Source organism: Falco peregrinus, chromosome 1, assembly GCF_023634155.1.
Source record: "Falco peregrinus isolate bFalPer1 chromosome 1, bFalPer1.pri, whole genome shotgun sequence".
NCBI lineage: Eukaryota > Metazoa > Chordata > Aves > Falconiformes > Falconidae > Falco > Falco peregrinus.
Genome location: NC_073721.1, coordinates 49,585,134 through 49,873,491, shown reverse-complemented (window position 1 = coordinate 49,873,491; position 288,358 = coordinate 49,585,134). Strand labels below are relative to the sequence as shown.

Here is a 288,358-nt window from a genome sequence, read left to right as displayed (position 1 = left end):
AATGCAAAAAAAATCAGGCAATTTCTATTTTACTACTTCTTAGGCCAATCCCCCGCCCTTCGAGTGAGAATTTCTCACCTGGGAAATACAGCTGTGCTATTTACTTCAGCACATCAGCTCCTGGCCCTTTCTAGAGAACAGAGGTTCAAGCTCAGAGCCGCTGAACTCTGGGTCAGCACACAACGTGCTTCTGTGCGCTAAACTACAGTTACCACTTCTGAAAGGAAAAGAAGTCTCACCTCATTATAACATGGCCTATGGGTGCCAAGTACGCATCCTGATATAATGAACTTTTTATTTTAATAGGCTTCATAATCAGAAGAGAAAGCTCCAGAGAGAAAATGTGAAACATGGAAGTATTTAGTACTGTTACTGGCAAAGGAGAGTTCTGGCGGATGTCTCGGTAAGAGAGACAATTCCACCCTGAAAAGGGAAAGAAGCTGAGCTGAAGGCCATCAGGTCCCGTCACCATCTCCTGATGTGCTAAAGAGAGCCATATGGAGCCTGTGCAGGCAGAAGAAACTGGAAGGTTCAAGCAGGGTGAATTGTTCATTAAACAAATCGCTTGTGGAAACAGGTAACACTGGCTTGAATAGCCGCTGCTCAAGGTGTGCTATTACGGACAAGCAAATTATTGAGGACTACCTACCAACGAGTCTCACCGTTGCGTTTATCAAGTTGAGCACAAAACTAGCCCAAGATTTCCCAATGGCTCTCAAAAAAGAGAAATCTGAACCTTGGGCTACTGATGCACTGGTACACTGAAAAAATGTTTTCTCAGCAGATACTACTAACAAGGCAACTGGTGTCTAAGGTGATAAATTAGAAATTCAAGCAAGGGCTTCAAAGCTTAGAAAGAAGTCAGACATTTGGGTATGAAAAATCCAGGCAAAGTATGATAAATGTAAACCAGAGCATTCTGTAAAAGATCCACAGAGTCTTTTGACAGTTTTATGTTTCTAGCTTACTTGTGATGGGATTCCTGGAGTTCTCTGTCCTTTAAATACCAGATAAAAAAATTTAAGGTTGCTGGATATACACTAACCTACCTTGCCATCTTCAGTATAGACATTCTCACTGTAGCCTTTTACAATCGTCCGGTCAATGAAGAGGCTCCGCATCACCACTATCACTTTTAACACTTTTCCTAAGGTAACCTGTGAAGAACAGGAGAAGGACAAAAACAAGCTGAAGGAGAGTTGGTGGTGTCTGAATTCATAAGACCATGAAGTTAACAGCTTAAGCTGATGCAATTTCAGTTTTCAATATTTTATAGACAGACCAAAATAAAAGATCTAAAACCAGTATGTGTTATGAGGAAGAGATAAAACCATAAAGTGCAAAACAAACAAACGTTCATTTGCAACTGAAAATGTATGAATTCACAGCATTCCCTTGTGTAGACATGACACTGCCAAGCAACTCTCTCAATTTTATTAACACCACAACTCAATAACTTGTCAAAAACAATGAGCGAATGTGATTATTTTCGATGTATTTGATACTCTCCAATACAAGGCCACTTAGAGAAAAATAATTTGAAAGAAAAATCACTCTTTTCATGCTGGCTTTTAAAAGCATGCCATGAGTTTAATGGAAAATATTTTAGGTCCAACAAAAAATTTAGAAGGGAAGTATAGCTAAAAAGTAAAAATGTTACACTTTCAAAGGTTTCATTTTCTTTTGTGAAAGTGGTAAAGTGTAAAGAATAAAACTAGTATCATGAAAAATATATAGGGTAAGTCATGAGCATAACAACCGGAATAAGCCTAAACTGTATTATTGACCAAAATGCAATAATGAAGGCATTTTAATCTAAAAATCAATTTACATTTCAAAGATGAACTTGCACTCCAATATTGTTAAGATGTCTAACAATAATTCTTTGTGTTTTGTTATACAGAGATTATTACAGAGTTTTTCTTCACCCATAAAAGCATAAAACTGAGATAAAAAAGAAACAGTTAGGTCATTTTAACATTCCCCAACGAGCAGTGGCTCATTTTCTACTGTGTTCCACTATTTCATTCAGTATGGATTAACACACACTAGAACAATTGTGTTTTCACTGCTAACCTCAGCAGACAAATCCATGCCCAAGGAAATCAGTCAACATGCATCTTTATAGATTTGTTACCACTTTTTCCTTTTTAACCTCTGCTAATGACTCCTACCTACCACCTTGTTGCAACACGAGTAACCTCAGCCTGATGCTAAGAGACTAAAGGGCAGGTCAAGTCTGAAGTGCCAAGATGCTTCTCCCCACCAAGGAGGAAGACAAAATCTAGCACAAAGACTCCATCTCAAAGCTGATGCAGGGACCATCATGCTGGAGGAGGGTTAGGAGGGCAAATGGTGGTAGGAATGGGGTGATGATATAGAACTTTGCAGAACAGTTACCCAAACTACCATAAATATTGCTTATTATAATCACTGTATAGGCAGGGTAGAATCACAAATCCTAGAAAGAACTGATGACAACTCTTCGGCATGGGACACGGAGAAAGCAGGAGAGAAGGGTCTACATGACAGGGAAGAACAAGTTGACAGCATGAGAGAGGACAGGGAAATGAGAAGGGAAAAAAACCCGAGTCAATGATAAGACTTGAAAAAGAGAGGCTGCTAGGCAAGAACACAAAAGAAAAAGGTCAGAAAAAATTTTTGAAGAAAAATGTTCCAGGCTGAAGGGGGGTAACTTCTACCGAGGCCTGAGCCATGCACATACCATGACTGGCTTTTTCCGATTCCTACCTTCTTACAATAGATTAGGGGGTTCTGAACATGTGTGGAACACCATATTACAATATCCGGAGCTGTGGATTTGGGTCTACATGTAGTATCTTGCTAGGATACTCTGTAATAAGATCTAATTGATCTGCAATTAAAGGAAACTGGCAGTCATTTCAGCACCTTTCACCGTATCAACCAAGTTAAAAATACAAAGTCACAAGCCAGAGGTGCCCCATTTATGATGCTGATCATCCACTGGAATCAGAAAGACAGTTTTGTCATAACTGCTAAGATGAGGAAATGGAGTCACTTTGAAAAAAAGTTGTCAGCACATTTAGAGTTAACAGGTTTTTATTTTTCTACCTTAGTAAGACCGGCAATTTGCTAGGACATAGGTCTACTGGGAGAACTGAGTCTTATGACTTCATGTCAGTCATCAACCATACACAGTAAAATTAAAATGAGGAAAAGAAGAAATTTTAAACAACAAGTCTTCTTAATGGAAGAGCAAAAAGGCTGCCCTACAAACACCCAGACCCAGCTTTACGTGTAATATTTTCTAGCTCCACTGCCTTCACACATTTTAGTTGATGCTCACTTCTTTCCCCCTCCCTTACGTACTGCATGCATGGTATCTCACATTGCTGCCAGGTAGAAAAAAATAAATTGGATTAAGTTGATCTGAACCCTGTGTGGGACATGCCTGAAAATCCTCAGAGTGAACAGTAGAATGTAACAAGCTGAAAAAATCCCATGTTTGGCACTCCAGTGTGCTTGCGTATACTTATTGCTGGCCTCAAACCTTCCCACAAGATTTACCAGTACAAATCTTCCAAAAATGCTTCTGCATTTGCTCATTGCCTCTTCCCAGGTCATCTGTTTTCATACCCGTCCCATGATTCACTCCACACTTCCAGAACCTGTCACAGCTCAGAGCCCAGCTATCATCCATCACACAGCACCGAAAGGTCATATTCTGCAGACTGGTCCAGAACAGCAGCCTCGACCACCCACTTCGCTTGAATGCCAAAAAAGCAGGGTTCTGCTGTCTCCCACACGTAAGGAGCTGTGTAAACCTGTCCTGAGAGGGGTGTCTTAAACCACAAGCTCCCCGAGGAAGGCACTATGGTTCCAATCTCAGCTTACACACCGGTTAGTGCAAAGGGGTCCTCTCTGGGAGCAGGGGCACACAGGCACCATGGTAATACAAATACAGAACGCATAGCAGCTTTGGCCAGGTTGTTGGGATTAGCTCTTACAGTGCTCTTGCACTGAAGCAGAAAACTTTTGTGCCACTGTTGTTTTGACACGGGATTCCTGTAGATACTGCACTGGCTGGAAAAAGAGATCAGGACTTTCAGTTGATTTTTGTAACTAAGCATAGCTCAGAGAAATTATAGTTCATCATTTTAACAGCATTGAAAGAATGAGGCTAGTAGTACAAAGAATGAACAACAGCCTGTCACTAGACTGGAAGATGTTGTTAGATTTGGAAGCCAAAAGTATGCTCCACAGCTATTTTCAGGGTAAAGCACATTCTGTGTTATACTCAATAAACAGGATACCCTTTCCCCGCCCCCCCTGCACTCCCCCCCCCCCCCCCCCCCCCCCCCTTTAATAATCAAGACTTGTAATTGTTTTCAGGACTTAATGCTTTTGGTCACCTCAACTGTATTTTACAAATCACATTTTCCAGCAAACCATTTTCTTTCAATACGGGCTCAACTCGGCTAACCGGAGTCCCTGTTCAGAAAAGATCTACTTATGGAATATAATTTACACCTATAGTCATACACGACTGTGTCCCTACAGATCACCTGAAAGGAGGTAATAAAAAGCTAATGGCTCTGGTAAAAAAAGTAATTTGATAATTCTACTCTGAGCTCCAGTAGTGCAGGTCTCTTCTCCTAGAGGTAAAGAGTCACCCAGATGGTCCCTGTTTAATGGCCACTGAAATGTCCCTGCATTCCCACAAATACCAATGGAAACAAACTTCTTCCATTACACAGAAAAGATACCTTTCAATTGTAACAAAAAGGCAACAATTTCCTTTCTAAGCCAACTTCTCCTATTAAATTTCAACTTCTTCTGTCGATATCCTGTTAAGACAGCACTTGGCTTTTTAGTATTTTGCCTGAAGGATATATGCCAACTCGTCCTTGATGTAGAAAATTTTAATTCAAATCAATACATGTACAAGGTCACTTTAAAATTCAATTAATATGAATGAAAAAACATGCCCCACAGTTCTGTGAGCTGAAAATGGAACAGTTGCAAGTTAAATACTTCTGTAGCTTCTGTTTTGGTCTGTGTAATAACAATGTACTTCTAACTCCCTTTTAACTAAAGTATACTAAATTCAGACAGTGAAGTTATTCATAAATCCCCTGCTTCCTAAAATGGCAAGCTCCAGAAGAAGGTAGGACAGGCAGCTGATTGAAATCTGCAATATTATGCAGCTTTTCTGACAAAGATATATAAAATAAAAATCTTCTCAAAATATCCCAGTTTTAAAAATATTTTGTCTATCACCAAGATAATTCTCAAAGAGCATATGACAGACACCGTATGCCAAGAAAGGGAGGGGGGGGAAACAGAATAATCATTGAGAATGGCTTAGATAATTTCTTGTAAGAATGCTGAAAAAGTTCCCATTTAACATCACTTATGGTTGGAAAAGAAAGAATACCTCTCCAAATAAGTCAGAATCACGGCCAAAATGAGTTCACAAAATGAAAAGGATGAAAATTAATTTACCATGCCAGAATTCTGCCTGGAGGAAATAGCTTGAAGTCGCCCCCGCCCCCCTTTAATTTTGCCTCTTCGTTGAAACTAATACCACATGAAAAGTCCTTTTATAAGCAATTTAAAAAACACATTCAGAAATACTCTTTCTTAAAATTAATTTAAAAGTTTGGTATTAGTAAAATGTATGCTGAAAACACCATGCTCCAACACTTTTCAAAAAATTCCCAAAGCTGCAGATTTCCTCTCAGCATTCCAGGGAATTTGCTGCTGATTTGAGCTGCAGATGCTCTGCAATGCAGAGCTAGAAGAAAGAAAACATTATTTTCCGTTAATGTGGGTACCTCCCTGCTTGTATAAAAAGGAGTACAAGTTGGTACATGGTTTTTTATACACCTTCAAAAATAATAAGGTGACATGAAAGAAGAGATGTAACCAAGCTGTACATACAGCCAGCAAAAGGCCATGCAGCTCCTCGCCATACAGCCAGCCATAAGCTTGTCCTCCCACTTGTGTATCTATCTTACTGATCAGTACAATGCCTGGAAATCATATTTATATATATATTGAAAAATAAGGTTCTGTCAAGTCTGGCTGTTTGTTTTTTTTTACTTTTGACTAGTAGGGTTTTTTTTTCCTAGGTCTCATCTGCTGCTAGTACAAATGCTGCGCTTTGCCTCACATGCTCATTATTCTTTAATGATGCCTATTTGTAAATAGCAAGATAAGATGCAATTAAGCCATTAGAGTCTAAATAAACAAACATACTAATTAGATTCTTTACAAGGATTTATTTTTTTATCTAAAGGATGGAATTTACCTTTCATTAGTCTAACCTAATTGCAATAGTGCACGATAAAAAGTCAACATAAATGAAGGACTTAAAACGATTTCATCATATTAAGGATGAGCTGGTGATCCTCTCCCTTGGTAACATGGCATACCGTCTTAATAGGGTGACAAACCGGCACAGGATATCGTTCAAAGGTTAAAAAGACAAATTTTGCCAGTGGCCAGACACACTTACAGAAGGATGACAGTAGCCCAGCATTGCTACAGATGATGAAATGGATTCTGTCTCTTTTTTTCCATTTTAAATTATAACACACTGGGAATTTTACAGGGATGAAAATTATGGCTGATCTTGCAGAATATAAATTTAAGGGAATGTCAACACAGACCTGTGAACCTTTGCGACTGGACAGCAACCCTGGGGCACTGTGACCCTGTGGAGGGGGCAAAGCTGAGGACATTCCTCACAGCTCTTTCTCTACTTTTTCTCGCTCACTTTCCCATCAAAAGACTCTTCCTCATCTTCCTCATTTGTATATTACACAAACACAGAATAATTTAAAATTTACTTGCCATCCCCTGCTCACATACTTTCTTGATTCAAGACATTCTGCCTCCACAGATGGGACCTCAAATGCTGGATTAATGCTTTTTAAATGCTGGTTCTCCACCTCGAGAAAAACTGCAATCACAACCGTCCCACTGTGAGTGCAGAAGTGATTCCTCAAGATCCAGCTCACACAAGAGATCCTTAAACACCCCAAAACGTAGCTAGTATCTCCAAGGGAGTAAACCACTAAATGAATATTCATCCTATGTGCCTAAAATTAGGTGGCTATGCCATCAAACATGACCATCAGATCTACAGCCCTACCACGAACCTGCCTACCTTTATCCAATGCCTACCAGGCACCAGTTCCCCAACGAACCACCAGCCTGGTAAGGAGGAACACTTCCACTGCTAAGTGTTTTGAGAAGACAGATTGTTTTGAAAACAGCAGCATTGTTTCCAACCAAGCAAGACATCGATACCGATTCCAAATCACTTAGTAAATTCTGCTCTCCCCCTCCCAGTTCTCTAACATCAGGGTCTCTTGCACAGAAGTCAGTTTGGTGGCCTTTCATAATGGGCAAATAATCAATTTCAGAATCCATTTTTCCAACAGAAAATAATAATGATCTTATGTAAAACACTGATAAACAAAAATGAGACAGAAGAAATTATTCAGTTTTAGTGAACAGATGTCTAGCCTATTTGCAATTAATACAGCCCACTTCCATACAATCAGACTGTTTAGAATGCTTGGAACAAGATTTGAAAGTTCAAATGCCAATGTGTCTGATTTTATGGAAAATGAATAGAATTGTATAAAAACATGTTTCATTTTTTTTATATGAGATCTGTTAAAAATCTAGACATCAGTACAAATTTATAAAATTAATTTATCATCAAAAATTTGTAAAGTAACATGAAAAGAAGAAATAATGATTTCTGCCATGAGCTTTGGTTTGGCAGAAACAATTCCATTTTTCAAACTGGAAGTTACACATATAATTATGCCTAACAAACAGGTCAATTTACAGAAAACTATTCCATTATCTTTAAGAATATTAACCCGGTGTTTGTTACTTCTGTAGTAGTGCTTTTAGAAAGCTTTACAAACACTGGGGATACAATTTTAAAGACAAAGCAGCTCCCAGATGAAGACAGGAGAGTAAGTTGATACACCTGATGAGGACTAGCCAGGTACATGACCTAAGGAAGTCATATTTGCCAACTGGAAAACCGGGGCTAATGTTTACTGTTCTCTAAAACATTTCTGATCTTAACAAATGAATGAATTGTACACAGGAATTGTTTCACAGAAAAAAAATATTCTGAGTTTTGATAATGGAAACAAGGTGTGTGAAACAATCACATAATAATCACACCATCAAATTATTTTATTGGAAAAATAATGTATTTCTAGGAATGCAACTATCATTCAAAAAAAGCGCAAAAATCTAGGTATTTTTCATTATTTAAAAATCAGTTAGTGTTTTCTTAAGATACAAGATGAGGTTTATGTTATTTACAATTCCTGGCATTTGACCAACAAAATCTCACAAGAACCTTAAGGAGTCTGCAGTTCCCTCTGCTGCTGCTGGAAATTAATTTTGCGTAACACTGTTATTAAAGCTGATATAAGTCTATGTTTAGTCTTTTTCATGCATAGTGCGATTAAAAGATTAATTGAAAAATCACTAGTGAAGATTGGGATTAAACAGCACCTTGAAATGCCATGATAAACTGCTTTTAAAATCAGTGGAGGATTTCACACAGCTCTGAAAGGTATCAATTATTTATGTGTTTGGTCTGTGTAGCATAAATCCAGACTAATGAGGTACAATTGCTGTGTATAAATCTAAAGCATAAACCCCCCTCCTTATTGTCTGGAGGAAGTAGCAACCTCAAAGGACTAGGAGGCAGCAACCTTTCAAGACACAGCATTCATGCTCTCAGGAATAGTTTCTTTTGCTTTTTCCTTAAAGTTCTCAGCTAATGGGAGAGCTGTACCCCAGTTAAGGAGAACCCAGCTCAACACAAAGGTTACTCGCTAGACAATTTTGACCAGCAGGCTCACACAGCTCCTAATTATTCCTCTTGAAACACTGGATGAATCTGAGCCCATGACAGTCCCACCTCTACAGCTAAGGACATATGCCGATTTCCATGTGCACATGAAATTGTAGAGTCTGGGGCTGAAACTTTCTGTATTAGGTCTTTAGCCCTAAAGATGCTATGTTTGGCAAAGTCTCCAGCTATTCTGAAACGTCAAAAAAAAATCTCACAGGCACTCCCCTTTTCCCTTCTTCCCCATCTCCTTCCAATCATTTGCACATTCTTAAAATATATGTAGTGCTTACCAGTGCCTTTGAAGACAAACACATGTTTTTTCTGGTAAATGGAATGATTGAGTTTAAAGTGGTTTTAATATAACAGACAGACCTCTGTGTCAAAAGATCTTCATAAGCAACGGCAAGTATGACACGAACAGTGAAAGGATGAAAATGGTTGAGATAATACCGTTAATTAACTCTGGGCACACAGTATGGTTGTGAAATATTTTTAAATAAAGTAAGCATTATCTGAACTCCTTTGGTATTGTGGTAAACCATGCTGCCGCCAGGGAGCAACTCCAAATCTAACTTGAGTGAAGTTCAGAGTGAGAAATCACAAGTATTGAAGAAACCTCCCTTCTTCTGGGGGAGGTGCTCTTCACACTGCCTGTCCTGCAGCACCTTCCACTGACTGATTTGTGGCTGAAAACAGCAAAAGCTTTTGTAGCAGTCAGGGCCAGATGGAAAGTGCCATATTGGCAACATCAACTGAGACAGATGGGAAAGAGGGAAAACCTGCCTAGAAGAAAAAATGATAAACCAATCACACAATCACATACAAAAATACTTTAAAAACAATCTTTTTGATCTCTGATCCAAGGAAAATATGCATACCAGTGGTTCAATACAGGGATGCTATCTTGCAGCAACAATAATGTCCTTGATTTAGAGCAACTACAACATGGAATTCACTAAACAACTACTGCTGTAAAAGGGGCTTCTTCTACAGTGACCACCCTTCCACCCCACCTTACTCCTTATCATTACATCCAAGGTAATTTACCTAATTTCATAACTGTGCCTGAATCTCAAAAAGCATCATCTATTTTCTGACCTCAAAAAGCCATTAGAAGCGGAAGGTACTTACTACATGCAAAGAGGGGCTCTGAGAGTAGGGAAGGGGTTTCAAAGTAAGGAAATAAAACCAGACATTTTTCTACAGTAAAACAGTTATAAAGTCAGCTTAAGAGGAAATGCAAAAGCTTCCGAGACTTATAACCTCTTAAGACTGCACTGATGAACTCAATTCTTTTCTGGAATATATTGTTCCACTTGGTGAATCCAACAATTGCAGATTACGTTTTAATGCCAGCTGTTTATTTTAACCTCTGACTCAGTTAATCTCTTGCAAATTTGGGGCTGTTCAAAGAAAGTTAATAATGGGATGCTAGAGAGTTGATTAATTAAAACTAAACAGAATCACAGCTATACTTACTAAAATTAACAGAACCTTTGAAAAATACAGACAAAAATCTAACCATAATAGTAGTTTAAAGTCAAAAAACTCTAAAAGCAATATAAAAATCTAAGCACCAATATTAACATTGACTTATATTGACTCAACAATTTTGTTTTGACAAAATATCTGATTTTCAGATTAATTTTACCATTTTCTTGGGAACAAGAAATATACACACGTGTACACTACACCCAAGCCTGTTGTAATAGTCTAAGTGAGAAAGGAAAAAATAAGAGGAAGTGCTATGAGAAAACCAAGATGGAAAAGACTGATCTGTCTGGTCTCAGCTCTTGACCTGGGTATACAGTGTATTTCGAGTTTTATTTAAACTTTGGCAAAAGACGTGACTTCTGCCTTTCACCCTCCTAGAGGAAAACTGCCACGCTACACACTCCACTTCCATGTTGCCGTCGTAAAAGTAAAAGCTTTAACGTCTTCTCTTGCTATAAGCACAACAGCTGCCTGTGAAAATTGATGTGAACAACAGGTTCTTCTGGAATGAAATCTTGCTTGGTCAGGCAGAAATAAGTCAAATGTATTGGACTTGTTTATCTCTAATCCAGCCTTTACTGTTCGTTTACTTTGAAGGCAAATTCTTGACTTCATCACAGAACAGAAATTCACTGACCCAAGAACAATTTGAACAAATTTAAATCATATTGGTTTCCTCCTCCTTTTCTGCCTCCTACCACTCTTTTCCTTTTTAATTATCATGATTAAGACTCACTCATTGCCAAGACTGTGGAAAAACACAGTGAACATCTGAGTTTGCGCTCATATTTCTACAATCACATTTAACAATAAAAAGTAATAGATCTTTCATTTAAAGGTGAAATTTTGTTCATCACTCATTTGCCTAAGAGCAAGAAAGACCCTAAATTGCTGTGACAAATGAAGAACAGCATGTTTCTGGGGAAGAGCCCCTTTATCTTTAATAACCTGCATTTTAGAAACAGTAATTCAATCTGTTAAGAAATCGATCTCAACAGATTAAAGGATCCAACTTACCAGAAGCATCGCAGAGGTTCCATTTGGCCGGGATAGCTGGATAGACATTTCAGGGAACATCCTGTCAATTCGATTGATCACATCATCAACGTATCTACCAAACAAACCAAAACAACAGAATGAACACACATGCTCTTTGTCACAGACTCAGATTATGCTCCGTTTTACCAAGGTCCACAGGACTTTCCTGAATTAACTTCTCTTTGGTATCTGCATATTCTTCAAAAACGCATGCAAGCATAACTCAGAAAGTTACGGATAAGAGGAAACAAACCAAAGCCCCATGTAAGTTGATTTGAAAATTACTTTTCCCCTAAAAAGATGCACTCAATTTTTAGTCCAAGTCTGTCAGCCTCAAACTCCTGCCACCGTATTGCTATACCCCTCTAGGAGTGAAAGGATACCTTATCAAAATTCCTTGTCCAGTGTAGGAATTCACAGCATGTCACCTTCTCACTCACTCTCTCTCTCTCTGATAAACTAAACAGATACACGTTTTATCAAAGTCTTCAGACTGTTCTTAGGGGGGGTTTGTTCTGAATCCTTCCACTTTATTTCATGCACCGGTGACACTGAAATTGGCCAGTACATTCCAGGAGTTCCTCCAGGGTGGTCAAACACAGAGGTAAAATAACATCCTTTCTGCTGGGTATGATCCCTCTACTTATGTGAGCCACGGCAAGCTGGCATATGGTTGGCTGGGTTCCTGGTATCATGTTAAGAGCTGATGTCCATTAACAGTGAAAACTTCCTTTCGGGGACCTTGTTTCCCAGGACACACCGCCCCATCCCATGGGCATGTGTCACATCCTTCAGCCGTTCCCCTGGACACATTGAAATGCGCAGTGTAGCAGTTTATGTGACAGTCTGTATCATCTGTGCATTAATTCCTCCTCCCATACTACTTTCCAGTTCTCCCGAAGCATGCAGAAGGGAGGAGCACTGCTGCCTTGTTATCAGCCGCATCTACAAACTCTGCCACTTGATCAGATCCATGAACGAGTTTATCGATTAAACTCTTCCCATGCTAACCTATGGGCTCTGAAGAAACGGTTTTGGAAAAACTGGTTGCCCCACTCAGAATAACAGTAGAACTGAAAACATCTAGTTATTTCCCTGTAACCTGTTTAAATAAAGGCAAAAAAAGTTAAATTCTTGCTCTTCAAAGTTATTCTGTTCTACTGTTAGTTGTTATCCCTCCCCTCTGAAAAACGGAGGGTGCTACGCTCCAATTGCTATTTTGCAAAGGATTAAAAATCATCAGAAAAAATAAAATAATATCAAGGAAGCTAAACTTACATGGCTGGTAAAGTCAACCCACTTTTGAAAGCAACAAAAGAATGAAATTAGTTATGACAATTTTGCATAAAAATCTTAATCCGCACTTCTTGTGCAGAAAAAAGTTTTCCCATTCACTTGAATGACTCATTAACAGCTTGCTTGCTGATAAGCAAAGTCAAAACATCCATAAGCCAAGAACTTCCTTAGCACAGTGGAAGAGCAGACGCGTAAGACAGAGCTTCAGGATGAGTAAGCTACACATTGACAGTACGCACCTAACTAATTTTAAACATTACTGAATCCTATACTTTTTTTATATAGCATGAGACTTTATACTATTCCGTAAATGCAATTACTCCAGGCTCTGCAAATAATTTCAGCTATTGCTTGTGCGTGAACAGAGACAACTGATTGTGAAACAGGCAAGGAAAGATTCCGTGTTTCTTGATTATTTTGTGGTTAGGGATGTGTCTTATAGCCTTGCATGCTATGACACAGATTATTGCATAACATCTCTAGTTTTCCAAGTTTGGGGCAATAAGAAATCAAAAACAAAGAAAAGATGAAGCTGCATAAAACAAGACACTGAAATAGTCTATAGGCATTAAGGAAGGAAAAATCAAGTTATTTTAAAATCATATAACCAACAGTTGGACTTGGGCATTTAATCTGCTTAGGTCCTTTTGAAAAATCCCTGTGGACATGCAGATTTACCCTTTGAAAATGTGATCCAGGCTGGCTGAAGTTAATCAATTTTTCAACTCTTTCTTAGATATGATTATTTTTTAAATGTAAAACTTGTCCTGATCACATGCCTTAAAACTTGACCCAAACCCAACTGTCACCCTGTACTACCAGAGCAATGTAAAACAGAACAGGGAATTCACAGGAAGCTCATCACAAGCCAGTCCTTTAAGTGAAATCATCCATACAGTAAAATATAAATCTTCTGGTTTGTATTAACCAACTTCTAGAAAGAACTTAAAGATTAGTTACTACGATACTTCGGAACTTAGAAGCCTGTTAATTTTGTACCACTCTTCATAGGTCAGCTGACAAAAAAAAAAATTTAAACCACATATTTAAGGAAATATAGCATTTTCCTTTGGCAAGGTTCAGCAATTCTACCAGGACCACCCAACACCGGTAGCCTTTTTCTTCTCTTTGCAGTCAAAAGGATGTCAGAGAATATCCAACACCGATAGATAAAAGAGCATCAATGTACATATCACTGTTTTGCCCCTTTGCCTTTTTTCAAGTGGACATCAGGGCTTCACAAGGACTTATCAGAACAGAAGGATTCTTCAAAGATGCATATATAATTACTAAATTAGCCTGACTACATGGCAGCCTCAAATATGAAATGACAAACAACCTAATCCAAGGCAAAATTCTTCTATAGATATGCCCTTCAGAGAGGACATCTGGTAAAACATCTTGCAAAGGGATGGATATGATAAATCAGATGCAGCAAAGTAATGTAAAAGTGTAACTGGTGATGACTTCAGAGAAAACTGAAGAACATATGATAAAGACAAGATAAAGTGCACTCTTGAGGCTGTCTGGAAGGAGGGTCAGAGAAAAAGCTGCTGTCTGGAACTTTGCAGAACTGAAATACATTAATTTAGTGCCAAAATAAGCAGAGTCACAATCTACACATCTCTGTCCAATCAGTTTTAGCTCAAAAATATGATAGTTCCTATTTATGCTACAGAACCTCTTACGCTGTCTTGGAGAAGCGTGGCACTTAAGGAAAGTCTAATTTTACTTTGCCAATAAGCACTTCTAACTTTTAATGTACTTACCACGTCTCAGTTTTCTCCTACTTACAAAAGATGCTGGTTGGAACAAGCATTTACAAACCCAGAAGAAATAACTCAAAGCGGGGAACAGTAAATGGAAATAGATTTGCTCAACATTTGGCATATCTTAATGTTAAGAAAAAAAATTCACGGAATTCTCAGAATTGAATACAAGCTGAAATTATGTGGCGGTAGCTTCTCTTCTTGTCCTAGAACAGGCATTGTTCCACCTACGAAGGGCTGAATACAATGTCTAGACAAACTCCCTCCCCACTGCTTCTTTATCATGCGAAGGATGCTCAAAAAGTCCACTAAAGGTCACACCCAGTAACCCCACATTCAATTACAGCACGGTACCTAAACTCTTTATAGACAGAATTTGTCTTACTTATTCTTCTAGGCCTCAAAAGGCGATACATTAACACCTTATAATTGCAACATCCTAAGTTAGACCCATTCTATTCAAAAAAGCTTCAAGAAATTTCATCGACACCTGCGTCCTAATCCAGATCTGTACACAGCCCAGTCAGAAAAGAGTGACAAACTGGACCAACAGGACTTCCGACCATTAAATCACATCAAGTACTAAAGCAATTTTGCTAATGTAATTTTACTGCTCGGAGGGAGGATATTTAAAGAAGCTTCAATAGCAGGCTTGTACCAACTTTCCTCTCCCATTTTTTCTCTTCTTTCTCTCCTTCATGACACAGATTCATGATTTTTAAGGAGGATTTCAAATTGTATTTTTGAAAGAAAAATCTTTATTTGAAAAAATAATAATAGTATCATTCAGGGCTATGCATCTCAATGTGCAACTGAACCAGCCAGTAAGATCAGATCTGATATCAGATTCTCTCCAAAGCTGTCAACCCTATAAATCGTTATTTTCATTTTAACGTAGTAGAATACCTTTTTTCTACAAACATGCTATATTAATACTGCAAAAGTCAAACCACAACAATCTACTTCATGCATATTAGCAAAAACCAAAGTTAATGCAAAATGTTACACTCCAAATGAGGTCTTGTTATGAACATACAAAAAAAAAAATCAACATTAGAATAAAGCAACAGAGATTCTTTGAAAAATCTCTCTGCCATCGTGCCAGTAAGCGTGTACATAAATCCTTTAGTCCCTGTTAGACGAACAATGCCTGGAACTGACAGAAACCATTTTTGAAGCCAGTTCAAAAATACTGTTTATAAGAGACTAAATGGTTATGCAAAATGCTAAATGAGAAGTTTCAGACTAAAACATCAGGTTGACAAGGTAGAAATAATTCAGGAACCATCTTGGTAGATAAATGGTCTCATAACATCTCTTCGATTCATGTAAAGGCCCCCCAAAAGACAGTAATACAGAAAAGTAATTCATTATAAATGCCTTCCAGTTCCACACTGGACAGATGGCTTAGTTCTCTAATGTGACCTCTTTTTTTTTTTTTTTTTTTTTTCTATTTTTACTGGATTAGATCCAGCAATCCAATGTTAGTGTGATGTTTAACAGCTTAGACAAGATTTAAATAGCATTTATCCCACACAGTGTTTAACTTGCATGCTGTTCATTTTTCCACTCAATACAACAATTTAAAGACATTTACCACGATTTAGAAATATAGATATTAATAATAATTTTTGAGGAGGTCTTTCAGAAGAAAGAAGATATTTGCTAAAATGATCTTGGGGAGACAGAGGAGAGAGGGGGGAAAATACACATTTGTAATATAAAAGAGCATACTCCTCCTTATTTACTCAGTGGAAAACACCAGATATGAGATGAAGAGAAACTCTACGATTCTGTTGGAATGTGGATTCATGATATTCTGGACAACACAGGGGAAACTCTCCACAGATTCTCTCACTTACTAGCACAGTATTTACATGCTCCCAGATTTTATTTTTTTTTTTCCAGTTACTATTTTCAACACAGCTAATAATTTCTTTTCACATGTCTGGTATTTCAGAAACATGGGCTGGCCCTGCAGACTCTTACTAGCATATGCAGTGTTTGCTAATGAAGGCATCAGTGCAAAGAGCTTGCCTGCACTCTACCAAGACCTAGGCAACAGCTATTTTTCGCAGAACCAGGCTCAATATATTATTTACAGCTTTTAGCAGTGGCAGAATTTTAAATATTACAGATTTTCTAAAGAGCCTAAATAATTTCCAGGCAACCTGATTAGATAAGTATTTTTTGAAAACATACAAGGTATTCACAGTTCTAGGATGATTTATTAATCAGTGAATTAAAGTTTTAATCTGCTTCAGCTACCTGCTGAGCAAATCTCTGCAGGTAGCAAATTCAAGTTGATAGAAGGCTTTTCAGAAGCATCAGTTAACAATAGTTATTGAAACTGTGACCTCTGCCAGCTTTTGTGCAATGACGCTTCCTGCTTGGATAAGCAAGGAAGACTGTGAAAAGAAATTCAACAACTCTCACGCTGAGAAAGTGTCTTAAAGCCTCAAGACTAAATCAGACAGCTGGCACAAACCATGACATCTACACATCAATCCTGCAAGTCTCTGCCTCTTTCCTCACATTCCACAGGTTTTACTGGGATTTTTTAATCGTTAATTTAGGCTCTTACTCTTTTCTTCTGTAGATCTTCTATAACAATGCTCCAGTTTCCTGGGTCCAGTACTGAAATCTCTTGCTTGTTTTGACCAACTTCGCCAACTACAAGCTTCCTTGCCAGGCTGTCTTCTCTTACAGTTAACACTGTCTTCTTGTCCTCTCTGAACAAACTGTTTCAGAAGCTTCCTGTTTCTTCTCACGCAATTTCAAAGTTTCTGTTGGTGGAAGACTCCAGCCAGACTCCTCCTGGCTCACCTTTCCTTCTGTTCCCTTCTCCTCTGCACACTAACTCTGTCTCTTCTACTCCTTAAATGCCTCTGTTCCCGCTGTAAAATCTTTATTCACAACACATTATGAAGAAAAAATGTTGCCTCTTTCAAATAACTGACTCCTAACGACCATGAGATAAGCTGAGGGCCGAAGGGACAAACTTGAGTCTTCTCTTGAGTTATACACAGTTCTTCAATCTTGGGGCTACAACATATGAGCGGTACAAGGGAGTTTCGGCCGTGGAGTGTCTCGGTAACAGGAACCCACAGGTGTGGAAAGATGCAAGCCAGAACGTGTGGATTGTATTGCCAAGATACCTTGAACAAAGGTCCTAACAAACGAATTTGCTGAGATTCATACCAACTTCACTCCATCCTGCAGAGAAGTGAGACAACATGAACCCGAAAGCGCTGAAAGATTAAACTCCAAACCTGAAAGGAGACAGATTTCCACTTATTCTTGCAAGTCAGCTTGTGTTCAACTTTGCTATGGATGTTATTTTGGTCATAGAGGAAATACATTTCATTATTGAGTGGATGCAAAAGATTAAGTTATATGCCTAAATAGTCTAGAAGTGTTTACATATAAACACAGGGTGGTCTGCTTCAAAAGCATATGCACATATAGCTGTATCAAACACTTAACCATCTGCACTTCTCACTCACAAAAGGCCAAACCTGGTACAGCGCTTAAGGATGCATGTGAAGTCATTTGGACAGTTCTCTAGGAGCCAAGACAGAGTGTTTAAGGTTGAATTTACAAAGACGTTTAGAAACCTGGGGCTGTGATTCAACAATGTTCAGTCTTCAGCACCAATAGTGACATAAGGCACTGACACATCCCTCCCGCACGCTGCAGCATACAGCCCCCTCAACTGTGCTGTGCTGAAGAGCTGGATCACACAACTGATCTGGCTTTAAAAAAAAAAAAAAAAAGTAGAAAAAAAAAAGAAGAAAAATGTATTAGTTTAAATCTAAACCGGTTTCATGATTCAGCTCCCTGAGTGGCTGCACACACTGTGTTCCAGCACAACTCCTGCTGGGACCATGCATCATGGGCCAGGAATACTGAACACTGGAGTCATCCTATTACAACAATAAAGTATTGTTTTATGATAAAAAGTGTTATTCTATTGTTTATACAACAAAAACAATTCTGAGTTCTTCAGTGCTATTGTGAATCTACTGACAAGTGATGTGGTGTAAATCTGCAAGGAATGTCCTCAAAGGTACAAGCTGACAGTGATGGCACAAATGCATGCAGGTTCTCATGCTGAATGCTTATGAAAATGCAAACCTGCCCCTGACTCAGTCTCTGGACATCTGCATGTCTACATTAAATATGAACACCTCTTTAATGCATTCTGAAAACACATGCTGTCACTGCATAGATTGGTTTTTAAGACAGAGCGAAAAGACATCTGCTCGCAGTATCAAATTCCAGTGCACCACCTTAAACAGCGTAACTTTAATAAAGAAAAGTTCAAATTGCAAATAGAGACCTTGCAATCAAATTCCCATAGATATTTTATTAGACTGTTGAAATAACTTTCTTTGTACTTATGTGGAACATTCTTCAAAATGCTTTTAATTCATAGCAATAATCAAGAGAGGAACATGGATATTAGATTGTGTGAAAGCTGGTTAACAAAACAAGCATGCATCTACTTTACAGTCATCACCAGGATCTTGTCTGAGCCTGTTACTAGTCTGTGCTTTATGGAAAACATTAACTCCTTTATTCATACCTCGACAGGAAAAACAGAATTTCAGAAGCAAGACCTCACAGCACACATGTATCGTTCGTATTTCCACATTTTCATGAAACTGGATGTTGCTCTAAAGCCCAACAGCAAATGCTAGCAACAGTAACTTTCAGGGGCCTGGAGGAGAATGAGAATATTTCATCAGTGTTCATCTACAAAGATGGTTCTTGAACTACTCCTAAATTGTCAAGCAATTTGTGCCCCACCTGTTAGCCTAATTTGCACACGCACACACATTTCCATACAGTAAATCTGTGCCAAAAGTCCTCAGGAGAAACTCAAGCCAAGAGACCCAGCTAGCCTTTAGAAAATAAAATAAAACAAAATGTTTGCACAAGCTACACGCAGTTCTCCCCCATGGGGTTTCAGGGATGAATAATCCCCACCTTCTCCATTACCTGTGGTTCAGCAGAGATCATACGAGGTTGCTTGGGTCTGCACCAGGAGGTGAAACCACGGCTCCTGCACTCGCTAGTCAATCACAGCAAGGGAGAGAGGATTAAAGGCTGACATGCTGATGTTCAGTAAATACCAGACAGCGCTTTGACAAAGGCCTCAAAATAACACACCAAATTCAGCCCTGCTTCCAGAAAAGATGCGATGGGCTGGTTTTCAGCCTGCCTGCCCAGCCAGATTCCCAACAAAGTAAATGGGGCTCCCTGCAGGTGGGAAAGGTCCCACTGTGCGGGCAGACTGCCCGACAGGATCCCGACACGGCACATTACTCCACGCCGTCGTTCCTGAATTCAGTCTTACAAAACTAGATTTCAGTACTTGATGTTATTTTCAGCTCTGCTACTGAAGAATTACTTGAATAGCAAAGTCTTCTCACTTACTTTCTTTGTGTTTTATTTCTCCCTCAACAGAGAAGAAATGGCAGTACTTACCTCCTTTTATGAAAAGCAACAGATGATGCATGATACCTATCATGTATTCTGTTCCTATCAAAAGCTGTGAGATTTTACCTTTGGGTGGAGAAACTGATGAACAGGAAACATAGCATGTTGTGCACAGTTAGACCTTTTTAGACACTATGCTTGACCATAGGACAAACACTGCTGAAAGGAAGAGATCCTTCTGAACATTTATGTTAGGCACATCAAGTCCCAGAACTTACTGAAGGCAACATGATTTCCAGAAGATGGGAGGAAGGACAGGAGGATTAAGGCTATAACCCTCTGGAGAATGGCTAAGATACCAGAACAGGAGAGCAGAGTTGACCATTTCATAAGACAGGTTTTGTTTGTATCAGTTAAGTTACCAAAGCCCTGACATTTTCTGCCTTTAAAAAAAGCATCCCCTACTTAACTCACACTCTGATGGTTTGCAGGCAGTATCATGTGGTTTTAAAACATTATTTAAATTTGCAATGGATCAGCACTCTGAAAACCTGTCTTGCTGGAATTTCTCATCCTTACCATATGTTTCTTTTAACTTCACCTAAAAACACAGTAACTTATCATCCCTGCCACATCTGCATCCACATAGCATCAGCACACGTATCAGAGGTTCAGCCTTCGTTATTTAATGCATGTAGGGTGTGTGATGTTGTACAGTTATTAACACTATCATATCTAATGTTTCATGTCCTGTTAGAACCTACTGGGATGAAGACATTCAGCTTCTACGCAAAATAGCTTCATTCCTACAGATCCAAGCTAAGTGCAGTGCTATTACCCCTACAACCTGCACCAGGCTCTTGCGTATTTTGCAAGATTTCTCAAGCTCGTAACCATGCTAACATCTAAACAGTGTCCTGGTTTCAGCTGGGGTAGAGTTATTTCTCTTCTTAGTAGCTGGTACAGTGCTGTTTTGGATTTGGTATGAGAACAATGTTGATACCACACTGATTGTTTTGGTTGTTGCTGGGTATATACTAAGTCAAGGACTTTTCAGCTTGTTAGGCCTTGGCAGTGAGAAGGCTGGAAGGGCACAAGAAACTGGAAGGGGACACAGCCAGGAGAGCTGACCCGAACTAGCTAAAGGGATATTCCACACCATAGGACATCATGGTCAGTATATAAACTGGGGGGGAGCTGGCCGAGGCCAGATCATTGCTACTGAGGGACTGGTTGAGCATCAGTCAGTGGGTGGCAAGCAACTGTACTGCACATCACTTAGGTTTTTTTCTCCTTTCCCTTTGGATTTTATTCTTCCCCTCTCCCTCCTTTTCATTATAATTGTTGATATTATTACTATTGTTTTGGGGGTTTCCTCCTATTTTGTTTTAATTATTTAATTGTTCTTATCTCAACCCTCACGTTTTGCATTCTTTCCCCATTCTCCTCCCCATTCCTCTAGGTGGAGGGGAGCAAGCAAGTGGCTGCCTGGAACTTGGTTTCGCACCGAGGTTAAACCACGACACGTGTTTAAATAACAGAAGTGCCTGAAGGAGAAAATTAGGGAAGAGAAAAAGCACAACCAAAAAACCCTCATCATAGACATGAAGGCGTTAAAAATACGGCCTCTGTCATTGCATTCAAGCCCTCAGTGTCGTATTATCATATTTCTAATTTTTTTCCTTTAAAATTATGTTACTCTTACAGAAAAACATGTTGAAATACATAGGACTAGGAATCAAAGACTCAGATTTCACGCTTCACCAATAGACTTCAAGCAGTCACTCAAAAAGAGCATCCACTTCAAGATCTAGTGCTTTATTAAAATTATAAACTATGGCAAAAAGACAAGAACTAGCACTAGTTCTAAGGGTACTTGGAATACTTGATATCAGCCTTTAAGGACACTTAAGATCAATTTGTTCTTCTGTAATTAAGAGGGAGATAAAGGTGAAGGAAACAGAAAAGATGAGATACTGTAACAAATGATAGCTTGTACAGCCCAGTGCAATTTATTACAGAAACTTTTACCAAAAACCCATTTCAACTTTTGTGATCACCTACTTTAAATATTCTTGAGGGAATGTCATAATTAATCCTGATTTTCTTCTCTTCAGGATTATGCTCTGACCAAGTATTTCGATCTGCCTGTGATACTACAGAGATAAAAATCTATCTTAAAACTCAGAGGTTTATCAAAAAACTCCCTCAAGGTCATCTTGACAATCCAGTATGAAAACTGCATATAACAAGTACAATTAGGCATTTATAAACTCAAGACTCTCCCAGCATAAACACTTTGGAGAGAAGCCCTTCAAAATATTATTTTCTAAAAAATACACTTTCATCACTTCTGCCTCCAACATGACAAGCTGTTCCTTCGGTTGGGATTTTTTATAGGGCTCATGGAAATTAATTGCATGGCTTCCGCTGAAAGTCAGTGTGGGGGAGGAGGGCTAATTCCCTTAAGCAAATTTTCTGGAAAAAAAAACAACCCCAAAACAAAAAACAACAAAAACCAACAAAAACCAAAACCCAAAACAATTTCTCTTAACAGAGTTGGTTAAAGGAAGGGGCTTATCATGGCAGTTAGTCTTGGACTTGCCAAACACAGTCCAGACACCTCGGCAAAGTGACTGCAGAAACTTGCTGCACCTTTCTGGCCATCTTCCCACTCTTGTAATCAGGTTCCCTCTCATTTGTTATTTCCTTTCACACACAAGGATCAGGTGCAACCACAGCGGAGATTAGACAAGCTTTATGTTCACTGTGGGTTTTTAAACACTGGAGTCTCCGCTTTGCCTGTGTTCCTCCCCCGCGTGGAACAGGCAGAGCAGAGTTTAAAGTACTTCACAGGGCTGAAACCTGGGCTAAAGCCAAAGCACCACCATGGCAAGCCCATACAGTTCTGCCCATGAGTATATTCTTACACCTGCATCACTTCACCTGCATCACTTCCCTAAAAAACAAAACACGAAACAGCTTTTATGCCAAATATATGTAAAGCAGAATAACTCCTTCAGCACTACTGTGTCTGGTGCCATCAGGGAGAAACATGAAGCCTATTAAAAAATAATACAATTCTGTTCATTTAAAGTACACTAACAGAGAAAACTGCTCAAGTGAAAAACAAGGAATGAAGATCTCCTTAGGTAAATACAAACATGATTATTAACACTGCCCAGCTTTGTTCCTAGATACGTTTTGCTAATTCTGAGCATCCACTTCATAAATATTGAGTTCAAAACTTGTAAAAGGCAAATTCCTTTGAAGACTTTTAAGTTGGTTACCCAAAGTAAAGAAATTCCAAATCGTCACATAATTTCCAACAGTAAATAGGTACAAATTAAAACAGGAACAGTCTCTATGTGTTCACAGTCCTTAATTAAAAAGAAAAAGGAACACAAAAAGACAGACTGCCCACTGCAATGTGAATGAGTGACATGAAATGATCCACCACTGGATGGGCGCGTACATGGTCACAAGCAAGAACTCAGACTCTGCCAAAGAGCATCTCAGAAGTTCTGCTACAAAAGGGACAATAAAAGATTTCTTGCAGACTCTGAAGACAATACCAGACTGATCAACCTTTTCTAATCAGCAGCCTGTCTCGCCTGTCTGTCAATGACAGTGTCTCCCAGCAGGGAGTGGTTTATTATTCTAATAAGATGCTCCAATAAAAAGAGGGTCAGCTATGAATCACTACCATGAGAAGATTTAATTAGATTTTTACACGGACTGAAGACATTCCCTGCACACAGACAAAATTTTAAATATGAACATAAATGATAGTGTATTTTAAGGCAAGGTTACTTTCGGGGTTTTTGTTTTAAATTCACTTTGTATTTTTTCTTTTCTTGAGATGGCTGTTTACATTCACAGTTACACCGTCCAAGCTTAAAGGTTTCTTGTGAAAAAGAGTTCAATCACTTTTTTTGCTTAAAAACTCTCTAGGCAAGTCTTCTGAAGTATTGCACCCAGAGAGCTCTGTATTTTCCTAGGAAAAGGTCTGATGATAGCATAAACAAAGAAACATATCCAATTAAAAAACAAAAAACAACAAACTCTGCTTCATCACAGAGTAAGTTACAAAATAGTTCGATATCAAACATTTACAACATATACCAATGTATTATTGTAGTACGGCGTTTTAATGAAATATGCTGTATAAAGAAGAGAATGAGACTTAGCTATATCAATACATACAGGTGCAAACTACCTGTATTAGCAGACAGAACTTTCACTACCTGTAACCTTATATCAAAGATTTTTCTAAAGGCAACCAGAGGAGAGCTGAAGTCAACCATGAGGGCCGGGGCTATTACAGCTATTTCGATCGTTAGGAAACAGTTATCTCAAATTCATGCCACTACCAGGATGCGGGTTCACCTAGTTACAAGACAGCAAATTATACGATTAATTATCTAACATGTAGGCTACTGAGAGTCAACCGGTTGAAGCGGATCCTTTCCAGAAACAGATAAAGTATTACCAAATCGTGTCTATCACCTCGAAAGACTGTCCTGCAGTTATTTTTCTAAACATCAGTGAATTTGCAGATGTTCCAAGGGATCTCTCCATTCATGCTCACTTTGCACTCACTGTATTGACATGCATTCCTGTATCTGAATTGTTTAATCTCCTTCACTTTTTGCCTAATTGCAATGATGCAAGTGTTCTGTAGACTCAAAACACTTGCATTGATCTAATGTCAGACACATTCTTAATAGCACTTCACAGGTATTTTTAAAAAGGAGACAAAAATATTAGCCATTGATTGTATTGTATAACTGTTTGACAAGAGACACGAGACAAACATTGCACATCATCTCCGAAAAGGAGGCATGAAAAGGGGAAAGCAGAAAAAGAAAGCCTGACTGAAAACAAATTAAATGCAGTTACATCCTCAGCTGCACTACCAAGAGGTGCGCTACTTTGACTTTCTGCAACCCATCCCATTATAGCAAAAACAGGCTTCTTTGTAAGCTGCACCTACTGAGAAGTCTGTAACAGCAAAAGACAGAAAATATGGGCAAAGGGTTCATTTTATTATTTTCGAGGGCTTAAAAAAAAAACCCAAACCCTAAAACATTAGCTTAAATCCGTGTGTGTACACACATCTCCCAGTATCACAGGGCAGTCAAGTAGCACTTCCCACCCTCACGTGCCACATTAACTCAGTGCTAATTGACACAGAGGCTCTACACTCAAATCAGAGCTGATTTTTTCTCAATATATCCTATCCTTCACATTCAGGAGATGGGAATGGACTCAACTATCTGGACAGAGCTTATGCAAGAGAGAAAACCCCTTTCTTGAAATTCTCTGAATGAACCAACCAGAACAAGTTAACAGATAAGGAAATATCTGGAACTAAGGGCCATCCAGCAACGAATTTCTCTGTGTAGCTTGTTTACATCCACATTTTAAGATGTGTGGTGAACAACTCCAGCAGAAGGTATTAGAGAGATTTGCAAAACGCAGATCTTTAAGATCCAGTATATACTAACACTTTAGCAAAGCAATTAATAACAAAGGCAAACTGGTTCATTTGCATAAGACCTGGCTGGCAGAGGATGATGCCCAAGACAATAAAAATTAAGTGGCTTAAATACATACAAGCATACATACAGATGATTCAATCATGATACTGCAGACAGATGCACAAGTACATAGCAGGAAAGAAAGAAGAATATTAGGCTTCAATATCAGAATTTCTGTCCCCATTGATGACTTAATAAAAAACAGAGGGAAGGCAGCAATTGTGGAACAACAAAAAGAAATTAGTAGCAGCAGATAATATTTTAGCTGTACTAGCAAAAATTGTAATTGATTTTCTGTCTGTGGTGTTAAAGTTGCTATCTTTGCACTGAAAATACATTTTCATTTTAAAAGCATACTCACATGTAAAAATAGTTCTACCTGGCATTTTCTGTCAACAAGCTCATTGTACAAGTGGCGTGCAAAAGCCACCATTGCTCTGTCACGTCAAGAAATTCATTTCACTTCCTTAGAAATACCTAAGATTAGATAGCATTAGATGTGCTTATCTGTTTTGCTGTAAAATCACATTGTTGAAGTAACCTTGTCTAAATAAAGAACAACTTTCAAAACAGAAAGGATCACAGAAGCATCAACATATGAACTGATTTAAGCCAAATTTCAGATTAAAAAAAAAATCATACAAATATTATTTTAAATCCCAAGCAGTCCTCCTTGTAGCACTTTTTAGTTAATTCATCTGCTTCTTGCTGGGTTTTTTGTTGTTGTTTTGTTTGGGTTTTTTAAACAGGCTACTATAACCTACATTACTACTGAACGTATTTTTCCTAAAAATACCTGCCTTCTCCCACCATCAGCCACCCCCCATCCCCTCCTTAGCACAGAGTCACATTCAGTATGTGGGTTTTCAGCAGATCTGTTTTTAAACAGGAACAGCATTAACCAGACCTTTAGAAGCAGGTGAACTGCCTTGATGATAGCTACAAGTGTAGTCCTCCATCCCTGGAGGTTTTCAGGATTCAGCTGGGCAATGTCATTGCTAACCTGGTCTAGCTGTGACAAGAGACCATCTCTGAACAGGACTGGATAACCTGCTGAGGTCCCATCCAACTCAGTCTCCAACTAGAAATCAAAGAGGATTCAGAGTTGAGGGTCTGAAGTACCCACTGCCATAGCAGACCGTTCCATCAAAGTCTGCTTGACTACAAAATTACAAAAAGCTACAGTTGGCAGAGGACTAGCAGAGGCGGCACCTGAAGAATGAACATGCAGGAGCAGCTGGAGGGATTACAACTACAGAGGCTGTTCGGTGCGCTCAGTGGACAGACTGCACTTCAGTAACTGAAACACCAAATCAATAATTACCAAACAGGTATTATTTCTTAAATTTTCAAGTTTATGGGTTACTTGCTAGCAATACCCCTCAACAACATACGGCTAATCAGCCTCACACCTTTTCTTAAAACTGAACCATTAAAAGCAAGCTAAAGCAATAAATATTTTCACTTCGGTGTTATTTATAATGAGGGTAAAGTACTGTTAGATATGAGTCTTCAAACTATGAGCCCGCCACACAGCTGATTAGCCCCAAATTTAGATCCAAGTTTGATTTGTCTTTCTATCCTTCACAAAAGGCTCTTTTATAAGACTTGTCCACAAGGTGCACAGAAATTTGTCGTGAGCAAAAGCATCATCCTTGCTGAGCAACTGTCAAAATGCAAAAGCCAAAATGAAAGAAAGTTCTGCATGTAAAATAGGAAAGTAGAAATGTCTGGGTTTTGGCTTGAGGGGAGCTCAGTTTTATAGTGCTATTTTGGACACAGATATTAAATTCTGACTTAAGATACATCAAAACAATAGGGTATTTTTTGCCATTTCTAAAGCACATTTGATTTCAACACCAAACACTGAATGCAACAATCAGCAAAAGAGCTCAACAATTTATAGAGATTCAAGAAGTCTAGGGAGCTTGACACAGACTGACAGGCTCCAGCCAAGCTTGCCGTATAATTATTTCATGTGTCTGCACTTTGCCTTCCATCACTGAAATGAACACCTAAAGGCAAGAACACAAAGGATACAGAATAATACATCACCATTCATTTATCAGAATGAACGCTGACAGTGGATAGTTAGAGCTTCCTATTAGGTCTTGCAAGTAGGAATTATGCGGTCATTCATTCTTCACAACGTGTCACTCCTGGACTTTGAAATTTGTAAAAAATTAACTGGTCTTGAACAACTGACAAGACAAGACAAAAATCCAGACTCTTCCCCTGGATGAAAGCACCTGCCTTATAGTTAATGCCTTCTCTTACCCCAGCTTTGTACAAATATTACTTGAGTCACACTCAGCGCTCCTGCATAGTTCCCAGATGATACAATACACATAGTTCATGTGGGGAAACTGAGGCAACTCAACAAAATCGTAATTTGCTCTGCCAGGACTTATTCTGGAATCTCTGTATCTTTAAGTGCTTTCAAACATACATTGTACAGAATGAACAGGCCGAATGCCATTCCACTATTGTATTTTGTGAGGGATGGAAACAAAGTATTATAGGAACATGATCATACACAGAATGTAATCTTTATTTCATTTCATTCAAGGTGCCCAGGTAAACTCAGCGAAAGTTAGCTAAGTGATTAACTATATCATGATCTCTGTGGCAAAATTCTTACTTTCTTTCCCAAAACAGAATTTGTAAGAACAATCCTGAGCAACACAGAAGAAAAATTTAATTTCAATGCAAAAACTGCTGCATGGAGATTCCTTTGGTTGCTAAAATTAGAGGACTCACTGCAGGATTCCCCTGGCCATGACTCTCGGACAATAAAGAGTCTGCATGCAGCCACAGGAAAAAGTCAAAACTAAGTCTGGCAATGTTAACAAGGTCCTCCCTGTCCACAGTGTTCTACTCCCTATGTTACCCATGCAAGACTAAGAATCAGGAAATAAACTAACAATGAAGCAAATGTATCTATGTGCATTTAGAAATGTGCATTACACTTAAAACACTTGTTTTCAAGATGACTTACATGTACTACTGAGTACTGAAATTACAAAAACAGTGTCACTAATAGGTAAAACCTATGCTGCAAAGAGGAAGTACCTTGCAAAATTAAATCATCAGGAATGAAAATAACAGTAGAGCAGCATCTATAAAGGGATGAAAACTAAGTCACTTTACCCAGTGAAACTTCTAATGGGGGTATTTTATTTCTTTTTTCCACTGGCAGTTGGGAAAAAAAGGACTAGCAAAATAATTGTACAAAATACTTTAAACTAAGATTGTATTTAGAAGAAAACTCTATGAAGTCATCAGGTAGAATTTGCTACCCAAGCTTTTTTCCTTTAACCTGTCCACAGGGTTCCTCATAAACATATGAATACCAAAGAATGCCCTGAAGTGAAATTAAAAAGTAATAACAATTATTTTTAACATCAAGTAAAGAAAGCAGAGTAAAGCAGCTGTCCCACTCTGTATCCTTTCCAGTGACAAAGGGCACGTAGCGGTCCTTCTCAAAGGCAAAGGCCCCTCAGTTGATGGGTGCTGAACACAGCCGCTCGCGGCAGCCCACTGCGGTCCTCAGAGAAGGGAACAGCCCTGTGGTCCCTAGGTAAATTCCCATCGGCACTTCATTACTCAGGAAAACTTTCTTTTTTTTGTACTTACAGGGGACTTAAATTTCCTTTCTTTTTGGATACAACTTCAACATTTCAAAGCTTTTTTTATTGTGATATACCTAGGGCTTCCTTCTCCTTAACAGTACAGGTTTCACATTTGGAAGTACTATTATCCCCTCTCACAGTATAGCTGTTTAATTTTCCTCTCAAATAGCTAAAAGTTACTTGGAATCCTGTTGAAGTACAGAAATAAATTCTTCACAGTATGTTCACATTGCATCACATTATACAATATGATTATGCAATAATGCCCTTCTTGCTAAGCCACTGAAATATAAAGACCTTCTCCCTCCACCTTATTACAACTCTGCTCTTTCTGCTTGTCATCTTTGACAAGGGAATATACAACCAATGCAGATGGAAACACTTGCTGTAATGCAGTTCTGAATTTGGCAAGCGGCAGTTTTAATTTATTCTTTTCAGATTGATTGCCTGCTGCAGTAAAGCAGCCTCTAATCACCCTCCCCCAAATAGTAAAGCTAAAAAAAATAGGGGGTTAAAGCAATTCTACGATAAAATCACAGCTTTAGCAAAAGCTTTGATATCATTATTAAGTTCACACAAATTTCCCCTCTTATCTAGCTTGCTCTTCACTGTCTAATTAGTCCAACCACTGGTAGTTTGTGTTCCTTTTTTTTTTTTGACACAGAAGCAAGCAGTTAAACTAGTATTTGCAGTCTTTAATTACACATTAAAATCTTCATCCTTCACTTTCTTTTTTACCAAAAGTACAGGGATTCCCTACAGTGCAATATTAGTGTGCTGCCCTAAATGCTGCAAGGGTATCTTCTAATGGTTGGGACTGTGGAACAACATTTAATTAATTGCCACCTTTTAATGGCATAGTTCTCACACAAACATTACCTTTAAGGCAAACATACATCAAAGAGTCAGAAATTTGCTCTTAAAACAGAGCTGCAATCCTCAGCAACACTAGCATTCACTAATGGCTACACACTGCTTTGGATCCATGCACATTAAGGAAAACGAACATGCAGATCAAGGCCAGTACATCGCCCAGAGTTTCCAAAAAGTTAAAGCTTTTTCATTCCCCAACTATGGAGTGTTCCAGCTCATCTTCAGCAAAGTAGATGGAAATTATTTCAAATCACCATGCTCAGTCACACAGGGCTGCACATCACACTTGCAGCAATCCTGTTTGTGGGATTAGCTGGAATTTTTGTGGAATATGACACCACAACATCAACAGCAATCAGCCCCAGGCCTCTTAGCTGGAATTTTTGTGGAATATGACACCAAAACATCAACAGCAATCAGCCCCAGGCCTCTTTTGGCTAATGTCTTCAAGACAGACATGCTCACAGAGGTGTTCACTACAGGACATTTGAGCTAAGGCTATCAGTCCCTAACAGCTCACAGCACACTACTTACTAAGTGAAGCTCTACGTTCTGTAAAGAAATTATGAAGTCTTAATTACATGCACTCTCTTTCCATAGTGGTTTGTTAGAGTACTTGTTCAAAGTGAATAAATAAAAGAGATTTTCCTCTGTGTTAAGATACACTGTCAAGTTTTACAAACAACTAATGCACATTTCAATAATTTACTAGGGATAAAGCAGCATCCAAGGTCCTTGTCTCTTGGACTTGCATGGATAGAAATTATTATCCTGTTAATGAATATAATAAGGAACATTTAGTTTTAGTCAAAATCTTTTCTTTGGACAATCTGTGTTGATCAATGCCTGTTGGTTTTTTGTAATTACTTTGTAAAAAAATATGCAGCTGTATAGTACTTAATGAAATGAAATTCAGTATATAACTACAGCCAAAAAAAAAAAAAAAAGCATTTAGCATAACAAAGAAGATTATTACAGAAACCCCTGCTGTCAGATATATCAACATATTAGGAGATTAAATCAAGATTAAAATTTTTTTTAAAGAATCATATTTCTAAAGATGCATGGAACAGCAAAGGTGTTGACTCAGTGCTGAGTTACCAAGCGTCACCAGACTCAAGAATGGCAGCTGTTAAAAAAAAAAAAACAACCACCAAACCCCAAAACAAAACTAAAGAACACTTTCACATAAAGTCAAGTCATACCCAAGTAGTGGCAGCTCTGAAATCTACCCAGGTGACTACTAGACCTTTGGCAACACTTGGTGAGCCTCCACAGAAGTCACCCCATGGCATGGACCAAGTGCTGCAGGGGGCACCAAGCACAAAGCAGGGAAGTGTCTCCTGACCCCACCACTCCTCATGTCACATGTACTGGGACCAAATCTGCTAAAACCACAATAGTTTTATCACAGAACTACTCCCTCTTACCAGTGTAAGGGTCTAGTTCAGATCCTGCTCAACTTCAAGTCATACAGCTCTGTCTGGGGCTCCAACACTTCTACTGATGGGAGATAAACAGAAAAGAAAATCCAAAATATATTAACACTCTAAAAGTGCTTCTCCTATTGGCCAAGTGCTGGTTTAATACTGTTGGAGTGATCAAGTTTACACTGTAAAGACAACTGGATTTACAGGGTACTACAATATGCCAAACAAAAATTTAGAAGTCAGAGATGCTGGATGCACTTGTAGGACTGAGTGCTATAGTGCATTTTAATCATCTCCAAACTTTTAAAACCAGATCAAATTTTTTCCTCAGATTTCAGATTCTCATTACATCTGTGTTGGTCCACTATTCAAAACTGTCCCTAACTAAAGAAACTACATACCTCCTTAATAAAGCACAGAAAAGGACAATCAACTCTTGAGATCACTCAAGAGCCCCGCAGATGGAAAAGGGAAAGAAAGAAGGGGGAAAAAACAAACAAACAATCCTCTGCCTGACTTCTGTATGTATCTGTGGTATCTAAACAGGTTACAAAATTAACATGATAGATAGCCCAAATGAACCGCAGCAAAAACAAAACAGACACATAAAACAAATTGACAGCACCTTATTTTAAAATTTACCTCTTACACTGAAATCGGAAGTTCAACTGGATTACCCCCTTCTCGCTTTTTTTTGGAGCAGAGCTTGGTAAAGTATCTTTGGCAACAAATAGTAAGATGGCTAATCAATGGTAAATCCCTGGTTTTTGTTATTGGGTTTGATCTCGTTGGGAGTTGTCCAATAAAGCCCCTCATGAATCAAAACAGTACTTTGGATTTTTTTCTTTCCAGTTACATTATATTGAGTGCTAAATAGTAAATACCACATAACGAGAGACTGATTGCTATTACATTTAATAGCAGATTGCTTCCCTCTCCCCTCCCCCAGTATATAAACAAAACACACAAAAAGCAGCAGGATAAAGCAACAGCAAGCCCATCACTGCTCTGTGCCCGAGCACAGCTGGCCACTGAGCTCTACCAACCGCTTGTCACTTCTGTTGACATGGACCGTTAGGATAAAAACAAAAAACCTCTCTAAAAGCTTAGAATCACCTTTCATCCATTAACAGGGACTGGTTAACTCACTTGAGTTACATTTGAAAACCAGAAAGAACAACGTGACACCCACATGCACAGCTGTTCTCTTGATAAAATTCAGTTCAAGTTGAATGATGCGATATCACTAGGACTTTTCCCTCATAATTTGTAATATAATAGGGGTTCAGTCATGGCAGATGCTTCCCCAGCTTGGAGATCTGAGTGTCCTGGCTACTGAATCTTGAAAGCACCAGATCAGCTTCAAGGCATCTATTGAATGTTGCCATTAAGTTTAAGGGTAATTTAAATGGTAATTTCTAATACCACAGTGGCAACATACTTTGTAGTAATCCAGACAACCAGATTTCTTAGCTTTCAGTGGTGGGGAAACTGTTGAGAAGAAAATGAAGAAGTTAGGATTATGTAATTGTAGCTTTTCCTCCCATGCCCTAGGATACAATATTTTATTTTTTTTTTTAAGGAAACTAGAAGTAGTCAAAGGTCTCTTAAACTAAAATGAAAGATGTACTCTTTCTCTATCAGGGTCCAGTCTCATTTCTGTAAAACTCATCTAAAAGCAACTGTTGTCATCTCTGCTTGGTAGGCAGAAGGGAAACCTGAAGAAAAATAAAAACAAAACAAAGCAAAACATGGCTGTATCTTAAAGTAACTTGAAACTATCTTATTTTCAATAGCAGCTGAAATTCATTATGATCTGAACTCAGCACTTATCCTCCCGTAACAAAGTTGTCAATCCTGTGGTTTCCTGTTTGCTCATTATTTTCAGTAATAGTCTACATGGTTTGAAAAATGACTTGAGGACATTGCTATTCTCTAAAGCAGTTTTGTAGGCGGCAGTTTGAATACGTTGCTATTATTCTATGGTCTTCCTTTAAAGAAACTAAATACTATGTATACACACTCTGTATTGCCTTGAAAAATTCCAGAGGAATGCATACCATCCAACTGCATCATTAGATCAAACCGCTCCACCAGCACCGTGTTAAGAATGGAATACTCACCCTGAAACACACAGTGTGGCTTTTATAATTGCAATAGATTTTCCTCTAGGGATTAGACAAATACTTATAAAACCACCTGTTTAATGAGCACAATCCTTTTTACCAGAGGTTATGAAGAACTAGTACCCCACCTAGCTAGATTAGCTTTGGTAGTTAAAATACTAATATTTGAGTCCAGAAGCCAGTATTTTGGACCTTCAGTGCAAAATTATGGAGCTTATTAAAAAACAAGACATAGAAGTATTTAAGAAAGACTGACCACATACAACGCCACCAAACACATGGGCAAGGAAAAAATAATAAAAGATCAAAGAACCAATTGGCTAAGATTCTTTAAGGGAAAGTAATAGTTATTTAACAAGCTGATGTAATACAATATAGAAAGTTTTAAAAAGACTTTCTGTTTAGTTGAAACAGGTGAAATATTAGAGACTAGTATCAAAAGATCCTGCAAGGTGTGCACATAAACTCTGAACACACTAAAATCAGTACACTGGTTAGGGATAAAAGCAATCTCACTGTATGGCAACACACTGCACCTTACACTAAAACAGCTCCACAAAACATCTGCAGAACAGGTGCTCATCAATCTACTAAAAATAAAAAGAAAACAGCACAATGATGTGATTCAAACTGGGCACAAGATACCAAATATTAATGTTCGGTCTACATGGTATACAGCTGTAAAGTAATTAAACCTATTCTTGTAAATATTATTGTCTTACAATACAAAGAACTATTTAAAATTTTTTTTTCTTCATATAAAAAGGGATTAATTTGTGGAGCAAAGGGGTCACATATTTCAGCAACATGTTCTTTTACAGTTCCTGTTGCACTGTCTTGCCGAAGTCAGGCTAAAGGAATACCATGAGAAACTTAAACATGAACAGAGATATTAAATGAGCTCCTAGTATTGAAAGTTATTGGAAACTGATCTCTTCCTTATTAATACAATTCCCCATCATGTACAAAAAGATATTTCCATGTTCCAGAATGCAAACAGAGTTTTAATCTTTAATTATATTCTCAACCTCAACTCTTCTGCAGGTAAGTATAGATGTAGGCCTGAGGATTATTGCTTTATTACATTACCATCTCTGCGGTATTTAATGAATATTGATACTTAATGCAGCTTTGCCAGTAGGAGGAAAGAAGAATTTCAGAACCGCACAAAGAACTTCTCAGGACTTTTCTCAAAACGGAACACAGCACACTTCACACTTCACTCTTCCACTCTCGAATACTTCTCAGAAGAGGCCCAAATGTTAAGAGTACAGCTCATAGTACTGAATGGGATTATTGCAATAACAACACTTGCATGTTAAATAACCACATCCGCCACAGCCTATATACCAGGTGTCACACTGAACCAGCACGTTGAATTCTTGGTTTCAAAGTATGAAGCCCCAGCTGGGATTTCAGACCTCTGTAACACAGCGAGGACAGACTAGATAAGCATAATTTAAACATACAGTCTTAAAAAATACAAAACCCATGAACATTTATTGGCTTAAGCATGCCTTGCCATTATCTTTAGAATAATCTGCCTCTTTCTTTCATAATGAAAATCCCTGAACATTGGAAGCAATTAGATGCTGCTTCATAAAACAAAATGCTGAGAAAAAAACCCTTTCCTCCAAAAACTCTTGGCAAAGGGCTCATCAGGATTTTTCTTAATGATGATAAATTACACAAGTACCAAATTATTCTGGCACATCTGATGACTGGTGTATAGGTTTTAAAATACATATATATACACACACACCTTTCAGGTAACTCTTAAGGAGAGCAACTTTTTTTTGAATACTACACCACTATTTTACATTAAATTCCTTCCTCAGAAGTCAATTTGTGTGTCCTGAAGAAAGCTCTTGAAAAAATACAGTAGAATCTCTGCAGTACTACTTGTATGACAAAACCATTAAAACTGACAGGGCAGCAATGCTATGAAAGAACACCACCTTGATTGTGCTGGTGCTGAATCAACCTACAACACACACAGAATTTGGGAGATCTGTAAACTATTTTTCAAAGCCAGATGAACAGAAACCTGCTGAGCCAATAAATTAACTTTCTAAGGACCACTCACTAAAGAGCGTCTTTTGCTAATGTAGCACCAAAGATGGAGCAAGTATGGACTTCCTTTTGAATATATCCATCTTCTCTAGAAGAAGAATCCACATGGATTCTGAGGTGTAGGGAGCAGAAGAGACCTCTTCCATCTCATCCAGAACAAGTGACAGAAACGGCCTGGCCCTCTTGAGTCTCTGCCCAGCACTCTGCCCTCAAGTCCTTATTATCTCCTAAAAGAAAAGTTATCCTCACAGCTTTTTGTTGCTTATTTAGCTAGAACAATATCATGGGCAGCACTGGTTTGGGTCTGGCTTTTGTTTTGTTTGTGGGTTTCTTTTTTTAAATAAAGGACAAGTTATTTTGCTGGTGTGCTCTTAGCAAGACTACAAATTCACCGAGATTTTTACTCACTCTATTACAATGTTTTCATTGTCAGGTTAGGGCATACATCAGACCCCAAGAGATTTACAAGAAAAGTTGAAGAGCTCTAAACCAAAAAATTGAACTATTTTACTCAAGCCTCTCTGTCCGTTGAGCCTGAAGTTGTCAAACAAGAACCAGACTTCCACTTGTTTATTGCTTATAGTGTACTTATTTCCCCAAAACCACAAATGTCACAACAAATGACCCTAAAAGGCACCATAAAGGGCAAGAGTCTCAGTACCTTTTGTGGTGAGCAAGTTCTTGTTCTGGCAATTTCCTTCCAGGCAGACAAGATTAATCTGGGAGCACTGAGAAAGCTCCACACAACAGAGCTATCAAAGTCACAAGGTTTTCAGCCGAGACCCCTAAAAATTCCCATTAAAACTAACTGATCCTCTTGTGTGTGCCAATGAATACAACTGTAAGAACACAGTCAACATCCTGTGCTTCCTCTTTCTTTCTTCTTCCTCATCACACAGTGACTCACTGCTGTCATTTTCCAGCGAGACAGTGACATACCAGAGTCTGCTGGGCTCTCAGCAAGGTGGTCCATGGCAGGGAATACCTCTGTATGCTCACCGTTCTCAGCCCCCAGACTGTTTGGGCTGCAGCGTTCTGCTCCTGCAGGGTCACGACAACAACTTCATACCTGGGAATTCACTTTTGAGATGTGGTGCCAAGCAAAATAACACAAGATTAATTAACTGCATCGATTACTACATTTCAAGAGGAAAGAAAAAACTAAGAGCCATCATTCTTTATCATATTTACTTAGTTCAAACCAGAAGAAGCCATCCTGGTTTGGAGAAGGGTTGCATGTATATACTTTCCTAGTCACTTGGAAGAAGCTGACAGCTTTCAGCACTTCAGCAAACACTGCTCTGAGATCCTTTAACAGAAGGAAGGATCCAGCAGCCAGATGAGAAGCATGTGAGGGAACGCATCTATTAGCAAGTACAGGGAGATGTCTTGTTAATAGAAGGCAGGAGGGACAAAGCAGGGAGGGAAAGAAGCCAGCAGTTAGTCGTTTTCTCATACAGATACATTTGGCTAGAAGTGAGATGCATATCAATCTAGGACTCCCTACTGCACTTTCCGAGCCAGTGAAAACCAATACTGAAAAGCAAAACTGAACACTAAAAGGCCTCTCTTCAAAACTGTTCAGCACCCTTAGAAGCCCTCGGATAACGAAAACAGTGAGAAAATGAAAGTTTTCCTGGTAGTGGTTGCACAGGACAGAGCTCTTCCATTTTTAAAAAAACCTTTTTGATTCAAAATTGCTGCTGCTGTTTCAGACATCTACTAGTGGAAAAACTAGAGCTTCTTGCCTCCAAACCAAAGCACACCAAAAAACGGCCTAAGGCTGACAAGGGACAAATGAGTGGGTCCACCAGGAATCAGCTCTGCCATTAGTAAAACCCCTTCTCTGAGTGTAAAGTAGGAAGAGATGATTGATTCTCCAAGACAGGCTGAAAAGGTTTGGGGTTCGCATTTGTTTTGTTTAAAAAAAGCTCAAATAAACCCCCCAAAACCACCAGCCATTTAGGAGAGGCAAGGAGAAGAAAAAGCAGAGCAGGGAGAGAGATTAAGGGCTCAAGTGAACAATGAGTTGACAGAGCACAAGAATCGAGTTTTGTATCACCATCATTACGAGAAGGGACACCATCTGGGTACATTCAGTCTGTGGAATAAAACTCAAGCCTCACCATAGCAGTAAAGAGCAAAGATATGGATTAGCAAGGTAACTGCTCAGCTTGCATCATCGCCATGAGGAACGTGATGTACAACAGCTAAGGTTACCTATGCAGTTTCTTCAAGGAACAAGAACATAAATAAATAAATAGGGCAGTAACATGCTGTCTAGTGCTACATTTAACTCAAATGAAGACACGTTTAATATCAAACTATCCATATGCAAAATGTGCATAAAAATAAAACGATTTTTATCAGGTTCTTTGTCCAAATCATCACCTATGTTACCTCCTGAGCTGAAACAGTGTTATCCACATTCCTTTGCTGGCTGAGAAGGATTACTGCAGTGTAGCTATTTGCTCCAATCTGCTATCCTAAAATGACATATTGGCATATAGCTGGTTTTAACTACTTAGGTTTAAGAAAAGCTCTATATAATATAGTTGCTCTGAACAACATTTAATATATACTTGACTCATAGCACATTGTTACTCAGCCCAAAAACTTGTCATTGGACTTAATTTTAATAGCATACATCAAAGCAAAAAAAGCAAAGAAACAGTTACCCCTCTCTTGACTAATCAATAAAGCTAAAAATATAATAATAATCTCTGAATTGCCATAGGAAAATTAGTATGCAGCACACCCTTTCAAGGAGATATGTGGTTCTGCACCTGGATGTTTTCTTTTGCATTTTATAGAGAATGAAGAGAAAGGAGAGGGGGGAAAAATGACAGCATGATTCATCATTATTTGCATGAAACTACACATAATCAAGATCTTAAAATCCATTTGTAACACTTTTTAAAAAAAATACTTTTCACAAGCCTATTTTCATAAGTCTTTTCATAATCTACTTCTGCCCTGTGTTGGAGGCATGATATTAAGCTCAACAGGTATTTGATTTGCCTTAATATAACTTATTCTTTTCTTAAGACACACAAAGATAGCAAATAAGGACAAATATGGAAAGGCCAAAGAGAAGCCAGAGAGGAGGAAACCAGTGATAGATAAAGGGGCAGCTCAGCATAAACATATTTTCCCCGTGAATAATGCTGGAAATGGTAATAAGATACTGAAACATAATTCAACTACTAGCTAAACTTTCGTTACCACACTAAAATTTCATTCTATCTGCAAATTCTAGGTAAATGCACCACTGCAGGAAAAATCACTTACAGATAAAAAGATATACCTCATATTAAGATTTATACAGCTGCCACCGTTTAAGTACAGACTTTTCTATGCAAAAATAGAAGCTAGCTCTTTCTCTCTTGCTATACATATTTCTAGTAACTGGAAAAGTCATGATTTTAAAACATCAAAATATTTTAATATCTCTGAATAAAAATGGTGGTAACTGGTATCACAGTACTCTCGTTTATAGACTTCTTGGAGAAGTCCATTTTAAGCTCCGGATAAACCTGATACCCCAACAAAGGAAGAAAACTATTTAGCCAGTTTGTCAAAACATACCCCTGTTATTTCACAGATATGAGAGAAGCAACATCTGTTTTTCAAACATGTAGCTCTGCGAGAGCTGCCCTGTTAACCATTCTTCTTCGTCCAACATCACTGGGAGAAAAAACAGTCAACAGGGCTTTTCCCTAAACTTTAAAGGGCCACTAATCCAAGCATCCATAAAGTGTTCAATTCTCTTATTTCATATTAAGAAAAACTAGATCCCTTCATCAGCTTAGGCCTGTGGACTCTGGTGACAACAGGCACTTTTATTATTACAGCTATGAAGTTTTTAGTAGCAGACTTTAACTACTTTAGTAGTTTAGACATCAGTGACTCTTGTTCTGTGAAAAAAAAAAAAAGCACGCAGTTTCCACAAACTACAAGGATGCTCAGTACAATGAATAATTGCTTAGCACTTCATTTTCTACATAATAATCATTTTCTTATATGTAACTAAATATTTTAAGCATTTTATTAATTTATAAGCTTAGTTGTGGACATCTGTGGTTTTGGCATCCGTACACAGACTGCCTAAAGTGTTGATACTCTGTGTCCTCAAACAGTTTCTAAGTGTCCTCATAATTGCTTGTCACCTGTAAAAGAGGTTTAGATCCAATGCAAAATTAACATATGGTGAACAGATGGACTCAGAACAGACGTTTGTCGAGAAAGTACTCACACCAAAGACTTGGCTTCAGCCTTTTAGGACCTTCAGAAAAGTCCTGCTTGAAGCTCCAAGTCATACTAATCAGGGGAACATCATTCCTCAATGACAGTCTCGTGTTGCAAAAACTTTTATGACCTCCTACTAAGAATCCTTGCAATTTTTCTGTTGTCACAGTGCCTCCATAAAAGCAAAAAATGAAATATTGTTTCCATAGGGTACCCCACCCATTCAACAAGAATAATTCATCTCGTATGAAACAAAAAAAGAAACACAAAGGTGTTACTATGATGATTTTTTAAATAAATAAATACAATAAAAGCTTTTAAAAAACCAATCCACCCCACCACCACACAAACTCTTTAAAATATTTCATTACTTACTGAGGAGGTAAGACAAGAGTTGTTGGCTGGGCTTTTGGTCTGCGTTTTGCAGATACTCCCATCTGGTTGGCTGAACGTTTCAAAGACTGCTGATTCAAAAGGCCAGATGCTAGCCCGGCATGGTACTGCAACTGGATAATAAAAAACAACATATATTAAAATACACACCACTGCAGTACTCTACCTACGTCAGGCCTCTACTATCTGTTATCAACCAATTCAAATTACAGCCAGTCAGTAACTTAATGTATGGTATTTCATATACATATATTGCTTGGATGGAAGACGATTTGAACAAAAGCATATAAAAAGTCTGCTGTGAAATAGATATTACAAGGAAATTACGCTATAGGGCAAGAAAGATGATGAATCAAAGACTTCCTCTCAAGTCCTAACTCTCCTGAAACTTGGGCTTGCTTTTGAATGTTAAGACTGTTTCTTCTCTCAAGGGATCAAACATCCTTGCTTTTTGGAAGAAGATAAGATGAAGAAAGATGCAATTCTTTCACTATATAAACCAGCTTTTTAGAAACAAGACTTTTTTTTTCTTAAACATAAAACCCCAAAATATTTGCAAAGAAGTTTCTACCACTGCAAAGAAAATTCTAGCCTTTAAAATACCTGCTAGCACATCTCCATAGCATTGCAGAAAGATTCACATTCAGTAGCTTTCTCCTCTAACCTTTTATCTTACTTGCCAATGAAAGACAAATTTTTGAAGGACACGACATGAATCTGCAAGATTCTGAGTGCATTCCCACTGCTCACAGATGTAAGAACAGCTATAGTGCTGTGTCTGTCCTGAAACCAGCTTTGAGTGCAACAAGTTACAAGCTCAGCTCTAAACACTTTCAATTTACACTCTCAGCTCCCCATTTTTAAAGAGAAGGGAGTGGAGAAGAAATATTCAGTGTTGGCCAGATGCAATTGCCTTCATCATTTACTCCCCACATCAATGTGTTCATTAAATTGTCTAAAGATTTGTTCTGAAAAAAGATGAAGTATTTAACATGCTAACAACTCTAACCCCATGGTCTGCATTTAAAAAAAAAAGGTTACAGTTAGGAAAACAGGACATACAAACGCTCAGAAAATAAAGCGGTCTTAGGCAAAGATACTCTGCAGGGTACTGACTGAAAAGGAGGTAAACAAAGCTTGGTAAAGTGATCTACTAGAAAATGGCTATTAAAATGAGTGACGCTATCCTGTGAGCCAATTTGACTCAAACGTCAATGCTCAGAGCTTTTTAACAGGCTCCTGATTTACTTGGCTGCTTTGCCACGTGACCTTGGCCGTGGCACAACATGAAGACACATCGCATTCCTAATGGGAAGAGAGCCATGCGGTGCCAAAGAGGGGGGGGCTGTGCTGCCCCAACAGCTCCACTTAGACCAATGAATTTTGCTCAAATTTGTTTTGCTCCGACAGATTTCTGAAATGAAAAAAAATCAATGAGAGCAATGGACAGTACATGTTTGAAAGGCAATGTTTCAAAGTGTCAGGGGCTTAGTTTTCAATCTTCACTACCAGAATTCGCAGTGAGTGCAATATGCAGGGAATTGAAGGGAAAGACAGCTCTGGCAGAACCTTCTGACTCCAGGAACACGCTTTTCCCTTTTCTTCTTGCATCTTATTACCAGCAGCCCTCCTTCTGCCATTTTGTGCTGTTGACACCATTCACTTACGTTTACTGTGCAGAATGACACTGACAGGTATTTCAAGTAAATAGCATCATTTGGACACTTGCTCAGAGATGGAGGTAATCACTGGTGCTAATCATAGATGAATTTTAAATGCAACCTTTCAAAAACATTTCATAACCTCCTGGCTAGTCTGACATTTAGTGGTCAGGCATAAAAAAAAAAGGAATTAAAAATAAATATATTCTAAAAAACAATTCTGTCCTTCAAGGCTGACTCCCAGTGATCAAGCTATTTTTATTAATTATAAGTATTTCTTCATAATCTACCTTTGCTCCTAGGAATGCAGGTCCAACTGTCAAAATCTATAAGGGCCATTAAATATTTACCAAACCATCCTTACAATGGAAGAAAAGGTCAAAGTTAATAAAACCGACAGACAGCTTCTATCCAACTTGATTTATACATTATTAAAGTATCACATACTGTATTGCACAGAATGCATTCTTTTCTGGGGGCAGAGGGGCGTTAACTGAAGAGACTGGGAAATTTTTTCTTAATCATCTATTCTGAGAAACAGAAACAATACTGAAAATAGTGCCAAAGCAGTATCACTAGCATCAAAACTATAGCCAGGAGACTGAACGGTCTTGGTGGATAATAAACATGCCGTTCAGTTCCACCTCCCTCCTGCAAAATAAACATCTTTTTCTGCCAGCATCAGCCATGACGGCAAATCTCAGCTAAAAACATACGAAACCACCCAAAATTTTTTGCTTACTAACAAGAGAACGCTATTTCCAAACACATTCTCTTCACCTTAGGGAACACACACAAGACACACTATCAAAGGACATTATGGGTGCTAAAAGGCTCGTGCAAGGAAGCAGAGATAAGCTCATGGGACACAAACCCTTCAAGGGCTAATAAACACACAGAAACCACATTTCACTCAAGAAGTCCCTGAGCCAGCGACCTGGGGAGAGCACTGTATACAGGCACATACTTACAGCTACTGGTGGAGAGGAGATACAGGGTGACGTATGAGCCTTTGGTTTCACCCCGCAGAACCATCATGCGTTTCAGTTAGTGTCTACAGGGGGGTGGCCCATGCAGGTCTAAGACACCCTGCAACCCAACGCAGCCAAAGGTTGAGCACCTGTGGATGGTCACGTCTGCCCTCTGAAAGTGTATTCCCAACAACCTTCCATGCTTGTAACAACTGTGCTCATTTAAACCAGCAGAAGAGTAAACAGCAATAGCTTTATCCTTAAAACATGCTGAATACCCACAGAACTTGAGTATTGGTGCAGCACTGGGTAGTATTGCAAACCATTTCGTTAATCAGCCGCTAAGGAACTCCCCATCATTCAGAGGCTTTATTACAGGAAGCATCCGTGTCTTTCAGCTTTGGGGAATTCCAGCTGGTTTACATGAAGCTAAGCTCCTTACTTCCTAATGAAATATTCCTCCACAAAATTTCAACAAGATTGATCTTTTTTTCCCCCAATACATGCAGATGAAGCATAAAAGCTATTGCGGAAAACTAAGACACAAAAAACCAACAACAACATCAATTTATAACACTTAGCAGCTATGATATACACCAGTGTCAACTTGTACAGTTTTATGATGAGTCTCATGATAGCTGATATTTCTCTTAAAACTGTGGTTCCAAGTAGATGTGCAAATTTCACATTTTAAAATCAAAAGAGACTCTAGTTCTCAAGGATGTAGGAAAAGCACTGAAAATAACACTTCAATACATACAAAAGCTTTACCTGAAGGTAAATAAAACCAGAAGTTGCATTATTTTAAAGTTTCATTATTTTTCTATGTTAATGGCAACATGGCTTATGTTTTCTAGAAGAAAAGGTTATGTTTTACAGGTGCCATATAATTCATATTTCCATAGCGTTCCTGAGTATATATAATAACATTCATATATTAATGGCTCACAATTTTCCTCACAAAGTGAAATACATCATAACAGAGCACTTCAGAGTCGTTTTTCTCACAATTGTAACTAAGGAGTGCGATTTCTTCATTCACATAAGATTTCTTTGGCTTTCACATGAAATATTTAAACAGAGAAAGTGTATTAAGAGAAATACCGACTGGATTTAGCTCTGAAAGCATTACTATTTTTTTTTTTAAGTTAATCATGCAGTATCTTTTCTTTATTCTACCCCAGTTACTCTCTTAGCAGAAACAAGGCAAGGCACCCTCTAAAATAATCAAAATAAACAAAAAAGAACCCCTCCATCCCCCTGCAAGATCACACTATCTTCTGCAGATAAACTTGAAGGTTTGGAGTAGACAGAGAACTTCTGCTACCGCCAAAGGGCTTAAACCCAAACAATGCAGTAAAGCCCCTTCGTTCAACAGCAATGTACTGCCCATATCGTGACAGGTTATAGACCTATAGGATTACTCTCCAGGGTATGTTATGAAACTACAAACATGTACACAGTGCTAATTTAAAACTTTTAAAATTAAAGCTTCATCATTAGAATCATGCTGGGTCTAAAGGTCTTTAGTTTACATAATTCATGGGCTGGAGATTTTGCATGTCCTGACTGCTGACTAAACAAGTCATTACAGTGCACTTACTGCCAAGGCCATTTAAAGTTTCAAAAACTGGTTGGATAGGAAGAAGGTAAGAGTCGGAGCGGGGCGGGGGGGGGGGAGAATGGGACAACATAATCAACCAACCAAAAAAAACCCTACAAAAAAATCACTTGGAGCATTTACAATTGATAAGTCAACTCACAGTTGGACTTTAAATTTACATATTACCGTTATTTAAAGCTTTTTAAGGACCAATAGGTTTTGTTTAAGAAGTGAAATCAGAAGACTGACTTTTCTTTGTAATCACATTACCTTGTTGCGTATTTTTTCCATTCTCGTGTAAATACTTACTGACCATATAAATGAACAGAAAAGCATTTCCTCAGATATAAGCAATTTTTTAAATATATATTTCATATTTCCATTCCTCCAAGAAATGGAAGAACGGATGAGAGATTTGGGGTTGTTCAGCCTGGAGAAGAAAAGGCTCCAGGGAGACCTTATAGGAGCCTTTCAATACTAAAAGGGAGCTTGTAAGTAAGAAAGATGGGGACAGACTTTTTAGTAGGGCCTGTAGCAATAGGACAAGGGTTAATGGTTTTAAACTGAAAGAGGGTAGATCTAGATTAGAAATTAGGAAGAAATTCTCTAGTGAGGGTGGTGATGCACTGGCACAGGCTGCCCAGAGCAGCTGTGGATGCCCCATCCCTGGAAGTGCTCCAGGCCAGGCTGGACGGGGCTTGGGGCAACCTGGTCTAGTGGAAGGTGACCCTGCCTGTGGCAGGAGGTTGGGTTTAGATGATCTTTAAGGTCCCTTCCAACCCAACCCATTCTATGACTCTAAGAAATGGAGTTTACAGAAGTGGCTGACAGATACTTTCCCATCATGGAATTTTCCAAGTTCACTGTAATACTGGTGAATGCATGCACATCTGCCTCCTTTTAAGATGCACAGTACTTTGCTCCTCATCATTAAGCTATTTCTCCCTTGAAGCTAACAAGGGATTTGTCTATTAAGATAAAACTCTAGTCATTCTTTTGAAAAGAGCAATGAGCAAGCAAACTGGACACTCCCACAGTTTCATCTCTGCAGACTAAAGTAGGCAAGAGAGAAATTATACTATCTTAATTGATATTTTTAAGCTTCTCTTATAATGAGGCTGGTTTGGAAATTCTCTTTTTCTCCAAACAATGTTTGATCATTTCACGGTAGCTGAATTCTTGACTTGGCCAAAAGAACATCAACCAAAAAAGCAGTCTCCAATTTCTTTACTTGTTGGTTTTCCTCTTGTGGGACTGGGTTGCAGGCTTTTCAGTTAATGGGAAAGCTAGACATTGTGCCTTCGCTCTACTTTACAATTTAATTAGGACACTTTGTTCTATTTTTTTTTTTTAAAGCATTTTTGCCCCCCAAACACTTCCCAGTTTACAAGAATACTGAAGCAACAAGTACTTATCCACAATGGGAAGAAAGTCTACCCCCATTCTATTCTTTTTAAATCCCTGTACAAAAGTTGTCACATCTTCTCCTGAACACCCTGATCCCACTAAACTGTGAAACCAAAGAGCTCACACTTCTGTTAACAGCCTCTCACATGGCACGGCTCTTATTTGCATTGCACTCAGATGCAGAGCACCACTGTCTCACCCTGGTCAAGAACCCAGGAGATATGGAGCATTCTGAGGACATCTACCTGCACATGCCCCTGCACAGGCAATCCTGCATTTCCCTTGGGTCTCTCCTCCTCCTTCCCGAGGCTAGGGAGTTGAAAAACAAGTTTAGACATATATATATTAAAAATATATATAAAAATAAGATGCAAGAGTAGAAAATGCAGATACATATCCCTGTTTTCTTTAGCATCTTGTCTTTGCTGCATTTTTTTTATTGCATTGTCTTTGAATTCCTATTTTTGCTGAGAGCGCTGTTTTAATTAGTGTCAGATTTCAACCTTAAAGTGTGTTCTTCCCATACTCTTCCTTTGAAAACATTGAAGTTCTGCTGATGAATGACTGCATCAATGTTCCCTCACTCCAATACTGCCTGCAAGTTCTTGGCTTTTTACCATGCAGAGATAGCAAATCTGGCGGCACTTTCTTCAAGGAATTGGTCAAAACTTCAGCATCTGCATCCTTGCTGCCAATAACATTATCTGCGCTGTTCAAAGTCTCTGCAAAAGCCACTCCTCCTCTTCTTCCTCGTTGGTGTTTTTGGGGCTTTTGGGGGTTATGTGGTTTGTTGGTTGTTTTTTGTTGGTTTTTTGTTTATTCTGGAATCAATTGAAGTTGTATCAGTGACATATTCTTGCTTTTTGGATGATATCAACACAAAGTGACACTAAACAGCCAACAGGCTCTGAGATTTTTAAAAGAGATCTAGTATTTGAAATGGGTAAAGAGGCAGAGTAATCATAATCTGGGGCTACATACCACTCTATTTACTTCTTCAGAAGAGTAACTGTATTTTATGCTTAAAATGTTTATGAATACCTCCAGGTGTTCTGTAGGGCCTGAACAGACATATTTCCTGAAAGGTAACTAAATGAACCAACATTTCATTGGATATGCAACTACAACCCAGACACAACAGAATCACAAAAAACAGAGAAAATCATTACATTGCATTCTGCATCTAAATGACAAAATAAAGCCACGTGCAGCAACAAACTAGTGTTTTTCAAGTAACGCTGAGCTCACGGGTATTAGTTGCTACAGAGATTGCCCACTGAAAGGCAAATGGCCTTAGTCTCACTCTATGTGACATACTCATACCTGTGTGTTCAGTTAATGGATTTCATAAAAGAGCCAAGAAGTGTACTTTATCAATACTCAACAGAAAATCTTAATTCCTTTTTGACAGAAGCATTATCTTTGCATAGGACAAATAGCCTGTAGCAGTGAAAAGTCATCGTTAAAACTAAAGACTGAAAAAGGACACAATTAGTATCTTCCCACAGTGCTGCTGCAGAGCCACCAGAACTCTGAACTGAAGACACTGCTCTCTCGCAAAGATTAGTATTTTCTAAAGCCTCAGACTGAATCTTTAGTGTCAGGGGCTCAGGTGGCAGCTATGTCAGTATAAAGAATGGCCTGCTGCCTCCGTGACAGAGGATGCTCAGGTGCTTATGTAAGAAAAGCGAAGATGCTTTAAAACTGAGTGGCACAATAAAGGGCTGCAATCAGCTACAGAAACACTCTTCAAATTGTCTTGCACGCCATGATTTGCAGCACTGTGGTTGGGCTTTACCACTAGAGCAAACAAACTACTTTTCAGCCAAATAAAGAAATGAATGCTCTTCTCAATACAACATCTACAAGATGCAGCTTACGTGAATCCAACTAGTCCAGTTGCACAATCAGACAAAGGGGAGAACAACAGTCGAACAGATGAGAGGAAAATCCGTTGGTGGATAAGCAATGTAGCAGTAACAACCCCAGCTGGTACTTGAGCTGCTAATTTTTTTTTTGTCCCCTAGCTCATTAAATTTAATTATTTTAACTTCTGTTAAATGCCTTTCCTCAACTTTGGTCACTTGCACAATAATTAAAATGCACAATCTACTTAAACTAGCTAACACCCATACTGCGTGCCAGACAATAGCTATTAGCCTAGCCATGGGCCTTTCTGCCAGCAGACGGAAACCTGGCTTTACTCAGCCTCCCGTGGCCTTTCTGAAGGGGGGTTGTACTCACAGATGAGAACTCCAGCGTACAGCTCACCCTGACACAGGTGTGCCATGGGCAGATGGATGTGCTCTGCCAAGCTACACCAAACACCCCTAACCTCTTCTGTTAGAGGTGATCACACTACTGTCCCAGTAGAAGGGGTTGCATGAATACGATTTAAACTGAACTCAACTTGCCAAATTAGAAGAGAATTCTTCCTTAAATGGTTACTTTTGCTAATATCCTTTTTTACATCTAGCAGATATCTCGAAGCAATGCTGCTGGGAATGCTAATTTCCAGCCCACTAGCAAGGACAACCAACTAAAGCCTGAAGCAGGACAGTTAGATCTGGAACAGAATGTATGTGGCCTATTTCCCTGTATGAACATTCCTAGTATCATTTCAGAATATTGATGATCGGATTAATTTATACTCCTTCCAAGGTAGTATAAAGCAACCCACAGAAAACATTTACACACAAGTAATGGCAACTGATACAGGTCACCTACAAGTGGTTAGAGGAAGAGGTTTAAACTCTTGGCCTCCCTTGTAACAGCACAGATTTTTGTACAGACAAACTGCAGAATCACCATAGGTGGCTGGAAGTTAAGAGATCAGCTGCATTCTGAAGGACGAATGTCAAAAGAAACACATCACTTTCGCCCCTTTAAAACATACTGCATCCAATACTGAACAGGCATCTCTAGAATACTTGTTGGGAAAGACCATAACCACTGTGCCTGCAAGCAGAATGCCGAAATGTAATGGTCAACAAAACCTGAAATTTTTTCCTTTCCCCAGAAGGCAATCAAAAAAGGAGCTTTTCTTCCCTTACTCAAGCTTTCTGTGTTCAAAAATTAATGACATATGTCTGAACCCTGTCTTCAACCCTACACTGACTTCTGGGAGACAGAGAATCCTGCTCATCACTAGCAGCAGTGCGAGTTCCTCCTTCTCTGAGAACTTTCACTGAAAGTTTTCTCCAGCTAAAACAGTATTACACATTAACGAAGAACTCCAAAACTCAACTTTTTTTTTTTTTTTAAAAAAAAAACCTTCAGAAGCCATTTATGGCTTACAATATGGACTTTCAGAAATTGTATCTAAAATGGAACATCAGACTAAAAAAATCAGCTCTCTGCATTTAATTAGGACACTTATAAGAGAAACTGGATAATCACAAAACTGCAATCTTTGTCATGTGTATACTATGTAGAAAAATCATTTTACTCAATACTGGTAGAGACCAAAATGTGTTTTACTACATCAGTCTGTGCAATGCACTATTAATAATAGCAACATATGGCCAACCTTTATATTAAAAACATAACCCTCCTACCCTTAGTGATTTTTTGAATGTCTCTACTTCTATATGATCAAGCTGTAATGCACGAAAAAGCCAACTTTTGAAAAATCAGTTTAAAAGATATTTCAAGTTAGACATCCAAAAATAGGTAGACATTTATAAAAGTCTTAATCAAATTACTTCATTAGACTTCAAAGAGTTAAGTTATGAATGTTTTTAGGAATAAAAAAGAATCTTATCAGGTTTGATTGATAAAAGTGTAGCTTTTAACTAAGACTGAAAAAAAATGAAGACTGGCAACATTTTTTTCCAGAATAATATGCTTCCTCTGCCTTTTTTCAGCACAGTACACATAAATCAAAGAAATGTTAAAGAGACTCATACATCACAAGCTGGCATTTCTAAACTATTTACAAAATCTGTAATAGTCAAGAGGATGGAAAAATATAGAAGTGTGAGCAGCAAAGTTACTGAAAGAAAAAAAGGCAGTTCTACCATCCCAGCAGGGTTAATTAAGGTTGGAACAACTCTTGATTATAGAATTTAAAAAACACTAAACCAAACCAATTCTGATAATGCAGGGTTACAAAAAGCAAACAAGACAGCATATTACCCAAATCAGAGAGAACGTGGATTCAAGCAACATGCTTGCTCCATGATTAAGCACACCATTCTGAAAATGCATAAAAGTAAATGCTCTAATAAGGCTTGAAGTACGTACAAAAGCAGGGCTGACCTTGCATCTGCAAAAAGACAGCCCCAAAAATATCAGTAACCCCTGCGCTTAGCTGCACATCCATTCAATTTTCACACCCCAACATCTAAGCATACAATAGAGTTATACAGATTAGGTTTTCCTCAACAACTTTTACAAACAAGAAACTCATCTCCTCTTCTGAAAGGAAAGGCGTGGATTGTGGGAAGTTTATCTGTCCATCTGCTGAAGATGTCACACTGACTAGAGTGCAAAAAGCACAGAGATGTTTTACAATCAAATCCAAAACTTACTGTAGCCTGAACTAGTGTAAAAGCCATATGCTTTGTAAAAACACCTCTCTTGCTACACATTTTTTTACCACAGCACAAAGAGTAACAGTTCGAAAGCTGCTGTAATCTTTATTTCTGAAAATAGATCGCATATTCTTACTCTCATCTGCCACACTTGGGTAAGCTAACTGATCAGAAACCAGAAAAACAAGGAAATACTACGCTGCGCAGTGAAAGCTAAAAAAGTCACACGACTGCAAGAAGTTACTCGCAGTTTGCAGGTTAAGCAGCAGCTCAGAGAGCTCGAAACCAGGGACAGAACAATGTGCCCAACAGAAGGGTTTGTGGAATGGCACATAAAGTGGTTTTACAGTTTTCTCTATCAGTGTTGAAGACTTCTAGTAGGAGTATTTCAGATGAAGCCAGGGGACCTCAGAAATATCCTTAGGAGTAGAACAAATGGAATAAACTTCATATTATTTTCATGGGAGCTTATAATGATATTATAATTAACTCAATTACACCACAAGATGAATAGCCTTTAAAACACTCCCAGTCATTCATTACAGGCCTAATTAAAACTCTTTTGGTGTTGAGCCGGCAAGAAATACGAAACTACTTGTTAGCTAACCATATTTAAGTACGTATGATATTATCTTTATAGCGCTGTTTGTTTCCATGGTCACAATTCAGTAGAGTTTGGTTTGTTTTTTTAAAGAAACTAGTATCAAAGACAACAAGAAAAATGGACAACAAGCCACTTTAGCAGCTTCAACACCTGCAGCAGCGTATCAGCTCACTACAGCTAACCAGTTTATTTCTGGGTTTGCTGCAACAGTTAAGGGCTTCTACAATAGCAGATGCCTTTCCGCCCACACATCAATTAATTTGCAAATGCGCTCAGGTTGTAGAAATAATGAAGTGCAGAATGCTTTTCTATTGACAAGTTTTGCTGTCAGGAGGTGGATGCTGTAGGCGAGGTGCTAAAATGCGCTGCTGCTATATGCATGCCAAAGAAAAGACATGCCACATGAAACCTGGTCGACAGCTAACAGGGCACATCAATTATTTTATTCACCCCTATCTCACTGGAACCAAAAGGAAGAAATTATCTTCAAAAGCTTTTTATTGTATTTATCCAGGTATTTATAAGACACCATTTACACTGAGATGCAAGCTTTCGCACTGACCCAAGAAACATTCCTTATCAAGAAGAAAAGTAGTGTTTTTTCCATGTATTGTTATATATGCTTAAAAAGTTGAATTCTTCATTTGTAACCTTAACAATTTTAATCTAACAACTAGGAAATGTTCGAATCCATATTGCCTATGCAATCTAAATCAGTCTGCTTGTGCTAAAGATTCAGCCTTTGATGACATGCATCTTTAAGGAGGACCTCAAATTACCACAGACTGCAGGATTGCATGGATGTTATTCAGCATCCATTTTCATGCACAGAATGTTATTTACAGTATTTCACACAATGCCCACGCTTATCTTCTCAGATGTCTTCTATGACGTTTTCCTGCTTTATCTTGCTTCTTTACAAATACTGTTATAAATTTACCTTCACAATTGTTATTCCACTCATGCTGGGTGTGGATCTGAGGAATCTCAGATTTTTAAGAATACTAAATGTTTTTACTACTTACTATATCTGTAGTAGAGTTTCTATAGATGTTAACTGCAGTCAGGTGCTCGTCAAGTCTTCGAAGCAGCCATAAAAGGCTTTAAGCCAGGTCTTGGCAAGGTTGGGAACTCTACCTCAACTTATAGCATTTGAAATACAGGATTAGTCAGTAGCAGTTAACCATTACTTTCTGTCTTGAGCAGCCACTAATTGGAAGTGAGGCACATTTTGCCAGCTGTTCTCTGAAAATAAGTTAAAAACTGAGATTCTGAACTTTGATATTAAATTCTACACTCTGGAGGACAGACAGCATGTTTTCAAGGATACAAACCCTTCTCATTTTGGGTCCTCAGATTAGAAGGCATATAGTTAGCCAGCACAGAACAGACGGAAGATAAAGGTTACATTACGGTTAAGGCCCTGGACAGCTGGGAGTTGATCCTTTCCACAAGCTTCTTGGAAAATATTAAGTCATTCTAAAAGAACCTTTGTGAACATTTAGTCTTGCCTCTTACCTTAATTCAAGTTACTTCTGTGTTTATGATTTAGCAAATGCAGTTCAAAAAAACAAAATGTGCATGTGCTCGCCTTTCAAGTCTTTCAGGGAAGGCAAGTCCCGTACTATTCCTCTCCAATTCTTCCATGCTTAATTACCATGACTGTTTAAACCATGCACCTTAGTTGCAGTCTGTGTTTGTTGAACTCCTGTTTTCAGTTACTGATATTTTTGTCTTTGCTTGCTATAATGAAGAACCTTCTTACCCACATTCCACCCCCCCGCCCAGCCCCCCACAATAAAGATGTTGGTACAAAGAGTCATCCGTTACCTTTTCTTTCATGAATGAAATAAATTGAACTTGTTTGATTATACAGAAGCAGCACAGGAACACAAATGCTTTTGATCAGTTCTCATGTCTCTCAACTAGAAAACCTCAAATTAACAGGCACCTAGACAAATGGTATCTAAGTATTTTTACAACTAAAATAATGCTTAAAACCATTTTCAAGTGTTAATAACTGAAAATGTCGTTAGTACAGGTACTGGAAGGTAAGGAAATTTGTTGTTAAAAATAGATGATTTTCTGCTTTTTAAAACGTGATTTTCAGGCTGACCTTGTCCCTTTTAAATTTTGATAGCATCTTCAGTTCCAATTTGAGATCTTCATATGGGGTAGGCAAACCTTCTTATGTTCTATATTAAATGCAAGACACCTTCTTGGCATGATCTGCAATATTAATAATATAACAGTACCAATTTCAGGAGCAGCAGTGTAGCATCAACACACGCATACCTACATGAACAGAAATTTAACCATGTATATCATGGAAATCTTTAATACATCACAGCAAAAAAGCAGGTCTAAGACAGCTCAAACACAATTTGAGATCTCCTCTTTTGCCATACGAACACACGACCTTGTCATGCTTCACAAGGTAACACCAACTGAGCTGATGCAAGAAAACATATGCTTCTCTTTACTGGACTTGAAATAGGAATAGAGGGGGGAAAAGAATGATAGTCAGGGCCAAACCCCGGGTTCTGAAGACTGAACTTGCAGCTGTCACTGTATTCAGCAAAAAAATGTCCCCACCCACACAAGCCCTACAGTACTCCTACAACTAATTGCCACAAGAGAATTTGAAAAATATTTTTTGGAAATTATAAACACTACAGATTCTTTATTTAGCTAAGAATTTGCACTAATGTTATCAGAAGAGTTTTAAAGACTTCGAGACTGAGCAGTTTTTAAGTTGCTGTGGGATACAGTTAAAGCCACAGGAGAACCTAAGTGATTAATTTTTATGGATTTCAAAGAAGACTGATGTACATTTGACTTTCCATGCATCAGCTGTCTTGTAGCCACCCTTCAATAACCCAATTACCACTTAAATGTCTACCATCTAACCCACAGACATGTCAGCTCCTCATCTAAAACTGGACATACCCTAGTGATTATCAAGATACAGAAATAAGAAAAGCTTACCGGATCAAAAGACAGTGGTTCATCAGTACCCCAGTTTAAAGCACCAAATAAACAGACATTCCCCTTACTGCTTTGCGGACTTCATTACTAATGAAGTAAAAATTGCAGACATCAATCTATTGTTTCAGGTGGCCATCATAAGAAAAATAAATAGGAAGTTAATGTGGGTGGCCACAGTGGCTTGTCTGGCATATTTACTGGGAAGTAAATTAAGAGCACTAATGACCACAGTGCTACAAGTGAGGTAGTAACATTGAATTGGAACAGAAAATTCTACTATACAACTTCACCTGACCAAGAGCTCAGTTTCCTCCCTCAAACCATAAGCCAAACTTCAGGACCGTTTCAACTGCTTCACCCTTCTCTACTGAAGGCCACACTACCTGCAAGCCCCAGGGATATACTGGGCAGAACAAATGGCCTTTTTCTCTTTTTCTGAATGTTTCCCACCACCAAGGAAAACAAAAAATAGAAGAGAAAAAAAAAGCATCACAATATTATTTAGCATCGTGAAAAATGCCGAGGTTCTGAGGGGTTCTCCCACCCTGCACCTCTATCCCCCAACTCACAGCTCCCCAGAAGGTTGCCCACAGCAAACGGCAGAATACCCCACAGGACAGCACGCTGCAGCAGAGGCTGCCCCACGCACCGCTCCTCACTGCTGTACCTCCCAGCCTGACCGAAATAGCAGCAGCTTACCAGGCTTCAGATGCTACCGAGACTCACAGCCTTCAGCTAGATTTGAGCTGTCTGACATTGTATCTGAAATCCGTAGAAGGAAGAAATGTTTTCCTTGCTGTTCAGTTCATTCGATGGAATGTTATCAAAACCACCCCTCTTATCCTGGGGTGGAAAACCCCAAAAAGTCCAGGTGACTTAAGGGAATGGCACCAGCCTCCCTACACGGTTTCCATTGTACTGAAATTTCAGTACCACCGTACTGTGAACTAGCACCCACTTCATCTTACCAGCTGCTTCCCACAACACCACAATGCATCCAATGTACATGGTCAGCCGCTCTTCAAAGCTCACCAGTCTCAAACAGCCACAAAGTGCTATATCCTCTATTCTCACTTTGTACCTTTCTAACCTCAAAAACCAAAGCAAGCACTTCTCCTCCAACATTTCTGAGCTGTCCAGAAGCAAACACCTTATGCACACCATGGTGCCCATCGCTCCAGGTACGATGGGGGCAGAACATCAGAGAACTATTGCAAGTGAATAGTTTAGTCTGAACAGTGAATTGAGAATGTAAAAACATAACTTACATGAAAGAAAAAAAACCCCAAAGCTGCATGGTTTTGGTCTTAGAAGATAGACAAGGAAATTACATTAAAAAAACCTATACAATCCTTACATTACAATTGGGTTTCGAAACAGACACAAGCTGATAAATTCAGCATTAAGTTTTCCAAAGTACCCTTAACTCTTCAGCAGTGCACGTACTTACACAGCCGGAAAGGATCTTTCTGTACGAGATCATACCACCAGCAATATGACAAACTGGTGTGCATTTAAGGAAACTGGGGCGGTGGGGGAGCAAAATACTGCTTTTCGCAAACCATGATTTTTAACTTTTTTCTATCACTTCCCTAGTTACAAAATCTTTTGTAAATGAGGACACTACCTACTTACCGCCCAAAATTCATTTTATCAAGCCAATAATTCAGCAACATGAATGACTGACAATTCACTCAACTATAGATTTTGCCTGAGGCATTAAAACAAAATAAAAAGAGCAAGGAAAACTTATAAATGGTGCTGAAGAACTGAAGACTTGCTGCTGGCACACTAAACAAACAGGAACAATTGAAAGCCATGGAGCTGTTAGTAATTTGTACTACTGAGCCTAATGCTTGGACAGTAAGGAACACAGATGGCTCTGCAATATGGAGATGGCTCCATGAAAAGCGATCAGCACAGGGACTGCTGCAATAACATAGCAGCAATAGTTTGCCTTCTTGTTGCAATGGCCACAGCAAACTGAAATGCATCATTTCAGGGTATAAAAGAAAACAAAAGTAAATGAGAGTAGAACAAAATAGGACTTATTACTGTTAGCTTATATTCCTTGATAAAGCATGGTCTAGATTGGAGGGGTTTGGACAGTCCTGCATAGTTCTGTGCGAATAAATGCGTGTAACCCACGTAGCACTAGCAACATTCCTCTTCCTGTCCCGTCCCCTTCCCAGTAACTCTGCATCATACTGAATGGCTATGAACGTCAGCTATTTAGTTCTACTTTTAGCTCTGCTTTAAATAAAAGTGTGCTGAGTGCAAGCTGCGTAACGAAGGCAGGCTCAAAACCATGGAGATGGCACAGACTGCAACTGGGCAGCATTACCAAGCTGTGGGGGTTTTATTTTTTGGGTTTCTTTCTGGTAGACTTACTTAATTTGTGGAATAAAACCAGGATTTGCCAGGGGAAGTTTCCAACCACATGCTGAAGCAGACAAGCACCTGGCTGGTCTCCAATGGAAGTCCTGTTTCAGACCTTGAGGACATACTCAGAGGCAATGGACTCGCAGTGCACATGCACACATAAACACATGAAGGACTTTCCTGACACATGCATAAGGAGCTCAAACTAATTTATTTGAAGTATTACATTTTGAGGCCATCATGACTAAGCAATATACCAGTCATGCAAAGACTTCTAATAATCTAAAAATCTAACCTACAACTTTTTCAGGAAGGTCAAATCATTATAAATTCTTTGACCACAGGAACCTCTTTACATATACATACGCTCTCTAGGGAATCAGAGCACGGATGAAAACCTACATTTAAAGCCAAGCATAAGATTCTTCTTCCTGTGCGACCTTCCTACAATAAACCAGGCCAAGGCTGGCAGCTGGAGTTAACAGACGAGCATCATCTTGCCCTGCACACCATGACAGGTGACACTATTCAGCTACAGATTATGCTGATATATGCTTTGTTTTAGCAACAAGACCACTTTAATTCTTTTTTAAATCCATTAAAACAAGTGTTTTACTGTACAATATGTCTATTATTTTTCTTAAATCAAAACTCACTGACACAATTGCTGATGCTAGTATAAGGCAGTGGAAACAAAAGGCCTTTCACTGAAGCATCCGCCCCGCCATACCTCTGAAATATTTTCCACCTCCAAACTTTCCACGGCTCAGGAATTTGATTAAAGTAATCTCCAGGTACTGTTTACTCAGTAACATTACCTATCAGTGTTTCTGAAATCCAAATGATGAGGCTGCAACAACTTCTGGAATGCAAATTCCAACACAAATCCCCTTGATGAGAACGCTGCAATTTGTTGTGAGTAAATAAACCAACATACACATGTTGTTACAAATTACAACTGGAGACAATTGGAGTAAAAAAAAAAAGCAGAATAAATTGGTTTGAACCACTTCCAAAGCGCAGGGATAGCACACTGCCTGAACACTGATGGTGTAAGCTGAGCAGCGTTATGAAAGAAGTCAGCATTAAAACACAACTGACTGCACTTGTGTTTAGTTTGGAAAAGAAACACAAAAGCACAAGCTTAATATCGCTCTCAGTAAGCAACCAAATACTGTTGTTCGTTAAAAGTAATAATCAAGTATGAAATTAAAGCGAGTTCTTTTTAAGGAAGATGCTTTCAAAATACATTTCTCTTCTTCTGGACTTACGGCTGAGGAGTAACTGTACAACAAGAATTAGAACAGAACCTGCATGTATATTCCCAGCATTTTGCCTGCCATGACTGCTGCTACTGGTATTGCTCTATCAAGACTGATTTGATACCTACTTTGCTTATATAGTCTTGATAAGATTTTTCTTCCCTTTTCTTTCTTTCTCCCTTGCCATCTTACACTGGCAACTGATGGACCCTGTATTTAACTGTTTTCATTCAAAACAGCAATCTGCTGCAACAATTAGCAAACTGAAGAAAGGAAGGATGATAAAGACCTGTGATTAGAAGAGAAAACAAGAGAAGAAAAAGGAATAAAGTCCATATGACACTGTAATAATCCTACTGGCAATTGGTTTGGGTTTTTTTACCTTGCAAACTTCCTTCCATACAAAAGCACTCTTCTATAATCTTACAATTCCTTGTAGCTTGGAAACTGCATGGGTGTATTCTGTTCATTTTTTTAACCTCTTTGAAGCCCCTGCAAAACTGTCTTTCTACATACAACTACATACATGAAAAGAATAATCAAGTTTCCAGGACCCTACAAACACTACTGCTACACTTCTGAAAATTCATTGTTTCCCTTAGTACCCTTTTAATGAAGACAGACATTATCAACGGGTTAAAAAAAATAAAAAAAATATTTAAGCAACTTGCAAGAAAACAAAAACCAAATCAGTCAGTCAAGGCACTGTTTGACTTCATTGGCCACTGGGAAAAACCACAAAGGATTTGCTGCTACTCTGATTTGATCATGTGAGCCTCTGAAAACTTCACCTGGTCCATTATTTATTTAAAAAAATATTCTTTCCATATTTACCGTAAGCATAGCAAACATAAGACATTAGTTTGTAGCTGACAAAGCAAAACACATACTGAAGTTGGAAGGCCATCAGAGCAAGAATCTCTGAAAAAGGCTACCTTAAATAAATGCATAATAAATGTCTCCTCAGACCACTCAAGTCTTCAGCCACTGCTATATGTCAGTGTCTATTTTAAAAGCAGGTCATGGATGCTTACAGAAAAGCCACAGACCCTTGATTTCTATACATCTGGGAATTACTACATTTTGCAAGTTAGCACATATGAAAATGCACTAAGGACAGTGCTCTGAGTTAATTTAGGCTCTGGGAGTCCTGCTACAAATAACCTTTGTAAAACAGTTAACATTCCCTACAACAGATTTTTTGGGGAAAGTGACTCTTAATAAGAGTCATCTTTCAGCACACTGTTAATAAAACAAAATACTTACTATATCATGACCATCATGAAATATGCATTTACTAGCCACACAAAATCATAAAGTTGCTTCAAAATTTGTTTGAAGATTAGCTAAAAGCATTTGCAGTCAGTATTCTCTGATTCAGGAACAGTTCCCATGCCATTAAAGGCTACTCCATTTCTCCTCTGCTGCTCTATGGAAGATCCAAACAGAAGGACAGCAAGTATATTGGTACAGGAAAAGAGCAAAGCTTGACAAGGAACAAAGTCCTATCAAATTAATATAGCAATAATATGGTTCACGAGGGAAAAACCTTGAAGAATAATGTGGTTTGGTTTATCAATTTAAATTAAATCACCTGTTTTCCCATCACGCCCTTTCTCATTCAGGACTCCTTTTGCTTTGCTGCAGGGGAAAACGAATTGTATCTGAGCAGGTGAATGTTCTATGTCCCTGCTGCTTTTAGTTCATGCAACCTGCTATGGCAAAGCAGTTGTCTCATTTGGGCTGATGCAAAAAAATTAACAAGAAATTTATTCACCTCTGTACACAGATACAGTTGCCTGTTACATGGAAATGTGACTTTATCACACCGTATTTACAAAACATAATATTCCAAAGCTGCTTGGTCTCCATGGACATCTGTATAATACCAAGCTGCCGCATAAAACACTACTAATGAGATGGTTTTTGGATTCCCCACAATCAAAGGTCTCCACTCATTAAGAAGGTTATGTCAATTCTCTCTCCCATCTGTGTTTGAACAGATAGTACCACCCCTTGGATGCATCAACTCTAGCAACTGGATGGATCATCTAACAAGACAGCCAGACAGCAGCTTTCCACACAGCCTTCCCCTGAAAAAGAAATTTGTTTCTTCCATATCTGTAGACTGTAGTAGACAACTCCTTTCCGCTTCAGGTCTTCCAGAGGGAAGGTACTGGCTTGGAGGAAATGCAACTAACTAGCTCCCTCATCGACAGGAGAGAGCAAGCACATTGACTTGTGCCCTTTATGTATTGATGCTCTAGCTGAGTAAATTAAGATGTACAAGGGAAAAGCAAAGAGCACCAGAAGCAGGTATATGACTCAGAACAGCACAGTAGCAATTTTCTATCTTCTTCAATCTTTCTGAAATGTGATTACAGTTGACCTTTAAATCTAGTAGATCAACCAACCAGTTCTGCTGGAACAGCCCCGTCTATGTGATCTAAGAGCATACCCATACTTATTTCCAATGGCTGCCTGGCATAGTCATTTTATCTTGCTGTAAAAGTTACCAAGATTTGTCTCAATTGATTTTACTTGCAAGAAAAACACAACATCAAAACTGCAGTATCAGCAGACACTAAAGGTCTTAGCTTCTTGCAGGATGAATGCAATATCAATAGTTATTAGGATGTATTCATACAAGGTACACAAGAGGGATGGAAAGAAGATGCTAGTAATCTCACTTAATCCTAATGCAGCCCCAAGTCAGGTTCTTTAGACTGTGGGAAAAAAAAAATAATGCAAGGAAAACTATAAACACTCGAAAGTATTTGCCAGGCAAAACGTTGAATTTGGAAGTGAAAACATATTTAACAGCTCTTTAAGTAGTAAAGCTTTCATGCCATGTTAGTTGTTAAGTTTTATTTCAGCTGATAAATTGTGCTTTAACAAAATAACCCAAAAGAGGCTTCAGGATGGTATTTGTCCATAGTGGGTTCAGAAGCAAGATCAGCAACCACTAGTGATCCTACTCATACGCAGCTTCTCTCCCAGATTTCTCAGAGTACTCATTCTGTAGCACAATCCCCCTTTTATAGATGGGAAAGACAAGAGTAACAAAGTGACTTGTGAAACCTCATTCAGCAACTAAGGCCAGGGAAGAGTATGTACCACACAGTATTATCATACGCTTGCATTCACACAGTCAACTACATAGCAAGTTTTTATGCAGAAAATCATTAACTTCACTCTATATTACATGCTACAGTGTCCAAAAGAACGAGAAAATTAGGAATGAGAGGTTAGGTTTTGCTTTATGAGGCACAAGAGAGCTTGCAGACTTGATCAGCTCTGTGATCTATGAAATTTCTACAAACAGCTTTGGAAGAGGAACCAAGCAGTGCAGCCAACCTCCCCACCAAATTAAAAAAAAAAAAAAAAAAAAAAAAAAAAAGATGGCACTGAGCAAACTGAAAATGCTACATTGAAAATTCTGAAAAATACAAGATTTGACTCCAGAGTAAAACTGAACCATAAGGCAAGCCACAGAACTTGTTAAGTCTGAGTGCTGAGACAACTGCAGAGAAAACTCTAAATAGAACCCAACTGAAAGCATATGGGTAGGGCAGGGAACATTAGAATAAAAATCTAACTAATGGTAAAACATACAGTGATGTTTTTTCTTAAGTCATGTAGAAAGCAAAACGTATATCCAACCTCATGGAGAGATAACCTTGGGGGGAGGAGGAAGTTATTATCCTTTTAACTGCAGCTTCTTTGATACAAAAGTGACATTTTCTCTGAATGAAGAATTCTTTTAACATAAAGAAAAGCCAACTTCTGAAATGACATAGAGCCCAGTAACACTGCAGTAGTTGAGAATGTCATGATTTCCATCAAAAAACTGTTTTGCAGAGATTAGGAACAGCTGTTTCAAACCGAATTAGACTAAAACTGGAAACAAGCTGTCAAGACTCAAAAAATATATTTTATACATAAAAGAATGTATTTGATTCAGCTGTTTTATAGTGGTGGTCAGCCAAAAGAGAGAAATAAAGTAACATTCTGAGATTCCAGACGTTGTCGCAAAGACTCTCTCATTTTTAACACTCTTTATGTAGATTTATTCCTTTGAGCATTTGGAATAGGAAAAATGTCAAACAGCTCACATCACAGATTCTTGAATATTTTCAAACCATGGGCAGCTTAAAACAGTTTAAAGACACCCGAGGACTCTTTCTGCTCTAGTCCACATTCTCTGCATCATCTGTAGCAATAACAGGATGTTGCAATAAGGAAAACATACTCAATTGCTGTTGACATGAAAAGATTAAAATAATTCACTTTAACCCACCCCTTGTGAATAACAGTACATGCATACAGCTCCTTTTTGTGCATGCTTGCAGATCCTAGGAGGCTTTTAGTAGGTATTTTCAATATTGATTTCCACAGGAGTTGCAGTTTCATATAACGAGAAGTAAATAGATCTATCTTAGAATATACTGTGAAATGTCACATCTGGATACAATTCCTTTGTGTCTAATGGCCCATGCAGTTATACAGAGCACCTCATACTACATCACTGCCAGTTACAGAAAGAGAATCCAAATAGAACAACCAAATTCATCAAGACTGTTGCTGGTTTTGAACAGAACTATTTCCTCCAAAACACAACTCTGAACATCAAAGACCCCCATGATTTTATTAAATGCTGTAAGATACTGCCATTATACTCTGCTTTCCGGCCAAATCTAGTGTAATGTTGAAAATAGCCTTAGCATTTCAACATGGCTATTAATTTTCATAATAATGATAAATACTAATTCTACCCAATAAGTCTATTGGTTATTACTGTCGGCTTGTCAGTATACACGCTTTTGAAGGAAAGTTATCATGTAACAAGCCAATTCATGAGCATATGAAGAAATGCAGGCTCCAAGAAATGCATTTCTAACTCAGTAAAACACCAGGCAAGCACGCAAGTGCAGTCATGCGCCATTTCACCCTTCACAGGACTCATATCATCTACCATTAGGTATTTAACTTGAGTACTTAAGTTCTCAGCAAACTCAGCAGAGCACCGTAGCACGATTGAATGCTTTACACCAAGGCAAGAACCTTACAAAAGAGCACAAGATAACAGCTGTTCAGGTTACATAAACTTTTGATCTTTCTCTGAAAAGATCAAAAATGTGAAAGACTAGCACCTGGTAGAATCAATCAGCTTTCATTAAATCTTCTTTTATTAATGCAGAGGACATCTTTTCTAGTTACACTAACTGAACAAATGTCAGCGCCTAAATTATTGTATTCATGTTTTTTATTTCTTGTGCAACTGGAAGCCTTACACTGAGGCACTTAAAATTAGGTAAAATTAACTGCTATACATTCTTGAGCTAACCCTGTATCAGCAAAGAAAGTGATAACATGTACTGATAAGTCATCTTTATCTCCAGAAATTCAGTATTTTACAACTCTAATAGATTTAAATGCTAGCTCATACCAAGATAACATAGCAACAACAAATGGAGTTCGGAATGAAGTAGCTCCGAGTGCAATGTTCATATTCTTATCTCTATTCTCCTATCAACCCCCAAACCTGCCCAACCATGGCACTACTCAAACTTCCAGGAGAGCCAAGATATGTTTCTGCAATTACTGAACAAGCCTGATAATCAGCCATGAAGTTACATAGACTGCAATTCTTAGTACCATGTTTAAGATATTGGTTTTCCCCCTTTCTACTCCCAGCAGACCCCAGACAGAAAAGTATAATTACAGGGGGCAGCAAGGAAGAAAAAACACCAGATCCATTTCTTGTGATGCAGCATTTTGCAACACAAGCAAAGTCTTGGTTTTCTACAGAAAAGTCATCCATCATTGCTCCTGCAGAAATCAGAACACCAAACTCAAGTATCCCTAAAACCTGGTATCCCAGCCAGATCTGAAACAAAGTTCACCTGCAACATCAAACATTTCCAGAAGAAAAATGGCCACATCTACTTTAAAGCACGGACTTACTTAACAGCTTGCTTATGTTATTAGTGAAATCTTAACAACTTTGGGGAAAACTGTAACTTGCTTCAAATTATCAAGCAAAACTGTATTGTGGAAAAAGTAAATTCACTCTGAAGCATCAGCTGAGATCAACTGCACATCTTTTTCAAAACACCTCTACCTCCGTTAAAACCAAAACTGAGGCACAGATAGAAACAGTAATGGTACTGATGTCATGGTCCGTGATTTCTTATTCACATTCTTCAACTGTTACAGCATCAGAGCCACAAAATACCACCACTCCTGCAGGGTGGGATTATTCTTCCCGCCCAAGAAAATAAAAATCAGTATTGAACCCAAGAAGCAAGAGATCTCAAGAATCACCATAGACCTTCTGGGTTACATGCCTTCAACATCAGAAACTCAAGATTAACTACAGCGCAATATAAAACTGCTGCCACATTTTTGCCAAATGTACATTTCCATGAAGCAGCAGCCAAACCAGTGGTCTGAACTGCAATTCTGATTACATACAGCTCCTTACACAGAGTATTTTCAATTTTGTTAGCTTTTAGGCTATTTCCATGTTTTGTAGCCCAGTTATTAACAGTATCAGACAAAGATACACTGGGGAAGACTTGAGTGCAATTCAAACCATTAAAACACTCTGAACTGAGGGGGTCAACTTTAGTAACTACCAAAAAAGATTAGAGAGATGAGCGCGCTTCTGCATAAAAAAAAAACAACAACAAAAAACCCCAAACAAATAACAGTCACACAAAAAGACCCGACAACAACAATAGCAGAGCGCAACAGGGTGACAACATTAAATTTTCCATTCTATTTGATTTCCTCTAAAAGCTATATATAAAAAAAAATCTTTCATATAAAGAAAATCAATGGGATGTTTATCACCTGTATCAGTTATTTTATATTAGTGTTTGTATTCCTTGAATGCCCTTCATATGAAGGTCCCTAAATGCTTTACAAACACCTTTAATTTGCTTCAAAGAAAGCAGCACACAACTTTTGAATCTCTGAAAACATCCTCTGTGCTTTCATGGTGGCCACTACCCACTAGATGATAAGTCAGGCTTTCATCAGTCCGAGCCACCAAGAGCTGAGGCAGCAGGGAAACACGAAATTCAAAGGAACGGTGGGTCCGAGGGTTTCTTACAACACTGCTCTTGTTCTGCAGTCCTATGTGTCCTTCAGTTAATCCCTAGCTAACACTGATCTCCAGTTATGCTTTGTTGTATTTCTCAGCTTCTAAAAGTAAAGCCTTTTCTGCTGACCTAATGGTTGTACCACGACTTATTCATGTATATACTGCACTTCTGTGCCTGTGCATGGCTTGGTTTGATTCAAAGTCTGTTATTAATACAAAACAATGCAGTTTTAGTCAATCTGGTTTGATGACCACGTTATACAGCTTAGAAAGGGAAAGTGATGGGTGACTTACAAATTACATAATTCTGCCATTCAACATGACCTCTGTGAAGAGTTCTTGCGGACGAAAAAAAGGAGTTAGAGGAAGAAGAACCAGGAGTGGGCATAAGTGTTCTGGTTAAAGTAGAGCAACATCAATCATTTCCATCCTGAAATAGGCTAACAGCTAGAACATTAATACTTATCAAAGAAAAAGGGGGGGAAAAAAACCCCACTCATTAGCAAATAAAGGTGTTGCAAAGCATTAAATAATTCCCACCAGCTGACAAGCGGGCTGTGATTTATAATAGTGTGTATTGATAGATCACTTCCCATAATTAGGAAAAGTGAGACTGGTACTGCTTACAGCATTATTTTGATCAGTGCCTTGAAAACTACTGTTGAATAACAACACACACCAGGCACAACAATAGAAAAACACCATATTATGCTCTCGGGCTGCTTCAGATTTGAAACAAAATATTGCAATCAAATCCAGTAAGGCAGGCAAATTCTGTTTGGACACATGTAACCTTATTTCACAATAGCATTCTTGTGTCAATTATTACTATTGTAACTCTGGGAAGATCACAGATATAAAGAATTCAAACTACAAAACAAGCCAGAATGAAAGACTAATAATTTCTCATTTTTTTTAAGCAACAAGTTACTCATCATCACTCCTCCTGATGTAACAAATACACCTCAGTCTACTAAAGTGTCAGAGAAATTCAGCTAACCAGCACACTGGCACAAGGCAGCATACACGACAAATTCTTACCTGCCCCAGCATCTTTCCAGTAGTGCACAGAAAAAATAAACTGGTAATCTTCATTTTCTTTTTTTCCAATTACTAGGTATCAAAAACACTTTTATAGTTATACACTGTAACAATAAAATAGTTTAAAAAGGCCCAAGTTGGACTTTTGTTCAAAACCAGCATAGGGGTCAAAGGCAAAGAAACACAAGAGCCCAAGAGCTGAAGATTCCAGGGACTCCCAGCTGAGGAGGTATGATACATCCATCTGTTTTTGGAGGATGCAACTGATGTTCTCCATACCCAGTGCCCCCAGATGCTGCTCTAGGCAGGATCTCTAGGGAGAATAAATCCCATCCAGCATACAGTAGCTGGTGACTGCCTTTACTTTTACACTTTTACTGTTGCGATTATTATGCTTCCCTGTTTTAATTATGGCTGTCACTATTTTTCCCCCTCTCACTATATTCACTTTTTTTAAAAAAACCTATCATTGCATAGGTCAGAGACCCTCAGAAAAACGGTGTGTCCCACTTTCTTCCCTCTGCAGCAAAGTATACATAGACTATTGTAATTCCAGCCCCGCACCCTTACATTTTGGTACAAGCACTTTTTCCCCTCTCGCTGTAATATCAAGGATAATTTGCCACCTCTGCTGTTACTGGTCACTAAAACCAACCCTGCAATAATAAAACTCAATATTGTCCAGGCAGACAACTGAGCAATAATTAATAACCATGACAGCTGGAAGCAAAGAGGTAACCACCTGTTCCCTAGTCATATTAAAAACACAAAAAACAACCAAAAAAAAAAAAGAGCATTTATGTAATTCTGAACAGCAAGGGCATTTCACCAAAACATTTGCCTAAAATCGCACAAAATTAAAAGCCCATAAAGGGCATTTTTCCAGACTGCCAGGCAAACAACATTAGTCACTAGCTGTATAATACTTGGCATCTACAAAGCATTTCTGTCCAAAGAACCCAATGCACTTGAGACACATTTAGACAAGAAACTCTTCCAAGAAGTAGGTTAAGTAGTATTATCCTATTTTAGCCTTAAGAAAAATGAGGCACAGAAAAAAAATCATGCATCCTGTTCAAGGTTACAACAACAATTAATAAGAAAAGCAAGAATAGAATCCAAATGGCCCAGCTCCTATTTTGTGCCCCATGTACAAGAAAACACCAGTTCATCTATCATTTATTTCTACAGTGACAAGAATATAAACTCCCATGGCTTATCTGCACAGGAAAAGAGCCCACAGCCAGTAATCCCTAAAGGCCTTCCCACTCCGGTTTGCTCTACGAACCGTGATTCTGCTCTCAAAGCAGATTAAACCGTGCTCTCCAGAGTACAACAGAGAGATCCTTGCAGGGACTCATCACTGCTCCAATTCATATCTTACTTGATTTTTTTCATTTGTTCCCTTCTACGAGCAAACCAAGGGATTTTGGCCACTTCAAATCTTTTCTTTAAGTAACTTCTTCAGAGCTCCTGCTTACTAAGAATACCAGTAACTGAAGCTGCACCACTGACTTTCCCACGCCTACCCCAGCAAGTACAGGTGATCTTCAAAAGCAGCCTCCAGGAACACTGGGCAAGCAGATGATCCAGTTACTATGATCCAGTTTTCCGTAATGCCAGATTTCAGGTGTACTGTAGTATCAGTGACAGACGAGACAGTGTTCCCCAGTTTGGCTGGATGAAATCTCAGCAGTGTAAGCTCAATCTCCATGCAATAGTATGTCACAATATTATAATACTGCATTTTTGTAGGAAAAAAAAGTCCCGAAAGGACAAAATCTTGGCCAGCTGCCTGAACTTCCAAAGAACAGCCAACATAATAATTCAGTTACATTGACCATGCTACTGTAAAACTACATTAAATTCAAAATGTTTGAGCGCATCCAAAAATTAAAATTAATGTTCCTTGGAATGAACACTTCATTTTACAATCAAGATTAAAAAAAACCCCTCACTTCAACAGTGTTCCTCTACTATTATGGTTAACATTTAATGTCATTTATTGTCATTAAACTCAATATTTGTGTCTAATCAATACTAAGCTACCAAGGGCAGTCGTAACAAGTCTGGACTTTCTCTACAAGCTCTATTGATTTCTTTTTTTGAGACCTACAACAAACACAATTTATACAAATCATTTATCAGGGAACACATCAAAATAATTTAATAAACAAAACCTATATATTCCTTTTCTCTTCTGTCATGTGACAGAAAATCATTTTAACTCATTAATGGTAATCTCAAGAGTTCGATTTTAAATTTATGTAAAAAACAAGAGGAAGCTATGAGTAACAAATTTAAGTCCAAATATGTTTTAGTGTATTTCAACATGTAGAACAACAGTATTTTTTTTTCGTTTTGTATTTGCCAGCATATTACTCTTAAATAAATTTATGACAACTCCTGTCCAGCGTCCCTTCACTTGGAATGTTTACAATACACTGACTGATACTGTAAAGTTTATCCCAGTCGCCATAATCTCATTTTCACAGACGAGTAAATTAATAATTTGATCTAAATCCTGCTCACCCAGAGTCACAGTCAAAAAAGTTGATTTTTTGCTTTCTGCTTGAAGTAGTAGATAACAGCCTTTCCAGACACACCAATATCATGGTTTTTAAGTACCATCTCACAATGATAAAACAATACCATCATTACTCACATCTATGCACACCGGTTCAAACCACTGACGTGTTGGAATTGAAGTAGACAGACAAATGCAACTCTGAAAACAGCAGAGCATACAACACTGCACTTCAGCGAAGTTAAAAATCAAGGAAACAAAATAACATCACCTGTTCAAGACTACGATCGTTCTAAATTTCCATCATTTTTGCTCTTAATAATATTATGTGAAAGTCTGAAAACAAACTCTTTACTGCAAAGGGGTGGGGAAGGGAAGGACAGATGACTTACAGAAGACAGTATTTTCACTTGGGCAAGCTAATACTGCTGCCACTCAGGAACTCAGGAAAGACCTAGTTTGCCACTACCCTACAAAACTCCATGTTTAAGTCTGGTAGAGAGTAATTCAGTAATTCTTTAGTGCTGTTTGGTAGTTCATCCATTTTGCATATACCCTTCAAATAAACAAAAGCATATAAGCAAATAATCTTTATCAGTGAGTAAAGCTCAAATGTTGGGCATGAGCTACTTGACAGCACCCCATTAAAAGAGGGGAAACTTGCCTTACAAAGCATTTGCCTTGCTCAGTGGACATGTAATACGCTGCAGATTTTCTGTTCCACTGGAGTCAATGGAAACACCTTAACAAACACTGCCTTGGGCATGTACAGGGCAAAGGTATACAAATGCTTTGCCAAGGGCAAAGAGGATGAACAAATACACGCTACAGGCAATAAATAACCTCACTAAAGCAGCAGATGGAACAGAAAAGTTTATACCACTCAAAGACTGAGTTCAAACTCCTGGATTCCCAAAATCCGGCATCTACTCTGACCACCAGCATTACTGTAGCTGAATCAGACAAGCACACCACCACAAACTTTACTAACATTTCATATATGGGTAAGTATACAATATTGGTTTAATAACATCATTCACAAGTAATTATTTTTCCCCCCACAAAAGCCCTCTGTCACCCAGTATTGAGAATACCAAGAAACACACAGTTGCTTAGTAAATGATGTTCTTATACATGAGATCAAGGTCTCGCCTACTGCAGAACACAAGCAGCTCCCAGGAGTAAGGAAGGCCAGCATCAGGGCGCTTGTTATAGAAGTGTCCTGAAGAGCAACAGAAGTGAGTTCTTCCAGTGCTCTGTCACAAGTATGAGGCCACATCTCTTTTTTTTAAAAAAATCAAAACTTAATCAGAATTTCTGTCTAGTAAGTGACTTTTTAAAATTCCTTTCATCTAAACTTATAGCTGATGCATTCTCCCCTGTGGTAGCTTCCCTTGAATTCCAAATATAATGCAAGAAGCAAGCACCTGGCAACTGACTGTTCCAAGCAGTATCAGGCCGCAGGCATACAAAATAGAAACCTTTCTGACTTCCACTGTCATCTTAGATTTCAGCTGCTCAGACACAACAATCATATTACAAAAAAAATCAACAGCTAAGCTATGTACATAACTACTAAAAGCAGAATTCAACTACAGTTACTAAACAGAGACAGTCCACATGTAAAATACCCTACTGATTTCCACAAACTTCCTAAGTTTCTGATAATACTTCATCTGTGTTACTCATACAGAATGATAGCTCATTTTTCATCTTATCTAATAATATATCTTTGGTATTCCATTAGAGGGCACATATGGATCCTTCTGGGAAACAGCACTTCAACTGTAATGAAGAAAACCTCTTTTCTTAAATAAAATTGAAGAGGAGGAGGAATAAAGAAAACGTATTGAGTAGACCTATATACTATTCTATGGCTACTACACAGAATCATTAAGGTTGGAAAAGACCTTTAAGATCACGTCCATCCATTAACCCAGGACTGCCAAGTCCACCACTAAACCATGTCCCTAAGCACGCCATCTGCATGTGTCCATGCACCCCACAGTCAGCAAAGTAATTCACTGGTATGATTTCTACTGATACGTAAAAGAAGCTAAACCAAAGAAGAAAAAACATTTAGCTGTTGCTTGCAATAAGATCAACTTCATCTTCCTGTGTTTTTCAGCTGTAGCTTGTCAGCTCTGTTGAACACCTGGAAAAGTAAAGTTCCTTTACAATTGCATGTGTATGTAATTAATGCATCTGACAAGCTGTTGTGTTCCCAAACAGCTGCTTTCATTATACAGACAACTTTACCATCTGCAAAACTATTGGGTCAACTACAGTAAGTAAATATCAAGATAGCAGGTGCTAATAAATAACACGCACTGCCAAGAGAACACACTTCTGTAAGGAAAGTTTTCACAATTAAATACAATCCATCTCTACTGTACTAAGCTAAAGAGTAAGGACAGTAAATTTACACCTAAATGCAGGTCTTCTCACAATACATAACCAGGTACAGCTAGATGTATTAATTGAGGTAAATAAAACAAGCTGAAAAGCATCAGGTAAGCCTAGTTTCCTATGTTAACATTCACATCTTAAACAGAATTTTCTATTTATGTCTGTACCATCTTCACTACACTTCACACTCAGCACTGGCACTTATTCCAAAAAGCTTGCCCATGCATCCAAGACCTGATCAAAATGGCATTTGTTTGACCCAACATCAAAACAAAGCTGCAAATACAAAGAAATAACTATTCTAACATCTAGTAACTCATGACCACAAAGAACGACAACTAGCACAGCCTCAGCTGAAATTTAAGAAAACAGAACTAAACAAGCTATTACTCAGGCAATCAGTTTTGCTGGGAAAAGTAAGAGTCATACAGGTAGGTAGCTATGATCCACCACCAGATTTACAAAACTGCTTAAGTTTTAGGTACATTTATATACTAAAAAGAACGACCAATTTGGTAGTACTGTGCTTTAAAGAGATTCATATGGGTTTTGGTATTTGAAAGGTTGCTGTCCCTGTATTCTCCAAAAACCAGCTGAGACTATCGTTTCCAGAGCAGAAATACTGGTACAAGCGGACCAACTAAAATTTCAGCCTTTAAAAGAGACTACCATATATAGGTAACTTTTGAAATGCTAGGGATTTTTGGTTTGGGTTTTGGGGGTTTGGGTTGTGGGTTTTTTTTTTCTAAGAATTACCATTTCATACCTCTAACTGTTCTTTCAACTTTAGATAAAAAATAATGCAGCAAAGCTTTTTTTTTTTCCAGTATGCAGTACTACAAATACTACTTTGGTATAACTGAACAGTAATTTGCTTCTCATGAAATGGCCCAGTTATTATTACTGACCTTACTTATTATTGTCCTACAAGCTACTACTACCAGCCTCCCCATGTTTTAAAACTAAAAGAATGCATTGAAACATGCAATATAAAGTCTGTGTACGCATTTTCCCCTATATTTCATGAATGTCTTTTTGGAATTGCACCATAGCCCTGAAACTCCACTCCATCTATCCTCCCCTGGCAGCCATGTGGCTATTCATGTCATCAGTAATGCAAGAACAATCGAAGGAGAGGAAAATGCCCTTATCTCAGCTCATCAAAAATACAAGCAAGCAAGCCACAAAGGGGTCACAAATTAAAAATTAAATGCGGACAGACATAAAGTGTATTCACACATCACCACATCTAAATCCTCCCTTCGAAGCAACAGAGAACACCAGACACATAATTGGAACAGAAGGTGGCCAAAAGATGTAATGAAATAACACTTATTCAAGAAGTGTATTTTAGCAATGAAGAATTAAACAGCAACAGACAAGAGTATCAACAGGGTCTTTGCTGCTAATGGTAAACCCAGCAGTTAATGCCCTCACCCAGGCAACACATCTGCTGTTAGAAACAGGAGCAACCTATCCATGTCTGCTGGTTATTGCAAACCCCAGACAGGATGCTAATGAAGTTGAGAAGAACCATTAGATAGCAAGTAGGCATTTAAATACAAATTAATTTAATTTAAATACAACTTAAACAGTATCTTTTATTTTGGCTGCAAAACAGAAGTCAAAGACAACAGAAATAAAAGAAAAAACCACTGGTTTTCCCCTGGAACATTTAACTGTGTATACGAATGCACAGAATACTAAAAATGTTAAGATAGTTTTGGTTTTTTCTTCAGTGCTAATAATCTCCTGCTAACAGCAAGAAACACAACCACATGTGAAACATTATCAATTAATAAATCTCTATGTAAAAATCCTTCCCGTCCCTCATTGTTCAACCATACCAACTTTCTAGCAATTCTACTGGTTTTAGGAGACGTTAACACATTTATATTGAGAAGTGACTATACAAACATTATTGCAGTATTCACACAAACATTATTGTAGAATTCTATTTTAAATCTGAATAATATTAGATTGGTTGGCTCAATGTATAACAATGATTTGCCTACGAAGTATTTGCGTAGTCTGAAAGTCTTACTTGTTCATGTATCATCATAAATAATTTAAAGCAGAATTGTTTCTTTTAATGCCCTAAACATTTTCAGATTTATTATTCCTGCTTACTCCTGCTGTCTTGTATAAGGTTGTTAAAAGCTACAACTCTTTACACTTTGTAACAGCTCACTAGTATTTCAAAACATAATTTTAAAAAAGCTTTTAAACTTATTAATTTAAACATTTCTATAAAAAGTAATAAGCATGAACAAAAAACTCAGGATGGAAACAGGCAACTTGAAACATAACGGCGCTCTGATAGAGACCAGTAATAATTGCAATAATGTAATGTTTACTTATTTATTAAGAATGCTCCTTTCCTCGCATCTGATTTTGACACACAAGTAGACTATGTTTTGAGCGGAGAAGGAAATATACCTACCCAATTTCTGTCTCTAGATATATTCAGCATACAAATTTATGAAACTGAATTATGCTTATAAGATTTTTCTTTCAACAAAAACATTTTTTTAAAAATGGGAAAAACTGCATTATCTTTTTTTTTTTTTTACATTACTTCAAATTCAAAACAATATATACCATCTGAAAATACTACGTATGCCAAAGTTGTTGAATACAAAGTTACTTCCGAGAGCAGGTGCAAATGATTTTAGCAGCAGAAAATGGTATGGAAAGGCATCAAGATTTCTGATGATGGCAACTTCCCTATGTGTTTCTTTCCTAGAAATAGGTTTGAAGGTGACATAAGCTCGTAATTCTCTGCTCTAATATCCCACTGCCCTCTGCTACAGTGTCTACTGTCAGATGCAAGGACACTACATACTTTTATCTAATATTCACGTAAGATGCTAAACAACTGACACATCTCAGTATCGCAGAAGTCTCCTCTCAATTAAAGTACCATTTTTTACCCTTGAAAGTATGTATTATGCCCCTCAACTTCATTAAAAAAAACAAACCTCAGCAATTTTGACAGTCTCAAACGCTTACAGGTCTAGTGTACCACAAATCACACACTCTGTAGGAATACACTGATGTATTCCATTACCTTATTTGACCATTTGTAGGCTTGAAGAAGTTGGCTGTAAAGAGGTGTTTTGTCCTGAACGGGATCTAGGCTCAACAGTCCACTATTGTGCAGTGGGTGGTTCTCTGACGGTTTACCAACTAGGTTGCTCAGACGCTCCAGTTCACTGAAAGAAAAGAGATTGGCATTATTTTTAAACTCAGATCTGCCAATACAGATATCTAAGATGCACAATCCTCCTGCAGGAACAGCAATCATGCATGAACTCTATTTTAATATCTAAGTGAGTTTTAAATACCTCCCCAATTTGATAAAAAACATAACCACTCATTATCCAAACATTCTGAAGTAGCCTGTTAGTCATTAAGCTCAATGCTTCTTAGGAGAGAAAGTACAAGTCAAGAGTCTTTTTAAGACAATCTGGAAAGAGTCAAACTATGGCAGGTCCTGTTCTGTTCATAAGCACTTCCACAACCCAGGACATCTTCTGAGCAAGGCACACCCTCAGAAACCACAGAATTCTGACTTTAGCATTGCATGCGATACTGGAAATATTTTTTTAAACACCAACCAGCCAGATGCCTCATCATTTTATTAGAGCTAGAAATTAACATTGTCCTCATAAATATTCAGAAGAACTGGCATTAGTCCTAAGCCCAGAGATGGTCCCATAAAGTCTGTGATTACTCTAAGCAAGCATATGCATTCCAATTTCTCAGGGCAAGGAAACATCTTCTGATTTCCAAGAGTAATTTGTACATTTGTAGACATGCATAAAATACTCAACTAAAACATAATAAGCACCATTCTTCCATGAAAAAAATCTCACTCTGAAATGATCTATTATTTCTTCATATCTTATTTGTCAAACACTACATTTAATAATAACAAAAGTTAAGCAATTTTTAAAGCTTGCATTAATCAACTGTAGAAGAAAGACTGGCTACTTCACACAGATCTAAAATGTGATTTTTCAAGTGACATGACTAATCAGGTACCTTTCCTTTTGACTTCTGAATGTTACATCTACCCTGAACTTTAGAACGTCCACTAAATTAAAAGCAGAATTCAGACCCTTCAAAGGGTGACTTCTGAAACTCTCTGTAAAGACAAATCCCAAATATCTCAATTTGCATTAATGAAGGTTACAAAAGTAAAGACCAACAATCAGGGAACTAACAATTAATGGACTTCCACACCACTACCACAAAATTCTCCTTTACTAATCATTATTCCTTCAAGTTTCCATGGCCTACATTCTTTTTAAGCCCCTGGTACTGTGAACACTCAGGAACGTGCTTAACATTTCTTGACAAAAGAATACAATAAAATAAATGTGAACAGACATAGTAACTAAGGACTTGCTGAACAGGGATCCCAGTCAATTCTTTTGAAGCCCACCCATAACATTAACTTCAATACACCTTGGAGTATTCCCTTACTACTTCCCAAATATGTAATAGAATATGTAACACTTAGATGCTATATACGTTACAGTATTTTGTGGCAGTTATGTTTCAAAAAAGGCAAATTAAATATACTTCAAAACATCAAAAAAGTTATCTCACAAGAAATCAGGAAAGAGATGGTCACCAAAGCACTGATAAGTACATTCACCAGTGCAGTGGAAGAGACAGTGAAAAAAGAACTGGCGAAGTCTGATGATGAAGCTACTCTCAGGTGTAGTAAAGACAGGGACTGACTGCACAGAATCGCACAAGAACTCCACAGCACTGAAATACTGGATGATAAACTGCAAAGCAGAGGAGGGTAATACACTACACACGAGACAAGATAGGTCAGAGCCAATTGCTATCTATTATTGTTCAGGAACAAGACTTTGGGTTAATACTAGAAAATTCTTTAAAAAGCTACTAGCCAGACAAGGATAACCAAAGAAATGGCACAGGCTCCAGCTGAGGAGGCTTCACGGTTCCCGAAACGGAAAACAATAAAAAACAAAGAGATACAAGAGAAGCCTATAAAGTTGTGTATAACATTATTGACAGAATAATTACCTACCATCTTTCCCAGCACAAGGGAAGATGTAGGCAACAAATTATATTACCATGACCAGAACTAAAACTCAGCAAGACCTATTAGCCAGCAAGAAACAAATTCTTGTACACCAGACCCTGAATGCTAAACCTCTGGAGGCCAGAGGATGTGCTGGGAACGGGCGGTTATGTGCTCACCCTGCCTTTGGCCACCTCCTGGGAGAGCACTGATGGCTCCCAGGAGGACACAACCCAGGGCAACAGCCTCCCGGGAGCATCCACATGGACCATCAGCCTCAACACTTTATTTACACAAAACACACCTGCTAGTAGCAACCAAGCATACTTACCTACACTACCTTTCCAACCTTACAGGTTTCGGTAATAAAATGGTCATTCTTGAGCCACTTGAATGCTACTGAATAGACAGAGCCTAAAAAGCATTTCATTATATTTTTTTTAAAAAAAAAGAGAAGAATCTCCCTGCAAGCAGGAGCATTCACCTTGCCAATGCAACCCCACCGAGGGCTCTTTTTTTAAAACAAGAAAAGAACAAACCCCAGGTAAATACTGCGAGCAGCATTCACCCCTCTTGAGACTCTGGAGTGAAACCCACGAAGGGGCAAGGCGCAGGACGCTGGAAGGAATAAACCGGAGCGTCTTCACATTTATTTGCCTAAAACTTTCCCCGGGAGTGGCCAGGGCCCCCCGGCGCCTCCGAGGGGACAGGCCCTGGGGGCGGCGGGGCCCTGGGGGGCACCCCGGGACCCCTCTCCCCGCCGGGGCCCGCCGCACACCGAGGCGGGGGGAGGCCCCTCAGGGCCGGCTGCTCACCCCAGGTCGCGGCTCACAGAGTGCAGGCTCTCCTGGAAGGCGGCCACGAAGCCCTTCTCGCGGCCCTCCAGGGTCTCCTTGTTCCGCATCCCATCCTTCAGGCAGTCGAAGACCCGCGTCACGCTGGAGCGCAGCGCCTGGATAGCGGCGATGGCCTGGGAGAAGGCCTCCAGGTTCACCCCGGGGCTCAGCACCCCCTCCGCCATCTTGGCCGGCCGGGCCCGGCCTCCCGCGGCGGGCCGCGAGCAGCGCGCGAAGCCGCGGCGGCGCGGGGCAGGCTGGGAAATGGAGTCCGGGCTCTGAGGGGGCGGTGGGAGCCCGGGGCTGGGCGGGCCGCGGCGCTGCCCCGGGAGCGGGGGCGGCGCAGCATCGCGCTTTTGAGCTTTGTATCCTCTTTCTCTAATTTCAGGGGTTTCTTCAGGAAAGGCGGCTCTGCCCCGTGCCGGGAGCGGATGAGGAGATAGATGTCTGCGCGGCCCCCGGGGCCCGAGAGATGAGCACTGCCGTCTGCACCCCAGTCCTTCCTCAGAAATCCACTTTTTTTCCCAGCCAAATGTCTTCTTTTGTTTTCCTGTGCTGTGCATCATTCTCTGCTCGCAGTATAGGGTGTATTCCTTCCTCTGGATGTTCAGTGGATCTGTAGGGTGTTTTCCAGGCATGGGGCCAGAAATAAAACCATTTAAAATAGGAAGCATGGGCCCCTGTCCCGCCGCAACAGCTGTGCTTGGCTGGAAGCAGGCAAGAATACGTCTATACATATATTATATACTTCTTTATATATTATGCTTATGGACAGACTGAAGATGTGAAGGTTGGGCCCCTGGTACAGTTCATGTCTCGGTCATGATTACTGCTGAGATCAACAGGCCTTCATTATCAAATGTTTGCAAAGCACCACAAAGTTCAAGAGGGCTTTCATAGCGCTAAGTAGCGCTAGTTTGATTTTGTAGGAGCTGCTTATGTTTCCAATGCCACCACCAGCTCTTTTCACCCTTGAGTGCAGCTAAAATAAATAGAGCTAAGATAAATTAAGCACTCCACAGGCCAATAGTTGCTCCACAGAGGGAGCACAGGGCTAGGGTTTTTGTTTTCTCAACTTTTAAAGTAAATAACAACCACTTTCATAAAGGTATTAATTCAGTAAGCACAATCCATACAGTCAGATCCTTTAGTCAGGGGTGCTTTTTTAATATGTAAAATGGAAATGAATACAACAAGGAACAGCAGATGCGTCAGTGGCCAAGTGAAGCGAGGCTTAGCCCTCCACTCAGTGACACTTTTCTGTCTACTATGCGATGGGCTCTGAAAATTGTATCCAATCAACTAAATGTTCTCAGACAACATGCCAGGTATTGATAAGTGAAACCTTATTACTTAGCATGAAGAATGAGAAAACGAAAAGGCTGTGGTTCTACTTCTCTTCAGCTTAGTAACGCTGTTGTATCTGAGCACAGAGGTAAAGCAAACCTGGAAGCAATAGTCTGAAGCAACGTAGTCCAGCCTACATAAACAGTGAAAAATACAGTGGTGTATTTTAAAGAATCAGCAATGGGCTGAGCACACTTAGTAAGGCAAATATGAACAAGACAGGAGTAGTTCTTTGTGTAAAAAAAGGCACTGAATCGAAGAATAGCAGCCAGAGGCAGAAAGGACAAGACTATCTCAGCCAGACTGGCAACTTAAACTGTTTATGGATCTATAGTATTAGTTATGTTACACATAAAATACCTTTCTTTGGACTATAATAGAATGGTCAAGAAGGTACTGTGTTATTATGAGGGAATACTTGTAGGCTGGAAGATCGTTCCTGCATGGCATTATTCTTTTTTCCTCTCACTGCTAAATTCAGACGCCGGGTGCACATTGCAGATGCGTGTAACTTACATGTTTTCCCTTTGAAATGGATGATTCTTCTCCATTTCTTTCCCTCTGGTGTGAGATTTATTCTTTTTAAACACCTATTTTCAGCTGTTAAAGTCACATTTATTTTAACTATCTCCAAGATTCCCATAACTGTGGTGCCCAAGTGCAAGGATTTTTGATTTTATATCCTACCTGGAACAGTAAGCGGGCTTGATGATGGTTTGACCGTTTTTAAACTGTAATGGCAAAACAGTGGCCTGAAAACAAACCCATAGATGTATACAGAACCATTTGAGCACAATGTAGCTTTGGCTTAGAAACTCAAAAGAGGGCATTCACATTTTTTGCTCCAGGGATCTGCTTTTCCGTGAATAAATGAGGAGCCAAGTTCTCCTGCACAGACAATGGGCAATTCAGAGCACTAAGAATGTTGGCTCCATGGGGAGTTAAGGCAGACTCTGCTTCAACACCTAAAGATAACGCTAAAGAAGAGAGCAGGAGATCCTGTTCCTCTTATTGCTCCTCCTCCTGTTTTCCCACATCTATAAGGAAAAGCCTGCATAATTTAGTGTGCTCATTTGTAGGGCATTGCCTTGCCTGCATTGCTCACTGCTTTCTTTTAAGCAATATTCCTTAAGTGGCAGCTTGCCCAAACCAAGGCAGTATGCTTATTTTCATCTTCATTATAGGTATATTCTAAGTGGGCGTTATGGATATAAAATATGTGAAATAAGGACATCTCCAAAGTACCAATAAAAATGTTTTTGCCTTAAAATCACTAGTAAAATATAAAAGCAAGAATCCAGTTGATGTTCAAAACATCCAAAAATCTTACTATCTGACAGCTGTTGAGTGGGTTCCTGCAAAATTATTTGGGTAGCCCAACATGGAGACATATCCACATCTGAACAAGCATCAGCACTGACATCTTGTATCCTCTCCACCAGAAGTTCAAGCACCTAGTGATCTCCATCCAAAGCAAGATTACATTTAAAGCATGTGGGTTGTATCCACATTGCACGACGCAGCGTCATGTAGAGAGAGACACAAACAGCAACCGCAGTCCTGGAAGCAGCCTGCTGTTAGTTCAGTGTTCTGAGCAAACTAATAAACCCTGCCTCTCAGCGTTGCTAATTAGCTCTGGCAGACTGCTCTGCTAAGACCGTGGTACTACAGCTAGCCCAGTTATCTCCACACACTGCTGCACTGTGCCATGTAGACTAAGGGATGGAACAGAGAAGACTGCAGTGAACTGCCAGTTCTGGATCTGTTCTGTGGCTAAAGAGAGAATTTCATTTTGGGTGCTGTCAGTCTCGTAACGTACAGAAGCTCTGAACTCACTTGGAAAGAAAGGGAGGGGGGAAACTAACAATCCAACCTGGCATCACATGCAGCTTGACAAGAGAAGTACAGTTCTCTTCTGAAGCAGAAGCTTGGCTGGGGAGCATGTAATTAAGATGAACCTTTCACAGCAAAGTATGCTAAGGCAGTATTACTCAAATTGCAGCTAGGAAGAACCAAGTGGGCTGTAATTAATCAGCAGCATCAGAGAAAAGTGATGATTTCAGAATCCTTGCAGAGGTACTGTAAACAATTTGTTAGGGAAGAAAATGCCCAATTAGAAATGTATTCACATTTAAGAGAAATTAATTTTTTTTGTCAGGAGAGAAAACTAATGGCAACTATGGGGTTTCATAGCAAGTGCAGATAATCCCTCATTAAACGTCTGGACAGCACTCAACATTTGGGATAACTCACATCATAAGAAATTATCTTTATCTTCCTCTGAGATAGATAAATGCTGATATTTATTCTGTGGCAAGTTGCACTGATATTCATCACGAAGGCCTCTTCATTTCTTTGTACTTCATCGCTACATTCTTGACAGAATTTCAGACAAATTTAATAAACTTATTCTTTTTCCCCAAATAATTGTGATGCTCAATAGTGCAATAGTGCAAGATATACTTGCTGGTTTTATATTCCTATTAATTTTTTCCAGTCTTCAGTTAGTTAGCCACAGAGTTTACTACATGATGCATTATTGAAACAGAAGAGAAGCTGGGGGGTTATCGACTCATGTTTGAGGCTTCTGCCAAGAGAAGGGAATGCGTCCTGCTTCCTATTAGGCAAGGTTGGAATGGTAAGACATGTTTGGTTGGGAGAAGCCTTGATCTTCACTGCTATTTCTTTCCTATGGTTCCCTGGATCAGAATCTCCCACTATATCCAACACTAGTGAGCAAAAATCTTATCAGGACACTCCTGCCAGAAGAAACAGTGAAATCATGAACGGAGCTGACAATGATGTAGTTATCATCAGACGACTAGAGTTAGCTCAGTATTGTTTCAGGCTCTCTGGCTACCAGGCTTACATTCTAAAGGATCTTCCCCCACATCACAATGTTGCAAAACAGACGTAGAGGCCTCCTCGCTCCCTTAGGGGGTCACTGTAACTGTAGGAACTACAATTTTTGAGTGGCTACTCCGTTCCTTATCCATAGTGTTTTGTTTCAGTTTACGGTTATAAGGTGTCCGCATCACACACAGAAAATCCAACACATAATAGATTTGTCTGCAGAACCACTAAGGACTGGATGGATTATGGCTCTTCAGTTCCCTCTTATCTGATAAAACTGGCACCCTTGATACCAGTTTTAAGATAATTCAAAGAGACCTGCTGTTATGCTGTGCTGCTTCTGGAGTTGCGGTCCCTGGGGATGTCAACTTAACACCTTATCCCAGCACTGAATTTACATGAGAAGTGTAAAGCAAAATACAAAAAGTAAACCGTACCCAGCAAAACTGGTGTTATTTTATGCATGCGGAATTCTGTCCCAAAATATGTCAAATTTTACTTGCAAAAATAAAAGGCTGCTGTTTTATTCTGTATGTGTGCAATCTGCAGAGAAGGATGCTCAGCTACTTCTTTTCTTTAAGCATTCGGTGATCAAGTATGGAATCTGATGTAAAACCAAATGGGAAGAAAGTATCATTATTTAAAGGCTACATAACTGCTTAAAATTAGAGCTGTGAAGGCATCAAAAAATACCAGAAATCACAGATGGTTTGCAGATAAATTCACATTGCATTTAGTCCACTCAACATCTAAAAAAAAACCTATGCCTTGCTTTTCAGTCTATCTGTTGATGCCTGCTCAAAACATACTTTCTTTAAATTGGGCTTTGAGTTGTGTTCTGTTGCCCTATACATTCAGAACCTAGCCATTTTAAAAAATCTGCACAAATATTTAAAAATGTATTTTTAAATGATGTAGTGAAAATTTAATATATTTTGCACATTTTCAAAATGACAACTATCCTGAACAGATTAAATAAGACATTAGCAGGGATGAAATAGTAGCAAGAGCAGACAAGTAGTTCCGCAATATGCAAGTGGCTGAGACAGAATGACCCAGTTGCTTCTTCTTGACTATATGGGTAATTCTGCAGTATTAGAGTCAGTTAAACTCATTGTTTTCCCTGTCCAAAGACTGCAGGATCAACCTTTTACATACTTCTGGGATATTTGTGTATTCTGTTAATTTAACCAGTTAAAGCCTGTTTACCTTTTTTAATGCCTGGGCTGTATTTTCAAATGTGCTGCCTTGTTCACCAGGTTTTCTCTCTGACACCGGTTTGCTCTGGGGAAAATTCTGCTTCTATTATCATGAAAGACCAGGATTTGGCACAGTCATTCCAGCCTCACTGCCTAGCAGCAGTCAGCAGAATTTGTTGAATAGCTAATGCTCAAATTCTACTCCTTACCAGTTTGTTGCAGAGGTAGGATTTTGCAGCAGGCAAGGGGAAGCTTGAAATGTGATGGTTATTCAATATGTGGTTGAGCACATCCACTAGTTATTGCTCTTCATTGAAAAGGTGCGTGAAGGTTTTAGATGGCCGTGTATCCACTGTTATGACAGTAAATATCATGAAGTTCATGGTACAATATATGGTATTTCTTGCCAGGAGCAAACTCTAACCTGCAGCTTGGAAAAACAGAGGTTGCTTTTCCCCAGGCTCTTTAAAAAACCTGACACGACAACTATCACTGAGACAAGTTCAAAGAGTTCTGAACTTCCTGATTAGTAAATACTATTTGAAAAAAGTGTAATCTCGGGTGAATAAGGCATGACATGAACCAGATTCAGGCATGATTTCGGCAATCTTCAGCTTTATTCCCTCTAAACAGGAACTCAGCATGCCAAACAGCCATCCCACCTAACTCCTGAGCTTAGTTTTCCCTGTTCCACCAGCCACTTGCCAAGAGTCATTTGCTCCAGCACTTCTTACAAAAGCCAAACTACTTCTCATAACTCTCCATCCTAATTAAGCTACTTGCTGGCTTTCATAATCACCTCTCCATAAACCAATCAATCTCAGCAGGATTTTTAGCAGATGAAACTGAGCTGATCTCTCCTTAAAGCACCAGCCATCCTGACACAGCAAGGTCTTATTCTTTACTTTTTAGCTTTTCTTGCATGCTTTCTTTCATTTCTTTTCCAGCTGTAAAAGAGAGAGGTCAACAACAAAAATAAATATAGTCGAATATGCTTAAGGTTGAATTAGAGCATGGAAACCTGCAGATTTCCAGACAAGTCAAGCACTTCTAGCAACTGCATAGATCAGTGTTTTCTTTCAAGCTGTTTCACACTCAGTATTGCTCATCAATCCATTAAGGAGGTTAGACAGCCATGTTTTTTAACAGAAATCCAGACAAAACACGCAAAATAAATCAAAGTTCTGGGATATTCAGAACTTCAGCATTTCAGAAATTCAGTGCTTCATCTTGACCTTTACTCAGGAAAGCATCTGAACCAAACCTGGAGTACATGCAAAGGGAGTTTTAAATTGATAGACCTTTCTCTACACCACTGCTGCCTGCTTCAAGACCCGATTTCTGGAATCTGTAGGGCAGCTAAACCTCACCCAGTTCACAGAGTCCGCAACCAAAAGAGCCTTTCCTCTGGAGTAGGCTCCAGGTGGAACATCCAGGCACACATCCAAAACCTGCACAGAGCACCCTAGGGTCACTGCAGCACTCTACATATTAGCGGGACACAACTGGCATTGATCAGACTGCCACCAGGCTGGATTGACCCAGAAGTTTCTACTCCCACAAACTTTGCTATGGAAAATTTCCTGCATGAGGAAAAAAGAAAAAGTTCATCTATTTGGTGCTGTCAAAGGCATTCTAGTGTGTTTCTTGCTGTCTTATAATATGGGATAAAAGGGACATCAATACTTGGAGATAGCGGAGGCACTGTATGACTTGGAAATAAATTGGCTTCAAATAAAAGCCTCTTCTTCATTTTGTCAGGACAGAAACAGGAGCATATGCACACGCAGTGGGGCCTCATTGCTACCAGCTTCCCCGGTTCGTACCTGCCCCATTTGGGTGTTGCTCCACCAAGATCAGCAGACGCAAAAGCCACATGAAGACGTATGCATGTAGGTGCTGGTCTGCTGCCACACTGGGTTGCCACCTAATGGCATCCAGAGGACAGGGAGGAACCAAAGCCATGTGTGGCATGGTCAGCATACAGAACAGACTGGATTTTTTCCAAAGGCTATTATTTGAAAAAGACTTTGCTTTCTATTTGGACCAATACGGTAAACTGTGTCCAGTTAGCTCAGGGAAAGGTCAGAGATATTTTAAAGTAAAGAAAGGCCATCTCTGGCAGCCGTATCCAATTCAGAGAGATATATTATCCCCAAAGGAACATGAGAAAAAAATCCTTATGTATTTTATTTCTGCATATTCCACATGCAGTTACTCTGGTGCATTCCCAACGTGGAATTGAGCTACATTTTCAAGCAGACACCAGCCAGTCTTTCCTAAAATGAGATAGAGATTGTCTAAACAGACAATCACTTCCTGTAATTTGCAGGTCTAATTCCACACTTCAAGTATTTAAGGCACCCAAAAAAAAAGTGACATCCATCTTCCCTCTAAAAAAAAAAAAAAAAGAAAGAAAGAAAGATTTGCCTTCTATCTAGAGATTATTTAGTGCTCTGTTATTGACACTGCTCCTATTGAAAGATTTAAAGATAAAAACGCAGTGTATTCAAGTAGCGATCATTTTTCTTCGTCACTTAGTGACAGTACAGCCTGTAGTCAATTGCAGCAGATTTATCTTTTCTGCTATTGATCGTGTGTGGGGCTAAGCGGTTTGCAGGTACCTGGCTGTATCTCTTCTGAATTGCAGAAAGAAATGCAAAAGGAGTGGACACGAGTGGTGCCAAGCAATCTTGTTTTCATTCTAAAGCTGTTTAATTATCTTCCTAAGTGGTGCGATAAGCTGCTAGAAGATAATTTGTTTATGGACACAAGGCATTTCCTGCCAGACAAAAGGAACAGCATATAAATGCCATTTCCCATGTAGCTCAGTCGACAAGGTGTCACAGAGAACGGGGTTCCAGACATCAGATGCAAATGGAAACTTCTGGTATGGGAGGGACAGATGTTCTGGGCAAAGTAGGAGCTGCCAGTCAGGTCCCTAAAGCAAATCTCCCATGACCTCCTGTGGGGAAGATGCTCTCTTGTACCCTCCTGAGGATTCCCATCACATCATGGAGAAATTCCTTCTGATTTTTGAAGCCAACAGAGAATGGGAAGTATTATCCTGAGGGACTGGAGCACTCCAGCCTTCACAGCTCCACAAACAATTTTTTACTTAAAGCACAGGGATTAATTCTGGTCACCTTCTGAGTTTAGAGTGAAGCTGAAGGGGGTGGGAAAAAACCCACAAACCAAAGCATTTAGATGCAAGGGAGAACATGCTTGTTCTCAAACAGTACAATATTGGATCCCAGACTTGTCTCAAACACATCTACTATTTTAAACAGAGCCAGACTTCTATATATGCTCTTCTTCACTTAAGCCAAATACATTGGTAAGTGCTGATACAGAGGCTGTGAATTTGATGGCTGAATAATGCTTGCGGAAATCCTTAAGAGACCAAGAAAGCTTTCTCTAGAAGCTGTCATGCACCTCCCTGATGGATCACAGCTCACAAACCATAAATGCACTTAATGTGGGGAGCAGTCAGGATGAGATCTTCAGCTTCCTGCAGCAGTTGCTCTGTCACGGAGCTAAAAGGTGCGTTGGTGCTTGTTTCTCTTACCAGGTGCTAGCTGAAATGTGACCCAGACACCTTGAAAGTTTCTATATGTCAGGTGTAGGTTTTATATATAAGCTGGAAAAGAGGCATACAGAGAACTTCAATAAACGAACAGCCTGTGGCACCTCAGCACTATTCGCAGCTTTCTCATCCAAGTGATGCTGTTTACCCGCAGTCCCCACTGTGCCTTTGGGTTGCTCCCTTTTTGGATATTGCCCATATGGATTAGAAAAGAGAAAGGCAAACACTGACCATTGCCTGGACAAGAACACCTATTCCTTGTGCCCTCTGCTTTTTCCTTCCACTCCTACTGAGGAGACCAATATCCATAAACCAGAAAAAAGCCCCCAACATGGCAACTGCAGGAACTACCTGGACATGCAAATCTCATATTCTAGGGGCAGTGACTTAAGCAAAACCAAGCAAGCTATACAAATAAAAGACATATATATAGGTTCACCCCAAGTATGAGCTTTACAAAGTTCTAGACCTTCTCTCCTTCCTTGTTAATCATGTGCTGCTGAGGTTCATTTTCTAATTACTTCTATGATAGACATTCTTCTCCTACAGAGACCTAATTTTTTTACACTGCTTAGCAGCTAGCTCTGCCTCCCTTGTCATTTCCTGATCCAAACCCTTTTGATTAATCATTTCTTAACAGGTTTATCAATCTGTTCCAAAGCCTGTACACAGGAACATACATGTTCAGCAGATACTTCCTCTATAACTTTCTCTGCTACACTATTTTGGAGAACTGTTCCAAACTATGCCAGCTAACTCTTGCTATTTGCAGACATGAGAGATGGGATTCTAAACCACGAGGATTTGCCAAGGTAGCTATATGAGTATACTAGCAAAAGGATATTTCTCATACTGTATAGCTCATTCCCGTTCTTTGAATAAACTGTACTAGTAGAAGGACTACCACTGCTTCACCAGAAGGTTTCTGGTAGGAAATTAGATTCACCTCTTGCATTGCAAGCCAATATAGCAATGATAACGCAGCTTTTGACCAGGACAAGTTGTTTTCTCCTCAGTATCCACAGCTGCCAAAAAAGGAGTATGATCACTGTCCTAAAGAATAAAAAGTGGCTTAATTCTGTAATCAGAAATAACCTGCAGTTTTGATCCATTCTGAATTCTTTTTCTTGCAAGGCTTTCCTGCACAGATAACAACATTAAACAAATTAGCAAATTACTCTCTCTGCCAGAGCCAGGTCATATTTCACCATTAGAGAAGGAGTCCGAGTTTTGCTTGAGTGAAAATAAATCCACAATAACAGTATTTGCTATCATTCACGTCTCAACATTCCCCCTCAAAATAGTTTCATTTTGTTATATTTAATGCTTCAGCATTACATCTTAAAATAATGTCAATAATTACAGATCTCACTGTTTTATTTTAGGCAGTGTTCTCCTGGCGTGACAGAAGCTCACAGATTGAAAATGTTGCTGAAAAGATTGCTGAAAGATAGGAAAAACACATCCAAGCTTTGCCTAAGTGGTAAAAAGGAAAGAGATGCTCTTTGGACACAGTAGCAAGGAGATAAAAAAGTTTCTAATGTTCATCATTTGCTTAAAGGCCAAACAGGATTCTGTGATGGTAAACTAAAGCACTGCAGTATCGTGAGTTCGTGGTGTAATATTTTGGCCCTTGTGGGATGTTATACTGCAATACTGAAATGAAGGATCATACTCTGAAGTCTGCAATCTGGTGCCCCTCTCTGGCTATCATACCCGATTCTAGACAGAAGAAACCCGATAAAGCATATTGATCAAACTCTGTCTGATGTGTCACTTAAAAAATAGCCCTTCATATGTAAACAAAAAACTACACAGATCAAAAAAAAAATAATCTTCAAAACCTGCCTCTTCTTCAAGTTTTTACAGCTCTTTCTGTTACTATACAATGACAAGGTTTTTTTAAGTTTTATAAGCTCTATCACTGACCTATTAATTTTCTAATGCCTGAAAAATTACAGAACTTCTCTTGCCCATTGAACAAAAAGCAAAGCCCCTTACAGGCCTATTAGGGAAACAATATTTACAACAAAGCACCAAAGAAAATACTCCTATTAAATTTTACAGCAATTTCCTTGGAAGAGTCCTTCCACTGAGAACAGCTGGACTTAATTGCAAATGAGCCGACTGAAGGAAGTACATCTGATTGCAGATGTAATAAAATTCATGCTTGACACCTTAATTTTTTAATATATATTGGCCACCATCAAATCACTCCATTTGCTGGTTTGCAGGCTAAATCTATCAAAGTTCTGGCAGGAGAATAGACAGGGAACGGAAAGGCTTGTGGAGTCCTTCAAAGCTTGGTGCTTAAGACACAGCTTTTTAATGCTATTGATTCCTGACAATCAATATTCTTTTCAATAAGAAAGTCTCACATTACCCCTTTTCCCAACCACCCTTCACAATGAACTTAGTTAGGATGAAAAAGCACTTAATGGCTTTCTTTTGAGGTCTTTTTTTTTTTTTTTTCATGTTCATTGCAGTCTCCTCTTCCTTATAAAGTTCACCTCTCTCAGCCCTGCTGGCCGATACTACGTGGTTGTGGAGTGCTTGGCCAGATTTTCTCCAGTGCAACAAGCTGCCATCAGGCTATAACTTGACCCAGAAAAGCTGATTTCTTTGAAATTAATCAAATTTTAACCGCACCCAACCTATTGCCTTTAAGGTTCTTTGCTTAGAATCTACCATAAAAAGCAAAGACTTGTGCTTCTTCCTTATTACTGTTATATTTCTGTGAATAGCTTAGCTATCAGTGAGCTTCATGAACAAGGTTTTAAAGTACCTTTTTACCAGGAAATGTGAATGAAAGCAGTCATTTCTGTTGGGAGGCTTGTACGACGACTTTTCAAAAAGTAGGGCTGGCCATCTCCTGTTGGCAAATGCAGTCCTTTTGCACGATGAGAATATGAAACTCTGCTCAGAGAGAGAGCGGGGGAGTGAGAACTGTGATTGCTGCCACCTGAGATTGCCTAAGAACTGAATTTCATCCCTGACTAATTGCAGGCAAATTGCTTCTGCTGGGATGTATATTGAGTGACCAGTAGCAACAGTGCTTGCCTGTAGAGCAGTAAGTCTCACAAGGGTGGAATAAACACTAAATGCTGCCTGAATCCTCCTGCAGTCGAGGTATATAATTCCCTTTCCCCTTTTCCTTTCAGTCTGTGTTATGGGAGAGTGGGACTGTTATCCTATTCTCAGTGTTAACTCCATTTTCTGCTGAAGAAAACATTGGGATACTCTTCTGATTCCCTCCTGTCTCCTAACCTAACAGGATTATTCCTGGACAGAAGCAGACATTTCCGTGAAAGGAAAATAGTTGTCTTTCAACATGTTCTGAGCTGAAACTAATGATCAGGGCTCATCAGGGCTGCTTTTCTTTTTTTCTTCAGAGTAACACTGTGTGTGGCATTCCAACACTTTGGAAATAACCTGCTGCTCCACTGGTACCTAGCATGATGCTAATAAGAGCTTTGTATATGATGCTAATAGCTTCGTATAAGGGATGTTGCAGAATCTATAACAACAAGCTTCAGGTTTTTTAAAGGAGGAGCGTTTGCTGATTGCTTCTGTAAGTGGCTGTTTAACTAGGCCTACCAAACATTGCAGCTATACACACAAATGCATTTTAATCAACCACAAAAACACTCTGTAGCATAAGTAGTTATGCAGCTATGCCCACAAGAGCACAGGTAAGTAGGCTAGTAAATATTTAATAAACTGTTGTTGCATGGGATAGTAAACATAAATATTTGGTATAATATTTATTTACATTTATATCCTATGCTTAGAATAACATTATGTCTAAAGACCAGTATACATTCAAATGTTTGGTCTGGTAATACTACTCATAGACATGTGCTTAGGTAAGATATTTAATACAGTGTCATGATGCAGGCAAGAAAATGAAAGGATTAGTTTATAAGATATACACACAGACACACAACTATATACATATTTAGCTTTCTTTGTAGAGTAATTGCACTAGGAGAAACAAATGCAATATAAATACCAGAATCTCTTTACAAGGTGATGTATGTTGGGCTTTTAACATACAACTTGTCAGGTGATAGGGAATGACCTTGAGGGCTGCATTACAAAATGCTGGACTGGCATGAGGGCAGATTTCCAATGAACACAGCATGAAGTGCAAATATCACTCCCCCAAGGCATAGCCCCAAGCACAGCCAGATTTCATGCCTTTCTTATAGAGTAAAATGGAGTTTTCAGTGATTCTTTAGAGAAATGCAGGATGCAATCACTGCAAAGATAAAAATTCTTTACCAAAAGCCCTGGGAATGCACTAGCTCCCTGGCAGGGCTGCGACTCATCCTCTGTAAGGCTGTCTTTTGCCTCCACCCTGGAATAGAGGTGTCGTACTGTTTGACACATTAATATTTATTACAGCTTGCAGTGCAGCAATAGTCCTATATCAGAGCTGACTCTATTATAGAAAAGACCTGCATTATAGCAAGAGGTGGCCCTTTACAGGGATTTGGTTTTTCTGCCTGATAACACATTTTGGACTACAGAGTCTCTATATACATTGAAAATTTCCTTTTACAGCTATATTGCATTTATGATGACGGACAGCCTTTATCTCCAGTTGAGGGCCTTTTCAAAGAGTTCCTGGAGTACTGATTTATTACTTTTTTTCCTAAATGAATTAAATGAGATTTCTTGCAAAATAGAACTGTATGTGTACAGGCAGGCTTGGGTACTGGTTAGCACCATTTATTTTGGACCCCTGACCAAAGCCACAATGTCAGCTTGACTGGAATATTTTGTGCCAAAGTAAAGAAGTCATCTTTGGAGGACCAGGAAAGCAGCGAAAAGCATTTAATCTCTAATTCAGCAGCTTACAGAGGTTACGCAGGAGTGTTTTCACAACTCCTCCGCGCTGGCCTCAGCGAGATGTGGCATGGCAGTGGTTCTGGTCTTATGGGATACAAGTTGTCTGTTGTACAAACAACGTTGTCACTGCTAATATCTCGGCCAGAAAGACCTATGCAAAGTGTTGGGGTTTGTTGCTTTTTTTTTTTTTTTTTTGTTCTTAGAGTGCCCTGTCTTTTTAGCAATATGCCTGATGAATACTAACCACCCTAATGATCCCAGCGCAACTCCGTAGCACTGCTGCTTGCTTTAGTCCTGGCCTGAAGTGATTTTCTGCCTTTGTAGCAGTTTCGGTAGAGGGGCCAAGGACTGGCAGAACTACAGCAGCTGAGCTCCTTCGCAGGCAGCTCACAGTCAGGCACCAGTGCTGACGCACAGGGTAGGAAGCTTTAGCTGCCTTTTTACCTTATCGGTACTAAATCTGCAGTGCCTATGCCTTTAGACCTGGGCTCTGCTCTGCTGTGAACCGCACAAACGCGGGGCAAAGAGATGCTCAGTCCTCTCAGAGTTTCTCTGAGGGATAAGGTCTTGCTTACATGTCTCTTCCAGACGCAGTGGGGCTGGCTGAGGTGCTGGCTGCGTTGGGGTGCCCATCGCTGCAGGAGGACGCTGCTCTCCCTTGTGTCCACCAGCTCACCTGGGCTGCAAGGAGAGGATGGTCTGAGTCCCAGGGCCAGTGTTTGCCTCACAGGGCTGGGGGGAGAGGCAGAGGGTGGTGCTGGGTGTGGAATTACCTCCAGCTGGGGTGTGAAAGGCAGTGAGCGCAATACGCAGCAGGGAGGGCACAAGGCACGGGGAGCAGCAGTGGGATAGAAAATGAGCATATAGGAGGGATTTGAAAGAGTCTGAGGTGGTTTCTTAAATACTCATGGAGGAATTCCCCCATGGGGATATACTGGGAAATTAGGGAAATGGTGCAAAGAAAGGTAGGAATCGCTCCTAAGAGAAATAACGTTGGCATTAGCGACACACAGGGATACAAACCACTAGATTAAGCCTAGGCCTGAATTTCATCTGTGTGGATGGATATCAGAGGTGGCATTTTAGAGGTGCTACATAGAAAAAAAGCTGTACAGTCTAAGGCGGAGGTGAGGAAAGGGTGGGAGATGCCAGACAGGTGGGCACCGTGGCAGGCGGGAGTGAGGGATTGCCATGGCTGGGATGAAGGGAACTCCACAGTACTTGTGTTTTGGGAACACCAGATGAACTTTCAATGACATGAAAGGGAATTTGTACAGGACATGTACCAAAGATCCTAACCTAGAGCAAGAAGAGGCTAGGAAAATTGTCAAAGAATTTTGGAAGCCAAAAGAAAAAAAATTACTCAAAATAACAGAAGACCATTCGAAATGGTTTTTCCATGACTGGGGAATACTGAATCCATAACTGTCCTTGTGGAGATGAGCAATGAGAAGCAACCGCTTTAGCCTGCCAGTTTCCTGGGTGAATTAGTTATTGCCAGGTAGGGAATGAAACCACCATACTTTCTGCCTGGCAAAATGAGCAGATCAGGAAGAGGAGAGGAAGGCTGAGCACAGACGCATTGACACAAGGTGTGTTATCCTCCTTCTCTCCCATGTACTGTCAGCATTGTACCCCTTCAAGCCTGCTGCTCCTTCCACTGCACCCAGCTGCAGCCAGGACTTGCTGTGCCATCCAGGGGAATGAACCCATCCAAGTCCCTCCTAAACAAGGGTCTCCTCTCTCTCCCTGACCTGCCCCAGCCTCCCTCCAGGCACGTTTCATTTTTCATTGACTGACTGGTAAGATTGTGCCTGACTTCATTGAGAGGCTTTTAAAATCTTAGTCTTTGCTATTAGTATTGATTAGCTTTGTCCTCTTAATGGGCTATTCTTTTTGTCTCCTGGCTTGTTGCATCATCAGGTTATATATTACTCTACAGGGTTCTTTATATGGTTTCATAAATGTGAATACAGTTGGAGACCAGCTCTGGGAAGAGATGCTAATCTTCTGAACAAACTCCCCAAACCATCTTTCAGTGTTTAGGAGACCATTCACAATGAGAAAAAGGATGAACAATCTGGTCATTGCTTTGTGTGTGTGTGGGGGGGGGTGGGGGGTCAGAGAATGGAGAGAGGGAGCAAGTTTCTCTTCCACAGGGAGAGTATGAGTATTTAGTAACTTAGCGAGCCAATGCACCAACTCTATCCTGGCAGCCATGGGTTCTCAGCTTAAAAATACAGAAGTAGTAATTAATAGTTTGCACTTATATAGCATTTTTGCAGATTAACCTCTCTATGAAAAATTCCCCTAAATCTAAATGAAGCCATTTCTGGAGTGGAAAATAGTGGGAGTTTAATAATGCATAGCAACACCATGCAAGAACTCAAGTCAGAAATTTTATACAGAAATAAAAATGCAGGGGCAAGGTTCATAGTGAGAGAACTCAGCTACACTGGCTAGAATTGCTTCATGCAGTCTGGCTAATAACCTGCCTTACAAAGTTGTTGCTGAATTGTTAAAATATTACAAGTAGGTATTACAAGTACACTTCAGTTCCCCATCTCATCTTACAGCTAACATCTCCCAGAGCATGGTGCCTCCAGTCTAATGCCACTGCATTAATCTGATATTGATTCCAAGGAAACAGAGCTTCTGAGCCACCCAAACAAAGTTTTGCAGCACAGAAGGGAGATCTGTCCTCAAGCCACTGACCCAGCAGTCCTGTTAGTTTGTGAGAGCAGCAAATATCACACTGCAAGGTGATGCAGGTGCAGCCCATTGATTTGATGGTCTCATCCTTATCCTCTGGGAATGCATCCATTGCCCGATTTAGCCTGGATATCAGAGAAGTACTGCAGGCAAGAGAAGTGCCTTGGAAGCAGATGATAGTTTTCCTGTTTTTTCTATCGCTAGAAAATGCTATTTGCCATTTCTACTCCTCATTCAAAGACCTCAGCGTTGGCTGGCATGAGTTGGTTGTCACTTGTAGTCCTCTTCCTTGGGTGCTGGTGCTGGTGCCTGGGATTTGACATTTAACATTCACATCAGCTCACCAATACCTCCTGCAGGGTTTGTTCAGCAGCACCCATCACTGCAGGTGATGAGCTCTCCAGCAGCCCACGACTTGGTCCTTCAACTGCAGTGACTGTGTCCTGTGTGTCCTGTGACAGCTGGAACTGGAGATGTTGCTCTTGTATTGTAAATTCAGCTCCTGGAAGAGGGGGAATGTACTACCAAAGGGGCATTTGCTCATTAGCTGACCCCAGGTATTCCTTGATTGGACTGTGCTTCCCTCCAAACTCTTTCTTGAGGGTTGAGTTCTAATCAGATTAATTTGTCTGTTGGCCAGTACATCTCAAGTCCTGAAGGCTTATGGAAATTTGCCCACATCGAGCGTATAATTTTTAAATATAAAGGAGAAAACAGATTTGCCAAGGAAGATCCTCAGCTAGCAGAACAAGCTCTAACAGAGAGCAGAGCAAAAGGGAGAAACCAGTCTGAAGAATACTGCACCACAGCTTGAATACAAGGGCTTTGTCTGAGAAAAGCAGTTTCCTGTAATTTTACTGGAAAGGCATTTTACTCTGAAAAGGAAATCTAGACAGGATGTTACTGATGGTCCACATCTTATTTTCAATAAATGATGAACCTTTATGTCCCATGAAATATGAAGTAAAAATCTGCATCCTATTATATTCAGCAAAGGGTTTTTTCCCCCCGCTTTTGTTTAAATATATTCATTATCAAAGGTATAGTGCCCTTGAGAAGCTGAGGCAGTTGCTTATATTGCCGTGCAAGGAATTTAAGATACTTACTAAAGTTTTTACGAACAATGATGCAGAGATGCGTAGTGAGTCTTTCAAGACCCCCAATCCATCTATTCAGAGCTGACACTTAAGCTGTAAAGAAACATCCTTGTCAAACTACTTACATATTGCATATACAATGAGATAGCTCTTCATTTCTAGCGCACTAGTTGCAGGCGGCAGAATTTAAAGCCGAAGCACTCTAGACCTCTTATTTCAGGCTTTTGTGGTTCCGTGTGTGGAAATCACACCAGCAATAATGGAAGTTCAGCATTTACATTGAATGCATAGTACATGAGAGGGCATGGAAATATTTTGATGAAAAAGAACCCATCTAGACATCCTGCACTTCAGAAATTGTTAGCGTGCTGTGGGTTTGGGGGGTGTGTGTGTGAAGGGACCATACTTGTTTGGGATGCAGGTTATCCCCATACAACCTTTGTTCTTTGTCCTGCGGTTCAGCGGTGACACTACAGAAAATACATTTGTGTATACCATACAGACCTGCAATATGGAAGACAGAAAACTATCTCAAATGGCTGATTCCTGAAAGCCGGTAAGAATAATAAGATTTAGTTCAGCCCTTAGATACACACCAATGGTTTCATCTTATCATTCCTCTTTACCTTTTACACCTCCTACTTTTCCTATTTTTTTATTTCACTAACACCTTTCCTAGCTTCTCTCTGTCCTTCAGACACATTGAGTACTATTCCATAGAATAGCTTCATTTTTCATGTGTGTGATACCCTCACACATGGTTTAAAAGCAGAAAAAATTATTTATCTTCTCAAAAAGTAACAGTGGTTGCTTGTAACCAGAATTTGGTCTCTGCTGTGCAGTCAAGAAGGGCTGACTCAAGTGTCTTCAGTAGCTTACAACCCAGGAACCAAAGTAACTAGAAGTCGGAGCCTAGGCTGACAGGAAGCTTGCTCCTAGGAGTATGTATTTCCAAGCCATGCTGGGTACTAGACGAGCTCTGTCTTCATGCAGGTTTTTGTCCATGGCAATCTCACAGGCCACCATATAAAAAAATCAACGTGAAAAATCTGAAAAGGGACGTTCACATTTCATTTTCTACATTTGCTTAGTTAACATAACTTAATAATGTCCATGTACCAACAGCCTGGTTGTGCCTGCTCAAGATCCCTAGTTAATTAGTTCTCCCCATAACAAAAACTTCCGGGTAACACAGACATCACCTGAACCAGCTCATTCACTGCCAGGAACTGGCAAGATTTCCTACAACAATGATCTAGGCAGTTTTTTTACAAATCAGTAGAAGTTCAGCTCCTAGGAAAAGGCTTTTCTGGGGGAGACCTCCCGGGTACAGCCCAGTGCTGTTCTGGAGGCAAGCAGGAGTTGGAGATTTTCTTCTGCCTCCGCGATTCCATGGGAACGATGCCTTTCCCACAGCACCGTTCAGAGCAGCAATAACGCTGCACAACATCAGCTCGCTCTTACACAGGCAGCCTCCAAAGGCTACTTCAGCAGCTGGAAATCTTTAGAGGTGCTTTATAAATATGCCCACTCTTACAGCAGGTACCATATCCTATTCCACCAAGGAATTTTCCTGCGTCTGCTCCACAGAGAAATCCATGCAAGGCTGAAGGTCACAGCTCTGAGAAGTCCTTGTGTTAAGTGACCTCAGCTGGCGAGGATGTGGTCCCGCTAACGTCTAATGGGTTTCATATGACTCAGGTTTTTCTCCTTTGTCCTTCCCTCTCCTTCACCGGCGTGCATCTTGCTAGTTAGTGGTTATGCAGCAACAGCTGCAAAGTACCATTTTTAAGGCAAATTATTCTCAATATCACAGAGCCAAATTGCCACAAACTATGGAATATCATTATTTCAAGCAGCCTGGTCCCTGCAACCCTCTAAGCAGAGGCTGGGTTTTTATCTCCACATGCATTTTTATCCCAAAGCAGTGGTGCATCAGGATGGAAGCAGAGGCGGGTGGTGCTGGAGCCCAGCTCCAGCCGGCCCAGGCTCCTGCCCTCCCACCGGCTGCGGCCACTCTGCAAAAATCCTGAAGGGAAAAACCCGCTGGAGTGAGCGATGCTTCAGCGATGTGGCAGTTCAGTAGGTGGCACAGCAAAGCTAATGCTCCAGTGCGATACTAGAGGGCACTGCAAACCTGGCAGTTCGGGCTTCGGAGTGGGACGAAGTAAAAATTGAAGTGTTTGCTATTTGCGGTCATTAAAGCTCTCTTGGTACTTAGTGCAAAATTAGTGCTAACCCCTGGGTCTTGAACAAATTAATTTGTGGAATTACATTCAGCTGTCGTAGATGCCCCCCCCCCCCCCCCCCCCCCCCGCGTGATGCTTACAGTCCAGGGCCCTTATTCCTTGCTGGATCCCGAGCTGGTGGGGCTCCGCTCCCCGTTAGCGAGCTGGTGGCATGATGCGTGGAGGAAAGGGGAGCAAGAACCACGATAAGAACTCAGGAACTTTTTTTAAAGCTATCACTTAACAGTAATGTGCTCATTAATCGGCAGCCAGACCGCTGCCTGACTTCATTTCAAAACCCTGATGGTTTCCTTTTACTGTGGTAGCGCAAGGTTTCATCCTGTGTCTTTTGTATATGCCAACATCAATTATTTTCTGTGTACTTGCTTAAGAATACACACCTATCCGAGAGCTGGAGAATTTCTGCACTGCAATAAAACAAAGCTGTTTTTAAAAGTCTTTTAAAACATATTAAAAATTAGGAATATGCTATTCTAAATTCAAGACTCCAATCAATGTTATCAATAGATTAATAGGTTTCAGTATCTGTCTCCTCGGATATTCCTCATACACCCATCGCTGTAATTTATAATTCAGCATTCAACTTAAGTTCTGTCTCCTCAGATAGTCCTCATACACCCATCACTGTAATTTATAATTCAGTATTCAACTTAAATTAGTAAGATTTAAACTGAAACAACAACAGACTGACAAGTAAACAAGACTTCCCAATTTAAATGTAAAATGTTTACCCAATATGCAGAATAAAGCTCTCGGCTCTCACAATATCACCGCCACAGAAAATACACGTAGAACCATGGGGAATAAGAGCAAGAGGGATCCTGAGAGGTCACCTAGTCCATCTCCTTCCCCCAGGGTAGGATCAACCCTGCCTAAATCTGTCTTGACAGGAGTTTCTCTAACCTGTTCATCCCTGGAGGTTTTCAAGGAGATTCCACAAGCTCCCCAGATGGTCTATTCTGGGTGTCAGCTATTCTTACAGATGGAACATTTTCCCCAAAGTCTAACCCAAATTGCATTTGCTGCAGTTTAATCCCACTACTTCTGCCCTACCCGGTGAATGTGGGCAGCAGTTCATTACTTTTGTAGCATCCTTTACATCTTGGGAGATTATTACTGTATTTTCATCAGCCTTAAGTAATTGACCGCAGTTGTTCTTTCCTTCTTGGTAGGTTTGTTTTCTAGAACTGTGACCATTCATTCCATTTTCTGTATTTTTCTGGAACTCTGCTGGCCAAAACCACTCCTCCCCAACATGCAGTACAGATGGGAGCAGTGGACCATACCACACTCTCTTTAGGCACAGCGGTGTCAGCTTTGCTTTTCTCACACCAGGGTACCGCAGTTGGCTCAGGGTTAATTTCTTGCCCACAATATTACCCCTTTTCCTTAGGAATGCTGCCTACACAGCCATCTCCTGGCACAGGTTTTGGTAGTTCTCATACATTCTGCTTTGCTCTTGTCCTTTTCGAACCTCAGTCCATTTCTTTCAGCCTGTTTCTTTGGTTTGTTAAGATTTTTTTAATCTTTCTCCTGTTCTCTGAGAGCACTTGCAGCCCCTCTCAGCTTGGTACTGTCAGCAGATGCAATAAGTTTACTCCATATTCCATTACCCAAGTCACTAATGAAAATATTGAGTAATACCAGACCCTGCGCAGACCCCTGCAGCACCATACTTAAGCCATCCTTCCACTTTGACAATAAACAGCTGAGAGCTTTTCAGTAGGCTTTCCCCGTTGGTTTGGTACCTTACAGCGTCTCTCCTTGACCATATTCCCACACTTACTCCTGGGAATGCCAGATGAAACGGTGTCAAAAGCCTTACTGCAGTCAAGATGTATCACATCTCCAGCTTCTCCCCTCTCTGAGACCTGCTGCCCTGTCACAGGAAAATTAGATTGGTTTGACATGATTTATTCTTGACAGACCCACGGCTTGTGGGGCTACTGTATACCTTATGCCAACACCATGCCTTGCCTTTGCATCTAGCGGGCAAAATTCTGTCCCCACTGAAGTAAGGGAGCATCCAAGAAGGATTTTACCACATCCAGGTTCCATCCAGCATGCAGAAGCGGTGGAATACCATTGTGTTAGTGCTCACATGGGTAAGCAGGGGTTTATTTCTACAGAGGGCTGCAGATGCAGGACACAGGACAAGGATATCGTACATGGGTTTGAGCTCTGTACACCCTGAGCACCACCACGTTGCACACATGCAGTCCCCTGCCTCTCTGGAACTGCATTATCTGGTGCTACATCATTTCATTAGTATCCTTGGTGCAATGGGTCACATTCAATATAGGTGGAAGCAGGTATAATTTGCACACTGAAGGGAGCTGGAAGAAGGTGTAAATTACTCAAGCACAGACTACCTAAAATTCACTTAAAATTCGCTCTGAATTTGGCACCAGATATATAGGAGATAATAAAGTTTTCCTTTTTGAGATCTTGTGTGTTTAAAACCTGCTGTGTTTAATTTTTGCAGTCACAACAATGCTCATTCATAAATATTTCCGAATATTTGATCCTATCAGTATGTGCAGCCCAGTGTTTGATTAATGGACTAGAACAATGGGATCAAATATATTTTGGGCTCCGGAATACCACTTCGTAATGCCTAATATTTGATAAGATTTTACAGATAGGCTTGTCTTCTGACTAGATGCAATCGCACTTGAATTCTGAGAAACTCGGATACGGATCTGGGATAAGATCTGAATTTCAAGTGAGTCCTAATTACACAGCACGCTGGACCAAACCTTGAGGTCTGCACATTTCCAGCGTTGGCTTCTTCACAGCTCAGATGCAAATGCTGTTTCTTAGCCCTCTCTCTCAGGAATTCATAACATATTCATCAACTTGTAGTACCTAAGAGCCCTGTCTGACTGTATTTGGAAGACCTTAGTTTGACTCCAGTAGGAGTTTAACAATATTAATAACTAATATTAAACTGGATTCCTAACAGCGATGCTAGGACAATACCCTTTGATCACTGCATTAATCTGGTGCAATTGTGTTTATATCAGCCTTGTTCATCCCATGTGTGCTTAGTGCCATCTTGGCATGAATATGAAATATGCAAATCTGGGGGATACACGTTAATAGTGGGTCCATCTGCTAGGATCTTTTATTAAAGAGAAGTGTGAATGCAGTTGCCATGCAATACACTCTTACACACAAAGACCACGAGTTACAAAAACAAGGGAAAACATCTCATGCTTTTTTGCCTTATTGGTATTTCACATTCATCGTTTCTGCAGCTGATTTTCATTTTAATTTAGAAATTTTCACAAAAATGAAATTTGAGTGAAAAAGCTCAACAGTTAGCAATGACTGTGCGTATACATGCACGCACATCTCTTCCTCTCTAGTGACAGACAGGATATTACTTTTCCACTGCATATGAAATTAATACCAGAGGCACAAGAAAAAGCATGTAAATTCCAACCCTTAAAGCCTGATCTGGATCTCACTTCTACTGCTTAAGACAGCTATAACCTAGAGGAAAACTATCTGTTCAGGTTAAAAAGAAGATAATCCAGAGCTGCTGAACAGAGTCTCAAGCCCAAACGTCAACTCAGCCTTGAATACGGAGTCACAGCCCAGTGCCCCCGTAGGATACAGATGAACTGCTGTGCGCTGCTACTGCCCTTCTTCTGCAATAACTCTTTCAGCTCTATCCAAAAGGAAGAGCTCCTATGGCTCATTGTCCTTGTGAACCACCGTGTCCTTAGCCTGTCTCTCCCTTGGATGTGTTCCATTCCATGCTAATAATTTGGGGGGAGTACGCTGTAATGTATTTAACAGTTGGCAGGTCAAATCTCTGTGCCCTAGATAACACAACTGCTGATTTGGATGCGGAGTGGGGAAGGTGTCCTGGTGACATAAAGTCAAAGTATCCATCTTGATGAGTGTTCTTAATCCAGGAACTGCCTTTTGCCCACCAGCCTGCAGGTATGGAGAGCTTCTACCACCGTAGCTAGTTCTTACACTCATCCCAGAGGCTGGATTGAGCAATCGCTCCTGTATTCAAGGGCACTGAGATCTGAAGTACAAAGAGGACCATATTCCTCTCCCTGTTTCACAGATATTTGAGTAGGCAGCAGAGTAAGCAAGAAAAGAAGCTTTTTCCATATCTTCAATATGCAAATAGACTAGTGAGCTCAGCTCTTTATTCATTGCTTCCAACATACATGACACAGATGATGCTGTTCCCATTGTCAGACTAAAACTGGGGGCTTGATGACAAGAAATTCACCAAGTTCCCATCTGCATAGAGCTGGGATGATGGTTGGGTAGGGAAAGTCACTGCACTGGCATATGTCAGCTCCACTGTCTACATCCACAATTTATTTGCTGTGTTTGGGATCTGAAAAGCCAGTTAGACTCCTGGTTATGCCTGCGTGATCAGCCCTTGGTACTACTTGGCATGGCCTCATTTGTACCTCCCCAGGGACTGCCACCCTTCTCCCTGGTGCAGGCACAGTTACCGCGGTCTGGGCGAGACCAGTGAGGCTGCTGGAGCGTTCGAGGAGCACGTGACTCAAGAAAAAGTGGAGTGTTGAGATGGATTGTCTATGTATTTATTAAGTTCCAGTCATGTAAATAGCGTATTAGCATAACTGGGTCAATTATTTGGCAATCAGCACATGTGTGCCTGGGAGGGAAGCATGTGCATGTGTCTGCTGGGTTTGTGCTGCTGAGCGCATCACCTGCTTGGAAGGGAATAAACGTGTTTACCCCAGTGCTAGGGAAAGAGAGAAAAAAGAGCAAGTCAACCTTCCACAGCTAGCTGATTATGCATTTTCCACATCAAATTGTCAGCATTTATTCAATTACTTCACTCATTACAAGTGTGTTCTTCAACCACTAACCTAAAAACCCTCCCCGCTGCTGTCAGCTCCATTAGAAGTGACATGTTCCTTCCTCAGGTTAAAAAGCGTTTGGGGAAGGCGTCTCCTCCCGGTGTGAGGCTCAGGGCTGCTGAGGAAACACAGCCCCACGCTGGGAAGGCAGCTCCTCTCCCCATCTCCCCATCGGCTTCTTGGGGGGCAACGCTGGCACTTCCCGTGGGCACCAGCCCCCCAAGTGCTGTCGAGCCCTCAGTGGGGGCAGGATTGTTTGGAAAGCACAGACGTGCTCCCAGGCAGGGATTAGAGGAATTCGCAGGGCTCTGTCAAGGATACGGAGGAGATCCCCAGAGCCAAAACCGTCTACTCTCCAACACTTCCATTTTAATAGTAAGTTAAAAGGAAAGTTCCCCTTCTGAGGGGTTGTTAATTATAGATCCCTCCCTGAAACGCTCCTCCTGTTTTTATCCATACTTACTCCCCCACAGCTGATAAAGATAAGGAAAGCTCTACCTTCCCCAAAATCAAATAAATCTTAAATGCTTCCTGAGCTGATTCACATGGCTAAGCTCTGATTTGATATATGAAACAAAAGACGAGGCAACAGAAAGCAACATATTTTCCCTGTGTCAAGGTGAAGTACTTCCCATCACCCAGCCCATCTCTGCTGGGGTTAATGCGCATCAATAATATTTAAATGATCAAAGTTTTTCAGCAAAGACAGTGATGGGTTTTTTCCTGACTTGTCATGCTTGTTTTCCTTAAAGAGGCAATGACCTGCTGTAGTTCAGGCTTGCAGTTTGGCACGCAGAAGCATTTTAAGAAGCGTTATCTCCCGAACAGAACAGCAGCCTCATGTTTCCCTGCACAACAACCTTTCTTAGCCTAAAATGCTTTGCATCCCATTTCCTTGATCTGGCTAAGTGCTTGCATGCTGAAAATCCCACCCTCCCTCCAGCTGTCCTTCTGGCAGGAAAGAGACAGCATCTCCTCTCCAGAGAGTACAGTCACTGCTCCTTTGGTTATCTAATCAGGGAGGGCAAAATTCACCCAGGGCCCCGTAAAACTGTCTGAGCTGCAGAAAATGCATCTGAGGTCTTGTGCGGGAGGGTGTGAGGCAGGGAGCCGGGGGAAGCCTCCCCTCCCAGAGCAGATGCTCTCTGCCATCTCCCCAGCAGCTTTCACAAAGAAAAAAAAAATATGTAGAGTACTCCGGGGACTGAAGCATTCAGCTCTTCCCTCTCCTGCTCACTGAGGTACATGTGTCCCCAAGAGCAGGGGACCAGCAGCCCCTGCTAGCCTGGCCCCCAGCTAAGAGCAGCAGTGTGCGGGGAGGGCAAGAAAATAAATATCCCCCACCCACCCTCCTGGACTGCCTGTACCAAAGCTGTCTGTTGCTCAGTTTCTCAGGCTTTGTGTGGGTTTTCCAGCATTTCTCCTAACTACAAAATATTATGTCTCTCTTCCTTTTAAGACTCAGTGATTTTGTCTTTGCACCAAGCACAAGGAACTGGGGAGCGCAAACCTTCCCATTCTGATCAGGCTGGGCGCTTTCTTTGCTTTCAGCTGGCTCAGAATAAAAGGGCAGTACAAGAGTGGTGAGATGAGACGAATCCCCCGGGTAAGTGCAGGGTTCAGGCAGCCCTCCTCTCCATCATCCGTAACATCCCGAACAAAAGCACCTGGAGTCATTTCCTCCCTTTTCCCTGCAAACTTCTCCCCAGAGGTTCCCTGTGGGCTGGAGAAAGCCACCGCTGGAACAAGGGGTCAGGCTGAGCCGCGCTTGTCGAATATTACCTGAGACCCTCCCCGGCACAGGGGTCTCTCGCCTTCTCCCGGGCTCGGAGCACAATTACGAGCCTGGCGTTTCCACCTAATAAAATGCTTACTCACTCGCAGTAGGCACTTTGACATCCTTGGCCGCACATTGCTAGATAAGGACTATAAAAAGAACGTATTGCTATTATAGGTGATACAGCAATATGTATCCTCAAATGAAAGATCCTTTATAAGCCTGGTTATTATTCTGGCAGTAATCTTGGATCTCTCTCTACGGACTCAACTCAGCTCAAGTGTTAGCAAGCGCATTGCCACCGCGAGCCGGGACTGCGAGGTGTCACGTTTACCTTCTGTTGTTTCAGTATATCCTCTATCATCCCAAGTCAGGAAAACACTTCCCTCTTTTTCCGCGCATGTCAAAAGCACCATTTGCCATTTAGATTTAAGGAGCCAAATATAGCTGTAGTATAAACAGGTGCGAGCCCGCATATGTCAATAGAATTACACCTGCTTATAATGGGTTTACATTTGGCCCTTCAGCCCTGGGGATCCCTTTGGGAGCAGAGGCTGTATTAAATATTAAGGGCCTTATTCTCCACCCCTGCCTATGCTGTAGTAATTAAATCTCAGTGCAGACCCATTGATTTTCACCCACACTCCCCTTGCGTGAGAAGGTAGCGCTCAGCACCAGGGAGGGGGCAGAGCTGTCCCCTCAAGGAAAAACAAGTCCATTTTGCTCCTCGCAGAAATTTCACCAAGAAAGAAATGATACCCAGCATTAAATATTTGCAAAATGTGCTTGGGTAAAAGAATGCAAATGGTCTAAAATTAAACATTCGCTGCAACTCTTTCCCGTTCCCTCCTGCCTGTGACAGCAGCACTGCTGGCTGCTCTGCAGTCCCTGGTCTGCGAGTGCCACAGACCATCTCTCTCCTCCCCAGCGTAAGGACCCTCGGAGCCAGACCCATCAGGATACCCCAGGAGCAGCGTGATTTCCCACCCTCTGAGCCTGTCCCTGGATCTCCCGAGTCGCTGCATAACCTCGGACAAGCCACAGAGCTGCTGCCAGCCTCTCCGGGTATAACGCTGATTAGTTAATTCTGGTGATTTGCCTGGAGCTAGCACCTTTTACCTGTGTCTATACAAGGAGTATTGCTAGCTTCTGATCTTTTGAGCTCCCAGGGCTGAGAAAAACGACTTTGGTTTTTCTTTAAATGCCATGTAGTTTGGAAGTGTGACGACTCATACTGTGGTGTTATTCTTTCCAATTGAAACCTAATGATGCGTGCATATCACTTAACTCTGATGTCAATAATCAGCACACCACTTGGTCCTTGCCGTGGCTATTAGAGGGAATGAAAATGAAATACCAACTCCTTTTTATCCTGTTACTGTACCATAATAACTAATAAAGGAGTAATAAGCGAGACGTGGGGAATTTCCAGGGGAGTCATTACTACAGAGAAGACCTAAAGGCACAAAGTAAAATCCAGGAATATTAGCCAGCCTTGAATTCCCAGCCAGTGCTCCTCATTTAAGTAATACTGCTGCCGTAAAATAAGTGTTTACAGAAAAAGTTAGTTGTGGAAAGTATCAGTCTATGCCCTGACCAGAGGAGTGGAGACTGAGCCAGGACCAAAGAGCCTTGCAGGTAAAGACCACCCTGTGCATCAGTGTAGCATTTAGGCTGGGCCACAGTCTAGATACATGCTGGCATTTCATAAATCTCACTTACGCTCCAGTATATGGGAAATGTCTCCCAGAAGAGCTCTAAATCACCTCTGCCTGGTCACAGGATGGATCATGCATTTTCCAGGGGCTCAGGTGGGAGAAGCCCCGTACATACCTCAGATCAATGGGCCAAAGGAAATCATATAGCACAATACTGAGCTGATGAGACTGCAAACCACGTGCAAGTCGGACAAGGCACTTTCTGGCTTAGAAATGATTGCATTCCGGCTGGGAAGGAACAGGCATCTTCTGGGGGCTGTGTACATAGGGGGCAGTGGGGATTCTTTGGTTTTCCTCCCTGTAAATGGACCGTCATTTATCCACGTGCATGTCAAAAACCTGTTGCTGCCCAGGAACGATCCTGCCTCCAGCACCTGCCCGGTGCAGGGAAAAGCAGGACTTTACCTGCCACAGTTCTGTACACCCTGTCCGCAGCTGGAGCCTCCCCTGCCCCTCTGCCTGGATGCCAAAGAGTTGGCCAAAGCAACACCTATAGCTTCTGCATCCCGTGCCAGAAGGTGTTATCGCACCATACAGCCCTGCACGTTAATCCCCTGCCTTGCCAAAGAAAACCCGGGTTTGGTTAAATCCCAAAGCACATTCCCACCGTTACCAAAGCATTTCCCAGCCATCTGATTTCCCCATCTCCGAGTTCCCGCTTTGTTTATCCTATTAATTCCAACCACCCCCTCTTCCCCCAACACACTCGCGCACAGCCTCATTTACAGCATCTTCACCAGCAGAAGCCTCCCCGAAATATTCAGGGCACACCAAGCGAGAACTTACACGTGCGGGGAACCCCTCGTGACTAGAGCTTTTTTTTTTTTTTTTTCCCCCTCGAGCAAACATGATCTCATGATTATTTTTTTTTAATTTTTTTAAGCTCTTAAAGGGGGAAGGAAAAAAAAAAAAAAAACAACCCACAATAAAAAGAAGGAAAGCACCGAGGAGCGGCATTCCCAGCCTGCCGTTCCCGAAGCGGGGGCAGCGGGCTCTGCCCCGCAGCCAGGATGGCGAGGATGCTGCAGCCGCGGTACTCGGGGGCTGAAGACTCGGAGCTCGCAGCCTCCTCTTCCTCGGGTGCTTTTCCTCCCTCCTCCCTCCTCCCCCTCCCCGCTCGCTTTGCCTCCCTGCACCTTTAAGAAGCACATTGCTCGCCAGTGGGATGGTGTGTGCTAAAGCTGCACAGAGGAAGTTACGCAGCCGGGATCAGGCACGGAGATAAAAGCTCCGATTGTGATTGAAAGTGAGAGCAAAAGGGATTTCAGCCTCGGCATTAACTTGCGAGGGGAGCCGGGGATTGCACAAAGCTTTCCCGGCCATCTGCCCTTGGGGGCCGGCGGCGTAGCGGCTGCCCGCCGGGCTGGGGGGGAGGGGGGGGTGTTGGGGGGTTCCCCCCCGGCCCCGAAGTTCGCTGCTCCGTTGGGAGCCCCGCGCCGCAAAGCTCCCTCCCGGTAAGGACCTGCAGCGCCGAGCGCCGGCCAGCGCGGGGGGGGGGGTGGGGGGGGTGGGGGGGGTGGTGTTGGGGGGGGCGCGAGGCGGGGGCAGAGGCCAGCGCGCGGTGCCGGCAACTGCCCCCAGCCCCCAAACAGCAACCCCCTCCCTTTTCCCGGAGTTTGTCCGGGGTGTCCCGCCGGGTGCCCCCCCCCCCCCCGTCGGGAGCAGCCCCGCTCCCCGCACCCCGACGGGCTCTAGCTGCTCCCGCCGGAGTTCGCAGCCGGGGGTCTGCCCGGACAGGGATGCTCGGGGGGGTCTGCCCGGGCAGGGATGCTCGGGAGGCAGCTCCGCGCCGCCGACTTTGAAGGCAGCCCTTTGCAGCCTCCCCAAGTCCTTTCCTGTAAAAGAAACCGGGGGCGGCGAGGCGGAGGTGGCGGGGGGTGTGGGGGGGTATCGGTTTGCCTGGAGCCACAAACACGTTACGGGGAGCGGCTGGGGGGGAGCCCGGCAGTTCCGGGGGGCTCCGCAGCCTCCGCCGGGGGGCTCGGCGCTGCCCCCCGCACAGGCTGCGCGGCTGCGCCCCACTTTACCGCTGAGGCTGGAGGGGAAGGGATGGGCAGCCGGGAGAAGAGGGAAAAACCCTCCCTGCGGGGGATGGAGGGGAAGGGGGGGGGGGGGTGATTTGGAGGCAACGCTTCTGAAAGAAAATTGAAAACTCCTTCATTGAGTTTACTTTCTGTTCTTAATTCCTGAGCGGCTCAGTTGTTGCTCAGCATTGTCCCTCTATTTCAGGGGGTGTTAATCCAATAATATATATATATATATATATATATAAGCAACCAGCTAAGTCAAGACACAATCTAATTTTGTGTTTTCAATACTCTGGCTATCAGTCCCCAGCGACTGCCGAGTACTCCGCAAAGAAAACAAAGAGCGCTGACTCTATTTGTTCCCATGAACTGCAGTTTCTTAATAATAGCAAGTGAAGATTTATTTTCTAAGAGTCAAACCGAAGCAAGCAGGGCAAAATCCTTAATTTGGAGTCTCCCCCCCCCCCCCCCCCCCCCTCCCGGTTTGCGGCATGCTGGCTTATTTCAGAGCAGCGCTGTGTAACTATTTCTGCAAAGGGACCGTACCAGCTAAGTGTTGCACCACAGACTTCGCAGAGAACCTGCACGCCTGCCTGATTGACTGACAGTAAATATGTTTTCCGGCAGATTTTTATTTCCCTGGGAATCTATGACATTTAGCTAGCATAACAAGACACTAATAGATATATAGATCCTTTCTTCCTGGGTTTTTCTCTATCAGCTGTTCGAGTGCAAAATATAATTGTTAAGGCTATGAAAATAGATCCATAAACTTAACAGCACTGGAGTCATCATTAAAACTGCCCTGCTTGTTCTCTTCGCAACACTGGAGTCTCACGGTCTCCACTGTTATTAGGCACTTGGCTGTGACCAGTTTGATGTAATAATTAGGAACTGACTTGTTATAACTGAAAAGACAGCTCTGATGTCAGCGGGACTTACAAACACTGTGTCACACCGGTTTATTATTTTTACTACATCTACTCATAATGTAAAAATAGCAGCCAGTCTATTCTTTCTTTGGGAGTTTATTCAGGTCCAACGCAGCTGTAATAGTCTCTTGTTTAAGAGCTAGCGATGAAGCATGAGAGAGAGCTTCTCTTTTCTGAACTCATTCATCTCAATCAACAATCTTTCAACCAAAAAGGGGGGAAAGGGAAATGGTAGCACAGCGATGAGAAGCCCCCGAACATGGATCAATGCATCTGTTAACCTGGAGTTTCTGAGCTTTAGTAATTGAGCTTTATGAGAAAGCAAATACTAAACATGCTGTTGAAGCAGACATCCCTAAATTGGGGAAGAAAAGTTGGGGAATCAAACAGAAAGGGAATTATCCAGAGCTAAATTTCCATTCTAAATACATGCCTCCCACCTTCTTGTATGAGATCTCCCTCCTGTATCTAATGCTTAGAGAGGGTATGACTTTTTTTTTTCTTTTTTTTTCCTTTCCTTCCCCCCTCAGCTCTTTGTCATTTTGTTTTGTAATTACTTAAGATTTTTATAGCTCTACTGGAAAGACAACAAAATTGCAGAAATGTTGCTCTAACCTGAAATGAACACTGGGAAGGTCATTGCTCTTTGTATTAGGTGAACCTTAAATGTTATTAGGACTTTAAATTGTTTTTTATTAAATGTTATTGTTCAGATAAATCATATGTGGGGATGCTGGACAATGTATCTGTCTCCCAAGCCGTCTCGTGTATTCGCTTATCTTTTCAAGACGCAATTTGTCTGTCTGTCCCTGCTCTGTGTCTGCATATTCGGCATCTTCTAATGACCTATAGCTGCTTCTTGCCATTATTTGAAGACCCATTAGATCTTGTTGTCCAGCTGCTGTTACAAACCAGACACCTTAAATGGGGCAGCACTCCTTCCCACCTCCCAAACAGCAGAAAAGCCATAAGCATCTTACTATGGATTTCTTTTTATTAAAGTTGTATATCTCCCTTTTACAAAAACCTGGCTGGTGGCTTGGGAAGCCCAGCTGAGAGCTGTGTCCCAGGGGAGCCCTATTTTTACAAGTCTTGTTGCTCCAACTGGCCCCCCTTGCTCCCAGCTAATTTGTCTTCCCATTTGTTGCAGGGGCAGCCTGCTAATGACCTCTCCCTTTGTCCTGACCATGAAAGAGAGAGGAGACCTCAGGTAGCAGCACGGCTTGCAGCTGAAGGCTTTGGGAACTTGCTGCTCAGTTGCCAAAAGGCAGAGCCAGACAGAAATCCTCGCCTGTGAGTGCCTCGCCACCACTGCAAGACACAGAAGGAGAAGCAGCAAGGCCAGCACTGCTCCTGCCAACCCAGCGACCACCCAGCACCCTGCTGGGACCACTGCGGATCTTGCCACCCAACGTGCTTATGTTGACACAACCATCCAACCATCCTTGGGGAGAAAGGGATTTTAGCTCCAAAGAGCCTCTCTTGTCAGACTTGTACTGATGACCAGAGGCTATGTTTATTTTATGTAGTAATGTCAAAAGCCCCGATAATTATTTACGGCAGACCACAGTTTAAGGCACTTTCCACAGCGACGCATTTGCGGCAGACAAGAGGGTCGAGGAAAACCTGATCCAGCACCATCTCACGGCCTCTCCCATTTGCTCCTATCAAATTTCATCAGCAACTCAGAACCTGATCTTTCTATTGACTGACTGGAGTCACCTCTAGATATTTTCATGCTGATTTGGAAGCCCTTTCATACAATAAAAAGCAAAAAATGAGGTTAAGGAAGACTTTTGACCACTGATCAGCAACTCCGGCCAAAACTTTCCCAATCAAGTGATTTGCAAAGTTGGCTTCTGTGCCGAGAGAAACTTTCCACATCTAAATACAGCGTGCAGAGTGGGATCATTCCTCTCATCATCTGGATCTCCTTCGACCGGATCATTTTTAGATGAGGAGTTTCCATGCTGATCCCGAGAGCAACCCCTAGCCCAGTAGCTGCCTTCCTCGGAGCTCTTGGCACTGTCCTTGCCCAGGGATCCAGCACTTGGCCGCAGCTGCCATGCTCTACCTGGTTGCTCTCCTCTTGCACTGTCTCCCCTTGGCCATGGGACAGTATGACATTTGCAAGTCCTGGGTGACCACGGACGATGGCCCGTCATGGGAGTTTTATGCTTGTCAACCCAAGGCCATGCGGATGAAGGATTATGTGACTGTACGGGTGGATCCGGCAGGAATCACTTGCGGGGACCCACCGGAGAGGTTCTGCACCCATGTAAGTGTTTCCCTCCTTCTTTGACGTGTTTTACCAGGCTTTGGTGGCCAGAGACAGCATCCTGCTGAGATGCCGTTATAAGGATATTTTGGTGGGGGCGGGGGGGGGGGGGGGGCAACAGCAGCTGCTGCCTTGAGCTTTCAGCCTCCTGGTCTGCAAACTGGGGAGATGGAGTCCTGCCCATCTCGGTGCTGCGCTGGTGGGAAGCCAGCCCTAGAGCAGGGATGGTGCTGGCACACTGAGGGGAGAGCGAGGAGGAGCCAGGGAGGCTCCCAGGTCTGGGGTGGTAAGTAAGGCCTGGGGTCTGGGAAAACTCTGCCCCGGGCGAGCACGCAGCCTGAGCTGCTCCAAGCTCATCCCTCTGCTTACTGAGGAACAGGGGATACATTTTCCAGTCCCATCCCAAAAGGCTACGCCAGCTCCAGGGTTTTATCAGAGGTGGGTGCATCATTTCAGCCTGAGTACGAGCGAGGGGCAGGGTGGTGGAGGCCAGCGTGGCCCCCACACACCGGCAGCTCAGGGAGTTGGTCTGAGCCACAAATTTTGCTGAAACCCCTGGAAATGGCCCCTCTCTTCAAGACTCCACATGGGAAGGCTCTGTGGACACATACTTGCCCTTGTAGTTAAAATCTTTAACTCATTTTCTCTTAAATATTAATCATTGCATTTCATTCCATGCACCACAAAGCTCAGCAGGAACATTTGATTTATAATTCACAAGGCTTTACGTTGTTAAAAAGAGTTCAGGGGTCAAAGCAAATTTCAAAACAGTGTGGCTGTAACGTCCCCTCCCAAACGTCCCCCAGGAGCAGGCCAAGCACACATTTAAGGCACAGGGACCAAGCCAGCCCATGCTGACAGGGTTTCCACTGGGGTGAGCACTGGGCAAGGAGTGTCTTCTAAAAAAGTGTATTATTCTTTTATTACCTATAATGAGAAGGGGGGGGTTCTCTCTAAACCAGTGGAGGGACTCCCATTTTCTGTTGCCAGCTTTATCAAGGCTAGTATACCCCCCATGCCTCAGTTTGCCACCTAGAAATTGCACAAACTCCTAGAAAATACCCTGGGCCCAACCAGAGCTCAGGGCATCTCTTGGAAATCCAAGAGAAAAGTGCTGCTTTGGTACCAAGGGATACCAAACATTTACGACCAGCAGAACATGCTGCCAGCAGTTGCCAAGTTCCCTTCAGCCTAAGGGATCTCTTCAGTACCAGGAAAGACATTTTCACCAATTCCAGCTAAGTAGCAGCTTCTCCTTTTAAAAGATGGTTATAAAAGAAAGATGAAGTCCAAGGTTGCAAATTAAACAGTTAACTATTGATGGGTCAGTCCGTATTTCTCGTATCTGACTGGCTGCAGAAGGATCACAAGGTGAACGCCAGACTGCTTTCCACTACACACTGCAGCTGTTTGTAAACCCTTTCTGGCTAAGGATGCTCCGGGCTTCAGCTCCACTGACCTCCAAAGCAGCCAAAGACACAAACTGCAATCAGCTCTCTACATGTCTTGAATCAGTCAATAGCGAGGTAAAATCTTTCTATTCTGGGCACCGGCAGTATTTCCTTGTAGCGTACGCCTGCCATGTGCCGTAACACTTGCAAACAGCGCGTACAGCCGTGAATGGGAGTTACACAAATGCGGAACATGGCTCTGCCTTCCTGTCCCTGCCTCACCCCTGGTGCCTGCCTGCCCAGCTCAGCTCCCAGAACAAAACCCAGTGCTCACCGCAACGTCCCCGAGCCGTTCCCTGATGAAGAACGGAACTAAGAACAGAAGTAATATATTGCAAGTTGTTTTTTTTAGATTTTGGGGATAGTTTATGAAATCCCATTGTATTCACGGCCCTTCACTCTCCCGTCTTACACCAGCACTGGCCTCTCCAGAGGATTTAGACTTGTAAAAATGAAGCAGCTGAAGAGCAGCCCTGCCGAGGTGAGCAAGGAGCCTACCCAGCGCTTAGTGCACAGGGTAGTAGGTGGCTGCAGGAGGGGTCCAGGCTCCAGTCCAGCCTAAGGACCCAAGTGGTACGTGCTGGGAGGCCATCAAGGTACATTGTCACAGCCACTGTCACAGAGAACAACATGTGGCCATTTACCGCTGAGCATCCCCTTACGGTCAGTAGAAAGTGGACCCAGCAAGACTCGGCCCCTCCATCGCTGGTGCTGGGCGGTGGCTTGACACCTATTGACATGCAGAGAGCAGTGAGCCATGCCGCAGAGGATGCGAGCGGAGCTTTGCTACCCCAGCGCAAAGGAAGTGCTGGGCAAAAATCGATGTCGCTGCCCACGATCGTTACAGCCGCCGAGCCCCGGCCCTCGCCAGAGCGGGGGGGGGGGGGGGGGGGGGGCGAGGGGCTGGCACCCGCCTTGCGGCTCCTCGCCTGCCAGCCTGCTCGGGTGTCTTTTGGTGTCCTCTTATCCTTTCTCTTCAGGTTTTAATTATTTTTATGTAACAGGTGGGTTCTCATAGGAGCCTGGCTTTCCAGCAGAGAAGTTCTTACGGTGACTGTATTGCTTTCTTAGGTGTCTTTCAAAACAGCAGGGTACTGTCCGTGCAGTTAAACAAACGTTACTCTGAATTAAGCATAGCCCAGCAGGACACCTGCACTGCTCAGACAACTGAAATCGAAATTAAAGACACAAAACCATCCCTCCATGCTTAAGGAGCCAGACAAGAGGGAGCTGGATGATGTCCCCATGTGGGGCATCAGTGCAGGCAGGCAGAGGAGGAGGGTCCTGGTAGAACTCAGGACCACATAAGGCAACAAGTGGTTCCTACAAGGCTGTACTGGTACTGAGGAGGCTTGCACAGCTCGCAGGGTCGCACACTACGGCTGTAACAACTTCAGGCAGCGCTCGCAGAGAGTTCCGCAAAGGGAGGCACCTGGGAGATGGCAGGATTTACTTGGAGGACTGTCTTTTCTGTTTTACAGCCATTCCAGTCACATCTGGCTGCTCCCTTCTCATTGGGAAGTGTTTTGTTGCTTATTAAACTTGGGGCTTTTGCTTTTTCCACCGTTTCTGAACCTTCTCCTGTCAATGACTTTCTGGCAGGGTCCCCTGAAAAATGAATCGTACTGTTCCTCCTGGCAGGGTAGGGGGAGTGGTGGGAGCAGGAAGACAAATGGATAAGTAAATGAAAGCCTGAATGAATCTAAAAGTGTGACTGAAGACTAATAGGGAACAGATCTTTTAACCGAGGATGTCAAGGGAAGGGCAAGACTTCAAAGGTCACATCCAGGGCACGGCCCGGGGTGGCTAAATGCAGAATTCAAATAAGAGGGGTCTGCAGGGCAGGCACGGCTGGGGAACGGCAAAGCCACACGGTCTGCATGGGGCACAGGGGAGGTGCAGCATTACTTCACCATCCCACCCACCCGGGGAGGAGGAAGAGGATGGCAGAGCCGGCAGGGTGCGCCCAGGTAGATGCTGAGATGCTGAAGCTCTTCTTCGATACCAAGCAGGGACCTTTGAGAATTAACTTTCAAGCATCGGTATTTGGCGCAACAGATGAAAAAAGCTACGCGGGTTTTGTGGGCAGTTTACTCATGGGGCAGGCAGTGGGGAGCAAGCAAGCACAAAAGCCCCAGCCCCTGCTCCAAATGGCTTTGCAGCTCAAGGCGTTTTTCCAAATCATTCTAGCAAAAGCCAGGAGAGGCAGCTATAGCAGGCTGCCTGCGAGCCAAGAGCCATCCCAGAATGGTTTTGCTGCTGCCTGACGCCCTGGTGAGAGAACCCCCACACACCCATCCAGCAGCACAGAGACCCCAGCTCGCCGCCAAGATGGGAGCCCCTTTTTTTTTTTTTTGGCCCTCAAAGGTGTCAAGACCGTAATTCTTGTTCAGCCGATGCTCTTTGATGCAGGGCCGAGCTCTTAGCCCATATTGATGGATCAGGGGTATTTTTATTTGGCGTCAGCATTGTTTCATCAGCTAATAGAGCTTGTTGATTTTGGCACAGCTACATGAAAGGAAAAGGCTTTATTTATTCATTACACTTTCAGCCAAATTTGATGTTTAGTTTAATTCTTAGCTAAACTTTTCTGAATGATATGTGGTTATAAGGCTGGTACTAAACAACTCTTTCTCTTAGTAGACCGAGTGCTAAAATTGGAAAAAGCAGGCAAACTTTTGGGCACAAAAACCCTTTTCCCTACATTCTTTGCCCATCTCATACAGCTAGACCCAGCCATAGCTTCATACCCCTGTTTTAAGTGCAAACAAATTGTTACGGGTTCGAGGATGATTAAAGTCAAAGTTTTTAAAGTAAGAAGGAAAACGGAGTTGCTTCAGAGATGCTCTTCCAAGAGCATTTTTAAAGATGCAGCATGATCTGGTGGTTAAAGGATGGTTTCACCCCTTCTGGTACCCCCGGCAGAGACAAACCCCACAGCACTTCCCCAGCCCATGCTGCCCCCACACCTCGTTTCAGGTAGGAGAACCAGGGGGGCATGTACAGAGCCCATGTACCAGTCAAATGGAAAATCCTTTCCAATAAAAGTGGATGTTCTCCCTCCTCCTTGATTAGATCAGCACGTTCCACTGTTGGCCACAAACCCATCGTTGGCCTTAGCAGGGGGCTGGGAGCCAGAGCTCCCCTTTGCCCTTCCTTGGGGGAACTGTATGGCATCAGGGACAATTACTTTGCGTTTATGCCAAAATTCAGCAGCACTGAATCCACTGTCCACTGTCAAATTGCCCATGACATCTCGGTCAAGGTTGTGGCGATGGAAAGCTGCATCTTTTTTTTTCCACATCTGTAAAGTGCTCACAGCCCCCCTTCCCCCTTGAACCCTCCAGTACATTAAATTAACACCTGGAAAAAACTCCCCTTTGAGCAGAGCCTGGAAAAGGCAACTGCTGCTATATCCATCCGGATGAAGGCTGGAACCAATCCACCCTATGCACCCATCATGGCATTGCTTTGGAGCGTGGGCGAAAGGGCTGGGGCCCTTCAGCTTTGTTTCCACCCTTAATCACTTCTCAGCATCAGGGTTGCTGCAGAGAACACTATTTGAAGTCAAGATCAGCAGCTCCATGCCCTTGGGGCCAGACCCTTGGATTGCACGTTATTAGCTGCTCAGCAAATTACACACCACTACTCTCCTACCACAGAGGCTACTCCGGAGCGCGACAGGCTCTTGGTGCTATAAAAGCAGAGGCTTTAGAGAAAATGAAAGAATACAATTCAGCTTTAAATTAGAGAGTGCTGAGCAAACGGGATTTCCCCCCACAGTCTGTAGCAATTTCTTTAAATGCCCAGTTCGAGATTCATCTTGTTGTAAAGTGGGATGCTGCTCCCCTAACAAGGATCGTTTCCACTTGCTGACGGAAAAGACACAGCGATAAAAATCAAGCTGTCAAGCAGATTTAATTGGTACAGTGAGCAGAAAGCTTGCCCCCACCTTGAATAAGATGGGGAAGAATAAACTGCTTTTAAGAGAAGCTTTGCGCTTGAAGGGGAACAGTGTCCAGGTGGGAAAAGCTGGAGAGAACTGGCTTTGGAGACTTGCTGGGGAGCGTGGCCAGAGCCAGGAAAGCAGCTCTTACACTCACTCATACACCAGCTCCAGGTATCACAGTTTTCCACAAGCAGCTCTTGAAGCCAAAGGGATTCAGGGAAATCCTTCCTATTAATTTATTTTAAAATCTGTATTATATTCTATAGCATAGATATTGTTTTCCATTAAACTTTAAAAGGAATTCTCCCTGCAGGAAAGACTGCCTGAGTGGGAAGGAGTACTCTCCTACCACGCTCTGGTTTCCTTAATTGAAAGCCCGATTTTAACCTTAGTTGAACCTAATTACTCTTTCAGACCCCACACCACCTTTTTATCAGGATGCTGAGGCATGGGGCTCAGGCTGACCCAGCCCCACAACCCTACCCGTGTCCCCGCTGTTCCCCCGCGGCAGCACCACCCCAGAGCCACGGTCGGTCAGACCAGTTTGCTGATCCGTCCAAAAATCACCTCCGCAAAACGACCCAGACTGCTTTGCTTTCTGCTCCGGCAGCAGCTGCGGGGCTGAGCGCCCGGCTGCAGCGCTGCATGCCATAACGCCTGGGTCATCTGCAGCAGCGGGGCTGCAAAATGATGTGTGGCACTGGGTGGGCGCCTCTTCCCCCGCAGTTACGCTCTGGGGCAGCTACAAGCAAGCAATCCTGATGCCCTCAGTGGGGACCCTCCAAGCTCAGCACCTGGTTCACCCCATGCTTTTGGAGAAAGCAAAATGGGAATGTACCCAAGCAGTGCCAAAAAGCCTGTCCATGGTGCAAGCCTCTTCCTTGGCAGCAGCCCCTTCCCCCCAGCCTGAAGGCGCGGAGGGGCTGCAACACAGCTGAGCGGCTGCTTCCATCCCCACCGGAGCCACGGGCCCCAGCACCCGCGGATTCACTGCTTTCTGCTGGGCTCAGCCCCACTCACCAGCAGCAGCCAGACCACTGGATCCCACCTGTGAGGGGGACAGGGTGGCGAGGAGCCAGTGGTCACTCCATGCCCATCTCGCGCTGTCCCCACTTGGCTGGCTGCAGAGCTTACAGCAATGCAGGGGCGGCCGGGGGGTCCTGAGGTTAATGAATTCCTCCTCTGACCTAGATGGTGAGCTCCATCAAGCGTGAGCAACAGCAGCACGGCAATGCTTGGCTAGCAGAGCCCGAATTTCTGACTTGCCAGAGTTATTACGCACGTGGGCTGTTGCTGACCTGCTTAGCGGGAGTTCTCCACCGAGATGGTGTGAGCACCACCGCTGCCACCCTCTTGAAGGCATCCATCTCCCCAGGCACCCAGCCTGCGGTGCTGAACACACCCCGGGTGTTACTCCTGCAGTTCAACACCACGCGGCAGGGTCCCAGTGCTGGAAAACACCAAAGAGGCTTTTTCCTCCACAGACCACACAGCACTGCTTGGTGGCCAGAGGTGTCTCTGGGGAGAAGCCAATGCCGGCACAGCCCTGGCTAAGACCCACCAGCAAACAGTAGTTTGGGCTCCCAGCCTTCACCCCAGGCAGATGAGCCATCCCCTGCAGCCTCAGACGCATCCCATGAGGTTCCCACCATCCCCCCCCTCTTTCAGGCAGGGTCCCCGGGACCCACGGAGGATTGCACGTCGCAGTGCTGGCCCCACACCTGCCCTGCGCTTGCTCCAGCCTTTGGCACCGGTGCCTCTGCACAGCTGCTGTGCGCGACAAGCAAGCAGGCTTCGGGAAACCTGTGGCTTTTGGCTCCATGGGGGTTTCTGTGTTTGTCAGCTGTCCCCGAGCAGGCTCCAGCTGCACAAGGGGACCGGCCAAGGTTGCCTGTCTAGAAGCTGAGTGCGTGTAGGCACGCAGCAATGTAGAACCACCAGGTTGGGTCTCATCCCAGCTGGCTCCCACCTCTCCTGCTTGCTTACATCTGTGCAGAAGCCACCAACGCAGCAGCCTGCCCTCCCCAGAGCAGCTCCAGCCTCCGCCTCTGGCGAGTCCCACAAGAAGGCGAGTGCCGGCGTGGTGAGCAGAGCTGGTGCCGGAGCGGGCAGCAGGGTCACACATCCACAAGTGCCCATCGCCCAGGACCAGCACCCATTTTGCTGCATGCTCCAGCATGGGCAATGGGTCTCCACTCCCTCAGTGCTGAGCATCATGTGGATGCTGCCACTGCTGTGTCCAGTCCTGCCCCTGGCACCTCCACATCCCTTTGTGGGGGGAATATCTCAAGGGGAGAATTAGCACAGATTCAACTGGTTTTTACTCCCAGCCAAAGAGTTTTTAAGCCCTCATCCCCTGGCTGAGGCGGCTGCTTCAGCTCCATGTGCTGCCTCTAATGGGGTTTGTGGGGAGCCAAAAAAAAAAAGGAGAGGATCACAATCCTGCCCTCAGGGACAGCCAGGGCACATATCGGGCTGACCACAGCACAGTCCCAGCCTCCGACAGGTACCTGCTGAATTGTTCCCCTAAAACACAGCATAAAGCAACCAAATACTTTGCATGCAACAGCAAAACCAGAGCGCTCGATGCAGCAGGAGCCCTGATCAGAGGTCAGGGATGGGTGCAGGGGCATCCACCACCAAACCGTGCTCCCCCTGCAAAGGCTTTGGGGACAATCTGCACCTCCATTCGAGGAGCACAGCAGCGCATCCACTCCCTCTCCTCTCCCCCTCCCAGCCTCCGTGTCCTGCCCTCCCCCATTCAAACTATCAGGGCCTCTCTTACAGAATAAAATATTAATAGCGGCGTAGCGAGCCTCTCTGCAAAGGCTGCATGTATTGAGCTTACAAGGCGCACAAGCTTTTAGAGAGTAGGACACTTTTCCTACTTCCTAAGCATTTTCTTAGTCCTGAATCAATAATGCACTCTAAGCCCAGCACACAGGTCGCTGCTGTTGTGCTCCTGCTGATAGGGACTGAGGAGAGGGATACATCTCTGTAGCAAGATGCAAGGGCTTAATAATCTGGCAGAGAAGGGATGGGGCAGGATCCAAGGAGTTTAATTTGTAGACAAGCCTCAGGGAAGTACCCTGGGAAGAGCAAAGCTTGCAACTCTTGGGTACAGAAAGTCTGGGTTGGGAGACGAGCTAAAAAGCAGTCAATGGGATTAAATGCCTGCGTCTTTGAACGCCTGCCCGTGGTTGCTGGCTGAGGGGTGTCTGGTCCATCAGCTTCTGATCTGGGGCCCTAGGTCGCTCTGTAATCCACAAACCTGCAAAAGGAGCAGCTGAGGGGTGCAGCCCCGGTGGGGAGGTGGGTGCGGAGGTGAGCCCAGGGCGCCAGGAGGGATGGGGTTAGAGCAGCTCACGACGGGATTAGTAGTTCAGAAAGAGCTGCTCAAAAATGATTCCATGGGAGGCCAGGCTGTGGGCGATGCGATGTGTGTGCTCGCCCAGCACAGACCAGATTATCTGCTTAGGAGTGGAATTTTCCGGGCGGCGTTAACCCTTGCGTCGCCCACAGATCAGCCGCACATGCATCTTTCAGGACGAGGGGCTTGGCAGTGGATGTGGCAGTGGGAGCTGAGCTGCTGCCCAGCATCCTGGGGCTTTGGGAATGGAAGCGGTGCCCAAGGTCACCCAGCGAATGGTGTGCTCAGGGCCCTCCTTGGAGAGGTCACCTGTGGACTGGGCTGGATTCAGTCTGGAGGTTAGAATTCATCGGGTAACCAGATTTTCTGACCATTTCTGGCTTAGCCCGAGTGGGCGTGAAGGGATTTGTGTCCCTGCACGAGAGGTGCCGGCTGTGTTGTGAGGGTGGACAGGTGACTTGGGTCAGTCCTTGTGCGTGACAAGCAGCACCTCGCTCTGCATCCTCCCTCCACAGAGAGGATGCTTCCTGCCTGGACGCCAGCCTCCGGCGCGGGTCTCACCACCTACGGTGCAAAGATCAGTTCAGACCCTTCTTGAGAGGTACTGAGCAACCACAGGGAGATTTTCAGAGACAGTGTGGGGTGAGAGCAGAGATTTCCTTGACCTTCACATCAGGTTTGGGTGAAGGAGCCACTATGCCCAGCTGCAGGTGCCTGGAGGAGCTCAATCTTCAGGAAGGTGGAGCCTGACCCTGCTTTTGAAATCCCTCCCTGCCTCAGTTTCCCCACCAGGAGAGAGGACATTGCACTGCCACCACACGACCCTGTCTGGCACTGTGATGTCTCCTCACAGCTGGTGGCGAGAGGGGCGCAGTGCTGAGGTAGGATAAAATACAAACGAGATGCTTCTTGAATGCAGAAGCAGGCTGGAGGGGGAAGGGGAAGAGCAGCCACGAACAGGGGCTGGATCTCTTCCCTGGCAGAGAGACAGGCCCAGGGGAGCCCGAGAGCCCCGAACAAGCGGTGCGCTGTTCGGTAAACGAGGATCTGCTTCAGGCCAAAGGCAAGAGGCAAAAGGCAAAGCAAAACATCTCGCCAAGCGCGCCCCGGTGCATGCCCGTGGAGGGCTGTGCTGCGGGGCTTGCGGTGCTGCTTTCTGCTGACTCACGCTCTCCGAACCCCGCACGAAGGCACAGGGTGCCCCGTGCCAAGGGTGACCTTGTGCTCGGACAACCTCCATCCCGGAGGAAGGGGAAGGAAGCCGAGGAGCGATCAATCCCCCAAACCACAGCCCGGGGGGAGATGGAGGGAGTGACATTCAGCTGAGCCAGAATTAGCAGCAGATCTGTGGAGGGACCCCATTTCCACCCTATTAATAATTCATCCCAGCTCTGCCTTTACCTGCTCATAAACAGCAAACAGCTTGTTAGCGAGGATGGTTTTCTCCCCTTTTGCTGTCTCTGCCCTAATAAGAGCCCCTTGCAGATGGCTGGGGGGAGGGAGGCAGTAAGGGAAGGACACACGAGTGAACAAACCACCCCACCAGCCCACCCCGAGCTTCCCACCCCATCCCTGCAAGTCTCCCTGACCCAGAGCCCGCTGCCTCCCAGCCGGAGCTGCCCTTCCCCTGCAGAGACTAAGCCGCAAAATCACTCCTCACTGAAGCCCAGGTGCCCTGCCAGAACCTCCCTACACAGGGCCATTTACAACCCCTCTTTGGAGGGTTACCACGAGGAGGAGAGCGGTGCCCACAGGGTGTGCGGGCAGGGGGTTGCTGGAGCATCCCGAGCACCTGAGCAGCTCTCGGGCAGCAGCCACACAGGCAGCCCCTGGGAAAACTGTGTCTTCCGCCATATGAGACAGCTTCTGGACTATCTAAAAATATATAGAGCTTGACCAAAGTGGTATTAAAAAAGAAAAATAAATGTAGAAGAAGACATAGCATCTTGAAGAAAGCCATTAAGATTTCATTATGAAAAGGTGCACTTTGCCATCAGAGCACCACTGACATCTCCACAACCCGACCGACACGGCAGTGCTGGCCCCGTCGGGGACCCCTCCCCACACACCGACAGGCATCCCGAAACAGCACAGAGCCACCCCTGACACATCTGCTGGGTCTGAGCCCCAGCTGTGCTGCGGGGAAACCCTGTCTGGGCACCAGGGGACGGGTCAGTAGCGCAAGAGGAGCAGATGCTGAGCAGGCAGCCCCACACATCCCCCCACGGCTCCCCGCATCCCCCCACATCCCCAGTGGCATCGGGCAAGGAGGGCACCAACCTTCCCCTTGGCTGGGGGGGGTGGCTGGTGCAGGGCTGTTTGGCTTGAGAGGGGCCTTGTATTTCTCCTCAATTACCTCCGTGCTCCCAGCCAACCCTGCCAGTGAGTTGTGCCACTTGCCAGCTGTTGGAAATAATCGCTGTAAATTAATTACGCTTGTTTCACCCCTCTGATCCCTCCCAGCCCATGAATAGAGTGAAAATTAATTGTCAGAGAGTATTTCTAGTTCTCTGGGAGTCCCATCCTGGCCACTGGCAGGGTATGGTTTATGCCCTGAAGCATGAGATTTAATTACCCACAAATGTTATTTTTGATCATAAAACCACCTTGTCTTTTCATAAATCCAGATAGAGCAGTTGAACCCTCAGGTCAGAAGCAGCAAGAGTGAAAATACCCCATAATGATGTTAGGACAAGCCTGTGTCCTCTCCTGGGTAAATGCAGTTCTGCTTGGGAAAGAGCATCATGTCCCAGAACAATTACTGGAAGAAAACCCAAGGAAGTTTCCCAGGCACCCGTCGCTCAGGGTGGCCCTCCTCAAAAATGTGTGTTGTAGAAAATAGATTTAACTCTGTATCAGTGGGGAGGACAAAGGTGGTTGTCACCAGACCTGGGTCGGGGACGGCATCTTCCCCACTTGGCGCATTATTTCCCGGTGCTAAATCGTGGTGCTGACAGGCACCGGAGCGAGCCTGCAGCCTGGCCAGGATGAGGACAGGGACAGATCCCTGGGAAGCCCCGGCAGAGCCAGGGAAGCTGGAGCAGGGGATGGAGGTGAAGCAAAGCCCCGCAACTCAATCCCACCGTGAATCAAGGGAATTTGGCTGAGCATAAAGCAGCAGGAAAGCAAATGCACCGGGACAGTTGTTTCAGCTTTATCCTGCAACCCAGTGAGCAAATGGATCTCTCTTCAGTCCTTCCCTGGCAGGCAGGTTGCTGAGGGAAGGGGAGGCTGCCGGGCACACACGGTGGCACCGGTCCCCGACATGGACATTGGTGGGGCCGGAGGGCTCAGGTGCACACAAGGATTTTGGTGATGCAGTTGTTTGCAGGATCTGAAAGAAATTTGATGGCAACTTAAGGACTTCGCTGCCATGTGAGGCAATGCAGGGACTTTGTGAGCCCCATCAGCTAATCTGTCCATGGGAAACCAAAGGCAGCATCATAGGTGCCCTGGGAGAAGCAGAAGGGCCTTGGGATGCACCCAAGAGCACCTTAAGCATCACAGCTGGACGAGGTGGGTGCTGAGGAGGGGATTGTCCCCTCCTGTGTGGGGGTGGAGGTTCAGACTGAGGTTTCGCTGGCCACAAACCCTCCTGAGAAGGAGGGAAGGACATTTCTGTGCCATCGCCCACCCCACTGAAATCAATCCAGCATCGCTCGACTCGCGGGCCAGCAAAACCCTGAATTATTGTGCCACTCGGAAAAACTGGATGAAAACCTATAGCTGAAAGGGGCAGCACCATCCAAACCCTCCTCATCCACAGCCCCCCCACCCCCGCCGCGGTGGCAGGTGCCGGCTGCTGCTAATGGCCCCACGAGGGACAGCCTTCAGTGGCACCAGATCTTCTCCTCTCTGCTCCAGGAGCCTGGTCACTAAGCAGATCACTCATTTCAGAGTCTGCAGGAAGCTCCTCCTCATGTTGAGAGCCAGACCTGGCTCTTCAGGTGCTTTAGGCCGTGGAGGGGGCGATGAAACAGCTCCTGGTCCCAACCATCAGCAGCACAGGGGAGCCTGGAGATACCCAAAGTCTGAGAGCTCTCTGGTTGGGTTTGAGAGGGGGAAAGAAACACTACAGAAGGAAAGACCCAAGAGAAACCCACCAACAGGATAGATCTTTGTGCCAAAGAAATGCAATTAACTTTTTTCCTCTTTGATAAAAATCTTCCCATAAAAAAAAATAAAATCAAGGGGTACCCCACTACCCCCAGCTAAAAAAATACAAATTTTGGATTTCCAAAACTAGTCCAAGTTGATGAGACCTTGTCATTACTCTTATTAGGAGACTGCAATTAGAAACTAGTTGGTCTCAGGGTGACCTAGGGTTAGCAGAGACCTTGGCTTAAACAACACAATTCCAGCAGGCAGGAGAGACCCCTGAAAGCAAAGCAACAGCGGGGGCGTCCCCTGGGCCAAGGCACCATTGAACAAATCACACCAGGTTATGAGCGCTGTGAGGAGCATCCTTGCCTGAGCAGTACAAACCTTCACATCACCTGCTGATTTTTCCATGCTGAAATCTTGCAGGGCTTTTTTTCCCCTTTAATATGATCATTATTTTTATTATTTTTCTTCACTGTGCAGCTAGTGGCTGCGCTTGCTTTCCAGCTTCCCTTTGGCATGGACATCTCCTAAAAGCTGCAGTTCTGTTTTTGCGCAGCTTTCACCATTCACAACAGATGTATAGTTTGTTTAAAAAATTCAACAGCTTAATGATTAATCAAGTAATTTCACCTACAAAAATATATAATTTTATGCTACGAGGCTTAAAAATGGCATCATTTGCCAGGAAAAAAAAAAGCAAAACAACTTTGTGCGCTCATTAAGAGCCCTAGAAACCAGCTGGGCTCTGTAAAACCAGGGCCCTTTATTGTGGCTGTTTTCCCCCCATTTTCCCCCCTCCCCAGCAACGTGGAAACAGCTTTGCTGCAGCATCCTGGATTTCTATCATCACACCTTGCTAGACCAATATCTTGTTTCCTAAGAAATCCTCCTGACGAGCAAGTCCCCGCTGTCACCTTCAGGAAGCCCCTTCTGCAGCATTTCTGCCCAGGCACCGAGGGGGCAGGACCCAGGGGCTGGCACTGCAGTCACCGGGACCAGGACATACGTCCACCTCGAGCATGGACCCGTGTGAACCTCATGAGGTTCAACAACGCCAAGTGCAAGGTCCTGCACCTGAGCTGGGGCAATCCCTGCTATGAACACAGCCTGGGGGTGAAGGAGTGAGAGCAGCCCTGAGAAGAGGGGCTTGGGGGTGGATGAAGAGCTGGACATCAGCCGGGAACATGTGCTGGCAGCCCAGAAAGCCAACGGTACCCTGGGCTGCATCACCAGCAGCGTGGCCAGCAGAGCGAGGGGGGTGATCCTCCCCCTCTGTTCTGCTCTGGTGAGACCCCCCTCTGCAGCGCAGCATCCAGCTTTAGGGTCCTCAGCACAGGGTAGACACCAGCGTGTTGGAGCAGATCCAGAGGAGGCCACAGAAATGATCGGGGGGGGGGCGGCGGGGGGACTGGAACACCCTCCCCCTGCTGTGGGGAGGGACTGAGAGGGTTGGGGTTGTTCAGCCTGGGGAAGAGAAAGCTCTGGGGCGACCTTACAGCACTTAAAAGGGGGCTTGTTGGAAAGATGGGGACAGACAGTTGAGTACAGCCTGTTGCGATAGGGGCAATGGTTTTAAACTAAAAGAGGGTAGATTCAGATTTGGTAGAAGGAAGAAAATCTTTACCATGAAGTGAAACCCTGGTACAGGTTGCCCAGAGAGGTGGTAGATGCCCCATCCCTGGAAACATTCAAGGTCAGGCTGGACGGGGCTCCGAGCAGCCTGATCCAGTGGAAGGTGTCCCTGCTCGCTGCAGGGGACTGGACTGGGTGACTTCTAAATGTCCCTTCCAAGCCAAACCACTCTATGTTTTGCCCCGTGGAGGCACAATCTTGCTACGATGCCATTTGTGAGGACAAGTTGTCTTTAACGAGGCTCTGGCGATTTGTCCCTGGGGATTTGCCCCTTGGGGCTGTGCCGGGGCTAAGCAAGGTTACAGTGCTCTTAGGTGCACCCTCAAGAAATGAGCAGCCAGAAGAGCATGCTGAAGAGCCAGAAACCTGCAACATCTAGTTGCTGTGAGGACACTCACGACTGATTTAATAGCGTGAGACTCAAAGTGAACTGGTTTATTTTAAGCTCACCGAGACCAAGTTTGCCTGGCTAATGCATTCTGACTTTTAGATTGAAGACGTAAATATCTTGAGACTTTGGACAGATTCTTTGGAGGACGCACGGCTTGGAGGAGGAAACCAGATTCAAAAATAATACCTGGAATTATTCCAAGAGCACTATAACTGATCTTACCAGGACCAACGGAGCAGCCAAAGTATGGCCATCTGTTTCCGCTCCCCCCTGCCCTCCTGGCTGACTTCAAACCACCCCACCAGCAGAAAATGCCTTGAGCATCCCGTGGAGGAAGGACAATTCAATAAACCTAAAACCAAAAAGGAACACTTCATTTTAGCAGAGGAAGCCGTAGTGATGTGACTCACTTTGGTGGCTTTTGAGGCTCTTCCCCACCTTTCAGCACTGTCACTTAGAGGTTATTTTTGTGTTTGTCCTGTTACAACCACGCAGCTCTCGAGGTGTGTGCCGCTCCGGAGCACCAGGGTGGTTAAAGACATCTTTGGGCTTGCTGCCTGCTGAGCTGAGCACGCTTACAGGTTGGGATGCATAGAAGCCATCAGGGATCGTGCATCTCCGTTCCCTGATCTCTGGGAAGAGCATATGGCAGACAGGCAGAGTCCTGGCTCCGCTCCCCGGTGCTCCTGCCCCACCAGGGCCCCTGCCAGGGATATGCCTGGCCAGCCCTGTCCCTCCAGACAGGGCACTGGGGGGCGGATCATGTTTGTCAGACCCAGTTGCTTCCTTCACTGCCCCTGGGAAGCCTGTCCCACCGCCCACCCTGGTCACCCTTCACTGCTCTGGGTAAATGCTTTCTTATTGTAGTTTGGTCACAGAGTAACCTTGTGTAACTTGGCCACTGCTTAAGGAAGTCTCCAAAGAAAGCCTTAACAGGAGCATTATCCATAAGACCCAAAGGTGAAGCTGGCCACTGTGGCCCGCAAATACTCAGTGGAGATTCATCTCACACCAGCTCAAGGGCTTTGGCCGCCTCGATGGCTGCCGCACGCAGGCAAGGAAGCCACATGGCAAGAGCACTCTTGCCAGGACAGTTCTGTTCACGCAGACTGCTGCTCACACAGAGCCATGCCGAGCAGCAGGGCTCCCCAGGGGTTTACTGGGGAGCTTTCTGCTGCCATCTCAAGCCCACTGCCCACCTAAGCCCCCCAAAACGCTGCACTGCGGCACCCTTCTTCAGACAAGAGGTGAAAACGGACCTCCGGGATGGTCTTTTTGGGAGCATCCTATTAAGCCATCTGTATGACCACATTGGCAGTGAGACCATACTGCAACGCAATATGTTGCCTCAGCACAAGAAGCACACTCAGAGCCCCCAGCACTTCAGCTGATGGGGATTTTTCTTCCTTTTCCATCAGCCACCACTGTAAAGCTGTGCTAAGAGGCAGCTACATCCCCCAGCAGGAAGCTGTGTCTCATTAGCAGAGGTAAACAATTCCTCTGAACGTGACGAGTCAGGAGAGCATATTAAATATGTCAGTGTCTTAGGGGTTTTTTAATCCCTGCTCCGGAACAGCGTGCCTCAGCAGGAGAGTACCCCCCCAGCACGGCTCAGCCCCAGCACACCCCAGCTGGCATCTTCCTTTGCTCAAGGCATCTCCCCGCCTTTGGGAGGGCAGTAGGGTGCACCTGGGCAGGTGCCCTCAACATCAACCACCTGAGCAAGCCTCAGCACTCCATTTATTTCCCTTGCTCAACTGGCACAGCTGCAAACAAGTGGAAAAAACCCCCAACTATCCAGCCATTTGCTTTTAAAACATCCGTTCAGCATCCTCCCTGCTTTGGGGCTGGGCAGCGCGCCGGAGCTCAGTGGCTCCGGTTGCAGCCCTTCCTCCCAGCGCACACGGAGATGGCAAAAACCACACGTTGCTCAAGTTAAGGCTGTAACAAGAGGAGCAAATCCCAGCACGGCACTGGTGGCTTTACCGGCAGGCAGTGTGTCCGAGAGCAAGACAATGCTGAAAATAGTATGAGTTTTGCCTTGTTTTATCAACTGGCTTCTGCTGCTTTCCCTGGCAGCCACATGCACGCACGCACACACACCCCCAGTGCATGCTTTATTTACAGGAGTCCCCTTTTCTTCCCCAAGGATGCTGCTGCATCCCCTGCAAAGGGGTCTGATGCTCACATACAGATCAGCTGCTCGCTATTTCGTTTTATCCCCGCTGCTGGCGGAGCAGCCTCCTGCCTTATTTACAGCGTGCTACTCACGCGGCTCAGGAGACAGAATTATTTATGTGCTCCTGAGCTTTTCTAGGCTCCTCGGTGCTGTGGCCTCTGCTCCCTGGGCGCATAATTGTGCACATTCAGTGCCTGTCTCGGAGCAGCAGGGAGGCACCAACGGCCCATTTTACAGACACAGAGTGAAGAAGCTCCAAGTAGTTCCCAAGGCTTTTTGCTGTCCAGCCAAAGATGGCAAAGCCCAGATTTTCCACAGGGCCTCATGTTACACAGCAGTTTCCGTGCTCAAAGCCCAGTCCCACTTTGTACCAAAGAGCACCCATTTGTACAAGCCAGATCCTCTCCTCTGCTTTGCTCACGGTATACACAGGGCACCCTAAAAGCAGGTACAAGCACTGACACTCCAACAGTTTCCCAGGCCAAAACAGGCCCATGGCACAGGATCCGTCCCCAGTGCCACGGACACAGGAGCAGCCTCTTCCCACGCTTCCCTGCACTTGCAGTGGGGCTCTCCCAGCCCTGGGATGCAACCAGGCTGTGCAGACCCCAGCCCTGCACCTCACTTGTTTTGAGCCCCCAGGTACCAGCATCGGCTCCCTGTGACAGGGGACCAGCAGCCCCCCGCACCCTGGTGCTGCAGGAGGTCCCCAGGGCCGGGCAGGAGCGCGCTGCCCCCCATGCACAGCACCTTCCCACAGGCTCCCCACCACACACAAAGCATTCGCAAACCAAACCACGAAACCTGGCTCTGCCTTACCTTACAAGTCCGCTGTGCTCAGGAGGGCCAGACCTCACACCCAGCAGGATCCTCACCTCCAGCCATCAGCTCTGAGCAGCTCCAGCTGCTTTATCACCTCCTCCTCCTCTGCCAGGTGCCTTTGCCTCCCTTACGAGGGTCCCACTGCAGCAGAGCCCACTTGTCTTACCAGTCCTTCTCCCTCCCTGATCCTCTGGATTTTGAGTCCAAGAGGGAGGCAGAGTGACAGCAGAGATGCTTCATGTGCAAAAACAGATTTGCAGTGTGTTGCAGAGGTTTTTTTGCAGACAGTACCCATTATAACGCAGCCAGCCCCACATCAACCCCAAGGCAGGTCTGACCCACATGCTCACGGAGGCAGGGACTGCAGGGCAAGTAACAATGGGCTTTAACACACATCTGGATGAGCAATAGACCCATGTGGCACAGCTAACCCTGATGCCCACCTCCAAAACTTCAACATTTGGTGTGTGACCTTGATGATATTTCCTTAGTGCAGTTCAGCACAGGTGGATGCCTGCCTGTGTCCCTGCAAAACATGCAGGCTTGGCCATGCTTTGTCATTTGTGGGCAAAATGGGACAGCTGGACCTTTTCCCTCATTGCCTAGGCCTGCAGGTGACAAGTGACATAGCACTGGATGTTGTGGCCTGGATGGGATGAGCCATCCTTCCCACCATCATCCCCATGGGTGGATGAGGACCAGTGCACCTCCTGCCTGAAGCTGGGGAAGGCAGCATGGCTTGGGAAGCACCTGTCCCCGCAGGCAGCAGGGCTGCCAGGCACAGCTACCTAATTCAGTTTCTGCAAAGACATTACCTGACGTTCCCTTCTATTTGCCACGGGCTAAGGGTGCCTGGACAAGCAGCAAGCGGCAGGGGGGGTGGGGGTGGGGGGGTGGTTAGGCTGCAGGAGTCCCAGATCCCTTCTGGGTGCTGGCGGGTGAGCACGGAGACACCCCGTTCCCTTCCCGAGCCCCTGTCAGCTCAGCCCCCGGTCAGTGTGGGTAGGCTGAGCAGTGGCCATCTCACCGGACTGAGCGGGTGCATCCTGAGCGTACCCGCTCTGCGTGGCCCCAAGGCCAGGATGCTGTCCTGGGAACAGCAGAGACACAGGGAGCACAACTCTCTGCTCGCTTTGGTACAGGCCAGTCCTGTCCCTGCTCGGAGCTGGGAAATTGGGTTTCCCTCCTCTAGCCCTGCTCAGAGGTACTGGAGAGACAGTGTGTCCCCAGGCCATTTGGCATCAGGAGCCACGAGAGGCATGGATGTGCTCTGGGGATTTTAGCCATTTGGTTCTTGCAAGGGAGAGGGGAGAATGCAGCTTTCCGTAGGCTTGTAACGTGTCCAAACTTGAGCGGAGTTCTCCAAGACCGTCTCAGGGAAAGCGCTTTCTATGAAAATTGCCCCCATGCCAAACTGAAACGCCCTTTCCCAAAGGGCCTTTCAACGGAAAGAGCACGGCCGTTCTTGTAGCAAAGGCAAAGCCACATCTTTCTGTCTGAAATTCATGCTCAGAAACAGCACCATCCAGAGCCAGACCCCTGGCGTACTCCAGTTCAGCACAGCAGTTCATGTTTGATGCAAGCAGCTAAACCCAGGACCCAGTAATGGTGTGAGTTTGGCCGCATGCCTGCGACGCCCATGCGATGCCCAGGTGTTACCTTCTTCTCTTGTGACCGTTGTTGTTGTTCCAGGAGAACCCGTACCTGTGCAGCGATGAGTGCGACGCCTCCAACCCGGACCTGGCCCACCCACCAAAACTCATGTTTGACAGCGAGGACGAAGGGCTGGCCACGTACTGGCAGAGCGTGACGTGGCGCCGGTACCCAGAGCCGCTGCTGGCCAACATCACGCTGTCCTGGAACAAGAGCATCGAGCTGACGGACGACATCGTGATAACCTTCGAGTATGGCCGACCCACCATCATGATGCTGGAGAAGTCACTGGACAATGGGAGGACTTGGCACCCGTACCAGTATTATGCAGATGACTGCATGGAGGCCTTCAGCATGCCAGCACGGAGGGTCCGGGACCTCTCCACCACCAGTGCCAACAGGGTCCTCTGCACGGAGGAGTATTCCCGCTGGGCGGGCTCCAAAAAAGAGAAGACCGTCCGGTTTGAGGTGAGGGACCGCTTTGCCATCTTTGCTGGCCCTGACCTGAAGAACATGGACAACTTGTACACCCGGCTGGAGAGTGCCAAAGGGCTCAAGGACTTCTTCACCGTCACCGACCTGCGGATGAGACTGCTGAGACCGGCCCTGGGGGGCACCTACGTGCAGAGGGAGAACTTGTACAAGTACTTCTATGCTGTCTCCAACATTGAAGTCACCGGCAGGTAACGGCCACTGTATTTCTTTGGGTATCTCTTCTCGGAGGGATGCGAAGAGGGTTACTGCTAGAAAACTAAGCTGTCAGCGCTTCTGTCGACCAATAAGGTTACCCGTGGTTTCCCTCTGAAATCCCCTTTCTCCCCAGGCAGGTTAGTGCTGGTAATAAATCAGATGTGTCCTTGCAGGGAATGGCTGGGGCACCTCCAAGGCCGTGTCTGAGAGCAGGGCTGTGTCCCCCCGAAGCCGGCGTGGGGGAAGCTGGGACACGGCTTTGGGGGGGATGGTGGCGGTCTGCGTTCCCTCTGAGACCCCGTCCCCAGCTGCGCAAACACGGCCAGCCTCTGCCCAGCAATTGCAGGGGCAATGCTAGTGGATCCAGGGGGAGGTGAGGGATGAGGCTCGCCCCGCTGAACTCCGGCTCACGGCCAGTGCCGGCAGGACAGGTCATCCCAAGTCAATCCTGCGTTCCCAGATCAGCCCTGGCTCTGGCAGATGAAGTTTGGGGTGACGGTAAACCCCCCCGACAGATCTGAGGCAGGGGAAGGCAGGAGGGGGGGTTGTTTCTCCTGGGTTTTGTTTTTCATTTCTCTGTACGATGCCATATGTTACGTTATGACATCAGCTGAAAAAGCAAAGTAAGGTGGAAAAATGCCGAGATGGCTAATTTCCCATCCAGCTCGTGGATTCAGCTTGTGTGAGACTTACAGGCAAGAGGGGAAAAATCTTCCCATCACCCACCTCGTGCTAACAAGAATCACCACAGTGACAGAGGAGCTGTTTGTATCGGTTCCAAACTGTTTGCTTCTGAGACTTGCAAGCAGAAATGTTTTGCAGGTGCCACCGAGGCTGGCTTTGAATGGGCTCCAAGGGGAAGGAAGATGCAGCGTGGGGTGGGAGAGCCGTGGGGGCAGGCAGGAGGCGGCGGTGCCGGCAGCAGCAGGCAGAGGGGCTAGGGCTCTCCCACCGGGTGGGCATGAGCCACCGTGGCTCTCAGCTGGGCTGGCAGCACATCAGGGTGCCCACCATTGGGACTGTTCAGGGAAGAGCCCTGGGGAGCTCAGGCACACAGGCAGAGGTGTGGGAGAGCACCTCCACACCCATCTGCAAGCGCCCAGGTCTCGGTGCAATGTGCTTCTGCATGAATGTGTGCGGAGAGACATGTTACATCTGCCCGTAAGAAGTATTGCCGGGGTACTAAATACCCACTGTCCTCAAACGGCTCGGGATGGGGTGAAATAGCAAAGTGAAGAGGGTGGAAGGGAGGGAAAGCTGGCAAAGGCGAGGGAAAAGGCAGGCACATTGCCTTCCCCTCCACCCCAACCACAGCCAGTCCTGCCCCTGCTCTGTCTGCCGCAGCCCCACTGCCTGCAGGGACGCTGGACGTTACTGACAGCAGCGGCCACACCACGGGGATCGATTCCCAGCCAGAGCCCCCGCTGACCGGGGCGACTGGCAGGAAGGGCTGGAGCTGGTGTACGAATTTATCCAGGCTGCTTAGGCTCTGTAACGGGGACACAGAGTTTTCAGCTCAGAAAGTGGTAAATTAGGATTAAATGTTGGATGTCGATGCTTCTGCAATGGCCTTTGGCTCCCAGGCATGGAGGTAACCGTGCAGATAACCGAGGACTCGTTACTGCACCTGCAGCAGCTTCAGCATACCTGATGCTTTAAGATACGTGTTAAAATATTCTTGGTTTGTTGTGAATGCCTCCCTCCTCAGAGCCCTTTGCCTTTTCTGCCTGCCTTAGGCAGGATATGTTGCTTCAGGACTTTTGACTTCAGGCTATGCTGGTGGGATCCTCCACAAGCTAGCACCTTGCTGGATGTCAGCTCTCTTCCTCCCCCCACCAGCTTTTGAACTCACTGGCCAAATGTAATACTATTTAATAGCAGCAGAGATTGTTTCAAGAGATAAAATCCCTACAGACTTTGTGAAAAGAGGCAACTAGGGCAAGAGAGGAAAACCTTTTCAAACACCCCTGGGAGGGGGATGGCACAAGCTCTAAGAGACATCTGAGACTCCACCAGCTGCCTGCACCCTAAAGACAGCGCTGGCGAGGGAGGGCTGGGCTGTGGACGGTGGAAGCTGCAATGCTGCTTTTTTGCTGGGGCCAGAATGAGACTGGTTGGGGGTTGTTGGCTAATTGCTGGCGGGCTCACCCCGGAGCTGGCGTGCTGCCGGCGCGGACGCCTGCCCACGGCTGCTGCAGAGCAGCGGCTCCTGCTGTCTCTGCTCCCCTCTTGGCTCTGTTCGCCATGAGCTGCCTGATGCAGCAGGGCCTCCTCCGAGAGGGCTTTTCCCAGCCCAAACTCCAAGCCCCAACTACAGCAAGACCCAGCTGTGCGCTGCTCCGCTCTCCCCGACCAGCCCCGCTTGCTGGGCTGGTCCCTAGAAGAGGGGGAAACTCATCCTGGACAGGGAAGAAGTCGATGCCTGTCCTGCGCTGATTTTTCCAGCTCCGATGGGCACAGGGCAGGGAATGACGACTGGTTGAGGGGCTGCGGATAAGTGGTGTACAAGGCGGAGAAGCTTCATATGAATCGACTCTGCTCCTGTGATCGTTCCAGTCCCAGCAACCGGGTTTTTTCACTGGAAAGCAATCTAATTGCAGCTGTAAGCAAAGCCAGTTACGATGCAGGGACTAAAACCAAATTAAATCTTGTGTATGGCTCAACAAGGGGTGGGTTATTGAGAGAGAGGAGAAATCAATGTGAGCCTGACAGGAGCGCGGCACAGGAAAGGGGGAGGCAGGGCTGGGGATGGATGCACACTGCCTCTTCCGGGATGTGGGAACAACCATGTTCGAGGAAGAGGAGGAAAGTGCCTAGACAAAATGGGTGGGGGGTGTTAGGGATCCACTACAGGGGTCATGGAAATGAGAGGGAAGAGGGTTATGAAGAAATGAGGGCTCAAAGGCAAAAAGCACAGGGGAGCAGGGCTGAGAGCAGCCCCAGGAGGCTGGAGGAGAGGGGCTCAGCTGTGGCATGTGGCACTGCTGGAGCAGTTGTGCTGTCAGAGTGCGTGGCATCGCCTGTGCCCATGTGGCACCAGGATGTTGGCAGGCAGCTGGCAGTGCCCACAGGGCGATGGGAGACATGGCAGCTCATTTACAGTTGATGGTCATGGTCAAGGGAAGAGCAAAAGGCTTTGCCCTCAGAGCAGACCATGAGCCTGGGCGGTTTCTTGTGCCACAGCCTTGGCTGGTGGACTCAGAGAGGTACCTCTGATGCCCTCAGTCCATGTGCTCCTGGGCCCCCATCCAAACATAACCCACCCTTCACCCCTCTGCTTCCCACCAAGGAAAACCCCTCACTGTGATCTCCCAGAGCTTTTGGGAAAAGCAGAAAAAGATGGAGCAAAGGACATGGGGAGAAGAGGAAGGAGTCTGCTGCCTTCTCTCCTCCTGTAGGCCAGATAAACGGGGGCAGTCAAGAATTTGCAAGGATCTCCAAAGCGTCTGGTGAATCCTGAGGGTCACTGCTCCCTTCCTGGGTGTTGGTGCAATGGGCTGGTGCTCCAGGGCCTCCTCTGCCCACTCCATCTGCGTCCTCTCTTTGCTTAACCTCAGCCAGGTCCGTTTCCCCATTTATGGCTGACAGTTTATTTTTACTCTTTCTTCTTGGTGTCTTTTTCTTTTCTTTTTTTTTTTCTTCTTCCATCCTGTCCCTATTGATCCGCAGAGTAACTGGAGATGCGGAAGAGTCAAGACAGGAATAGACACGAGCAAACCCTTGGCCTGTGTGCTTGTGTGTGTGCCAGGCAGGGTGCGGAAGGGAAGCGGAAAGACTTTTCCCCACAGATGTCTATTCACTGCTTCATTTTCTCCTCAGTGCAGCAATGAGCTCGGTCATCTTCTTGGGAATGGGTGAATGAGCTTTTCCTGGCTGCCAGGACTGACGGCCGGCACGAGGAAAGCCGCCGGTTCTTTTTCCATTACACACCACGTCTCTTCGGAGTAATTTTTTCCCCTTCGTAACGTCAGTCACCACAGCGCTCAGCAGGGCAAGCTCCATCATGGAGACATTAATAAGCCATAATTGAAGTTAATGTGCCATGGCCAGGACATGTGGATCCAGTTAGGAGGAATCAGATTGAGCAGAAGTGAATCAATTTTAGGCTGATTATTAAGATTTCTCTCATTCGTTCTCCGTGCCCCAACGTATGCTGTCTGTCCGTCCGTCCGTCTGTCCTGCCAGTGATGAGCAGTCCCTGGAGGAATGCAGGAGGAGGGAGTGTTGCTCATCACCGAGCCGCTCCCTGTAACAGTGCCTCACCTGGGCTTTGCTCAGCCCAAAGGGTCACCAACGAGAAGACAAGGTTTCCAATTTTGTAACAGCATTTCCTTTCCTCCCTCCACCAATTGCTTTTCTGAGGGTTTCCTTGGCTTCTCTTTTGCTTACACCAAAGAACTGAAGGGAGGCCCTTCGTGCTTCCCTGCTTTGATCCCTGCCTTCCCCTTGGGCGGTTCTTGGTGCCCCGCATGGATGCTCTCCGGGAGGCTTTGCTCTCCGCATGACTTGGAGTGGAGAGTTTACACTAGTGGAGCAGAATGAATTTGCCCAGGCCATAATCCTGGTTCCAACAGCCAGGATCAGGCACTCCAGACCTGGAGGATCAAGACCATCCCACAAAGCGCCTTCTCCAATAAACTGAGCTGGTTAATTCTCCGTGGTACCCACAGGCAAGGGATACATTTTTCGAGATTCTTGGTGAGTCTTGGGATTCGGTGATGCTCAATGCTGTATTGGTGTTAAAGATGAAGCTATTCCTGCTCAGCCTGGTGTCTGCCTCCTGCTTCTGTCCTCCAGGCCAGTGCAGCTCAGCACTTCCCCTGTGGTTCTAGCTCAGCTCGAACCAGGGCTGCCAGTGCAATGCTCATCCTGGCTGCTCCCAGGCTGCTTTGCCCTGCTTGGATATTCCTCCTTCTGGCTCTGTTGATGAAGTTGTTGGAGAGCCTCCAGCCTGTCTTGACTTCTCCAAGAAAGCTGTCTCTAAAAGGGAGGAAAGAAGGAGGTTTGGTCCATGGAACAGCCTCTTGTTAAGGGTCTTCGGTTTTGTGTAATGACCAGTGCCCCCACTGAGCATCTTCCCCTGAGGAGCAGGGTGGGACCTGCCGGCTGCACCACTGCTGCTTTGCAGAAGGGGGACAGGCAGTCCCTGTCTGTGGGATCTGTGGGAGCCTGGGCTTCCCCAGCCCCAGTGCTGGAGCATCACCCCCAAAATAGCCACAGGCTCACCCAAACCTCCCCCAAGAACTAGCCCAACACCCCTGCAGACCATGGTCAGCTTCTGCCCACGCTCAGTAGCTTTGGGATGACCAGGAAAACCAGGGTGAGCACTGCCTGTGCCCATCCCCCCTCCTCCCCCCACAGCTCCTGGCAGCCAGACTCCAGGTCCCAGGAGGTAACAGCATCCTCGTGTCAAGGACGGCCGGGTCTGCGCCAACAGTGCACTGTGCTCCTCAGCCCGTCCTCGCCTCTGTGCCGGGCGGCCCCTGAGAGCTGAATTTCCCTGGCATTCCTCCAGGCTGGAATTATAGCTTGAGTTCAAGCAAAATCTTGTTCTTGGTCATATAGTTAAATTAAGTTAATGCGCAGCAACTGTTTGCTTGGCTTTCCTTGAGTCTCATAAAGGTTTTTACTCCCACTGCAGCAAGATGGAGGGAAACTGGCTGAGCAGGAGGGAGGGAGTTAGCGAGAAACCCAGTGAGCTCCTCCTTCCCCCAGACACTCTGACACTTTGTCAATAGCCGGAGACGGATGCCCAAGGTCCTATTACCTGCTCCTGGCTTTGGTTTGTGAAGGTTTTTATTTCCCCTCCGATTTTGTTGCTGAGTTGTGTCCGGCCCTGAGCAGATAATAGAATTTCATCGATAGACTGAGAAGGTGATGTATGTTAAAGCACTTAATATAAACAGACTTCTACAGGAGCCCAAATTCAATTTGGCCAATGAACTCAATTGCAGGCATTATTGCATTCCAGGAGAAAGACCAAGAGCATTTATACATGCTGCTCTGCAAATATTTATGTTCACATATCTGTGTGATGTCCTCTTCACCCTTCCTCCCTTCTGTTGCCCGACCCCCTAATGGGGAAGTTTGGTTTCGTGTTTGCTTTTTAAGACAGTTTTGAATGTAAATAATGTTCCACCAGTCAGCAGGATCTTGACAGCTGGTGAGTGTCAACTTATTTAAAATAAATAGCCTCTCGAATGGGAACAGCCAGCTATCATGCTCTCCACTTTGGCATCTTTTAAATTGTCTCCTCGCTGTAACCCAAACCTCAAATCATTTCGAAGCGCAGCAAGGAGGGTTCCTCCCCGCCAGGAGGACTCATCCATCCCTACCACACAACCAGAAGTGAAAACCCACAAGAAAAAAAAAACACTCACAACATGTCCCTCTGACCTAACCCAGGGCCTTTTTTTTCTTTTCCAGTTTTTGGCTTTTTTTCCAGGCCACTCCCCCTGGTTCAAGCAGAAACAAACAACGTGTTCAAATGTTTTTTCTGCCCCCTTCAGCCCCTGGACCATTGGCTCAGTTACACTCCCAGCCCTGCTCCCAGGATGAATGAGCCACCATCACCTTCTCCAGCCCTTTCAGCCCTGCCCTGGTCACTGGCAATAGCAAACCTCTGCCAGAGCGATATCCCAGCAAGGCAAGTCCTAATATAACTGCTCTCCACAAAGGGATGGTGCTTCTCCCATGGCCCAGCCATTAGAAGCTATTTTTACCTGCTTCCACACGCACAGATGGGCCAGAAACAATCCAAGCTCAGCACCCGTTATGCTTTGCCCAAAAGATTTGCTCCCTGCTTTTGCTGAGCTGCCAAAACAGTTGCAAAAGAGCAGGTAAAAAGTGGGTAAGTCATGGCCAGGCAGCTGCTGGAGCATGCTGTGAGCAACGGCTGGGGATGACAATAGAGATGGATAAGAGTTATTCATGTTTCCCCGAGAGCTGAGATCAGTTGAAACATCGTTCTCCTCGGGGACAGAGAGGAAAGAGCTCCCTTCAAACACATGGTCCCATGAGACTCATTAAAGGCTCATCAATTACAGTGAGAGCAAACAATTCAGGGGGAAGCTATCATAAGCCTTACTTTGGATGGCAGTCATTAGCAGCTCTCTGCTGCGCTGCCTCTCCCAAAGCCAGCTCGGGCGAGCAGAAAAGGAGCAGGGGGGCAAAGCCAAGCTGGTGGAGGGGGGAAAGCAGGAGCCCGATGGCCCGGGAGCCAGCAGGAGGGCACCAGGTCTCCACAGCATCCCTGGAGCCGTGTGGTAGCATCCTCCAGGGTGGAGGTGAGGGCGCAGGCTGGACTGGAAGGAAACTGGGCAGGGAGGTGGTGGCCCACTGGAGCAGGCTTCTATTCTCCCACATCCCTGCCCAGGCTTTTTTAAGGAGCTCAGGGCAAGGCAGGATTGGCCCACAGTGGGAACTGGTGCATGGGGATGGAACAGCTCTCCAGGTCTCCACCCAGCGAGTGGTTCTTCCAGCCCTACTCAGCACCACAGCAGGGTCCTGGCAAGATGCCTGGGGTGGTGCCAGCGCCCCAAAGCTGGCTCATCCCCACAGGGAAGGAGAAGGATAAAGAGATGCTCTTTGATTTTTCTCTGCGTTACTTCCCAGCTCTGCAAGTGGGGTTACAAACAGAAAAGAGGTTGTAAAATCTGTAAGAATCCTTGGAAGGAAAGTAAAGGGCTGGGGGTGGCTTTTTAAAATTATTTCAGAAGTCATTAGCAATGAAAGCTCAGAGACAGGGGCTGCTTTCCCATTCCCAACCTGGCTTCTGCAGGTTTGCGGCACTCACCCCTGCCTTCACCCCCTTCCTAAGCCTGTGCACGGGCATCTCCTTCCCTCACATGCCAGCCTGGCACCAGATGCCTCTCCAACCGCTCGCTGCTGTGACCTCCAGGATGCTGACTTGGAGAAATGCAGAGATGGCAAACTGTTCTTTATGGCTGTAAAAAAAAAAAAGAGAGAGAGAGAGAGAGACAGAGAAAGAAAAGGACATTTTCCTGTAAACTTTCCCTGGCGCTCCAAGCTCCATGATGTTCCCTGGTGGAGACATTGGCAGCATCAGACCACACTGCACCACTCTGAGGAAAGGCAGCAGCTGAACGACCTGCACTAAAATAAACTCATAAATATCCTGTCGTGCAAACTGTAACGTCTTGGGCCACACAGCACTCCAGCTACTTTTGCTGGGAACAGTGTCAGCCAGTTTCTGTTTAATGCAAAATACACTTGTGTCACCTGCTAACAGCCCAGCACAGGACTTGGGTGCCCCCGGGCCATGGAGGGTGCCTGTGGGTGCTGCAGCTCCCACTGGGTGTGCACTGGGGCTGCTCTCCTCCGGGCTGTGCCCCACCACGGCTGCATCCGACGTGGGCTCTGAATGCTCACCGAGAAACAGCACCGTCACTGCTAGCTTCGACCCATGAGCTCCAGAGGAGAAACACTCCCAGCTCTTCAGATCTCCTGCAGAGCCAAAGAAACCATTTTGCAATGAGCATTTTGCTGGAGCAGCCTGGGACTGGAGCAGGGCCATTGCTGCCTTCTGCAGGACACAGCGCAGGTGTCTGCCCCATGCTGCTATTTAAGCTTTATTGCTAAGTAGCTCCTAACCTTTCCCTTCAGCCTCCCTTCCCTGCCATGGCTGGCCGCCCGAGGAAGATGAGCAGAGGCAAACAGGACTAGCAGCTCCCACCCAGGGGACCGGGTTAATGCCATTTACTCCACCAGCTGGATCTTGGCTGGGGAAAGACGTTGTGCACGTTCTAGCGCATGTCCTTGGGCTACAGGCCCAGAGGAGGAGGCAGAGAAGCCTCAAGAAGGAGTTGAAAGCCCAGGTGCACAAACCTTCACACAAAATGGGGCTGGCTGAAGGCGCTCAGCTGTTTGCCATTAAGTAATGCAGCCTGATTGATTGGGCTGGAAAGTGCTGGGTGGCGGGGTCAGCTTGCTGGGGTTACAGTTCTCTGCTTAGATTGATGATCCTCAAAGGTCGAGTTCAGAATGCAATTCCCTGGCAAAATGGATCCTTTGGATAACAAAACTTTTGCACAGCATCCAAGGGCCGAGCAGTAAGAAATATGTGACCTGGGCACAGGCAGGTGGGGTGACTGGCTGCCTCTGCTTTCTCTTTATTCAGTTTTCCTGTTTACACCCATTAGGAAGTGAGGGTCTTCTCTGGGAAGAGCAGTGCTCCATCACCCCTGCACTCAGTGGCTGGGGGACGCCCCTGAGCCCCCACCCCATCCCACTGGCAGGTGCCTTTGCAGGGGCAGGAGGGGGCTGGGGGCTGTCCTGCGGGCTGGTACCCAGCTCCCAGCCCTCAGCAGCCAGCGAGCAGCGTGTGTGTATGACAGCACTCCTGACTGCCTCCTGCACACACCCTGCCTCGCTCTCCTGGCAGCGAGAAGGCTGGGGCTTGCTGCTCGGTGGCGGCAGCTTTGTAGCTGGAGCCAAATTAATGGCAAATGAGTTCCCCCTCCTGCAAGGCAGCAGCCAGCAGAAGCCCTCTGCAACACTGCTTGGCCCTCAGCAGGGCATACCAGGAGTAGGGACGTGCTACAGGTAGAAGGGGGTGATGGGGACCAGGAGGTGGTCACCCAGGGCTGATGTCCCCATTGCAAGACTAGCAGGTTTAAGGCCAGGAGCCAAGCGCTACCCTCCATGCCAACCCAGACTTCAGAGGAAGCAAGGGGGATGCCGTGCCCTGCCTTCCTTGTACCCCTCCCCTGAGGCTCCTAAACTCCCCCCAAGCTGGGTTTTAAGGCTGCGCCCTGGAGCTGGCTCCCATCCCCTTGTTCCCACCAGTGGGAGGCGGGAGGAGAGCTGCAGCCCCCAGAAGCTGTTGCTCTGATTCAGGCTGCACCCAGGGCAGTAGCAGTGAGGCTTTGACCTGCTTTAACCCGATATCTTGCTCGCTTTCTTCTCATCTGCTCGTTCTGAAGCGAGTGAAGGAGGCCGTGCTGTGTGGACACTGAATAATTCAGAGTCAGGCTCCACAGCACCCCAGAGCTGGGCATCGCCTCTGCCAAAGGGCTGGGATGGCTCAGCCAAAATCCTTCCTCATCAGAGGCAGAGGGGACATGGAGCAGCTGAAATAGAGCATCCCTCCTGTGTAGGTACCAACCAAAGCTGCTTCCTTCACCTGGACACTGGGATTCGTGGCTTGCTCCCAGAGCACTAATGCTCAGAGGCTGTTAGTGCTTTCAGCCGTGACGCGGCATCTCCAGCTCTCGCTAACACACAGATTCAAGTGGAGCATGCTGAGTGTGTCTGCTGCTGCTCCGTGGACCACATTTTCTTCTTTCCTCCCTTTTTGAGACAGCAATATTTCCTCCTCTGCTTGGTCAGAGGCAGGGTTGTAAGATGGGGAGAGAAACTGTTCATCCAGCTTACGCTTAGCCTCTGAGCAGGTTTGCTAGAATTAAGGACAGGGAGGGGAGGGGGAGAAAGAAAAACAAAATCATACATGAAGGCAGCTCATCCAGCCATGCGTGAGGAGGAGGAGGCAACGGCAGCCTCAGTGGGTCAGGCAGGCGGCTGGGGAGCATCTCTGGGGGCTCCAGGGGAGAGGGGGAGAGGCACCCAGAGCTGGTGGGCATGCATGGCGCTGGCGGCCAGGAAAGACCCAGCTCACGGCTCCCAGCCTAATCCAGGTTGTTTATCCCCATGCAGATAGAGCACCAGAAGCAGCGGGCCACGTTTCCTCATCTCTGCAAGCAGTTCGTTCCCCTCAGCTCTGCATCTCATGTACAATTAGCCCTGTAGAACGAAGCGCTGCCCATCAGACCTCTACTGGGTCACATAAGGCGCCGCTTCACTGTTCTCTAATGGCTCTGCTTCTGAGGGCGTAAATTATTGCACAAAGCAATGAAAAACCAGTGGGCTGTGTTTGGGATACAGTGTCTGGAATTAAATGAGAGGGTTTGGTCCCCAAAGTCTCCATCTGATGGCCTGAGCTGGGGCCCAGGAGTTACCAGAGCCACGTCTGAGTTATGGGCTCAGCCTCTGCGCGAGTCACCTCCAGAGCCTGAGCAACAGGAATTACTGTGCATGGAGATAATTATTCCCTGCGTACTGCACTACAGCTCATTAAAAGTTTGTTAATGTTTTCAAATTGCTGAATCGTGGTTTTCGTCGTCATCTTCTCTGATGAGGCAGGGATGGAAAGGCAGATTCTGATGGCGCCTTGTTCGCGGTGTTATTTTGGTGGCAGCAGGCTGGGGCTGCGCTGCACGTAAGGAAAAGGGTTTGTGTTGTGCAACTTCACACCACAGGAGAAAACGCTCTTGACTTTAGCACGCTGCCCAGGGTCAAGGGGCTGAGCCCCACCAGCATTAGCCATGCTCCTCCAGCTACAGCCCGAAGCTCTCCTCTCTGCCTCCAGGTAAAAGCCTCCCTCTGAGCTACTCACCCAGATTTCCGTACCCGCCTGAAACGTGCGTGGCTCCTTCCTGGAGTCTCAGCTGGAAATGCTGACTTACCATTAAACGGTCTGTGCTACCACAGTTGGACGGTGGGAGTAAAATATCTCTCATCTTGGAATAGAGACTGCAGATCCACCTCGGGCGAGGAAGTGGAAATCGTAACCCCAGCACCAGATACTTGGGGAAAACAGCTGAGTTCAGTGAAAAAGCCCTGCAGAAGGACCAGGAAAGGGGTAACCAGCCCAGCCTCGCCGCTACATCGTCACGCACATGGACGGCGCTGTACCAGGGGCACGGAGGAGCAGCCGTAATACCTGACAGCTCTCCTGTCTTCCTCTTCCAGGTGTAAATGCAACCTCCACGCTAACCTGTGCACCTTCAAAGAGGGCAGCCTCCAGTGCGAGTGCGAGCACAACACCACGGGGCAGGACTGCGGCAAGTGCAAGAAGAACTTTCGCTCCAGGTCTTGGCGAGCAGGATCCTACCTGCCTCTCCCCAACGGGTCCCCCAACGCATGTAAGTAACCTGCAGCGAGCCAGCCCGGGGCGCACCCCCACCCTGGGCTGCACAACACCTACAGATGGGGGCGGATTCTCATCTTGTTCGTCTCCGCTCGAAGCAGTGCAGGATGCTCCGCTCCCGAGAGGGAAGCGGGTATTTACCCCTGTCTCGGTACACAGAGAAATAAGAGAGGCTCTGGGTGGACGCGGAGGCGATTTGACTGGTAGATGAGTGCTGGGTCCTAGTGATGATGGCCTTGGGCCAGGATATAGGTCCATGGCTTTGTGTCAGTGCAAATTACTGTCCTTTGAAGATGTTATTTAGCCACGGTAGACCACGGGCTGTCAAGTAGTCCATGGGCTCAGTGCTGGCACTGCTCAGCTGCAGGAGTGCAGGTTGCTTTCTGGATGGCTTTCTGGATCCTGTTCTGCGTCTGTCAGTATTTCAGGCAAGCGCTGCAAGCTGCGGTCCCTCTGCGCAGCTCCAGTCTCATCCAATTGCCTGCTGGAGCAAGGCACTGACAGAAGCAAAGGTGCACAGATGAGATGAAGGATGCGTAACCACCATCGTTTGAGCAGGGGAATTAGGGCAGGAAACATCACAGATGGGCCGGTTTCTCCTGGGTTTCTGTCCAGTCCACATTAGCAGACTTGTTTAAATGTCACAGAGCCACAGTAGCCACTCCAGCCTTTCAAGCAGCAGCTTTGAGCATTACCAAAGAGAATCTTTTCCCTCCCTCCCCAAAAATTTTTTGAAAGATTTATGTGCTTTAAGATGATCAAAGCTGAAATTCAGGCTCCGAAGGCCGTGATGGGAATGTTTTGTGTGTGCCAGGGCTGGTAGACGAGCAGGTTCTTTGAAAGGGAACGAGCTTGTCAGCTCCCACCAAGTGGCTGCATTGCTTCAAAGGAGCCTGGGAGAGTTTCTGGTGTTGACAGGCACAGACATGCTGTTCTCTCTCTTTCCCTCCCCTCTATTCCTTGTGTCTTTTCCTATTTCTCTTTCTCCTCTGCTTTTTCCTCTCCCATTCATCTCTCTTCCAATCTGTCATTCAGTCTTCTCCCCCTCTCTGTGGCTTCCCCCTCCCCTTCATCGATATCCTCTTCCTGTCCAACAGCGGCAGTTCTCTGAAGCCCCCTCCTCTCAGTGGTCCAGCCTCTACCATCATTGGTCCTGTGCTTTATGTTCATGCAAAGCTGAGCCTTCCCGTCATTCACCCACTTGTTACAGTAGGGAGGACCGTGGCCGTTAGCCTCCTGGGTGCCAGAAGCTGGTCCTTGGGTGATCTTCAGCTGGCGGGTTTGAAGCCAGGGGCTTTGCAGCATCCCATTGAGCCAGTGCTGCGGTAGGAAGGGTGTTCAGCCCTTCTGTTCACCGAAAACTGTCCCAGATGCAACACCTGGCTCAGACCCTACAGCTTGTGCTTTGCCCAGTGAACCTCGGAAGATATGCTTGTCCTTTGACAGTGGGTCAGGGAAATGGTTAATGGAAAAACCCATCAGCAAGGACCACACTGGTTTTTCTTTCCCAGGTGAAAGGCTTGAGATGCCAAGACCCCAGACAGCGCTGTCTGGCTGCCTCTCTGGTTTGACAAAAGCAGCTCTTAAGACGTTGCAGCAAACTGATATGCAGAGACCCCCACCAACTAATTGCTGTTTGGTCCCTCGTCGTGTATCTGTTTGATCTTCTGCTGGTACCAGAGCCGATGGTGTCCTGCTTCCAGTGACCAGGCTTCTTCTTGTTTTTTCCAGGTGCAGCTGCAGGCTCAGCCTTTGGCAGTAAGTAAAAACATAACTGAAATGCTGGCATTTAACATCGGTGCATGGTCCTTGCAGATGTCACTAGAAAAAAAAAAAAACACCCCATGGTTATTTTCTGTCCATTATCATTTTCCAGGCAGTAAGTCTTCCCTAATTGTGCCTCATTTTCTGTCCTGTCAAAGAGTCTGATATTTTCTTCCTTTGACTTCAGTAGCCTCATTTTGCCTCTTCCTCTGGCATGGTTTCCCCCCATGAGGTTCGTTAGTATGGCAGCCGGAAAGGAAATAAAAAAAGACTCTTCAAAACCACCAGTGCTCGCTGTGAACTCCCCCCCCCCCCCCGCCCCCAGTATTGCAGACTTCTGCTCTGAGAAGGAGCTGGGTTTGAACTATCTGGCATAGCATTCAGTCTGGGTCACTTTGGGGTATCGATAAAAAAAAAAACCCAAACCCACGGAGAAAGTATGCGTACATCTGTATGTACATGTGTATGTACATAAACATATGTCTATGAAGTGTTGGCAGCAGAGATGGCAGAGCTCAGCAGGGATTTCTATTGAAAGCGTGATGGTGTGATAGGACTCCTTATTTAACAAAGCTGGAGGTAGTTTGACATCAAAGAGCCTTGAGTTTTGGGTAAGCAGAAACCTGGGTTTGAATTTTGTGGCTCAGAATTACCCTCCAGAAGAAGCGAATCAGAGAGCTGAATGAATAATGAATTCTTTGGTTTGCAGGCAAGTGGAAAGGATCGGAGGAGAAATAGTTTCAGAGGAATGCAAATGTAATTAAGAAAAACGCACCTAATTGAAAAGTGGAGGAAGGTTTTTCTGGGTAAATGAACCATATTTAGATTTTAAGCAGTTTAAATTTAAATGGTTAAAAAAACCAAATAAAAATTAAAAGTCTCCCTGAAGTAATTTAGGATTTAAAAAAAAATAATAATGTTTTAACAGTCCAAAATATTCTTTGCTTTTCGGGTCAAAACCATTTTGATAACTCTTTTTTTCCCCTTTAACAGTGCTTGGCATCCTCAGTGCTACCGTTGTTTCACTGGAAGATGTTTCCCATCAGAATTTTCTGCTAGGGAGAAGCTGGGGGGGTGCTGGGAGCAACACGCAGGAGGTGGACAGGAGGGATTTGTGTCCAAGGCCAGTTAAGGAGAGATTATTTAGCCTGCATAGGAGACTAGAAGTGACCTAAATTAAGTATTTAAACTAGCTCAGGGCTATTATGAAATTAAGCATGATAATCTGCATGAAGCAGGGGGACAAACAAGGACAGGAGGGCAGCAGGTGTAAGCTAAGTAGGAATTTGTGTTTGAGTATTATTTTAGTCGGGGCTGTTGTGGCCAGCGCGGTGGGGTGGGCACCGCACGCGGGATTGCTCCCGCTCGGCTCCACGGGGGCTCGCTGACATTAAACCACCAATTAATTTCCCCTGCTGAACAGAGGGTGCCAGTGGTAATTAGTACGTGCCAAGGGTACGGGTTGGTTTTGATGGTGCCAGGTAGTTTGCTGCCTGTAGGGTGGCAGAAGGGAATGGAGCAGTTCATGGAGCCGGGATAGGCAGGGCTCTTGCCAGCTGGCACACAGACACCAGGGACATCAGACCCCCTGCAGGGCGGGCTGGGGGCTCCTCTGCACCTCCCGCCCGCTCTTCCCCATCCCTACCCAGGCGTGCTTTTATTTCCCCTTTTCAGCTTAATTGGTAATTAGTTTATGATCGAGCTGTAAGTATTTAAGCCAATATCTACACCAACAGAGTAAGCTGATACGGCCACAGGCTCTGGCCCCGGCACGCACGCGCTGCATCCAGCATCATGCTGCCGCCCTAATCCTCTCAGTGCCCCAGTTGTAACCGCGCTGAGAAAAACTGGTCACCAGTTCAGCCCCAGCAGCAGCAGCCTGGCGGGTGCGTGGGCTGGCAAGGGAACCCCCCGCTGCCCCCCAGTAAGTGCCTCCTGCTTCTTCTCTTTGCTTGCTAGCGTATGAGCGACCGCAGCGGGTCACCACCGCAAAAACCACCACGGCCAAAACGACCACCACAACAATGCCCACCACCACCACCACCAGCACCACCACCACCACCACCACCCCCCTACCTGCCACCACCACCCAGCCAGGTGGGTTCCATGCTCCCTGCCTCGCTCAGAGGGCCAGGGCTCAGCTGCCGGGCTCCTTTCTCCTGCTTCCCATCCCGGCCTCTCCGGCAGCGGTGGGGATGCCGCATCGGTGGCCCTGGCTATCTGCTCTGTAGGATGATAAAGGGACATGGATAAAAATCACCCTGACTCAGGTCACATCCCCCAGCCTCTGGGCAGCCCTCTGTTCTCTCTATTCAGTCCAAGGATACTTGGACACTTGTGACACGAGCTAGGAGCAAGCGTTACGGTCCCTGCAAGCAGGGAGCCAGCCACAACGGGTCCACCTCAAAGCCAAGAGACAACCACGCCGTGGGTTGACATCCTCCCCCCCAGCTGATCTCACTCTGCTGTCGCTCTGTTGTCATCAGGGCAGCAAGAAGCGAAGCCAGGAATTGGATGTGGGGGATGCAATGTTTTTTCCTTTTTTTCCTCTCAATTCTGTACTTTTAAAAAGAAAAGGTTTTCAGAATTCATCCCTCCTAGAGCCGCTTGGCAGCACTGTCCTACACAGGGCTGGCACGGCTGCAGGAGATGCTCTCTTACAGCTCCGTCACTAGGCAGGGCAGGAAAGCAAGGCAGGCTTACTGTCCCACCAGAAAATTAAATCACGCATCTGTCCTGCCAGGCTGGGAGGGAAATTGTACCCCATCCTGCTCTGCCACCAGCCTCCAGGTGCGGTACCTGAGCCGGCAGAAGAGCTGCTCCCAGAGCAGCATGGCGAAGGCTGGGTGCTGCTGTGCCTCCCCAGCCCCTCGCTGGGATGGGAACCCTCCCCAGCACAGCGCGCGAGCTGCCACCCCTGCCCCTTGCCACCAACAGAGCAGCCTCGGGCTTTGCTAAGCCGCACCAGGGACGGGCTCTCGGGTGGAGGGAGAAGCTGGCTGCACCCTTGCCGGCTCTCCCAGCGCCGCAGCCAGTCCCTGTGGCCAGGCTCAAGGACTCCGGGACGCCATGAAGGCTGGCCGCGCCGTCAAGGGCAGCGCCGCGCTCTAACACTCCCCAGGCAGCCGCGGTGCAAGCAGCCAGAAGCGTGCAGGGCTGGTGCCGACACGTGCCAGAAACACCCTTTCCTAGTGTCTAAAACCACCCCACAGAGGAAAACTTCTGTCCTTTTCCCCGGGGTTCCTCCTTCCCTCCCTCCGTGAACAAGGAGACAGCGTTTTCACTTGTCATTTGGAAATGAGCAGATAAAACTTAACAGCAGGCCATTTTTTTTAAGCTTCTCATGGGGGAATTAGACACGCATTCCTCCCCTTGCCATGCTTTCTGGGCCTGATATTTCCCAGGAGGACGTTTTACACCCACAGTATGTTAGTAACAGTCTGTCTGGGGGAGCTGCCAGAAGCCAGTCAAAGGGATGAGGAAACTTGATTGCATGTTTATGCAAATATAGATATATTCATGGAAGTACCCTGCTTGAGTAGTTAATCAGGAAGCCGAGGGTTTAGCTCCAACTTCCATGCAGTTGGAATGACCCTGGGCAGAAGACAGTAAGCCTCTGGTGCATGAAAAGATGCTCTTCACGCAGGTCCACACCATACACACGTGCTCATCCCCCACCCCTGCCCAGAGCGTGCAGCATCCCCATGGCCCCAGCAGGGACAGGGCGCCAAGTCAGCGGCTGCACCACGCGCCTGGGGGCACTCGATTTTTATCCATGCTCACCTGTAGCAGTAGTTTAGGTCTGGTGTTTTGCAAGTGCCGTGCACGTGTGTGTGGTTTGCAGTGCCCTGCCTCGCTTGTGTCGTGCATCTGGGGCAGGTAGGACGGTACCTGGGTGGGCTTGGGGGTGCTGGGGGTTGCCTCTCCTGCCAGACTGCTCTGAGGGACCTGGTCCACATCTTGCATCTCAGGGTTTATTCCTTCTCCAAAACCTTCTTCCTGGGCAGGGAAAATGTTCTCATAAAGCTTTCATTAACTGGTGGCAAGGGACAAAATAAAAAGTAAATCGCAGTCCAGCCGCCAGATCTCTGGCTCAGTATGGTCAGGCCTGAGCTCTGGGCTCCTTGCCCCCATCCAGACCCCCACCCATGTGTCTGCAGAGTCAGGTCTCAGGCCACAATGGTGCACTTGGGGATGGAGACAGTCCCTGGAGGGGCTGCTCCAGTTTGGGCGGCAGCCAGGGCCGCCCAGGGGACCGCAGGGACCTGCTCTGATGCTAGAAGTGCGTTGTGTGCCTTTGACCAGCAACAGGGAATCAAGGCACAGCCTAACTCTGATCTGCTTTTGGCCAGAGACGTTCCTCCTCCTCCAGTCCTGCCCCATGTAAAGTGCTTACTGAAATACCAGGACACCCCCAAGGGGCTGTGAACCTGACTCGCCTGGACCTCAGGGGCAACACCTTGGTAAAGGGATCACCCTTAACCCCAAGCTGGGTCAGAGTCCCAAAGCGAGATACTCTGTCATTACCTCCTTTCTGAATTATAGATGCCTAAACGAATCCCTCCTTGCTTTAATGCCAGCTCAGCCAGCCAGCCATTAAAAAAAAAAAAAGTCCTGTTAGAGTCCTGCCCCATCCCTGTGCAGTTTCACTCTCTGATTTACGCACTGTCTTCTGCCCTCTCGATTCCTGCCTCCCACCATAAGCGAGCATCACCAGACCAGCCTCTGAGTTCACTGCCTCCACGCCCGTGACAGAAACACAGAAAAAACCAGGTATTTAAAGCCAGACCGACGTGTTTCTCCCTTCCCCGCCGTGCCTCCGCACACCAGTGGGTAGCGGCCAGGCAGAAAGCAACGCTGCACGTAGGCTAGAGGAGCAGATTAGATTTGGGTTGTCTCTGGGTCGCATGGATCTGCTAGACATCTGCCTCCTTTGGCTGCTGCTGGTGTTTTCTGTGGTCAAGGTGGAGCTGTGGTCATGTTCGTAGGATGCTTTTGTGCCCGGTCGCCTGTCATGCGGTGAGAGGGGGGAGAAGGGGGAGCCGATGGGCACAGCCTGCGGTCTGAAGGCAGGCGAGGCTGCCAAAATGGGTAGAAGGGAAATCGCAGCGTTACCCTAAGGAGGATGAATTAAGTGCTATTCTCATTTGCCTTCTGCAGTTCTGTTATTTCAAAACCCTCCTTGAAGCCTGTCAAATTCTTCCTTGCCATTTGTTACATTTTTCCCACATTCAAAATAAGCAAAAAAAAGCGCTTTTTTTCCTTTTTTTTTTCCTTCCCCCTCTGGTTCGTAGCAGTTTTAGCAGTGTCAGTACACCTCTGGGAAAAACAAAACCAACCCGTGCCCTGCCTGGTGGGTCAGAGCTCCAGCAGCCAGCGCAGACACCTGGCTCCCTGTAGGTCCTGCAGAAAGGGGACCGCGTGGTTATGTTCTGAGAAGGACTTTTTGGGGATCCTTCCCCACTATACCAGCACCGTTTGCCCCCATGGTTTTGCTACGCAGCATGACTTGTTGGTTCAATTCATTCTGCTCCCCTCAGAAATCCACCAAGAGCAGCAGTTTTCATCGGGGCTGGTAGAAGCCCCTCTGTGATAAGAGCTGCCCAGGGTTTCCCATTTGTGTGAGCTGGGTCTGGGGGTGAAACATGTCTATCCCCCTCCCAAAATGTAAAACTATCCATTAATGTCCAAGAGCTACAAGGGAAAGGTTCTCAGGATAATGAGCATTAATAATTTTCCTGGCTCTGTAAATGCGATTGAGTGGAGGTGTATGTGAATGACTAAAAAGCAAAATGCCTCCAGGGCTGTTTTTTATTGTGACTCTAATTAAACCCTTGCCAATTTGCACAGGGCTTTTTTTCATATTCTCTTTAACACCATATTAATATCAATTGGTTTCCACTTTCCAGCTGAAAAGGACAATGTCTATCACCTTCTTTTAGAGCTTTCCTTTAAAAAAAAATATTTTTTTTTCTTTTTTATCCTGCATTGTTTATCATCCCCTTGACGAGGCTGGGAAATCACATTTCTCTCCTACTCAGGTTTGTCCTTTGAAACTTGGCAAGGATCAAGAGATATTTTTTTTTTCCTCCTCCTCCTTATGTTACCCAACTGGAGCTTGAAATTAATAATATGGCTTTTCAAATTCTGTTCCTTGGTTTGTTTTCTAGCAAACCTGAAGATTGTTACCAACATTGAGGGGACAGGGAGGGGTACGGAGCCAGAGGGGTGAGGGCTAGCAGGGAAAGCAAACAAGCCATCTACGCAGCTCTTGCCAGTGTAGCTTCTCTGCAGTGGCTTGCAAATTCTTTGTTATTCCCAAGGGAAGAGCAGAGCCTAGAAGTTTGGGTGAGGAACCAGGACTTTGTGCCTCCCCCCTAAGGCTCAGCTCCATTATTCCCAAGCGGAGGGGCACGGAGCAGCTGCCGAGATCCTTGTGCCAACACCGGAGCAGAACGCAGTGCGCGGCTGGGCTGAGGACGGGCAGCTCAGCACATCGCTGCCATCCTGCCCCGGGACACACCAGCTGCACCTGCACGGCACGGGGTTGGGGCGGTGGTGTCCTCCAAAGCTCTGGAGGCTACCAGCTCCCCCAGCACTCCCAGTAACACAGCTTTCCCCTTGGATCGCTCCAAGACTACACCAGCTTGTCAGCAGCTGCCCCGCTGCAGGTGGGCTCCCCCCCGGCCACGGCTGGCCCAGAAGCAGAAGGTAGGAGACGTGGCTGAGCTGGGTCCTACCAGCGAGTCCCAGCTGCCGGCGCTCAGCGAATGCCATAGTTTCTAGCTCTGCATCTCTGTTTTCCATGCATCTCTCTCTTCCTCCCGCCTGGGAAAACGCTCGGGGTTCGTCTGTGCCCTACACGCAGCTGGGAATCTGGTGAGGCTGGATTGAGCCTCGGGGTTTAGTCGTATACATGAAAGATGAGGATGGTAAGTGGTAGGAGAGATTGTTCACGGCTTGCTGCTGGGGTGAACGGAGAGGATCATGGAAATCCTGTCATCTCCCGAGACCGCAGTCTGTTTGTAGAGCAGAATAACTTTGTAAATAGATAGGCCTGTGTCGTTTATAGCATAGATGCCGCCTTCTGTATCTCCTTGCTTCAGGTCTCCTGCGTGACTGCCTAAAGTGAGCTGCTCCTGGTGGGAACCTTGGGAGGCTCGAGCTTCTCCTGCTCAGGGCTCCCACCAGCGCACACGCCCCGGCAGCTGCCCAGGGGTGCTCAGTTCCCATTGCCCATCCCAGATGCCTGTAGCTCGCTCCAGCCGTAGACATGAGCATCCCTTCCTGTGCAGAACGTAACTGCTGAAGCTGGGCCCAGGACACCACCTGGTGTCTGTAAATACCCAACTGGGGGGGCAGAAGGAGCTGAAATTGAGGCACTTTGGAATTTTTTTGTGCTTTTGGGCCTGTCTCTGGCCTCACAGAGAGGCAAAACTGTATTCACTACGGTAACAAGGGATAGGCCTACACCATGGGCATTGATGCCAGGTGATGCTGACGGTCTGTGCTGAACAAGGGCAGCTTCCGAGTCTTGACAGTGGTCTGCACATTTAGCTTCTCTCCATGCCTGGGCAACGTGATGACCACATGCCAACACTCGCCCATCCAGCAGGTCCCATGCCCTTCCCTTAGGAGTACTTTTTCTGTCTCTCTTCTCACTCAAACCCCCTGATTTCCAGGAGACTTTGTCTCTCATCCCTGCTTCAACATGCCCTCACCCAGATACGGCTCCACCAACCCACCCTAGACACCTGCCTAGAGCTTCCAGCGTCCCTTTGCCACCTTCGTAAACAAACAAGAGGGGGCTCTGTAGTAAATCTGATGTTCTCTCTAACTGATGCACCGTAAGCTGTTCAGCGCCCACCAAACGCAGCAGCACTTGGACCCAAGCTGAAGCCACCAGACCCTCCCGAGAACATTCGAGGTAAGGCCATGCCCATCCCCAAGGACAGGACAGGTTTCTCCCCCAGTCCCCGTAGTCCAGGACAACCTACCCGTCCTCAGCACGACCCACCATCGTACAACCCACTCTCCTACTCAGAGGGTCCACCTCAGCTCAGTTTTGCTCATCCAGACCCATGGAGATCTTTTGGGGGATGTGTTTGGGGCTGGGATGGCTGCAGGGGTCTCCCCGGGCGCCAGGGGAGCCCATGGGCACCCCAGCTGCTTTGGAAAGGGGTTTCTTGCCATGGGGCAGGAGGCACACACCGTCCCCTGGCCAAGATTAATTAGGTAAGATTAACTGCGCAGATCAGCTGCTCTAGCCCAACAGAGCCAAGCCTCATCAGCAATCACCCTGCTCACAACACCCTGTGGAGCCTCCTCACACAGCCATGGCCCCCTCCTCCTAAGGGATAGGTACAACCGTGAGGGCTTCTACGCAGGATGTGGCCCCCAGGGCCACCTGCAGCACCCACAGCAGCCACGTGGGACTTTGGAGCTCCCCAGGGACCCACTGAAATGCTCCTTCCCCTTTGGGCTGCCCCACTTTCCCCACGGCAGACCCCCTGTGCTGTGCTGGTCCTCTGCGGGCGCCCAGGAGGCTGCCAAGTTCTGTGCCCAGCCATCGTGCCAGTGGATGGAGGTGGCCATGGTGGCAGAGCAGGACCTGGGCACCACAGTGGCCCATCACAGCCACGGGGGCTGGAGAGGCCGTGTTGGTGGAGGAGGTTCTGGATGCTGTGCCAGCCCACCATGGGAAGCCATGGAGACCAGAGGAGGCCCTGGTGCCCCTGAGACCTGGCTGAGCCCTGGGGGTGGGGAGCATGGCCACCTCCTGCCATTGCTATCACTGTGGGGATGCGACGGACACCGGTGGGTATAGCTAGCAATGCCCACCCAGCGCCTCCCTCAGCACCACAGTGCTGGGCAAGGGCTTGCATGCCACAGACACCAGTGGGACCCGTTCCCAAACGCCCTGTGGGATCCCAGTGCTGCTCAGCCTTGCCCCTCACTGGGGCTCCCACAGCACAAAATCCCCCAAGCACCAAACCCCATCAGCTCGATTCAGGAGACTTCACCCCAGCACCCTGGTCGCGCTCTGTGGGACGAGGGTCCCGCTGGCAGCACAGCCCCCAGGAGGCATCGTCCCAGCGGGGCAGCCCCTTACCCTGAGCCCATATCCCAGCCCAACGGCGCTGGGCTGGCCCTGGGAGCCCTCTCCCCACCACAGCACTCAGATATGTTTTATGTTCTGGTGTAGCAGCTCCGAAGAGCAAAGCAGGGCGCACAGCACACTCTGCAGGCAAGAGGCACGGGAAGAAGCCAGGTACGTGCTGGTGGGGACAAGCCGTGCTGGAGCAGCACGGGCTCTGCAGGACCCTGTAGCAAGCCCTGCCAGATACCACCTCCATAGTACTCGTCCTCCTAGCTCACTCCTAGCAGCTTTTTAGGTGCCAGCTGGCGTGACCAAACCGAAGCCATGGCCAGTAGATTCCTTTATTTTTTTGAAGCTATGTAGATTTGTAGATCCTTACCCTGAACGCCGCGATTCACGCCACTGAACGTGCATAAAGGGGGGATGTGTGAGTAGCTCCTGGCTCTGAGCATTGCAATAGCGCTGGGCGTCGAGTTTTTCATGCATCAAACTTTGAGGAGGGGAGAAGAAGAAGAGAAATTTAGCAGCTACCAGCTGTCTGGTGCAGAAATAGACGCCAGCGCTGCCAGAGCGCTGTTCTTGGCTCGGCTCGGCATTGTTCTCGTAGCAGAGCTGCTTGCAGCAGGGTAGGACGTGGAGCGGTACTAAACGGTGAGAAAAAGCATGTCTCTGATTTTTCTGAAGCATCCTCAAAGAGCTCAAAACTCATCCGGCTCAAACCAGACTCTGGCCCAGTGGCTCCTATCAAAACATACAAAGGTAAGGCGAGGGAGCGCAGTGCTCCAGGACTCCTAGTCTTCACCCAGGTGATGTGGTCCAGCAGCCTCAGACATGGAAAAGATGGGGAGGGTTTGCCTAGCCGAGGCGTGGTTAGCTGTGTGCAAGAGTGCAGCCCTAGGGTGAAATGCTTGAGACCTGCAGCAGCCAGAAGTATTTGAGCTGCAGTTCTTTGGATATTGGTTGAATAGGCAGAACTTGTTTCACGGAGGGTCAAGATAAGAACAGACTCTCAGCTCCTCCTCAAGCAGCTGTGAACCATGGGGAAACCTCTGCCCTGCTCCATCTTCCCTGGTCATCATTTCATTGAAACGAATCTCCCCTTCCAGTTGCATGTGCATGCCAACCCACAGCCTTCCCTCCCATCCCTCTGCCACCCTTGCATGTTTACTGTTAGAGCCTGGAATAAAACCCCAGCTCTGAGCCTCCTCCGGCTCTCCAACGGTCGGGGAAGCCCAGACCTGACTGACACGGTTTCCGCTCACGTTATCCCCTGCCCGTGCTGGCAGGGACACCTCCTGGCCAGGACAGCTCGGCCACAAGGCAACTAGGGTACCTCTTCTCCTCCTGTGTTGGGCTTTCAAACTCCCAGAAAGATCCAGCGCCCTGAATCTAACGCTGCAAGGCAGTCACCATCCCAAGCCACGGTAATAGAAAGCAAACACAACAAGCAAGTAATCAGATTCCTCTTGCTACAAATTAAACCTAGCTGATTATTTTCTAACACGTGCCCACAGCTGAGAGAGGTCAGCCCTGGGGACAGGAGCAGTGCTTGGCCAAGTGACGGTGGCATCTCCCACGCCGCCAGCAGCCTTTGCAGGCATCCCTGTGCTGCACCAGTCAGCCCTTGTTCAAACCTTCATGCACTTGTCCACCACCTTTCAAAGAACCCCACACAAGCCACGCTTAACCTGAGAGTCACCATACTTGCCCCCCCAGTGTCGGTTGGGGAGGTACAGCAGCAAGGGGCACACTGAGGAGCACAGACCCAAAGAAGCAGCAAGGTTTTTTACCTGGATGCGCAGCAGCTTCAGCTCCACTTCAGCCCTGCCCAGGGCCTTCCCACAGGCCAGCTCCATCCCACGGGCCAGTCCCCACCTCGCTGCAGCCAGGCAGAGCCTTCTCTGGGGCTCTGTGCCCCAGCCCAGCTCCCTTAGCCCCACCAGAGCCAAACCCAGGCACCAAGCTGAGCTCTGCTCATTAACAACGCAGCTCTTTAATTAACACCTGACTCCTCTCCAGTGCCTCCTCCCATGATTATGCATTTCCTTAAAGAGATGGTGTCCTGGCACAGCTGGGGACTGGCTCCTGCCTGGCCTCACCCCAAGGGGACAGAGCCCCCTGACTGGGCTCTGTTCACCAAGCAAGCCTGCTCCCCCCGGCAGTGTGGAACAGCTGTTGCTGTGTGCACTCATCCTGCCCACCCCAGCCCTGCAGCAGCAGTGGCATTTCACCCGAGCAGGAGCTCTCCCCAAAGCCTCATGGCTCCTCTCCTCTGCCCAGCGCCAGGGAGGATGCTCCCGGCCCAGCTCCCCAGCTCTCTCCTCCTCTCCGCAGACTGCGAGTGCTACGGCCACTCCAACCGCTGCAGCTACATCGACTTCTTGAATGTGGTGACCTGCGTGAGCTGCAAGCACAACACGAGGGGCCAGCACTGCCAGCACTGCCGCCTGGGCTTCTACCGCAACAGCTCGGCGGAGCTGGATGATGAGAATGTATGCATAGGTGAGTGCTCCGGTGGCCTTGGCCAGTAGCACTGGGACGGGATGGCTCGTGCAGGACCTCGGTCTATGGGGTGGGCTCCAGTTCAGCCCCTCTCTCCAGAGAGGGTGGTGTGCGCACACGTGTGCTCCCCGAGAACAGCAGCCGTTACGGCCCCTGCTGCCCCTGCTGCCTGCCAGGGCATCTCTTCCCTGAAAACAAAGCCCAAATAACATCTTTCCAACTTGATTCAGATGCACTGCTCTACCAGGAGGGGCTCAGTTCCAAAGTGGGGGTCTTTGCACCCACGGCTGCTTGCACTGTCAGGGTCTCTCATGCAACCATGCCCTCCCAGCCCCTTGGTCTCTAAAGTTCCTCCTGCAGCACCCAGCCAGGCTCTTCCACAGTCCCCAACGCCCCCCTCAGGGTGTGAGCGGGCACAAAGTCCCCGGGCAGGACAGGCACTAACAGCCCCGTCTTTGGCCAGAATGTAACTGCAACCAGATCGGCTCCATGCACGACCGCTGCAACGAGACCGGCTACTGTGAATGCAAAGAAGGTGCCACGGGGCCCAAGTGCGACGACTGCCTGCCCAACTACTACTGGAGACAGGGCTGCTTCCGTACGTACCGCGCCAGAGTGACGGGGGGAGGTGTGAGGTGGGTCCAGATGAGACGGGCATCAGCATGGCCTGCTGGCATGCCCAGCGATGCTCAGGGTGTAGGGCAAGCAGATTCCAGCCATTCCTCCCAAATCCAAAGTGACTTGATGGCTTTGCCCCTGGAGTTGGTAGCCCTGCTATGTTCCTTCAACCGTGGGACTACTCTAGCACTGCAACCGCTAGATAATTTAACCCCTAGGAACTAGAGAAGAAAGCCAAAAGCTCCTAGTTTCTGCTGCAGTCAAGGGGTTTAACGTACCCCAGATTAACACCCACATCCTTCCCTCCGTCCCGCCTTGCAGCCAATGTCTGCGACGATGAGCTCCTGCTCTGCCAGAACGGCGGCACCTGCTACCAGAACCAGCGCTGCATCTGCCCTGTGGGCTTCAAGGGGGTCCTGTGCCAGCAATCCAGGTGTGAAGCCGACAAAAAGGACTGCGACAGTGCCTCCGGCGTGCGCAGCAGCCTTGGCACCATCCTCCTCGGGGTGCTCGCCCTCCAGCTGCGCGGCTGGGTGGACCCCTGAAGCCGCAGACAAGGGAGCCCAGCCCAGGCGCTACCCGAGGGACCTGGGGAGACTAAAGGTAACGGGTGGCTCTCCCCGCTGTCTCCTCCGCCTGCCTTCACGCTAGGACTTGCACAAGGTCTTTCGGTCCCCTTTCCAAGCAGAGAGGTATGCAGAAAATTGGGTGCTGACTCCTGCCCACAAACCCATCCCACAGCAGCGGGGATGGCCACGGCGCTGAGCGGCGGCATGGGGACTGCACCATCCTGCGCCAGGGTCCTGGTCCCGCAGCCCATGGGGACACGGCCCCATCCTTCCCCCCACAGCGACTCTCCTTCCCTGCTCTGCACAGGGTGACCTGGGGCCGGGGCCACCGGGGCCCTGGCAAAATAGTGCCGCGATCCAAGGGATATTTTTTTTATTATTACTTTATTTACTTTGGTATAGGCTGGGGTGTTCTTTTTATTTTCCCTCTTCTTAGTGTCCTGTCATGCCACCTCCAGAGCCCCGTAACACAACAGGCGGGGGAGGGGGGAGGGAAGGGGGGACTCTGGTCCATCCTTGCCGCACAGTCCCATGTCCCACCATTGGCCTGGCCACGCACATACTGTTGCCTACAACTCTAGTTGCTGCATCGATTTTTTTTGTATTTTCGTTGCTGGGTTTTGTTTTCTTGCACTTATGAAGAAGGCAGGGGCCATTAGGCATACGGTACATGAGCAGCGCAGTGTCTTATCCACACCTGTCCGTATAGTGTACGGTTCAAATACTTTTTTTTTTGGTAGAGACTTATTTTTGTTTGGATTAAATGTTATAAAAAACCCACAACTTAAAGGGACGTTTTGCCATGAGCATTTGATTCCAGTGTATCCTCCTCCAGTAAAGCAACTATTAATGGCTGCTTGATTACCACGTTTTCCTTTTTGTGTGCACAGTTAATTACAGGTAAAGACTTATTTTTTGATTCATAATGTCCTCTTGTGTTTTCTGAGTCACTACCAAGGTGCACCACATGGCGAGGGAGAGGGGAGGGAGGGAGAGGTTGCCTCATGACTGAGAGCTGTTAATTATGCCTCCTAATTACTTTGCTGAACCTAGGTTAGACTGCTAACGGTAGACAATGAACAAAGCCTACAGTGATAGATTAAGCACTGGCCTTGTGTGGAAAGACCGTTTCCAAATGAGCCTGCAACAGGAGGAGGCTGGGTAGTGCAGGGATGCTTCTCCAGGGGGACCTCAGCGGTCCAGCCCCATTGCAGCGCGCCTGAGCTGGTGCCATGACGCACCTTTGCAGAAAAAGCAGCGTATTTTGAGTAATATCAAGCAACCACAGCCTGGAACTTCAGTACAAAGCTCATCAGGACTAGGTCAACTCACTCAAGGCTCATAAACATGCCCCTATCTGAGGAAGCATTTGCAGTCAAGCACAGAAACAAAGGCAGGAGAAGCCAGAGACAAGAAGTGATGTAACTCAATCAGGACAATGGGAACATCACAAACAAGAGCTAGCTTTATTTTTGTCACATCCAAAGATTTACCAAGCCAGGAGCTGACTGGAGCATTAGAAGATGGGAGACGCCTCCACCTCCAGCTCTTTCAGTTCTGGGCTAGTTCACTTGACAGGTGAGCAGCCCCTGGCCACCAGTTCAGCAATGCAGCCCCACGCAATCCAGGCTCGAGCCTCCACTGGCATTTCTAGGTCTGGTGTCCTTGCCAGAGTGGAGCTCTGCTCCAACAGCTTCTCTATCACCATCTGTTCTGTTTCAACACTGTCTCCATGGTCCTGTCCCTCCAGCCCACCCTGCTCAGGGGGCCGGTGCTGGGAGCAGCCCACGCTTCAAGAGTGGAAGAGCCTGCCGTATCAACACCGCAGAGTGCCACCAGTGCCACCACCTCCACGGAGAGGGGGGCACCAAACTTGTACTTTGAAAAAGGAGAAGAAAACAGGAGCAAAGGCAAAGGACAGATATTGTCACATCAAACAGCAACACAAACCTGGTGCACATTTCCAGCAGCATTTAACATCACAGAGGCAGGTCACAGGGCTTAGTTAATCCACCGTAAAATAAATGGGGGTTAAACTCACCCTGCTGAGATTTGATCTTTGAGTGAGCTGGCACAGGCATTGCCTCCCTTTCTTTAATGCAGGCCGTTGCTGTCTGTTGGTATTGACACTCGCTTTTTCTTTGTACTTTCTGACTGCAATAGATTTTAAATCCTCATACGTTACTGTTCTTATAAGTAATAGCATAGGAATGACTGTAACAAGATCAAGATCTCTAATGGCACTTCCAGAAGGTGAATCAACACTCTCCCTGCACTAGTGTTTTTCTCCAGAATATCAGATAAAGTGACAGAAAATTTACTACTTCATAAAGCTGTATCCCAAACTCTGCACCCAGCAATCAGATTCCCTGCAAACGCGCACTTTTATTGCAACGCCAGCAGGACCGTGCCAAGCAGCAGCACCGAATTCCCATAGAAAATAACCTCAGAAGGGTACAACAAAGCTCAGAACAGCGCAGGAACGAAGGCTGCCGAAAGCGCTAGACCACCACGACAGACTTTTTTAGGTTTGGGGGATTTTCTCTTGGCTGATTAGGTGTCAGTTGGTTGGTTTGGGGGTTTTGTTTGCCTGTTTTTAAGATAAAAACATCATTGGATTCCTAGCTCCAGAGATGGTACTGCCTCTCTGTGACCCCAGAACACCAATAATGGTCAATCCTGAACCTCAACCAAAGGTGAACGAATAGTTCTGTAACTCCAACCAGAAGCAGAAAGCTGTGGTGCTGACCCTCCTGCAGCTATGCCAAAGGACACCTGAAAAATGCTGGGGAACAAGACCACAAGACCCCCCTCCCCACCACACACACCATCCCTAGGTTCCTCCTAGGCATGCAGAAGCAAAGCCCTCCGTGAAATACTAACTACAACGGACACACACATGCTTCATCTCGCAGAAGAAACCAAGTGGCCTTTAGGCTGTGAGCGAGAGCAGAGCCAAGGGGGGGTTCGGACCTCCCTCGGGGCAGCCCAGCCCACTGGGCTCAGCCACAGCGCCAGCCCTGCCTGGCGAAGATCAGGACGGGTTTTACCTGCCCGGTGGTGCTACAGACTTTGCCATCACGTAACAAACCACTGCAAGCCAGAAAAAACACCTTCACACGAAAGTTTAAACTCTGCATTTAAGAAAATAATTTAAAGCTTCAGCACTGAAGATCCATTAACTGCAGATGTCTGTTGTCAGGCGTCTACCCAGAAAGAACAGGGCATTGCTGAAATAATACAGAGAGAAACCATCACAGCAAGTACCCGCAGATCCAAAGGTTCATCATCTTTAAGACAGAAACGTTTATACACCCTGTAATGCTTCCAAATGGGAGAAGTTGTCAAACGAGCTTGATACTTTACTTGTGGAGAGGTTAACCAAAAGGGGCTTCTCTTTCTGAGAACAGCCACGTGCGCGCTTTCAAGAGGTTTTCACATGTATCCTGTCGCCTGCACGCAGCCGGGGGTTCATTCTTTCCAAAGTTTTCAAATTACACTTCTACCTGCAAAAAAAGTAACCTCTTCGAAGAGCACAAGTAGAGCTCCTGATTTTTCTTGTTTACCTCAAACTCTGCTCTCTTTAACTATTTAGAGTACGGACAAATCTAAGTAACCAAAAGCCCCAAAAATCAGCCTGTGATGGAGCACGGCAGGCTGAGCCCACAGCCCCGGCCGCAGGACTCGGCAGCAGCGTGGCTTTATGTGCATTTGCTCTGTCGCCAGATAAAATGTTAAGCCTCCTGTCCCTAGGAGCTGGAGATGAGGGCAGGGGGTGGAAAATCCATTGGCACTTACCAGGTATGTTATTTCTTTAAAGATGAGGACGCAGACACCTCATCTACAAGAGTGATTCGTCAGGAGCATTGCGGAGGCTGGAGTAGTGAGAGAACCAACACTTCAGTGGTAATAAAATTAATGGTCTCACCGACCAATTCTGTTCTATAACTGGCTTTCAAATGTAAATAAAACAAAGTATAAAGGAGGAGCTCAGCATTCCTGCTCAGAAATAAGAGCAGAGCTGGGTTTTGAAGAGTTTTGTATCACCATCTTCTCAGCCCTTCTGGCAGGGAGTTGGAGAGCTTGGCCACCATCATGCAAAAACTGGCTCAAAAATCACACACCGATCCGAGATGCAGAGAAAAGCTTCAGACTATCCTAAAGGCACCTTTGTCATTTTGATACTCTAGTTGTCACAACAAGTTTCACTGCAGGGTGAAATGCATGAGGAAAGCCTCAACCTACCATGTAACTACCTTCTTTCCTGGCCAGCAACAATACTGGGCTCCAAAAGCTCCTTACCGACCCCGCTTCTGGGCTATTTCAGGGATTAAAGTAAAAAGAGGGGAAGCTGATGGGATTTCTGTGTAGCAATGGGAGCTGCTGCTTGATGCAACAGTGAAATCTGTGACAAAACTGGAAGCCACACCAGTGCAGCCCATCAGTCTATAAACCAAGGTTATGTTTGCACAATACCATGTATAATGTGGAAAGGAAATACCTTTCATTTTCATTTCTATCACTATTTGCCGGGGAGTTGGTGGCAAATCAGTCGACGCCTTCAGCAGGTACATATGGCGAGAGGGTCTCGTGTCAGCGATACGTAGTGTACAAGGCTGCTTAGCTTACATTTATTTGCACTAACTCCTTTGCACTACCGGCTCCTTTCCAACCACCTTCAAAAGACAACAAGACCTTTACCACGCCTTGGGAACAGACCTGGTGTGGCAAAAGACTGTATTATATCATTAACATTATAAATTCCATTCACGATACAGCAGTCATTGCACCCATCATTTATTCATGCAGAAGAGAGAGAACATTTTGCATTTTTAGGATCGTGGTTCTGCTTATCTTTGGTATTGCTACAGTCACCGAGCTGTGAATGAAGAGCCCACCCAGCTCCAGCTGTTGGCTGCTCTGGGCTCTGCCCTCTATACGCAGAAGTAAACCCCAGCATCTCACCACACTTCAGCAAGTGCAAAAAAACCCCTAAGTCTCAACTCCAGAATTCCTGGGGTTTCACACTATTTTTCAGATGTCACCTGGGACAGGGAATGTTTACACTCAATCAATACATATGGTCACTACAAGTTCTTTCCTGCTCTGGAAGCACACGCTGCTCGGTGTTTCCAGCATCAGTACAACAGAGCTGTATGTATGTTCAGAGCTGTAAAATGCTTCCATTTTACAGACTAGCATGAGGAAGAAGGCGAAGTGCTTCCCTCGCCAGTCTGCACACCTTGCACAGCTCAGTCTCCCAGCTCCTGCGCCTCCATCCATCAGACCCAGCTGCTCAGTAGCTACTGCACTCAGCTGGTCCAGGAGACAGCACTGTAAAAACTCATTGCCCCACCAGCACTGAAAACTTGAGTGTAGATGAAAGACTGGGAGGAGAGGCTGATGGTTTTGTCACCTCCCCCCAGCAGCACAGCACAGACCACCACTGACCACCCAGAGGCATCACTAGCTCTCAGCATTCCTCAGGCCCAGCCACTACCACCACCCCCTCAAGGAGCAAGCACCCACCCTCCTACACTTCCCGGAGTGGGCCAACACTCCCACAAACTGCTGGTTTTCTTCTGGCAAGTCCACAGACGTCCATAGGTAAAACTGGTAAAAGCCACCGTTAAGGTAAGCCAGCACTTCACAGCATAGCACACGTACAATGAAACAGGCAAGAAGAAAAACTTAATAGGCAAGTAGCTGTTTGCGTGTCATCATTATGCATATCTGGTTTGTTCTCATGTCGCCATAATTGGGAGTAATGACACGGAAAACAATTACAATAAACCTTAAAGGAAAAAAGAATAACCAGAATTGTATTATTCTACCATCACTGGAAAGCCTATTTTGTACGCAAAGTATTAAAAAACAAAACCAAACTCTGAACAAAATATAGTCCAATACTTACCAGCCACTTTCCCTCCTTACTGATATCAAAGACTAATAGTACCACAGAGGGAACCCATTTCGCACAGAGAATTAAGCTGCCAAGCTTGGAAGACGCATGCAAGCCTCTGTATAAAAACCTGAATACTGCTTCTTCCAGAGTTTTTTGGCACAACCTCCAATTAAACCGTTTTACATAAAATTGTGTTGAGTATATTTCTTTACTGATTTTTCTTTCACACTCCGCAGAACAGAACAATCACTAAACAACCTCCTCCAGCTGTCACCAGTTCTGAGATGATGCCGAATGAATAAAGCAAGGCTACACTCACGGCTTACTGACACCGACCGTCCATCACTACTCAGTATTTTATAACACACAATGGAAACAGCAAAGAAGTTATGAAAACGGTACTTAATCTGTTTGTTCCTCAATGCAGATTTTATTTGAATTGGTAATAAGCTACTGCTGAAAGACTGATAACTTCAGTCAGGTAAATCTAGTATTAAGTAAGATAAACAGTCTGAGCCACTGACCACACCTCAAGGATGATTTATGGAAAAACAGAGGCATTATAGAGTACGTTACCTACGTGCTGTGTACAAAATACAGTAAAAATTAAACGTTAAACCAAAATTCCCTCCAGCATGGGGTAAGCCTAACTTTCAGAAGAGCACGTTCCAAAATGCACGTTAAGGAAAAGAAAACTAAATGTTTCAGAGAAATGTTCTTTTGACAAAATTGTGTTTAATAGCCAGAAAAGCATTTACTTATTCACACTCTTGCCAGCTTTACTTTATTTACATAAAGACAAGTCTAAATGGCTTCCACAGCTATAGGATCCTACAGCCGTTCAGAGTAGCAGCCTTTTTAACGTGCTAAGTAGAAACAGCATGCCGGTCAGCACAGCCCTGCCAAGAAGAGCCAAGAGGTTTGAAAGATGACCGTATTTTTACATAGTCCTGTTAACATAAAAGGAGGTAACACACAGGTCATGGATTCTGTGATGTGGGAGTGACCGACATGACCAACCCCTGAGTCAAATCCATTCAAGCAGCCTTCCTTCTCACATAAGGTACACAACATCAAAGAAAAATCACAGCAGTTTTAGAAAAGCGTGCACTGCTGACAAGAGGAGGTCAGGGTTCACTGAAGTGATTAAGACTGCAACATAACGAGTAACTGAAGCTAAACAATGCACACATGCCCATCTCACTTCACAGGCATCTCAAAGATTCTCCCCCATTATCTTCAAACGCTCTGCACGACACAGCACAGTGAGCTGGACAGTCACAGACAGCTACTAAAAGCCTCCCAACACACCTACAATGCAGTTGTTGCCAGTAAAGCATGTTTGTTTTGGGCCTGGATGCACTAACAATGTTAAGTTTTACTGGTATTTACAGTTTGAACCACTTCACAGTGACCCAACGGCATTCTTAGTGGAAATAATCCCACCTTTGTTGTGAAACGTTATGATGAGAGGACGGCTTTCTTAAAAAGTTTGGTTTTACCTCCCACCCCATTTTATTGGTTCTGTATTTTTCATCAACACAGTGGAAAGAATCCAGTTAATACCACCTAGAACAAGCTGCTTGCCTTTTTTATGTCTGTACATCTCCAAAAAGCTCTATACAGCGAAACTCAAATGCCATTACCAGTAGGTGTTAACTAGATCTTTGACCAAAATTCCACAGTGCTGTCAATTATCTGTCACATGGACTCACGGGGACCAAACGGAACTCGCAGGCTCCAATCAGCAGTTTGTGTTGCCGCTGCAACAAGAAAAGGATTCCAAGTGATGAAGCAGCAGCAAGAACAAAACTCAAGGCACATTTGTATAAATGAAAGCTCTTCTGTTCCTATAAAAACAGGCAATAAAATACACAAAATAAGTAGAATTCTCTCCATTCAACCAATGTACATCTGCCTTCCTGAGGCACTAGTGGAGCATGAGGAAGATCACTGCTACCACATCTTCAACATTCATTCTTTGCTATCAAATAAATTAGACTTATAGTGCAATGGCAAAAAGTATTCTAGCTGTTTCTGGGGTTGTTTTTGTGGGGTTTTTGTTTAGGGTTGGTCATGGGGTTTTTTTTTTTTGCTTTGCTCGGGTTCTTTGTAAAAAATTACATTCCTAAGAAATCAGCATTTGCACAAGAAAACAAGAATCCACATATTTGCCAAATTAAGTCTTAAAATAATTCTCTATACTGTACAAATATACATCATTAAACATTTGCAACCTTAACTTCCTAGATGACAAAATCCACTGCTCTTCCAAGCAATGCAGCTACCCAACTTTTCTTTCAAAAGCTCAAAGCTATCAGCTATCAGGTATGAAGTCCCCTTCACAGTTAGGGACAAGATGGGAAAAAGATGGATCTACTGATAGTAGGGGTATCAATATAGGGGAGTTCCAGGTGTACTAAATAATTTAAAATACAGTCCTTGCTAGACAGAAATCTAGGAATAGATTTTCAGTAATAAGCCAATACTCAAGTCAGTGAGAAGTCTTTCTTCGCTTGACACCGTTTGATTCTGCATTCTCTGGTGACTCCTCTGATGCTCTCTTCGTTAAACCATGACAGTCTTTGCTCCACTTACTGCTATTAATTTGACCTCCTTCACTGTGGGCTTTTGAACCGCTTTTCGATACAGGAGCTCTCCAGTCACCGTCGTGCCAAGCTGCGTAAGAGGACACGGAAGGCATGTCACATTGTCCCATTGTTTGCTGGGGCTTGTTAAAAGTTTCTGTTCCGGGAAGCTGATCCCTGGCAGCTGAGGACACTTCGAGGCCTTGCTGCGACGTTGATCCTGGATGGCTCTGGGCTGACCAACTGCTAGCTTTTGGGGCCTGCTCAGTCCCTCTTGTTTCAGTTCTACTCATCATACTCGCCAGCCTCGGGTCCCGCGGTTTCTCTTGCTCAGCAGGAAGCGGCTCCACAGGTGCAGAGGCACTGCCTCTCCTGGGGTCTGCAGCCTGAGCCCCCTGGGGCTGCTGGGGCCCTCTGCTTCCCCGCGGCACCGCGTGGCCAGCGGCAGCTTCCCATCGGCTGCCAGCCTCCGCTGGATTTGCAGGCTCGCCCCTCTTGCTACTAGAAGAGCAACCCTGCAACAGAGGAGACTTTGTCCCTGCTTTGGCTGGGGGCTGCACCGTTGGCTTGAGCTTCAAAATCTTAACAGCATCCTTCCTGTAGCTTTTTTCTGATGTCTTGATAATGGCACCTCTTTTCTGAGCATCCCGAATCAACTCATTCCAGTCTTTATTTTCCTTGAGAAAAAGAAAAAAACCCACACACACACCCCAAAAAGAAAAAAGTTATCAGAAAGAAATCAACAGAAATGGACAGAGGTGTCAGAGGATGCACAACCCTTTTAACCAAGGTACCTGACACAACTGCCATGGAAAGCACCGTTATATGTTCCTTCTGGAATGGAAGAACCTTATGTTTCACTTTCAAAACAGCAACAGGCATTCTGGCTGCTCTAAGACAGGGAAGATACTTTCAACCACCAGCGAACTACTACTTAAAGTGACAATTTCTGTATTTATGAAGACCAGAAGAATTCTCTCAGAGAGGGAAAAGGGAACATGGCTTTCATGCCCTCTAGTGGTGTAGCTCACCCCCCTACCCTTGGAAAAACAATAAAAATCAAATACTGCAAGATATTAAGTACTGCAAGAACACTCCCTACACCTCCGGTGGGCCTTTACACTCCCCCAGACATGTAGTCCTGTTTCAGAAACACCTGCCTCAAAGGGTACAAGCAAAGAGTATCCTCAGCAACCACACGACTGCACAAGGTAGTGTCAAAAAATATCTGAAGATAAGGGGAATGCTTTGGTGCGGTTTGGTTTTTTAAAATCACTTTCCTTGCTGAAGTATCCAGTGAGAACTGCAATAGCTAGAGCTGGGGGAACAGTAAGGATCAAGCAGGAAAGTATCTCTGCCATCGTCCTGTCTTACCAGTAGAGAGATTTTCCCAACCCCCACACTGAATCGTAAAGGGAGTGTGTTACAATATAGTTACTAAAAATATTGTGAGAGTAATTTCTAACTTTCCTTCTTGGAAGCAAGGAAAAACTACTATCGTCTTTAAAGCCTTTATGCCAGTTACAGTCAAAGCATTCCAAGAGAACCCCTCAGAGGCCTGGATTGTACTAATTTAACACCACACTAGAAATAGGTCCCCCTTCATAGACTGGAGCAGTCTAAGGATGGATTTTACTTCCCCAACCTTGACCTGACCTAAAAGGGTGGATCACAAAAAATAATTTGATTAACACTGTACCTACCATGAGTGTTTTCAGTCTTCCAATGATGAAGAGGCTGAATCTGGCTCTGGTAATTGTAACGTTCAGACGCTGAAGACTTGCCAGAAACCTAGGTGACAAGACAAAACTAAGCTCCTAAACTACTACTTCCACAAGGTTAAAATGTTATGAGAAAGAGAGATGGGATTCCATTTCAGTGAAATGAAGATAACAGAAGCAGTTACAAAGGCAGCAGTAGTTCATGACCCGTTCCCAGATCCCACTGCAGCAGCCCTGCCTCACACAAAGGCCTTTGCATGAATTGTTTTCTTTTTTCAGCACGCTGATTCCTTGCAGGGAATTCCAGTCCTTTCCAGCTCTTGCAGTTGATGTTTCCTTTCTTAGAGCAAATCCCCTCTTAATGCCAACCACTGCTTCCTTAAATGTTCCTCAAAGTACAGAGAACATCAACCTCACTTCACCTATCAAGACTTTAAGCTTCTTTTTGACTTGGAACTGAAATAGATTAGTAATATTTGGCATGATTAATGGGAAATTTTTCTACTGAAATACTGAACACTGGTCATGAATATTTTATTTTAAAGGTGACCTGCACTGGCAGCACATGAAGGAAGACTTTTGCTTTGTCATGCTTCAAAAGTGAAAAGTATATTCTTGCAGAAGAAAAGTAGTGTATTTGCACTACAAGAACTGTTTAGTCCATTTTTGTGGGATCACAAACGAAGGTACTGAAACCTAAACAAACAAATGCTTAGTGCATACTTAAAGGTTGATTTCTGTTAGGGTTTATTTACCAAAACTCCAAAAAAAAAAAAAAAAGGTTTGTAAAACTAGTATCAACTATTTCTTCTCTGATGAAAAAACTCCCAAAATGCATAGATTATTCTGTACTAACAAGGTCTGCAATACTAACTCAAGTCCTGGTACCACTTAGTTTGAGCAGGTACAGCACCAATGCCTGATACTGTGGTCATGGCACAGAGACTTGCTCTTCAGCAAATTCACAACCCCTGCAGTAAAGACTGGAAAAGCCCCAGAGCCACTCTAGAAAATTTGAGCAGTGCAGGAAAAAAAGGGAGAGGGGGCAGGAAGCAGCCCAGGCGAGTAGATCCAGTAGCACAAGTATTAGTTCTCTAGGTCTCAGAGGAGGGGGCACGGGAAATCTTGAAAGACTACTAAATACTTTTAACAGCTTTTAAAACTGAAAGACAAGATTATTTTCTCATGAAAGGAAAAAGAAAATTCTGCAGAGTTTTCTCCTCCCTTTACAAGTTACTTTCAGAGTAAATTTAACACTGGGCAGGCAACCTTGGAGATCGAAATATTTTGCTCAGCTACAAGATCATAGGTAAGGGTGACGCAAACTTTCCCATCACACCTTGCCAATGCCACCTGACCCTGAATCCAAGTCATCAGTATGTACAGTTTCTAAGGTACTGCACTGCCAAAGCTTTAAAACATAAACCTTCTACATGGTAAGCCGGAAAATCTTTTTTCCGAAGGAACAGATAGAGGTTAAGTCCCCCGTCAGGCAAATGAACTGGCAGGTTCTAGCTGCCTTCAGTTTCCAAACTCAATCAACCAGATTAAGAAATCTCCAAAAAGCATCATTGTTGTTTACTATAGGATTTGGATTCTTTCTCTTCCTAAGGTATCACAGATCAGCGCAATTAAAAGCCCCTTATCTAGCAATTAGAAAATTAATATCAGAGAAAGATAAGTAGCTTAGTGAAACCTGGAACGCAGACGCAAAAAATTTTGTTTATGCAAACAGACTTCCCGTAGTTTAACTCAAAAGCCAATGAACTATAAAGGCGGCATATTTCCACTAACATTTTTAAACTAAAATGATCTACAAATTACAGAAACAAAACAACTGCTGTAGCAGTCTGGGGGCAAACAGCACACCCAGTATCTAGGGTCCTTCTGTTTCAGACAGGAAAAATCCATGCAAAACTATCTAATACGGAATCCTGATTCAAGACTTCCTGCAAATCTCCTCCTACCTCAAAAGACAAGCACATTCATCTACAGATCAAAAGATCCAGCTCTTCCGCATCACATTCCTAACGACACATACAACCACTCAACAATACTTTTACCGACAGAATGCTATACTAATAGGATAGCAACAGTCACAGAAAATAATTTCATTTTCAGAGAGCAGCATTCAGAAAGTTACAATATATATCAAAAGCTACAACAAAAATAACTGCTGCAGTACTAATGTAAAGAGCCAAGTTCCCAAGACCAGTCCTGCCAAACTGAAACAGCGACAGGCTAAGGCAGCCACGCAAATTCATCAGCATGCAACGCAGGACAAAATACTTGGCATTTCCAAGTCCCTTTTGTTCAGAGATCTCAAACCAGTAACAGGAATTCATGCATTAAGATACCCTTTATTTAATCTGCTGGCCGTAGTGCTTTGTTCCCTACAACTTTTTTACTGGTCTTATTAAAAATACAATGACCGTATCTAGAGGGTCATTGGAAATGGGACCTGCAAATCACTGAGGAGACACATACCCAATGGACCCTTTAGCGTTGTTTGCCCGGACACATGTCACTATGATGCAGTCTTTCTCTCGCCCCTGGAACGCATCAACTGTGTCCACTTCTGGGCTGTTGGAAGAAAGAATTAACAAGCTGTTAAATTATGCTAGTTGAATTTTTAAGCAATACACTGATGCAAATAGTCTACCCTTACTAACCATCTGTCAAAACAACCCCGGGTAAATTTCTGCTTCAGTGTATGAACCTAAAGCTAAATTTACTTCTCATCATTATTGAAAAGCTATTCAGGTCCATGTAAGCTTGGAGTTTTAGGTTTTCTTTTAAATCAGCTTTATTCAGAACAGCAATATAATTAAAGCACACATACAAGTAATAGCTAAGAAAGGGTACAAAGAGGCCATGCCTGGTTTAAGCAAAAGGCTTGCATGCCCCCTTTAAAGGCATGACTAAATACAGACTTCAGTAGCACAGAAAAAAAGTCATTATTTTAAGCCATTATTTTTAAAGGCTAAACAAAGGACTAACACACAAAAGCCAAGTCACCTTTGAAACTCACAGTTTCTTTACCTGCTACTCTTAAACACTCTGTCCATTTGTTCTTGAATTCTCTTTTTCTGTGCACTGTAAGGGGTAATTATTCCAATGCGACGAAGTCCCAGATCCTTCCTTTTTTCTTTAATTGTTCTTATTAATTCCAACACCAGCTTCACTTCCTGAGGGTTACTAAAAGAGCTGAACAAGACAGAATGGAAACATTACAGAAATACATCTGACAGCTCTTTCAGATTCAATGCTTCAGCCCATTTTGTAGGGGGACTGCAAGTCAAAGCCCCCGTCTTGAACTTTTGCAGCCCCCTTCACACAGAGGCTCAAAGAACTTTGCAAGCAGGCCCTGAGGAGGGGTTTCAGCAGGAAAAGGCTGCACCTGACATTCCCTTAGGACTACATAGCCTTCCTTTCCTCTCATCGAACAGGCAAAGTGAAGGACTGAGCCTGCCACCTTCTGGCATACCCTCAGCATGCAGCTGCGGAAGGAAATTCACTGATTAAAACAAAAAAATATCAGGGAACATGGAAACTTTAGTTAGGAAGATTGTAGGCATTCACTGGCATCTGACAGATAGCCAAACCAGGATAAAAACCAGTTTCAGATTTTTTTTAAAAAAACCAAAACCAAAAAAACACCAACCAAACCCAAATATTTAACACCTGCTTTCTTGTAAAATTCAATCAAATGAAGTTGAAAATGCACTTCTGGCTACTTAATGCATATTGTGAACAATCAAGAAGACAACTCTTCTGCAGGTAACTAATTCTCAGCAAATCTGAAGTTTGGCTGAGTAGAATGCAGGACTTACTCATTATCTCGCTCCTCACGACCACCTCCTACATCAAAAATAAGGTAGGGCTGGAATGGCCAGTCTGGAGAACATCTGTTCTCTTCTGTTGCTCTGTAAACAACATTTTTATCACTAGGTAACCACACAGAAATTCTAGGAACCGATACTTAATTTATTTACACCATGGTTATTAAACACAAGCAACTTTCAGCTTTTTTTCCCCCACAGTCCTTAATTTTCACTGCTACCTGCATATACTGAGGCCTGAAAATGAACTCTAAGCAGTAAGTATGTTTAATTTTAAGTGATCTAGGTAATTTATGTATCGCAGCCTGCACTAACAAGAAATGGAATGCAAGTTTTCTCCCATTAAGCATCTTCCCCCACCCCACAATCTCAAAACTTTTAGACTCAAAAGGATATCCTGATACGAAAAGGTTTCTTTGAAATACCGTCATGGTTTAACCCCGTCCAGCAACTAAGCTGCTCAGAAAGGAGACGAGAGAACTACTCACTTGTCAGTCTTGAGAGCCCTGCCATAAACATAATTGGCTGGGAAGAGGCAGATGTCAGGGTGCATCCTGTACTGCACAGTCAGCTGCACAACTGGCAGGCTTTGCAAAACATTCTTCCGCACTTGCTCCTCAAAGTGTCTCTGCAGGCGTGCCATCAAGGACTGATCGTAGCCATAGTCCTGAGCTTTCTGCCAGCGGGAAAATGTGATGACTTCTGGGGAATTAGGTCCCAAACTAACAACAGGAATTTGCTTTTTGGACTTAAAACTGTTTGGTGTTTTCTTTTAAACTTCTAAATCACTCGCAAAATGACAACTACTTGCACTTCAATCTTCTATTTGTGTTACTCTTCCAGTAAAGATCACCTGCATAAATCTGAATTTTTGTCAGTGTAGTCATTAGCAAGACAACTTTCCTTTGTGAGTCACAACATCGTAAGATTTTAAAAACATCAACAATAATGAACAGCAAGATCTTCCAGGGGGGATTTCATTAAACAAGTACACAGCCTCCAGAAAATTTACACTTCTAGAGATGTCAGTCTGGTTTTCCTCATTTCTTTATCAGATGTTTAAAACAGTTCTCTTTACTGTTGGATAAAGAAAGCACTGCTATATGCTCATCCTTAGAACACATCTGTAGGGCAAGGAAGTCCACATACAAACAGGTAGCCTTCATTCTCCATTCCTTAAGGAATGTGATGGTGACAAGCTCATGTAATAACAGAGCCTGCCGCAACTCAACGCCCGTAACAAACCAAGTGCTGAGTTGCACTGAAGTCCGTACTGCCATAGCTAATCCTTAATGGTGCATGAAATCAGTTCCATGCTACACCAGGGAAGTTTATAAAGGTTGCACTCACACAACTGCATCAGCTTTACACGTGCATTTGAAGGCAGTATTGATACGGTCTTCACATAACAGAGACTAAACTTGCAGGGCAAAAGTTATTATCTGATAAACATCCTGAATTGACATTCAAAGTGTCTTTTTTTTCCCTTTACGTATTTTCTACAAATACTGCTCTTATACTACATTCACTATATAGCATTAAAAAAAATAACAAACACTTACTACTGATTTTACAGTAGGAGGGAGCTGTCTGGGATCTCCAACAAGGACAAGTTTATTACAGCGATGGATCAGTGGAATCAGTGTTTCAACCTCACAGGACTGCCCTGCCTTTTGTATATGCAAACAGGACAAAAAGCAGAAGTTGTAAACAAAGGAGTGGAGGAAAGTATATTAAACTTCCTTTAAGCAAACCAGAATAACTCAAATGCTTTTTAAGTCTTCGGGGGTGGGTGGGTGAAGGTGGCAGCTTTTTACCTTAATAAAAAACCTACAGGTAAATAAGCACAGCTCCCCAAACAGATGCATATAGAACCCAACCATCTGGAAATCTCTACAAGAGCCACACTTCCACCATGATTTTTAAGTAAAAGCCACCTGCCATTAAAGCACCAAACAACTCCGAAGAAGAAGCAATTAAAAGTTACTCTTACTTCTCATGGCTCTACGTTGCACGACAGGCTGGTTATCAGTTAAAAGGTAGGGATGGGGCAGTCGACCCACAATATATTACACCAGTAGCCAAATAATCACAAGTAGCCTAAAGCAGAGCAAGGCAGACCTTAGAGGTGGAACATTTCGTAGTTCTACATATTTTACTGACCTCATCCACAATGACACAGCTGAAAGGATCCACTCCTAGCCGTGAAAATGTAGATTCCAGCAGATTTCCTCCACTTGTGCTCAGCGTGCAGCAGATGATGTCGGCCTCCAAGATGATATCTGCCTGTACTTTCTGAGAGTGCCCCCGAACCTTCAAGTACAACAGGACACCATGTCTCCTCTTTTAGCTTTCTTAAACCACCTTAGAGCAATTTCTAATTGCCTGGATAATTCAAACTGCCAAACAGATCATGCCTAATGCATCATCCCAATCAAACTATCTCCATTATTACAAATGAAAGTCACAAGTTGACTTAGCTGAAATGTTACTTTCACTTTACAGACCGCCACCACTGAGGTGGCAAAATGGAAGTACTCCTTTATCTCTACAGCCGTGCTATCCAGACACACTGTGAGCAATGTTTACTTTGCCATCACACATGCCTCCATGACCATTAAGGGTCAGCATATATTCATTAAAGGTGAACTTTCATTCATCTCATGATTCATGCTACTTAGCCTTAATTACTGGTTTTGCTATTAGTGCCTATTTCCACTTTCAGATCTATCACCTCATAAAAAAAAAATTCCTCCAGCTGTTACTTAGAAACATTTCACAGTATCTCAGTTCCAGCAAGACTAAGGGACATGGCAGTGGTGATAGATACATCCTAGAACATGAGGACATGCCTGTTTCTATCACTTTCTTTGCCAAATATAGAATCTTAGAATCGTTTAGTTGGAAAAAGACCTTTAAGATCACTGAATCCAACCATACACTGTGCAAATGTCAGAGTTGCCAGATGAATGTGGTTTATGGAATGTTTTTCCCAATTTCTCTCTACAAGGCCATTTTCTGAGCATATGGGTTTATACAGCTTTTAATGCAATGTTCAGCCAGTGCTGCTTCACAACAGTCAGCACTTTGGCTGATTGATAACTCCTTTTTTGTTGGAGTGTGCTCTATTAAATAACACTGAAAGGTTAGTATGTATCTTCAACCCTCATTGATTTTCTGTTAAATGAAAGTGAGTTAACTCCTTTCAGCCACGTTTCGTTGGAAAAATAAAAATTCTTCCACCATCAACCATAATTTCATATCTGTCTCCAGAACACTTCCCTATTTTGTTTAAAATTCACCCTTAACTGTCAGAAGGAATATTCCCATCCATTTGTTGTTTTTTCGGGGGTGGGGGGGTGAGTGGATGTTGGGTTTTTTTTTCAATATGCAGCCAGAGCACATCTGCATTTCACACCATAACTTACTACTATTTATCTACTACTTTATAAATACTCCCAGCCACATCAAAACCAAATCTCCACCACAATTAAAGGATATCAAGTATATAAATACATCAGCTGAGGTTCATTAAAGAGCTGCCTTAAAGATAAATTCCTACCTCCTTTAGTTGAGAAGCAAGCTGTTGTCTCTCCTTTGAAAGTCTGCCAATTTCATCATCTAATATTTGACTCTAGATGGGGGGGGAAGATAGAGAAACCACGTATCAGAAATAATTACCACCACATATTTCCCATAAACCTTTTTTCTTCCCATACCCTAAAACATTTCCTACACACTTAAGACTTGTTCAGACTGTCTTTTAGTACCAAATGTGTCTGAAGAAGCTGGCCACTTTCTTGGAAAGCTGTCAACGTATTTAGACTTCGCAACACACAATACTACGTCTTACATTTCTCTGCAACTGGGAAAATGGTTTACCATCAGAAATCTGTAGTTTGAGCACAAATGCTAAATTTTTAGACAAACAACTGGAACACTTCCAAGTGCAACACACATCCTGATATCTCATATTCCAGGGTAACTTACTATTCCCAGTTAAATAAGAACAGAGCTTTGAAGTATACAGACAAATTAAATCATTAAGATTCATAAATATGGTTACACTAAAAACTTAACTGGTGACAGAACCAAATAAAGACTACTCAACACTAGAGCAAGAAGTGGCATAATCAACCAGTCAAAAGTCCTACTATAAATAAAAAAAAAAATCCTGATCTAAAGTTCTTTGTTCCCTTTCACAGTGCTAACCAACATTTCCATTAGATTAAAAAGCAGGTTAAGAGACAGTTACTGCTTAGAGATGGCATTAAAGGTAGAGTTCTTTTTGGATTCACTAATGAAAAGAAAATACAAATGGAACGACAAATACAAGTATCTTACTACCTCCCTCTTCTCACATCTGTGCATGGCACGCTGACGAGACAGCATGTCCAGCTTTTGATCCAGAGCTGCTTTTTTCTTCTGTATATCCTGATCACAGTCAAATGGCTGTCGTTCTACAATAAAACCAAGAAGAACATACAGGTAGAATAGAAAAACTGCTACAGTAACACTTGCTTTCAGTCACCCATCTTAAGTTATTAAGAACAAATGGACAAACTCATTTTCTGTTGCATTTCTTTTTTTTTTTTACTAAGGTCTTATCTTGTAAAACGAAGGTAGTAAGACTTGGTTCCAAGTGTAGCTCTCAAACACTGCATAGCGACATTGCTTAAGAATTATGGCTTTAACACACATTTACTGTAATTTCTTTTTAAACAGAACAAAGAATAGTCTCACTCATTTCTTTGCTTTTGCTTAGACTTAGGCATACTTAAGCTGACACTCTCCCACTAAGACTGGGAAAAGCAATGCTTTATGAAACAATCTTCCTTCTTAAAGGACAGAGTCCCAAGCATAAAACATCAAGCTCTTGAAGAAAACAGAAGAAAAGTCTGATTTGCATGTTACTTACTCATTCTATGTTCAACTTGCTTAACCAGGCTAAATCTCCGGACTTCATTGTTGATTGCTTTTTCAGCACCAAGTCGCACTAATTTGATATCACCACAATTTCCTGTTTACAAAATCAGAGCCAAAAAATTTTTAGATTGCTCCCATCATCTCTGCACTTTGGTATGAGATAAAAAAAAATTAAAAAACATGGATATCAAACAAGGCTTTTCCTTTATTGCTTTTCAGGGTTTTGCAACAATTTATCTGTACTGATCTAAACCCAGCTACAGAAAAAAAAAAAAAATCAATAATTCCAAACTCTTAAAAAAAAAAAAAAAAAAAAAAGAGATGTTGCCTATGTCTTAGTGGTGGCTAACAGTTAAGAATGTTATTTTGAATTAATAAAACCATCTCTTATTCCCAGGTTTCTTTCTCTAGAACTTACAGAATTCCTAAGTTAGAAAATTACTGAGTACTATCAGTAACACAGCCGGTAAGTGAACACCAAATTAATGTGTAGTTACAATGCAGATTTTTTTTCCCCCATCATAGATTAGATGGCTTGCTCAGAATTCATTTACTTCGTATTAGTCAAAAACTTGGAGGAGAAAAAAAAAAAGTCAGAGGTTCTAACATGTAAAAATTTTCAGTCTGTTTAGCATGGTCAGCAAAGTCTAATTTTATTCAAAATCAAGTTAATAGTCTGGTGTTCAAATTTTTAAAAAGAGTACTTGGTGAACTGAAACTAACACTAAGAGTAAAGGGGTCAGTGCCTATAAAAAGACAAAGTGCAATTTATTTCAAGAAAAACGTAACACACCTTTTAGAAAAGCACATTAAAATTAATAACAGTATGAGGATGTACCAGTCATGTTCTCTAAGAGACAAAAGCTGCTTAGAGTAGCATATAAGCATTATATGTAATCAACTGTTCCAGTTTCTCCTTCAGGCTTTGTCTATTTAACATATAAACAGAATTTTGAAATAATCCATACCCAAAGGCTCCTGTCTGTTTTGGCATTTTTCCTTAAATGCAATGATGATCTTTTTCATGAGTTCATCAACAGCAGCATTTGATGGTGCACAAACTAGAAAACGGTTTGGCTTGATCTTGGAATTTGTTTTTTTAGTTGTTTTCTCGTTCCTAGTGTTCTGTAGATTAATTAACAATAAACCAAGACAGGCTCTTTAAATTGTTTTCATTTGTGATTTAAAAGTCAGACTGTAGGCTCATCTTAATCAGCATGCAGAGTATGGGGACTACTGCACTTGAACCCTTCTTAAGCTATGTCTTACGTTGAGTAAGAAGTCAAATGTATTAATACTATTCGCATAAATTCCCTTCAACAACGATGTACATGATTAATCTACTGGATGCTAATATTAAAACCATTAAATGGGACAGACCAAACAACATTCCTCAATACATAAAAATATTAAGGTTTTTTTTTGTAACAAGTGTTTATACTACTGATTGTGCAGTTTTCTTGATTTTACTTTTTAAGTTCTGTAAAATAAGTTTTCCAAGATGCCCAAAAGGTATTAATTCCACCTTTATGCCCTGTACAGATTTAACTAAATCAGCTTAATGAATAACACCCCCAGTAATTATCAACACTACACTTCCATTTAGTTCAAGCTATCATTGACTTCCACTGGGAAACCAAACACCAGCACATGACAATCACATACATTGGATTCACTTACTTCTCTCAACACAAGAGACAGAAGTCCAACAATAGTTTTAGACTTCCCTGTTCCAGGGGGGCCGTGGATGAGGCAGATCTTGGGAAGCACTGGATGTTGCTTTACCATGGCATAAGCTGTCTCAATGGCTCTCTTTTGATCTTCATTGTATTCATTCAGATCTAATACCTGAAGGTAACAGACAAGGGAAAAATAACATATTACTTAATGTTGATCATACCTCCCAGGTTCATTTTGTGTATTTTCAGAATGTCCCCCACCCCTCTAACTACAACTCAGAAACCTGAAGGGCATGGAAGGCTTTTGATTCTAGGTTTGCTCTACATGCACACCCAACCCTGATTCAAAAACTGTTAATGAAGGCTTCACTTACACGCTTTATTTCACATTACCTTTTCCATATGACGCCTGATTTCCTGAACAGACACCTCTACGGCAAGGGAAAAAAAAACCTGAAAGCTGCTTGAAGTCCACTACTAGTATCGACATCAATACAGCAGAAATACCTGAGCAGATTCAGACTCCTCTCTCCCCACCCAATCAACCAACTCTGAAAAGTACAGCACCCCAATGCTTTTGAAATCTGGCTGTTTGTGCTTGGTCATTTCAAAAACAGCACACAAAACCAGTTTTGAGAAACTCGTGGGGTCCAAATGTCCACTTTGTCACCCCTAACTATCACTTCTAGCAGCAGCACTTACAGCACTTCCTGAAGCTACAGGCAAGTCTCTGGGACAGAAGTCACTGTAACTTGGATTTAAGATGGGTTTAAGCAGGGGACTTCTGTTCAATAGTAGTAGACCTCTGAATTTTCGATGTGTGGTCACCAGGGAGCCAACCACCACACACTTCACTTGCTTATTTATGAAGAAAGACAAATTGCCTCGAGTTTGCACAGAAAGATGACAGATGGTATGCTGTTCCTTTTGTCCTATTAAAATGGAGAGGAGAAAAAAACAAACAAACAATTCACAAGTTGTAAATTCAAAAGAATATCCAAATTGTTAACTGAAAGATATTCAAACAGGTCACTAGAAGAATTCACCAGAACCAAGTGCTGCCTTCTACTAGGGAGCCAAAAAACTAATTCTTGCAAAAAACCCCAAACACCAGCACCATCATCCCACACAAAAAAAAAAACCAAAAACAACCAAACCCCACACTCCAAAACAAACCAAAAACCAAAACAGTGCTCTGTAAAATAACTCGGATCACTGTTTTCATCGGGCAGCGTTAGTCTTGATGCTTGATAATCCTGGTAATCCACAACTTCAGTTCCAGAAGACAGTGGAAGTTCTAGTTAGTGAGACACTGAAGTTCATGGCCCTTCCTACCTCACAGCAACACATTCCTAAAGATGTATGGTAAAGCACTTAATCGTCATTAGTTTCTGTTCTTACACGAAGTATTAACATCTGTATTGAAGGAAGTCCCTAGAAAAATGCATGGAAAGCAGGTCTGCAGCTTCAGTTCCTGGCTTTTTATGAAGCCTCTAGTATGGAACATACATACTACAGTGGAAAAGCAAGTCCATTTCCTCTGAGGTAAGTGATGTATTACAACTAGCAACAGCCAGCTATGAAGATGCATTTTACAGTAATAAGAACAATCCACTTTCATTTCAGCCCCATTTACTTACTAGTTAAACAGCCAGATGCACGACCAAATCGTGTCACAAGACCAACGTGATTCACCATATGGTTCTCCACTTCACTTTCTTCCCTAAAGCTGTCTTTTTCCTTTTGGACCACCAAAAAGACTAAGTCATCCTCCTTTGGATTAAGCTGCCTTGCCAAATCACTTTCTTGAAAATGAGCTAGTAAGAATACATTTAAAATTAGAAAATTAAAAGGACTATGGTTACAATACTTTCATAACTATGGTTACTATACTTTCATACCAGTACTACAATTAACATTTATTATATATACTTCAGTAATACCTATCTGTAACTTTTAAAGTTATTAAAAGCTATAGCAGAAGTCTATGAAGACTTATAACTCCATCCTGCATTCCTAAGCCTGAACAGGGCACTGCAGAGCAAGTGATAGACTATTTTTATTTACCAAAAGAAGGTGAAACAAATAAGTGAGGTGGAAAGTGTTCCAACAGCAATCAAATAACCTTTTGTACTGAAGACACAAATCCCCTGCTAAATACGTACTTCTGTTACTTGTGCTCTGTAAAATAGCAAATTCAGGATCCTTTCTGTATTTAAAGCAAATAAAAAAAAACTACCTGCAAGTGCTAGCTCATTACAAGGTATTATCTACTTGAAAAGTAGAAGAGGGTTTTATTGAAAAAAAAAAAAAAAACAAAAACAAAAAGAAAAACCACCCCAAAAACTCTTACCCGTAAATTCTGCTGTATTCAAGTCAGCATAGAAGTTCTGTAAGTAGAAGTAGTAACTCTTCTCCTCTCTTAGTCTCTGGTTTTCTATCCACTCTTGTGCCAGCTACGTGTTGGAAAGTAAAAGCTGAATAAAAATACTTCCAAGGGTATAGTGCATCAAAAGAATAGCTTAGTATGACTTAAAGGGTAAACACACTAAGCAAAACCAAAAGAAAGCTGTCAAGTACAAGTCATCGAAGTCTCACCCGTTTCTTTCTTAATATATGCATACACATTACATAGAAACACACAGGGCAAGCAAAAGTGCTTCCTCCCCACACACACACCCTTTCATGTACTTTCTTATACAGCTCATCGGAGTAAACATGAGTTTCCCCTTTTGCATTTTCACCTTAAAATACCAGCATTAGCCTGTTACTGACTTCATTTTCTACCTTATTTCTATGGGAGAAGTGACGCAATGACTGAACGTGAAAGCATGCAGGCTTTAATTGAAGGAACTGTACTTCATCACTATTAAAGTTTTCAAAGATTTCTGTTTTAAGCTTTATACGCTATAAAGGGGAACCACTTCCTTTCTTCCTCCTTTTGCATGCTATTGTGAATTAAAGAAAAAAATTTCATTGAGGTGGTGACGGTTCTCAATCTTAAGCATAACTGTTTAGATTATTTCCCCCAAATCATTCCTCTATTCAGATCTGTACCACAACATTTTCAGAAGGCAAAGGACATAAACCAGTTTTTAATCTCTTGGTAAAATGTACTATAAACTGATGAAAACAAATCAAGAGGCAGATAGCTACTTACAGTTTCAAAGGCATTTAGCATCATCAAGGGGAAAAATGTATTAAAATAGTCATTGTATCCCTGAAATCGGACAGGAACAGAAGCTACTACAGACTGCAAGAGAGTACTTGGAGGTCCAAACTGGCTGAGGTTCATAAACATGTCGTAAGTCCACTTTAGAACTTCATTAACAAAAATACTATGATCACGCTGCTGAGTGCCAAGAAAGGAAGAATAATATGGTTCTTGGGCAGGCCTTCTGGAAATATTTGAAGCATTGTCATTCTGTCTGTTTCCTGACTGGAGAACATTAGAAATACGGGGTTGAGACACATTACTGAAACTTGAAGACTTGCAGGTTTGATTTCCTACTGGAATACCCTTTGCATTTGGTGGCCTGACCACGACTGGTTTTGCTGCATTCACTTTGCTTTTTGAAGCTGGTGGTAACTTTTTAATATCTTCGAGATCCTTGCTGAAGGCTGCATTCCGTGAAGAACTTGCTGAGCTGAAAATTTTGGTAGTGGAAGGCTTTCTTGTTTTAGAAGGTGGCATGAAAAAAGGTTTGGCAAACAAGTGATCAGCTTCCGAGCTGGTGGCTGAATGCTTACTACAGTACTCTACTGGCTTTTCCACTTTTTCCACACAGTCTTTGTACTTACACTTCACAATAGTCAAGGATTCATTCTGCTGAAGGCTTTCAGCAGTACCAGTTTCCTCTGGTTTGTTACCAACTTCAACGTTAACTTGAACACTTTCCTCCTTAGAACATAATTCCATATCCACAGGATCTGACTGAGTTAAAAACAGATCATCATCATCTTCACTGTTTTCATTCAATTTACACCCATTTTCTTTTGAAGTTGTCTTCTCACACTTGGGCTGGACAATGCAACATCCTCCTGGAGGTTCATCTTTATCATCTCCAACACGTGCAACAGAAAAGAGACTCGAATCCATAGGTACAGGAGGAACCCTCATACTGTTATCCTCTGATTTTCTGTTTGAACCTGAAGAATTAGGCATTTGAGAGAGACATGTCTTCTCCTCCACACACAGGCTTTCAAATATTCTCTCACTGGCAGAGGAAGAGTCAGCCTCCTTCCTTTTTTCCTCTCTCTGGTTTTCAACAGACCCTTCAACAGATGCCCACTCAAAAGTTTTAGGCTTTTGCTTCATAGTTTTTACAACCACTTTGCTAACTTTTCTGTTTCTACTTTCAGAACTTCCTGCAAGATTTTTCACTCTGGCACTTTTTGGGGGCCTCGTCTGCCTTAAAAACTGAAGGTCTTGGCAGGCTAACATTTTTTTATTATGTTTTATAGACAAACTCCGAGGAGCAATTAGTTTAACCTTCTGTTTCTGTGCAACTCCAACTCTCCCTGCAGCTTTGCCATAGCTGCGCAGTTGAGCTAGACTCTCTAAAGAGCGCTGGGATAAATCAAACGCTTTGCGGGGTGCCTTCTTCAGACCAAGTTTTTCCACAGTTGATGTTGGCGCAGGACACTGCCGAACCTTCCTTGGAGGAACCACAGCAGGCATTGACCTGCCAGGTTGAGAATTTTTTGGAATACTTTGAAGCAGTTTATTATTTTGTGCTGTTTTAAAAACAGGAGAGGCTTTAGGACTTCTTTGAACAGTTCTTGCTACTTTAGATTTTGCTATATTCTTCCGTGGGCTTGCACTATTCTTCTTAAGGGCCAACTTTGAAGCTAATGAGATGCTAGATGTAGATGCTCTGGGTTGAGTCAATTCTGAATCCAGGGTGAAGTCTTTAGCAACAGTATCCTTGTCTGCAAAACCCTCCAGTTCATCTTTTGCATTTCCCTTGCTAACAGATTCCTGCAGTGCTGAATTAGTTACTTCGTTTGTATTATCAGATTTTATCTGATGAGACACATTTTCTATCTGCTTTTCTGCCAAGTCTGTTGCTGCTTCTTCCGTGGTATTGTCACTTATGTAATCCACATCATAACCCCACTGATTCGTGCAATCATTCAGGAAGTCATCTGAACTAGTACTGTCAACCTCTGTTGAAACACAACCTTGTTTATACTCCTGAGTTTCTTCCATACTATATGCTTGAGTATCTTGCCAAACAGAAAAGACATCATATTCTGTTTCAAATTCAAAGTACTGAGATTCACACTCTTCGAGAGACATCAGAGCGCCTGGCATCTTTGATTCTATTTTGCTATCACTATTAGAAATGCAGCTAGAAGTTGAAGGCTGCTTTTCAGGACACACATCTTCATCAATTTTCTTTGTTTCCTTCTTGTTAGGCACACCTCCTTCATCCGAAGAGTCTGAAATTATGATGACTTGATTGTCAGGGCAATCTACATCGCAGGGAGACTTGGTATTCTGGCCATCACTGGAAGATCTTACAGCACCTTTCACTTTCCTTTTAATATCACATACATTATGATGTACTGCGCTTTCTTGGCTTGAGTCAAAGGGAAAATTGACACTTTTGGCATATGCAGTTAAAGATAATTTACTGAGTTCTTTATCAACCTGGGAGTCTGTTAAAGTATTATCTTCAGAAACCGTCTTCATAAAATCCTCCTCTTTCTTCCCCACTGCATTGTTCTCTCTCTTGAAATATTCTGAAAAATTGAACAACCTGTCACTTGATTCACACTTCACTGACAGTGGCCTGATCTGAGCAGCAGGACTGGACATATCCCTCTTTTTTTCAGAGGTAGATGGAACATGACTGTTTGCTGAAGTTTTATCCATACAAATGATCTTTGAAATTTGACTTTTAGAGTCATATTTAACAGAGTCATTTAAATCAGGCTGTTCCTGGTCTGAAGTTTGCATGTCAGTGTCTTTCTTAAACACAGACTTCAACAATGAACTTGGTTTTTCATCAGTGGATTCTTTTTTCAGTAAGGTGTCATTAATCCCTGAGAGCAAATCATTGCCATCTTCATTTTCCTGCATACCAGGTTCATTTTTAGAGGAGACAGAACAATCTTTTGGTGTTTCTTTTGGTATCTGTTTAGTGGGAAACAGTCTGGATTGAAACGCACTGTTGACACTTTTCTTCTGTGTACTTTCACAACACCTCGAAGATGGAGTATTGACAGAGGTTTCATTTTCACACACAGTACTCTGTCCCTGATGTTTATGACAATCTTTGCTCGTACATTGATAGTCAGTGCAAAACACAGGTTGTTTTGCCTCTCCTTTTGAAGCACTTGTTGCTAAACTGCAGTTTTTCAATTTGTATGGCTTCACTAGCTGCAATACTTTTGAAGGGCATTCAGTTTTCTGTATCTTGTTTTTCAAATCCATCAGTCTAGGCACATCTACTTTAAACTTCAAAGAGGAACTGGGAGACATATTGCTTTCCTTTAGATCTGAGCTGTGAACATGTTCTGGAGAACCAATATGAGTTTGAGCAGCCAGGCATGTTGGTGTTGTGGGTTCTGCTTCACTTTTGTTTTCTAACTCGCCACCTCTTCTGAAATCTGAATGCTGGGCACTTGGATTAAAGCACTCGTTATCCTTATTGCATTTCCCTCCCACAAGATCATTGTTCCCGTCTTCCTGAAAGTTCCCACATACTCTTGCTGCCAAAGCGTTCTGTGGGCAGATATATTCCTGAGTTGTCCAGTCATTAACTTCCTTTTTAATATTCAAGAGGCCTTCAGTGGATGTCCAAGAGCTTGAACTTTCAGATGCATCTCTACATTCCTCTTCACAGGTACTCTTTCCAGTAGGGAACAGGTTCTCTTGGCAATCTTCATCTCCACCTTCCTTTGACATGACAGCAAATGGTGAACAAAGGTCACCCCTGCCATGTACACTCATCCTACATCTATCACCACCTGCACTCTTCTCTTGCTTTATAGAAACAGTAGGCAAATTTGTAGAGTTTGCATTGTTTCCTGCAGCCACAGAGGTATTCAATGCTCTGCCCTTTATACTTCTTATAACTTGCTTTAAACATATTTGTAATTCCTGGGTTTCCTGGATGTTCAGTTGCCAACCTAAAGATAGATTTCCTCGCAGAAGAAGATTGAGTTTGTCTAGGTACTGCTTGCAAAGAGCATGCTGCCCAATTTGATAGCCTTCTCTAAGAAGGCTGCGTATCAACTGCACACACGCATGCTGCACAGAGTTAGAAGCTTGTAAAGATACCGCTGATGAACCTCTCACACAATGTCCAGACGCTTTTTCAGTGCATCGTGTAAATGCTATAGCTGGAAGCTTAGCACATCTCACCACGGCTTCCACCCATTCTTGGGAGCTAATCCACAGCAAATGCAGGCACTTTTTATTTCTGTGTAGCTCAATAATGGACACCAAGATCAGGAGAAAAAATTCAGAGATTTTGTCACACTGCTGGATTCTTTCATTGAGAATATTCTTGATTTCTGAGCAGAGGTAGTGAATGACCTCTACTATATATGCTACACCCAAGTCCTTGAGATCCATAAGTGACTGGACAAAAGGGATGAACCACAGAAATGTGCTGTGATGGACACGCATATCTCTGCCAATATCAGACTGAAGCACATTAGCCAGTGTTTGCATATCTTCGTACATGTTGGGGCAGTAGTCTGGACAAATGGCAGTCTTCCATCCAGTATCCTGAAAAATAAATTCACCACACATCATCCCCATTACACACATCTGCACAGTTTAATCTCCCAGGTTTTTTTTCTAGCTGTAAAGGTTAATTTCTTTCAAATACATGTTCATTAAATAGTAACATCTCTTATATCCTAATGTAGTTCAGATTTTAACTTAAATGCAAAAAATAAAAAAATCAAACTAATGTATGTATAAGGAACTAATCTCCTAAATTGTAACTTATGAAGTGTAAAGTAGTATTTCCTTTAAAAATAAATTCTCCAAAGATGTCGTTATGCTGACGTAATTTAACCTCAAATATACATTCAAAGCCTTTGAAAGGCATTTCATAAACAAAACAAAGAACATTCACAAATGTTTATTCTGCTTTATAACATATATATAATAGTGCCATTTTAGACAACAGTCCCATATCTGAAAGTACATCAAAGCGTACATCACTACTCCATACTCAACATATTAGTTTAAAAACCTGAGAAACAAAAAGTAAAATACATAAACACAATCAGCAACTTTTTTAAAAACCGAATTCATATTTTCGCTGAGGTAACAATGTTTGTTTCAATCTTGATACAAATTCTTGGGCTTTAATACCATCCCGGCCTAATTCTAAAACATGTTCTTCTTACAGCCTGAAAGTACCAGTTAAACAAGTGACCACACTGGCTGCTGTTTAACATACGTCACTGTTGTGTGCCTTATTTAGTATATTTTTTCTTTACTACATTACTAGTAGAAACAGAATTATCTTCCACTCCATGTTTTATAGACGGTTTAAACTGACAGTGCCATTCAGTGATCACAGTTCAAAGAACAGGGCAGTAAAATACTGGTTGAATACCTTTTGAGGCTTTTCTGTGTTATAATTATAAACAATCTGACTGCAAGTAACCGTATCATCATCGTAGTCCCACTCCGGTTCAGATTTTGTCCTAAAAAGAAATACAAATCATTATAGGTTCCACACAACTAACTAAAACTATAAGAAAGCCAACCAGCCAAGACACGAATTTCACTTTTCAGATACTGACCATCTGACTATTAGAACTTGTCTGTGATGAAACATACCGATGAAGAGATATCATATTTAAAATGGTAGAGCTTGTTCTATCCTGCTTGTAAGAGAAGGGGGGGGGGGGGAAGAGATGGCCTCAGGAAAAAGCTTTCTACTGAGCCGTGGATTTGACTACCTAGAACAGAGACCCAGAAGAACTCCATTTTCTTTGAATTTTCTATGCATAAATGCAGCTCAACAGGGCTGCATACTCATAAACTTTGTATGCAACTATTTGAACACAACACTCAAATAGCTGATTTAACTGAAGAAAGTCTCCCTTTAACATGCATTCCTCAGCTATCTAAAGCATTCCATGTATATGTATCTGTAGCTATCCATAACATATAAAAATACTGAACATTTAAGACATTGTCAGTCAAAGTTGAATCAAAATATATGACAGGAAAACAGTAAACAACTGGTATAGTTATCCAGGTACTGTTTTCCACCAACTTTTTACAATTTGGCACAATTCCAGTTTTCCAAAACAGAAGGTGTTCCTGAAGTCTTGAGGCCTGGATTCTGACAGAAATCCTTAAAAGGGACAATCTGCCAAAATATGGGAGTTCAAATTTACGTAACAAAATTCTGTTCCCATAGAAGGGATTTCCACACTTCCTAACAGTGTACTAACCAACTACTTCTGCACTGAATAAACACTTCACATAATTAACTTTCTGTTAAATATGGACAATATTGTCACTCAGAAGTGATCCACAAAATCCATTTTATCAGGATATAAGTATATCAAGACAAAACCTTCCAAAACCTATGTGTATTAAAGCACTTCCTTTCAGCAGTTCACCGTTATCCAAGCTATTAAAGGACAGTTCCACGAATCTCACTTTATTAGCCTCCCTGAAAGGAATATATCTGCAAAAGGAGTAAAATTTTTAAGACCATACAGTACCATTGATTAAATCTAATCTTGAGAAACATTTAAGTCTTTACAAAAGCTGAAAGTAAACTCAAATCAGTTGTCATCTGGAACTACAGTAAAATCTGAAACTGTTAGCCACCAAAAATCCCATAACTTTACCAAGAGTCTCAGACACGGCAATCTTCATTAAAGTGCAAATTGATTATAGCAATAAACAAACACTGAACAGTTAGCAGCCTTCCTGATTCAGGGGAAAAAAAAAATATCCTGAAAAGTGTAACCGACATCACGGTAGCCAAAAAGCATGTATTTTTTAGAAGAACCTCACAAGCTTGGGGGACCTACTTCATCTTTTCATTGCTTGAAGTTGGCAACATAAGATTTTTTTTTTTTACTTGCCACGTCCCTCCCCCAACACAAATTAAGGCAGCACTGACAAGAAAACCAAGACCAAGCTAGTACACTACCTGGTATTAAAATCATAAAACTGTTCTAGTCTCTTAATAAAACTGACCTCTTAAAGCTACTGCGTATATTTTTTATTTCATTGTTGTAGCTCTCACTGTTGATAATGGTTTGAAAGGCCTGGACAGGATCAATAAGCTGACCCCACACTTTAGATCCGAGCTGATCCAAAATAACCATGAAACAATGTAGCGCTGGCCAGAAGGGGTCAGTAGAATCATCTGAAACATAACAGTAATATTGGGGAGAGTTGAAATGCAAGAGTCCTGGACATTCGTACGCTAAGCTGAAGTTGAGAGTAGTTGGTTTTCATTGATTTTTCTTAAATACTAACATTAAAAGATACACAGTCTAGTAAGTTACAACTATACTTTCGAACTCAGAAAAAGAATAGAAAAAGTCAAACTTGTTTATCTGTATGGACACTGCTCCGCACACAGTCTTAAATCAACAGCAACCTGAATAACTATTACCAACATTTCCCAGCTCTGTGAAATTGATTCTTCCACACAGATTTTTGCACTACTGTTCTAAAAAGTGGATACAACTCACACTGCTATGACAGTTTCTACTTCAACTCTAAGCTAGAAGCAATTGATTTTCCTTCAAGCATGTTCTTCCTCCAACACGTCAGATAATATTATATCCTCAATAAATGTACTAGGCTTATAAAGATCTAGTCATTTAAAAGGCAGCCCTGGTCTTGAGCTCACGTGTCATTCCCAGGCTATGCCATGGCACATGGCCTACAAGAACAGCCCAAGAGCTACCAGTCTAAGTTCTGAAGTCTAAATTCCCAACTGCAAAAGGGCTTCCCTCAAACAGATGGACAAAAGAGTCAAATTTTAAGCAAGCTGCGGCAACTCAGAAGGCAGCATTTCTTCATCTTAGGACTCAAAACTCAAACTTCATGCCACACTGAAGTGTGCATTCTCGTAAAACCTGTACATTAAATGAAAACAATATGGTAGAAATCATAGATTTGTCCTCTCAACACCTCTAAGTCAGCCTTACGCAAAGCACCACCATCCCTCCTCCACTGAAGAGTGAGCTTGAATACCATGTCAGTATTGCCCAAATATTGTGCAGTAATGGCCATCTTCCAGAAGATAAGCCTTGCTTAACATCACCTTAGCATTACACTACTAAGAATTTACTCAATTAAACAAGGAAGTTTGATAAAGATGAAAAGCAAGCTCTGAACTGTCTTAATCTCAGTATCAAAATTAGTTACCAGCTGCTTCTGCCTCCATGGTGTGAAGTATAGACTGCATGAAATCATTTTGTTTGTCTGGGCCCAGTAACAAGGAGTCCATAGCTTGTTCTTCCAGCACTGTTAGCAACATACAAATCCCTACAAAAAGAAAAAAAAAAAAGCAACCTGTCCATATATTTGCAAAAAAACTGTTCTAATTTTCACCAAATCATGGACCATTTTCCAAATGCCATTACCAGTGTAATACTTGACCCAAAGATTAGCAGCAGCATGAAACTAATTAAACACTATCTATGCTACTGCAGTGCAAACGTTCTATCTTCCCATTTGACATGCCCCCAAAATAAACAGCACCTATGAAGTAACAGAGCTCTAACTTGAAAAAGGTGCTTACAAGATGGGAAAGACTATACATACAAATTCATTTCTGATTATACTCACCTAGCCAATAGTTCTTGTAGTTAGCAGTATCATAAAAATGAGATGGCAGAAGGATGAGTTTACCCTTTTCAATCATTGAAGAGCCGTAAATATCTGGATTCTCAAAGAGCCCCAACTCAATAACTTTGAACAAGCAAGTCAGCACTTCCTGTAAGTCATAATAATCATCCCTGTCAACCTTCCCTAAATTCCTTGCTGTTAGGATGGCCCCATCGACGAATCTAAAGGATTGAAACAAAAGTTAATTAATGAAAAGAACAAATTAAAATCACAATGCTGTAAGATGAGGAATCACTGCTGCTACAAATTGGACCAGAAGTATATTTTTCTAAAGTAAGGTCTCATAATTGCAAGTAAGAGTTTTTTTCCAAAATAACCTTAGAAAAAGGCTTGTATACCTACAAGACGTAACAAAGTTAAAATTCAGGATAATAGTTACGCATAAAACTCTTTGGGATTCATGTGACACAGGGGGTAGTATTGAGTTTGTGTTTGCTTTTTATTGTTTAAGCATCACTGACCAACATTTTCTATTTGGATAACTGTATACTACTACTGTAACAACAGATGTGAAGTTGTGCTGTCAGCACAGGACACTTGTCATTTCTTGCCTTGGTGAAATATCGTTCTCTGACCTACTGAGAAAGCTTCAGAGTTTGAGCAAGTGTGAAGTACAATACTATTAAACCTTCTACTGTTTCTTAGGACAACCTGAAATTTTGTACTCCGTGTTGGTGTTTCACTAAGCCAGTCTTGGAAATGGCACAAGCCACAACCTGCTCACCAGCCATGCAAATGTAACCTGACTTTCCAAAGCTGCATCAAATGAGGTGGAAAAAAGATGGTACAAACACACACTCTCACAATATAAACAAGCAGCCCAGCTGAGTTTACAATTCAATACTCCTTTGGAGTTACACATCTGAATTCAATTTACAGATAAACATACCACACAGGGCCTTTTCTAAAGTCATGAAAAGAAGGCACTCAAGTCTCCCTTCAGTATTAACATGGTGCACGAAACCAGAAGTCACTGGTCCAACAGGCCTGCCCAACTGCAGCAGGCTGTATGTTCCTAAGTGTTCTGTGTATCACTGTTTGTCAGTACTCTTCCTTATTATTGATACCAGTTTTCACTTCTAGGATGTGTATATGTAGTTTGAAGGAACAGTCTTCTTGCTGGATTATACATCATCTTCAAAACAATGCAAAAACACAGGCACACATCTGTACTGTTTTGAGACTCTCAGGTCTTTTTGTAATCCCTCAAATCCTTTTAACCTTAAATAGAAGTGTTGGTAACAACTGCAATTGCAAAGCCTCTCAACCCTATCAATCTAGACACCACCAGCATTCCAAAATTTCTTTTTGTTAGTTTCTTAAGAGACTGGATTCAAAATGAGAGCAATCTCTGCTATGTACACTAGCACAAATGATAACAAGATCAGCTGACACTTCTAAATATCAGAAAGAAGGGAGCTCTCCTGTTTACACTTTCAAATGAACTTTTGATCTCTGACTGTTCAACTATTAAAAATATCCCATATGGATTCAGACACAAACCAAAAAAAAAAAAAATCTGCAGTTTTGAGTTGTTCCACCACATAATACCCAAATCAATTAAAAATCAACATTGCCTCCTTGTAATGACAAAATTCAGCGACAATTTAAGAGGAAGTGCACTGCCTGAACACCTCTTCTTGCAAGTAACTACTATTCTCTCTTTTTCAATTTTTAAGGTTCTGAGTACTACTGAAATATGAAAGCATCTAGGATTGAAGAAAGAACAGGAAGGAGAAGAGGATTAATATACTAAATTACAAACTCTGGCCCATTTGAGAAGAATTCTGTTTGGAGTAACGGACGGAAATTTACAGTTTGATTGAACATTTGTAACTTCGGCTGACTAAAATGCAAAAAGTAAAGTGATTCTCGAAGAGTCTTCTCTGCTTCAGCAAGCGTAACTATATTCCTACTGAAATCTCATTTTCATATATAAAGAAAAAATACAGAAAATCAAACACTTAAAATTATGAATGCTACTGTTTTCACATTCTTGCTATTGAAAATAAGAATCTGTTCTGATGCTATTTAAAACAAAGTTTTAGTGGAACAGAAAAAGTAACTTACCCACTTCATTCGGGTGCACCAAAAAGAGATAAATTCCTGGATATTTCTCAAAGACCTGAAAGGAGTTGTGACTTTGTTCCATTCTACAGAGCACTTCCACACACAGCTCACCTAAAAGGATAAAACACTGTTATAGTAAGGAATAATTTATATGATCACAAAACAACAAAACCCCGCACTATTCAGTGTCAAAATAAATGTAAAATACATATACACACACACAGTGGTTTCAGTTTAACTACTATTTGTTATTTTCACCTCCTTCAGTAGAAACAGTACCATTCTCTTCCAACTGTATACAGTAAGATACATACTGACTTTATCATGCAGCAGCAGATATGGATATTTCAGTTTTTCTACGAGGGGCACTCGTAGGGTTATTCTCAAAATCTGGGCCCACATAACCAGACAGTGGTGTCTCTCCATTCTCATCCACTATAAACAACTCATCATCTTCTCCATCTTCTTCTCGCATGGATTTCTCAATGTGGGCAACAAGACGGGAGGTTTCCAACTTCCCACAGGACCTATTCAGCAGGGAAAACAAACTAATCAAACTGCACTTGTGAAGAAAGTGATTAAGGACTTTATTACCACATGCAGAAACCTTAACTAGACTTCCAAAACTTAAAATTTCATTTTGAAGTTTCTTTCCAAGTGTGGTGTGAAGTAATGAAGTCTTGACATGGGGAATCCAGATTGTGCAAATCAGCAAAACTCTCGCTTCAGAGTTAAGATTACGAAGTAATTTTTATAAGAGAGGCATTCAAACCAGAAGCATTTTTAAAACTGTTAAATATCCAAAAACCATTCAATAATTATCTCAGGCCATAGGTTAGTCACAAAACTTCGTTCCACTGACCAATATAAAGAATTGCACGATACCGAAAAACAACCAGGAAAGTGGGAAAAGCAAGTTTAGCATCTCGCCTTCTCATGTATTTCTCAATGTATAGTGGAAGGGAGTGAACATAAACAATGCAAACAGACTGACTTACTGAATTTTTGTAGGGGATTCAGCTCTGTCATGGTTTAACCCCAGCTGGTAAATAACTACCACGCAGCCACTCGCTCACTCCCCAGTCCCTCACCGCTGAGGGATGGGGAGCAGAGTTGGAAAGGAATGTCCAACCCAAGGGTTCAGATAAGAACAGTTAAATAATTGAAACAGAGTAAAAATAATAACAATAATGACAATAACAGTTATAATGAAAAGAGGAAGGGAAAGAAAATCCAGAGGGAAAGGAAGAAACACCTGGTACCCAATGCAACTGCTCACCACCCACCGACCATACCCTGCCAGTCCCTGAGTAATGACCTGCCCATCCTGGCCACCCCCGCCAGGTACATACACCAAGCGTGAGGCCGGGTCAGCTGCCCTGGCTGTGCCCCTTCCCAATTCCTGGTGCCCCTCCAGCCTTTTCACTAACAAGGCCTAAGGAACTGAAAGGTCTCACATCAGAGCCAAAACACAGCACTGTATCTAGCTCCTGAAAAAATTATTAACTCCAACCCAGCTGAAACCAGGACAAGCTCACTGAACACTACCAAGGTTATTTCCTACAATTAACAGATACGGAAAGGAACTTTCAGCAGTCCAGCCACTCCACTTATTTCCAATCTAAGCTCAGATGGGATTGCCCTCCACAGAAATCTAGCTGACTAATTTAAAGAGCAACTTTTTAGATGTCTGAAATATGACCAATTAGCTACAAATAACCATTTTACATATACACACACATAAGGAAAATAAGCTTTCCAAAATAGAAAATTGGACACTAATGAGGGAGAATTACAAAAGCCTTATAACAAAATAAAGAGGCTTTTTAACTTTTTTGGTTTTAATCGCATAATCTCACAGGCTTACAAGATCAGCCTCTCCAAAATTTGAGCATCACAGAAAACTACGAATGAGAAATGAAAGCAAAACAAAACAAACCCAAGAAGAGAGAGAAGAAGAAAATACTTTAAAGAAAAAAGAGCTGTTAATTTGTTTGGCAGGTGTTCTTTTTTTCAGACATCAAACCATCACAGCATGAATAAAGTTCAAGCTACCATGTCTAGTCGGCAACTTCCCCCTACTGGTTTAGTTCTTGCTAATTTAGTGATATGCAAAACAATAGGTCATCTTGTTTTACCATCAGTTCTTTGCAACTCAATATAAAAAAAGCAGTTAAAAAACAAAGTACCCTACTCCCAAAAACCAGTAAAACCACAACCCCTGCACAAACTCCCCCCCTACACTGAGGCTAGACCACAGAAGCCTCTTATGAAGTTTTCTTTCAGTACTGAGTCCTCCTGCTCAGTAATGAGCAAAAGCCGAAGTCTTTTATTAATTACCTCATGCAACCTTGGCAATTTCTCCCTTGCTTTGTGGTATTCAACCACACACTCCAAGCAGTAGCAGAGATCATCATTGGATCCTTCAAAATCTTCCAGGGGCAACTGTTTAGAAGCATAGCTCTTCAGGAACTCAGTGGTGTCAGAACCACTAGGTGTACACCATCGACATGTGCTCATTCTTTGGATGGAAAAGAGAAGGAATTAACAGAAGTCCAAAGACTGAAAGTGGAAAAATACATTCCTTTCAGCCACAACAGTACCTAATTTTCAAGTGTGATGAGTTTCATTAGCAGTATACAATGTTCTTGTATCACACAGGTGCCACGCAATAAAACCAAGAAACACAGATTAAAGCATTAAATGAACATTACAGAAAAATGCCTGCTGAATGGCAAACATTAAGAGTAAAGCACCAAGAAGTCAAACTGCATAATTTGCACCCTAGGCCTAGGAAACAACATGTGAAAATTCACTTTACATGCTAAAAAAACCCTCTTGCACACTTAAACACATACTTTCCAGAACTACAATGCTAAAGTTCATTATATTGCTTTACTGACATCTGTGGGATCTAGATTTAATAAAGCACAAAATTTAATTAGCTTTTTTCCTTAATCTACTGCTAAAATGTATAGGTCAACAAATCCCTGCTGTCAAAAGCAAAGAATATTTATATAGAACTTTCCTGTCTTCGTTATTACTACAGTTAGAAAACATCATAAAATTCTCACTACGGATTGCTTCCTTTTAAAAATAAAAGTTCTTCACTAAGCAGCCATACAGTCATCTCGGATCCTACTAGTCTGAAAAACTCAACAGAATACTAGAAAAACCATGAACACTTGAACTAACTGTGGTAAAAGGAAAGATGGTAGCTGCTTCTGTTATTCAGCGTAACAAAAAATGCAGGAGAAATCTAGATAAAGCAAGATCATGCGTTTCCCCAACCATACATGCACATGGGCGGGGGGGGGGGGGGGGGGGGAATACAGTATTTACCTTTGGAAAAGAAGTTATTTGATGTGCAGGTGTGCCAGGTCACATGGTGGGAAAGAGAAGGGTGCTGCCCTGCAGCCAGGGAAGGAGGGCTTGACACCCTCAGCCATACATGCCCTCGAGCACAGCACAGCAAAGCTGTTATCTTCAATAATCCATCCCCTGGTGACCAAGGCTTGATGATGATGACGGTGTTCCAAAGATCTAGAGCAAAACGGTAAAACATCGGAAAGCGGTTCAGTTCACGTGTTATAGACCTAAGAATTACTTTGGTATTTAGAGTAACATAAACACACATCTACTGAGGTGGCAAGTATGGCTCACACCTGAATCCCGTCACGCAAATGCGGGCAAGAGAGTATCTATCGCACCTTTTTCCTACCACAAAGTGTAAAAACTTATCTACGCAGGTTAACAAGCGCGCAGCGACACACACAAACCCCCGGCCGCGCACTGAACCCTTTGCTCGTAACGCTCCGCTGCCCGCCGCGTCCCAACGACCGCGCACCGACGGGTACCGGCACCCGCCGCCGGGCCGCTCGAGCCAAGGCAGTTTCGTTTTCCCGGTTTAAGGCGCCGCAGCCGCTCCCCGTGACGCCAATAGCTCCTCGGCAGCTCCCCCTCCCCAGCAGCCCTGCCCGGGCCCGCCACCCCAAAAGGGACCGGAGCCCAGAGCTGAACCGCTTGCTTCCCGCCAAGCAGGCCCGGGCCGGCCCAGCGGGTCCCGCACCGCCCCTCAGGGGCGTGAGGGGAGCGGCGCCGAAACAAAGGGAAACCCCAGCGGCACTAGGCCCCCCCGGCAAACGCGGCGGCGCGGTCCGGGGGGGGAAGTCCCGTCCCGCTCACCTCCCCCGCTGCCGCCCGCCACGTGCCCACCGCCCGTCGCGGCCCACCCTCCCTCAGGCCACGGGCTAACCCCCGCTTCCGGCCCGCCACCGGAAGTGGCTCCGGCCCCGCCACTCGCGGGCGGGGGCCGCCTGCCCCCGCGGCCAAACCCCACCCCGCCCGCCGCGGCGGCAGGCGGCCGCCTTAAAGGGGCCGTGCCGGGGGTGGCCACGGGGAAACTGAGGCACGCATTGGCGGGGCGAAAGGGGCTGCGCTCTAGCAACAACCCAGGTGGTGTCAGGGCCCGGGGAGCACTGCTCAGGGCACTGCCTCAAGGGTGGGATTTAGTACTGGAATAATAAAAATTCTGCCCTAACCCCAAGCGCGGGGCGTTCCCCAACAGCCTGAAGCAATAACCCGGCGTGGGGGGGACGCTCCCTCGCAGCCCCCCGATGCAAAGGAAGTGGCTCCAGGCAGTGGCTGCGCAGCCCCGTGCCCCCCCAGTGCTGCCATGGCCCAGGCCTGCAGCCCTCACCCAGGCAAAGCCCCAGCTCCTGCCGAGCCGTCAGGACTCGGGGGGTGGCACAGGCTCTGCCCTTCTGCAGCCCCTTGTCTCCAATTCCGCTGGAGTTGGGGGGCAGGCAGGTCCCCATTTGATCTTCAGCAGCTGCCACTGGGACACTCCTCAGCTGTGCATGGCTCTGGCCACGCACCTGTCTCCATCCTTGAGGTTGCTACATGGCCCCAGAATTTTTTTTCTACGACCATTCAGGCCACTAATATGCTGAGAAAATTGCTCAAAGTGGCGTATCTCCTTGAATTGCTGCAGTTTTTAGGGGACTTGCAGCACCTCTCAGGCTTGAGGGATCAGCCATGCTCTTCTTTACAACCACAGCCTGCTACACAGAGCTTTGCCAATGTTACTTGTCCCATGGATCGGTGGAGCCTTATTTAAAAAAAAAAAAAAAACACCAAACAAAACCACTTTTGCGCAGCTTACTGTTTTCAGTAATATTGAAACATCCACATGAAATACCTGCCCCCCCTTCCCCCACCCCTTTGTAAGCTGGCAAAGGGAAGAGCCACCTCCCTTACCCCTAAATGCCATTATTCAGCTGGTGGGAAATGCCCATGGACTCTTGTCTCCTCCAAACAAGCGTTTGCCCGTGTGCAAACAGACTATGAACACGCCATCACCCCACAGGAGGGGTGCAGGGAGCAGGGACGCAGCCTCTCCCTTCCCCCTGCCCCTGTGCGGCATGGCTCGGCTCCTTGTTTCTCCCCAAAGCAGCTGGTGCAGTGATGGCTCCAGGTGTACAGTTCCTTACATTACCTTGCAGAGCCGCTGCTTTTAACAAGGATCAGCAAGAGCTCTCCTTGGGAAGGTTCTGTGACAGATGCACCTGACCCCTCGCGGTACTTGGCTCCAGGCTGGCTAAGGAGCAACAGTCCCCAGGCCCGTGTGAGCCGCTGAGCTGGGGAGCTCCTGGCTCACCTACAAGGAAGTGAAGGTGCCTCAGAAAAGTGTTACAAAAGGTGGTTTCAAAGCCCAAAAATGTAAGGTAACCCAAAGACAGAACAAGATACCACTGCTAGAACGAAGGCATTATCTTGTCTATACTACTGACTAGCAGCCAGCCACGTCACACTATCACTATTACTATCAGGATGCGCCCGATTTGAGCTCTCTCTGAACTGCAGCTGGACCGGACAGCCTGCTGGGTGACTCTCCCTTGAGTAGGGACACCCTCTCACGGCTTGACGTTCCTTACCCGAGACTAAAAGATCCTTCCTTACCCAAGGTGGAGAGATCTCTTATTCGCAACAGACTCCCTCTGACTGATGAATGCTGAATTATACTAATGAAACATTACCTAATCCATGTAGCTACTCAATATTAATTATAAACTGTGTAAATATAATTCCATTAGATATAAACTGTTGTCCAAGTCTGAGACTATGATTGGATCTAGCCACACCTAGGCTCCATCAGGAATTTGGAAAGCAAGGGGATCCACTCAGAACCTTGTGACTCAACAGGGGAGTCCTCCTTACCCTTTGCGTCTCTGGTCTCTGTGTCTAAATTGATTCTAACTGAATTTTTCTTTTCTATGTTTCTTCCATGCAAAAATTATAAGGCAAACCTGGCCATCAAGCTTACCGAACCTTGGTAAACCACTATTAAACTTTGTTAAACTCCATCGAATTTACTGAACTATATCCAATTATTATTTTACCTGGATAAAACATATTATTACTCCTCTCTTTTGAGTGAGGTGCATTCCACTCATACACAACAGTTTCCCTTTAAAGCAAAGGATAAATCTCATTGTGAAGATAAAAGTTTATTTCTGTGAGATCTACTCTACAAACTCTACAACCACACAATCATTTGTGCTCTAACCTGCAGAAAATTCATCTTCCAGGAAGAAAACATGAAAAACACAACAGCTCAGATTCAAAAAATCCAGGTTCTTCAGCTTTTATCCTTCAAACCTGTATGGCAACAGAAGCAAGTCCAAGACCATAAGCGCAAGGGACTTGGTATATGTTTTCTTCCCCTGCCCCATTTCATCTCTCTGCTGGAAAACTTACCCTGAAACCGGTGGCTTATCTCATGGGGTGTTCTGCTGTCTCACAACCCCACTGTTTTCTATTTTCAGAGAGACTAAAGCCAGACACAGTTAAATATGGAAAGTTCTCATTTATCATTCTTTGCTGTAAGTCACAGTCCAGAGGAACCTCCAGCAAGGCCTTTATTTCAAGCCATTGAAAGTTATGCATTTTCAATGTCAATTCTTAAATTAAAGAAGAAAATTCTTACTTATCAAAATGGCCATCAAAAAGTAGTATGCCCGAGAACAAGTCTTCTCACATTACTTTCTAATATGGCATATACAAAATAGAAACAGGCCATACAAATACTTTACACGCACAGTAGAATTTTTTTGGTTTTTTACATTCCTCAGTCAGTTTACAAATAATCACTCTAGGCAGATAGCTAAAAAATATCATACAAAGACAGGCGTAAAAACCTCCATCTTATCCCTCAGTTTTCTTAAATATAAAAATTCTCCTTAGCACAATAAAAATATATGTGTGTGTGTGTATATATACACATACACACACAGTTTATTTTCTCTCTGTATTCCAAATATTAACAAAAACATTTTAAATGCATTGTTCTGGCTAGCATGAAATGACATTACAATTTATGAACAGTAATGGACAAAAAAGCCCTCTTCTCTTGAAGGCTGATAAAAGTGTAAGTCTATCAAAACTAAAAAGCAGTTGCCTTTAAGAACAAAATACTTGTTAAAAAAACAAAAGTTGTGCTGTTTCCATCAACACAGATGTCTTAAGATTTGTTTATTACAGAGATTCAAAAGCAAATTGAAATTATTTTCCCAATTCCATGGATTTTTAAAATTATTTAAATTTCACTCAAGTTCTGAAAACCAAGTTCATGCACAAAGGGTAAACAGCAGCTTTCAACTCCACAGAAAACAAAGCAGTGGGAAAAACGTTATTTTTAAGACATACAGAAAGCAACTTGGATGCTTAAATAAAGACTTCTAAAACCAGAGCGACATTAAAGTAATAAAAGGTGGCACAAAACCTGTATTTACCTCAGTCGTCATTATGAAACAAGAAAATCATACACCCGTTAGCTTTACTTTTTCTATTATTAGACAGCCTGTGTACCTGCAGTTGTTGATCCATGCCCACCTTCGAACAGATCCATTTTGCAGTTAAATACGCAGAGCAGGAATTGCTTTTAAGGCAGTCGATTACTCACACTCTTCACTGGAGTCAAAAATGTCACTAAGACGGAAAAACTTCTCCAGTTTCCTGGGTGCTGAATTCTCAGAAATATCATGTTTCCCATTCTTTTTTGCTAACTTTTCTTCAAGTTCTGGAAGCTTCTCTTTATAAAGATAATCAATAATTTCTTTGGGGGAAAAAAAAAAAGATAAAAAAGCAGTCTTAATTAGATCTGTAAGGGAACTGGATGCCTAAGGGCAACAGGATCTCACAGACAGTAATTATTTTGTCAGTGTTAAATGCAAAAAATGTCACTATTTCTGTAGTAATCACAGTAACTGCAGGGTAGATCATATACTTACATGCAGAGAAACTAAAAAAAAGCATAGCCATAAAACTTTTAAAGCCCAGGTATTAAAGAAGAGGTTCATAAGCACTGCACGAAGATGACATTGAAAGTATACTGCTATTTAAAAAAAAAAAAAAAGCATTTAATAAAATAAGTAAATGACCTGTGATTTTAGCCAATTTACTTAGGAGAAAGTAACTAAGAAAGAATTGAACTAGAATACATATCCTCTCAGATTCAAGCAAAAACCTTAAGATACGTATACAAACAACTGGAATACTGACCAGAAAAAGTCTTTTTTTGCCAGAGGGGGACACTGGAGACTTTTAGCTTGTAAAATTTTGCTTGAACATAGGATCTAGGGACATCTCTGAAAAGAGAAGAGTTCAAAGAATTAGTGGTGCAAGGAACTATTACAAAGTTTAGTTGTTACCGAGTTATCCATTCATGAGAATGATGCCAGTCAAACAATATCTTAGCTTCAGGTAGAAAGAACTGAATTCAAATTCTAATTAAAGCAGTTTTTCAAGACAGCAATTCCCCTTGAAGGTAAGAACCTAAACCATACCATCATACATATTGTATGTTTAGCAAAAAGAAATAGGAAATGAAACAAAGTATGTGGAAAAAGAAAAAAGCGCTTTAGAAGAAGTATAGCATTCACAGTGTTGGTAATTTCATATTCAACACTTGCTTTGTTTGGAAGACGACTATTATATTGTATTACACGTTCCTGTAATTATCCCTTTTTCCTGTATGTTGATTAAAACCCTGGGAAGTCTGTGACGAAAGACTTTAGCACAGACTACATAACACAGTTGTAGTACGCAGCATGCACTGGAAATACAGCATGGGTTGCCTGAAGTGGTTAAAAGCAAGTTTCAGAGCTTACTGGTTTATGGCTCAGTACCTTGCATACTATGTAAGGATATATAACTGCACGTTACCAGACTAAATAACAATTTTCTATAGCTGCAGAGGTCTAGGAACTTTGATTCCTTTGTGGAATTTTTAACGCTGTCTGCTTCAACTATCCTTTGTATTCATAAAAAGAGGAAAAAAAGGTTTACCCAATAGCATTGCCAAGTTCTTCCCAGTTTACTTCATTAGAATCCTCCACTTTCATTTCATGCAACCTGCAAATGTAATACAGAAGCAGTTTGTAGGCAGAATTTAGAAGTAATTCAATAACGCTCACAGCTTTTCCATTCAGAAATCACAGGACATTTTGTCCAAAGAGTGGTTGCAAAACCTTTCTGAAACCATAGGCATGCCGTTCTCACCCTGCGAGCTTCTATAAACACAACTCAGAACAGTAAGACACAAAAACATTTTATACCTTTTAATGAGATTGATCCTGGCCTGTAATCCTTTGGTCCCCCTATACAACTGCTGCCCTTTGGTCATCTTGTTCATTAAAATTGTAGACCTTTGAAAACATGTAAAAAAATATTTCTATCATTTCAAGAAATTCCAAGCATCAAAAGGAAGTGTCTCCAAGATGCTACTGCTGCCACAAAGAAACAGAAATCAGGCTTCACTATCACAGCAAGAAGAAAACCCAGCTAGCCAAGTGTTATTTGTCTCAGACACATCCACAACACCTCTTCCATAGCCTACAACCCATCACCTACCTTGCCAAACACGCAACATAGTACAAACAGTTTTGCAGAATGTATACTCCCAGAATACATTTTACTACCTCAGCTGAGTATAAAACCTTACCATTTCTGTTTACATTGTCTCCAATATCGAGTTCCCACCTTAGCTTCAATCTCAGTCCATGGTAATTTTTGGTGCAGTTTCTCACGGGCAATCGAGAGCTCTCTGTTTGACTTTTTCAATGAGGAAACTGAATCTGCATCTTCCATTTCTGCTCTTTTCCTAATCACTTCCTTCACTGCATGCATTAACTTTTGGATCTCTTCCTTTGACCAAGGACCATAATTAATATCTGAAATTGAACAATAAGGTTAAGGCATAATTTACTATAAATTATTAGGTGGAAAAAAGGCAAAAGAGCAAACATTTCATTTTGCACTATTCTTATTTAAAGGACCAGCTTCTTAAACACACTTCCTAAAAACTCTTCTGCATACCAGATTTGAAAGATTTCAGTCTAATCACTAGAAAATAGCACTGATTCCTAGTTTCTGTCTTTTAAAACCTGGCTGTCAAATTCCTCCCATACTCCCTCTTAAAGCATCTGTTCAGATGTCTGTTCAACTTAAAAAGTTGCATTTGTTCCACTTCTTTTCCCTTTGCTATCAAAGACTGTTCTTATCCCTTCAGTATGAAAATGCAATCAGTGGTTTGGAAAAAAAGAACCACCGCAAATGAATCAAAAAAAAAAAATCCACTCTAGGTTTTTTTCCTAAAGTTTAGGGCATATACAACACAATTAAATTAACTTCTCAAACTGCAATACACAGAACAAATTGTTTTCCTTAAAATTACATACCCGACTTGATTTCAGAGTATTTCATAGCAACTGAGAGGTTAGAACGGGACATCATCTCAGAAATCTTCTTCCAATCATTGCCATGCATAGCATGATACTTCTTTAATTTTTCTTTTTCCTCCTCAGTATACCTAGTTGAGGAAATGGGCACAGCTTCAACTGTAAATTCACACCATTCCAGTATCTTAAAAGAGCTGTCATCTTTATGTACGTTTCAATATCATTCATCACTACCAGTTCAAGTCATGCTTCAGAACAGTGTAATTGATAAGGGTTAGTCAGAAAAATGAACTGTCAATTAAGTCAGTAACTGGCACAAATGGGAGAGAGAATCTTCATTTATACCCATTTTTAATGTACAAATAAATATCAGAGACTGATATTAGCACCCATAACTCTTTCAAATTACTCGCTTACCTCCCTTTATAATTATTTGGGTCAAACATCTTCCTTGCTCGATAATATATTAGCCTCCATGGCCGTGGTATGCCCTCAGCTAGAAGGGAAATGATTTATTTTTAAGAAACATTTCTCATACTGGTGAGGCCACTTAAAAAAAAAAAAAGCCAAAACAAAACCAAACACCAACAATATAAATTTTCATGATCATGCTGTCAATGATAGATTCTCTCTGTTGAAGAGAATGTACCCTACAACACTTCAGTAACTGCATGGGAAATAGCCTGTACAGAATCTCTTGAGGAGTTTCAAAGGTGTAACTGTTATGACTGTGTAAGATTGTGAATGATGACAGCCAGTAAATAATTGTGTATGCATCTGCATAGCTGCAGGTAAATACTGAAAAAAGAACTTTTGAACTCTCAAGCACAAACCTGCTACTCACTAGCTATAAATTGTATGGACCTGCTGTACATTTGATCCAGATGTAATTAAAATTTAACTAACATACTGAATACTCCCATTAATAGAGCGACGTGAGACAGCCACCAGCCAGGAGGCTGGTAAGATATTGTACTTCTGCATATAGACTGTCTTGACTGGGAAAAGCAGGGATTGGGGGTTTGTGTACAGTGTTCTTCACTTCACACAAGTGAAGTTCTTGGATGAAGGGAAGATCCTTGAAATGGGGGAAGATCCACAGAGACCAATACCTGGGAACACGTAACAATCATGGTCAGCAATGCCCAGGATAGGTAACTGCAAGCAACTTGTATAACACCGACATGACTTTCTGCCCAATTTTTCCAGACCAGGAGCAATCTCCCCAATTGGAAGGGAAGTCAACATCAGGCAAATGTGATGATGCAGGGGGAATGATTGTGTACATGAAATAATCAAGGAGGAACAGATCTGCAGCCTTGTTGATCCTTAAATAAATGCTAGTATCCAAATCCAACACAGGTTGTCATCTACTGTCTTGCTATGCTAATGATACAGAACAAACACAGAACGGCAAGCCTCTGAGAAAGTGCACCGAGTAGATTCATCAGAGATGTAACAAAATGAGCATGTTTGCCATATGAAATACAAATGTTTTCCAGCCAAGAGCAGCCCAACAAAATGAGTGGAGGAAGAGAAGATATGATCCTCCTGCAAACAGAATCTTGACTGCAAGAAGTTTGTTTTCCTCAAGTCTTGAAAAACTAACTACATTGGCTAATGACCTAAATTCTTTCAGTTTCTTTCATTACTCAGTCCTAAACCTGCCACCTAATTACGTGCACTAAGGGCAGCTGACAATTTCAGACAGGACATAATCACATCTCCCATTAATAACTCATTATGCTTACTTATAGCCTAGCAAATAATGCACCTTAAGCCATAAAGCCCAAATGCAAGTTTGAAATTCTGTAAGTGCTGCTGGTCATAAGGGTATTTTAATCTCTAGCTCTTCATACCCAAGAAAAAAAAAAGTAAGAACAGTATACTGTACAGATTATCAACTACATAATCTCAGCAGCATACCCCTCTTTTGCCAAATTTAGCAACATTAGTGCTTTTCAATAAAAAATTAAGTTTAAAAAATACATCACGATATCACCAGGCTGTGGAATGTAACATTCAGACATCCAAGAAGGAACTTAAATACTTACAAATTTTTTCACAAAACAGATGTTCTGCTTTTAGACGACTAATAGTTTCTTTATCTTCTGGATATCTTGAGGTAAACAGGAGTTTTTCAGCACTGTCTATTCCAGTAATCGCCAAGAACTGTTCAACATTTTTCCGGACTTGATCATTTTCCTTCTGTGAAAATCTGCCAAACTTGACAGCAATACCTAAAATGTACAGATTTTTTTTTTTTTTTTTTTTTGGGGGGGGGGGGCAGGGGGGATGGGGGGAGTGGAAATTGAATAACAAACTTCAAGTACCATCTCTTGTACATTACATTTCAGGTTCTAGCAAACACATAATGAAAGAGGAACAAATTCAGAAGTTAAAAAAAGAAAACTGAAAGAGACAAACCAAGAGCTGAGATGTTGTGAAGCACAGAAACAGAAAGTACCTCCATCGGAATGAAGGGAACCAGACTCCATGGATGTGACAGACACAATACAAAACCTAATTATTTACCCTCTATTAGCACAGCTGCATAGCCCTTCCTCACTGCAACAGTATTTTAGAGAGCTCACCTTGTTTTTTAAACTCTTTAAACCTCACTAGGTCTCTTCCAGCCTTTCTGATTGAACTGTCTGATATATTCCTCACATGAGGAATAAACTCTTCCAGTTCTCGTTTTGCAGTATCCAAATCCACAATTGAATATGTGCTAGATTCCAGGTCCTCTTCATCACCCAGACACTCTTCATCATCCAGATTACCCTCCACAGGGGCTAACCTTTCAGTTAAGGAACTATTCTTGCCCTTCTTTCTATTTGATGCCAAGGGTTCTGGTGTCCTGATACTTAAAAAAAATTTTTAAGAAGCATAAAATAAAATACATCCAAAACAAAGATTGTTAGTTTCTCTACCATTAAAAGAATCAACATGTTCATTAATTAAAGAACAAAGAATACTTCACACATCCACCCCCTTGTATTTCCAATCCTTTAACATCAATGTAATTTATTATAAAACTTCTATACTTAAAATATTGAAAGAGCTTGCTGAAGTTTTGAAATTCCACACCTTTCCCGCAAAACTCTCACACATGGACATACCAAAGAAACAGTGTCTCTTGCTACCACTGGCAACACAGAATTTTCCCATCTGTCTCTTACTAGTGCTCTTTTTGTGGGTTCTAGACACTGTAAAAGCATCAAGAGCCACCTGCATTAGCATTTATCTGCACAGAACATTGAAGTCTTTAGCTGACTTTACTAGTTGCTTGGTAAAAATGCATATGTTTACTATAAATACCAAATTAAAAAAATAAAATCCCTTTCTCCACCACCCTTTTATTTTTACTAATATGAGTTGCTTGCACAAAAATTATCTCTGGACCTATAGTTTTTAAATAGGAGAAAATATTCTATGCTGAAGGCGATGGTATTGTACTCCTACAAATTTTCACTGTATCTTCACAAGATAACTAAACTCTTAAAATAGGTCTCTATAACAGCTCAACATACTGTAAAGCTTTTTGAAGTTGTTTTTAAAAATGCATACAAAACAGACTGAAGAAAAATCTGGGACCCAAATAATCTGATAGAAACATGGGGGTGGGGGGATGGGGGGTGTTGGTGGGCATGCAAAACGCACAAACAAAAGTTAAACTTACAGTACGTCAGATTCTGAACAGCTTTTTTCTGTGACAGAAGTGATACTTTTTTTTCGTTTTCTAGCATGGGCTGGAGTTTTTTGAGGCGACTGATCCGCTGCTTTGGTCGGCTTCGAAAACTCAGCAGCTACATTTGCAGAATCTTCACTCATGGCAGGAGAAGCATCACAGTCACCACCTTCATGCTGTTGTTGGGGTGTTGCCACATCACCCTCTTCCACTGGTAATGGCAACACTGTGTCTTTCCTTTGCCTCTTTTGCTCTGGAGGTGACAACAGTGACTCATCAACAGCAACATCTACGTCTTCCTCCATATTTTGGGTACTACTGCGTCTTTCCTTCTTCTTCTTTTTTGGTCTTTCATTGTCATTTTTATCATGTGTTTCTGAGGTAGGCAGCTCATGGACCTCATCCTCTTCAGGCAATTTTTCTTTTCTTTTCTTCTTAACAAATTGTTTATTTAGAACACCATCAGCACTGACCTCCTGACAACTTTCAGTGGTGTGCTGATCTACTGTGACACAGGCTACACTGCTTTGCTCATCTATACTATCATTATGCTTCCGCTTCTTTTGCTTCTTTTTCTTTTGGGAAGCATCCACTGCCATTTCGTTACTAACTTCATGTTCCAGTTCTACACCAGAATTATCTAACAAAGACTCTTGCTTCTCCTCCGTGGTCTTTTTTTTCTTCTTCTTTTTACGGCCTTCATCGTTCTGTGCTGCCATTTCGTTACTAATTTCATCTTCCAGTTCTACACCAGAATTATCTAACAAAGACTCTTGCTTCTCCTCCGTGGTCTTTTTTTTCTTCTTCTTTTTACGGCCTTCATCGTTCTGTGCTGCCATTTCGTTACTAATTTCATCTTCCAGTTCTACACCAGAATTATCTAACAAAGACTCTTGCTTCTCCTCCGTGGTCTTTTTTTTCTTCTTCTTTTTACGGCCTTCACCGTTCTGTGCTGCCATTTCGTTACTAATTTCATCTTCCAGTTCTACACCAGAATTATCTAACAAAGACTCTTGCTTCTCCTCCGTGGTCTTTTTTTTCTTCTTCTTTTTACGGCCTTCATCGTTCTGTGCTGCCATTTCGTTACTAATTTCATCTTCCAGTTCTACACCAGAATTATCTAACAAAGACTCTTGCTTCTCCTCCGTGGTCTTTTTTTTCTTCTTCTTTTTACGGCCTTCACCGTTCTGTGCTGCCATTTCGTTACTAATTTCATCTTCCAGTTCTACACAAGAATTATCTAACAAAGACTCTTGCTTCTCCTCCGTGGTCTTTTTTTTCTTCTTCTTTTTACGGCCTTCATCGTTCTGTGCTGCCATTTCGTTACTAATTTCATCTTCCAGTTCTACACCAGAATTATCTAACAAAGACTCTTGCTTCTCCTCCGTGGTCTTTTTTTTCTTCTTCTTTTTACGGCCTTCATCGTTCTGTGCTGCCATTTCGTTACTAATTTCATCTTCCAGTTCTACACCAGAATTATCTAACAAAGACTCTTGCTTCTCCTCCGTGGTCTTTTTTTTCTTCTTCTTTTTACGGCCTTCATCGTTCTGTGCTGCCATTTCGTTACTAATTTCATCTTCCAGTTCTACACCAGAATTATCTAACAAAGACTCTTGCTTCTCCTCCGTGGTCTTTTTTTTCTTCTTCTTTTTACGGCCTTCACCGTTCTGTGCTGCCATTTCGTTACTAATTTCATCTTCCAGTTCTACACCAGAATTATCTAACAAAGACTCTTGCTTCTCCTCCGTGGTCTTTTTTTTCTTCTTCTTTTTACGGCCTTCATCGTTCTGTGCTGCCATTTCGTTACTAATTTCATCTTCCAGTTCTACACAAGAATTATCTAACAAAGACTCTTGCTTCTCCTCCGTGGTCTTTTTTTTCTTCTTCTTTTTACGGCCTTCATCGTTCTGTGCTGCCATTTCGTTACTAATTTCATCTTCCAGTTCTACACAAGAATTATCTAACAAAGACTCTTGCTTCTCCTCCGTGGTCTTTTTTTTCTTCTTCTTTTTACGGCCTTCATCGTTCTGTGCTGCTTCATCTTCAAACAGCACTGGAGAAGCATGACTAAACTCTGCATTTTGTGTATCTTCTTTTCCATCACTTTCACATGCCTCATTGTATTCTTTGTGTTTTCTCTTCTTCTTTTTCTTCTTCCTGAGAAAATCCTGAACTTGAAAATCGTTCACACTTTCTTTTCCTGTCATACTTTTCCTTACCTTAAATAAAAGATGAGTTTTACTCAAGTGCTATAATTTATGTACCATTACACAGTAAAAATAAAAACACCAACTCCCACTCCCCAAAAACAGCTCCCCACCTAAAACATTAAAATACTGCAGAACTACTCAGTATGATCTTAGGAACATACGATGTGGATACTTACTTCGCAATCCAACTAATTCTGCAAAGTGACTACAAAAAAGCAATGCCGCCTTCATCAAACAATGTGCATCACAGTTGTATTCAGCCTTAAAATTGCTTTCCTGTAAGAACAAAGGGTACAGTTTATTAGCTTTAAGTTGTTTTAAATAACCAAGGAATGACAGACTGCTATATTCAACTCTGCTTTCATCACTGAGATAGCAACAGACTAAAAACGATAAAGAAATATCAGACTAACCAGCACTAAAACAAAATTCTCTAATTAGAAGCTTCTAATGAGCTTTGCCCATGTTCAAACAGGCCCAAGCCTAGCCAAGACCTACCAGCTCCAATGGACTCTATAACCAAAGCAAACCTGTTGTTGAAAACTCCAGTTAAACAGAGCACACAGGAAGCATTTTTGAGCACGTTTTCTACAGCCAGCACACAAACAACACTTCACAAAGCAACATCCTGTCATCCCTGAAACACAAGATGTTGAATTTCACATCCCCAACGCAGTTTCCAGCGCTGACAGGTACCAGACGTTACCTCCATTGGGAAGCAGCTGCCCTGAAACCTCGGGGGGGGGAACACACACCAACCCCACCACCACCACAGAGCTCTGGGGGGACACAGACACCAACGCACACACCACCATGCAGCTCTAGGGGACACACACATCATCATACAGCTTTGGGAAGACACGGACACCAACCCACATACCATCATGCACCTCTGGGGACACAGACACCATCGTGCAATTCTGGGGACACAGACACCAACCCACCCAGCGCCACCCAGCTATGGGGGATCACCCCCCCAAGCCACCCAGCGCCACGCAGCTCTGGGGGGACACACACCCTCCAAACCACCCAGCGCCACCCAGCCCGCCCCTGCGCCGAACTGCGAACAAAGCCAGGCCGCATGCCGCTGCCCCGGGCCAGGGCCCCCTTGCGGACACACGTCCCCCGCGCCGCCCGGCCCGCCATCACCCTTCGCCCCACTCCGGGACTACCGAAGGCGAGGGAGGCCCCTGGAGCAACCACAGGCCTCTCGGTAGGAACGGCGTGGGCCGAGGCGGCAAACCGCAGACCCCGCAGGGACGACGACGCCTTCCCCGCCAGCCTGTCCCACTCCCCAGCCGGGGCAACGCGGCCTCCCACCCCGCGGCGACCACGCTCCCGCCCGCGGCGGCCTCCCGCCTCACCTCCACACCGCCCGGCGTCCTCACGCAGCGCGGTGCCCCTGCAGGGCGGTACGCCTGCAGGACGGTCCCCCCACAAGACGGTCCCTCCGCGCTCGGCCCCGGATTCTCCGTTCCGACCGCCCCGCGGAAGCGGCCCCAGCCGGACCCATCAAAGCGACGGACCAACGGCGTGGGACGGCGGTTGCTAGGAGACGGGGCACCGCCACCCCGGCGCTCACGGGTGGGAGCTGCAGCTCCGTGGCCCCGGCTCCCCTCAGCGCGGCGACATGGCGGGCGGCGGAGCGGCATCCCCGCGGCGGCCGCTGACCCTGGCCGAGGTGGAGCCGGGCAGCGAGAACGAGCGGCTGGGGGTGGCCCGAGACAGCATGTTGTGCAACCCGCGCATACTCAAGGTGAGCCCCCGCGGTCCCCGGTCCCTCCCTGCGGCCCAGCGGGCACGGCCACCCAGCCATCCCAGCGCCGGTACCGGCCAACAGGACCCCGGGGCGGGGGGGGAGTCGCGGTCCCCGCGGGCAGCCCCAGGCCACCACAGCACACAGCGGGAAAACCCTGTTAAAGCACCCGGAGGGTGACAACGGTTGAAGACAGGGGTTTTCCCCTGTTAATGTATATGACAAGGAGGGAAAAACGTGTTTCCTTGTGCTCCTTCTCAAGCAGGTTCGCGGTGCAGCCCCCTTAAACGCCCGGTAGCCCCGGCTGGTGGCCGCAGCACCGTGGGGTGGGTTTGCCCTCCCAGGCTCCAGTGCTTTGTCAAGCAACAGCCCCCTGGTTTGGGCCGCGATCGGGGACAGGGACTGAGGTGTCACCGGGCGTGCCGCCCCCTGCCCCCGCACCCCCACCCTGCAGTGAGGGGCGCCTGGGGACACACAAACTCTAACCGCCTAAATCTGGGGGATTGACCAGCTGTGGGGGTTGCGGTCCCGTCACAAGCTCCTGACACTTCTCAGTTCCCATCGCATTCCCATTCCACGGGCAGGCTGAGCTCTGGGTGGGCCTGGGAAAGCTCCAGGCATCACACTGCGGTTGCCCCCTCCTGATCAAAAGAGAACCACCGTCATTTCGGTTGGAAAAGACCTTTAAACCATCGAGGCCAGCCGTTAACCCAGCACTGCCGAGCCCACTGCGACCCATATGTCCTCCAGCACCACATCTCCCTCTTTTTTAAGCACTTCCCAGGACAGTGATCCCACCGCTCCCTGGGCAGCCTGTTCCAACGCCTGACACCCCTTTCAGCGAAGAAATTTTTCCTGCCGTCCCATCTAAACCTCCCCTGGCACAGCTCGAGGCCGTTTTCTCTTTCCCTGGAGCCCCCCAGGAGCAGCAGCTGAAGTACAGCTCTCGTCCCCTGGATGGCACTCGCAGAATAGCTTCGTCCTCATCCCCATCCCAAGCCCAGTGCGGGGCAGGGACACGCCGCCGGGGTGGCACCGGGACCCGCCGGCTCTCGGGGTCAGAAAAACCAGAAAAAGGAGGGGCGACAAAGGAAAATAATTAGGCTGTAGCTTCAATTGTGCATTCTCGTGCAAGGTGCCCTGACTCGCCGCAGCGATAGCAGTTGACTTCACTGGTCTTGCTGCAGTTGATGGCTACATGGCCAGTTTCACCACACCTATAGCATTTCACTTTGGTGCAGTCTTTCTGAATGTGTCCAAACTCTCCGCAAGAATAGCACTTCTGCTCATCTGCATGGTCACAGTCACGGCAGGCAGCGGTGACATCCCAGCCTCTGCTGCAGTTCCCTTGGGATCACACCCCGGCAGCGGCACGCTGGGAAGCCAGCCATAAAATTTTGAATATCATAGGAAATCCCAGTCTTGCAACGTTGAACATCTTCTCTTTCTTTCTCATGAAACTCTAAAAATGTAATTGGAAGTTATATTAGGAAGGTGAAGGAAAGAAAAAAGTATGTTTTGTATCATAACTGAAAAGCAGCTTCACTCTTTCCAATCCAAAACTACCTACTTTTTTTTCTCTGACTTCTGTAAATTTGATAGGAACTGACGGTATCTTTGCTTGGAAGTGGAACTGGGGTGAGATTTCCTCACCTCCCAGAAAGATCTGCTGCGGACAGATGTGGGAGGTAGGGCAAACCTCCTCGGGATGGAGGCAGCCCCGCATCTCCCTCATCCCTCCAAACTGTTTCTGCCTTTCTTAGAAAAGTGTGCTAGTAAATACATTTTTAGGTGATGCATGAATATGAATCGGAAGAATCTGAAATTATATGGCATTTAAGGTATGCTAAGACATAATTGCAGGGGTTGGGTTGATCCTACTTATTTTCACAATGCATTTCCATTCCTTAAATGGAAATAGGCATAAAGCACCCATCAACGCCATAAATCTTGGGTCTAGGAATAAACCACTGGGATAATCCTACAAAGGGCAGCTCCTCGCCTGTAGTGTATACGTTGCAGGTAGATTATATGCAGTCATTAAGATTATGTTGATTTATGTGGGAGTTTTGCCTGTTTGGACAGGAGCATTTGGCCGAGCGCTGTCTGTCCCTGGAGCTCAGTTGATGTCTTCTCCCCTCGGGTCCAGCAGTTTGCTCAGCCCCAGCTTCAGGGCTCGAGTTTTTTTCTCAGCCTGTTGTAGAGCATCCTGGCAGTGGGAATTCTGAGCAGTTATAAATCGTGGGATGTTTTAATAAGACCCCATCTGGATTTCTGCTATCTGGCCAGATGAAACTAGAGTTTGAGCAAGTTTTGAGAAAAAGTAACATTAAATTTTAGCATTCTGGGCAAATTCTGTTCTCTCAGGGCTTCCTTGCAGGAGGCTGTCCTTCACAGTGAGCCAGCCTGTAGGGATGTAAAGAGATCTGCATTCACCTGATACAGTCTTTCAGAATGAAGTAACTGGGCTATTAACAGGGATGCTTTTACTCTTGGAACCAGCAGCAATTTCCCCTGATGGTAAGTTATGTTGTAAAGCTTCTGCAGCAAACTGCTAACCCCCTTCCAACTGCTTTCCCACATTCCATCGTGCCCCACTGAATGCTGAATTTACCAGGGTGTCCTTTGCTGCCGGTGATGGGATGGCAGTTTACTGGATAACCAGTCCTGATTGCTGGTACACACACCGGTAGTGGCATACTCACAGCATCAGCCCTCTCTACTTCGTGCTTCCAACTACAGTCTGGGATCTCTTCCCCACTTGGGAGAGCCTTGGTGACCAGACATTCTGGAGAGAGCTGCCAAAGAGGATGGCCAGCAGGTCCCAACCTTTATGCTGTGCCGTGCTACCTGAAAACCAAGGCCACAAAGATGGTTTAAAAGAAAGGGACAAAAGGTTGTGAGACAACGGCTGCTTGAACGAGTGCTTCTGGCAGCGGTTGGAGGGCACTGAGGAATGTGCAGCTCCAACAGCTGTCATTAAGGTTCACCAGACAGCAAATGCACAAGAACCTGAGGGCCAATAGAGATGGATAGGACACTGAGTCCCTGCTTCCTCTAACTAGCACTCGGTCCCCAAAACCCTAGTGCAAGAGTGACTGACCTCCTACTTTGCAGCATCTAACACCAGGATCCACTACTTTCTTTCCAAGCTCTCTCACATATCTTCTAAATGAGGCATCACATATCCAAACGGAGACTGCTGTACATAACTGTCTATGTTTCTGGCTGACCCTCCTGCCTCAGCTTTGCTCAGCTCCATCCTTCCACCAGGATGTGTCCACACATGCTGGCTATCACAGATTAAAAACATCATCTTTTCGTGTAAAGATTTCTAGGGATGAATGCTCTATTTTTCTCTGGTAGAAAGTAGGATTGTTTTAATTAATCAAGGAATTAATTTAGTTTATCAATATATATTTGCTTGCAGCATAAAACTGAGGAAAGTATTTCATCTACCGATGCCAGTAAAAATCTGAGCAAAGCATTTCTGGTTTCTTTGTTTTTCCCAGTGAAAGCCTTAGCCAAGCACTTTTCTCAGCACAAACTTACTGAAAACTACCGTGTTACAAAAATAAGGCAGCTCTGGGCAGAAGACAACACTTTACCACACTTAACCCCCAGCATGCCTGACATGCACTCCAGAAAAAGTGGCCCACACCAGTTTGCTTACATATATATGAACATCTTTTGGATAATATACCATAATGACATTCAACATATCACTGCCAAAGTGTCACCAGGCTGGAGTTGGACTTATCCCTGGTGTATGAAGGTCAATGGGAAATCCCAGCTGCCAGACCCATGTGCCAAAGCATCCTCTTACCTGTTAAAGTGCAGCCACGGGACATGCAGAAAGTGGGGAACTGCCCTCCAGGAAAAGCCTTTGGAGCTGAGAGGCACCCAACTCACCTTCAGAGCCCCAACCACAGCTCTCAACATTAAAAAGTTCTTTCAGAACGGGCAATTCTGAGGAGGAAGAGGACAGTGATGGTGTTTTGCTGACTGGGAAAGGCTGGTGGCTGGTCTTAATCCCAGTCATCCAGACTGCAGGAGAACTGGAGTTAACAAACAGAAGTTTTCAGCACTGCTTGAAGCCACAATATTTGTTTTAAAACGTCATTATTTACATGACAACTGATGCTAGGCTCTTTTTATTGGTCTGAATGCTAGGCCCTTTACAGTTCGTTTTCCTAAGCTTTTCTCTGCAGCCCTGAGGGCTGGATTTTCTTCTTTCTTCCAAATAAGATTGAACAAAAGCTACAGGATTTAGGCAACAAAATTTCAGCAGCTACAATATCCAGAGAAGAACATATGATCAAAAAAACCCTTAAAAAACACAGGAATTGGCACTCTGGTAGCCTTGGTTTCGGCAGTGTCAGTAGAGGAAGGATTAGCTGGGCCAGGGAACTGATTTTGCCCTTTTTAGTGTAGGAAGGGGACACACGGGAAAGCTCAGCCTGTGCTCCCCGGGAGCCTGCTCCATGCCCAGAGGGAACAGCTCAGTGGGTGACAGCAGGGCACCAGCCGGGCAGCCGTGGGACTCCACTCACTATGTGGGTACCAAGTAAAAGTAGAAATCACTCACCACGTTTTCTTTTTCCTTTCCTGCCTATTGAACCTTATAACGAAGTATTTCTGAGCTGTCTGACTTGTCACAGAGCAAGGCACTGCTGAGAGTTATTGCAAACTCTTTTTGGGTTCTGGAATAATCCATAGGAAGGACAGCAAAGAAAAGCAAGTGGGGGCATTTTATCAAACAAATTGTGCCACACCTTGGGGGAAAAAATAAAAGCTCTGATTATGCAGGAGACAAATACAGACAAATGCAGGGTGTGAAAAAGAATATTACAACTTTGAGTTGTAAACTACATGCATCACAAACGTCTTGCAACAGTAATTACTGAAAGGGCAGGTTTTCCATCACTCTGGAGTTGAAGCTTTTATTAACAGACCTGCATTGTGGCTGTAAGAGGGCTTTTACATCGGGGCGTTCTGCTCAGCCTTGGAGCCTTTAACCTCACTTTCCCTTTTTTTTTTTTTTTTTTAAATCTTCTCTCCAAATCCACTCATCTTCTTTAGCACTTCTGGCACCAGCATAGGGAGGAGGCAAAGTGAACCTAGAACCATGCTCTCATCTTGCAAAGCCCTTTCATAGGGCAGAGCCAGGAGGCACCACTCACCTTTGTAATCCAGCTCCACCTTTGTGCAAGGACTGCTAACCTGCACAGGAAGGAAAGGAGATAAAATAAAGCCTTCCTTAAAAAGCATACCCATCACTGGATGCTTAGAGAGTGGCTGTATGAGCTACCAGAAACTGCAGGTGCAGCATCTGCGTGACAGCTGGGACTAACAGAGAGCAAAATCATTCCCTCTCCACAGAGCACCGATGCCTCAAGCTTACAGAGACAGCGCAGGTCCCGTTCTGCTCTCCTCGAGCGATCTGGGGGTTCAGCCACAGCCAAGATCTCACAGCTGCTTCCATGTTGACCAAGAGCCCCAGGTGTGGCAAATTCCACTGACAGCATCACAGCCCCCTGATGCAGCTTCCAAGGCATTTGGATAACTTCCCTCAGGTGTTAGCTTTGTTGACTTAAATAACTCCATTCCCTCTCCTAATACCTGCTCTCAGCTGTTTGAAATCAATGCATCTACAGAAAACTTGGTCAGGGGCCAGATTTTAGTTTGTCTGTCTGAGGTGAATAACCCCTGTAGCCACAAGTACTGTGAGCCGTATTTTGGAATAAGATCATCTTTTATTTGGTGTTAATTATACTATTTACCTCAAATCACTACACGTGCTGAGCATCCTGCCTTCTGTGCTTGCTGCTTGGGGACGCTGAGGATTAATTAGTGTTTATGCAGCATTTTGTGTGCTTATTACTATTATTATTCTATCACTAGCACTATTATATTTTTGCAATCTAAGGCCAGTGTAGTGCTTTTAAAAATGTATTCGGAAATGTCTACACAGTACAGCTCAATAATTCATTAGAGAAATAAACTAATGAAGGGCTGGTTAGTCAAATAATCATTAGGTTTGGTTCTGAGCTTTGTCTTTCCGATACTCCGACTTCTAAGGGTTTTCTTCTCAGCATGAACTCATTTAAGGTTTTAAATGAATTATTTGGTACACTAAAAATTAAACTCCTTATGAGCTTTAGTGCCCTCCCATATTTTGCACAGACACCACTGAAATAAATAAGGCATTTCCAAGAGGCAAGTAAACATTCGGTGTGAATGAAAGTAGTGGGTTTTTCTCCTGGTTAAAGACAGGACTTTGGCTACAAACTGCCTAAGTGGGCAGAGGGACAGCACCAGCAGCACCAGGCATTCATAGCTGCTCACCCCCAAGATAGGCACACAGTTTGTAAAAGCAAGCGAAAGGGCATTTTGATCCTTTATGTGAACAAAACAATGCAAATTGGTGAGACTAATAAGCCCAGAAACATTACAAGGTGAATGCCTTTTATGTTTGTGAAAATCTTCTGTGTTTATTTGTCTAATACAATGGAAATAAAGCTTCAAAGGCCCTTTGATTTAAAAGTGCATTATTGAAGTCAGCCAGCATAATAATAACCATTAGATCGAATTGTTGCATTATGACCCTAATAGCAACATTGTCATAGCAGGGAACATCTGTATAGCTTCTTGCCTCGGTTGTTGGTGATGTAAAAGCAGAAATTAAGCCAAAGGACAAGAGAATGTAGGCAGAATACATTAAAAAAATAAAAGGAAAAAATGTCACAAATGGGTCCGTGCATTCACCCATGCATTCATAGCGCATCCAAAGCTGCAGCAGGCTATAAATTTCTATGATGAAACTAAAATTCAGGCTTTATTGTCTGAAAGATTTAAGAAACTTTGGGGGAGAGCCAACTCTGGTTTATGGCATTGGCCCCAAACCACATTAAGCCAAGAGATGATTTTCAGACTAATTCAAATCGAAGACACCATGCAGAAAGTCAGGAATATTTGAAATCCCAATCACACGCCCTTACCTACAAACCCTTCTCCAGGGACACTGAACCAAGCAGGCTGAGAGCAGCACCAGACCCAGCTAAAACTTGCAAGAGCACAGGAATATCTCTGCCCTATTTCCTCTCCATTCTCAGCTTCCCACTCCACCAACAATCCCTCCTCCTCTGGAAGAGGCACAAGAAAACGTCCTGAGCACAGAAGAGAAGCGGGCAGAGGCTCAGAAAGGACTGTCCTGGACAGGAGGGCATTGGGCATGCAACTGGTGGGCAGCTGCCCAAAGAAAAGGTGGAAAACTCTTCATTTTTAAACCTTTGCTGCAATCATTTCCCCTCTTTTTGAGTGCTGCCTAGCAGAATACAGAGCAAATGAAGCACGTTCAGGGCAATCACAGGGACCAGCATTTTCAGTTGCACATTTTTGCGAGTTTTTAGCCACACTTTCCCCAAGGGCAGATTGCTTTCCATGCAAATTCTTAGAGATGCTCTTATGCTTAATTATTGAATTTGAGAAGCCTTTGTCATCTTGCAGGGATTGTTTTGTTCTTGCTTGGCTGCTCACATCGTACAGATTAGACAGAACCTGCATTTCTGAGTATATTTTCTTTTTTAACCATTTGTACTTTATAAAATAAATTACATTGACTTGTCTACTTGCATTCATTTGAAGTAACATAGATAAATGAAAGCGGGATCCTATTACTAGATTTCCAGCAACAGCCTTTAAGAAAACTTCAATATCAGGGGAAATACCTCTAGTTTTACTTTTTTTTAAGCAAACCAACAAGGGTTTTGTGCCTAAAATTGCTACAAGTGAAATCTGATTAAAAATAATAGTGTAAATCCCAGGCCAGGGAGGGGGGGAAAAATCAGAAAAGCAAACACAGTGAACCTTGTATTGCTTAGTGAAGAGCAAACTAGCCTGAAAAAAATAAAGATGGTTTTAATCACGAGCTTCAGGCTGCTCACCCAGGTAGAAGAGCCCCTTTGTTTGCAGCACGCTTTTCAACTTCCCAAATTCCCTTTACATTTGCTCTCTCCATCACCCTCCTGCTTGCTGCCCAGCCCCTTCGGTGGTTCCCTGGAGATACCAATCAGCTGGTCAGGAGGCAACTGTAACTACACTAATTACCATGTATTACTGTGTGTTAAAGCCCTAATACACGCCGAAACACAAGTTTCCCTGCACTGGCGCGGCCGCATCCATCGCAGTGCTCTGCCCCTCTCCTCCCTCTCTGTGGTGCCATGGCGAAGGGCTGCTGTGCTACCTCTGCCGCCATAATCAGGGAGCTAAAATTGTTATCAGATTAGCCCCAGCAATGAAAAGCACAGTCCCAGATCACACTCGCAGTTAGTTAGCATTTAGATAGGCTGGGACGGGGGTCTGTACAATAGGCATCAAAGCTGAACTCTTGGTGCAGCGAGAGGGATTAATTTCTTTAACCAACATGCCTGATCTGGCCTATCTCATTACCCTGCCTTGTCAGTGTCGATGTTAGATTTGATTGAAGATTATACCATTTAGGCCTTTCCCCTGTTTTCCACAGAAATCAGGCCTATTGAATTGCACATTCTTCCATGGGCCCCTGTCAATACTCAGTGGCCTGAGCCTCTAATTCTGCTTCATTTAAACTTCATCAACTTTTCCAATCAAGTGGAAGGATCTGAAATAGGCTCCGTAAGCAGAAAGGCCCTTTTTCCTTTTGTCAGATAATTTATTCTGTTTTCTCTTTCTCTCCCCCTCGCTTCCCCACCTCTTTCTTTTTTTCTTCTTTTCGCTCCCTTTCCCTGATGCTGAAAATGAGATTACAGTATTTAAATGACTATGATAATCAATCGGGGGACCTTGAGCCGAGATTGAGGTTAATTTTTCTTAGCAGAACAAAGAAGCGTGATGCCATTGGGGATTTGAAGGTGCAATCTGTGTTTCATGCTTATATTCCTCCCCCCCCAACCTGAAACTGCAGTTTTAGGAGTCTTTTCTTGTTACTAACTAGGCAGTTGTTGTGATTTTTAAGAGGCAACCCCTAGGAGAGAAGAAATGTAATTTTGGGCTGATAAATAGCTAACAGCCTTCAATCAACAATTTTAATAGGAAAAAAAAATTCACTTACATGGTGTGACTGCAGACCTAATGAAAGTGCTATCATTACTTTATTCATTTTTAAATACACTCTGAATAATTTTCAGCAGTGCTATGAGTAGTCCTTCCAGCCTGCACAGCAGAGTTGTAAACTTTTAACTGAATATCCCTTTCATCCAGCCACTCTTTCTGCTTCGCAGCTTTCTTGGTTGCCTGGAAAAAGTTGAGACTTTTGTCATGATTTTGCTAATCAGAAATGGAATCGCTTATGTTCGTCTTAAAACCTGCATTGAAATGGCTTGTTAAGCCTTTAGATGATGTATTTTCGGTTGTAACACGCCAGCATTCACTCACCTGGATCTTTTCTCCTACCCTTCTCAGGAAGAGAGAAAGAGAAAAATATGCATTTCTTTGCTTCCATCCTAGCTGTCTTGTCAGTGCTGTTTTACATGCTGCCACCCAATGTTATCTTTTATTTGTGTCAGGAGAGAGGATTTGACAAGTTCAGTATACAATGTTCATTTGGCAAGGCAAATTTTTCATACCAATTTTGAGTAGAAAATGAAACCATCTTTCAACACAATGAGCAACATCATTTTTGGACAGACTTATTATGAGAAAAAGAATTGCAAAACTTTATTTCCTTGCATGATCCAAAAAAAACCCAACTGGAAATGAGACATTTAAACAAAAAAATAAATACATGTATGAATGTTTGAGGCCATCAGTTTGTTTTAGAAATAAAAAATAACCACCAGCTCCTGTCAGGTAGCTGTGGCCTCCTTTTTGTTAATCAGATGCTGCTGGATTTGGTTGCATCATAATGTAGCTTTGTTTCAAATCTTTTAAGCTGTCAGAAGATTGGGAAAGGCAGACCAACTTCAGAAGTTTGTCAGCGTTCACCAAGCAGAACAGTCATTAGTCAACAGTGTGTAGACTGAGGTTTGCAAAGATACCCAGGGCCAGAGCGAGGGAGGGACTAGGGGTGTTTCAGAATCCCAAATGTAACTTCTGGCAGCACTAAATACTCTGCACAATCCAATTAATGGAAAAAAATCTTGTTATAAATTCTGCTGTGTCACGAGTTATATGGGTACAATAGGTTCCTTGGGGATGCGACTTTTGGTTTTGACCGCCCCACCACCACAATGGGCTTCTGGTCCATGACAAGGACTTGCTGGTGCAACTGCATAGTGAGGACCCAGGACAGTAAAGTAAATATTTTCTAAGAAATACCATGCATTGAAAACAGGCTGTCAAACTTTCACTGGGTGACAAGTTCATCTCAGCACTGTGGAGCCCTGCAAGGTTGAAAGGTGCAACCTGAGAGCCTTGTAGGGCTGTATGTCCTCCATGTTCTGCAAGTCTGTGGGAAATCCCAGCCTGTAGTGGGAACTGGGTGCTCTCTGATGCCCCAGCTACCACCTTCTGTGATTTTTACTGCCAAAAGAAAGAAGCAGCAGCCCCAAGATGCCGGTTCAGCCCCACAGACCTGGAAGAAGCTGCGCATGTCTGAGGCAGTGGTTTGCTCTAACAGCCTTCTCTCTTTAAGCAAATGTTGACTCACCATGGGGAAATTAAAACTCCATTAGACATTGCCACATTGTAGAGCAGACCCCATTACAGCGGTTGAGTTGCAATTAATCGGTTTCCTCAGATATTACTTAATTCTGGGTAAGCACAGCTAGATGGGAAGGACAAGGCTATCTAAACAATAATTTCCTAAAATAACATAATCTAAATAAACTAATGAAGTGATTACATAGTTATTAATATAAATATAAAGAAGAGTCAAAAGAAAATATTGGATATATAACAATTTAGAAAAAAGAGTAGAGTTAATACTATCCTGGTTAGACATCATGAGGCAATCAGCATTTGTGCTTAGGGATGGATGCTGATTTAGCAGATTAATTATATTTCATGCAAAACCCTACCATTTCAAAGTGTCCCATCTTCCGCCTTTGTTTGGTCTGTTGTTCATGCTGCTTAACTTTTCAACACACAGATGGAAGGAGCCACTGTCTGTGTGACACTGCAGGTTCAGGGGTTGTTTTTTAACTAAGGTTAATTTTGGATTAGGAAATGTAAAGCCAAATAAGCATAAAAAGAGAGTCCCTTGTGTGCAGATGGAATAATTAGTAATTTGGAAGTATTCTGGCCCAGGGAGGGCCCTCCACAGGCAGTCCCTCTGCAGAGAAGCAGTGGGGAGCTGCATGCCTGGGACACCTGCTGCATCAGTGCCCTGGGTGCCACGGGGCTCCCGAGAGCAGTGCAGCATTCCCCCAGTCTGCTGCCAGCGCAGGGAGCGGGTCCGGCCATCTCCTCTGTAGCTCTTCCGTGCAAAGCTCGTTCACTTGCATTACCAGAGTGAGAAAGTATTTGGCTTCAGAAGAATAAATAACTAGGCCTTAAAAGTCATTAAAAATGTATTACAAGAAAAACACAGTGCGGCTATAAATAGAAAACAAAGCAACTCCGATATAAACTTTTACAATGAGTGTTGCTCAGACTGTTTGGCACTGTTTGGTTGTAAGTGAGTTCAGCATCTGTGACACCCCTTGCAGCTGTGGTTCTCCTGCTCGGACCCTGGCAGCACGCTGGCCTCTGCCAGCCCCCCTTGGTCTGTCTGAGCAGAGGAGGGCTGTGGGGCTGCTCAGCCCCAAACTGGAGCTCTGCTGGTTCCCCACCACCAGCTCCCCTTTTTTTTTTTATAAGCCCAAATATTTTCCTTCTTTCTAATTCACTTACATTTGTGACAGCCTGACAGGTAGCCGTTACTTCCATAAAAGACAGCACCTCTCCCTGCCAACCTCCACAGATACAGATGTTGACTTAATATGAAATGAACTCTAAGAAGCAATACATTAATCATTCAGCGATACATCATTGCTGTCTTCCTTTTTGTTATTACTTAAACAGTAGTTCATGTAAGTGAAGTCAAGCATACAGAATCATTTCTAAACCTTGCTTGAGGAACAGGCACATTTTTTGAAGAAGTTGATATTATTTCCACATTCTGCTTAGTGAAGTGAGCAAGCTCACTTTCAGGGGGAGATGAACTGCACTTTGTGTTTCCAGACTTCAGTGTTAAGAGTTTTTGGCCTCTGGTCTGATTTTCCTTTTGTCATGTCAAGTAATAAAGTGGAAGAATTAGGTGGCTGATACACCTTAATGCAGCTTGGCACACAGCAACAAAGAAGATATCCCAGACTTTCAGCTAACTTCAGCTGTGTGATGTTTTAACTTTGAAAAAATCAAATCCTGACTGTGATCCCAATGTGAAAAGTCCATGGTAGAGTACTCACAGTGCTTAAACTCCTGTGTGTAGCTGATAGGTTGCTCCAAGGGAACGACTGGGTTGCCTTGGCTGGACAGTGATGAACAATTAGAGATTGCAGCACCCAGGTGTACTGAAGAGTCCATAGTTACGTATCCAGGTCAGGGAAAGTAGGCCACAGATCGAAATGGTGAATCTTAATAGTCCAAGTTGTAGTTTCTTGGTAAGGAGGACATTTCGTGCAGCTTACATCTTAAGAAAGACGATGTTTTCATGACTGTTCTGGATGCAAAAGAGGGAGCTGCTGCAGCATGGTCCAGAATGAAAATGTTCTGTTTGTTTGCAGGCTATGAAACAGCCAGGGGCTGGAAGGCAATGTGAAGATCTTTGCAAGTGTTGGGGTATTTAGGATCTGGGGTCACACTGTGCTGTTTATTCCCATTAGCGTGTCTCTGCCTCAGGACCCTGCAAGAGGGTGAGAGGTCTTGGTTTGCATCTAATTCCTGATTGAGAAACACAGTGACCCAAGCTAGTTTCAAAATGAGCCTGCGCACTGCGGAGGAGGTCATTCACATGTTGCATGGGTGAGCAAGGGAGAGCAAATTTGCTCTTCTGCATGGACATGCGCTCTGGACTGAACTCCCAGGTATGGAAACTGCTGGGTGGAAACATTGGCTGAGGGTTTCTTAAAAGAACAGACCCATTGGGCTCATTCCTGCAGAAACACGAAATTCAGCAAGCGGTAACTGGGAAAAGTGATTTCATTTTTGTGAAATGTGGGTGCGCGCTTTGTTTTCATCCTAAACGCTCAAGAACCTGTTTCTAAAATGCTCCACCAGCCTCCCCTGGTTGGGGTCTCATTGCTCACCTCCCTCCTTCAAGGCTGTTAGCAGGCAGCAGTCCCTTCAATTTGGGAATTTAACAAGTAATTCTAAAGTGGGACGTCGGAAAACCTGTGATCCTATCTACCATGTCTATCCTATCAGATGTGGTTCTGTGCTTTCACTGCCTTGAAAACAAAGGGGAAGAAAGTTGAACACATGGTATCCTCAACTAGAAAGGGCTTTGCTGTAAGAGGATATTGAGTTGTTTTGTAAAGCCCAATATTACGCTTGAATTATGCCTGAATAAGGAGAAAGGACATTGTTAAAGAGCCCTAAACATTGACCATAGTGGATCTTCTTTCTTCCAAACCCTTCAGTAGTGTTGTTTTTGGCTGTTAATGATTTGGTATTGTATTTATAAGCCGGCAGGGTAATCCAGAGAGCAGCAGGAGGGGCAGTTGCCTTAAATAAAGCTTTACAATGCTGCTAATTAAAATGATCCTTCCTCTCCCTGTGATGACTAATGAGACAGAAAGAAGAACTGGGGAGGGTTAATGAAAATGTTGCCATGAGATTCCCTATTTTTAATTGGTCTTTTTAATGTTTTAATCTTCTTTATGGTGTGGGGGTGGAGAAGGAGAAATTTTCTTTCAACCTTTCTTGTACTGCACCCAATAGGTTGTAATGCATGGCATTTGAAATGTGCACTTCTAGCTATATATTGAGAGTCTGTAACTAAAAGTCTAAGACAGAATCTAGCATTGAGATGGAAGAAGCAATTTTGGACTTAACTGAGAACAGAAACAAGAAATGTGAAACCTGTTTTTAAGCTCAAGCTTCCAAAACTCCAAGGGAGCATTCATACCCTGAGGACTGAGGTTAAGATCTATTGTGAAGGATTGGCACCGATGCTCAATATTATTTAGAGCTTTAGCTCATGATGCTCTGTTAAATGCAATATTTATCCCATGAGCATGTCACAGTTCACCTCAGATGTCAAGAATTCAATTAATATTCTATTTAATAGAACACACCATGACCTAACCTTTTAATACTCTTAGTGCGTCTGAGCCCTCCTTATTAGTGTCACTCTCTAACTTTCCTTCTCAGCTGATGCCTCTAGCAACAACTGGGATGGGGAAATTGGGAGCAAGGAGAGAGGGGAAGAGATTTAAATTACTTTTGGACCTCACTGTGAGGATTCAGCAGCTTTATCCCTTGTAAAACCTGGTTCACAGGGGGCTAGCCCACCCCACTTTTCCCATTTTTATGGGGTTGACATCTTGCAAGTTTCAGCTTTCTATCGCTTCAAAACCACAAAAGGCATGGCCAAATTTTTCATGGTTTGGGCTGGTCCAGTTTTTTATTGAAATAGCATTGCCCCTGCCTCACACCGCATTACCAAACTTAGGGTTCCGAGGAAACCATCCTTGTGAGCAACACCTGCAGGATTAAATCTTTGGTTTGAAATTTTGTCTGTGTACTATGACGGTGGGTTATAAACACTCAGAGATTTTGAAATCAGCACTGCAGAAATTTCCCTGCATTGCATCTGAAAATTGTCTCTGAAAGTGATATCCCTTGAATGCATCATGATTTTTCAGATCAGGCTAGAAAATTGCAAGCCCCTTCTGGCCTTATGTCTATGAGCAGACAGGGCTGCCTCCTTTCCCCTGTCAGTAGCAGCAGTGCCACAGCAGCCCAGCTCCAGTGGGGTGTTGCTCAAATCAGGGGTGCAGGACCAGGTTTTGCTGTCCTTGTGTCACCTCTAGTGGGCTACTAGGAGAAAGCCCTAAAAAACAGTAAATTGTCCGTTTCAGACCATGTGAAATAGAAGACAGGCTTAGTAATCTGATGGGGTTTATATTTAGCTTGTCTAAAGAATAGAATTAATTTTAAAAACTCCTAATTGGGATCTGCTTCAGCTCGGTACCTTTTCTGTGCAAGACCTGCGTAATGCATTAGAAATGGAAAGAGAGCGAAAGCAAGTAAGTGCTTTAAATTATTCTGTGTCATGTAGCCTTTACAGTTTGAGATGTACTAAATAGCAAAGGCTTTTTTTAAGACAGCATTTCCCTGACTTCAGCCAGACGGGTAGGATGGGGTTAGCACAGTGGAGAACACCTGCCTGCAGCTGGGAGGGGGCCACGCTATTACCACACCTGTGATTTCAGTAAGATTTGTCGAGAAGATCAGCCAATAAATACAGAGTCTGTTCTGCAGCTCCTTAGAGTGGGAGGAAGAACAGACATTGTGCCAGATATTTTCATGCAACTATATTCATTATTTATGCAGAAGAAGAGATATTTCAGGAAAACAGAGCTGAACCATGAGTGACAAGGTATCTTTCCAGAGCATAGGGTGCAGGAAAATTGCACTGAGGTTGACAGCTTTTTAATGTAGAGTCTCTATTTCACTGAATTACTGCATGTTGGCATTTCGAAAGTACAAGATGACCTATTTATTAGCTGTGAATCAAACAGAAATTACATGCTAGAAAATAAAAAAGTTGTATGTTTCTTCCAGCTGGTAAGATGCTTATCCTACAGAAATAATACATACATAAAAGAAAACCTGCAAACAAAGGATCATCAATCACAAGGCACTAAATTTAATGTCATAGGACCTATATTCATCTTGTAATATTGCAATCATATGTGCTTGCTCCCTTACATGTGATGTAATATTAAATGTATGTGTGTCATAATACTTTAAAATTTCACTATCCTTGCTCCACTTAGGCTCCTGTCATCTGCTTCCCTTTTTGAAGAGGAAATACTGGCTTGTAAACTTCGCTTCAACAGCGACATGTATCCTAGAGCACACAAAATGACTTGCTGAGATCAAGCTTTCTGTATTCCTAGCTGACCTCTTCAGGCACATGCCCACTCCATGTATAAACTGGGGTCAGAGATGTCCCTGTCCTGTCTAGTCTAGTCCTACCTCTCAGTACATGCAGCACTTTTTACCCCTCAAAAATCTTAGGCAAGCTTGAACAAGAGCTCCCCAACATCACCTGTAGTGCAGAAAGCAGAAAATTAGGAAGTGAGAATGTAATTGCCATGACCAGCAGCAACAGACTAATTTATACAATATGAAGTATCTGTCTTGCTATGCCACTGGATCTTCGAGATCCAACCATTTTTGAAAGCCCAGCCAGAATTCATTTATGTAGAGGGATTCCTACAATATGTGGAGAAGGCCTGGGAACATTACCCATCCAATGTCTCTCAGTTGCACAGGGATTTGCCTCTATTGTCCATCTAATTGATGCAAAACTACTGTTCTTGTTTTTCATTTGATAATGATGCCGTATTTCATTGTTGCATTAGAGCTGGCATCACCCCGTGGCTTTCAGGCAATACTTGTAGGTCGGCAGTAGCTAGTGAACGTCGGAGCCAGGGTTCTGCAGCGGCTTCCCCAGCCCGCCCTCAGCGAGGCAGCTGTTGCTCAGAGAAAAGCACACTGTTTACTGCTGCTTTAAAAATGTAACAGAGGCGCAGCCAGCCCTGGGGCTTCTCTATGATGTTGTAAAATAGTAGGGATTTACCCACAGCTTCCAATACAGGGAAACCACAGGTTGCTTTTATGAAAAAGCTGAATATCAATATCCAGTAGAAACTAAGCACCGCATATTAGGCACGTGTCTGAGCCTGGAAGGAGGTGTCCTCTCCTGGCCCCTCTTTGCCTACCTGCTTGTAAACCAGCACTGCCAGAACCTCAGGAGGAAGGTAACCAGCTACCAAACTATAAACACCAGAAGCTGCCAGGCTGTGCAGGTGGAGCATTTCCTTGGGGGAAAGGCAGAAATGGGAGGAAAAGCTGCCGAAAGAGCCCAAGTAGCAACCCTGCACTTTGCCAGGGAGGCAAATGCCACATCTGAAGGAAATACCCTTACAAAGCACAGCTTGCCATTTGGAGAGGGGAAATTCAGCTTTCCCCAGGAACCTTGATATCTGGGAGCTGAACAAAGGCCCAGAAAGAAAAAGCTAAAATTGTTGGATTTGGCAACTCACATTCAAACTAAGGTGGTACAAGTTCCTGCCTTCTCTTCCCTCACGTTCACACATAAATAACTGCAGAGAAGTTGCAGGAGCAACTATCCAAGCCCAAACCTAGAGCAGCACTAAATATAGCTTTATGAATGTATTTCATATACCTTTTAGCCCAGAAAGTAAATACTTTTATTTACTTTCCATTTTTCACTTCCAAGTACCAGAGCCATCAATGTGAAGAGTAATCCCCACACAAAACCACACTAATGCATGGAAACTGAAAGGGTGCAGAGAATCATTCAAGAGAGACGTGACACATACACCCAGTTGCTACAAGTATGCAAGAGTGTAGAAATAATAATCTGATGTACAGATTGATGCAGGCCACCAGCAGTCTGTAAATACAAAAGTCTGCAGTATCACAGAGTACGTGACCTCATTTCCTTCCTTCGTCAATCCCTCCTGTTCCTCCACCCTCTGTAGCAAGAGCACAAAGTCTCGGTGTCTTACTGCGTGGCCTGGATGTTGTTTTCCTGATCAGAGCAGCAGGCTTTGTAGGGAAGATGAAATGATTGCTGACTCTTTTCTTCTCATTAAGTTTGTTTACACTGTGGACCATTGAGGTTTCACTGGCTTTGTGTCTCATGTACTCTGCTTTGAGAATCCCCAGCATTCATAAAAGTAAAGCCAGCTAAACCTGCACAACTCTTACATCACTTAGAAAAAGTCCAGTATGAACTTTTATCACATATGCATCATTTGTCTTTTTTTTTTTTTTTAAATAAAACTGAAAACCATAAAAATGGCTGGGTAGAAAGAAGACTGCTGCTAGATTTATCCTTAGACCTGGCAGTTATTGTACCCAAACCCATTCTGGACCAGCAGCCTCCAGAATCAGGGCTCCATTAGACCCCAGTGACTATGGCCAAGAGCACCAAACTCGTCCTGACTTTGCAATAACCCAACAGGCATTTGACCTGTGTCCAGAAAAGGGCAATGAGCAATAACCTCCCAGTACAATTATCATTTCTGCTAATTCATCCATGTGGCAGGGAAGGGGAGGACAGCATTAAAAACTGCTGGCCCAGCTGACTACCCCAGAAGGAAATGGAGAGAAGGAAAAATATTACAAAATTCCTGTCAACTTATCTAAGACCCATTAGCAGAGGCACATGGTGAACTTTATAACTGTGTCTTTGGCTCTGCCACTTTGTCCTTCTAGGACTGCAAAGCAATGTCTTTCACCAACCGTAAAGTCACATCAGCTTTGCAATTAATCAGCACCACTTGGATATATACGGATAGGTTCTATCAATATAATTTTCAGACATCAGTATAGTGTATACTTCCTCACAATAGCTGTATAAAGTGCATTTTTAAATAAACACTGATCTAAGTACATTTGCAATAGAAGCAGGGCAGCTATTTCAGCGTGGCACATTCATTCCGAGTTAACACATAGGATCTTTGGGAAAAAAAAAAAATCTGTACATTAGAAATATTTAATTGACCGCTTGATATTATTCCAGTCCCTCTGTGTTGAATCCTGAGTGGTAGAACTTAACACGACTCTTTTTTGCTTGAATTATCCTCCTGTTCTTGCATATATACAAGCTGTGTGCTGTAATGCAAGACTCATACATTCGTCTTAGTAATTTATCTCATTTCCTTTGGAATGGTGTCCCTCAGTGGCTCAGAGAAAGTGGAGCGGTTGTTTTAATAGATTTGAGTTTTATCTGCCTCTCTATTTGCAGCAGGGCATAATAATAATAAATTATGATACTAATAAGTAGGTTGTGCAGAATGGACTACAGTGGTACCACTTCCCTCCCCCTCCAAAAAAGTAATTTATGGGTACATTCTTGTGACTTTAGGGGTGTAATAAATTATCAGGGTTCGTTTTTCCATCCAATTTGAGGCAGTGCAGCTGTGTTTTGCAAGCAATAAACTCTCTTGTTGTATTTCTTAGCTAAGCACTGAAAAACACAGTGTGATTTTTTTCCCTCCCTTCCCAATTATTGTTGCAACGCCTGGTAGCTTCTCTGTAGTTAAGGGTTTGCCAGCGCTTCTATTATAAACCTCAATTTTCAGGGCCCTATAACTTTGCTTTTTTAAATCATAGAAGGCTAGAACTTGGTGTACATCTCTGTCAATCTACATGCTTTTTTAACTGAGGAGAAAAGCAAATTTTTTAAGGAGTCCAGAACTCCCCAAATTGGAGCTGTGTGTGGAAGTCAGAGACACATGGATGCGAGTAGCTGGTAATGTTCGGATGCCTCTTCAGCTCCTGAAAAGCCTATGAGTGCCTCTTATTTTGGACACATCTTGAGGCAGTATTTGGACCTTAATTATATTTTTGACACAGTGGACGAGAAGGGTAGCACCATGTGCGCCTCTGCTGTTGGAAGTTTGGGGATAAGGATGAGTCAGCCATTTGCAGAAGCTCCCTCCTTAAAGATGATACCTTGCCATTGAGTGCTGGCCCAATGGTTCAAAGTGCCGAAAATACTGCAAGTGTAAAGGCAACTGTGACAACTCACCCTTCCAAAGCAGCAGCTTGCAGGCTTAGCCAACTGTATCAACTAAAATACTGTCACAGGGTCTCTGAATTTAAGAAGAGGTTAAAAGGCTTTTTGGACCTGGTTCCCATTCCTGATACTTGCCCTCTTCGCATTCAGCCTGACACGAGTAAGGGTCAAAAAAGGAAGGAAGAAAATGAGAAGATAGCACAACACTAGAATTACACAGTCTCTCTACTGCAACCTTGGAGACCCAGAGCTGGGAAGTACAGCACACGCTCAGCTCTGCCAGGAAATGGTGCATTCCCTCCCCTCTGCAAAATCTTATGGAATGGGGGAAAAACCCCACCTAATCTTCTAATACTACTTTGTATAGGTACAATTATGTCCTGCTTGCATTGTGCAGGCACTACTCTGCAATAGGGCACCAAATACCTTCTAACACCAGGGAGTAAACCAAGAGTAGAGTAAAAATGACTCTGGGTTTCTAGGGTGCTCTTAGGGGGAGCATCATGGCAGGGAAGGAGCAGCTCGCAGCCTCTTTGTGCAGGTTGCTATTCCAGCTGCTCCCATATCAGGCTGTACAGCACTGCCAGACTAATGCTTCTGCTAAAGCAGCCTTCTACGTGATCAGCAATTAAGCTGTGAAGTCAGCCCCTTAATATTATGTTAACATAGTTCAGTATATTAAATGTAAAACAAGTCATAATTTTTAAAGGTACCTCGGCTTACTGAGTTTAAATGAAGGCAGCAGTAGGACTATCACAGCCATATGCAAATCACCTGCATTTTAAAGCTAACAATAGATTTTGCTTTATTGTTTTGGCATTTAACGAGTGGGAAAATAATAAATTAAGCCACATGGGGAATCCCTGGTGCTTTTACAAACTGAAGCAGTGCCCATTTGGAGAGAGAATATTCCCCATTTTTCTCCCTAGCTGCATTTCTCTTAACCCACCACCTTATTAAAGCTTATAGGGCAAAATTCTCCTCTCATATTCCTCTGCAGCTCTTAGTCCACATTCAGTCGCCCTGCCTTCCTAGCTGTCTTTCATCCTGCGAGCTCTCTCCGCAGACAGGGAACAGAAGAGTAAAGACTGGTTGGGCCATAGGGAGTCAGAAGAGAGATGTTGTCATAGTTTTAGGAGGGTTACAATAGCTATTAGAGCATGGACAGCTTTTTCTGCCTGTTGTAATAGGGGATGCAGTCAGCAGCTGCCAGTGCAAGGTCTATGGAAGAGGCAGCTGCGTTAGGCTCTGGTCAGCAGTAAGCGTGATCCGTGCAGTGAAAATAACAGGACCTCTGCAGCAGCCTGGTGGGCCAGCATGCCAGGTACCAGCTATGACACCAGCGCCAGGCTCATGGCTCAGTGGGTGGTGTTTGCTTGGGACTATATAGCCAAAAGAAGGAAGCGGGTGAACATCTTAGCAAGATGACCCCTGTGGTCTGAAGTACTTTTGAACAGGTTGTGAGACTGTCACACAGGGCACAAGCGGGGAAGAAAAAAAAAGTAAAAAAAAAAAAAAAAAAAAGTGGTATTTATTTTAACTTGCTCAGCTCTTACTCATCAAAGCCCTGAGCCAAAAGTCAGGCTTGGCTGTGAGGATCATAGATCATAGAATATATCAAGGTAGAAAAGACCCATAGGGATTATAATCAGACTGATTGAATAGGCAGGTGTTGATCTTGCAAATGGCAATGCTTAGTTCTCTTATTGGTAGTCATGAAACGTAACTGAAGGCAGATCATGTCGTAGCTGTTGGCTCCTGAATGTCATCCTAGATGTGTCTTCTCTAGGCCATGTTATTACACATCACCAAAAGGCAAATACACTACTTCACTGCCCACACTGCTCCTCTGTGTGAACAAAGCACAAATGTTGCTTGTGCAGAGCAGGCACACAAGTACATTCAACATGCTTCCTGTGTTATCTGTGAAAAGTATCAATTATACATGTCCATGAACATACCCTTGTGCCTGCATTCCCCCAGGAACGCTTTTACCAACACCAAAGGATGCAACAGAAATCAGGAGCCAAGGTAAGCCAGACGGCCTAAAGTTAACCCAATGCTGCAGCATTAACTGATAACAGAAAATTGCCAGGGAGAGTGAAAATTTAAACAAGACAAACAACAGGAATGTAGAGAAAATACTTTGAATAGAAACCTCCAAACCTCAAGACAAGTTTAGAACATGCCTAGGGATAATTCATCAGCTTCCATCTCATGGCTGTGTACAATCTCTTAGAAAAGCACCTGCAGTCTTGTCACACACGTCTGTTTTCCATCAAATCTGCTGTTTGTCCTATTCAATGTATTTCATCTGTTGTGTGTAATGTTTGCACTTACATATGCACTACATGGGGAAATTGTAGATAGAAGGTTTGTGCAACCCTCTGAATCTATGAAGTGCTGCACAAGGATTATGGTGATTTTCATAATAATTCCCCACCACTGGCTATGTTTGAAGTCAGGGATGTCTGATGGCTGAACCAGACAAGCAGAACACACGCAAAAAGCCCAATTAGCTTCTTATCAGCAAAGCTCTTACAAACACTAATGCATTAATCATTGTAAAACTAAGGGATGGGCATTGGTCTGCACTCCTGGCTTAGTTCAGTTGGGAGGTAACTTGACTGATGCTGAGAATTACATGATGAAACCTGTCTGTTCATCCCCACTGTGCAGGAAAGGAAACAGAAACAAAGGCAGAGCACCTCACTGGCCCTCCTGATCTCAGCCTACCATGTCCCTGTGTAAAAGCTGACCAAGTGTCAGCTCAGGAACAAGCACCTCTGAGGCTCAGGTCCAGCTGAGCATCAGTCCTCCATGCGATGCTTTCTGTTACCCTGTTAGAAAATCTAGATGCTGCTTAAAACATGGGAAGTCTAAAAATGACATGAGAACAGACAGGGAAGGGCTAAATAGCAAAATGTTTGGTTCTGTAAGAGATGAACAAACACAGAAAAGCAAGCTGGCTCTAGGAAGAGCTTTTCAGATTACTTGAATGTCTCTTAAGAAATGGATTAAAAATACAGATTCCCCCTATTATTTTTCAATAATAGAAGTACAGCACAGAACAACTCACTAGTGCCACAAACTACTTTTTCATTTCTGTTTTTGTTTCATGCTTCAATATCTTCTTCCAGCTGCTCATGTCTCCTTTTCCTTCTTCTCACTTTGATCTATTAGTTTTCCCCAGAAATGGGGTTTATAAATCATTGTAATGCAGCTCTGGGAAAGACGGTGCTTAGTGCAGGGAGAAATACATTGCAGCTAACAGCCACGGCAGGGAGGAAAACTCTCACCTCGTAGTGGGGCTTTGGCGACAGGTTACTGATGGCGCTGGGTTATTTTATGTCTGCATTCGTGCCATCAGGGGCAAGGCCGCAGGGAGCGCTGCCTGTACCCCCTTTGCAATATTTCAAGCTTCCTTCTGCAGGCAAAAACAAACTGCTTGGGGGCTCGCAAGGGAAAGGGGGGAGGAAAAATGGCTAGAAGAAGGGGAGGGGAGGCAGGACAGGTGGGGATGGATCACTTAGTTCCTGCTTTTGCACAATCGCATCTTTTTAAAAAGAGACATTTGTCTCTTAATGCACCCTGGAAAGATGCAAATTTCGTGCAAGTCCCATCTATTGGCAGCAGTGGCAGGATCCAGCTCACCCATGACCATTTCCACCCCTTTCTGTTCCCATTTTGCACTCAGGAAACTGTTGCTGGAGGCCCATGGTCAAGGCTGACCCCAGCGTCACTGGATGTTGAAGCCAAGGGGGGGTTCTGTAGGAGGACCCCCCTCTGGCACTGCCCCAGTTTAACGCCCCATGAGAGCAGATGCAGACACACCTGCTTATGGCATTCAAAATTATTTTTGTATTTGAAACTTAAGGACTGGGCTTCTTTTTCTAGTCAGGCTTTTGAAAGTTGGCTACAGCTATTCAAAAAATAACCTAAAATATGAACGGGGAGCAGTGCAAAGCTGAGCACCAGGTCAGTGAGCAATCCCAAAACCACCTCTCCAGGTCAAGCTGGTGGAAGGGCTGCTGTAGCATCTGTGGCACAACACTGTGGCCAGCCTGGGGTGAAGGTCTGAGCATCCCCCCAGCAAAGGGAGGTCCCCTGAACTCCCCTCCTGGGAACAAGTCCTACGTGCAGGAAGCCCAACATCATCATACGGCCAATGAAACAAACCTCTGTCAGCAGAGGTTTAGGTATTTATCTCCTGCCCTGGAATGCAGCATGGATTAGGGGAACCTACTGCCAGGCCTATTTAATTAGGGAGGAAATCTTCATAACCTCCTAAGAGCAGCACAATCACACACAAGCTACCGGCTCTTTGAAGCACATGCTGTGGTTTTAGGATCACCAGCTCCTAATAAGACCACCCCGGGCAGACACACCATCCTCTAGTTTCGAAAGCACACAAAAGAGACACCATGCTGGAATCTTACCTCTATCTTTAACAAAGCATTACCCCCTCCTCACCCTCTTCCCCATAATTGCCTTGTTATTGTCATTGGTGCCATTGTTCATTGGCTCGGCCGTAGAGAGGCCCGAGGGAGCAGTTCTGCCTTAGCTAAACCAATATCTCCTGCAATAACCCCCTGCAGTTTCCCCTTTGCTATCCCATGTTGAATAAATCCTCCATCTCTGTTTGCTGAATGATCATAAAGATATGATTGAAGTTTCAGATTTATGGTTTCCTTCGAATCAAGGAGCAACTCCAATAATGCCAGAGCCTGTTTGCTGACTGCTTTTGACAGGATATATGTAAAGGGAGATTTGTAAGAGCAGAAACAGGAATGCTAAGATTAAAGCGAGGTATTTTCAAGACACGCAGTGCACACATATGCAGCCATGTGTCGGTGTTGAATTCACACACACGCTTCCAGAGCATCCTCCGTGCAAGGACCTCACTGCAGTTCCCAAGCACCCTGCAAGGCAGGGTTGTGCGCACAATATTTTACTCTAACAGCGAATCTGTCTCGAGTAACCACACAAGGGACCCACAAGAATTGGTTGCCTAGTAAAGGAGGATCCTAACTAAAAATCTCACACAACTGTACTGAAAACTACTCTAAAGTGGTTGCTGAAGGCTGGGAGAGGGCTGTATATTAAGGTGGTCCTTACTGTCAGCTTCACCTTCCACATCCCAGGAGTTCCTTCTGAACTGTGTTATTGCAATACTCTGCATGCCCAGGATGCTCTCTGGGGAGCACAGAGAAACCCTCTTGCTCCTGCGGGAGAACATCCCAGCCATTTCATCTCATCAAAGCACCAACATCCAAAAAAGCAACTGGGGCAAAAAAGCAACAGGCAAAAGCAGCTGCCTCGCAGGGACACCCAGCATTGCACCTTCCCTGTTGAGGCAACAGCATCTAAGAACAAACCCAGGTAATCTGGGGCACGATTGTGAGCTTCAAGCTGGGGGTGGTTATCCCCTTCCCCCATGCTGGGTTTCAAACCCCTCCTTTCTCCATCAGCCCATCCCAACAGCATTTAGCAAGCCATCTCTGTCATACAGCTGTGTCCCAGGAACGACACACCATGGGGCACATCGCTGTTCAGATTCAGGTCACTATTAGTCTTTATGACAAAGCTGCACTGAAATCAAAGTTTGTGACTTTGATACCAAAATGGAACAGAGCATCCAAAATGCATTCCGTCCAGCCCTGGGGCCACAGCACTTGCTTTTCCCTGATTCACAGCCATTTATGCTCATTCTCATTTCAACAAAAACCTATAAAACTCTTACAGCACGATGCAGTCCTAAATTAAATGCACTTTAACATCCCTATATAACAAGGGAGTCTTTGCGCTTTTAAATTAATGCATATAGCTGAGAAAGGGACCTTTCCTGGAAAATTTATTCCACTGTATTTGGAGACAGAAAACCCCACCTCATTCCACCTTCTCTGAGAGCAAAGATTATTCAGTGTGTTATAATGAGGAATTTGTAATAACGAGAGTGTTGTGTGTTAGACTAACTATGAAGCGAACAACAGAAGACTTCTGTGAACGGCAGTGTTTGTATGATGTATGGTAATATTTTTCCTCAGTGCATTACAAAAGAAAAAAGCAAGATAAAAATATCTTCCATTTTCTCCCTAATTTGTAGTTTTCTGGTGTTAGCAAGGCTTATAAGACACATGCTCCCAATTAGCTGCTCCTCTTAATTTAAATGCTTCATAAATTATCTCCTGCGCTTGTGGATTATCACTTCATAATGCGAGTTAGCATTTAAATAAATAGCTGCGATGTAGGAAATTAGAGAGGTTTACAGTCTGAGGCAGCAGCATAATGAAGGAAAATACCACAGCTACTGAACAGGGGTTCGGAGAGATGTGATGAGACAGAGAATTTTTTCCCTTTGCCTTTTAGCAACCAAATTTGGACTGCAGCAGGGAAAATATGGGTCAGAACTCCAGCAGAGCAGGAGCCTTTCGTAATGGCTGAGCACGAAAGGAACACAGAGAATTCTTAAGCACATAAAACATCTGATTTAGCAAATATGATGCAATTACGAAGTGACTTTTTTGAGCCAACTCTTGGTTGCCTCACAAGGTAGCCCCTTTGAAAGCAATTGGGCAACTCATGTACGTCACCTGAGCAGTATCTGACCCCTTATGTTCTATTATGTTCTATCCTTTCAAAAAATATAGGACTGGAGAGAAAAACAATAGAACAAAGTGGAGCTGAAATTGTATCGAGAAAATTTCATGGGGAAAGCAACAAGAGAGTCAGAGGTAGGATTATGGGAATTTTAGAAGTATATAGAACTTTCAAGGGTAACAAACATTAATTTGTAAGCCAGAGAAGTTTTGCCACATTTTTAGCACCGTTAATAAGGTCAACCCATAGGCAACAATTGTTTTTAACCATTGGCAGCAACTTCCCAGCACTATTTCAGCCCAGTTTCACAATTACTGCAGAAAATTAGGAAGGCAGGGTAGGGAAGAACCTCCCAAAAACTCCTTGGGGGACTAAGGCTTCACTCCAGTGCTTGCTGGTCTTTACTTTGGTATCACCGCTTCTTTTTCTGCCATAGGAGAAAACTCTGGGCAAGATCCTGCCAGCAGTCAATCACACATGACTGCCACTGACTTCCTGGGCAGCTGAAGACACAGAGGCACTAGCGGGCTCAGGACCCTTTGGTGTTTGTCTTGCAGAGAGCCCAAGGTTGAGCACTGCAGCTCCCAGGGAAGTTCATCTATTACAGCTCACTGCTTGCTCACAGACAGAAGTCCCAACGTGTCAAAATCATGGATATTTTTTCAAAACCACATGAAAATCATAGAAGCCTTGACAGCCTTGACCAAAGTCCAGCCTTAGGCAGGAGTAAAGTTATTAGTTACCTTATTTCCCAGAGAAAGTCTGACACATTAGGATTTCACAGTAACTGGCTGTAAGTGTAATGGGCAGGGTGTGATTTTGCTCAGTAGGTTTTGCAGTTAAATTTCAGCATGTTGAATACATTTTGCTGTAGGACAGAGCAAATGATTCAGGTAGATTCTTGCATTAGCACAAGACCCTCTGTGCTTGATGGGAGTTCTGTCTAACTGACAGCACAATTTGGGTCTTCATTGTATTTAATATACTTCAAGAGCAGGGGTCAAATTGTCTCAACATTTACATCCATACAACCCTGCTAATCCCGGGAGAACTGCAGAGTGGAAGCTCAGGACAACCTGTAACTGACTCAATTTTCTCTGCTTAGCACCTTCCAGTTATTTTTTCAAGCAATGTGCCCCAAAATGGTCTTGGTTACAATCCCAGCTCTTCCCCAGTTGATAGGATGGAACATGGGCAACTGGGCTGAAATCCATTGGAAGGAGATTTCTGCCTGGACCTCTCAGGACACGCTGGTGGAGCCTGTAGCCATTCCTTGGGAAGATGCAGTTCACCCTGCAGAGAGTTCAAGTCAGCACAGCAGGATCCCTGTTTCATCCTGTATTTTTTTTATTCCAACATGTAGTGTTTAGAAAGTAAAAAAGAGACTCGTCCCACCCCAACCAATATCTGAAGGGTTACAGGAGCTCTTCATCCCTCAGAATTTTCAAGCAGTAAAAGTTCTGTGGGCCAAACGGTACCCACGCTCACAGCTATGCAATGGCCCTGTCCTCTGTGGTGTATTTGCATCTCTGTTACCATCACTTTGTCTTCTGCAGTCCCCAACGAATGGCCACAAATGCCACTGGCTGCTTCTGTGCTTAGAGCCTGATAAGCCTTTTGCTGGAGTATGAGGACACAGAACCCAACTCTTCTGTCCCAGCTGTAAGGGCTCTTCATGTCTAACACCTTGCAGATGTGTTGGGTGCTGAGTGCAAGAGGCAGGACTCGAAATCCCAGGACTAGATTCCTTCAGGGAGATGGTGCCACTTTTTACAGAATCACCTTTTCTTCTAAAAGGGCATTTTAAATAATAAAATTGGAAGCTGCCGCATATATCTTTCCAACTGATCTACTAATCATATTTCTTCAAATTTTATATCCCTGACCCTTGTAAAGGGATTGCAAGGAAGGCGTTTTTTAAGCTGCATTTTAATAAGTCAATATGAAAGCTCAAAATTATTTAAAGCTTCTTAAATAGGATTATATTTGATTTCTTGTGGGAATAGTGGGGGATAGTCTAGTAAAGACATTCTGTCCTGCTGAGGTTTTATTACATTAAAGAAACAGCATCCTTTTTTAACAGCAAAAACTTTATCTATTCTCTAATGAAAATGGAGATTATTCTGTACATGAGGTGACTGAAGTTGGTAAGTTGCTGCATCTGTGATCAGAGATTGGAGTTTCTCCTTGAGTGAAAGCTGAGAGATTCCTGAACTAGAGGTTTGCCTGAATTTAACAAGTTGTCTGTTAGTCTGAAATATTTGAATATTTTGTTCTAGGGGGTACCACAGGAGTATTGACATGAAGCAAATTCTGCTGTGAAATAACAGGTAGCTCTCAAGGCAGCCAGTATCTCATTTGCAGCCAAGGATTGAATTTGGCCCTAAGAATCAGAGGTCTGTGCCACTGGGGAACTCTTTTGCTATATAGGGAATGTTGCCATATTCAATCTGCTCAGAAAGGCCCACAGTTGAATTCTCACTTGCATTCAACTCCTTTAATGTCATTGTGGCTTATATGTATGCTACACTGGCAACGTTTAGTCTAATATATTCCACAGCACCCAAAGAAATGCAGGAGGAGGAAATTAAAACCACCTGTATGGAGCTGAAGGCAGCAAGTTACACGGTGTAAACAGCAGCTTCACTAAGTTGAGTTCTGCTGGGCATAATCTGGGACAACATCTGGCCTTGAGAACATAAAGGGATTTTTCTTGAAGTAGCAGATGGGGAGGTTTATAGAACAGATATTACTAAGGATGAAAGACAGGGAAAAGGTCATAACTGCTAGAAGGGGATGGAAACTTTTTTTTTTTAAATTGTCCCATCTCTCTAACATTTAAAGAACGTTCTCTCTCTCATCTTCAGATAACCCACACCCTGCTCTCAGCTAAACCTCAGTGCTCCCACTGAAGCCAACACACACCGAGCAAAAGTGTTCCCTGGCAGAATTTGACTTCAGGGTTTGCAGCGCAGCAGGTATCCCCAAGGCTGTGGTTCTCTGGGAAATGACAACCCCACTACACCCTTTCCAGCTACTCTCTGGAGGCCCCACATCTCTCTGGGGAGCCAAATGCAAAGATGGTAAAATAGCTTTTTTTTGCCAAGGTGCTTCACACTGTTCTGCCCGTATTCTCCCCAAAGCTCCCAGAGCTGCCGCCATGTCAAAGACAGAATTATTCCATGGATTTTCCCACTCTGATTGTCCGTACACACCTCCATTTTCCCCCGATGTTGCCTACGGGGAGAGCAAGGACTCAGATGCCTCTCTCCATTCAGCTGCTCCAGGCCACCCCACACTGTACCAAACCTCCCTGCCATTGTCCCTACATGTCCTCAAATCTCTCCCAGGCTCATTCTGCCTGGGAATGGTTAATGGTGGTTGTAGCTCAAGAAAGATCAGGTACAGGTAAGACCTCAGCCTAGCAATAGCTGTAAACTGCACCCGTCTTCTGAAGAGCCCACCCTTCTGCCAGCGGCTTTATCTTAAGACTACAGACCACGGTGCCTCTTCAGGGCTTGCAAGCAAGCGGAGGCTGTGTGAGCTTCACAAGCTGTGACATCTGCTACAGAAACACATACGCTTCCTTGACCTTCACTGCTGGCATGAAACCTTACACAGACACAAATTTATCTTAAAGTCAGGAGAAGATCTAATAGAGCAGGAGAAGGTAGTTTTCAATATTTCCATCTCAATTATAGTCAAACACCTCCGTGAGTCTCAGCCTTTGGGGTTGTACCTGGGCTGCCTGCTCCCAGCATTGAGGCTGTCGGCAGAATCAGCAGAAATAGCACAACTGGGCAAGGTGTTGGTGATTTATCAATGCTGAAGTAATTCATACTGACACAGAGGCACTGAGGAGCGGCTCAGGGTCCAGCAGGTGCCCCTAAAGACCTAAGAGTTATATGGTGCCACACAACGACAGCAGCAGGCTTGGGATCAAAGTCCCTAGCAAAGAGCCTCCTTTTGGTTTTGGTTTTTTTTTTGCAAAACCATTTTCCAACAGCAGAAAGAAGCAGTCCTGTTACGGAAAAAGGCAGTTTTAACAGTTGTCATACCCTACTACTAAAATTGTCCCTCTAACAGCACATTGTCTGCCAACTCAATAAGGAGTGGCTGGTATTCAGAGTTGCAGAATTTTGGGGCAAACAGGATTTTTCAATGGAAAACTAGAAGGCGAATACACCCATGAAGACAAATGAAAGTATTGTGTACGCAAATACTTTCATATCTGTCTGGCCCTTTAAAACCAAAATGATAGAGTTCATTTGCATTTAGATCTCTTTGGCTCCCTCTTTTCATCTAAAGACAAATCCTCACAAAGGCTGCTTAATTAGACCAAATTAGATTTCCACCTAGTGGCTTGTCATTCATTAGAAAACGCTGTTCTTTTTTTCTGTTTTGGTAATTATAGGCTGGTCTCACAGTATTCACTTCAGGCTCAAAGTATGACTTGCATTCATGATTTTGTGCAGATGAGAGGAAAATTATTCAGTCGCATCAAGTCTTCCCATTTTACAAGTTGGATAAAGATCATCACTGGAGTCTTTTATGTAATGGGGTATACTCTTTCTTAAGTCTTTAATGATTAATTGTAATAGCATATCTCATGGCAATTTTCAAGACTAAGAGCTAAGTACAAACAGTTCACACGCGAAGTTACTGTATCAGATAGCGGGTGTCTTTCCTTAGGTGTGGGTTTCGGGGGGGGGGGTGGGGTGGGGAACAACCCTCATGCGTGGCCCTCAGGTGTCGGCACTACAGCCCCGCTGGGGGCAGCGATGATGGGAAGGGGCAGGCTGGTGCCCAGGCTGGGCAGGTGGAACCCTGGGCTGGAAGTGCCACCTGCCTTATCCCACTGCCATATCAAACCCAGCGTCCCACCCATCTTCACAGCCCTCTGCTGCCGGCGTCACACAAAATGCAGCTTCTAGAAGGAAAAATCTTTCCAGTTTAGACCTGACACTCAAAAGTTTGTATTTAAGAAGCTCCCAGTGCATGTCAGTCAGGAGCACGGGTTAGTACAGACTGCATGTGTAGACATATTCTGGGTTAGCAGCATCTCTACCTGGAGTATTTGTAAATGAAGGGAGTTAAACTCACAGTAAGATCCTGAAACTTTACTGTTCCTGACTCTGAAGGCAGCACTTTGCCCTGCCATCACCCTTTTCTCTGGAGGACTCTCACACCGCTGTGGGACACTATAATAATTTGGTCTCCTGCTCTGAACACTGCACACAGTGCTGGGAATAGGTCCGCTTCTCTCCCCAATCCAGCCTCCATCCCCTCTGCTGTCCTGCACGGGCACACTGATTCCCTGCCTCAGTTTCCCCACTATTACAGCAGGATTAATGCTCAGTGGCGTATCTTGAAGCTTAAATCGGTGACAGATTTTGTGGTCCTTCATCAAGCAAAACTTCCCATGACTTTGACCTTTAATGTTTATGAAAATCTTCAAAGGTAACTGCCAATTTATTATTAATAATCTTCCTGGGAGTGGAAGTTACAAGCAGTTAGTGGCAGGCAGCCCAGCAGCCACCAGCCCCTGCTAGGATTTCTTCTGCACTAACAAATCCAGATTTTCAGGTGTGTTTTCATAACATTCTTGTTTTCCCAATCATTTTTTTGTGAGAGGGAAAGTAAGTTTTTCCCTCCACCTTTAAAAAAAAAAAATCTCATCAAATTTGCCTTTCTCAAAACACTGAACATTCCCTTTCTCATCTACCTAAACCTGATGTTGAGTTACTGTCCCCCAGAGGCTTTCAGTAGCTCAGTTCTGATGTATCCCTGCACTTTGTAGCTCACTGCCTTCTTAGAGTGTAATCAAACATCAAGCTAAGTAGCAAATAAATCTCCCAATCTCATAAGCTGCACAGCAAGATCATGTAAATGCAAATGAAGGGCTTGATTTCAAGCTGTCGCGGGGGGAAGGAGGGAAAAATGCTGGGCCTTGTCACCGCAATCACTTCACTCTGCAAGTGCAGTAAATCTGCAATAATAATAGTAATGGCAGCGTGACGGGAGGCTTTACTGTACAAGGGGGTGTAATGAAAAGGGGAACAGAAGGTAGGGAAGGAAGCAGGGCCTGGCAGGCTGAAAATGCACCGGCATGGGGTTTGCAGGCATCCACAGGGCAGAGCCATCGAGGAGGGGACAGGGCAGCCCCGGCTGAGATGGAGCAGAGAGGATTCATGGATTTGCCCAGCATCCCCTCCCAGTGAAGGGCTGCCTCAGATGCAGGAATTAAATATCCCTGCCTCCATCTTTCACCGTACCTCCCTGCACAGACACGTCTCCTACCCCTCTGGCAGTCTCAGTCGTCTTTAGAAAATTGATACAACGTGTGTCAACGGGTCATAAATACCAGGGGATGAAACACAAAAAAAGTCTTGCAACAAAACCTGGAATCCTTAAAGGTTTTCTACTTCCTTACACCTTTGCAACGTGCCCATCTCTTCCAGACAGACCCATTTCCAAGCCTTCCTTCTTCCTTCGCAGTGAAGGTTTTCCAGCACTGTTACACACTCAAATACAAATTCAGAGCTCAAATCTGGGGCTGTACAAATCAGAAGCTGCTCAGCAGAGGCCAGAGGGATCTTGATACACCCAACACCATTTGTTTTTCAGCCAGCCAGGGTATCCCCACAGATCAAACATCCCCATCACTGCGGCCAGTCTGAGCATGGCACCCTCCAAACACTGGACACACCTGGTTCAACCATGAAAATTATTGTGTCCAAAGGGAAAGAATGCATTAGCCGAGTCCTTAGAGACAGTTTGAGAGAGCAAACAAAGCCTTGACACATGTCTCCTGCAGGCCTGGGAGGAGGTGATGATCTCCCTAGGATGCTCTGGGAATGCTTCAGGAACAAGTCTAGAGTTGTCTTCTCCGAACAGGCTGGATAAACAGTATTTAAGACGCTGGATTTTCCTCACTGAGGCCGTAAAGGGAGAAAACTTGCAGAAGGTACCCAGAGAAAATTAGGACCGCCTGGGATGCAGAGAGAGACTGTTTTAATTAGAGCCAAGAGGTGGGAAATAAGGCAGAGAAATGACATCTTAATGAGGTTTAATGAAGTTGTCTGCTGATGGGCACAGCTGTCAGACAGATCTGTATTCCAGCCAAGAAGCTTTGTGACAGGCTAAACCTGAACACAGGGAACAGTGCTGGAGCTGGGGAAGAAAAAAGGACCTTCTGCATCAGCTTTGACTCACTATCCCCACCGCTTTGTGACAGAGCACACCTACAGCGCACCAGGACAAACAAATGAAACTAGCCCATGAGGGTGCAACAGCATTTCGCTAATTTATGAATGAGAAAAGCCGTAATCTTGGATTACACTGAGCAAGATTCATTCCTGCTACCTCCTTCCCATTCTTTGCTTTCGTGGGTAAAAGATGTTGGCAGGCAACCAGAGTCCTCTGAGTCCTTTGATTTTTCTTCAGGCACAGGTTCTCTCCATGTTCAACATATTGGACCAGATTTTTTTTTTTTTTTAATTAATTACCCAGCACCTTCAGCTTTATTTATTCAGTGCAAAGTGACTGTAAAATGCCATCCCATCATAAAAGGAAACAGTGTGCATTCATTTTGTGATGAAGTAAACACCCAACTATGTTAACTTCAGGTGCTCTACAAAAGGCAATCTTTAAATCCTGCAATTTCTTCCACTCTACAGAGTTCTGCATTCAGCGGTCTGGAAGCAGCTTTGCCACAGATTACAAACCTCTCCTTCCCTGCAGTTTCTCAGCAATTTCCTCCCATCCGCCACACCTTTGCCGTCACAGCAGATTTCTGACCTCACTTAGCTGATCCAGTATCAGAACAGGATCCCTGGAAAAAGCCTTTTCTCATGCATCTGGGGAATGTTACACCATTTCCCTTGTATTTCAGCAACAACTAGTCTAAAAATAGCTAGTGTACAAATGCCTGTAAATACAGGAGAAATAGATCAGCAATGAAAGCCACTTTATCATCCCTGGCACTGGTTTATACGCTTTGCGCGAGCTCCCTAACTCACACACAGCGTGCACATATGGTTTAGCACTGCCATGTGATATTTCGGTTGCAGTAGCACTAAAAGCCCACTCACTCCCATTGTGCTTGGTGCTGGACACATCTGCAAGGGACAGTCTTTTCCTCTGCTAGAGGTTCACAAGAGGCAGCTGGGGGAATGCAGCCATGTTCTGCAAATGTTGTATTAGGTAGCTCAGTCAATTACTTTCAAAAAGGTCTGTTTGCAACAAAGGGTCTGTAGCTTCACACAGGGAAGGAGCCTGGTGGGGTTTTCAAGACTCTCAAAGGATCTTAGCAAGTCCAGAAAATTCATTTTCTGGTGAACTTGTGCTCCTGAGAGTCATGGGATTACCACACCTGCTTTATAGCCTCACAAGTGCATGGATTTAACAGGACCAAGATGAAGCACCTCCCTCCCAGACCTGAGAAACAAGACCCTGGATTTCCATGGAAGCATCCCTGTATGGGCTTGCAGGCCCAATGGTCCCAGACAGCCAGCATCTGCAGAGGAGCAGACCTGCTGTCACAACACAGACAAGTTGCTCAAGCAAGTGGGCACGGTCTCACCCCAGACATGCCGGTGAGGAGCCCAGGGCCACCGTCACTCTGTGCTTTGAAGTTTTTGTGCAGCTGTATGTAGAGATGGGAACTGAGAAACTCCAAACTGATTGCACAGAAAAAAAAAAAAAAAACAAAATGGCTCCAGGCAAAATAGTTTGAGGAATGAGAAAATTCTAGAGACCTCAACACAGAACCCTCTGGAAAGGTGCCTGTTTTGAGCAGGGGTTATTAACCCTTGGCTCTCCAGGCATAATGGCTCAGTGAGAGTTTTGCCTGAGCTGAGGGTGAAGCAAAACAGCTTCAGGCTGTTCAACAGCATCATACACACTTGGTGAGTACCCTTCAGCAGTACATTGGAAAGGGGCCACCAGGCTGGCAGTGTACAGGAGAGCCCTGGCTGCTCCAAGGCCTTGGCCAGGGTTTGCCCAGTGCTGGCTGGAAGCTGAACATAAATTTGGGTTTGGATGATGTTCCCATATAAGCAACTTTAATAAGCTGCATCCCTTAATTGCTGTACAGCCTCAGCCTGCCATAGTGGAGGTGATCAATTTTCAGTCTCACTCTTTGCACTCGATCCCAGCAGAAAGCTCTACATTTGATTCAGTATCTCCTGATCCAGAGAGCGTTCACTCTGGAACGTAATAATGGCCACCTCAGTGTTAATGTTCAATGATTCACCTGTGAGAAGCACTAGAGTAGGATTTCAGCACTCTCACTCTCCCAACAAGACCTGCCAACACCTACAAACCCCCATCTCCTCCAACATCCTTCCCATGGAAAATCACGTGTCCCAAAGCACCCACGCCATGCCTCAGGGCTCCTGGGGACACACTTTGCCTGACCCTGCTCCAGCTTCCCCCAGCAGGAGTGCACAGACCAGGCTGCCAGGCTGTCTCCCCTTCCCTCCTCCACCGCCCCCCTTTCAAGCAGCAATAAGGTTTCAAGACACACACATCCTGCAGTGACTTCACCATGGAGATGGGAGGGTAGAAACAAAGGGGTGAGGGGAGGTCAGTTAATCCCACAGACACCACCAGGCTGGGACACACATGGGCTGGGGAAGAGTTCATTTTAAAACTAAACAGAGATGAGGTTATTGAGCTCAAGTTCTCTTCTTTTTTGTGCTATAAACCCCAGGCTCTGCTCCCCCTTCTTCAATCCCCTTATCCTCCCCCTGCAACATGCCTTGCGTCTTGATTATTCCCAGGCAGGAGAAGCAATGTGATTGTGCTTGGGGAAGTTTACTTCAGCTGTCTAAGAGGTTGCACAAACTGGAAATGAAATAACTCAAAGGAAAGTTAAGACTAGCTGCAGAGTCCCCCCAGCAGACACCACGGCTGGGCATACCAGCCAAAGGAGAGATTAGCCAAACAAGGAGACTTGAAGTCCATATGTATTGAGTAAGGATCCCTATTTCCAGCAAGGCTAGGTGGCTTTATAACTCAGGTACAAACTTGGGTGAAATTTGGCATCCCTTAGGCTTCAGCTCTGGTGAAGCCTCATGGCTGTGCGTTCTCCTTTTGCACCGCGGCAGTCACTTGTGCAGTAGGATTCAAACCGCTGCAAGCGGGGCCACCACCACTCCTGGTACTTCTAGCCAAGTTCTGTTACAAATGTTTATTTTCAGAGGCTTCAGCTTATCAGGAAAGGTCTTTATGCTTCTCCTTTAACTTCACTCTTCTGCAGGCAGAATTGGGGAAGCCCCAGAGAAACTGCTACACCCTGCCAGGCTTTGATTTTTCATATGGGATGCACACCCACAGAACAGATGGAGGAGTCCCTGAAGGTATGACACTGCCACTAAAATACAGACCTGCAACAAAGTCCTAATGCTAGTAGGAACTCTACTCTCCTTCCCAGTGCTCTTCAATACTTCTTATCAAGCTGGAGGTGAAGAGCTCTGGCGTTCACCCGCTTTCATTAATATCACCCAAATTGCTCCGTGACTAGTAAAGTTTCTCTATCATATCGGAAGCTTTTATAGGATCACCCAGAGCCCAAACAGCAAGGAGTATTGCACCTGCCAAGGGTGATACATGTGACCACTTTAAGTTTGTTAGAGCTCCTACTTTGTGACAACTGCCCTGTGAAATCAGACTTGCTGAGCAAGCCAGGGTGGAGGGTGAGAAGACATCCGATTCAGATGGGAGATGTCCCCCTGTGGAATGCAGTGGGGTAGGCTACAAAGTTCACTCCACAGTGAAACCATGGCAAAATGCATGCAAGCCATGCAGGGCCCTTGTGCATGGTGCACACACTGCAGCCTGCCTTCCCAAGTAGGAGTTACCCAAAATGTCTGATACTTTTCTTTTTGCTGCTCATGTTTCCTTCCATCTCCAGCAATAGGCCACTGGAACACAGTAAAGCCCAGGACTTCCTTACTCCAGAAGATGCCCCGGGACTTCATCACCATGAACCGTGGTGCTCTGAAGGCTGGTTACACCACAGCCCATGAATTTAATTTGTACTACAAGGCCAAGGACATTCGACTCAAAGATGACAAACCCAGTCGCTTCAAGAAATGTCCTCCTGAAGTACCTGCAGACTTCACTTATGGCATCACAGCACGGTAAGGGGGAAGGGCTCGGGGCCCTTCACAGAATATTATCTGTTCCTACTCTCACATCTCCATCTCCCCCACATCTCTGTTAGCACAGAACAGCCCAAAACAGAAGTGTCCTGAACCTGGCTGAGCTGCAGCTGAGTCACAGCACCACTTCCATATCTGATTGCACCCGTGTGTGCGTCAGATAATCAGCTATCTAAATCTAATCTACATGCCACAACACATCCCCATGTCACCTGTGGCCCTAAGGTCTTGGAACCTCTTAAAAATACGTTCAATGCCAATCCTTTAATTTAAAGGAATGTGAGGAGTTGTAAGCCAGAATAATGGCTTCCCAGGGTCAGAAAATCAGAGCAACAGCATTGCTACCCATTTGCACTAGCTGAAATACTCTGGTGCAGTTAAGGATCAGTTCAAATTCTTTATCCCACTCCCTCTCCCACTTGTTAGTTCACCGCCCTGCCTTGGACAGAAGCTGGTAATACAGCAGGATGGAGGCAAAGCAGCTTTTCACCGCTTTCTTGGGCTCCTTCCCAAGGGTTGGAGGGAAGCTGGTACCTGCTGCTCCCTCTGCAACCCCTCTAGAAGGTCGTAAGCCCACCCATTCATCCCTTGCAACACAGCAGGATGTTTAAGGCTTCACACCAAGTTAGGGCTTTTGCATTGCAGTGCCTTCCAAAAGGTTTTTACAAAGCATCCAGTGTGTACGTGAGCCCTGCTTGAGGTCCAAATAGGTACAGCATTTAGAAGTGACACATTTAAAGTTCCCCTCACATACCAGCTCCCAGCTGCCTGCTGTGCCGCTTTCTCATGGGGAATTGTGCAACAGGGAGTCTGCAGCGGAGAACGCTGGCACCTTAGACTGAATTCTAGGTCCTTCCACAGCTTGTCCTCCACAGAAGCACTAGGGAAGCTGGAAAGTACGGTGGTCTGGAAAAGCCTGTGCGAGTCCAGCCCAAACAAGTGCTCAAAGCCTCTGAAAGGGGCTCCGAAGCAGCCCTGCTGCTGCTGGAGCACAGAGGGTTTTCTTGCTCTGTGCATGTCTGGACCAGACATTAGGTTTCATTTTAAGAGCTGGATAATAATCACTACCAGAAAAATAACAGCTACAAATTCTAGAGAAAAGACATGATGAACGGCACCGTGTATTTTACATGATAGTAAATGGGCTTTGCATATGCAAATTGAATGGATTTTAAAATGGTATTTAATGACAATTTTCGTAGCAGACATTAACATTAATTGCATCAAAATGAAAATGTAGCATTAGCTTGCTGTTAGCCGCAAATGCCCCAGCTATAAAGCTTTATCTTTATCAGTATCAGCCCTCACCGATGTGACAGGGCTGCTCTGCAAATTGCAGGCAAAAGGGCTTTTATGTTGCAAAAGTATCCCCCAATGTAGACAAAAATCAACATCAATTTTGCTTTATTTCTTCATAAACGGAGGTTAAATGGCTGCCTGTAAGAAGTCTAGGCACGTTTCAAAAGTTTTAAGGAAAATCTGCAGACCCCGCAACAGCAGAAATAGTGGGAAAGAGCTTTTAATTTAAAGTTATTATTGTACAACTTCCCTGCTCCTTAATAGCTACCTTTTACGCAGACTGATTGTATTTATCCCTTTACTTTAAAAGCACGTTATAGACAAAATCAAATTACTGGGATTACCAAGAAGTTGTTTACAGCCATTTCAGTAAAAGTGGGAATTTAACACACTTTTCCATGACTGGGAAGTTAAAGATATCGGCTTTGGTGAGCACTCTCCAGCCCAAGCCTGTCCCTAGTCACAGCTGACCAGGTACAAGACCTGCCCTGTTAAAAATTACTTGGTTGTCAATGGATTTAAGTTGCTTCTGCTTTCGGACTCTAAGCCCCATACGACCACATTCTTTGCGCTGCTGACTGGGAGGGCGCTCACAACTGAGATACGTGCTTGGCTGGGGGCAGAAGGAAACTGTGGCATGCAGTCTTTTTCCATGACTCCAAGCACTTGCTCGCATTTAAGAAATGTTCATTTTTAATAAACATCTCAGGTGCAGGAAGCTTTGCAACAAGAGCAGAGCCTACACGACATTCCCTACCCGAAGGCACAGACAGAATCGTCTAGAAGGCCAGAAAGCAAAGGTGTCCCATCACGCTGGTAGAGACTGCAGCCACCCTGCCTGATCATGGTGACGCTCTGGGACAATCCCCAGAATGCCAATGCAAACCCTCCCAGGCTGCACCCACAGCCCTGTTGCAGCTCTTCTGCACAGCTGGAGTTGCAGCTGGTGCTAGCACGCCGCCTCAGGGCTGGGCTGCCTCCCTGGGAACAGAAGCACAGGGGTTAGAAGGCCCAAACAACTCAGCAGCTGTCACAGGACTGCGTTTGTGGGCTCACAGCTGCCAGTGTGTAAGGTGCAGGGGGCTTCTCAAGCCCTAGCAGCACATCTCCAGCCCTTTCTCAGGCCTTGGGCTGTGCTGCTAAAGGCTTCTCTTTCCCAAAGACACCAAGGTCAGGAGTTTTCCCCAGGCTCACAAGTACAAGCTCTCCTGGATCATCCCAAACAGAAACAAACACAAATGCTGTGGTTGCTATTAGTGCCTTATTAATCATGCCCTGGCCCTGCTGCTCCCTCTAGCATGGCAAATCGCTTATACCTCTGCTTTCCGTTCATGGTGGACGTGTGCTGCATGGAGCATTTCACAAGGCAGCGCCAGGCACTGGAGTGAGCTTTCTGAAGCTTGGAGGCCTCTTTCCTTTCCTGGGATATATACCTTCAAAGGTCACCCATACCCCTCTATTAATTCCCCATGGGCATCTTCCAGGAGAGAGAAGCAGCTCTGCTTTTTTGCTGATTCCCCCCGTTCTCTCCCTCCCTTTTCCCAGAGAAATGTTTGCTACGAATCATGTGGCCAGCTTTGTTGTGAGAGTCATAAAAAGGACATTTTTCATCTCTCCTTTTTCCTGCTCTCGCTCCCTTCTCTCTCTCAGTATCAGACAGAGATTTATTCCCTCCCTGATGCCTGTGGCATTCAGAGCTGGGAGGGGTCAGGGGAGGCACTGATGGGACGATAATAGATAATACAGTGGTTCCCCAGGGTCTTGTCCAGCTCCATAGCTGATCCATCAGCAGGCAGCGCTCGTGCCAAGGTCAGCAGTAACGAGGATGTGGTAGGGTCCCAGCCTCCCCTGTGGGGCATCCTCCAGTCAGGCTCCCCTGATTCACGCTCCGGCTTCTGATCTCTACAAGAGCTGCCTTGTGCAAGCCACAATTTGCAAGAAAGCACGTGTCCACCAAACGCAGGCGCTGGGGTAACGACCACATTACCTTGCATGCATGCTCAGCTTCACCTGCCCCAGCCCTCATCCCCACCACAAACAGGTCTACAGGCTTTCTTCCAAGGAAAATGCCCGTTGTTGGCCATACCTCCCCTCCAGGAGCTAAGACCATCTCCATCCACATGCTTTGTGCACGAGACGTGTGCAGATTAAGGGTTGCTGTCCTCCTGGACTGAAGTCCTAGGTCCTTTCATTTAAAATAACCCCACCACGCTGTGCTACTAGCAGGTGTATTCAACCCCCCTACTCTTTGCATAATGACCTTGTTTTACAGGAGGGAGGATGCAGGGAACTGAGTAGGCTGGATTTTGATGATACTGGAAATCCAAAAACAGAGGGTTTGTGAAGACCTCCAAGATCTTCACTGAAGTCGATACAACTTGTTATTCAAGGTGCATTTGGAAACCCCAGTAAATGTCTAGACCTGCATTTATCCTCCTAATCACCTTGTCTGATCGAAGTTCACTGTGCACTGAAGTTAGCAGGCATTAAATGGTCATGTTTGGAACCAGAAGCAAGCACAAAGATATGGATGCTCTCTACAGCTAGATTTTAGCTTAAGTTGCTTTGCACAAGGTCACACAAGGAGTTTGAAGTTAGAACACACCAGCACACAGCTGGTATCCCAAGCACCAGCTTTCTCCCCAGGAGCTAACAGTGCAGAGTGCATCCTCAGCATGAACACACTGGCCAGTATTTCCAGGGCTGCTTTTAGAGAAAAGCTTTCATTTTTGTCTTGGTCACACAAGTTTCCTAATTCTGCATACTATGTCCCAGAACATATTCCTGGACACAAGGGCTGCACAGACATGCCATTCTCTGCCATTCTATACCTGTACCTCCTTCAAACCCTGCATGGCCATAACCCTGCCTCCGATGTGCTGCCATCCACTTGGCAGTTGGCCTGTAGGTTGGGCTGACCTTGGGTGTGCTGGCAGGATTTCCCTGGCACTCTGTCATCCCCATGTCTCCTGCCGGGTCCCCCCCTACCGTCTGCCTTCAATTCAACCATCCCTTTCCTGAATTTTACATCCCATTTTCCTTCTAACTTCATCTCCTCCTGCCATTCCACCTCCCATTCTCTAAAACTGGTCTTAATCCTTTGGCAGCTGCTTTCGTCATGTTCCTGCAGCAAATTCACCTCTCTAAAGCATTTGGTCATGGCAATCTCTCTTCAAGCGGTTAAAAATTGGCCAAGGGCATCAGATATTCAGTACCTCCTCTTTTCTTTGTATCATTTGCAGCTGTCCTAAGGCTCTGTTGACAATTGTCTCACCAGCCTTTAGCAGCTCAGCTGTCACCTTGGCTATCTCTGCAGCTTCCTGGCTTAACGGATTGCTCTGCCCTTCTCTTTCACCTTCCCCAAGAAGGGAGTTTTCGGTGCTCATGCTTCTGCTTTGCAAGTGGTCTTTCCACCCAAAGTGGCCGTGATGTTTGCCCACAGTCAGAACAACGTTTAGAAAGCTGCCCAAGAGATGCTGAGATTTCCAGCATCCCTGGCACACAGAGTACAACAATAGGCTTATTTTTGAGACAAAAATAAAGAACATTTCAGACCATTAATACATGGCCCTAGAGGGGAAAAGAAAAAAAGCTCATCTAGCTACAGACCAGCTGCAAAGATATATCAAAGAAACAGTACTGAAGAACAGAGGGTGTTCATGGGAAGAACCCACCAGGAAAAGCTGGACATACAAGAAAGATGGATATTACAGCAAGGCCATATCTGATCCATGATCACTGGAAGCCAGAAAAACACAGAGTGTGTGAAGCCAGAAAAATCCAAAAGATTGGGGCAAACAACAGTTTTAGAAAAAAATCCGAGCAGTGACAAAACAAATTGTAAAAATGTAACAGTGACTGGAATCACTGTCAGGCTGAAAGCACCAGAAAAATGCAACCAAGTTAAAAAATACAGGACTCCCATCAGCTTGGATAATTGCATGTCCTATCCAGTTCCACAGCGAAAGGCACTTTGCATCTCTGCCACCATTCTCACATTGCTAAGATAAGAATTTCTATTTCAAGAATAATTTTCTTCTATTGGAGACGTTCCAGGCTGGGTATGTGCTTGCATCGCTGTGTGTACGTTGGCTACTGCAGAGCTCCCAGCCGCATCCAGCTGGGCAGAAAGACCTGTTATCCCCTTCAAAAAAAAAAAAAAATCCTGAATGCACCATGAAGACACTGGTTCTCCTTCAGTGTAGTTATTTACCGCAGTTGTTAACAGTTTCTGACTACTTCAGGCTCCTGGCTTAAGGGAAAATAAACAGCCAAGTCATGGCTTGGCATAAGGTTCAGGTCCTGCATATCAGCCACAGAGCTGGGAAAAAAAAAAAAAAAAGATCTAAAGAACAGAGATTTAGATCCCTTATTATTAATTGCATTACACTGAATAGGGAAGTAATTTACTCTCCCACACAGACTGGCTGTTGTCCATGGGTTTATCTCCATTGATTGCAGCTGGCTGAAAAATTTCTTCCAAAACTTTTAGCATCTAAAACTACTTCTCGCCACAAGTGGAATTTTTCCCTTGCAAACTTCTGCTCTTGCAGTCTGTGCAATGAAAACCTGGGTCAGGGGGAAATAACCACAGAATCCTTTTTGTGAAAGCAAAGCTTTTCAGCCCTCATTGGCGTCTTTTCCTTTCAAACAAAGTAATGTTCCCACCCAGCCAGGGAGATTCAAGCATGGAATGGAGGTCAAGGGGAAGACCTTGCTCTTTGATTTGTTTTGCTCAGTGTTGGGGGAGATTTCTTGGCTTTTTTTTCTCCCCCCTTTTTTTTTTTTTTTTAATACTCCTCAGGATGTTTTGCATTTGCTGCCGGCTGCAGACTGAGCACTGTTCACTCTCAGCCATGGACTGAGACCTCCAGGCAGAATAACTCATCCCCATAAGTCACGTCCCACCTGAGTTGCTCAGAGGGTAACAGCAGATTTCCAATCAGGATACAAATGTGTTGAAGACAAATCTAAATAATCTTCAATTAAGTTAGCCGAAGGGTACCTCCAACTCAAAAATCGATGCTAATGTACAAATTCCAGCTTGCAAAGCCAGTTATTTAACAGGTAAGAGCTGGCTTAGTATCTTCACTCCAAGACATGTGTTTCCACGTGCGCATTTAGGACCACTACACGTATACATTTCACTCCTGGCCTGGGAGGGAATAGTAAAGCAAATTGGTGCTCTTGTAACCATGTGTACTCCTAAGTACAGCTATGAGCATCTGATAAATCTTTTAAAGTGCATGTTTACAATGGATTTTATTCTTTTTACTGTTCTATACATACGAGCCCTCTGAGCAAAATAACAGATCCTCTGACACTTAGAAGAAGCCACTGCCTCATTGGATGCCCACAGTGAAATAATTTATATTGTTATTTCCTCATCCAAATTATAAGGATTGTAAAGAAGCTTCAGAAATTCAGAGTAATCAGGGCTTTGACGGCACGGATCCTGCAGCTGCCACACAGGTGAAAGACCCACTATTTCAACTGAGAGTTTTGCCAGCCCAAAGACTGCAAAAAAAATTGGTCCCTGAGTGTTTTCTACCAATTTTTCTCTTGTTATTTTCTTCAGTGGTTAATGGAAAGTGAGGACAAGTGGAGATCATTTAAAAATGATCTTTCAGGCCTCTCCATGGGTTTATTGCCAGGACCTATTTAGAGGACCATAAAGCTGTAAGGGGCCTATAACTTTATTGTATAGTCCACAAGCTTCTTAGGAAAACGAAGAGCCTTTATATTCATGCCCTGCTTGTTTTTCCATCTCTCCCTCTCCTTACAAACACACCCACACGCGTGTGCAGGGACTGCCGGAGCCGCTAATTGAATTCACTCTTGTGAAAGTGTTAACAAATTGTAAGTGACCTCTTATACAAATTTCAAAGTCAAGAATTCACCACTAACTGCACATCCCTCCTCTGCCATTCACTGTTATGCAAAACCCACAAACAATTAAAAGAAATAACGAAGAGCCCAGCGGCCCTCTTTCCTAATTAGCTGCAGGAGGCAATGCTTGGGAGTGTGGCTAAGTGCTTCAATTACCTCGGCCCTCCTCGCTGCCCTTGTTAGAAGAGACAGGTCCACCAGCCAAAGGGGAACAATTAAGGCGAGGCAGAGCCAGGCAGTTTGCAGGGGGATGCCGGGGCCGTGCTGGCTCTCACACAAGGGCCAGAGCTGTAATCATACCCCAGGTTCCTGCTGGGCTACACAGAGACAAATTAATGGTAGATAGATTGCTAGCTCCAGCCCATCAGTAACCAGGGAGGAAGGGAGGCAATATAGCAGTACAAGGGAACCGTAATTAGAATTTTCCTGTGCTATCAGCCCTCTTCCAGGGCAGGGGTACCTGAGCGCTAATGCCTTACTGCTGCCTGCATTGGTGGTACCCCAAGGCCCCAAGAAGATACAGACTTCAGCTTGTCCTTTATTTGCTGAAGATAATCTGTGCTAGCTGCACCAAGGTGCCCCGTGCTCCAGAGATGCTAGAGACCAAACTGGTCCCCAGTAAGAAAACAACCTGAGCTGGTGGGAACTGGTTCAGCTGACCCAGCCACACGCCAGGGGAAGATCTCTACATGAACAGTATCACCACAGGACAAATCGTCCCCATCACAAAGTACTCAAGAAAGGAATACAGTGGTGGTACCCCCTGTGGCTGCCTCCCCTGGACTGCAGACCCCAAGGACAGACCCTGGCTGTGCAGCAAAAGCACAGCACCTTAGATGGAAGGACACCAGCAAAGACTAAAACCCCCTTGAAACCTCATTAACCTTTCAAGAAAGGGTTAAGGTTTCAGGATAGGCAGTGGTGTTGCCACACAGTTTTACTATCACAACTGTAAAAAAACCTCAATTATGTGATTTATCTGTTGCATAAGCACCCATGCAGGGCCAGATCCTGCTGCCACTAAGCTGCCATTGAAATCAGAGCAGTGCTCTCAGCGCAGCCCAAACAGCTGCGCGGCTGCCAGAGTGTCGATGCCTGTGCATATGTCCTCTGCTCCCTTGCTCCGCTCCCTGCCACATGTCCTCTGCTCCGTGGCTCCGCTCCCTGCCAGAGCTGTCCTAACCAGCAGCGGGAAGAGTGCTGCAGGAGCTGTCTGCATGAGTTGGAGAGCTACCTGGAAAATCCAAGGGCTGAAGTTGGCGCTAAGATATTTACAAGTCCCTACGCTTTTGAATTATACAAGAAAAAGGCAATCACAAGTCAAGTTTTTACCCTTTTACAACACAACTTAGCAATCAGATTGATTGTACCTTTTAAGCTGGTATAAATCCCCTTCCTGAGCAAAGTCCTTTGTATCCACTCTCGCCAAGTAGCTTTTTTTCTGTTGATATATAAACCTTTGAAAATAAGTTTGAGGGGAGACTGACAACCTTGAAACCTCAAGAGCAGCATGGCATTGACGGGTGCCGCTCCCTGAGCTGAGTATTACAGATAGATTTTAATTTCATTTTAACAAAATAGCTGTCTCCAGTGGAAGAAGCATCAAGAGCTAAATGAGGACCCGTCTTGAGCTGAATCACGTTGAACAGACCTCGGCACTGTCATTGATTTTCTGGGAAGAAAAAAAATGCCTCTGGCTACTAAACCAAATTAGTAGTCACTGATGACCAATTATTTTGCCCCACTGTGAACGGAGAGGCGTACTAAAATTCCAGTTTGTCAGACCCAAGGCTCTCTTCTCAAACACCTTTCAACAAGCGTGTACCAAAAACCCCTCAGATGGTTCTGACGTCTTCCTGTTTTCGGCAACTTCTCTTTCTCCAAAGTTTTAATGAGCTGCTGCTCTGAGGATGGCCTGCCAGAAAGTGAGCCCTTCCCAGCTTGGTGGAACACTATTTGGCATGGCACAAATCACAGCTGTCAGAATTTATACACACATACACAAAAAAGTGTCAGCCTAATGTTTGCAAATTATAATTACCATTTCTCTTGCATGTCCCTGGTGCCTTCATTTCAGATAAATCCCAGCTCTGAGGTATCAGCTGCAAAGCACTGAAGGCTCATACTGAGTAGAATAGATTTAACTAGTTTGTAGCTCATTTAAGGCCTACACTGTTTTATTTTAATGTTGTTAATACTTTATTATACTTTTTAACATTGTTTTCACAGTAAAACAGCCTATTAGGAGGCTGCAGCTTCTTCTCCAGGAGATTTCTGGCAGACTAGCATACCACATTGTATAACCGAGTTAGCAGGCGCTTGTCATTTCAGTTGAAAATAGGTCTGTACCCTGACTCTTGAAAGTAAATTAGTGAGAGAGACTATTAAAGAGATAGGAACTGTTTCAGGGATAATAGTTTTGAAAATGTGCACAGATAAATTGTAAAATATTTAGGAATTGTCAACATTAGAAAGGGTTCCAACTATTTGACTATAAAAGGAAGCAGCTGATTATTTTTTTCCACAATTATAAATAATTTGTTACACCCTATCAGAACTTCTTTCCCTTTCCTTTATGTGGCAGGGTGCTTGTGCCAAAACAAGGAGATCTGAGTTATTCTGGATGAGATAGCTTTTCATCCACAACAAGCCTTTTCAGTGGACACTTCCCCCGCTCTCTCCACAGCATCCACAGATAACAGCAAAATCCTCCCAGTTCAGAGGAGCGGCGTTTGGGCAGGGTGACAAAAGGAAACAGAACACACAAGCCGTTCAACTCCTATCCTTAAGTAGCACTAAGGCAAGAGGACATTTTCCCAAAGGCCAGCTGCAAATGAGAAATACTGTCACACTGCCAAGCGGCACCAACGTCGGAGGCCAAAATTCCCCATCCACTCCAATGAGATCAGTGTTTGACCTACAAAGAAAAAGCCACCTTGCTGCAATTTCTTGGGTAGCCTTAGTAAAGGAAGTCTGTTACCCGATATCTCCTGCTTTTCCCCACTTTCTCAGTATTTCTCTCAAAGGAGGCAGGAAGAGCCAGATGAAGCCTCACGTCCTACAGCCCCACCAGAGCTTACATGTATAACTAAGCACATGAGTCATTCCCACCAATTTCAAAGAGGCAGTTCATGCATGTATCATTCCAGGCATGATTCTATACTTTGCTGGATCAGGACTTAAATGCGATTAATCACACGGCAGGGAAGGAACTCTGAAGAGCATCAACCCAAATGTGTCCTTTCAAGCATTTACTTACAAGCCAGCTGTGGACTTAATCAGTCACCAACTGGCTGGTCCACTGGAGATGGTAAAAGTCACCTCCATAGAAATGTGAAAACACATTCAGCTACCACAAAAATCAATGGTCAAACCCCACACACAAAGGCTCGGTGGTTTTGTGTCTCCCTCCCTGCTATTCCTGCACACCAGGAAAGCACCTGCCTTGGAGAGCAAAGGGCCAGGCCAAGGAAACAAGCCCATGTGCAAGGCTCATCATGTGCTTGTTCAAGGAACACCAAAATCTGCACCATGCAATGAGACTGGAGACCCACCTGGATAATGGGACACTTGACCACAGGTGTGCCACATCTTTTATCCTTTGTAAATATCTTGCCCAGCTCTGATCAGCATGACATGCCAAACTGGAGGAGAATGAGGAGAGAGAAGAGGGGACAAAGGGCAAATGTCGGTGTTGCCTTTGGCGCCGGGTGTCTCCAGATAATGGTCTGGAGCAGCGCAGCTGATTTGTAAGCAAAGCCTTGAAAAGCCCTGCAGCATGTGATCTATGAAAAAGGAGGCCTGCAGAAGGATGTCTCCTCTGATATGAATACCCCCTTGGGATGTGTATTGCTGGATTGCACATCTAGTATCATTAGAAAACACGACCATAGATTAGACTGTTTTGAAGCATGTGGTGTGCAATAATTAAGTAATAAAAGTCACCACAGGGGTGAAGGAACAAGAAACAGAAGAGTTACTATTTGCATACACGCTGCTGGTGCCCTGCGTGATCGTCAAAGATCCTCCAGACTGCTAAAAGCTGGCTGCTACCAATTTTGGACTTGCTCTTGCCAAAAGCCACAAAGCACCGGCTCACTTCGTGGCACATAGGCTCTCTGCAGAAAACAAACTTCTGGTGGAGCTGGCGGCCCAGAAGCAGCCCAGCAGTTAGCCCAAGTCCCCAGTGTCTTGCAGTTGCTCTGGACAGGCAGGGAAAGCACTGCCTTTCTGCTGTGGGAGCTGCAGCTGAAGGCACAGTGGGCTACAGGTGGGAGCAGGGCTAGGGGTAATGGCTCCAGTCATCAGTTGCTGCTGAGATGGGAGAAGTCCCCAGCAAGGTGTGCAAGGACAAGGACCAATAAAACTTGAGGTTGAGGTCCTCCATCACCTTCAGGTGCTTGCTTCTGGGGGAAAGAATAGCAGCGGGACCACAGCAATAACTGATGTGCTGTCCTCAAAGCCAGAACCCTGCTGCTGCCACTGCCAGTTCTGCCTCCCATGGTGGCTGATGAAGTTAAAGTATCCTCACGTGCAAGGAGCAAGGCTCAACGATTTCAGGCTGCAGCTCTGCCCCAAGCTCAGGTTAACGCCAGCTCAGAGGAGCTGAATGGGACACTGATCAAGAGGCAACTGCCTTTTATTTTCACTATTTTTCTAGGACCATGGTCATCCACGGCTCCCCTCTGCTGCTGTCTCCTCCTGGCCGGGGTGCTCCGCAGTACCCTGTTCCAAGGGGCAAACGTGCCCGATCTGTGTAGCTGAGGCACTAGACCAGGGCTCAGCATTTCAGCTCCCCCTTCTGCTGCAGACACCTGACCATCTGCATTGAGTCTGTGTTTAGCTCTACTCAAATTGCTTTGAACAGCTCTTACTCTTCTCGCCCGATCCATCATGACATGTGTTTGTGGGTTTTGGGATACCACAGTAGCGATATTTTGGTAGCAAAAGCAGTTATTTTAGCCAAACCCTTGTCACCCAGTGGTTCTTCCCAGGCAGCTGCCACGGCTGAGCCAGTCTGGAGGTGACCCGGGCAGAGCTGCCCCTCTGAGCTCCAGGGTGGCAATGCAAAAGCCCAGCTCTGCTTCTGGACACTGCCCCGCTCACAGTGCTCTCCTTACCCACGGTATCAGCTGGGAGATGCTCTTCTGGAGCCACAGCAGGGCCTGAGGCTGAGCTGCAGCCTGTGGTGCCACACGTCCTTCCAGCACGCCAGGGCTTGAGCACAGTGAAAGGCTGTGTAAAGATGGAAATTGTGCCCATCCTGGGGAGTGCCCTGGCCCAGTCCTGCTACAGGCTATCACAAGTGTGTGCAGACTGTGGTGCATGAAGTGAAAATGTACGTTTGAGTCTTTCTTGAGGAAGAGAAAGCCTTTGCCAGGGTGAAGGTTTATTCATGTTCTCATCAGTCACACTTTCCAGGAGCAGAAATACCAATCAGCATGGGGAGTTAGAGCTATTAGTCCTGGAGATTATATTGTTGTCTTTTCAATGTTTTCCAGGCCTTCCACTCCCTTTTTTGACCTCCTCCAACACAGATACAAGGAGCTGTGGATGGAGCAGCAGAGAGCCCTGACAGCAGCCCAGCGAGTTCAAGAGAAAAAGGTGATAATACTCCAGCAGCGCTTTCCCTTGCTGTGCACAGCACTGCTACCAGGCATGACTGCCCACTGTCCTGCCCCATGATGGATGGGCTTCTTCCAGCCATGGGGAAGGCTCTCAGCGGGGAAAACATCCTCCCTGACTACCAGAAGGCTGGTGAAGCCTGACAAAGATGAGCTGCTTCCCACCCAAGATAGGCCTGGCTTCGACCAGACCCTGTCCTGTGTGGCGATGCTGTGGGAGCTAACACCAGATAAGCAAATCACAACACGCATACATGAAAGTGCTCTAGAGACAAAAGGGTGTTCAGATTTTTTTTAAAGTATTTTGTATCTGAAGATATACACAGGAGCTGAGCAAGCTCTCCAGGGCAGCAGTGCTTTGACCAAAGGCTTAGGTGCCCGTCCTGCAGACACACCTTTCTAGCCATCATCAAGCGTCTGTCTGCATCAATATGCCTTTAAGTCACAGGCTGCCCAGGTAAAGTCCTGGTATCAATTAAAATGGAGGCTCTGGTTCTTTTTACATCGCCACAATAGTAAAACACCCTGCTGTAACAAAGAATAAGTTTCAAGTTATCTTTGGTATTTATGTCATCCCATGCCAGGAGCTCTGCAGACTGTCCTTTGGACAGCAGCAGCTCTGCTTATGTTACCGGTGACAGTGGACAAAACAAAGAACAGCCAACAAATGTCCAAAGGACCAGCACTAGCCCCCATCCTGGCATGGTGTGGTTGATGCCAGCACCCACAGCAGTTGTTAGAGTGCAACACTGAGCTGTTAAACACACCAATATCGTAATAACATTTAAAAGCAGCCAATGACTGTTTTATTAGTTAATGGCTCAAAGAAGAGTCGAGCTAATATGGTAATGACCAATTTCAATGGGCTTACTGCCATCACAAACTATACTTTATAGTTGAAGTGCAAGAATACGGTGTTCTTAATTAGCAGCTACTTTATGAATACACAAGCCTAGGATGTTGGAAAGTGCATCCCTACCTTATCTATTAATGACTGATGTTTTTAATCACTAACTTCCCTCCATCAAGGTCCCAAAGCCTGCAGCCACCAATTACTGAGTTAAGCAACACAAACCTGCACTCTAGACCACAGAGCAGACAGATTCCCCAGGGTTTCATGCAGTGGCCAAAACATTCACCCGGTACTTGCACGGGCTTGTGCTGGGGCTATCAAGCACTGCAAGCTGCAATTAATCAGGAAAGCAACACATACTAGACAGCCAGGAAACTCCCCCACCATGGTGGGGGTGGTGGAAGTGACTTTCCCAGCTAGAGATGAGCCATTGCTCTAGCTCAGAGCACAGGGCTTCCTGCAGGCAGCGGTCATCTCCCTGGGATGTCGTATAAAGCAGACACCCTGAGAGCTGGCAGCTGCTCATGTTTTTCTCATCAGTGTGTTTTAGATACCATATTAGCTGCACAGACATGAGAAACTACCCAGATCAAGCACTTGTGATCATTAGTCCAAAGTGATTTTGATCATGTTCATCCCAGTGTCGTTACGGTGTATGACACCAACCCGATATATATAGCCGTGCAGCTGTTTCAGCCCCTTCTTGTTTACTTTTGGTTACAGAAAAACAAAGTACGTGAAACTCGCACCACATTTCTGCGAAAACACCCGCTGCCTGCAAAGAAAGAGTCCTTCTGGCACCTGCCCCAATTTGAGAAGGTATGGAGCACTTGACTGAAGTCAGGGACACCTTCAATCCTTGCCCACATGCCCTGATAACACACAATGAAGGCAGACACAAGGCTCCCCAAAATCCAGACCTTAAAATGGTCCCTCATGGGATGTGGTCAAACATCAGCCCCTTCTGGACTTCAGAGTGGGATGCTTTTTGCAGCCATAAGCCCTGGAAGAGAGGCAGCAGTTGCCCAGATAAGGGCTTAATGACTTATTTTCTAACTTTTATGCACTGTCATGAGCTTCATAAGATAAGAAGCACCTTTTTATGTCCCATTGTACTGGGGTGACCTTTGTTCTCTGCTGGTGTTCCTGCAGCTGCCCTACACAAGCAGGTTGGTAGCCTACCATTTGATCAGTTCTCGCCATAACTAATTCAAACCACACCAGATGTTTCAAAAAGCATTTTCACCCCAGGATTAGAACTTTCCAGAAAGTCTGCGCTCCTGATACCGCTCTAAACTATCTGACTGACAATATTCACCCTGAGACTGAGAAAAGGGTCTAGCCAGGTTACAGATGTGCGTGACACTTCCTTTAATTGATCCAAATAAGAGCCAAGGTGAAGATTTCTTGTTAAAGCAATGGGATCTAAACAGCTCCCTGAATTCATCTGCTCATCCTGCTATGCTCTGGGGTACTTGTTTGAATTCTGTTAGCTTTGTTTGTGGTGTAAATTACAGGGAAACTTCAAGTGAAGAGCTAGGGGGCATTTTAGGAAGGAAGGGAAAAGAGCTGGGCAAGCAGAATGGAAAGGAGACACCAGAAAGTCTGAAAGCACTGAAACCCTGCAGGGAGTTTACATGGCCAAAATCATATCTGGCATTGATAGATACCACTGCAAAGAGCCTCTCAGCCCTCCACCCTGGCCCTTGTTCTGATGGTTTTGGGGTTGGGTTGTTTTTTTTGTTGGTTTTGGGTTTTTTTTTCCATACTGTTGATTTTTAACCACAGTTTAAAACAACAAAGCAGCCTTGTGACTTCCTGAAGCTAATTCACTTGTACAAGTTGGAGAGTTTCGACCAAGAAATGTGTTTTGCACCACCTTGATGTATTCCTCTTACGTCCTGTCTAAGACTGTCCGATTAGCATATGTCAGTAATCATTTATCCCCACTGCCTGTCAGCACAGAGCTGCTGCTGCAGCTAGTGTCAGGGAAAGAACATGACCGATTGCTGTTAAACAGATTGTGTAAGTCACACGAGATACTGGGGCAAGCCTCCTCTTTAGAGCTTCGCTCACCCCAGACCTTTCCATCACTATTCATTTTTCAGCCTGTGTTTTCCTTCATGCTTTCCCTTTTGTTTCATCCATGACTGGGTTGGGTTCCTCCCCCAGCCACAGCTCTCAACCCTCTGAGTCTTTTCTTGTTCCCTCTGCCTTCCTCCTTCCTCTCCTCTTCCCTTCCTTCCCAGGAGCAGCAGCCAGGGGAGGAGGGACCGCTTGTTTTGCACAGCCTCTGCAAATTTTCTGTAGTCCTCCTTTCTCATTACATTAACCTGGAAGGTTTGCCTTTCCCCAGCTGCAGATCTAACAGGTACAGCCCAGGTTAGATCTTTAATCAGGAAGTTCATTACTCAGTTTCAGTGCTTTGTTTCCTCCATGGACAAGTAAGTCCTCTTGAACATCTATAGCCCAGTTCAAAGCAGTAACAACCCAGAGAAAGCTGGTGATTCATAAAGACACTTGGTAGCCTCCAAATGGTGCTTTAACTATCTCTGGAAAGCTGGGATCTCCATAGGTGATGGTGGAAGAGTCTTAAAAGACAAACCGATGAACTCCCCCTTCACCCAAACCCAGGGACTCCAGGAGTCACCATCGATCCCTCCTTTACAAGGGTGACAATAGAGAGCAATGCTCCGAAGAGGTGAGGGAGCTCGTTCTTGTGTTTCTGTCCTCATGAAGCCTTTCCTGGGCTGTTCCATGGTGGTAGATAACTACTTTATGACTTTAAGACTCAATGGCCTGGGCAGGCCAGCCGTTAGCACTGACCACTGTAGGCAGTTCACCAAAACACTGTCTTTAACCCATGTAACGCCCTCACCCTACTGCACGAGAAGCAATATAAAAAGCAACCACAAAAAAATATCACTTTACAGAAAGCTTGTTAACAGGCTCCCATCTACATATTGTTTCCTACCAGCCATCAGTGACGTTGTCCTGCTCTGGGCATTACAGAAGATGCCTGTGACCTGGGAACAACTTCAGACTCTGGGCAACAGTATTCAGAGACTCCATGGCCCTGACCACAGCCCCACTTAGGACTATTTTCCCACATCACCTGAGGCTGCTGCAAGGTGCAGGGGTGTGACATGCCCTCGAGCCACTCATCCTTCTTGTCACTCAGTCACCCTGTCATCTGGCATGATGCCCTTCAGGCTGGCCTGCTGTGGGCAGAGCACCCATCTACTGAGATGGTTATAACCCAAAGCAGGGGGCAGCAGGAAGAGGAGAATTTTCTTCCTCTAGACCCATAAAAATCAATAAGGAGGATTTTTCTATTTCCATCCTGACCTCTGACAGAGAGCTGCAGAAACTGGGCATGGATGTCACTACTGGCTCTTAAACTGGACTTACCATTCAGTCCCTGTAAGACTGCGTCCTGGCACCATGCTAGAGCTTGTGGTGGAAGCATAAGACAAGAAAAAGGAGCTTTGCCCTCCCCGCTAATTGCCTCTGCTGCCTCCCTGCATTGCAAGGGCTGCATGACATTACATAGTCGTTCAGTCAGTAAAGTATAGACAAATTGACTATATTTTCATTTGGATTTAGCTTTCAGCACCACTGCTTTAGAATAATGGCCCACGCTATTAAGCTAACCGCGTGATTTACAGGCTCTCCTACACTGGGTGATCGCTCCCGCTCCACGTCTCGCTCTGGAGGACCGACCTGGTGGGTGGTCTCCTGGGCCCTCCAAACAGGTCGCAGGGAGCCAGTCGTGTCCTGATGGGCAGTTCATTAGGGAAAGTTGCTGAATTAGTGTATTTTGGTTTTTTGGTTTTTGTTTGTTTGGGTTTTTTTTACACAAAATTCAAACAGAAATTAACTCCTTACTCACCTCAGCAAGTGCCCTCCTCTTCCTCAGTCACCCCCCAAGGCAAACGGCCCCTGCCTTGCTCTGCCTGCAGTGACATGATTCCTGGGCTCAGGTTTTGCCACAGCTGGGACTGTGCACCAAGACTTCATTTACTTGTAGATGTGGGACTACATGCCCTAGGAACTGGACCTCAGGCACCCGGCATGGACATAGATAAATACTCCTGCCTGCCATGTTCACGGGATGTCCCCTGTCCCTGTGTCACTCATCACTAGTATCATGCTGGCTCAGGCAGAATGGCACCCCTCCTGGTGTCAACCAAACACTGGAAAGGATGTTGCTGCCAAAATACAGCATCCCCACAGCCTTGCCTGGGCCAGCCCAGGGTGAGGCTTCAGCTACCTCCATCTGAACATTTGATAGTCACAATCCAAACCGGTAAGTCAATGCTGGCCGCTCCACCATTTCCAGGGCTCTGCCAAGTCAGTCCAGAAGGATTCAGGTAGAGACACCTCATGCAGCAGTGATGTAGGGCAGAGCTCACCCGTGTGTCAAAACAGCTCCGTGCACCACATGTCACTGACACACACCAGCGTTTTTCCTTTGCTCGTTAGAGATTTCCAACTTCCACAGATTTTCAGGGTGGCTTTCCAGAGAGAATAGTCTTGTTTACTTGACCAAACAGGGGGAGGAAAGAAAATGCAGCAACTTTGGACACCACTTTTGTCAACATGCACTGCCTTCCCAAGCAGATGAAACACGCTGAGCTCGATGCGCGATATGAATAAGCGATAAGCAATTGACGAGCAAGTGTTCGGGTACCTTGGCAAAAGACTTAATTTGCAACCTGGCACAAAATCAAAGGCTCTGTCAACGGCTGAGCGGCTCTCCCGCATATGCCTTGCGTTACCTGGGAAAGCTCTGTCAGGTAAATTTCCACTGAAAGTAATTAGAGGAATCCCCACTGTATAAACTTTGCAGCAAAATTCTGGGCTCCAGAATTTGATTCTCACCAGGGATCCGATATCTGCTCACAGCCTGATCCTTCATCAGAATTAACAGTTGAGGTTTAACACATACACACAAAAATGTTCCGCATTTTTTTTTAATGCCTTACCTCTATTTTTGTCTAAAGAGCTGAACTGACAAGCACAGCTCATGTAATCTTGCAACTGGTGCCTTGTCAGAGAAGCCGTAGACTCTGCTTAAATAACCTAGGCTCGACAGGCACAGCGCCCAGTGGGCTGGCTTTTCAGCTATGGCATTTATCCTCCCTGGTTTAAGGGCAGCAAAACTTTGTGGAGCTGGAGTGCTTTAAAACTTGTCTCCTGGGGCCTAAACAGTGCTTAAAGAGTAAAGCAATGAGTTCAAGTGCTTTCTGTCGCCATGGTACCAGATCAAATGCCCCTTCAGCCCAAGTGATGTGAACTGGTGGGTCCCAGCCCCACAGTGACAACCCAAAGCAGCACCACTGGCCTCCAGCGATGACCTTGCCTACAACAGGCATCACGCAAAAAGAAACTGCAACACCCTGCAGAGTTGCAGATGGGCAGCAGAGACCCAGCTACCCTGAGCACAATCCCTGCACATCTCCACTGGCACCACAGCAGGGATGTCACCTCCCACACTGCAGTCATTCTGTCACTAAATGCAGGCTCCAGTCCCCGGTCATCATCACTCCATTTTCCCATAGATTTTGGAGGTTTTGTTGCTTTGTCTAATAGCTGAAGCTTCCAGCAATGCTATTGCTCAAATCACAGCAAAGCATTTCCACAGTCCGACCTTTCCCAGTATCCCTTTGCACATGCCCTGGACACTCAACCTTTCCATCACACCTTGATGTTGCCCTCTGCCACGCTCAACCCTTCCTCATGTGTCCCTCAAGGACATGATAGCCCATCATTCCTCTGCTGTTTTCATTGCTCTCCAAGATCTACTGATGGACACAAGAAAACACCTCCCCTCCCTGTGCAGCCTTACAGCCTGGGCCATCTCCAGGGCAGGCTCCATCTATATCCAAGCCCTGGTGTCCAAATGCAGCACAAGCAACTGCTGGCAACCAGTGCCCCTTGCTGTTATGGAGATATTCAGCCACGAAGAAGCAGATCTGGGGTGCTTGCAGTGAAGTTAAACCACACACACTGTGTCAGGTTACAGGTGAGCACCTACCATTGCTTTCAGTGCTGCCTGCTGTTTCATACACAGTTCCACAGAAGTTCTTTTTAAATGGACTTGGGGCTTCATTCACCAGCCTATTCTGCCTTCTGCAGAGATGCTATTTACCAAAAGAAATCTATGAGAAGTATAACTCTTGCCTGGCATGAAAAGGGTCAGGATTCAAATCTCAGAAACACACAGGGTTGGTGTGAAAGCTACCGGCTCCAGTCTGACCCCAGGACAGCTGCCAAGGGAGGTACGTACCAGGTTACAACTCCAGCGCCTTAATTCTCCTTTACTCATACTATTGCCCAGACCAGCTGACCAGTGGACTCCAGCAAACATCTGTGGCCCTTATTTTCAGGGGAAAAAAAAAAAAAAAAGAATCCCAAATCTCCACGGGACATTAAATACAGCAGCCAAAAATTGCTGAGCACTTTCTGAAACCCTCCTGGGGTTAAAGAGAACGAGGATCATTTAGGCCAGACTGCCTTGTCCTGCATTTCGCTATCGTTCTTAGGATTTGAAAGGTGGGGAGAGAAAAATCAACCTCATCCATTAAGGCAGTTAAGCACACTGCTGCCAGGAAGAGCCACAGTATTTGTAACCCTAATAATCCAACACACCCCTCCGAGCACAGCTCATCTTGGATGGAATAACGTCTGTTTTAAAAGTACCTGCCTCTCTCTAACTTGTCATGGCATTTGTTGACAACCCTATTGAAAGCCGCTCTCGGTGCGGCTGTGAAGGATCTTTCAGCACCTCTTTCTCTTTCCTAGACAGTTTTTGAAAGGGAGGGGAGGAAAAAAAAAAAAAGCCATCAATACAGGGGGAAAAAGGCATCAGCAGCCAACATCGGCTGATGAAGCGCCTCACCTGGGCCCCCAGCACACCGCCTCCAATTAAATCAAAATGGTTTGTTTTTAATGGTCTTTTACACTGACAAGTGGGCTATCATTCCAGGCCTAGAGAGCTGTCAGGGAGCCGAGGCAAATCCTCCGTTGATAATGCCCAATGCTTCCAATTAGGAGCCGAGGCCGCTCCTGGCGCACTAACGATTCCCCAGCCTCCCCCAAGGCCCCTTCGGCGCTGGCTGTTTCGTCTTCCCTCTTCCTCCACCGCAAATTACTGACACAAAACGGAGGCGCCCCGGTGCCTCCTCACCACGCCGGGCCCCGGCCCTGTTGGATTTAATGAGGCGATGGAAGTTTTTGCGGATCTTTCGCTAAATTCTTTTCTTGTTTGACAGCTGCTTGAGTGTTGACCTTATAAAAGATTTAGTGTTTCTCATTATTTTCTGTCAAGCTTTACAAGTGATAGCTTCACGGAAATCATTTGCATCTCGATGTGCGCGCGCGCAGGTTTTGTCTGGATAGGGATGCTCGGCACGGCGTGCGTCAGTGTGTACACCCTACCCCTCTCCATATTGTGCATTTTATTCCCTCCTCCCGCCCAAAAAAAAATTTACAAACATGGCACTGTTTTGTTTGGGGGAAAAAAAAAAAAAACAACGAACAAACAGGAGAGGACTTAAAAAGCCGAGGATTTGTTAGACTCCTGTAAATGAGGGAGGTTTTGAAAAAGGAATAGAGATTGGTTCCCTGTAAGGAGAGCTCAAGAAAGTGTTTTGTCACCCACTAAAAGGATTCGATCAAATGGATGATGGAAAAACTACACTGTCTAGGGGCGGCTTTGTTGTTTAAGTGCCAAATCGTACAAGGCTGGGAAGCTGCCTTTGAGCAGGCGGGCAGAGCCAGGCAGGGCTGGGAGAGGAACGGGTACCACCACATCACCCTGCAGCCAAGTGTGGATCCTCCCAGGGCAGAAGGAGAGCTTGGTGCTGCTTATTGCTTGTTTCAGCCTCTTCATGGCTTCTTTCTCGATGGCTCCTATAAATCATCACAAAATTTAATCCAGCTTTATTCATTAAAACTTTCCACCAGGAGCTCAGCTTACTGATCACCCGAGGGTGCTCACACTGCCCAGCAGCTATGGCACACACACCCCAGCACCCACCTCAACAAGCCCAAACACCACCAACAGCACCCATGAAACCGTGGTTGGTATCTGGGATGTGTGCTCTGCTGCTGCCAGGGCAGCTCTGCCCTCCCTGTACCAGCTCAGTCTTTCTGCATCTCACATGCCATTTATTAGTCCTCCCATCAACATACCAGCTTCTGCTCACACCACGCATGTTCTTTGTACTAATGCTCAACACGTGATTGTTTACAGTCCTCAGATGTAAAGCTTTATCATAAATGAGAAACCCAAATGAAAATAATCCCCAAATACATATTTAAGTTTTAGGAGTGATAAGGTTTTTCATTGCCCCTCTAATTCTTTGAGGCAGACACAGAGATTACAACATCCCAGCTGCAAGTGTCCTACAGGTTTTCGTTTGCCAATAACAAATGCAATGAAGAACAGCAAAACATTGTTTTTTTTCAGCTGAAAACCACCGCAGCTCCAGCATCCTGCAAGGAAAACCACAAACTAGGCATGCCTGTCCTGCTGCAGCCAATGCTCCAAATCCACGATTCAAACAAAACCCTGGCATAACAGCCCATAACCACATCAGAGTAACAGTAAAGATCATCAGCTGTCTCTAGAGGAAGTACCTTCAGGTTCATAATTTAAAATATGAATTAGAAGAATCAGAGATGAGTATTCATCACTGGTGTGGCCTTCTCAACACCAGCCTCTGTTATAACAAGACCTTTGACCCAAGGACACCCTTATCTTGACTCTAATTACTGGCCGTCATTATGAGAAGGTTTCTCATTTTTTAAAATAGCAGTTGTCCCCTGTCCTACACCTGGTGCTTCCCACTTACTCATGCTGAGGGCAGAAGCTGGCATCCCTCACAACTTTGTCAAGGCTCTGCTAATTTTAATTACTGCCAGTTGTGGCTCAGTGTGACATTTCTCACCTGAGAGCTTTGTACCAAGACAGGAATGAGTAAACGGCCTTTCCCTCCCCTGTGGCTTCAACCCAGTCCCAGGCAGAATTTTCCCTCTGCCCAGTTCCCAGCACTGGTGGGCAGGGAGCATGATGGGGGAGGCAGAGGCACATTCAAGAGCAGCAGCTCAGCTGTCCTTACCTGCAGGCACTGAATTTTTCTAACAATCCCAGCTCTGTGAGAAAAAACTCCTGCATCTTTAATGGGAGGTTGGAGTTGGCCCGGCTGGGGATCATCCCTGTCAGCTCCCAGGGGCTGCCCACCTACTTTAGCACCCTTGGTTCTGCCTTCCCCACCTTTCCCTCCCTGAGAGGGGTTATGTCACTGCTGCTGCATGTGAGAAAGCAAAAAACATCTAGAAACAGCCATCTGAAGTTAGGCACTCAAATGCATATTTAAGTACCTGAACACCTTCCTCCAGAGAGGGGGAATAGCTAAATATGCTTTGTTTGTCTTGATTAATGAGATCACTAGCAAGCTTTTCAGGGCAAAGACTGCTGTGTATTTTTACATATGCAAAACCTGACACATCCAGCCAGCCTGAGCAGGGTGGGGGGAGCGGGAAGCAGCACAGCACATCCACACAAGGCAGCTGTGTGAATCACACTGGGGCAGGTAAAGCCCACGGCCCCCTGTGGTAAACCCACTTTGTGCATGAAGACACCCGTGCTCCTCAGCACCCACCGTACAGGTCTGCTGCACCTGGCTGTCTGTAACCCCACGGCTCACCCCAAAGGGCCCCAGGACCTTCCTCCCCCAGGTGACTTCCCCTCTGTTTATTTGTCATGGGCATTTATTCACACACCCCCACACCTGGAAGGTGATTCCTGGGGAGAGGCTGCTTGTGTGTTTGTTGGGTAGGTCATGCAGGAGTCCCCAACCCCAACAGGGGCTTTCCTGAGAGCCCTGAGCCCACCCTGGCCCCTCAGGGACAGCACAGTCCTGTATTGTAGCAAACAAGTCATATTTGTTTCAGGGTCCACCCTAAGGCATGCCAGCATTTGAAAGCATCAGACAAGCAACATACTGTAGCAAGGCTATGAGATCTTGTTACTAGCGCAGAATAAGAACCTCCTGAAGTCAATCAGAAAACTAGTCCTCAGTTTTAAGTGTTTAACTTCAGCTGGAGCTGCTGTCTCCCAAACGGGCAAAACCCCTGTGCCAATCCGCAGTCTCTTCCCTGTTTGTGCTACAACCTATTTTCGCTGGCTGGCTGCTCGCTGTAACCAATCCTCTATCTGCTCCTTTCGTTATAGGTTGGGCCTCATCTCAGTACTTTTCCAGACCGTGACGCTCATAAAAAGGCGTCCAGTGCCTCCCATTGAGAGCTGCCTGCCAGATGTGATCCCCTTCCCCAGAGCACCCACACACCGAGGACCACAGCACTGTGCTGGGCACCACCGCCCTTAGACCCTGTGCCAGCCATAGGCTTTCTCTCCGGTTTTAAAAAGTTATGCTAAAGCAGATATAGCCAAATAAATCATAAACAATAGAGGAATGATTCTGTCTCAGCCTGCTCATTGCTTCGTGTCAGATGCACAACCACCTTACTCTGTCCAGTCACCACAATTCTCGTTGTGCTCAAGGTAACACCACGCACGCCGGGAGTGGGGCAGTGTGTGCACCAGCACAGCCCCAGAGGGAAGCAGAACAGTTTCCTTCACCGCCTGTTCTGAACAAATACATTAAACCCGGCCCTATCCCAGTTGATACCAAATCTGTAATACCTCATAACCCATCACTCCTTCTCATTTCTTTGCCAAACAGCTTCCCAGCACTGCCTGATTCAACAAAGCCCTCGCCGTGTGATGGCATCCAAACACCTGCTTTAAGCACGCTGCCAGACTGAGGCCCCACCACAGAGTGGTGCCTTCACCTGAGGACGGCTCCAGCCAGTTCCACACTCACCCTCAAACAGCTGCTGGTGCCCAGTGTCCCTCAGGGCTGAGCCTCTCAAGCAGTTGCTGAACAAACTCAAACTCCACCAACACCAACTCAGCATCACAGCACCCAAACCCCAGCTTGGTCACCAACAGGTGACAGCAGAGGCTCAGACAGGGACCAACACATTTAAAATCCATCTCCTCCCAACAGGGCATTGCACCTTAAGAAAATACCACATGGTAATAACTGTGATTAACTGTGCATCTCCAAGATTACTAGAGGAATAATTAATTACTCCTGCGTAGCCTGCTTCTCACATCTACTGTTATAGCTCAGATTGTACCAGATAATATTTAAGTCCAATGTTAACTCTCAATTTTCATATTCATCATGAGGTGTGCTCACCCCAGGCCCCTGCTCCAGGAGGTGACATCTGCTGTCCCAGGCAGCCCCAGCTCAGGTGGGGCCAGTAACAAGCACTGTAGAGGGGTGGGGGGTGCCCAGCATTTGTCCCACACACCAGCAGCCAAGGGACACAAAGAAGCCATGCTGAGCCCAGAGCTCACCCCCCACAACATTTCCAGCCAAACTTTTCAACCCAAACCTCAAGGAGCAAAATCCTTCATAACATTAAACTGCATTGCTCAGAAGTCAAGAACAAAGTAAACCGCAGGGGCAGCTTTTCTTACCCCTCTGAGGACAAGGAAGGCTCCACACTGGCTGCTCTGGCATTTCCCACATCCCCTCCTTGGGGGCAGCTGGTGCCTCAACCTGCCCTTTATATAAGGCAGCAGCTGTAGCAAACTCCACCCTGCCCACACCTGAGCGGAGGGAGGAAAGAAATCACCTGCTCCACACTGGGGAAACCCTGGTATGTGTTCCCTTTTCTTAGTAATAGGGAAATCCATAAATAAAACAGTAAATAAAACCCATCTGAAATAACTAGGAGGATAGCAGTAGGGTTTGCCATGCTGGCAGGGGTGGATTATAACCAGAGACCTTTCCCACCTCCCCAGGGAGGAGGAAGCCTGGCCTTAAACAACTTGTCTTGCTAAAAATGATGCTGTTTCCAAGTGTGTGAGGAGCCCAGGCGTGAGGTTTGCCCTGCTGCCTGGCAGGAGCCGTGTCCGGCTCTCGGTCCAGCCACAGCATCTGTGCCTGCCTGCGGCAACCGCTGCGGTCCTTGGGGGTGCACAGGGAAGGAAGGGGCTCCAGCGAGTCCTGCAGCGCTGGGAAGGGGCTGGCAAACACACGCCGGGTGAACCAAGGCCACATAGACCTGCTGATCCGGGACAGGTCCTGGAAGCCAGCAAAGAGACCAGGAGCCCAAAAGGCAAGAGTTCAACCTCGTTCAGGAGGAGCACTGCTCGGTGGGGTTCGTGGCCTGTCCCACTGACCCGCTGTGCCCCGCCGTCCCCGGGAAGGGTCGTGCCCCAGATGGCCCGAGTCTTCCCGCTTGGACAGGCTGGGCGGTGGGAGCAGGGGGCACCCACTGCCCCGGGGTGGGGAGCCCACCCTGCCTGGCCCGGCCCCCACCCGAGGTGCCACCGCGGCCACGCTCCCTGGGGGGCACAACCGAGCGGCGAGCCGTACCCCCCACCTCCGCTCCCCCTGCCCCGCCCGGCAGAGCCCCGGGCCGGGGTCCCGACCCCCGCGCAGTCCCGGCCGCCCGCCGCCGGAGGCTCCTTGTCCTGCAGTGACACCCACCGGTAAAGGGGGTTTTATCGCTGCTGCAGGTTCCCCGCAGCCAGGCCCTGCTCCTCCCCGTTACTGCGAACCTCCGGCGGACTGTCCCCCCCCTTTCTGCCGTTGACCCCCAGCCCAAGCCACCCCTGCCCTTCTCCTTCCCATGAAGATACATCAGTGTGGCTACCGGAGCATCCCACCGAAGCCTGTCGTTGCTGAGCATACCCCCCTGCACCTGCCTGGGCACAGCTTCTGAGCACCCAGCCTGGCTTCAGAGAGAAATCCAGAACAGCCGAGCCTCCGGGGATTTTCCTCCCTAAGCCCAACCCTTGCAGGACACTGGTCTGTCCTGTACCACCAGCAGATATTTCTAGACTAACTCTTGCTACAGTCATCACCGCAGCTCAGCATCCTGTGCCCCCCAACCCCTGGCCCAGCTGTGGAGGCATCCCCCAGCCCCATCAGGGCTCCCCACACACCCCAAGGCTCCCAGAACGCCTGGGACCAGCCCTGCCCCATGGCCCAGGGCCAAACCACACGGGCAACTGGTGCCAGCAGAGCCCAACCCTGTCCATCAGCAGCACCCGGTGAGGTGGGATGCACGGCAACTCTCAGAGCTGTCAGAGTCCTAGGGCCCACCCTGGGGTGCAACTGGGGCTGGTGAGGAGGTGATGGGAAATGCAACTGGCATCAGAGAGCTCCGAATCTAGTGCATGCCTGTGTGAACAGGAACAGTCTAGAAAATGGGCTTTAAGGGCAGAAGCACCCAGAGAAGGCAGTGTATGCCGCTCAGTGGTCTGCGCACAGGATTTCCTGCCTGTGCTGGGAGCCATAGACAAATCATTTGGACCCCACTTGTCCAGTGTCCAGTGATGGGGGGACACCATATATGGGCAGAATGGGGCACACTTCTGCCTTGGGGAGTCTAGTTCTGAAACAACTATATAACACATAATAATAATAATATGGATAATTCCTATTAATTAGTATCAGCCACACTGACATTAGAACATGAGTAGCCAGTGCATCTGTAGCTGCTGGACAGATGGACACGGACACACACACAATCTTGCACAGCGTCAGAGAGTGAGTCTAACTGGAAAATTTCTTGCAGTTGTTTGGGGGGAGGCACTTTATTCAAGAGAAGGAACTACTGCAGCAGAGCCACCAGCCCAAGCCTGTCCCTGCATGGCTGATCCAAATCCTGATTCCAAACCCACTTCCAGCCCTGCTCCCTCTTCTGGTCCCATTCCTGGTCCCAAACACAACCTCAGTGCTGGTCCTGATCCCAGTGCCAATCTCCATCCCAAACGGGGGTCTGTGGCTGGACAGGAAGGCTGTTGGAGCCCACGAGCCAACACAGTCACACTGCAATGAGCTGAGAAACCCCATCGGGGTCTCTGCCCCATCTCTCACTGGGACCAGTTCTTGCACATCTGTTGCTCTGGTCCAGCCCAAGGGACACTTGGCCCAGCCCCACCTGGGGAGGTGGATGCTGCAAAACCGACCCTCGGCAGCCCAGGACGCTCCAGCCTGGCCCCCAACGCCTCTGTGCTGGGAGGGAGCCCGGGCAGAGCAGCCGGACCCTTCGCCCAGGGACAGGGAACACAATCAGCCCCCAGCGCCGGGCGTGCGGCAACCCCGGGGGTGGGGGGCAGGCTGGGACCGGGGCCGCCGCTGATTTTGTGCCTGGGTTTATCCTCCTAGAAGGCTCTTTTGTTCCGCTGCCCCGATTCCAGGCGGCCCCGAGCTTGCAGGGCCGAGGGCAGGAGGTGCTGGGGGCCCTGCCTGCGCCGCTGCCCGACAGCTGGCAGCCGGGCTCCCGGGGGAGGCTCTCCCCTCGCTGATCGCCTCCAAGCTGCCGGCCAAGGGCGGCTTTGGAAGAGGGACAAGATGCAGCTGCCTGGCCGGGAAGGTGGGGAACAGAGGAAATCGAGTATTTGAGAAATAATCAGCGACAGCGCTTTAAAGTGGCGCAGCTTCACGCACCCGGGTGCGGACATTTTGCTCAGCTCCGAGGCGAAGGGTCTGCCCCCAGGAAAAGCCCCTAAAATAAACCCTCGAGGAGGCAGGAGCCAGTCTGCCCGGGAGGAAGGTGGGAGTCCTGCGGGAGCCGGTCCCTCTCCAGCCTGGGAGATCAACAGCAGCAACCCCCGCCCCCCGCCCCCCCGCGACGGGGCGGGAGGGAGGAAACTTGGTGTCTTGGGGAGGAACGGGTAGGGGAGCGGGCAGGGCGGGCAGCCCAGGCTGGGGCCATCGGGGGTTTATCTCAAACGGGATTGACGGCAGGAAAAGTCCGCCCGGAGCGCGGGCCTTTCCCAGTTGCACCAGTCATACCGGCGCTGGGCGCTGGGCGAGCGGGAGGAGCGGCCCCGGGGCCGCCGCGCCGGGCGGGAGGCGATGCCCGGTCCCCGCCGCTCCGGCAGCGGCTGCTCTAGAGGGGGGGGCTGCCCGGTGGCCCCGCGGCTGCTTGCGCTGAAGGACCCCCCTGCCGGGCCCCCGCCGGTTGCGAGGGGATTCAACGAAATTCGCAGCTCCGAGGCTCACCTCGGGCTCGGAGCAACCGCCTCCGCGCTGGAGCTTTGGGGAGGGTTTCGGTGCTTTTCTTTTTCTTTTTCTCTTTTTCTTTTCTTTTTGTCTTCTTTTTTTCCTTTTCCTTTTTTTTTTTTTTTTTTCTTTTATTTATTTTAACGTCCAGCAAAACTTTCCCTGCTTGGGAGGGACCAGCAGATCGGCTAATTGCGGTGGGAGGCGAGCAGAAAGCAGCAACCCCTCGACAACCCCCCCGCCCCCCCCCCGGCTAATCATCCCATTACGAGCCCCATCAGCGGGATAATGACAGCAAAAGAGGGCGGAAACCGCCCGGAAAGCGCGGGGATCCGGGCGGCAATTAATTCCCGTTAATCAAGCTGCAAGGTGTCGCCGCCGGGGAGTGACATCCCCCAAACCGCCTGGCGGCCAATGGGCGCGTTCACACGGAGGGGGGGTGCCGGGGTCCCCGAGCCGGAGTGGCACAAGTTCATTTTCTCCCCCCATCCCCCCCCCCGGCCCCCCCGCGGGGAGGGCGCGCCGCTCCCGCCGCTGTCCGAGGTGCTGAAGGCGCCGGCGGCTCCGGAGCGGCCGCGGGTCCCCGCCGGGCGCTGTCCGAGGTGCTGGCGGGGAAGGGGGGCGCCGTGGCGGCCCGACGGCTGGCCACCCCCTCCGCCCTCCCCTCGCCCTTCCCCATTGATTTCTGGATCATTAAGCGGTTAAGGCGCTGCGAAGCCTCACTATCGATCGCTGCCTCCCCACCTCCGGCTGGGAGCCCCCGGGCTGCCCCCCAGCCCCGCGCCGCCGCCGCTCCGGGCAAGGGTGGGGTGGCCGGGAAAGGCGCCGGGACCCCGGGTGAGGTTGGGGTCCGTCCCCCCTCACCCCACCCCCTTGGCGGCCAAAGTTTGACTCTGCCTCCCTCTTCCCCCCCTCTTCTGTCTGTCTGTCTGTGAGTGCAGCTGGGCGCGATGCTGAAGACGGAGCAGACCTGGATCTAACGCGCAGCGCCTCGGAGAGCCTTGCAGCAATTGTTGCCCGGATCCCAGGCTGAACTTTGCTCTTTTTTTTTTTTTTCCTTTTTACCTTTTTTTCCCCTCTTTTTTCTTTTCTTCTTTTTTTTTTCCCCTCCTGTTATTGTTAATTATCATTATCAAACCGCTTCTGCCGCGCCCTCCCCGCCAATGCCCGTGTGAGCGCCGGCACCTCGCGGGGGCCATGGAGGGCTCCACCGGGTTTGGGATCGACTCTATCCTCTCCCACCGAGCCGGCAGTCCGGCCGTGCCTAAAGGGGACCCGCTGGCTGGCGACGGCCGGTCCCCGCTGGAGCTGAGCCCCCGCTCGGAGGGCAGCAGCGGGTGCCCCTCGCCCCGCTCACCGGGCCGCGAGTGCCTGGAGGCGGCGGGGCCGCGGCCGGGCCTGGATGCGCACCTCCAGCCGGGGCAGGTCTCGGCTCCCTCCCAGTCGCGGACCGTCACCTCCTCCTTCCTCATCAGAGACATCCTGGCCGACTGCAAGCCCCTGGCCGCCTGCGCCCCTTACTCCAGCACCAATGGACCTCACGGCGGGCAGGAGCCGGCGGGCAGGATCCCCACCAAGCCTGGCGAGGACTTTAGGGAGAAAATGGAAAAAAACACCAGCAGCTCCTCCTCGGACTCGGAGTACAAAGGTAAGAGCCGCTCCTCCGTTGGGCTTTGCAGGGCGGCCTGGACCCAAAGACTCCGGCGGCCCCGAGGCTCCCGCTGCGCCGGGAGCTCGCTGCGGGGCCGGCTGCGGCGCGCCCCGCTGATGCGGGGGGTCGCCGCACCGGTCGCCCCCGAAATGACCGCGAGGTCGGCACCAACTTGGGAAAACTTGGGGGTTCGGTGGGGCTCGGCCCGGTGGAAGGGCTTGAGGCGATCGGCGCTTCGCCAAACGCGCCCGGGGGATGCGCCGGGCTGTTTTCCGCCGGGAAGATGCGACTGTTTCGTTCCTACCCGCGGGGAAAGGGGAGAGAAGAACCGGAGGCGGATTTCTGCCTGTGAGGGGGAAAAAAAAAAAAAAAGGAAAGAAAGAAAACAATAATAAAATAACCACGGTTTTGTTTGCCGGGTATTTCCCCTGCTCCGGGGAGAAACGAAAAAGAAAGTCGGCGGAGTTGGACTGGATTTGTATTATTTCTATTATTATTTTGGGGATGGTTTAAAAACGAGGACGGCAGAGAGGGAGCCCGAGCCGCATCCACGGCGCCGGCGGGCCGTGGGGCTGGATGCGGGGGCTTCGGCCTCCCGGGCCCCTTGCCGCCCTTTCCCGGCCTCCTCCGACGGCAGCCGGGGTGGGGGGAGGCACGGGAACAGCACAGGGGGGTTGGGGTCCGTCCTAGCGCCCCCGGAGCAGTTTATCCCGGGTGCCTTCGCCCATCCCGCCCCATCACCCCTGCAAAAACTTTCACCCTGGAAAATTGTTTTGCCGGGTGTTTGGGAGGGGAAGGCGATGGTAGCCAGCTGGGGCGAGAAAGGGGCACCTTGCGGGGCCGCTGGATTTTGGGGGGGCTGGCAGGAAAGGAAGAACCGGGCCGAGCCCCGTCCCGATTGCAAACACAGCCTCAGCCCGCCCGGAGCCACCGCGTGAAAACCGGTTCATGGAGGAAAAAACATTCACCCGAATGAGCTCCGAAGGCGGCGGGAGGCTCCGGGCGTCGCGGGGGATTTTCGTTCTGAACGAAGGACGGAGCCCGGGGCCGGGGCCGGCGCTGGAAGCGACCCCGGAGGAAGGTGGCATCGCCCCCCGGTGCCGCAGGGCCGGGCCGGGGAACAGCCGCGATTCCCACCTCGGCGTTTTGTTTTCGCCTCCTACATCCTCCCACCGAATTCCTTCAGCTTTCCTCCCCTTCCCCCAAACCGCCGAGAAGCGATGGCAGCGAGGGAGGAGGCGAAGAAACGCTGGTTCTCCGCAACCCCCCGAGCCGGCCAAGCCCGGGCTGGGGGCGCCGCTTTTTTTGGGGGGGGAGGGGGCCGCTTTCCAGCCGCGCTCGGCTCCTCTCCTGCCCCTGCGACGGGGCAGCCCCGGGAAAAACGCTGCTTAAATGTGGGAAAAAACATCCCTTAAATATTGGGGGAAACACAGCTTAAATCGGGGGGGAAACACAGCTTAAATCGGGGGGGAGAACACAGCCTATAACGGGGGGAGAACACAGTTTAAATGGGGGAAAAACACAGCTTACATGGAGAGGAAACTACATCTTAATGAGGGTAAAACCGCCGCTCCGGCGGGGAGGCGGGGAAGGTCCCCGCTCCCACCTCGATCCCTTTTTGCTGCTTTGGAAACAGCCTTTCCTGGGGTAAAACGCCCCCGATTTACCCCGCAAAGGGGCTGCGGGGCCGGGCCTGACCCGCAGTGGCAGGATTTGGCCCATGCCAAAATGCCGAAAAATCCGTAATATATATATTTTTATAATTTTTTCCCTTTTTTTTGTTATTTTGTTTGTTTGTTTGTTTAAGCTAGGACTGGCGGGGCAGAGGCCGTGGAAGCCGCCGAGCGCAGCCCTTTGGCGAGCAGGAACTTTTGAGGCGGCCGGGGGTCGGCGGGGATTTGCCTTCCCCGGGGTGCGGGGGCCCGGGGGCCGCTCCCCTCTGCGCAAAACTCTGCGCAAACTTTCGGGCCTTTCCCGGGAAGGAGCGGGCCCGGGACCCCCGGGTTACCCCCGCCCGGCCTGGTCCGGATCCGGCCCCTTCCCGGAAATTCCCGGGAAGCGGAGCCGGGTCTCCGTGCTCCGGGCTCGGTCTCTGCCGCCGTTTCTGGTTGAAGGGTTTCGCTCCCCGGTGGCTCAATTAACCGGATTATTGTCTTCCTACAGAGAGAAATCAGCTCGCGCTCGGCTCCAGCCCTGTCCCTGCAACCCCCGCCACCCGCAAATTTAACATAAACCCCCGGAAAAAAAAAAAACAAAAAACAAAAAACAAAAAACAAAAAGCCAAATATCACACCACCAACCAAAACAACAAAATCCGCCGGTTTGTATAAACCGAGCCTTTTTGCCACCTAATCTCCTTCAGGAGGGTGGGGAAGGCGAGCACAAACAGGGATTTGTTTTTTCCCCCTTTTCTATTTTCTGCTCGGAATTTTTCCCATTTCCTACTAATGTTTCGAGGCGTAAATTCCCGCGTCGTTCCGCCGGTGCGTACGTACCGGCCGCGGTAACGACGCGCCGCCAGCCCGTCACATTCGGCAATTTTTAATATAAAACCCGGCGGGGGCAGGGGCTTGCGGAGCCCCTTCCTCAGTATTTCGTTGGGCGCCCAGAAGAAGGGAGGTTTGCTCCGTGCCCCGGCAGCATCCCGGGAGGATGGAGGCTGCTCCGCGGGGAGGGAGAAGCAGCATCTCCCCGGTAACTGCCTTCCCCAAAAATGGGGGCTCCCAATTGTCATTTGGGATTGGTTTTGGTTTAAGTTGAAAAAAGAAAAAAAGAGATGGAGAAAGGAAAGAAAAAAAAAAATATCCCAGCATCGAGAAAGGTGTTGGGTTTTGAGGAATAAACCCGGAGCAGGGTCCTGCCCCGGGAGAAATGAGGGGCGAAGGACATGGGGGGGGTCTGGGCAGGAGCGCGGCGGGGCCGGGCCGGGGGTCTCTGCAGCACACCCCCCCGCCCCGCTCCCAGGGCCCCTGGAAAGGGGAAGGGTCGGGCCCGGCTCGGGGCCCCCTCGATCCCCCATGGGCAGCCGAGATTAAAATTTAGGGGGCTGCAGAGCAAATGTACCGTGAGCCCCGCTCGGTACCTGAGCCCGTCTGCTCCGGCTTCTTGCTGCGGTGGGGGTCCCCCCCTCTTCGGAGGGGTATCCCCCTTCCCTCCCTGCCCTGACACGGCCTCTCTTCCTCCCTCTCGGCTCAGTGAAAGAAGAAGGGGACCGAGAGATCTCCAGTTCCCGGGACAGCCCCCCAGTGCGGCTGAAAAAGCCGCGCAAAGCCCGCACCGCCTTCACCGACCATCAGCTGGCCCAGCTGGAGCGCAGCTTCGAGAGGCAGAAATACCTGAGCGTGCAGGACAGGATGGAGCTGGCCGCCTCCCTCAACCTCACCGACACGCAGGTGAAAACGTGGTACCAGAACAGAAGGTAAAAAAGCACCCTTCCCTCCTGGCCACAGCACCGGGGTCCCATCCTGCCCCCTCCCCGGCCCCGCACCCCCCAAACCGCGCAGGGTATTTGCACCCCGCAACCACCGCGTCCCTCCGGGCACCAAGAGAGCTGCGGTCCCGTGTCTTACCCCACCCCCGGGCCTTTTACCCCAAAGTGAGGGGGAGAAAAGTGATGCCGAGGCCGGGCAGGTCTGGGGCGGGGGGTGCAATCCGTACCCCCAGCCCCGGCAAGGCGGGGAGGCAGAACCGGGCTTCCAGCTAAACACAACAGCATAACACATCGGCCCATTAATAATAGATACCAATTACTGCTTTGGGCATCAATAATTAACGCCCCTTACAGTAATTACACAATTATTATTATGATGAATAATTTACTGGTGGAAATAGGTTTAGCGCTTTAGCGACAAATCTGTAAAAAGGCTGGAGACATGTGACGGCTTCAGTGGATTTATCCGGACACCCCCGCCGGCGCTTCCCCAGCCCCCACCCCCATTGCCACCGCCACCAAACGAGGGACCCCCGGACGCAGCGCCCTAGACCCCCGCCCCGGTCTTAACCTTCCCTCCCATTTCCCGTCCCGCTCCTCCACCCGCAAAGATCCGCGACTTATCAACGCGTCGGGGGGTTGGGGGAGTTTAGGGGTGCTGGGGGTGGGCGCTCATACTCCCCAATCCCTCCGGCAAGGACATGCCGGAGCCGAGGCGGCCCCCCAAGCCCCCTCCCCAGCCGCCTTCCCCGCCGGCGGCCCCGACGTGGGCGAGGTCCCGGGGCTTCCCCGTGAGATCCAGCACACACACATATATATGCCCACATACCTATAGGTACGTATATGTGCATATATATAAAAATATACAGGCATATATATCTATACACACACATATATATATGCCGCAAACGAATGCCCCGGGACGCCGCCCCACGCGTGTGTCCCCGCCGGACTCCCGCAGCGGCCCGAGCGCCCTCGGCCCGGGGGGGATCCCGGAGCCCCGGCTCAGCAGCGGGGCTGCGGGGCAGAGCGGGGATCCCCCGGGTCACCCACCAGGTGCCACATGCTGTTCGGCATTTGCAATCTGGAACTGACACACCAGGAAGGGACTGGAACTGGTCGCGATTTATATCGCGGGGATCGCCACCCCGACAGGATCCCAGCCGGGCTGCGGCTCCGGTGCCTCCGGCGATGCTCCCTGGGCGCTCACGCCGGGCTGCCGCGGCGGGGACAGCAGGGAGAGACCCCCCCCTCCTCGTTCCGTTAACGAGGCCTGCGTTCCTCCGCGCTGGACTGATCCCACTCTACCCCACCCGATCCCACCCCACCCCACCCGACCCGATCCCACCCCATCCCCGCCGTACAGACGGGCCTGCCCCCGGGAGCCAGCGGCGGGGAGCGCGGATGCGCAAGCAGCGCAGCGCCCGGGGAAAGGGGGCGCGCAAAGGGTAAAAGGCCTCGGGAGCGGCTCTTGGAGCATCCCCCCCTCCCTGACCCCCTCTCTCGATTTGTCCCCCCCAGGACCAAGTGGAAAAGGCAGACGGCGGTGGGCCTGGAGCTGCTGGCCGAGGCGGGCAACTACTCAGCGCTCCAGAGGATGTTCCCCTCGCCCTACTTCTACCCGCAGAGTTTGGTCTCCAACCTGGACCCCGGCGCCGCGCTGTACCTGTACCGCGGCCCCAGCGCGCCGCCCCCCGCCCTCCAGAGACCCCTGGTGCCCCGCATCCTCATCCACGGACTGCAGGGCGGCAGCGAGCCCCCCCCGCCCCTGCCCCCGCTGCCCGGCGTCCTGCCCCGGGCCGCGCAGCCCCGGTGAGCCCCGGGCAGCCCCACTGGGCCGCGGGGGCTGGGGGGGGGGGCACACCCCCTTGGGGCCGCGTGCAAGTGACAGACTCCCGCTCATCCCCAAATATATATATATATATATATATATAAATGAGACCTCCCCCCACCTCCTTTTTTTAAATATATATAAAGAATGCAAGAAGCAAGGGCGGGTTCGGCAGGACGGACAGCCGGAGGGCTGCCCCCCCCCCCCCCCCCCGCGGGGCACCCGCCGCTTTAAACCCCCCTTGTGCCCCCGAAGGGCAGCGGGGCCGCTGCGGGACACCGCCCCCTCCAAGCCTGGGACGGGGCCGGGAGCACGGGCAGGAGCCGGCTGCTCCAGGGGGGGCTTTGCCTTTCCGCCTCCTCCCCAGGAACTGCCGGGGGGGCCGAACCACCCCGCCACGGACGGCTGCGGAGAGCCCCCTCCCCGCCATCCCGGGGCACCGGCTCCGCCGCCGGGAAAGACCTGGGGTGGGGGGGGAGTTTGGGGAGGGGGGGGTCTCCGCCCGCCGCAGCAAGACTCTGGGACGTCCGTAACTACTAAAAAAAAAAAAAACCCAAACAAAAAAAGGGGGAAAAAAAAGCGGCGAAATGTAAATACGGTGCGCAAAGTGTATATGAATTATTTATTTGTGAACCCTGAGGGCGTATTTGTGTAAGTGATTCTTGTCAGTCTGTATCCCGAGGCCGGCCCGGCCGGGGCGGGGGGCGCGGGGGGGTCAGCTCCCCCCTTTTTTAAATGTGGAAATAAAACTTCTTTACAAACAAACGGGTCTCGCCTCCGCCGGCCCTTTCTTCCCCCACCCCCCATCCCTTCCCCCCCCGGCTTGTTTGCTCTGGCGCCGCCGAGGGAAAGGGAAAAAAGCAAAGTTTTCCCAGCTTCCCACCTCCCACGGCGGGAAGACCCCCCCTCCCCGGGGCTGCCCCCCCCCCAGTGCCGGCATGCGGGGCCGGCCGCTCCGCCGCGGGGCTGAGGGCGACGGGGGGGGGGGGGGGCGCACCGGGGCGCGGGGCTAGCCGCGGCATTGGTGAATTAATAACGCTAATCTTAAGTGTATAATTGCCTAAGTGCTTTAAATGATCGCTTTGGAAAATGGATTGTTTCCACCCTTTAAAAGTGTCGCTCAGCTGGCCGCGGCCAGCGAGCCCGGCAGCTGGTCCCCGGGACAGCCGGGCAGCGCCTCGCCGGCTCGGGGAGCCGACAGATGGGCTGCGGGCTCCCCCCGGCCCCCCGCTCCCCCCCCGGCCCTTCGCAGCCGGCGGGCCCGGCTGTCTGCGGGGCCACCCCCCGCCCCGGCATCCCCCGCCCGGCCCTGCAGATCCCCCCCCCTCCCGCGGCTGCCCTGGCCCAGCCCAGCCCGATGCCCCCGGGCCGGGGGGGCTCTGCCCCGGCCCCCCCCCGGCCCCGCGGGGAGGGTTATTGTCGGCTCGGGCAAATGCGCAGCCACGCCTGGGGGCGAGACCCCCCGGCTTTGTGGGGCCGGCTCGTCCTTTGCATGTGAATGGGGGAGTTTGGTAAATCCCCCCGCTCGGCTGGGGCGAGGAGGAGGAGGAGGAGGAAGGGAGGTCGCTCCCAGCTCGGGGTTAATGAAGTGGGAAAGGAGTCTTTCAGAGAGGCCTGCAAACAACCCCCCTCCCCGGGCAACAAACCCCCGGCCCAAATCCTACATGGATTGACTTAAACCCAGGGGATAAGTGCTTTAAATTAATCTCATTGAATAAGAATGAGGCCAAACAAAACTCTTTAAAATCATATTAAAAATCTATCAAAGGACAACTTGCAGTGGGTGTGCTTTTCATTTTGTGAGCGCAAAGGCAGGGAGCGTACAGCAACCTTCCTCCCATTTACACAGCAGGAATGTGAATCAAAGACATTCTCTAATATTTAATTGTCCTTGTAGCCATAGCAGATTCCTCCTCTTCCGTTAATGAAGTACAAGGCTTCGTTACACGTTTGTAATTGCAATATTTAAATTTGCCATTTCACATCTGGAAGAAGCTGGAAACTCTCCTGTAACAGCAGGTCTGAGCCAGCACCGTAACACTGTGACAGGGGCTGGTTTGTGTCAGGATGGTGGGAGAAAGTGGGGCAGCCCCCCAAGGAAGTCGGGAAGGGGGAACGGCCGCGGGGTCTGCCTGGGAGGGAAGGAGACTGGGGGGGAACCGAAGGCCGGAGCCGTCTCCTCCAGGGACATCTCGTAGCAGAGGCAAGCAAGGCGAGCTTCAAAATAAATCATTTTAGGGAAGACACCACACGCTGGGGGCTCTTGTCAGAGAGCACCGCACTCACCACAGCAACAGCATCTCGTGCGGGAGGGTCTCGGCAGCCCCCAAAGGCACCAAAGGACCAGCTGTGCCTCCAGCCTGAGTGCAGGGGCCGAGACGGGTCCCCGCTACCACAGAACCCACCAGCACCAGTCCCGCACCTCCTGCAGCCCCTGGCCCAGCTGGAAATTCATTTCCAGAGGCTGATGCCAGGCGGGCACGATCCCTGTGAGTCCTCAGGGGTGGGACAGGCTGTGCTGGGATGCAATTCCATGCAGCAGTAAAAATGGCACGGTTGACAAGGAGCACCACTCCCATTGAGGGAACTTTTAGAGGGAACTTTTTTTTACTGCACCAGTTCTGCTCCACCGATTTCTCCCTGGGGTACAGACTCCAACAGACAGGCTGCTGGGGGTCAGTTTGTGTCAGCTCCAGGCTCTGGATCCAAGACACAAACCAGTCAGTGCAGTGGGTTTGCCAGGACTGAACACAATCCTGGCTCTCAAACCCCTTCTGGGCTTCCACCCAGCTCCAGGGCCATCCTCCTCCCCTCCCGACACAGCGTTAACCAGGACCACCACCCCTGGAACAAAGAACAAAAGCTGCTCTGCTGAACATGCCAACACACACAAACTCAATCAAATCAGCAGAATTGTTTCCAGCCAGGATACTTCACAGTTTCATCTGAACACCAAACAAAACCATGCCAGAATAGAAAGCCCAGAACCATCCATGCTTTTCCCGCTCTCTCCCCAGACTTATATTAAAAAACAAGTTGCTGTAGACAGGGAAGTTCTGCCACTTTCCACCCTGCTCAGTTATGGGTGCTGCTCAGCTGTGGGGTACCCGTGCCAAGGTGTCATGTGTGTCACTGAGACACTGAAAGTGCCTGTTCAACCATGACCCTTGTCCCAAGGTGACTCCTTGCTTTTTCCTATTCCTGAAGTGCAAACTCCAGATGTTCCAGCTGCAGAGGAGAGGAGGATGTGGGCTCCCACCACTGGCAAAGGACACAGAGCCAGAAGAGAGCTGAGAAAAGGCACAAGAGCATCTCCAGGGAGAGGCAGGACTTGTGTGCGAGAGCAGAGGAGCAGCACGGGAAGCAAACCCAGACGAGCTCAGGTCTGACTCGCAGGCAGCTTTAGACAAAAGCTCCCAAGTGCTGTCACTTCCCAACCAAACAGCAACTCCAAGCTGAAGGGCAGCAGGGCCCCTGCCATGCACCGTAAGACAAGATCGCAAACCTGGCCCAAGCCAGCACCGGCGCAGTCAGGTGGAGCTGCAGGTGCACCAGGTGACACCCAGAGCCCATCTCCCCACCCTTCCCGGCGGCGCAGGCAGCCCCCCCCCCTCAGCCAAGCCCCCTGCCACACACCCCACGTACCTCCGAGCAAGGGGACAAATCCATGGTGCTCCACGCCAGGGCTGTGCCAAGGGAACCCACCAGCTCCTGCACCATTTGCGTCCTCTGAGCACCCAGGAGCCTCGGCACCACCAACACCCTGCTCCTGCTGCAGCTCCTCGGCCACCCCTGCTCCACCACCAGTACCACACCTGCCCTGCCTGGGTGAAAAGGTGTTTTGAGTTGAGTACAAATTAACTCCAAAGGTACCAGGTCCTTCCCGAACTGAGATGCAAGGGGATAAAGCCAGCTCAGAGCCGAGCTACAGCTGCCAAAGTGTAAATAAAGGCAGAATCTGGTTCCTGCTAAAGCAGCTACAATTCAAACACACTTTGCACATATGCCTTCAAGTTTATTAAGAGCACACTGTTTAGCTTCAGGTGTGTGTGCGTTTCTTTTAACACTTTCTTGTTTAGCAATCTCCTCCTTTTCCCTAATCGCACAAGTAATCCAGCAGTATCTGCTAAAAGAGGGCAAAGCCAAAAGAAAAAGCCGTTACTTTTTTTTTTTTTTAAATCGTATTATTCATCATAACCTTTTGTAACGTCACGTGCCCAGTTAATACAGACGGCACTGAGATTTCCTGGTGTCTCTCACCGATGCACTGTTAGCGTTTATTCCTACTATTATGAATTTGCCAATAGTCCCTATTAATTCACACATGACAGCTACCCAGGGGAAGGTCATATATTTTCCCCTCACGCACAAGATCAGCTCTTCCCAAACTTGCACTCCCTGCATCACTCTCCCTGAGTCATTTTCATCCTCGGGGGTTTCTTTTCTGTTTCAGTTGACATTTGCCTTAAACCTGATTGCGCTTTGGAACAATACTCATAACAAAATCAAATGGGCTTTGTTATTATTTTATCTTAGTCTAATAAACACTGGTAACTTCAGACTCCCTGCAAAAACATGGTTAATTTCATACTGGAGCCTTTTTAGCAACTTTCTGAAGCATTCAAAAAAAGTATTGCAGTAAAATCAGTGTGTTTGGTAATTGCCTGGGAGGAAAAAAAAGTATCTTGGTTCTCAAAAGTTAACGTTCACTTCAGAAATCAAATACTTTTGGGCTGATTGCTTCCCTCCTACAGTCCTTAGTATGACTCACTATAGCCCCAAGTAAGTGCCCTCAATTCCGTATTCACAAAGCAGGCACCATTTTCATCTGGTTATACTCCTTTTTCAGTACTTTTTCCCTGCTGGCACCTGAAATTGCCACTGGATTTGAGCGCTTTCTGGTCCTGCGTTAAGCAACATGCCTGGCTCAGGTCACAGGTGGGCTGCTCTTCCTCCTCCCTTTCCTTGAGGAAAACACAGGTAGCTGGAAGTTGGGTTTTGGCAGAGTTTTGCATGGTTTTGAAACGTGTACTGCTTGGCACTTGTGTTACAGGAGGTGCCGGCAGAAGCATAGGGAGGACGACAGGGAGAGGAGGTGGGTGCTCACCCGTAGGTGCTGGAAGAGTTTGTAAATCTCCTGCACACTGGGGGAGCCCCCGGCCTGCCCCACGCAGCCCCCATGCCTCACCAGTTCAAAGGGGAGTTTTGCCAAGGACTTCACCAGAGCTCAGGTTCCATTTCACATGCTGGGCAATGGCGAACTGCATCTTTTCCTCAGCAGTCCCAATTCTCTGATAAGCAAGAACAAGAAAAAAGGCAAATGGGAAAAGCAAGAAGCCAAATCCATT

The 288,358-nt window shown here is 45.1% G+C and overlaps 6 protein-coding genes across 10 annotated transcripts in view; 3 read left to right on the top strand and 3 right to left on the bottom strand.

The window, feature by feature from the left end:
• MED27 (mediator complex subunit 27) overlaps window positions 1–76,873 on the bottom strand; it is a 94,130-nt gene extending 17,257 nt beyond the window's left edge. The window contains exons 1-5 of the mRNA XM_005231209.4: window positions 76,626–76,873; window positions 73,816–73,960; window positions 40,227–40,357; window positions 11,396–11,489; window positions 1,050–1,157 (exon numbers count right to left, since the gene is read on the bottom strand). Coding sequence (XP_005231266.1) covers window positions 1,050–1,157; window positions 11,396–11,489; window positions 40,227–40,357; window positions 73,816–73,960; window positions 76,626–76,831 — 684 coding nt within the window. The 5' untranslated portion in view covers window positions 76,832–76,873. The remainder of the gene's footprint in view (window positions 1–1,049; window positions 1,158–11,395; window positions 11,490–40,226; window positions 40,358–73,815; window positions 73,961–76,625) is intronic.
• Window positions 76,874–106,005: 29,132 nt separating this feature from the next.
• On the top strand, window positions 106,006–157,807 carry NTNG2 (netrin G2). Of its 4 annotated transcripts, none has more exons than XM_055806214.1 (14): window positions 106,006–106,357; window positions 109,013–110,140; window positions 129,731–130,374; window positions 142,151–142,323; window positions 144,060–144,086; window positions 146,052–146,189; window positions 148,797–148,865; window positions 150,729–150,803; window positions 151,945–152,019; window positions 153,301–153,363; window positions 153,877–153,951; window positions 155,527–155,694; window positions 156,158–156,292; window positions 156,634–157,807. In XM_055806214.1, the coding sequence occupies exons 2-14, from the start codon at window positions 109,928–109,930 to the stop codon at window positions 156,855–156,857; spliced, it is 2,079 nt and encodes a 692-aa protein (XP_055662189.1). In that variant the 5' UTR covers window positions 106,006–106,357; window positions 109,013–109,927; the 3' UTR covers window positions 156,858–157,807. The 4 variants fall into 4 exon arrangements, with proteins under 4 accessions (XP_055662189.1, XP_055662123.1, XP_055662258.1 ...); XM_055806148.1 differs by having other exon boundaries at window positions 153,298–153,363; XM_055806283.1 differs by lacking the exon at window positions 153,877–153,951 and having other exon boundaries at window positions 153,298–153,363.
• Window positions 157,808–163,501: 5,694 nt separating this feature from the next.
• On the bottom strand, window positions 163,502–195,601 carry SETX (senataxin). Its single transcript, XM_055806457.1, is given in 28 exon segments — window positions 163,502–166,051; window positions 167,078–167,165; window positions 169,583–169,678; window positions 170,138–170,302; window positions 170,929–171,021; window positions 171,426–171,613; window positions 172,500–172,607; window positions 173,101–173,250; window positions 174,500–174,571; window positions 175,285–175,397; window positions 175,856–175,957; window positions 176,832–176,988; window positions 177,544–177,711; window positions 178,245–178,474; window positions 179,183–179,359; window positions 179,896–179,998; window positions 180,703–185,286; window positions 186,131–186,221; window positions 187,741–187,912; window positions 188,926–189,045; window positions 189,349–189,558; window positions 191,030–191,042; window positions 191,483–191,589; window positions 191,793–191,853; window positions 191,855–191,992; window positions 191,994–192,005; window positions 193,819–193,999; window positions 194,821–195,601. Coding segments are annotated over 27 exon segments (8,469 nt in total). The 5' UTR covers window position 193,999; window positions 194,821–195,601; the 3' UTR covers window positions 163,502–165,280.
• A 2,779-nt stretch (window positions 195,602–198,380) lies between these two features.
• TTF1 (transcription termination factor 1) lies at window positions 198,381–209,566 on the bottom strand. 2 transcript variants are annotated; one of them, XM_055817082.1, is made up of 12 exons: window positions 209,483–209,566; window positions 208,295–208,394; window positions 205,900–208,127; window positions 204,812–205,083; window positions 204,272–204,457; window positions 202,635–202,713; window positions 202,218–202,348; window positions 201,482–201,710; window positions 201,096–201,185; window positions 200,827–200,892; window positions 200,041–200,126; window positions 198,381–199,594 (listed from the first exon to the last, which is right to left on the bottom strand). In XM_055817082.1, exons 3-12 carry the CDS (start codon window positions 208,113–208,115, stop codon window positions 199,434–199,436), a joined length of 3,516 nt encoding a protein of 1,171 aa, XP_055673057.1. In that variant the 5' UTR covers window positions 208,116–208,127; window positions 208,295–208,394; window positions 209,483–209,566; the 3' UTR covers window positions 198,381–199,433. The 2 variants fall into 2 exon arrangements, with proteins under 2 accessions (XP_055673057.1, XP_055673063.1); XM_055817088.1 differs by having other exon boundaries at window positions 205,900–208,065.
• A 114-nt stretch (window positions 209,567–209,680) lies between these two features.
• Window positions 209,681–271,429, top strand: CFAP77 (cilia and flagella associated protein 77). The gene is made up of 6 exons (XM_027778042.2): window positions 209,681–209,874; window positions 246,426–246,525; window positions 247,080–247,308; window positions 260,019–260,121; window positions 261,718–261,813; window positions 271,238–271,429. Exons 1-6 carry the CDS (start codon window positions 209,749–209,751, stop codon window positions 271,304–271,306), a joined length of 723 nt encoding a protein of 240 aa, XP_027633843.2. The 5' UTR covers window positions 209,681–209,748; the 3' UTR covers window positions 271,307–271,429.
• Window positions 271,430–277,295: 5,866 nt separating this feature from the next.
• Window positions 277,296–282,995, top strand: BARHL1 (BarH like homeobox 1). The gene is made up of 3 exons (XM_055793676.1): window positions 277,296–277,746; window positions 280,945–281,167; window positions 282,701–282,995. Exons 1-3 carry the CDS (start codon window positions 277,296–277,298, stop codon window positions 282,993–282,995), a joined length of 969 nt encoding a protein of 322 aa, XP_055649651.1.
• The last annotated feature ends 5,363 nt before the right edge of the window (window positions 282,996–288,358 follow it).

Coding starts and splice junctions, on each gene's coding strand:
- NTNG2 (XM_055806148.1), top strand. CDS start 109,928: ATGCTCTACCTGGTTGCTCTCCTCTTGCACTGTCTCCCCTTGGCCATG. Junction 142,324..144,059: donor CAACGGGTCCCCCAACGCAT/GTAAGTAACCTG, acceptor TGTTTTTTCCAG/GTGCAGCTGCAGGCTCAGCC. Junction 153,952..155,526: donor TCCTATCAAAACATACAAAG/GTAAGGCGAGGG, acceptor TCCTCTCCGCAG/ACTGCGAGTGCTACGGCCAC.
- TTF1 (XM_055817082.1), bottom strand. CDS start 208,115: ATGACAGGAAAAGAAAGTGTGAACGATTTTCAAGTTCAGGATTTTCTC. Junction 201,186..201,481: donor AGACAATGTAAACAGAAATG/GTAAGGTTTTAT, acceptor ATGTTTTCAAAG/GTCTACAATTTTAATGAACA. Junction 200,127..200,826: donor GAACTTGGCAATGCTATTGG/GTAAACCTTTTT, acceptor TTCTCTTTTCAG/AGATGTCCCTAGATCCTATG.
- CFAP77 (XM_027778042.2), top strand. CDS start 209,749: ATGGCGGGCGGCGGAGCGGCATCCCCGCGGCGGCCGCTGACCCTGGCC. Junction 209,875..246,425: donor GCAACCCGCGCATACTCAAG/GTGAGCCCCCGC, acceptor ACTCTTCTGCAG/GCAGAATTGGGGAAGCCCCA. Junction 246,526..247,079: donor AGATGGAGGAGTCCCTGAAG/GTATGACACTGC, acceptor TTCCATCTCCAG/CAATAGGCCACTGGAACACA.
- BARHL1 (XM_055793676.1), top strand. CDS start 277,296: ATGGAGGGCTCCACCGGGTTTGGGATCGACTCTATCCTCTCCCACCGA. Junction 277,747..280,944: donor CTCGGACTCGGAGTACAAAG/GTAAGAGCCGCT, acceptor CTCTCGGCTCAG/TGAAAGAAGAAGGGGACCGA. Junction 281,168..282,700: donor ACGTGGTACCAGAACAGAAG/GTAAAAAAGCAC, acceptor TGTCCCCCCCAG/GACCAAGTGGAAAAGGCAGA.